This window comes from Epinephelus lanceolatus, chromosome 11, assembly GCF_041903045.1.
Source record: "Epinephelus lanceolatus isolate andai-2023 chromosome 11, ASM4190304v1, whole genome shotgun sequence".
NCBI classification, from domain to species: domain Eukaryota; kingdom Metazoa; phylum Chordata; class Actinopteri; order Perciformes; family Serranidae; genus Epinephelus; species Epinephelus lanceolatus.
Window position 1 is genome coordinate 19,880,136 of NC_135744.1, and position 288,358 is coordinate 20,168,493.

Genomic DNA, 288,358 nt, shown 5'->3' on the forward strand with positions numbered 1-288,358 from the left:
TGAATGTCACATTTGCACAAAAGACACAGTAACAAGCTCGTCATCACATACACACACAAACACATCAAATCGCCGTCAAAATGCTCTTTTACAGATCATTAATTTCACGTGTAAATTCACCACTAATGTCAGCATGATAATGTTTATTTTATCATTTTTAGACACCTCTGAATTACTCAGCCTTTAAATAAAAAATACATCTCCTCTAAGAGTAGATGAAACCTTAGGTTCTCTGAAACAAAATTGTCTTTTCTTTTCACATTTGTCTCTCCCTTTAAATGATGTTTTTGGATTATGGTTTATTTTTGTAATTCAACAGAATACACATGTAATTGACCTATGGCTAAGCCACGCCCGGCGCTATGGCAGGTGTCACAGTACATGGCATTTTGCAGGAGGAAATTGATGATTTTTGGGGACATAACGATCAGAGATGTCATTGAGAAGTAACCAGAAGGGCCTAAACTGGAAACTGCCCATTGGTTCGACATCCCATTGTTCCGACCATATTAAACTCATTGTTCTGAAGTCCGTTCCGAAATCATCATGATGCCCTGTGGTTAAGGTCTGGTTAGGTTTAGGCACAAAAACCACTTGGTTAGGGTCGGGAAAAGATCATGGTGTGGGTTAAAATGAAAAAGAAACTGACAAACACATAAGCCGTGAGCCTGCTTCGCCTCAAGCCGGTCGCGGCGCACCATACGCCCACCGCAAGCCGTTCAGCACTGCGGACAGTCGGACTAATGGGATGTCGAACCAATGGGCTGTCGAACCAATGACATGGACCCCCTAAACTATGCATTGGAGGGATATATTAATCATTTTATTGTTGAGAAGCTCGATGAAAAGCTTAAATTACAAGCCAAAATTTACAGGTCCCAGTGTAAGCGTAAACCGCATCTCGTTGCCATCACCATCAAAGACAACAAGATAAAATGTCACTTAAGTTAAGGTTTTTGGCTCACAATATGAAAAAAAACAACCTTTTTACCATCTGTACCAAGAGTGTCTCTCTGTTAGTTCGGTGCTACAGTATTTACATTGAATCATTCAGCAACTTTTGCCAACCTTTGTTATCTCTGCGATTACAGATAAGTTAATAAAGCTAAGCTCCAAAAGTTAACGTTAGCTTAACTAGAGCCCTTTGGACAGCAGCTAACAATGATGCACGATCACCAAAGTACATAACTAGAACAAAATAGGCTAATGAACTCCCAGCAAACAAGGTGACATGATGAACAACACAGCTAGGAGCTAACGGTAGGTTAACTTTAGCTAACGTTAGCTAGAGATGTTAAAGATAACTTTATATTTCTTTCCAGCAAAGTGACAATATGTTGCCTCAAACACAATGTTGACTTACCTTAAAACAGATGTAGACATCCTTGTTAATCTTATTCACGTTGAGTTGATGTTGTGGTCTAAAGTTATCGCACAACTTTATCCAAAGGAGATACTTTTCTTGGTTGAGATGTGGTTTAAAGTGTAAAAAATACACCCCGTTGCCCAGCCTCTCAGGATACCTTGCGTCGCAGTTGCATGTACTCCATGCACACCGTTTGACCATTTTTAAACTTCAAATCTCCAAAAAAGCACATAAAACCGAACAAAACTGACTTAGCCATAGGTCAATTGTGATCCCAGTGTAAACTCTTCATATGTCTGTGTTTCTAATTGCAGATGTAGATGAGTGTGCAGAGCCTGCTCTCCGTCAGTGTTCCCCTCATGCAGATTGCAACAACACAGTGGGCTCCTACCACTGTGCCTGCCGCCAAGGATATATTGACGTTGACCCCAATAACCCTGGAGCCCATTGCACAGGTTAGTAGGGAATCTACTGATAAGAATAACAACACCTACAAAGCATTTGCATGTCTGAGCCTGATTGGGCCTGATCTGCGGGGTTCGTGCCAGCCTGGGTTGTTCCTCATTAATGCGTAAATGGCAAATGGAGTTTTAATGGGCTGAATCAGAAAGGGAAAGAGAGAAGAAGATGGGGAGACTGTGACTGAGAGAGGGAAACGGTAACAATGATAATAATAATAAAAAAAAATACAATATATAATATATTTTTGAAGTAAAAATTCTTGTTTTTAATCGGTCGCAGGCCCAAAACTGCTGCAATGGGTCGGACTTGGACAGAAGCTGTGTGGGTTCAGGTAGAGTCGGGCCTAGCCTCTAGGCAGGACTATCATACAGTTTGTAGATATGAACCAAGTAGGAACTATGGAGACAAAATTAATTCAATAATTCTAACTTATGGTAATGGCATATGTTGGCACTGTATGTGTGTGCGTATGTGTGCAGTGTGTGTGTGTGTGTGTGTGTGTGTGTGTGTGTTCATAGTATGAATGAATGATATTTTATCCCTTCCTTTATTATTTTTTTATTATTTTTAAAAGAGTTCCATTTTATGCTGTGCATTGAATTCCATTGTATTCATTTACAATGACAGTAATAGGAATTGAATTGAATTTATAACTATTATGCTTTCATATAAGACGGCAAACAAGCAAACACAGTTACCTAACAGCAGATATTTCCTGCTAGGTAGCAGACATGGCCCCAGCAAAGAAGCTTAAAGCCGACAGTGAGGGTACTGCCACAGTTGCTTTGTCTCATCTAATGAAGCAGCTGGCCCCTGGGCATTTTCACGCTATCCAATCTGGCCCCCATTCAAGGAAGTCTGGACACCCACTGTCCTATGTCATGCATCTTCCAATACTTTGATATCCACTACTATGATTTATACAGTGATTGTACCTTCAATCAGTAACAATTATCTTTAAACAACAATGAAACATGAACAAAATACAACATAAATGTTATTTTCTTATAATGCATATAAGTTCATATCATCCAGCAAATGATGAATTATGATTAATTATGCTTTCCATAATACAAAAAAAGCCCCATAAATTGCTAAGTTATAATGCAGTACTGTAGTAATGACCTATTATTCCCTTGTTAGAGTCCTGGGGCAGGATGCACAAATCACCTAAAGTTTTCCCCTTAAGTATGACACTTAAATTAATAACTGACTGGAAAGATCCTGTTGCATAAAACCTCAGAGCATTCATTAATTGTAAAGGAACTGGAAGAGTTGAGTGATCCAACCCCGGACGGAAACATGACTTCTGGTAAAATTTAAGGTGCAAAGTCTGTTGCTCATCATTAAGCGTGTCCATCGAATTCTCCCCGTTACCAAACACTCTTCTCGGGATGCCTTAATTTTTCTCATTTATCTCCATAAACTCAACCATGTTACAGTTAAGATGGAGTCAGAGGTACTTTATGCTTTTGTCCTTGCTTTGGTTACTAAGGTCCTTTGTTCACCGGTTTAACAAACTTAGTATAAGACCAAGATAAGGAGTTTTGCTATAGTTACAGGTCAGCCCAGTGAAACAACCACACCCACCCCCCTCCCACAACCTATATCAATAAGAAGGAAGATGTAAAATAGTAATAGCAGAAATAAAAAGATATACATTTAAAAAAAACATAAACGAAACAAGACTATATGAAAAATAGATCAATAGATCAATGATACTAGAAGCATCATTGACTGGTAGAGGTTGTAGAAAAGTGCACCCTGATTGTGACAAAATCATCACTCGTAGTGGTGTACAGATGCTCGACTAAATAAGAGGGTGAAATAACATGTAGAGGGTAACAAGCTACGTGAGATAGCATGGGGGTAGAGCAGAGACACAAGTTAGAGATAAAGTAGTAAATTAATAAGGAGCGGAGTGAGTGAATGAATAAATCAAATGAATTTTAATCTGCAAATTGCTTGGACTGTGCGCTGACAACATACAGACAGTGGCAGCGACCCGACCGACAGTCCGTCCTCTGAAGGGAGCTCCTGCAAGGCAGTAAAGAATGATACAAAGGGTTGCCACTTCATGATGAATTTATCATTTGAACCCCTCAGAGAATATTTAACTTTCTCAAGCTTGAGAAAGAACATCACATCTGTAAGCCAAGTGGAAATGGAGGGAGGCTGTGAGGATTTCAATTTGAGAAGAGTCCTGCGACGTGCCAGTAAGGTTGCAAAAGCGACACTGTCTGCTTGCGTAGGGTTTAATAAGTACAGATCAGTGGGGACACTGAAGATGGCTGCCATAGGGCATTGTTGCAGACTGATCTTGAGAACACCAGAGAAGGTTTCAAAGATTGAACGCCAATAGGTTTGCAATTTAGGGTGGAGAGCAAACATATTAAGTAAACATTCTAAGGAAACCTTAAGTAGACGATTTGAGAATGTTTACTGCATTATCTTTGATTGATTATCAGTTTTAATGTCTTTGGGGAGTAATTTGGAAATAAGGTCAGCTATTTTTTAACCCCAAAATGCAGAGGAGTTAGAGATGCACTCCCAGTGACCTCCACCAAGAGGTATGCGCAGCTTGTTTGTTACCCGAGAGGCAAACTTTAAGACAAGAAAAGTCCAAAAACATTTCACTTCTGCTTGTAAAGCTTAAATGTTGCAAGCACATGGTAATAAAAGTAATCTCAGATAAGCAGATGCCCTTATTCCCAGTGGAAATTTCACTGTTGGTGAAGATAATTTTCCTTATTTTTTGCTAATTTATTTGAACAGATAACTGAGCATTATCTTTATTCAGGGTCTGCACAATTAACAATTTGACATTTCATTGTATGTGTCTCTCTGGTATTTTTTGCACTGACTGAAGCTCAGAAGTGAGGTGGGATAATATATGTTTCTTTGTGGGTAAATTATTTTTACCATGCGTGTGTCTACCCTCATTATCTTATCAGCACATAGATTCTCACTATCTTGCTAAAGAGTGACATTCAAGATACAAGGCTTAAAACATAGCGAGGAAAAGTCCATCACACACACTGAGAGGTGTTTGAAGAATACCAAGAAATATTAAGTGCTATATCGTAGGCAACTGGACTTGCTTGGGTTTCTTGAAGATGTTTCACCTCTCATCCAAAAAGCTTCTTCAGTTCTAAATGACTGGTATGGATTTGCAGGCACATTGTGACCTTAACAACTCTGAAACTCAGAGCTCACATGTGACCCCTACGACTCTGCAAGGGTTCCCACCCACACAGGGTTTAAAACCTGCATCTCCGTACCAGTCATTTAGAACTGAAGAAGCTTCTTGGATGAGAGGCGAAACGTCTTCAAGAAACCCAAGCAAGTCCAGTTGCCTACGATATAGCACTTAATATTACCATGACCTGGATGACTGAAAATCTTCACTGACAACACCAAGAAATGTTTCATCAAACACAAACATAGAAATCTTGTGGTCGGGTAAGAATGACAAACAAGTAGGGAACAAACTATCACCTTGAAATAAAGCAGATGCATAATATCAGGCTGCAGCATGAGCCAATGTAGCTCCTCAAACAAACAGAAGCTGCTTGAACCAGGGAACTGAGGTCAGATTTAATGTGACAGAACTGTGCCATAACCAGAAACCTCACCTGGAGGCTGGATGAACTGAAGACTGTAGATCTGTACACAGAGAAGCTAAAACCTGACCTCTTTAATGTCACTGTGATTCCAGCCAGTGTTCACAAGCAGGCTGAGTTTCTCATCAATATATTCCCTACATAGCATGTATTTTGCATCAGAAGCTTTGAGTTCATCTTGTATTCTTTCTTTGCAGCTGACGTCATGGTGGCGACAACCACAGAGCCCCCTTTTACCTACCTTCCACCCATGACCACAACCTGCCCCCCAGCATTCACCACTGAGACCAGCATGACTACAGCTCTGAGTAATACAAGCCCTGTCCCTTATAATAATTCATCACATGCTCCGCAGTGGACAACTTCTGCACCATATAGCAGCATGAGCTCAACTGTAGAGTCACCTCTGCCGACAACCACATGCTGTAAGGAAAAATTAATCTTCATCTAAACTATGCTTCAAGTCCCACATCTTGATTTACATGGCTACATAGGGAGTGTGTTCAAGCAGGAAATTGTCACTTTTTTAAAGGATATATTGGATTTTGTTGAAAGCATTTAAAGGCCCAGTGTGTAGGATTTCGAATATAATGTTATAAGTATGTTTTCTTTAGTGTTTAATCACCTGAAAATAAGAATCATTGTGTTTTCGTGACCTTAGAATGAGTTGTTTATATCTACATAGGGAGCGGGTCCTTATCTATGGAGATCACCATGTTACGTCTACATGTTTCTACAGTAGCTCAGAATGGACAAACCAAACACTGGCTAGAGGGCCATTGGCCTTTTCGTGTTTTCGTGTCGGCTACTGGAGTTAGCAACCCCTCCGCAAGAAGCAGCATCGGAAAAACACTAGCCTGAGTGTCAGACTGAAGCTCCCAGAACCATCAGTCTGACATTCCCTCCACTGAAGGCAATTTACAAGGGGGAGGGAATTTGATTTTTTCCCTAACCAATCAGTAGAGATCAACGACTCACCCAGAATCTGACATCATTAGTATCCATGCCTCGGGGGTGCCGAAAAGCATTGTCTCTGTCGTCGTGCACGCCCAGCTGCATCGCCGTTAAATCCAGTTTAGCAGCTTCCTTAATTTGGTCCTCCATTAACGCGAGTAGTGGCGAAATACCTCGATAGCATCGTTAATGTGGTCTGTAGGATCTGTAGCGGTCACCACTGTTGCTATCCTCACCAGTTACCCACCGGCGTACAGCTTGACATCAGCGTGGCGCTGATTGGCTAATCGCTAGACCCCCGGCGTTCATTGGTCCGTCCATCGTTTGGACGAGATAAATCGCAAATTCATTGAAGTATGCCAGACCAGTAATGCAAGCCGACTCAGTTGAGTGGGCGGGGTCTTTGGTCTGGAACCAGGCTAGAAAAACACTGATTTTAACGGTTTAAATCACCAGGTCTATTTGTTTTGGAGAGCAAGAGACCTCTGCGGAGAATTTGGCTCCTCGTAAAAACCTCCTGAACGTCGAGATCTTAAGTTATCAGAAAAAAAAAGTGAGCGCACATTAGCAGGTGCTGGGCTAGGGCTCCCGTCTGTGACATGCTGAACAGCATAAGAGAAACACCAATTTGTAATGTGAAACTGCTTTATTCAGTGTGATACCTGTTTTAATCACCAGGTCTGTTTATTTTGGAGAGGAGGAGACCTCTGTGGATAATTCGGCTCCCAGTAAAAATCCCCTGAACAATGCGCACTGAAGGAACCAGGAAAAGTTTCAGCTGGTTGCAGTCTGCAGTCCTCACCACTAGATGCCACTAAATCCCCCTAAATCTTACACTCTGCTACTTTAATATTAGCAAATGTATATGCTTAATTAACATTAGGACTTATCATTTAGCATCACAGTTAGCTGACTTTCCGTAGCATGAATAGCATAGTGGTGGTGTTATTGGTTGATTGTATTCTTCCAGCTTATTTGTAGCCACAGGGCGTTGTTTTCCTTTATACCAAATCATTAAAAAAAATTGTATGCCTGTCACCACAGACACAAATAGGATAGAAGCGGATCAAGAGACAGACCCGCCCCTCGCTTTATCTCTTTCTCAAACACAGACCAAACAGTAAAACTAGGCAGTGCTGATCAAAAAGCCAGCCAATATTATGTCACTGTGTTGCCCATTTCTTGCCCGAAATGTCTTCAGTAACATATTTTAGTTTATCGTTTAAGTGTAATTCTATATCATATGTTACCAGCCGATAGCCATATTGTTTCCAGTGGAAAAACGGCCAAGCTTGCAGTACGTCACACACCAGCAGCAGTGTTTATTGGTCTGTTGGATGTTAAGACCATCTTTCCAGCAGTGAAATACTTCCCTAACTCGCTGTTGGTTTGGAACACCATGACCTGTATGCCTGGAATTCTGGGAATCTGCGTACATTCCTCAAGCACATATCATACATTTTACATGTGTTAGCCCAACACTAATATTTAATTATTTTGGTCCTGTCTTGTCTTGTCAATGAAAGCACATTTTGTCATAGTTTTTATTACCAAAGATTTTTAGCTCGTCAACGTCTTGTCCTAGTCATGGAAAAAAGGTCGTTGACAAATCTTTTTATCATAGTTTTTGTTAATGAAATCAAAACAGTTTTAAATTCAAGCTAACGCAGATATCTTAAAAGGAGCCATTTTTGGAGAGAGTACACTTATTTGCTTTAGTTAAATGAGTTAAATGAGAAGTAACATGTAACAAGGAGGTAATAAGCATTATTCAAATAAATATCAAACTATTCCTTTAACCACAATAACTAAATAACAAACGTGACTGTCCCTCCCTCAACCCCTCCCAGCTCCTCCAAGCATCACCAGCGTATGGGCGGCTAACGTCACCGGAACCTCCTTTTGTGTCTACTGGTCCAGTCACTTTCAGACAAACCAGACCTACCAGGTTGTCCTGAGCAAAGGGTCAGAGGTCATTCAGTCTGGGGGAACCAGTCAAACCATGTTGGAGGTGAGGGATCTACAGCCTGGTGTGCTCTACAATGTTACTGTCACGCCTCGGTCCTGTGGAGGCCAAGGAGTCGCACTTCAAATATCAGTCAAGACTGGTAAGACCTGTGCACAAAAATGAAGGTGATGTTCCTGTACCTTTAACTTTGGATGTTTTTTAAATCACAGTAGTGTCATGAAGCTTCAGTCCATGTATAAAATAGCTGTGTGACCTTAACGCAACCACAGATTTTTATCCTAGGGAGTAATACAGTAAGTAAAGCGAAAAAATTGCCCTTAATGACTGATGTGTGATGAAGACATGAGAGGAAATGTTTAGATTAGGCCCAGGGCTGGGAAGAGGGCTGACATTTAACCGTGGAAAATGTGTGTGTACCAAGCAAGCCTTTTCTTTGTAGATGCTCAGACTCTTGACGTCACAGTGCGACTAACCAACATCGAGTTTACTGCTGATCTGCAGAACACCAGCAGCCAGGCCTACGAAAACCTCACTGAGAGCATTGGAGCGGAGGTGGGTTTGCTACAGCGATTATGCAGTGACAGCATGTGATCTGTGAATAGAATTCCACTTACTGTAAATATGTCCAGTGAATTACCAAAGTTGAATTAACAAGTTGTTTTACTTCATTCACTTATCCTAAAATGAGTCTGACTTTGGGACTTTGTCACCAACAGATCTACCAGTCTCTGTCTCCAGAGATCAAGGCCCTGGTGGATTCAGGCCAGGTCAGAATTGAGATCAGAGGCTTCTCGCCGGGGAGCGTGGTGGTCATCTTTTCCATCATCTCCACCCCAAGTCAAAGCCAAGACATCAGTAATGTGTCGACGGCTGTGCTGAACTCCCTGATAAACATCACCAAATACACTGTGGATAGAAACAGCACAAGCACAACTGGTATGTTTCTTTATATTGTCTTTTCTGACAGTGTGTTTTATGAGACCAGGGCTGGTAGGAATAAAACTGAGAAGTGCTTCAAAGCATAGTCTTATTGTGCTAAAACTAAATGTCAGCAAAGTCTAAGTTGGATTTTACACATCAAGATCAGATTCGATTTGTGACTCAAGGTTAGTACTACTCAAGGTCCTATTTTATACCTGGAGCAAAGCGCAGCACAACTGTCATTACTAGTTTCAGACTTATACAATTATCGTTATTTATTTTGAAATCTTTTTGTTGCACTTTTCGAACATATTCATCATTCAAAAAATAAAAAGGGTAGTGGCAGTCTCACATTTACTGTGAGATGGTGGTGCTCATGTTGTGTAAGTAGCAAATGTACGTGGAGCCATCAGTGCACCCATGGGTGTGTAGGCCTTAAAATTAGGTGTGGTCAGGCCCATTGTTGGTGTATTGCTAATATGAAGTAGCAGAAAGTGATCGTGCCCCTAACCAACAAAAACCTGGTCTGAAGTCAGCATGGCATGTTATTTTCCTGCTATTTAAAGGGCACATTATTCAGATAGTAGGATGCGCCTACGTAGACAGGTTCACAACTCTCTGCTTGTTACACACAGGAATGTGCTGATGGGCTGCAGGTGTGTGAAATAATACAGCATGAATGTGGAAAATATTAATTATCCATCCATTTTCTGTGACTGCTTGTCCTGTTAGGGGTCGCAGGGGGGCTGGAGCCTATCCCAGCTGACACTGGGTGAGAGGTGGGGTACACCCTGGACAGGTCACCAGACTATCACAGGGCTGACACATAGAGACAGACAACCATTCACACTCACATTCACACCTACAGACAATTTAGAGTCACCAATTAACCTGCATGTCTAAAATGTGAATAAAGCAGAGCTGCTGAGCTGCAGAGCTGCTGTCCGACTCCCCATTAAGACTTATTTATTATTTCAGAAGCTAAAAGTTTTGTTCTGTTTCCTCTAACAAGTACAGTATATATTTGCCGCAGTGACATCACTGCTCTTATTGCATTACTCTCAGCAGAAAACCATCTGTTTCTCCAATTTGCTGAATTTGCGATGTAACTAGCAATGCACCAGGTGCAGGCTCACCTGGCTTTTACCGGGAATAGGAGATGACACTCTGATCGAATTAATTCATGTTACACCCAAACATATGATAAATTAAGGAACTAAATACAACCCCATTGCCCCTTGCGCCTTACATTGCACACAGATTATGCGTCGTTTAACGAAGTTGGACACGTTCTAGATGCACTTGTGCCATGCATTTTAGACTATGAGCTTTAGATTGTTTTCAGTCTGTGAAAACAGTTCTGATAGGAGCTTTCCAAAGTCTGGGGGAAAAAAATCCCTGATGATGTCATTTGGGTTATCCCAGCTTCAAATTCTTATCAGAAAGCCTTTGTTAAAAACTGGGGACAGGAGTTTGAAAGAAAAGGTCATTTTCTAGGCATGGAAGGCTTATCACATGAGTTGCACTGTGGGGATTGTAGGATGCAGCGTTTTTGGATCTTGACTCATACAAGCATCTCAAAGGCAACCCTTTTAGCGTTAAAAAAAAAAAAAAACCCCAATCAAGATATCTGAAAAATTCCAACAAGTTTTAGAAAATCTAACGGATGTTGATCTGTAAGCAGCTACAAAACAGTACCAAAGATAACATGAAGCCTGACTTACTGAGCACAATATTTTTGCTTTTTGTAGATTTTAACGAATGTGCTTCAGGGGAAAATGACTGTTCGCAGTCGGCTACATGTACAAACACCTGGGCCTCCTACACATGTGTTTGCCTGGATGGATTCATAGACAACAACCCAGAAAGGCCTGGACGAGCCTGTCAGGGTACGGTACAGTGTGGAAGTGGGAAAGATTGATTTTACACAGGTTCTATGCAACTACATAATGACAGGATATCTTTGCATTTGGTAACCAGTGTGTTTTGTCTTGTGCAGCAATCGCAACAACCACGACTGCCCCTACAACCACCATGACTGCCCCTACTACCACCACCACTGCTCTTATAACCACTGCGACTGCCCCTACAACCATCATGACTGCCCCAACAACCACTGCTGCCCCTACAACCATGGCTGCCCCTACATCCACCATGACTGCCACTGCAACCACCATTTCTGCCCCTACAACCATTGCTGCCTCTGCAGTTACCACTACTGCCCCAACAACCACCATTACCGTCACTACAACCACTGCTACTGCCCCAACAACCACGACTGCAGCAACAATAACTGCTGCCCCTGCAATCACCACTACTGCCTCACCAACCGCCACAAGTGCACTAACAACCACCACTGCTGCCCCAACAACCACCACTACTGTGTCAACAATCACTGCTGCCCCTGCAACCATCACTACTGCCTCAACAACCATCACTGCTGCCCCAACAACCACTACTTCCCCAACAACCACCACTGCTGCCCCAACAACCACTACTTCCCCAACAACCACCACTGCTGCCCCAACAACCACTACTTCCCCAACAACCACCACTGCTGCCCCAACAACCACCACTACTGCGTCAACAATCACTGCTGCCCCTGCAATCATCACTACTGCCTCAACAACCACCACTGCTGCCCCAACAACCACCACTACTGCGTCAACAATCACTGCTGCCCCTGCAATCATCACTACTGCCTCAACAACCATCACTACTTCCCCAACAACCACCACTGCTGCACCAACAACTGCCACTGCCGCAACAACCAGCGCCCCAATAACCACTGTTACTGCACCAACAACCACCACTACTGTCCCAACAACCACCACTACTTCTACAATAACCACTATTCCTACAACCACCACAACTACTTCTACAACTACCACTTCTACTGCAATGATACCCATGACCTCTACCCCTACAACCACTCTTACCATACCCACTACCTCCATTACTTCTCCTACAACCAGTGGTGGTGCCGTGAGAACTGCCACCACAGCCATCTCAGTCCAGTGCAGACTTGCTGCCATCACTGTGACAATTGACAGGGATTTTCTTCAGAACAACAACATCCGGGAGAGCACCCTATATTTAGGCTTGCCGGAATGTGGCGTCAATGGAGGCAATGCCACCCATGCCCAGCTGACGGTGGCCTGGAATGAGTGTGGCACCAGCCTCGTGCATGTGAGTTGTGAAAAAGTGTTGCATTAGGGAAGCTTTTGCATTTTCCTGTATGATTCAAAGACACTATGCCTGCCAGTTTGAGTGCATTAACCCTAATTATACTCCAAACTGCTTATGACCTTTGGTATTTTAGAATGACACCTACTACACGACATCTGTAACCCTGTTTAACTCCATGGACATGTACACGTCATCCAGTGGAGCAGTGGAGGTACCCAGAAAACGCTTGGAGGTTCCCATCATGTGTACCTACATGAAGAGCATGCTCATCTCCGCTGACTTCGGCTCCATGGGGTACGCTTCACTTATTGTCATTACTCAGCATGCTTTAGCATTTTTGAAAACAGCCTTTCGAGCCAAAGATTGATACCACTCTTTGTCCTGTTCGGTAAATATGATACTAGAGCCAGCAGATGGTTAGCTTAGCTTAGCATAAAGACGAGACAGCTAGCCTGGCTGTCTCCAAAGCTCACTTAGTAACCAGTACCTCACCAGTAAGGTAGATATTTCTCAAAAGCCTTTTTGCAGTGTGTTCCTGGTGTCATTTTCTCTGTATTTTTCTCCATCTCCAGGTATGACATGATCCAAGACCTCATCATGGGCTATGGGTCGTTCCAGGTGACAGTGCAGCTGATGAACGGCACAATGCCTCTACCCCACAACTACAGTCTGTCCTCCGAGGAAACTGTGGTGGTGGAGGTCAGTGTCAACACCTCCTCAGACCAGATTAAAGTGGTCATCAACAAATGTTGGGCCACTCCCACCCAAAACCCTGCGGACACCCCCAGCGAAACCTTCCTGGAGAACAGGTCTGCGTCTACCTGCTAGTGCTATCACTATTTCCATTAGTATTAGTATTTGGCTCGAATCAATGATGAGCAGCCTAGTCAGACAGTCGTCTATGTTTGCAGCAATGTAGTGTTTGCTTACAACCTGAAACAGACAGCTGGATATGATGTCAGACTGTCATTTTTAAGTCTGTATAGACACAGTTTACAACCATATCAGATGCAGACAAAGACTTAAAAAGTTCCTTGCCTCCATCTCCACAGCTGTTCCCTGAATCAATACACCACAGTGCTGATGAACGGGAACTCCAGCACTTCACGTGTGTCTGTGCAGATATTCTCAGTTGTCGACATGGATGTGATTTATCTGCACTGCCAGGTCCAGATCTGTGTGGAGATTGGATTGGATACCTGTGTGCCTGTGAGTACCTCCTATTTAAAAAAATAAATCTGTCACAACCTTGCAGGTTGAACTTGAGTGTATGACCATTCAAGAGATCTTCCCACCGTCAGTTAATGCTCACTACAAGTTTTTTTTTTTTGCCACTGACAGGCTCAGATTATTATTTAAAGTGTCTGACAACATTAAGGAAAGGATCCCTGCAGAGAAAGACCTTTTTGAGTAAGTTGTTTAACTAGAAACAGCCCTGAAATCACCATTGCTAATTTCACTACTCTATTTGAATAAGCAGTAATTTTAGTGTCTATTTTTTTTTTTTTTTATCATTTTATGTTCCAGTGAGATCACTAAGGTCCTTCACTGCTTTACCTCTAAATGTACCTCATGTGTCCCACGGAAGTATTAGTGAAAGTACTTTCTGTTTTTATGCCCCTTAACCATGGAATTCACTGCCTGTGGATATTAGAGTGGCAAACTCTCGGTATTCCCTAAATTGTCAGACACATAAATTAATAATGAGCATGTCAATGGCCAGAACAGGCACCTTTAGTGGACATAAACTAATGGTTGGAACACACCCACACAAGTTGCTCAATACTGGACCAATTTCAAAAGCTGTATTTCCCATAACTCACTTAGACACAAAAACATAAGAAAAAAAATGCCCAGGTTGAAGAATACCAAACTTACCCTTTAGTTGTTTGAACAACCAGAATATTCTCCTTTGTCGTCGATGCTTGTGTGTTCTTGCAGGACTGTCTACAAAGAACATCTCGGTCTTCACACACAATCGGATCGACTCTTAGGACCTACGGGCCTGTGTGGAGGTCAGGTGAAGGTGAGCACTTTTACACAGAATCACAATGGTGGTTCTGTCAGGAGAGGAATATTTTTCAGCTGCATGCCTCTGTTGTGTTTAAAAGTGAGTCAAAAATGGGATTTAGTTCCAGCTGAAGTAGCAATGACACTTCAGCTTCTACTCGGCTGCAGACGAGCTGACCAGTTTTCAAAGTATTGCAGCATCAAGGTCTTTGGTATCCATTATAAACTTGAGTGTCTCTTCATTTTAGAATTTGAATAGGCCATCTGACTATTGAGTTATGGCAGTAGTGCTGCTTTCTCTATCATCAGTCTGGTGGAGAGGCCAAGTTGAAGTAGCTTGATGGAAAACACACGTTTCAAAAGCTCTGAAGTTGATCGCATATATTTGAGGTACCTTCATTTGAAGTGAATTATTTCTTTTCATGATAAACTCATGAGTTGAATTGAAATTTTAGCCTTTTGGAAGAGTGGCGTTATAAGAGCTGGTGCTTATAAAAGACGCAGTATTTAGAATAATCTCTTTAACATTTTGTTGTTCAAAGAAGTGACTCTTTTAACAGCATTTTCAGATGAATGCTCTTTTTTTTGTTAATACTTCGACACATATTCTTGCAGACTCCTTGGAAGAGGGTTACACCACTCTTCACATAGTTGGACTCTCCTGTCTCGGAATCGGCCTGTCGCTCTTATTCATCATTGGTTTCCTCTGCCTTTTCTACTACCAGAGGAACCGCATTGGAAACTACAACTTCAACGCCAAACCTAAGCAGGAGAACTTCACCTACCTTGTCTTTAACACTTAGAGGCCGTTTACACGTTTCCGGCTATTTTCATAAACGGACATTTCACCGTCTCCGTTTTCAAAAAGATCTTCGTTTACACTTACCCGTGTATATATACACAAGAGCATGCCAAACCTGTAGGTGGCAGTGTAACGAGAAGCTCAAGCCTTCCATGTATCCATTGTCACCATAGCAACATAGGTCGCACTTTTTACACAGGCGCAAATTCCGGCGCATACTGTGAAGTGGGCTGCCTATAACTCTGTTTATCTGCGTTTATCTCAGTTTACATGCAAACGCGCAACCGGAGTTTTCCAAAATCTCCACTCTGGCCGGAGTTTTTAGAAAGACTCGTTTTCAGAGGAGAAATCTCCGTTTGCGTGTAAACGAAGGGCACAAACGAAGGAAGATGTCTTCGTTTATCAAAATCACCGTGTACGTGTAAACGGCCTCTTAGTAGGCTATTACAGTACAGCTGCCACCAGGTGGCACTGTTGCACTACTCACATTTTAGTTCTCACCAAACACTGCAAATCTTTGCACATTAAACAATGAAGGAAGTACAGATTATATTTATTTTTCACCTTCTCCATTGACATATATATAAGACATTAAAATGATAGAGTAGTTTCATACAGATTATACATATTTCCTGAATGTTAAACTTTAAAGGTTCAGTGTGTAGGATTTAAAGGGCTATATTGGCAGAAATGGAATATAATATAATAAGCATGTTTTATTTGGTGAATAATCACAGTAAAATAAGAATAGAACAGTTTTTGTTGCCTTACAATGAGCTGTTTATATCTGTAAAGGGAGCGGGTCCACTGCCACGGAGATTGCCATGTTGCACCCCCATACAGTAGCTCAGATAGGGCCATTTGTGTTTTTGCATCAGCCACTGTAGTTTGCACCCCCTCTGCAACAAGAGCATTGGGAAAAGCAGATTTTTTTTAAACGTGTAACTGCTTTATTCAGTATTTTTACCGGTTTAAACCACCTGGTTGGTTAATTTAGAGATGAAGAGACCTCAGCAGATAATTCAGCTCCCTGTAAAATCTCCTTAAGTTCTGGATTTTAAATCATCAGAGATAAAAGGTGATGGGCTAGCGGTTCGTCTCTGACATGCCAAACAGCATCAGAAAAACACTGATTTGTAATGTGAAACAATTTTATTCAGTGTTTTTACCGGTTTAAATGATCATGTCCGTATGTTTTGGAGAGGAAGAGACCTCTGTGGAGAATTCGGCTCATGGTAAAAAACCTCCTGAATGTCTGGACATGCCAAACAGCATACGAGAAACACCAAACTCTTTTACACTGTCTGTTCAAGGCGGCAACATTGCACTGTTTTGCTGCCTCGCCGAGCTGTATATAAGGTAGAATTGCAGAATGGGGGAACAGAATTGTCTTGCCTTCAAGCCGCCATGGGGGGGAGTGAAAGTGCTGAAACGGTGCCTGTATATTTCACTGGTTTTATTCACCTGGTTTGTTTGTTTTGGAGAGGAAGAGAAGTCTACGGATAATTCGGCTCCTGGTAAAAACCTCCTGAACAATAAACGCTCAAAAAAATTCTAACCAGGAGAAGTTTCAGCTGACTGCAATCTGCAGTTCTCTCTCTGCTAGATGCCACTGAATCCCCCTAAATCTTACACACTGAACCTTTAAAGAATAGATAGATAGATATGCCTTGTTAAGATAAGAAATGTCTGTGAATAACATTTTAAGATACATTTGGCCCTCAGCCTAAACAAAGAGGCATGAGGCATGATGATACTGGATAGAAAATGTAAATTTACATATTTAGATATTGATAATACCCATCGAGTACAGAGAATATCTCACTCGATCACATCTACTTCACATCAAAAATTGTAATGTAATGAGTTTGCACTGAACTGCATTGCATATCTTTGTATAAGTTATCATGTCGTCAGATGTGCTTAATTTATTGTGCAATACTGGTCAAGCACAGTTCTCACTTTATTTTCTTTTAGCTGCTATTTTTCTACAATAACACATTATGTATTTGTACTGTTTGTTACACATTTTGTTGTCACTTATATGATCTCTCCTGCTGTAAGTGGTGTAACAATAAACACGTCATGTATGGATGTAGACACTAGAGGGTGCTGCTGTCACAGTTCTTCAGCTTTAGAAAAACAAGGGAAGATGGCTTCCTGCATGCACAGAGATAAGATGTACACACTGTTTACAGAGGACAACAAAAGGCATGAGACAAAATGAGGAAAAGTTGCAGTCGTAGTCATATTTGAAATCTTTCTCTTGGATTGAATTGAGATGGTGAAGGATGTCTTGCTCCTCCTTTAATCAGGGATTATATGAAAAAGATCTAAGCCTTTCTCAGTCGAGCAGAACTGAAGAGGAGGATCCAGCCCCCCCCCCCCCCCCTCCCCACGCATCCCATAATCCCACGTTGTTGACTACAGGGTCAAAAGCGCAGCTCCTGGATCGACGGAGAGGGGCTGAATACTAAACAGGAGAGGCTTTCTCTTTGAGAGGAGGTCCCTGGAGACATGCGGAGAAGGAGGCCTTACTACCATCTGGAGGGCTGCAAATGCTCCGCCTCCTAATTAACCCATTCAGCTTCACCGTCTGAGACCTGGCAACCCGTCTCTATGGCAACAGCCCATTGCAGGGATGGAGGGAGGGAGGGAGGGAGGGAGAGCAGCAGCGATCAAAAGGGGAGAGAAAGAGCGGGGAATCATTTTAGTTTAAAAGCATGTAATTGGGTGAAATGTGCCTTTATTATTGGTTTAAATCTAAATTTGGATTTCTGGGCTTCATCTTAAAATTCCCACTTCCTCCTTTAATAAGTGTTTTGGTTCTGTTTGGATGGCCTTGGATTGTCAAAACAGCAATGAGCAGGTGTTTGATCGTGGCCACAACAATCAAACACGGTTAAATACACCAAACAAATGTCGAGGGAGTGATTCCCAAATGTGTAAATGAGGCCTTGGGGATTAGACGGTTGCTCTGGAGGAGACATTATTCTTTCCACTCCGTCCGTCTATATTACGGAAAGCAGCAGAGCCGCATCCTTCTTAATGGCTGCAACATGATATTGTGCCTCTACAGTCCTTCCTTTTTTTCCTCCCTCTCTTCCTCACATCCGTCTGTCGCTAGTCATCCAGGTCAGAGCGTCTCTGAGACACAGTCATTTATCATGCTTTACAGTGCGTGTGTGTGTGTGTGTGTGTGTGTGTGTGTGTGTGTGTGTGTGCAGGATCTCCAAAGGCTTTCACTCACACAGGTCATTACTAATTAAACACCCATATTGTGTTTTTATAGAGCAGCTCAGGACCCTGTGTGTAATGGACTGTAATCCTCAAATGTGGGCAGTTTAATTGTGCTGTCAAGGGGCCGTTATAAATCAGTCACCTGCTAAGTGACTGTTGCTTGTCAATTAATTTCATTAATGTATCTAATGAAACATTTACTGAAGTGGAAATCTGCGGTACTTGTGCTTTATTTGAGTTTTTCCATTTTAAACCATTTCATACGTCAACTCCACCACATTCAGCAGTTGTTGGGGAAGTATTCAGATCCCTTAGCGAGGTAAAAGTACTAATACTACACTGTAAAAATATTCTCTTACTGGTAAATGTCCTCCATTTAAAATGTATAAAAGTATACAAGTTTGATTAGGAACATGTATTTAAGTTTTAAAAGTAAAATGCAGAAAAATTTAAATCAATCTAATAAATCAGGATGAATAAAATAATAAAAGTCTTCCAACGGCACAGTGGTACAGTGGTTAGCACTGTCACCTCACAGCAAGAGGGTTCCTGGTTCCAACCCAGGTTGGGGGGTTTGAGGCTCTTCCATGTCAGTGTGGGTTTTCTCCCACAATCCAAAGTCACGCAGGTTAATTGGTGACTCTAAATTTCCCGTGACCATGAATGGTTGTCTGTCTCTATAAGCTGTGTTCGAAATCGCTCCCTATCACGGATATAGTGCACTATATAGTGTGTTCACCATTTTGTAGTGTTGTTTGAATTCTCCGCGGTTAATTTCATTCACTATATAGTGGACTATAAAATACCCACAATGCACAGCAAATGTGAGTGAACAAACGATGTACCCTACATTTTACTCCCGTATACCACAATGCAATGCGGTCGTCTTTTGCCAGAGGAGAAGAAGAACAACAACCGCAAAGATGGCAAAAAAAAGAAAAGCAACGAATAGGATGCTAGCCGATAACGTTAGCTCACAAGCTAACAATAGCCACTTAGCTCGCACGAGCCAGGTAGCTTGTAGCTCGTGCACTATCGTGGGCTATTACAGCTCACAATGCAGACACACAACCGTAGCTGACAAAACCAAACGTCCACACCATTGACATTTCAACAATTTATTGACAAAAAGTACAACCACCATTCAGTTCGATCATCCTCAAAGCGCCCGGTTTGTTTACATGATGCTCGGCGCGTCCACTTGCGTCACAGGAGTATGCAGCGCAGCTAGTGACGCAACGACGTTCAGAAAATTTCAGTTAGTGTCCGAAATCTAGTTCAGTCATTCCCCATGTAGTGCACTATATAGTAAACACGAAATAGGGAATAGTGAGTTAGTGAGTGAGTGGACAGTTTCGAACACAGCTTATGTGTCAGCCCTGTGATAGTCTGACGACCTGTCCAGAGTGTACCCCGCCTCCTGCCCAACATCAGCTGAGATAGGCTCCAGCTTTTTTTTTTTTTACTTAATATGAATACTTCCTTTCCTTCACCATAGATGTATTTGCTGTTGATGCAGGTAAAATCCAAAGGTCTGTACCTTTTGATTGGTGATCTTCACTCGTTGCGTGAATTAATATTATTGTAATAAAAGTGACAGAAATGCTATACAGAGCTTCAAGAATAGACCTTTCTATAGTCTTTCTCTTAGTACTAACAAGTATTACCAGTGTAACACATCAGAATAGATGGTAGTCCACTCTTCTCACATGAGCTGTGTCTCAATTCAGGGGCTGCAGCCTTCGAAGGCCGATTGCGTCACATTGGCGAGACCAAAGCTATCCCATTACAAAGGCTCCCTCAGATGTGTCTGAGAAATGCAGCCTTCTTCCCCAGCATTTGGAGGATGCAATGGATGAATCCTTCGTGGCCCAGCCTATCCCAAGTTGCATTGCGCACCGGTGATGAATATATATTGAGTTAAGTTAACTAACAGTTGTTAACTAGCTAACGGTTAACTGTTGTTAACATTACTATGAGCTAAAGCACACAACTTAAACAATTCTATTTTAATAAGTTTACCTGAAAACAGTCCTCAATCAGCCTGAACTTTATCAAACGGCGGTGTCTCTGGTGGTGAATCATTTCCTCAAGTATTGAGTAAAAAACATATAATAACAATCTCTGGGTCCATGATTTAGGGCTAGGGCAGCTGGTAATAGGAACACCAATGGGTAGGGGTGAGAACAACTGGTGATGCAACCAGGAAGTCCTCTGCAGACCAGACAATCCCATTTCAGCTGTTTGGTTTGGCTGATGTGGTCTTCAAAGGACATGGCTGATGTAGACCGTGAAGGCTGCGTCCTTCAAAGGCTTCAGCCCCTGAATTGAGACACCGCTACAGTCCTCTTTGGGTTTAGAAATATCTGTGAGTTTTACATCAAGATGGCTGACTTGCTGACTGATAGACTGACTGTGACGTCCTTTCCACTGTGCTTCTTAAAGGCAACAGTTTCTCCATGAACAACACAAACCCCAGAAATCTTCAGCACCAGTGCAAGTTGTGAGAAGACCTTATCTGAAGCTGTGTGCATGTGAGAGGTTATGAACATAATCATATAACCTGTCATTTACAGTTGGCTATGAAGCTAACAGCAGTAATGAAGCAAAGCCAGTGTAATGAGGAGCAATATAAACTGTGACAAGGAAACAGCTTCTCTGTACCAAAACCCTAAACCAGCTGCTCAGTCTTGTTTCCTGCCCTGTTTTTTAATCTCTCTTTCCCCCTTATGTGCTGGACTGTAAGCCATAAATGAAATATGAGTACCTGCCTTAAAGAGGCACCCATAAACGCTGCCAAAAATCACTTCCAAAAATGCATCTTGTGCTTTTTAGGGAAAGTGGGCAAACCATTGCTCTTTCCTTTCTGTTGGTTGACTTGAAGTGCAGACAGGAGTGCACAGTGACAGGTTCTGTCCTAGATTTTGTGCAGCAGGGATACATATGGTTAGGCAAGCAGAGCTGTTTGATATAGCAGCTTTATAGTACTGGGCTTGTGTCAGTGTTGTTTCATGGATTAAACTTGCGAGGGTTGGGTAGCCCTCTGTTTTCGTCCTCACGGTGTCCTGGTGTCAAACAGTTGCCGTTTCATCACTACTACAAATGCAGCTGTAGCCAGTATCTCACTATCACTATCCTCACTCATATGTCAAGAAGCTACAAATTATACTCAGCCACAAAATAAGCCTGAAAAGCTGGAAATCAGAACAGAAGTACAGAGAGTTGCTGCATAGAGATGATACACCATCTCATCTAGTTGCATTGGCGTGAACCAGCAGGTTTTTAGAACGTTGCAGAACGGCGCATTGCAAGTAGTTGCCTGTTTCAACTCGTCTCATCGCGAGTCTTTGGTCTAAACTGGGCCTTAAACTGATACGGATGGATGTTTAAGTGCTGCTTTGACGGAGATGGATGGTATTTTGCGGTGGCGTCATTGCATCTTGCCAGTTAAAGAGGCTAAAATTAGCATATTAACTGGGGTGTTGTGTTTCCATCAATTCTGATCGGAGCCAGAGCTGATGAATACCTGTGACTACTGCGGAGTCATCTGACCTGGGTGTGAATGCTGATTGTAACCTTTCCCGTTACATTTAAAAGCCAGATGTTAGCGGGTGCTAGTGGGTTTCTTGTGCAGTGGATAAGGGACTCGAAATAGATAGATAGTTCCTGGTTTAAATAAAAATATTGACAATTTTTGAGCATTTCATTCAGGCCAACTTCTTGTGTGGCTGCTTGTGCTATCATTCAAAGATCTCCTCCAGACAGGTTTTAAGATGAAGACAAAGAAGAAGATGTACTTTATTGATCCCGAGGGGAAATTTAATGAAAAGAGTCGAAACAGTGGAATATTGGAATCAGAGATATTATCTTATCTATTTTGTGCCTTCTTCTTCCTCGTCCAAACCTCATGACCCACAATGCAACTCAACCACTGACAGTGACATCACAAATTCAAGTATGTTTTACTAGTAAGTTTAAGTAGCCTCAAGCAGAGATGAGGAGCCGGCTACAGAGGTCTGGAAGGCTCACTTATTCGTAATTCACATCTCCAAATTTTCTTTTTCAGTTTCAAACTTGTAGTCTTCAGAACCAGCCTGTTATCTGAGGCAGTTCATCAGATTTCACATACAGCTCCCTCTGAAGCCCCTTTGTGATGGTCCGACAGGCTGTCGCAGTAAGCATGGAGCCCGCACTGTAACTAACTGCACTCCCTGAAGAAATATTATCATATTTTTGGGAAAATGAAAGAGTGATTCCAGAGAGAAGCAGACAGAGGGGTCTACAGTCTGTGTTTGAAGGATATATCCAGGATGTCAAACTGACTCAGCAGCAACAACAGGTTAAAAAGACAAAGATAGTTAGAAGCTAAAGCCCAACTATAGGCCACAGATCACAGTGTAAAAGTGAACCACCACATCACTGCTGATCGCCACACAAGACAATGAATTTAAAGGGAAACTGGCCCGATGCTACGTTATGATTGGCTAGTCTGCATCTGGGGGTGGGACTTAGCTAAGGGTCAGTTGGATGGATGAAAGTTATCTAACTAGTACCAAATGTTTTCAAATGCCAAGTCCATAGCTTATCATAATTTAACCGTCTTTTTTAATGTTTCCATCCCACAGTTTACACTCCTTGTTATACAGTTACACGTCATGGGCAAAGTGTCACATAGCAAATGTAGGAGCCTTTGCTACATGTTGCACTCTTCACACTTCACTTCACACCACACTTGAAAATGACTGACCATATAACAAAAACTACAATCTGCAAGTTATGATTATTTATTTACACTAAAACAAATGTACAGTACAGGTTTTTTTATAATTGTTGTATAAGCACTTAATGGCGTGGTATTTCTGATGATATTGACATAATTAGAAATAAATAAATTGCATGAAACCAGAAAATGATGTAGCACCTTTGCAATAATGCCATGGGTCAAACAGCTGCGACCTTGCTGTCTCAAACATGCGTGTCTCAAACATGTGGGCTTCCTCTTGGATAGCAGGATTATATATATTTTTTTGGGATTCATCTCTTTTCCTAATCCAACTTAGTTGCAAATATTAGATATTTACAGTACAGAGCAGCAGTCTCCGTATGAGGTGTATCTGCCTTCATCCTGACAGGCAGAACTACTCAGTCTGGTTCGCATCTAGGGCAAAGCGTACGCTGCTCCTCCGAGGCTCGGGTCTCTCCAGCAGTGGTGGTGATGGTTCTCCTCCAGCAGCACCCTGGGAATGATGATGACTGGGTCGGAGAACCTCGTCCTTAGCATCTCTAGGAGGCAGCACATGATTATGATACCAGAGAAGAAGGAGACAGAAAGAGACACATGATGAGGCATTTCTCTCAGGCGAACAAGTCATTGGGTAGATTTGGGATGAACACCCTGTGACCGCTCATTTCAGATCAGAATATGAGGCGTCTATTTTAGGGCTGAAAGTTGCAACATAACTATGGAGCTTCTTTTCATGTTTGCTTGTCACAAATAATACAGAAAAATGCATAAAGGAAATCTGGATAGAACAAAGTGACTTACAATTCAAGTAATATATATTGAAAAAAGAGTATAAAAGCCATTGTCCCTTAGGAATACACATGTAAAGTAGCTTTCGATCTATTTCTAACAATGCATTGGACAGCTTTGCATTTGGATCAATTCAAACTGTCGATTTAAATCTATTCTTTGACCCATTCAATTAGTCACAGTGACACTATGAAGTACAGGATGCCAATAGTGCAATGAGGGTCTCGGGGTGTTCTGTGTAAGATTAGCTACAAGATGCATTTATGGCAAAAAGTCCAATTTGAATGGAAATATATTAGCAGTAAATCAGAGTGAAGATCTTTAACATGCACTTACAATTTCCTTTGAACTGTGTGTTTCCAAAGCAGAGCCGCTTCCCTCATTCCATTCATACTTACCTCTCATCTTATATCCAAGCTAACACAAGTCTAGACCAAATTATTAAGCACAACATCAGATTGCAGGTCCAACAGATAACAGTGGCAGCATGCTTTTGAGACAAATTTGGAATAAAGAAAAACAAAACATTATAATGTAAACATAATATGAAACGTTCTGCTAGTGACAACAAGCTAAAATGCAACAATCCAATCACAAGAAAAAATGGTGGCATTGTATGTTGTGTTGGTATTTGCACGTTATTATGTACCAGTTATGTTGAAAATACAACTACATTGTGGTTAATGTGTTGTTAAGTTTAGGACACTCAAACTACTTGGTTCTGAAAAGATAATGTTTTGGCTTAAAATACCTGGTTTGGTTGGCATAGTTCTGACTGGAAACAGTGATGTCTCAGGAAAAAACAAACTATTTTTGTGCCTCTAGCCCGTTGGGTGCCTAAAAAGTTGACAGACACACAGTGATGACTAGCTACAAAAACAGTGACAGGTTACTACAAAACACCCATGTTTGGTGCCTAAAAAGCAGCTGGGAAAAACAAAAACTGGTCGCAACAGAACACCTTTGTTTGGTGCCAATAAAGCCACTGTAAAAACAGCGGCAGGTTCCTACAAAACACCCACATTTAGTGCCTAAAAAGTCACTGGAAATACGATGGGTTGCTTCATAACACCCATGTTTGGTGCCTAAAGGGCTGCTGGAAAAACAGTGATAAGTTGCTACAAAACAGCCATGTCTGGTGCCTAAAGGGGTGCTGGAAAAACAGTGGGAGGTTGCTACAAAACACCCATGTCTGGTGCCTAAAAAGCTGCTGGAAAAACAGTGACAGGTTGCTACAAAACACCCATGTCTGGTGCCTAAAAAGCTGCTGGAAAAACAGTGACAGGTTGCTACAAAACACAAATATCTGGTGCCTAAAAGGCTGCTGGGAAAACAGTGACAGGTTGCTACAAAACACCCATGTCTGGTGCCTAAAAAGCTGCTGGAAAAACAGTGACAGGTTGCTACAAAACACAAATATCTGGTGCCTAAAAGGCTGCTGGGAAAACAGTGACAGGTTGCTACAAAACACCCATGTCTGGTGCCTAAAGGGCTGCTGGAAAAACAGTGACAGGTTGCTACAAAACACAAATATCTGGTGCCTAAAAAGCTGCTGGGAAAAACAGTGACAGGTTGCTACAAAACACCCATGTCTGGTGTCTAAAAATCCGCTGGAAACACAGTGATGGGTTGCTACAAAACAGCCATGTCTGGTGCCTAAAGGGCTGCTGGAAAAAACAGTGACAGGTTGCTACAAAACATCCATGTCTGGAACCTAAAAAGCTGCTGGAAAAACAGTTACAGGTTGCTACAAAACACAAATGTCTGGTGCCTAAAAGGTTGTTGGAAACACAGTGATGGGTAGTTACAAAACACCCGTATTTGCTGCATTAAGCTTTTTATCGTGACGTATTTGCAAACATACAATGCCAACATTTTTGTTTGGCGACTGGGCTGGATGCAAATGCTACACTTTATAACATGTGAGTGATCTGCCTCATAAATGAATGTAATCTCCACTCTTCTACCTGGGTGGATAATTCAACAGTCATGCAGTTTCTTTTAACCATGAAGAGTGGGTGCATTACAGCAGCCGAGAGGCTCAGGCATGGCTGAAGATGTCTGGGCTAAACCTGGGGCCTCCTTAAGAATGGGCACCTTAAGGAACCTTACATGTAGGATGTGACAGCAGGCAGTCAGACAGCCCCATTCACCCTAGTCTAGTGTCCATATGGAAGAGAAATATACAGAAGTGCTATGACCTGAGGAGTAGACCAGAGATAATGTGGTGAAACAAAACTGTGCCACTGTAATAGAAAACAAACGGAAACCATAACTCCATGAGCATGTATGAATGGGAATGAGTGGCATTTGTGGCTCGTGGTCTATTTCCTTTCGCTGCTCTCATGATCGATTACCTGGGATTGGGTAGTGCACAGCCCCACAGGTGTTGCTTTAGAGTCTGCACCCAGCCAATATCTCGGATTGGCTGGCAGAGTTGTATGTAGTGGTACTGTTTTAGCACAACCCTTCAAATGAATCAGAATGTCACTCATTAGCACATGACAAATTGGACACAGCATGAGAAAGAACAATATGATCTCAGCATCATATCACACATTAGTGGGTGTTTTTTTTTTCTCGCATAAAAGAGCATCATTCGTACATTAACTAGAAGCCTAAGAAGCACATGACATCTTATTCTGGAATGAGTGTCTGGACATCCTTTGACGTGCATGTTGCTCTATAAGTTGGATGAGTTCTTGGAATATATTGGAGACAAGATGCAAAAATAATATATTCTTCAGTTCTCACATTGAGGGCAACATGCAGGGCCTGGACAGGATGTCAGAGCTCATGCCAGAATGTGGCTGGATAAGCATAGAAAGAAGTTGTGAGAGCAAAAAAATTCTCTTCCATGTGGATTTATTCAATGTTGTCTGTCTCACGAAGACAAAGACTGGGACAGGAGAAACTGGGACAGATACCTGCAACTGCTAATCTTTCATTCTTCTTAACGAAAAAAAGCAAGAAGACACTGCTTTTTCTGCTTTTTGCATTTATTTGTAATGTTGCATTAAATATGAGCAAGCAGATAGAAACACAAGCACGTCACAGTCATTTTTTTGTTGTTTTCTTTTTGCCCAAGACATAACTTTCTTTATCATACTTTCTATCCTTATTTGCCTAATAATCACAAAGATAGCACAGGGTGTGTGTGGTGTGCTAACAACATTTACTGCCCCTACAAGCCCCCTCCCTTGTGTTACATGACAAAGCGCCCCCCCCCAACCAAAGGCTGCAAAATGCTATTGAGACAGGCCCTCATCTCTGATGGGGCCCGTGCTCAGCTTGGATAGACACGGTGGTTGTGGTGATGGTTACTGTCTCAGACGCCACAGAATAAAGAGATGGTACAGCCGTCTGCTCAGAATGAAGGGAAGGATGCTGAGAAGCAGAGCTAATGCAAACAGTGAGGTGTGTGTGTGGGGTGGAGCACACTGATGGGCTGACCCATGACAAGACTGTACAGTGCTCTTCTAATCCAAAAACAAATTAAAAAATGATGTCTCTATATATACAATAAGAGTTAGTGAAAGCAGCTGGATGCTTTGGACCGAGTGCAGACTCAGCCAAAATGTAGCCCTGCTATAATATAATATATTTATATAGATATAAAAGGGAGGTTATATTTAGTTTTAACAGATAAACAATTACAATACAACTTACTTCATGTTCCCTTTCAACACATCACACCAAGGAAATCTGGATTAAAGAGACACTTCACCCCAAAATCAAAAATACATATCTTTCTTCATACTTGTGATACTTTTTATCAATCTAGACTGTTTTGGTGTGAGTCGCCGAGTGTTGGAGATATCGACTGTAGAGATGTCTGTCTTCTCTCCAATATAATGGGAGCGCCAAAGAATAAATTTGAAGCTCAACAGCAATGTCTCTCTCTAGAAATCATGACCTGGTTACTCAAGATAATCCACAGACCTTGTTGTGAGCAGTTTTATGTAGGAACTATTTTCTGTCTACCGAACTACACCTGCAGACCGTATCACTGCGCAGAAGGAAGTGTGCATCTACGTCTAGCTCACCTAGCATCAAAGTTGCATAATTGCCTAGAGTTGGTTTGTGTTCTCACAGCAGCATTTACAAGCGGACCAGATGCTCTCGATTGGTCAGAATTTCCATGTAGGAAAAATCCAGGAAGTAAACAAAACGTTGAAGAAGAGTACACTTGCAAGATAAATGTGACACTTTCTAATGTCACAATGGAGGGACAACTACGCAGGTTGATTTTAGCGCTACTCATCATGGACTATATTGCTGTCATTGTTCATTTTAGTCAAACCATACAGTTTGAAAACGAGGCGCGGCTCCAACTAGAAAACAATGTTTTGATGCATTGGATGTGCCGAATGTGCATATTAAGGCAGTACAGGAGGAGGCGCACATTAATAATCCTCCAGGACTGTAACATGCTCATGTTTAACCCAAACAATATGTCATGTGACTGCAGTTGGTTCAGATCGAGGTTGAAACACGTTCTCACCACAAACAAGCCGCACTAGAGTTTGTTTGTAACCACACTGAGATCACCTCTTCAAGAGGGACTTAGTCTGGTTCTTTTGGTGTGCTGTGTTCACACCTGCCCAAATGAACTGCGCTTAGGGGGCAAATGAATATGAGTTCAACTGAACTGAACCAAACAGGGCAAGTGTGAGAGCACCCTAAGTTAGCCTGTTGCTAGTTATGAAGTGCTAGGTTAAAACATTTTTTTCACATCTTCATGTATGATGAATAAAGTGGATTATTGCTACGTTTAGCCTCATGTTTATTCAAAACAACAACATAGGGCTCAAATAACCATTGAGTTTGTGGATTTGTCCTGTACTGTGGGGACATGGCTGTAGCTATGTCTCCAAGCACGAGCCTCTCATCCATTAGTTGATCCAAGTCTTCTTCTGCACGGTGATATGGTTGGCAGATGTAGGTCGGTTGAAAGAAAACAGTTCCTTAACAATCTAGATTGATAAACAGCACCACAGGTTAGAGGAAAAATACACATTTTCGATTTTGGGGTGAACTGTTCCTTTAAACCGTAATTCAAAAACAGAGGCTTTACAGCTTATTTTGGTTTGCTTTGCTATCGATACCTCTCACACACAAACACAGCACCACCATGTTGAACTTGCCACACACAGCAAAAGTACCTCCAGCATTAAATCAACATTTTTAAATAAACTACACCATCAAACCAACATACGTTTCATCCTCTTGGAATTTGGGCAAAACATGTGGAGCATGGATTCAAAAAAACGGAGGCTGACGAACATTGGAGTCCAAAACAGAAGCAGTTACACTTATCATCACATCACTGTGCCCTTATTGGAGTGTATTCAAATACAAGATGGTGCTAACAGACACAATTAGGAAAATGAGATCAAACTTCTATATCCTTTGTGGTGAATTGTTCATAATTTATTAGGAATGTGAATCTGTGCTTCATCTATACAGCCTCCTCTTTAAAGGTTATGTGAAAAGTGCTATTAAGCAGCAATATGAGCCGTCTTTCTGTTATCATCCCATAGCAGTCTAATCATATTGGTTACGGTCACCCTTGGCAGAGTGCGTTTAAATAAAAAAAGCCACGAGGAGGTGTGTGTTTGTGTGCATGCTGCTGCAATTGCATAACTGCTGCGAAAGCTTTGCGGAGGGATCAGTCTTGTAAATAAAGAGCACACTGGAGGTGATTACACTAAGTTATGGCTATTGAGATTGACAGCTCTGCATGCTGTGTGCTTCGCAGACTGGATACAACCTGAACCACTCAACACCACATTTCCCAGCTCCACTGAACTCATCCCTCTCTGATTCTGAGAAATGTTGTTACTCTAATGTTAGATGTCAGTATGACTGCACGACAGTATTATCTCATTCTGTGGGAATACTCATCTGCTATGCAAATGACTGGTGTTTGATGCATAATCAGTTTAGTGTGACCCAGATGGTTCGCTGGCAACAAATTGGGTGCCTTGAGAGAACTGAAATACCACGGTATGAATGGGCTTCATGTACAAACAGCGAATGCTGAATGGGAGAACAGGTTGTTTCTCTTTAGATGAACTGAAAACAATTTTGTGGAGCCTACAACAGAGTTCAGAATGAGACACTGGGTTACAAAATCACACTGAACAAAAGCGTTGTGATAGACATTGAGCTCTATGAACAGAGAGCCGTAGCAGAGATGACAGAGCAGGTACAAAACAAGCCATGGATCATACACTTGTGACTAACCAAGCGGGACATTTATCAAAGATTTTCAGATTTTTAATTTGTGCAGAAACCATATCCAAAGTGTCAATTTGATTCTCCAAAACAATCAAAAAGAAAGGGGGAACAAAATCCTTGATAAACTCAACAAAGCAATCTGCTCAGCTGATCAAAGCCAACCCTTCAGCACTGCTTGTTGGTGGGGCCCATGCAACAAGAGCCATCCATTGCCTAGCCAGGCAGCCAGTAGCCATGGCAACCTGCAGATGGAGGCGAGCAGAGTGGGGGGTGGTGGGTGGCATCAAATGGCAGGGGAAGAGGATGCTCCCGCCCACTCGTTACTATAGCGATCTAACATAGCGTGAGGTGGGAGGAGCAATGGCATGTCATGTCTAAACCCCAATATCTTGTTATTATTGTAGCCAAGAGGTAGTGAAGGAGGACAGAGAAGAATGATGCTGAGAGACCGAACAAAGACGAGAGAGTAGAGAAAGAGACTGGAGGGGGAAACAGAGGGAAAGAAGATGAGAATAAAGACGAGAACCTTAATTAATTTTGCAGCCTCTGTGTTTGTTTTTCCCCCGAAAACATAAGAAATAAAAGGAGAAGTAGTGCTAAATGATTTTTACTCTTTTGCCTCAGCCAGTTTGTTGTTCATCTCTTTACTTTTCTCCTTGTCCCCCACCGCTGGCCGGTTCTCTGGCTGGTTCTCCGAGGTCGTCTTCTTGGAGCCCCTCAGCGCGGCGCTCTGCTTATCTTTGGCTTTCTTCAATGGCTTGCCCTGGCCTGCCGCTGTGGCTCCAGACTTTTTGGGTTTAGAGCGAGGGACACTACACCTGTCAACCTAAGGATGTGTGGATAGTGGAAATGAGATTCCTGAGCTGAACTTTTTTTTTTTTTAATTTCTAAAACTGTGCCGTGCAATGAGATGAGCATGACAAGAATTTTTCCTCTTCTCACCTGTTTGATGGGGTCCATGTAAGGCTCGCTGTACAAGCTGCGTATCCTCCTCCGCTCCAGGGCTTTGTTGTCAGCGGGCTGCAGCGGGGCCTGCCCCTTGAAGGTGGCGCTGTAGCTTGTCTCTAGGCTGGTCTTCCCATCAGGAGGAAGGTACTGGGACCGGGCCCGGATCATTTTTGCCGGCTTTACGTCTCTGTAGGCCTTGTACTCAGTTCTGTGTGTGTGAGAGAGAGATGAAGGTCAGGTATCAGGAGGAAAATGTCCTATGCTGCAGAGCTTTAAAACCCATCAGTGATGATTATCAATGCAGAGTCATGACAGAGCACAGGTGAGAGTAAGAAGTTACCCTCTGGATAATACATTTCTGTAAATGCTCTTGATAAACAGAAAATAATTCGGACCTCAATTGAGGATACTTATGGCTTTAAAGGTCTCAAGTTAAGGCAATGTTTTGACATTTTGGGAAATATGCTTACTTGCTGTCTTACAGAGAGTTGGATAAGAAGATTGATGATGTTCTCATGCATGTATGGTACCTTTTAGTACCAGATCTGTGTGCTAGGTACCCCAACAGAGGGGGGACCAAAAATGGGGACGGTACGAAACGGTTCCATTGGTACCATCCACAACTTTTCACAGTGGAAAATATGCATACGGAACTGAACTGTACCGTACTGCTCGGTGTAAACAGGGCTTTAGAGTGCATTGGGGTGAGAACACCAGGTTTAGACAAGAGGCGAAAGTGCCGCAAAACACCCCGAAGCCTGGAAGCCAGCCACAGGGCTCTGTGGCTCTGCAGACCCACAAGTTCAGCTTCAGACAGGAGGTGGAAACGCCCCGAAGTTGTGAAGCCGTTGGGGGCCAAATTCCAGGTACTGAAACTGGTTCAAATGTAAAAAAGTTTTCAACCTCACTCTCCAAAAAAACAAAAAGAATCCACTACAGTCTCTGGTAGTTTCTTAGCAAGACTCTGAGAGGTCTCTGCACCCAGACAAGAAATACCCCATTGTACAAACACCCAGGGTACAGACATGAGATAGTATCCATCCTCTCATCTACCTCTCAGAAGGAAAGTGAATAAACATATTTCCCAAAGTGTCAAATTATCCTTAAAATCCACACTATGAGAGATTTTCCAAAAAACAATATATAGATTCCCATAAAACTAATCCATCTCAGTCATCACTTAAGACAGACTAGCAGAGTGTGGCAGTGTATTTATCTGCAGAGATCCTGCCCTCCGCCTGTATTCTCTTATTTTCTTCTTATTTTGGTTTGTTTGGGACGTTTCTGGTTGTCAGCCTTTGGGCAGTGGTGTGTAGCCTCCAGCCAACAGTAGCGTGAGGTCAGGACTCTATAAAAATGTAGCGACCAGGTTACACTGCTGTCTCCATCTCTCTACCCTGATCTGTGGTTGCAAGCTGCAAGTCTGTGTCTGTTTGATTGAGGGTGAGGTTGAGACACACACACACACACACACACACACACACACACACACACACACACATACATGCAGACACAGAGCAGAGAAGCCAAGCAGACAGGATGAAGCATGTACTTCGGCTGAATTCACACAAATCTGTCAATGCAGCACCTCCCTGCAGGGCCGTGTGGAGGTGTGCTAGTGTTTATTTGTGCTTTGCAACATAACCACCATGAAACAAATCAGAAAAAACATTTTATTACTCTGGTTCTTTGCTTTGTCCTAATTACTGCATAGTGCACCTTTAAGTTTACTGTTTGTTTTTAAAGAAGCCCTATTATCCTAATTTTCAGGTTCATACTTGTATTTTCAGTTGCTACTACCACGTTTACATGCATTAATGTCCAAAAAACACTTTATTTTTTATCAAACTGTCTGTGCTGGAACACCTGTATTTACCCTCTGCATTTCCGGGTCTTCCATATCTCGGCGTCTCTGCACCGTCAGGAGTGACTGTAATGGAGAATAATGTCCCATTCTGCCATTAAAAACAAAATCACCAATTAAAGCTTCTAAACCAAAATCTTAACAACTTGACATGGTCCAGCAGGGGTATGATCCAAAATCAGGAAGGAATTAACAACACTGGCAATCAAGATTAAATGTTACCCTGACATTAGCATGTAGCATCAGTACTGCACTTGCAGCTGCGTATTGAATGTAACAGAGTACAGCTGTACTTTCTAACATGAAAAAAGCACCAATAAAAGCTTCTGGCACAAAATATTCCCAACTGGACATGTTATAGCAGGAATATAATAAATGAAAAACACTGGCAGCCAAGTTTACATGTTTTCCCTGATGTTAGCATGTAGCTTCATGTAGCACTGTACTTGCAGCAAGGTAACGACTGTGACAAAGTATAGAAGCACTTTTTTATGTGAAAAATCATTCATGAAAGATTCTTAACCAAAATCTTCACAACCAGACATGTTCCAGCAGGAATATGATCCAAAATCAGGGAGAAATTAACAACATATCCAAGATTATATGTTTCCCTGATGTTAGCATGTAGCTACATGTAGCACTGTACTTGCAGCCAGGTAATGACTGTAGCAGAGTACAGAGACACTTTCAACCATGAAAAATCACCAATAAAGCATCTAGCACAAAATCTTCACAACTGGGCATGTTCCAGTAGGAATACGGTCCAAAATCATAAAGAAATTCACAACATTGGCGACCAACATTACATGTTTCCTTGATATTAGCATGTAGCTTTCTACCATGAAAAAAAATTACCAATAAAAACTTGTAAACTGAAATCTTCGCAACTGGACATGTTTCAGCAAGAATATGATCCAAAGCTGGGGAGAAATTTACAACATTGGCAACCAAGATTATTTCCTTGACATTAGCATGTAGCTACATGTAGCACTGTACTTGCAGACAGGTAATTACTGCAACAGAGAATAGAGGCACTTTCAACCATGAAAAATCACCATTAAAAGCCTCTAAACCAAAATCTTCACTATTGGACATGTTCCAGCAGGAATACGATCCAAAATCAGGGAGAAATGAACAACACTGGCAACCAAGATTACATGTTTCCTTGACATTAGCTTGTAGCTTCATGTAGCACTGTACTTGCAGCCAGGTAATGATTACTGTGAAAAATCACCAATAAAAGCTGCTAGACCAATATCTTCACAACATGTTATAGGAGAACTGTGAAAAAAAACTGCAATCAAGTGTACATGTTTTCCTGACATTAGCATGTAGCTACATGTAGGAGTGTAGGCTATGTAATGTCAACACTTGCAGTAGCGTGCCTGGAGCAGATGACCACATAAAACCCCTCCGCCAAGAAGTGACCTTCAGCTTGTCTTGAAAGTAGAAAAAAACCCCATTGGAGTATTCAGAACACTCTGTTTGTTTATGGGGATATATATACTGTATGAAAAGCATTCCCAGCCACTGTCGTGCTTCATTATACCTCTTCAGTATTTCATATATTTGTATTTTCTTTACTCGTTTCGTGGCTGACATCTGCGGTGTAATCATCCCTATGCAAATCAGTGATTATTATGGGTCTCTACATTGTCTCTGCATATACAGTCAGGTCCATAATTATTTGGACAATGATACAGTTGTCGTCATTTTGGCTCTGTACACCACCACAATGGGTTTTAAATGAAACAATGAATACCTGCTTAAAGTGCAGACTCTCAGCTTTCATTTAAGGCTTTTTTCAAAAATGTAGTATGAACCATGTAGGAATTACAACCATTTCTTCACACAGTCCCCCAACTTTAAGGGCTCATAAGTATTTGGACAAACTAACATAATCATCAATTAAACAGTCAGTTTTAATACTTGGTTGCAAATCCTTTGCAGTCAATGAATGCCTGAAGTGTTGGACACATAGACATCATCAGATGCTGGGTTTCTTCCCTGGTGATGCTCTACCAGCCCTTTACTGCAGCCGTCTGCACTTCCTGCTTGTGTTTTGGGTGTTTTGCCCTCAGTTTTGGCTTCAGCAAGAGAAACGCATGCTCAGTTGGATTCAGGTCAGATGATATGACTTGGCCATTGCAGAACATTCCACTTCTTTGCCTTAAAAATGTCTTTGGTTGCTTTTGCAGTATGCGTCAGGTCAATGTCCATCTGCACTGTGAAGCATCGTCCAATGAGTTTTGAAGCATTTGGTTGAATCTGAGCAGATAATGGTGCCCCAAACACTTCAGCTTTCATCCTGCTGCTCTTGTAAGCAGTCACATCATCAATAAATACAAGAGAACCAGTTCCACTGGCAGCCATACATGGCCATGACATAACAGTACCTCCACCATGCTTCACTGATGAGGTGGTGTGCGTTGGATCATGAGCAGTTCCTTCCCTTCTTCCTTCTCTTGTCTTCCCATCATTCTGGTAGTTGATCTTTGTTTTATCTGGCCATAGTATGCTGTTCCACAACTGTACAGGCTTTTTTGATGGTTTTTGACAAACTCTAATCTGGCCTTCCATTTTTAAGGCTAACCAATGGTTTGCATCTTGTGATAAACCCTCTGTATTTATTCTAGTGAAGTCTTGTCTTGCTGACAAGAGCAGCAGGATGAAAGCTGAAGTGTTTGGGGCACCATTATCTGCTCAGATTCAACTAAATGCTTCAAAACTCATTGGATGATGCTTCACAGTGCAGATGGACATTGACCTGAAGCATATTGCAAAAGCAACCAAAGACATTTTTAAGGCAAAGAAGTGGAATGTTCTGCAATGGCCAAGTCATATCATCTGACCTGAATCCAAATGAGCATGCGTTTCTCTTGCTGAAGCCAAAACTGAGGGCAAAACACCCAAAACACAAGCAGGAAGTGCAGACGGCTGCAGTAAAGGGCTGGTAGAGCATCACCAGGGAAGAAACCCAGCATCTGATGATGCCTATGTGTCCAACACTTCAGGCAGTCATTGACTGTAAAGGATTTGCAACCAAGTATTAAAACTGACTGTTTAATTGATGATTATGTTAGTTTGTCCAAATACTTATGAGCCCTTAAAGTTGGGGGACTGTGTGAAGAAATGGCTGTAATTCCTACACGGTTCATACTACATTTTTGAAAAAAGCCTTAAATGAAAGCTGAGAGTCTGCACTTTAAGCAGGTATTCATTGTTTCATTTAAAACCCATTGTGGTGGTGTACAGAGCCAAAATGACGACAACTGTATCATTGTCCAAATAATTATGGACCTGACTGTATATATCTGGATATATAGTGTTTTGTTGCCGACTGTCTCATAAAAACCTTTGTTGGAACATCATTAAAGGAAATCTCTATAAAAATAGATATTACTTTCTGTTATAATCCCTGTGTAGAGATCAAGTGAAGTGGTGCATTACTACTGTAGAGCAGAGTATGTCAGTGGTGCTGTAGGTGGGAGGAGGTCTGCACCGCAGCGTGGTGGTGTGATACTCTGTAGTCCTCCTCACACAGCAGTTCTGAAGAAGGTCAGCAGTATGGCATTCACACAGAGCTGACTGGCCTGCAGCATGTGCTCTATATCAGGCTCCCCACATTTACAGACCTATGGATAAGTGTACCACAGAGTCCAACCGCAGCAGCTTGATACCAGGTGCATATTATAGTCGTATACTTTAATGCATCACACTGCATCACTCTCTCATTATCTTACACTTTTGATTTTTCTCTGCAGTGTAATGTTTTCCCATTCACTTGACTCTTAACATTACAGATACAGAATCTGTGTTAATCTGCAGTATTTCCATTGTATGAAGGCGGCAACTAACAATTATTTTCATTATTGATTAATATGCTGATTATTCTCTCAATTGATTTATTGCTTGTTCCATAACATGTGTAAAAGTAGTAAAAATGCCTCCAAAAGCACATGCCTAGATGATGAATCTGTTATTACAATAGTTGCTGATTATTTTTATTTGCTTATTTACTCAAACTTCCTGAAATTATTGCGTTCACTTTGAGACTTAGTTGAGGGCTGTGATTTCACTTAATGATAGAAAAGGTTGGGAACTAATGGTTTAAGCTACTCCCTGTGTTACTGTTGTAAAAGAAGAACACCACTACACAAACATGAACAAACATTTATTATTACTATCATTGTGGAAAAGAGTTAAGCTGAAATGTTTCTGCTTATACGGGTTATGAATCTTTGCAAAGAGGTCATGAGGTAATGCTTTACAAAACTGACATCTGCCAGACCCTAATACCAGCAGAGGAAGCTCCAACTCTATCATGACTGAACGGCAAAATTAACCTTGGATTTCTCTGCGTTTAATTCCTTTTTTTACAACCAGAAGCCAGTGGTAATGTAACAAAGTAATCTGTACGTTATCTTTCACTTTTACTCCACTACATTTACTCAAGAAAATGTGTGCCTTTACTCCAATACAATACATTTCCCCTACAGTTACTTACTATAAATAGAAAAGGAAGGGATGAAGGGATGAGGGAAGGAATAACTGGATTTTGTTCCTAAAATCCTTTAAATTGTAAAAAAGACCTCTATTTTTTTTCAAGTGCAATAAATGTGCCATTTTTAAGGCGGTGTACATGTAACAAAGAAATATACTTCATAATTTCGAAACATTTAATATCATAAAATAATTTCTGATACTCAAGTACATGAGTTTAACTAATTTTCTGGTAAGATACCTGTACTTTTACTCAAGTACTTCAACCACCTCTGCCAGAAACAAAGCAAATTCATTGCTCTTATGATAGAGCTGTTTTTGCACCAATGTACAGTACATTTAATTTAAACCATTAAAATATTTTTCATGGTGTCTTACTCCTCCTGTCGTAAGATACTGAGATGCTGTAACTTCAAAGGAAAACAGACAGCTCTCTGTTTTAGGGCAGTCAGGTGACACCTATCTGTTGTCCCCTGTGGCTCCACTCCAGTCACAAACAAATAAATTTCCCCCAACGCAGCACAATGCAGCATGAGCGCAATTGTAGCCAAGGTTCAGTGGAAAGTCTGCGCTCCCCAGGGCAACACCACGGATAGAAGAGCAGACGAGGCTGGGCTGCTGTACTTGTGCCTCATTAGAACAATTTGTTCGCAAGTCATATAGAAAGACATCAAATCAATAACTGGCAGCTATGGAACACAGCCTTGGAGACCGCGTGATCCTGTTTAATGTAATGTATGTTTCAGGGACGGGTGCATTGATTTAACATGTTTTAACGTATTACACTGAGAAGGGGTGGTGAGAGTGGAGCTGGGTTGTCTGACCTTGCATCACAGTGTGGAAGCTAGGCTCCTGCATTTCTACCATCAAAACAGAGGCTTTAAATGATATTTTGAGTAAAATTGCCGTACGTGTCATAACCACAAAAACAAATAGGTGTAAATGTGTAAATTTATATGAAATGGAAGGGATGATGTGTCCAAAAGACCTGTCACGTCCATCATAGCCACAGTTGTAGGACTGATACTGTGCTATCCTGATCATGTCTTGAAAGACAGTTCAGACTAAAACCAACCACTCACTGTAAGCTCCACAAAATGGTCAAATTATCATACATTATGGCACCTTTGGCATTGTTGATCGTACAAAGGGCATGATTATCACACAAATAGGATAATTATTGTGCATCTGGCATCGCTGTTAGGCTCTGACCTCAAATGTTCTTGTGGTGGTTTGTCATGGGACAGCATGTGGGAGTCAAACAACAACAGGAGGACTTATGAGTCTTAGATATTTCTCAGTGGATTGTAATGGTGTGGAAAAAATTTCTATATCAGTTAAAGTATACGCTACATACCTTGCTGTCAGACAGCGATTTGCGATGGGCAACTGAAGCGGCTGTATCGCTCCCTTCAATCCCAGACTACATTTGACTACATGATTTACCCTTGCCTTGATCGGTTAGTTTGTGTGACTTTGGGGTTTAAAAGGGTTAGTTCGGACTCGAAAAAAGTCTTAGAATTACAAACAAATAAATTAAGTCATTGAGGCAGCAGTGGATTAGCAGCTCCCGTGCTCAGCAAGCTAGAATTACAGTTTTTGTCAATGAGTCTGATGGCTTTGATCAGAGACTAAAGCTGTCAGTGGCTTCCCTGTCAGAGTGGATTGAGAGCGGTAAAAATCCACAGCAGTACATTGTCTCCAAACTGGGGGTGGGCTGACTGCCATCTACTGTTGTAAATACACTGACTGTGGATTATCTCGTACAACCCCACTTCAAAACTTTCCCCTGAAGTCATACCTATGTTGGTGCCACCGGTGAATATACAGCCACCGCCAAAAAACTTTCAGAGGTGCTGGATCAAAAAATTCAAACTGTATAAAAGTGTATTAAAAAGCTCACAGTAATTTAATCTGTGCAGAGTTTCAATCTAACAGAGATCTTCATCAGGCGTCGTCAAATCACCATCACAAAGCAGAACAAGCAATATGAGCACACAAACACATTCGTCACTCAGGTGATTGTGATCTGCTTGAGTGAGAGTCAGTCTACTCTCAGGCTGAAACAATCAGGTTGGACCAATCAGAGCCGAGCTGAATAAGACTGTCTGATACCCCAACATGGGGGATAGAGCATGCCTCTATTAAAAGAAACTGGAGACATCAAAATCAGTTTTATACAGGCATATAATGAACGTAACACATCAGAAGTTAAGTTAAAAATACAGTATATTATAAACATGTCATAAAAACTGCTATATAGAAAAATACAGAGAAAAAGTGGAGAAATAGAGAACAGTCATATATTACGGGACTATACACAAATTCAGATTAGCAACTGATAAGATATTGCTGTCTTAAATCTCTACTGCTTGCAAAAAGATATTCTCTTACAGACTGACAATCGCTTAAAAAGTTCCTAAAATAACAGGAAAACTCATCTCTGATGCAATATTCACAGAATATAATGCACTCCCCTCAATTTTTTTCTTTTTTCCCAATTGGCAAATCTCATTCAGGGTGCCCTATTTAAACTGCTCTGGCCTGCCTACTGTTGCTGCTTCCTCTGCAAGCCACTTTGCAACCTGCCTCCACCCCAGCTCCTCCTTTACATGCTATGTCTGACTTACCAATATCATGTCTGTTTGTCAGTGATACTGCTGCTCTGTTCTGTTCCTGGGGGTCTTTGCTGCTGCTCTCCCTGCCTTAGGCTTTCCATGTAGGCGCATGGAAGGGCAGGGAGGTTTGTTCTCTCTGCCTCGGGCTGTCCTCATTTGCACGTGGAAGGGCAGGGAGGTGTACTCTCTCTGCCTTAGGCTTTCCACACAGGCGCATGCCTTAGGAAAGGCAGAGTGGCCCCAGAACAGAGCCATACAGCCAAATACAATACTGCAAATGGAAATAAAGTTTTCTTTGACTAAAGTGTTCCTGACTGAACTAACATTTAGGCAGTATGAGGAAGGCTGAATTCAAAATGCTTTAGAGATTTAAAAAATGTTATCCAAAGTGACTGTAATAAATTTATATTTGACTCAACTTCTGATGTGTTGTATTCATTATATGCCTGTATAATACTGATTTTAATGTTTCTTTAGTTCCTTTTCACAGAGGCATAATCTGTGCCCCATGTGGGGCTATCAGACAGTGTTATTCAGCTCTGCTCTGGCTGGTCCAACCTGATTGTTTCAACCTGACTCCCAATCAAGCAGATCACAATCACCTGAGTGACGAATGTGTTTGTGTCTGTAAATGGCTTGTTCTGCTTTGTGATGGTGATTTGAAAATGTCTGATGACAATGTCTGCTGGAGGGAAACATTGCACAATTAAAACTGCTGTGAGCTTTTAATACAGTGTGTGAACCACTAGTGAATATACTTTGGACAAAACTCAGACAGCCATGCTTGCAGCTTTGTGAGGTCCAATTAAATGCTTAAAGGCAGCATGCTAACATATTGTTAATTAGCACCAAACACAAAGTACAGCTGAGGCTGATCAGACAGGTCATTAGTTTTGCAAGTATTTAGTCAGAAACAGACAAAAATGTTGTACTAATGACAGTGGAACGGAAAAAGTTAAAGGGTCACCAAAGTTGTTATAATTCATAAACAGACAGATGGTGAACATGGAGGAAAATATGAATTTAATTATGATTTGTTATAGAAGTTACTCAAGTATTTCATCTAACCTTTGTGAAACTGTCAAGTAGAACATAAATAAAGACAAGTGACATTTACAAATTCAAACAGATTTTCAATTAACAATAAGTTCCCATTAATCTAAACTTTAATCAGCTATCAGGCGCTAACATTTAAGCTGTTCATGTATGAAACAAAAAACTGAGGCGTAAACATGTCATTTTACTGTAAGATGAAAAGTAAATAGTCAATAGTACCATGTGTGGTGACAGTGACATGGCTGCTGAACACAGAGGAGAGGTGGAAATTACAGAGAGCGATTACATAACTGGACTGAAGTCCACTTTCACTGCTTAACTGGGCCAAGAAGCCACAATGCAAAGACAGGTTATACAACAATGTCCAAGGCCAAGGGTCTGAAGCACTCATATGACACCACAGCGTGTGTGTGTGTATGTGTGTGTGCGTGTGTGAGAAAGACAGAGAAAGAGGCAGATTGTGAGTACAGACAGGTTTCACAGCGTGAAACACCGGTCTGTACTGTAACATTGCTGCTATTCATGGACATATGACTGTGTAACAACAATACAGCCTGTGTCTCTGAGGTCACTGTGTACTTGGTACTTGTTTAAATGTTCAGAAAGCTTCCTTGGTGCTGTGGGTGTCACGTCACAGAGCTGTATCTGTTGCGTAAAGCTACTGTACATATTATGAGCGAGAAAACATAACAGTGTGAGGTTCACATGAGGCTCTGGAAATATTATCTCAGTGCTCAGTACCTCGGGACATAGTTAATGTTAAACACAGGCATTTCACCGTGCTACACTGAAGCTAGTAGCTCACTGTAAAGCACTAATATACACTGAGGTAAGGAGCGTACTTGGTAAACCTCTTTGTTTCATGTCATAGAAGGTGTTATACAGACAGCTTGTCATAAAATATGCATCTTTAAGTTCTTGTTACACCTCACACCGCTCTCCTCCTGTACACACAGCTTTATTTATCGTGTTTTCAGCTCTGTTGCCTTTCTGGGTTCCTCATATAGATATATTCCTCACAATGTTGTTTACAGTAACATCCCCTGCCTCACGCATATGCAGTTTAAGGGCGCTGAGCAAACTGGGGCAACTAACAGGTGAGATATGAAGAGAGCATGCTTAAGTCTTGTTGTGTATGTAACAATAAAGAGTGAAGAAGGGTTTGGGTTATTCAGATTTCCATTTGTGAGGAGCAAACATGCTTGAAGTCAGCTCTGGACTCAGCGTCTTAAAAAGGAGGTGATCACGCAAGTGTCAGGGGTTGGGTACACCTGGCAGTCTGGTCCTCATAAGCCAATACATGGGAGGCACTTTGCGACAAGTAACATTTTTTCATTGATTGACCCTTTGCTAATTCCCGCCCCTGGACGCAGACTGGCCAATCATAACGTAGCATCAGGCCGGCTCAGACCAGGGTCCGACAACAACACAGCTGTGCTCCATTGACTCTAATGCAGTTGTTTCAGATTTCCGTCATTTTCAGGCTGGTTTTGTGGATTTGGAGCTAAATGTTGTGCCTGGGGCACGTCGTGTATTAATGATACTTGTTACCTGGAGAGGTTGGAAAAAGATATACGTTTCTTCCCTGTTCCAAAACCAAAATTACACCCTGAGAAGTGTAGGGTTAGCTAGCTAGCTATTGAAGATATAGCCTACTGAATGTATACACATGCTGCTTTTGCTTTTAAATGATTTATTCATTGTCATATGTGGCGATCAGCAGTGATGTGGTGGTTCACTTTTACACTGTGATCTGTAGCCTATAGTTCGGCTTTAGCTTCTAACTATCTTTGTCTTTTTAACCTGTTGTTGCTGCTGAATCAGTTTGACATCCTGGATATATCCTTCAAGCACAGACTGTAGACCCCTCTGTCTGCTTCTCTCTGGAATCACTCTTTCATTTTCCTAAAAATATGATAACATTTCATCAGGGAGAGCGGTTGGTTACAGTGTGGGCTCCATGCTTACTCTAACAGTTTGTCGGACCATAACAAAGGGCGGGGCTTGGCAAAAGATCAATTAAAGAATCAACTACAGCACTACTTAACTGGGACAGTTTGACCGCATGTGATTCGTTGGCAAGATGTTGAAAAAGTCAGACGTCTGGAATAGTTTCAAAGAATTCCAGATCGATACGATACGATACTATGCGATATGATATGATACGATATGATATACTTTGTTGTCCCCATAAGGAAATTTGTCTTGGACTCAGGAGCTGTGCTCAAGTATTGCTGCCTTACAATAATACTCCAGAAGAAATTAAGCATACACCATAAAAACAGATACTACACATAACAGTACTGCACATCAGCCATTCATGTGTTGCACATAACACCAGCACACAACAGAGCACCATAAGCAAAGCACCACACAACCCAGAAAGCATCAAGCGACATTCTTTAAAATCTTAATTGAAGTTGGCAAAAATTGATTTTTAAAGCGATTCAGTTTAAATTTGGGCATCCTGTATCGCCTGCCCAGACGTATCCCAAATCAGCAGCAAGCTTGGCAACTCACCTGAAAACTGTAAGTAGCAGCTTAGCCAGCTTTTTTTCTAGCTGTTATGGCCAAGGTTACAGTGACCTGCATGCTAACTAAGTAGCTGACTGTCACTTTATTTTAGGTGCATTCACTGAAAACTTCAAAAAGTCAGACTTATGTACCTGTTTTCATCAGGGACTCATACCTGCCCTTAAAAGAGATGGTACAGTTCTGAATAGTGCTGCGATATGCTTAAAAAAGTTCTGTTTGCTGCATTAGACACCATCTACTGTATCACACCACCACGGTACAGTCACCTCCTAATGAACACTTCAGTATCTAACTAATAAACCAACTCTGCCTCAACCTCCTCTTCTATTTTTATCTTACTATAACTTTCTTTTCGTTCTGCATGGTTTCCTGATTTGTTATTTAGAAAGATGAGTCACTGCGGCTCAGGCAATGCTCTCATACTGCCTAATATTTCTTGCTGTGTGACGAAAGCTGCTTTGGATGGCTGACCCTGCTGACCCACTGCGGTGGACGGGATGTGCAAAGAAAGGCCTCGTCACTACGACCAAACACTGGCAACTGACAGGGGTGGAACGGCGCCAGGGTACAACACTGCTGAGCTCCATGCAGCCCTGCTCTAACATGGCACAATCTGGACCACTCTCCAAAGAGAGAGTTATGAGAGGGAAGAATAAAAAACAAACGGCTGCAAATTTCTGCACAGTGGGATCAAACAGTGTCACAAGATGTCTTGACACACAAGTTAAAAGTACGATGACAGGTTATTGGCTGGCCAGACAACCAACCAAATCCAGTTTACTCCAGTAAAGGACCAGCATTGAGAAGATGCTAACATTTGCTAGTTAGCATTAACAAGGACAGCTGAGGCTGATGTCATTGGCTGTTCAGGTATTTGGTCATAAACCAAAGTATGAGACTGAGCAGGATTTTGGCCTGATGATCCACTGGGAGAAAATAGGGGTGGGAATCACCAGAGGATCCACAATATGATAGTATCACGATATTTAAGTCACGACACAATGTTATTGCGTTCTGAAATATGTTGTGATATGCTGAGTATTGCAATAAAATAAATTGCGATATATATATATTGCCATTTTTGTCAACTGTAAATTATATTTCCAAAAGAAAACTTGTTCAGTTTTCAGTCTGTTCATCTGATGTCAGCCATTTTTTCAGCAGCAAAATGTATCTAGTGGACTGAAAAAGCAATTTATTATACCATCCTAGTGGGCTACCTGAAGTTTAATTTGTATTTTTGTCATATTTATAATTTCTATGATAAAAAAATTGACACTAAACCAGCTAAAATACACCCTGACACTGGCATATAGATAACTGCAACCATTTGTGTGGAGAGGAAGAAAAGTCCGGGGATCAACAAAGTCAGTAGGATTTATCGTCCAGGCATGGGCGGATTATGAGACAGTGGGCCCCTGGGCACAGATAAGCAGATGGCCCCACCACCTCTCTGACATAGGAGCGAGACACACAGACTTTATAGATGTGAAGCCTCAGTGGTTTTATGTCTTTTAAGGGTCATTTTTGGGTCTCTTTGTAGTTGTTTTGCCCCATTTTGTTGTTGTATTGCATCTCTTTGTACTTCATTTGTGTATCTTTGTGGTTGATTTGCTCCTTTTAGCAGTTGTTGTGAGTCTCTTTGTGTCTCTTTGCAGCTGCTTTGCATCTCGTTAGTCGTATTGTGTCTCTTTATGGTGTTTTTGTAGTTGTTTTATATTTTTTGTGGTCTTTTGGCGTTGCCCTTATTCTGTAACGGCGTCAGGGGGAAATGTGGGAAACAAGGATGGACAAGAACGTAAGTTAAGTGGACGACAGTCCGAGTAGGTGGGTGGGAGAGTCCAACAACCACTGACTTTCACCTCAGAGGCCGGTGTTCACTTATGTTATGAATGTAAAGACAAACCCTGTTCTTTTTTCCCTAAACCCAACCATGTGTGCTTGTTGTTGAAGGAAAAAACGTCCATTTGCAGTGTTGTAACAATGTAGTGCATTTATTTTGAAAGAGACTGTATGCAAACTGTACATTGTCTGTGAAAACTGAAGTGTATTTTTAAAACAGACAATGCATATATCAGGCTGAAGTTGACATGGTGTCCCAGAACGTCAACAAGCAACGCACCCAGGGTACCTTGCACGTGATAGCTCCATGACCAAATGGCAATATGTGTCGAGGTCAGAGTGAGAATGTGTTGGAAGGCCAGGGGGGTCACCAGATACTTTGGGCCCCTAGGCCTATGCCCAGAAGGCCTGTACAGTAATCCATCCATGCCTCCAGGAATGATGAATGTCTGTACAAAGTTTCTTGGCAATCCATCTATTAATTATTGAGATATTATACTTCATACAGAGAATATGCTGTACCACATCCACAAACCAAAATAAATCCTAATTACATTATGTGCATGATAAAAAGCACTAACACTGCTAAAGCAAACTTATGTGCAGCTATCCCTGATGGCGACCACAGTGATTCTGGCTCTGATCCTGCACCAGTGCTGGCTGTACATACAGTGAAGAGCTGCTCCGCCTCTCTCACAGTATTCTAGAGAATCAATCTGCCCACACACAATACTGTAGCCTCACTTCCTAGCAGTGTTTCTTGGTGTGTCAGCGGCTGTGCAGCCTGGCTTGTGGTCAATACTCCCTCCTCCCTCTGGGATCGGTTGGCCTCAGCTCTAACTCACAGCCTCTCTGTGGCTTCTCAGACTTTGTCTCAATGGAAACAGCTACACTGGGAGCTGGAACAGCACATTACAGTGTTAACGGGGGATTGTCATTAAGCAACAAAGGGAGGCTCCCACGCACATTTACCAAGCATTCTTGGTATTATCAGTAATTACAGTAATGCCAGTTTCTATTAAGGGTATAATATGTGGCATTTCTGCATTAAAATGTCTAAAAACGAGGAGACCTGTGTTAGAACCACCCTATATTTCAAACTCAGTCACAGAATAGGTTGTGGATTCACTTTCCCTTAATCAGAGCAGAACTAGGAAGAGTGTCATCCTCTTACGATGCTCCTTGTCCATGGAATAATCTGCAAAAGACCTTAAACTTGGACACTCTGCTACCCTTATGTCTGTTTATGACTTCACCTGTGTCAGATTGTCGGTCCCGCCCTGATTGGCCTCACCTGTGTGTTGTTATCCTTCCCCTCACCAGAGTATTTAGTGTGTCTTGTTTTCTCTCAGTGCCAGTTCGTCTCAGCTCCTTGTGTGTCTAGCGTCCCAGCCTTTTGTTTCCCTGTGTCCTTTTCTTGTTTTTTTGTATTTGGCCTGTTGATTGACTCTGCATCATCTATTGGATTTGTTTGCATTCACTGACAGTCCTTTTGTGTGCTGCTGAACCTACCTTTTGACCAGTAGAGACTGTTATGTTACCTGAACTGTCTCCAGAGTCATGTCATCTCTCACCAGGTTCACCAGTTGCTACTCAATGTGCTACAATGACACGTGTGTCATGCCAGCCACCAAGCTAATAAGTATACTGACGTTATATTGTTACATATTTAACACACTTGTCAAGTTAATTTTAGTGTGATTATTTTGACCATGGATAGCAGCGTTGGGCTACCCCATGACTGAATTCACCACTTACCAATAAAGCCCAGACACATCAAAATAAATCAATAATATAACTATTAAATTAGCCTAGTGATGAGCAGTGATTTCCTCTACTCATATATGAAGCCAGTATAAATCCCAGAAGGATAAATCACACACAGGACCTAAAATATCTTATCTGTGAAATTAAAGTAAATGAAAGCTTTGTTTCCTCTGAGGGAAATGGTTTCAGCTTTCAGCAATAGTCAGGAGTGTCATGGCGACTTGTAGTTATATATCTGGGGAGGTGCACGTCATGCTATGGCGTAGGGTAAGGCTGTAGGTACAGCAATTCAACACATAAGAGTTTATCCCGCTTTAGAACTGCAGGTTTAACTGGGTTACAGTATCTTACATAATTCATTCATATCCAGAATCAAATTTGAAGACATTTCCTTGTAAATTAACTGTAATGAGATATGATGAATCAGATTAGATTGGTTACATAAGACAGAAAGCTTCAGCTGGCAGAGCTCTGACTTGATCTAACAAATGAAGAGTAGATGTCAGTGGACATTTTACATTTTGGCAACAAGAAATCTCAACACAACTAAACCTCACTGGTTTTATTTTCAGGCAGCAGAAAAATCAAAGTACTGCTAATGAGTTAGCTTGGGACATTTGAGATAACAACACACCGCTTTTTTTCCAGAATGGGTGTTTCTGCATTCACTGCTTGTCAGTGGAAACATGAGGCTTTACTGGCTCTCTAAGAGGATCATTTTTAAATCTACCAGAATCCATTGGCCTCTTTACAGCGCACTGTCTGGTGCCATGGGGGCTATGTAAATGTGACATAAAAGACAAAGTCATTTCGAGTTGGTGGAGCATCCTCGTCTGGGAGAGGAAGGATTTTATGTGCCAAGGTGAGAAACATGAGAGAAGGATATCAAAAGGAGACACTCTTTAGATTGTGCTGCGATGGAAAATGTCGAGCTGTGATACCTGTCACAAATTAAAACAAAAAAAACATGCCACCGTCTCCCTCTCTCTCTTCCTGAACTCATTGAACCTGCATGAGCTGCCGTACTGCCGGTGATGAGACTCTCATTTGTCATTCTCTGTAATTTCCTCATAATTCTTCACGCAATCTCCTCTTTGTGTGTCTTTTATTAGAAGATGCAGCGAATAATGGAACAAATAACGCTGACAAGATGAAGAATGGCCTTTGTTTTTTACAGCAGCACAAAGAAAACACTAACAAAGAGTCCAGCAGCAGCAGCTGTCTGAGGCGCGTGACTTATTCTCATGCAAAAAATGGCATTTTAAACATAATGCAGCGAGTTGGTGGCGACATGAAGGCTGTATGGGGTGTGTTACTGGGAGGGCGTTGGTTAAAAATGCTGCACCAGTTTAGGCAAGAAAAGAAATAGTTAACACAGCAGCTGACAGAAAAGAACTGTAGTTGCCTTTAGCATTTCCTAGGTGCGTTGCAGAGAAAGAGCCTTTGTGCTCTCTGTGGATAAATAAAAGTTTATAAAAACGTCAGACAATAAGGCTGAGGGGGAAACAGGACTTCACGTGTAATTGGCCTGGTGTGAACCATGCAACTGAATGAAGGCTGGCTTTGAATAGACAGTGAATGTGTCTCCTGAATAAAAGGTGCTTCCCGCTACAGAGTCTATATTCACTGACTGAATAGAATTAACTACAACAACCAACTGAGACACGATTTGTCATGGCCGATACCCATATTTAAATTTACAAAATTTTACTATGATAATTTTTTCCCTTTCTATAAACACATAACATCCTCCTGAGACCCAAACTTTTTATTTCTCCTAGCTATTTAGGATCAGTAGGACTCAATGCATATATGCATGTGGCAGGGGGCTGCAGCAAGGACACAGGCTGTGATCATGTGACTCCTGGCTTGTAGGACTAAGGAAGTGGTGTAAAAACCGACAGTCCACATAAGGGGGCAGTTTGTTGTGGTGGACGCATCACAAACACAGGACTTTCCCCAGGAGACAGATATGAAACCTGGTGAACTTTGCGTTATTTTAAGGTGCGTCATCAACGTGTTTCTTTTCCTCAACCTTACCCATGTAACTTTATATTAAGTATGTAACTTTGTGTTAAGTATGCGACGTGACAACGCCATTTGTGGGGCGCTTATTCATTGAATATGATTCAAACTCCCCTCCAAGAATCACCACCTTAACGTGGCGGAGGGGCTTGCGTGTCCTTGTGATCCTGGAAGATGTGTAGTCCAGGGCTTTTAGCACCTAGTAGGGTCTCCCAAAGCAGAGGAGGGGCCAGACTAAGAGCAGTTCAAGAAGACCATGATGCCACGGACCATTCTGGGAAAGAATACCTTGCCCAGTATGGGGACACCGGAGCCCGGGCATGCTGACCCCTGGTGTCGCACACTGGCTCTGGCCTGGGTGCCTCCTGTTAGAGGTGTTTTGAGCAAGTCCAACTGGTAGGAGAGCCCGGGGCAGACCCAGAACCTGCTGGAGAGATTATACTGTATATCTCGTCTGGCCTGGGAATGCCTCGGGGTCCCCCAGGAGGAGCTGGAAAGTGTTGCTGGGGAGAGGGACGTCTGGAATACTTTGCTCAGCCTGCTGCCCCCGTGACTCAGCTTCTGATAAGTGGTTGAAACTGGATGGATGGATCATTCTAACTGTTGGTGTCAACGCCCTAATTGTCCTCAAATATTTCTTTACTTCAATTTTTTGCGAGTTGTTCTCTGATACAGATCCATCTGTAATATATCCGAATATATATATTGACTGTGATACATCCACCTGGCTAATTTATCAATCTAGTTTTTACTACAACTGCACAAATGAGGATCCTGATGTTGTTTTAAGGTTATTAGCAGTAATCAAGATGAAGATTCCTCATTAGGATTGATCTCACTCTTCTGCGGTCAGCAATTCAAATGCTTGGTGACGAGCAAACCACAACAAAACTATAACCCTGTTGATGATCAGAACATAGCTTGAAACTGTATTTGGGCCCCAGTATGCATTTTTTTTCTTGTTCTGATGACTTTTTGGTGATAAATGGTTATTGTTTCTGCTTGTTATTGCCCCTCTCATTCATCATGTTTGTGCCACTCAGCCTAGAGCTGGGAAACAATTCAGTAAGTGTCTCGCTCTGTAATCGAATGTGTTTTTGTGATGATTCGATTGTACTGTTTTTGCAAATTGATGTCGGAATGAATGGTTCAAGGGAAATTGTAGTGAAAAGCTAACAAAATACAACAGTTTTGTTGTACATGCAGATGTAATGAGCAACAGTGAAACACTGTCCAATGATAAATAACCCATCAGAAAATTATTAATATTGGGATAGTGCCCAGACCTTATTGAGGAATCAGTCTTTGTTTGTTTGCAGTGATGTTCCTGTGTGATTATGCGTAATAATTAGAAAGTGACAAAGTCAAAACATACTTTAACACAATTTTTTTAGTGCATGTGTTATATGTGAGTTTGTGTGTGTGTGTCTGCTGTGTGTCTGTACGCACACATGACATTAACCCACAGTTGACCTGCTTTGAGTCTCCGCTGGCAGACTGAGACAGAGACTTGACTAAGCCACTGCTTGTCACGGTGCAGCCATTTCATGCCACGCAGGGGGGAAAGTGCTCCAGGCTGTACCCTGCTGACTGCTCAACAATACAGGCACGGCAGCAACGGGCACCAAACAGCTGTAAGACTCACTCACTGACCTCACATAGCGCCGCTCACCTCTGCCAGCCCCGTCACACTTACACCAGGGTTACTGTATCAGCCCAACACTGAGTCAAAATACAATAATTTCCATCCCTTTTGAGGACACTGTGAATCAAATGAAATGTTTTACAGGTTGTAGTATTCAGTATAAATGCTGGAATATGACTCTATGCTGAGGTAAGACAGATAATAAAACAGTAAATGCTCTAAATCCCCTAAAAATCCACTAAAAGCCAGATTACAGCGGCAGGAACAAAAAACCCACAAAAATCAAGTCACAAGTGTGAAATGGATCTCATATATCACATCGTCTCACACTCTCACAGCTAACAGCCTTCCCAGAACATAATTGCAGCCGATAACATCAAGGCACATCCTCAAGAGACATGCGTATAGTGACTGTGATGTGCGTGACTTGATGCTCATCCATCCGCCACCAGTCCCCATCATCCTCTTGAACATTGCATAATAGGGCAGAGATTAACCCCGCAGACCTAAATATCAACAGTCAACTCCACCTTGACCTTCTCTGTTTAATTTGATTATTTCTGTGGGGAAATAACAGTTCTGTGATGTTTTCACATGCTGTATGTACCTCTGATTTGCTTGTTTCAAATAAACAGGCGTCCAATTACTGTTTACTACGTGATGAATTAGTAACCCTCAATTAAGTCCTGTGTTGTGGAAACATTCACATTTCACATTTCTCAGGCCAGCAATGCAACGAATGACAAAGCTTTGATGATTTAATGGACCGTTTTTTGAAGATTTTCATCCAGGCAGGGCCCCCGCCTCCATTTAAGAGGGAACTGTATGAAAATTATTTGGGGGGAAGGGTGGTTCAGAAAAGGAGGAGGGGTAGGTATGTTTTCTTTTTGCCAAAGAGTGTTTGTGTGCTGGCAGTATGGGATGTTCCTAATGACTAATTTACCTGACGTTTAAATAAAAGTTGAAACTTAGACTAGTCGGCTAGTCTAAAACTAAAAATCAAACAAACAAACAAAAAACAATCAGAAAACAGTCAAAATTTAGCACAATTTAATCTATAACAGTCCGCAAGTGACTCGAGAATGTGTCCAGTTTGTAAAAAAACACACTTTATTTTGAAGCACAGTGAATTTCTGGCACAGATCTTTTATTTTGAAGTGCTGATTCCTGCTGTAGAATGAGTAAATAACGGAAAGCTACTCAACAGAGACAGCAAACTAGGTTGACGACATGGGCAAACGCAAGTATGGCACTGAATACGCTATACTGTGTGGACCTGAGGAGAACTCTGGACCCTGTGGCTGGGCCACTTGAGACCCACTGATCCATAAGGTTAATAAACACTGTTCCAAAAACATATTGCATGTATTATAAGAGCCATGTGAAATCCTTAATCACATTTTCAATGACCAATCTGTGTTTTAAAAATGAAATGTGTGACAGGACGCAGATTTCTGTTAAATTTGTCATAATTTTGTACTTGTGTGTCAGCTCTATGCAGAGCCTATGCCGTAGCCCACGCACTTGGACTACACCATTGTGAGCGTTTATACTTGTGCAGTGGTGTGTCTGTGTCACTCTGCAGTTACACCTCCGAACGACTAGTCAGCACTGGGATTTCTGTGAAGTGCTGTAAAGTTTAGTTGATTCAAAACACACATTAAACATGGCTTAATAGAGACAATTTCAAACACAATCACACAAATCAGCTTCACTATAACTCGCAGCATTCACAGACAAAGTACTTGTCTTTATCTGGACACATTTTCCCCACAAATACAACATGCTAATGTTTTTAGCACAAGCCTATGGCATTTTACATTGTATAAATTAGCCTAGTGGCTAGCGGACGTTTCCTCTCATATGAAGCCAGGGACAACAGCAACATTTAACAAAGGTAACGTTACAAAATTCAGCTCCATTACAACTCACAAGGTTCACATACAAAACAACTGTCTTATACTAAACACGTTTTCCAACAAACACAACATGCTAACATTATTAGCACAAGGTTATGGCATTTCACATTGTATAAATTAGCCTAGCGATGAGCGGACTTTTCCTATAGGCTACTCATATGAAGCCACAATAAATCACACACAAGATTTAAAATGCTATTTTGTGGAGGCTTTATTGTCTTCACAATTTATTGTTTCTTATATGTGAAATTAAAGTAAATATAAACATCGTTTCCACTGAGGGAAATGGTTTTAGCTTACATAAAATAGACAGGAGATCATTCGCCGTGACATGCAGTTAGATTTCTGGGGAGGTGAACGTCACATAAAATCGCAGACAAAACAACTCATTATCAGGTAACAAAAACACAGATCTTAGTTTTAGGTGATTATACACCAATGAAATCACGGTTATAAAAATTATACTTCGTTTATGATCACAGATGCCCCCAAATCCTACAACCTGGACCTTTAATGACAAAGCTACATTTTCTGGTGGGATATTACTCCTGTGGGGAAGGTGTTGTAGTTTTTAGTCTTAGGGTACACAGGAAAGATTATTAGGCTGAAGAGAGCTTACTTTTTTAAAAACCAAAATGTTCAGGACCCCTTCACACCCCAATAATTTTCGTACAGTCCCTTAATATTTTTACCTGACACCCCGTTCATTGCTGTGTCCTCTGCATTCATAGTATGTGAAACCCCTGATTATAATTGTCCCTCTGATAATAAAGTGCATGAATAAATGTGTGATTAATACAGTATAATGACTCCTATGACCCCTCATGGATGTCTGAGGCCCCTGGGCTCCCAGTGTGCTGTGATGATACACTCACTTGTATGAGCTGTCGGCTGTGATCTCCTCTTTGATCTGCCTGTTCACAGCATCCGCCGCCCTCCCTCTGCCCTCTCCTTCCACCTTCAGGACAACTTTCTTCTGCCCCTCCTGTTTACTGGACCTCTTTTTCCTCTCGTGCCCCTGCAGGAGGTCTTTCTCCTGCACCTTGTCGGCGATAGCGCTCTTCTCCACCCCGCTGTCCGCATCCGCCAGCTGCTTGGCGTGCCTGGACCTGTCCGGAGCCCGGTCATCACTCGGAGGTTGTTTAGGTATCCAGGGATGGTCGTACCTTTTCGGGATGGGCCAGGGTTTGAAGTCCTTCTGGTACTGGGTCTCGCTGTTGAACGGTGTTTCCGGTCCGTGGTACTCGTTCTTGGGTTTACAGCTCGGTTCGGGTCGCACTTTCCAGTGCTTAAAGTCCTCGCGCATCACCGAGCTGCACACGCGCTCCTCAGAGACGCACCTCCGCGGCGGCCGCGCCGCTGTCGTGGTGCGGTTGTCTGCGCGAGACGGCTGCGTTTCTATGGCGACCCGGGCCTGGGGAGGGTGGAGCGGCGGCTGCAGCTGGATGTGCTGCATCTCAGAGACGTCCGTGTACTTGGTGAAGACCAAAGGCACCGCAATGTCAGCCTTGTCCAGCTGGTTCCAGAAGCGGGCCATGCAGCACGCCCTGCTGATACAGGGCCACGCCATGGTGAGCTGTACAGAGCTCCACTACAATTCACTGTGCACCGGTCCAAAATGAAGAAAGATGTGTCTCTGCACTCCGGTATCCTGATAGGAGAGAAACAAGATGTCCGTGTGTGTCAGGATGCACGGAGGGCTCCAATACTGCTGACTTTAGATTGGGGTTTTCACTAAATCCATTTTGCTTGTAGACAGATTTGAATGTATTACTCGAATAAAAAGCAGTCGTCCTGATGTTTCCTCTTCTCCTCCTGTGCCCGCTCTGTCCCGTGCGTCTTGCTACATCACTCCACGGCAGGGCACTGCAACGAAAAACAGCCCCGCCCGCCTGCTCAGCATCCCGGAGACACAGGACTGGACCCACCGAGGAGAAAAATCAAAGTCAAGTCGGAAAGAATATGAAAGGTGTTCCGGTTTAATCTGCAACCTCTAAGCCGTTGTGACGCTCCTTTGAAACGGTGTATTTATATTTATATTAATAATAATAAAAGAGCTGCGTGAGCATTTATGTAATAGGTCAATTATTTTGAAGTCCCATATCTATGGCCATAAAAACTCAATTCTGCTGCTTTAATTTTGAAATATGAACATACATTTCCGGTGAACACAGGGAACTTGACGTGCGTATTTTTACGCACACTGCGTAGTGGTACAGGAGGAGCGACGTTTGGCCCTCCAGCCATCACCTTGCTTCTGTTTCTTTCAATGTTTAAATATTTGTTCATATTTCATAAATAACAATAAGAAAGTGAGTGGAAATTAAATTTAAAAATAAATAAAAAAATAAAAAAGGCAATATATTCTCCTGAGACCCACACTTTTGTTTTTGGGATTAATAGCACCTGATAAGTATAAAAGATAAACATAGTCAACAATAGCAAAGTCCTAATGTCTTCAAAAGAGTACTTTCTAATTAACAGTGTCTTAGCTGGTTGCTGCTGCTAAAATTGATCAAATCTGTTGCCATATCAAACTACCAACATTATTAATCATAGATAAACAAGTTTCAACCATAAAATGTGATCAGGTTCTGTACCTTGTCCACTTTTGTGTCAGGATCAGCTGCAGACTGACTCAGCAGAGATGGCTGCCATCTTGTTTTTACATGGATTAGTGTATTGTGCTCTTACTACCACTAGATGGCACAAAAAAGTGTCCACGAACGAGGACAACAGGTCTAAGTTAAGTAGGATGAAGTATAAGGTCCAGTAAAGCCACAATGTGATGTCTGCATATAAGGACGCAGGGTCTCAGGAGGATGAGGAGGAAATATAAAATGATTACTAAGAATAACTGGTTAAAATTACTGTCATCCACTACTAGACTTAATATAATAAATAATTAATGGGAAGTTAATTTTTATACGGAGGAAGGTTCTGAATAACAATAGTAATCTCATTTAAATTATGCACAATACAGCCTATCAAAGCCAAAAAAGATCCACTGCTACTGATTCATGCAAAACTGCCTTTGTGACAAAGACACTAGCGGCTGCAGACTGTGTGCCAGCAAATAGAACACATGAATAATGCCGACTCATTACACACCCTGAGGGCCTGTTTCACATCGGACTACAATTTCTAAGACATCTGACAGACATGCACATTATCTAAAGAGAGGTTTTAATAATGGAGGCCGACAGCTCATTTTTAAGAAGCAATAATCACTCGTGTGTTTTTCCTTTTATTTTACTGCATTCACTTCTTTTTCTGCAGGGCTGCAGGTAAAACATTGACTGACTGGCTGAGTGTTTAAGATCAGCATTAATGAGGTAATTAAGATAAGCTCAGAATGAATCAATAATTTATGAGGATGCAATCAAAGGGCCAAAGTATATGGAATGGCAGTTATACCTATTGGCCCCGGCAAATGTCAATCTAATAGGAGTTAATGAGGGAAACGGATTGATGGATAAACATAAAGACAGAGAGCGCAATAATATGCACGGTTTGACATTCCCCTGAGCGCCTGACTTGTGTGTTTATTGTTGATGCAAGGCATGGGAGGCTCCTCCACTATCTTCTTTCAGCTTTTTTTCTTTCATCGACACCTTGAATAACCTCTCTGCACACACAGCATATGGGCTTAGTTATGTTGCTTTACAAAACTACAAGTGCCCTTTTCTTAAACCAATATCAAAATAATTACAAAGTGATACTGATGACAATGACAATATGTGATTATAAAAGTGCCTCTACAAAGGACCTTTATCAATCTCCGCACCCTGAGATGCAGTAACATGATTGCTCAACCAGATGGGGCTGCCATTACAACCACACCGTTATATTACACAGTCATGCTAACCACTGACTGCCAGGAAGTTGAATTAGAGCAACACAAAAAGCCCTTTGATATTCCCCCTCTTCCACTGAGTTATTATCATTGCTCATGTGTGAATGCTCTCCACATGCAGCTCTGTCCCTACAGGGTCAAAAGTCAAACGTGATAGATATGGATTGACAAATCAATCCTTGCAGTGAGCATTTGAGATAAGGCCGTCAGTAGGAGGTGATGGTGGAGAGGTGAGAAGGGCAGACTTTGGACCCACTTTACCCACTTTGCTCTTCTTCTTCACCACCGGCTGCAGCGCCTCGGTCTGTCTCTTTTCCCCTCGTGGAAAACATGATTGATTTTGCCCCTTTGGAACTGCCCCTGCACAGGAGACTGCAGACGGCTGCGGTGCTGCAGTGGGTCTACTCCTTCCTTGGCCTGGGTGAGTGTACATGCTTATATGTGTGTTCACTGGAAACAACTGGAAATGATACTGATGGGGAAGGGTGTAGAAACATATCAAACAGGGGGTGTGGAGGTCCTCTGGTGATTATTTATGCACCAATTGTGCCTTTCTACATCAATTTACAATGGAAATGTCATGTTAGTCTGTTTCCTGCTTCAAGTTTTATGTCCGATTGCAACTGCTGCTTTTGAGGTTGCATACTGCCACCACCAACTTCACAGGAGGCGTTGTTGCAGCAGTCCGTCTAAAAAAGTCCCTTGCTACATTCATGTTACCAGGGGGGACATTAAGGAGGATGTGTCTCCTGCATCCTGTCAAAATCTACACCTGTGCTGATGGGATTTTAGGCCTAAATCTACCTGCCTAGCTGCTCTTGGGCAAAGTGTAAGTGAATATGAGAGGAAGAGAACTGTTGACATGAACTGCTGGACAGCCAGAAGAGGGAGCCAAGCAGGACGTGCAGAGTGAAGTTGACCACTTCTGACTGGTCAGGTTGACAATTATTTTATTGACCGCTAACATTTTAAACAAAAAGAAGCAAACTATGAGTTTCACATGTTGCTTCACCAGAGTCACTTTGTGATTGATTGCCATTAGGTGTGCCTTTTAGGGTGTTTTCACACTTGGTCCTTTTCAGCCCTCTAAACAGACTCAGAGCGGTGACTTGGCATTTTTTGCATATGTGACATATGTGAAAACTCCAAGAGAACTCAGACCCCTCTGAAGCGAACTGAACTCAGACCACCGTGGGAGATGGTCTGAGTTTGGTTCGCTTCAAGTCCGCAGTGCGGTTCACCAAACCTGTGCCTTGTGAACACAAAGCACTCCAGGTTCCCTTTGCTCTTTGCCAATGCATTGTAGCCCTCAAGATTGCATGCTTTTGCACTGGGACGCTTGAAAAAAAAAACAGACGAAACCATGTCGGCCTGTAACGCTTGCAAGGACGCAGGACGAGGAGTAGTTTGGTCCACAGAAGATACTGCACGTCTCCAGATGTGGAATGTAGAATACATCAAACGGCAACAGTCTACAGAACGGAAACACTCCGGTTTTTACTCCAATTAAATTCATCTGAAAGCGAAGGGCTTCATAACCACACTGTAGTGCCACATCAAAGTAAAAAGAAAACTATTTAAATATATATTATATATATATATATATATATAAAGGCTATAGTGTGAACAGGTAGAGGACTGTCAGAGCTGATGTTGACCAGAAAGAGAACTGAGTCCTCTTTCAAATAGACTGACAATGTGGACACAAAAAGAACTGAGTCCCCTTTCTGTCGGTCCACGTTCTGGTGCACTTTAAGAGGGCTGAGTTCGGTTTGTTTAAAAAGGACTATATGTGAAACCCCCCCTAAATAATCATGCTGATTAGCAAAGAATCTAATGCAGGTGCACTGCAAAGGCAACTATAAGGGTGTTTTCACATATCATCTCACTTTGTGTTAGTGAGATTAACACAAGAATGTAAATACCCCAAAACATTAGCAGCCAGACGAGGCAGTGCTCTGCAGTGTTCTGCAGCAGTGACTTGAATCTACAAAGAGAAACCAAGTTTTGCAATATTAGATCTTGCTGCAGAAGGAAGAGGGAGAGGATGCTCAGCTCAACCTCCTAACTCAAGCACTCTTTATTCCACTAAAACAGAACCATTTTAATTCTTTTACAATACATACATCCAGATAATTTCATCATTAGCACAAAGACCGTCACCTGATGCAAGTGATCATTTAAAGGTAAAGGTGTGGAGGTAGTTCTGATAGCTGACCCTGACCCTTGCACTTTGACCGGACGTAATGGTGTTGCTATGTCAGACTGGAGGAATAATTAAAATGTTTTTCCTATATTTTCTGACAGGCACCCGATCATACGCTGTTTAGAATTTAAAACAAATATCCAGATTGCCCGTTAGTTAAGGTGAAACAGCCACCTATGTACAGATGGTGTCGTTCCACCCCTTGCCAATCAATAGTGGGTGCTGGAAAACCCTCAGCACCCACTTTCCTTCACCCATGGCGAGGACCAATTAAATAGGACTCGAGTCAAGATCTCCACCAGCTAAGGCCAATGTTGAACTCACATACTCCTTGAATGGTCATTCTTCCGACTTGTGTGTGTTCATGAGCTTTAAGTTGTCATGTGGAAACAACACGGATGTGACAAAGTTGATATATTTTATTATTTTTTATTTTGCCCAGAGGGTTTAAACAACATTTTGATAATGAAGAGCAAAGAACCTGGATCAAGTGAAATATGAACAGGTGCTAATTTTTCCGATTATTCTTTTTGAAAGGACACTGATGACTGTGTGCACCCAGGAAACCAGTGAGCTAAAACGAAAACTGTTACATCATATTAAATTGTGTAGATATCATACAAGCACATTATACAACAGCATGGCTCTGCTAACCACCAAACCACTTGGGATGTACTCTCCAGCAGAACTGAATGCAGTCGATGCAGAGCATTCGGAATATTAATAATTCCAGCTAAACACATGATCTCTAGAATTCTAGTAATCATTCATTCAGCGTGTTTTGCATTTGTATACCATATCTGTATTTTGTTGTTGCTGCTCATGACACTCCTCTCCTGTTTCCTCAGCACCCACCTGCATCTTCCTCTTCCTTTACCTGCTGTTCACTCGCTTCTGGCTGATCAGTGTGCTGTACGCCGTGTGGTGGTACATTGACTATGACACGCCTGCACGGGGAGGCCGCAGGGTGCCCTACTTGTGTGGCCTCAAACTTTGGGACCACATGCGGGATTATTTCCCCATCAAGGTGAGAGAAAGCTTTTAGACTGTTGTTGCATGAGACCTACACTCCAGTCACTGTGTATACTGCATATGCACACCATTAAAGCAGCCCTAAAGTCCATGTCAGGAGGGGCGGTGTTAACCTCTGCAGGTCAGAGAATTGGACATCAGAACATCTTGCTCTGCCAGTTCAGTTTATCTAATCTTTGATCTGTAGCTACATACGAGCGGCGGCCCTTATCTCTGTCCTTGGCAGCAAATGAACCACCGATGGACGAGGCGCATGTGTTCCCTACAGACATGTACAGTATATGGGCACATAGCCTCCCCAAATCCTAAAGAGTCAGCCTCTTTGTTGTCAGATCAAACACAGACTGTACTGCAGGGCATGTGTATTTGACTAGTGATACTGAGAGACATTTCACTGTCAACACTAGACTAATTTTAGAGTCCTCAAATACTATACTAAAGGACAGCTAGGATTAGGGTGCACACAAGATGCACAGCCAGATGCAGTTTGATGATTTTCATTTCAAAGGCAAACATTTTATTTGTTGGTGACGTGAAGGAATAGTTTGACACGTTATTTGCTTTTTTGCTGAAAGGTAGATGAGTAGATTTACTCCCGCTCACATTTCTGTCTTATCAAGAGGACCTATTGTGCTTTTCCTTTTTTTTCAGTCGTAAATATAATGTTAAAAAGACAGATGTTCATATTAAACCTGGCCAATGGTTCAAATAACGAGTATGTAAAAGTAATCCCTTTGAGCAAAGACTCTGAATACTCCAATGTTTTTTCTACTTTTGAGACAAGTTGACGCCAGCTCATTACGGATTTTTTTATATCCAGGAACGCCACTGCAGCTGTTTACATTACCTAGCCTACAATGCTACATGTAGCTACATGCTACATGGGAAACACGCAAACTTGGTTGCCAGTGCTATTAAGGATCAAGGATTTTAGATCAGACTTCTACTGGAACATTTTTTATTGTGAAGATTTTTGTCGAGAAGCTTTTTTCAGTGATTTTTCACAGTAGAAAGTGTCGCTATAGTTACTCTGTTGCAGTCATTCTCCAGCTGCAAGTACACTGCTACATGTAGCTTCATGCTAACCTAAGAAAATCATGTAATCTTGGTTGCTGATGTTGTTAATTCTTTCATGATTTTGGATCAACTTCCTGCTGAAACATGTCCAGTGGTGAAGATTTTTATTTAGAGGCCTTTATTGGTGATTTTTCACACGTAAACATGTAATATTGTTTGCTGATTTTGTTGATTTCTCCCGACTTCAAATCATTTTCCTGGTGGAACATGTCCAGTTGTGGTTATCTTGGTACTAACTTAGGTTTTATTGGGGATTTTTCACAGCGGAAAGTACCACTATATTTCCTCCATTACTGTAATTCCCTGGCTTCAAGTACACTGCTACATGTAGCTACATGCTAACGTCAGGGAAATGTGTTATCTTGTATGCTGATGTTGTTAATTTTACCTGATCTCTGATCATACTCTTGCTAGAACGTGTCTGGTAGTGAAGATTTTGGTTTGGAAGTGTTTATTGGTGATTTTTGAGGTAGAAAGTGCCACTGTACTGTGTTACAGTCATTCCCACAGCTGCAATGACGATGCAGAAACCTGGAGATACGGAAGTCCTGGAAATGCTGACAGACGCTAAAACAGAGCATCTCAGACAGAGGGTGAATACACATATTTCAGTGCAGACAGTTGGAGGGAAAAAAAGTGTTTTTTGAACATTAAAGCATGTAAACATGTTCTAATAGAAACCCAAAATCCACTTATGAACCTGAAAATGAACATTAGAGGTCCTCTTTAAACATGGTGCTGTAGCCAGTAGACACTAAGCTTCATATAAAGAGTAGAAGCAGGTGCAAACAGCTAACCTGGCTCTGTTACAGTAGTTATAGTTTTATGGGGGTTATGTGCTAGACTATCTTTTGGCCCTGAAGTAATTCCCTAGAGTTGCCTTGACACCTCAGGGTGACAACACTACCATAGGAAGTCACTGCTTTTGGCAAAGAAATAGTGCCGCACATAAATACCTGTAAAACCCCAGCTTGTTGTTTTCTACTTGTTGGTTTGGTTTGGTGATCTGAGCCTTAAAAAACGCTGGAAAAAGTGGTCAAGTTGTGCTGTGAGATCACTGGTGTTACTTTTAATAACCTACAGCATATAAAGAGAGGGTCACCTCTAAAGCCCAGACTATTGTCTCAGACTGTCAGCATCCCTCCATGTTGAGTTTCAGATGCTTCCATCAGGGTGGAGGTTTTGCCTCCCTTACTTTAGGGGTGCTGGTAGGCATTGTTGTAACCTTAAGACTGAGCCAGGCAAGCTGTTTCCCCCTGTTTCCAGTCTTTATGCTAAGCTAAGGTAACCACTCTCCTTGCTCCAGCTTAATATTTAACAGACATGCATGAGAGTGGAATTGATTGATCATGATCTCATCTAATGCTTGGCAAGAAAGCAAATAATAGCATTTCTCAGAATGTGAAACTAGTACTTAAAACCACTCCTTTGCGTAACCAGTGCCCTTCTGATGATTTTGCACAGATTTTTTTCTGGCTGCTCACCAGATCTTACTGCAGACCAAAACTATTTTAGTGTTCACATGCACTGTTGGTTGAAATACAAAAGGCGGTTGTTACTCTGCAATTGGATAACCAGTGTCTGTTGGCCATGCCTGTGAACTGTCTGATTAATTAAAAGAAATCAACTTCTATTTCTGGTTCACACATGGATCCAGGGTGGTTAGAGACAACCGACTGTCAGTGCAGGTTTAACTTTGCAGGACTGGTTTCGTGTCAGTGGCAGATAAGTTATCTGTGGTTTTAATGTTACATTACAAACATTTTCAACTGACCCTGACCCCACCAAGCCCTGACTGCTCAGTGCACTCTCCTCTCTCTTGCAGCCCGTTGTGTCCCTCTTGTGGTTATGCATAAGTATTGCATAAACTGTGATTCATTTAATTCCTACCTCTGATCATAAAAAGTTATATCAGTTTCAGAATTTGATGTTGGGTGTGTCATCTTCAAACTATGAAACATAAGTGGAGACCTGACCTCATCTGTGGAATTCCCAGAGAACAAAAATCTTGTTGACAACATGCTCTGCATTACACGGGCCTGCGTCTCGCCCCAGGGCACGACTTACAGTATACTTTGAACCGCGCTGATAAGACAGGGTGCAATGACAACACAAGTTCAACAGCATATTTTATTCAGACTTATTGGTTTCTTTGAGTATTAAGTGGGTCATGTCTTTATTTGAACAGTTTAACCTTTACAGCCATGAATGATAACACAGTAATCCATACTGGCCTGTTTAGGTGACCCTTCTGAACCAATCAGACCCTTTTCATCCACAGCAGAAAATAAAATCCTGTAAAAGACAGGAAATGTCTGAGATTAGAAGATTCCATTTAAAAATACAAATAACACATAATTTTTATCAGTTTTAAATACAGAAATACTGATGTCACAACTACTAATATCATCAGTGTTATACTTTATTTATATACATTGATTAAAGTGGCTTCAGTGTCAGGTATAACATCTTCATCAGAAAAATAACAAGGGGGAAAATATATGAACAATAAAAGAACAAAAAAAGTATAATAATAAAAGCCAAGACAAGGTATGATAAGGCAGTTACAGCAGTGAGCACCATAAACACAGCACCATATAACAATAAAAGTCAGGAGAAGACCGGTACAGAAGTGATAATACTGTAATAAGAGCAACAATAAATTTAGTGAAATGAATAATATTAACTCTGTCTGAAATATTAAGGAAACAATATGAAGTCTTTTAAATATTATTAAAGAGATGATACAGTCCAGAGTTATTATGGTTTTGTATTTTTCATTAGTTTTTATATTAATTTTGTTTTTAATTTTTGTTTGTTTTCAATTCAGTTAGTTTCAGAGTAGGTTTGCGCATTTCAATTTAATTTTCATTGTTTAAAAATGTATAGTTATAGTTCAGTTTTTATTAGTTTTAGTATTAGTTTTTTTAAATTTATTTTAAAATGGGGGTTATTTGTCAGGGGCAAGATTTAAGAAGTTCAGAATAGGTATTACAATACAAACGCAACACTCTGCAAAGAGCTCACAGTCATGTAGACTTCCCAGTCTCTATGAACATATGCACCAAAGTCTCCTCATGCTTGTTAAAGGGAAATATCGATCTATTTCAACCTGTCTCCTATCATCCTAAATTTGTTTCAAGTGACTACTGACATAAAAATAATAGTTAGCATGTTAGCCGTTAGCCTAGATACAGCCGGGGCACATTAGTAGCGTCAGACCTGTTAAAACGTAAGTGAGCGGGCATATTTCAAGTGCAAAGTTAGTCCACTAAACAAGCTTTTTTTCCACAATGACTGCCTCATATCGTTAGGATAAATGTCAGAGAACATATAGAAAACGACATGTGAACGTGTTGTCTTACCTTACCGTGTGGTGCCATGTTTGTTTACCATTTAGCTCTTCTTTCCAAAGTGGCCGAAATATATCTCGCAAGCTCTAGATAAAGCCCAGCTGGATACTAACGTTACTCCAGGTAGAGGTGTCTCGTCCTCAGTCACATCCAGACCTTGAAAATAAGGCTGCAACCGGTCCCATTCCTTGCAACAGAGGCATTCCTCTTCTGTGGGCACTGGGGCACAGCATTCACAGGTACACCACCAATCTCCAGACCTATGCAGCCTTGCAGCAGCCATTCCTCCTCTCTCGTCCTCTATCTGTTGCGCCTCTCTCTCTCTCTCCTCCTCCTTCAGTTTCACAAAGCTCTTCGTCAGTGTATTCTGGCTCAAATAAATAAGGGCGGCCATCAAACTCTGCAAAATCATATTCCTCCACCACAAAGTCGAAGTCTGGCAAAAAGTCAGCCATTATTCTATAAATCTTTCATAAAATAAATGAATGAACTTTTCAGGCTACTGTCCGGTTCTGCCTTCCAGCTGTTGCTGCTTGCTCTCGTGAGATTTCAGGCACAGTATGAGATCACTGCTTGTTCTCGCGATATTTTGGCCACTTTGGAAAGCAGAGCTAAATGGTAAACAAACATGGCAGCACACCGGTAAGGTAAGACAACACGTTTACATGTCATTTTCTATATGTTCTCTGACATTTATCCTAACGATATGAGGCAGTCATTGTGGAAAAAAAGCTTGTTTAGTGGACTAACTTTGCCCTTGAAGGATGCCCGTTCACTTACGTATTAACAGGTCTGACGCTATGCGCCCTGGCTGTATCTAGGCTAACGGCTAACATGCTAACTATTATTTTTATGTCACTAGTCACTTGAAACAAATTTAGGACGATAGGAGACAGGTTGAAATAAACTGAAATTTCCCTTTAAGTTGACAAATGTCAAATTTAATTTTGTTTTTGTTAGTTTTGTCCGTTTTTTAAGTACACAATACAGTTTCAGTTATTATTTTTTTTCCGTAAAGTTTAGTTTTTATTTTTACCTTGGTTGCTAAAACAAGACATTTTACCGCAATTTCCTGCAGACTGAAATTTATTCATTGATTTATCTATGTATTTATTTATATATAAAGTTAAAGGACGGCTTGGATGGCATGTAGCAGGGGGCCACCGGCTGGAATTGAACCCACAGCCACTGTGGCAAGGACATTGCCTTATACTGTTCATGGGACACCCACGCTACCCACTAAGCTACTGGGCACCCCGGAAGGCTAATATTTGATGGTGCTTTTATGTATAGGTTATTATGCAATGGTTTTAGTGGTCTGGCCCATGTGAGATCAGATCGGGCTGTATGTGGCACATAAACAAAAACGATTCTGACTCTCCTGATCTAAACAGAGGAAGTCATCAAAAACAGTTAGTCTACTTTAGCCATCATGGGTCTGCTTCAAAGCCTGAATTTGACTCTGACATACAGGACAGAATATCACTAACACCCATGTTTAACAGAAAACCTTTTAATGCTATACTTCTGCTTATATAGTGTCAGGAAGGTGTGAGTCAATGTGTGTGTGAGTTTTCTTTTCTGGAATTGTGTTGTTGCATTATAATGTCAGTTGTACCTACTTTTGTACCATTTCTCTGTCTGTATCAAGGTTATTATATTTGACTTAAGATAGAAGTCTGACACATATTGTTCTGTACTGAAGCTGCCGATCGACGATATATTTTTACAATGTTTAATTTCTCTGACTAAGACCATAAGAAGTATGCATTGTTCTTTCAGATAACTGTATTCTGTTCGGGGTGACAAGCCTCTGAAGCTGCATGACACATGAAGTACGCAACCCACTGTCTAACTTCTTTAACCTGATACCCCTTAGCCTCTCAGCATGACCAAAATCATCCAGTGGGCTGGATGGGACCCTTTGACGGGCTGGTCCTGGACTGTTGGCCGTATGTTTGACACCCCTGGTTTAGATGATAGGATTTCTGCCGTCTTTAGGTAGCTGACAGAATATGTTTTGCTCAGATATACAGAGCCAGGTGACTCGCAAATAGTCCCTGTTTATATGGTTTATGATGCTGTAAATAAAGACACTAATCAGATTCCGTATTTTATGGCAGCTAAGATGAAAGTAATCGGAGTTGGTTATCAAATCAGCCTCTCATTTGAGATCTTGTGTGAATGTCCATCAGAAAAATACTGTCTTTATTTTTTAAGTCATTCCTATGATGAGAACTCATAAAATTCCCTGCTTTGGCCTCATCTTACGTATCCAGCTCCAAGTGAATCATGTCCAATATCATCTGACTGTATGCCTCATTAAGGCTGAAACAAGGAGTCAATGTGAGGGTGAAGAGAAGCAGTGTCCTTTAGAGAGCCCAATTAGTTTCATTGGTGTGTCTCTACCCACCGTTTCTAATGACACCATCATCAGCTCAGACCGAAAGCTCAACAGCTGATGCGTGCTCTCTTGGTTTTCAGGAGGATGACACAACACGTTTACGCAGGATGTACGTGTAAGTCATAAGTAAAGGATAAACAGAGCATGTCAGTTCAAGTCAAGTTTATGTTATAGCTCATTTCATACGACAGGCGTAGACTCCATGTGCTTCAAAAACTAGGCAGAGATCATACATGACAAAAGCAAAGAAGATAGGGACATAAAAGATAAGAACATATTACATACTGTATATAAAAACATAAAATAAGATATCTAAGAACATAAAAGATAAGGAGGTATTATTATATTATAATTTAAAACGGGAGTAATAATAACAACAAGTATTTTATCTCTGTACAAATCTCTGTTTTACTGGGAGACAGTGAAGAGAAGTTCTGAATAAGCTGGAGTTTATTTAAACTGTTTTATCAGTCCAGCAAAAAAGTGCATTGCAATTATCTCCTGCAAATTAATCTCTAATAAAAGAATCTCTGTTTTGTCTTCATTTAGCTGCACTTTTTTTTTGGGCTATCCAATATTTGGTATCACCAGTGCATTGGATGAGGCCATTCACTTGGCTAAGGTAGAAGGCAGAAACAGATTTGTATAACTGTGTGTACCAGCATAGGAGTGAAATTAAATATTGTATTGCTGAAATTAAACAGCAATGGACCAAAACTTGACCCTTGAGGGACTCCATATGGAATGCTGACTTCATCTGTTCTGTGGTTCACTCTAAAACAAGACTGGTGAACATCATTTTATTATATGACATATACTGTATATACAGTACAGGCCAAAAGTTTGGACACACCTTCTCATTCAATGCGTTTTCTTTATTTTCATGACTATTTACATTGTAGATTCTCACTGAAGGCATCAAAACTATGAATGAACACATGTGGAGTTATGTACTTAACAAAAAAAGGTGAAATAACTGAAAACATGTTTTATATTCTAGTTTCTTCAAAATAGCCACCCTTTGCTCTGATTACTGCTTTGCACACTCTTGGCATTCTCTCCATGAGCTTCAAGAGGTAGTCACCTGAAATGGTTTTCCAACAGTCTTGAAGGAGTTCCCAGAGGTGTTTAGCACTTGTTGGCCCCTTTGCCTTCACTCTGCGGTCCAGCTCACCCCAAACCATCTCGATTGGGTTCAGGTCCGGTGACTGTGGAGACCAGGTCATCTGCCGCAGCAATCCATCACTCTCCTTCTTGGTCAAATAGCCCTTACACAGCCTGGAGGTGTGTTTGGGGTCATTGTCCTGTTGAAAAATAAATGATCGTCCAACTAAACGCAAACCGGATGGGATGGCATGTCGCTGCAGGATGCTGTGGTAGCCATGCTGGTTCAGTGTGCCTTCAATTTTGAATAAATCCCCAACAGTGTCACCAGCAAAACACCCCCACACCATCACACCTCCTCCTCCATGCTTCACAGTGGGAACCAGGCATGTGGAATCCATCCGTTCACCTTTTCTGCGTCTCACAAAGACACGGCGGTTGGAACCAAAGATCTCAAATTTGGACTCATCAGACCAAAGCACAGATTTCCACTGGTCTAATGTCCATTCCTTGTGTTTCTTGGCCCAAACAAATCTCTTCTGCTTGTTGCCTCTCCTTAGCAGTGGTTTCCTAGCAGCTATTTGACCATGAAGGCCTGATTCGCGCAGTCTCCTCTTAACAGTTGTTCTAGAGATGGGTCTGCTGCTAGAACTCTGTGTGGCATTCATCTGGTCTCTGATCTGAGCTGCTGTTAACTTGCGATTTCTGAGGCTGGTGATTCGGATGAACTTATCCTCAGAAGCAGAGGTGACTCTTGGTCTTCCTTTCCTGGGTCGGTCCTCATGTGTGCCAGTTTCGTTGTAGCGCTTGATGGTTTTTGCGACTCCACTTGGGGACACATTTAAAGTTTTTGCAATTTTCCGGACTGACTGACCTTCATTTCTTAAAGTAATGATGGCCACTCATTTTTCTTTAGTTAGCTGGTTCTTGCCATAATATGAATTTTAACAGTTGTCCAATAGGGCTGTCGGCTGTGTATTAACCTGACTTCTGCACAACACAACTGATGGTCCCAACCCCATTGATAAAGCAAGAAATTCCACTAATTAACCCTGATAAGGCACACCTGTGAAGTGGAAACCATTTCAGGTGACTACCTCTTGAAGCTCATGGAGAGAATGCCAAGAGTGTGCAAAGCAGTAATCAGAGCAAAGGGTGGCTATTTTGAAGAAACTAGAATATAAAACATGTTTTCAGTTATTTCACCTTTTTTTGTTAAGTACATAACTCCACATGTGTTCATTCATAGTTTTGATGCCTTCAGTGAGAATCTACAATGTAAATAGTCATGAAAATAAAGAAAACGCATTGAATGAGAAGGTGTGTCCAAACTTTTGGCCTGTACTGTATGTAGTTGTTGATTTATAACCTTTTCAAGAAACAGAAGGTTTGAGATTGGTCTGTAGTTCTCAAAAACAAATGGATAAAGCTTTCTTTTTTTTTTTAAACAATGGTGTTATAATAACATCATAGAGAGCTATGAGGAAGATTCCAGAGAGTAGGTAGGCAATAGCAATCTCAAGGATAACAACAAACAAACAGCTAAAGACATTTTGAGCAAGGTAGCAGGCCAAGAGCACATGCTGCAGAACTTCACTGCTGCACCACTTCCTGTACTTCAGTATGTTGTAGGCTGGACTTCGTGTTTGCAACATGGCAGTAAATGTAAGAAGAGCAGTTGCATCTGCTAGAAGAGGACAATATTATTGCATCCATCCATTTTTATCCACTTATCTGGGAACAGGTTGCAGGGACAGCAGGCAAAACAAGGTACTCTAGACACTGCTCTCCCCAGCAACGCTTCCCACTTCCTCCTGGGGGATCCTGAGGCATTCTGAGGCCAGATGAGATATTAATTCTTCCAGTGTTGTTCTGGGTCTACTTTGGGGTCTCCTATCACTGTCCAGAAAGGAAGCATCCTGATCAGCCCAATCTACCTCAGCTGGCCCCTTTAAACGCGAAGGAGCACCAGCACAGAGCTTTACTCCGAGCTCTCTCTGGATGTCTGAACTCCTTACCCTATCTCTAAGGTAGAGCCCAGCCACCCTAAGGAGGAAACTCATTTTGATAACTATCATCCATCATCTCAATCTTTCTGTCACTACCCAAACCTCATGACCATAGGTGAGGGTCGGAAACCTAGATGGACCGGTAAATCAAGAGCTTTGCTTTACAACTCAGCTCCCTCTTCACCTTGACACTACGGTGGCAATGCCTGCATCACTGCTGATGCCACATCAAACTGCCTGTCCATCCAATGCTCCATTTTAGCCTTACTCATAAACAAGCCCCCAAGATACTTGAACTCTTTCCCTTGGAGCAGTTACTCTCTCCAAACCCAGAGGAGGCAATCTATTGTTTTTTGACAGAGGACCATGGCCTCAGACTTGGAGGTACTTACTCTCATCCAGACTGCTTCACATTTAACTGCAAACTGCCCCAGTGCCTGCTGGAGGTCATGATAAGATGGAGAATAATATTCCTAATATTGGAAATTAGGATGCCAAGGCTGTACAATCCTCCGATATGAGTTATTTTGGGCAGAGCCAGGCCAACTGTTTATCCTTGCCTTGAGTTGTTATGCAAAGCTAGAGTGGGCAAGTCATTTCCTTGCTCCAGCTAACAGACATGTCAGTGGTATCAGTGTTCTCATTGAACTCTCATGAAAGTGAATAAGGATATTTCCCAAAATGTTAAACTTTTCCTTTTTCTTTTTCGGGCTGAAAGTTTGTCTAGATCCAAATCTAACCCCCAAAATACGTTTAATTCATTAAATATTACTGATTAAAACCAAAGTCCTAGGCAGGGATAATACAGATGATGTTGTGGTGACAACCTTGTAGGAGCACAAAATGACTGGTCACTAGAGGACAGTTCTTCTGTTTATATACAGCTCCGGTCCTAATGATTAACTTTGTGAGCTAGGGGCCACCAGCAGCGGGCACACACAATACAAACAGAGTGGACATAAAACAATGAACAAGCTTTGTGAAGGTCTGATATCCTGACTTGCCTCTACGGTACAAACCTGTTTGATCTTTATACATCCTATTGGCGATGGGCTACACAGAACTACTACTGTATCAGTGCTGTGTGAAAATGTTCTTTTTTTATTAGATAAATGAGTGAAAAGAAAGGAAAGAACAAAAAAAGTAAAAGTAAAAATAGAATCAAAGTGTAAAATCCCATCTTTAAAGCTACGTATTTGTCCCTGAGAAGATATCATGGCTCCCTGATAGTAGCAGTTAATGTTGTGCCATGAGAACCTTGAAATACTTATCTCACACACAGATACAAACAGTGAGGAGAGCACATTTTTTCTGAGGACAATGCTGGCCATGTGCTGCAAAACAAACGACAACACATGACAGGCGACTTTTGACAGTGACCTTTGGTGCCTCTCACTATCTCGTCCCCATCCGCACTGGACTGGTGGAGACATGCAAACAAAGCTCCATAGGTGAGATATCTTATCTAGACTTTTACAGTTGATGGGGAACCATTGTTTCTAACACTACAGATGTATATCACTCAATTTCCAAGGTTTGATTACACACCCAAAGGTTTGTAGAGCACTAGAGCCACTTTACCTGCCAAACAGAGCTATCCTCTGTGTTAAGTGTAAACATTAAAGCATCTCTTTGGATTCGCTGCCCAGTGACAAACAAATGGAGTATGGTACTAGTCCAGGATGTTTGTAAGTCACCTCAACTTTTAGATAGCTTTGAAGAGCTGCCCCAGAGTTTTATCAGTAGTGAACAAATGACTCTCCAATCAACATTTGCCAAATCAAAATACTAGAGAATGAACATAAGGTACTTAAGGTACCAAAGGGGAGGTCCACTGATTTAAGGCTACATTCATTACTTCCAGACTGGCCTACTGCAATAGTCTCCTCTACGGTTTGTCAACCAAAACACTCAAGAAGCTACAGTATATCCAGAACTCAGCTGCTTGTTTTCTCACACACTCCTGCACCCATGACTACATTACCCCCATCCTTCATAATCTCCACTGGCTGCCCATCCCCCAGCACATCCACTTCAAACTCCTCATCATCACTTACAAAGCCCTCCACAACCTGGCTCCCCCCTACCTGTCCGAGCTCCTAGTTAGTTGCAGCCCTGCTGTATTGATCCATTGTTTAGGAGATTCTACTTGTAATCATTGCCTCTGAAATGTAGTGGAGTAGAGGTAGCTGAAAACTGAAATACACAAATAAATGTCGAAATTCTGCAAAATTGCACTTAAGTACAGTGCTTGAGTAAATGTACTCAGCTGCCTTTTGGCACTCAGACAGGAGGGATGAGAGATGGTTCAGAGAGTTGACACTGGGATATGAAGGCACATGTTTGGGCTGCAGCCAGATGGGCCAACACAATCCGCCCTCAGCTCTTTTCGGGAGAATCAGATACCCTGAAATAAATCATTCTGCGTGGTTACAACAAGGATAACTGGGGCGAACGACGGCGGTGACTGTGCAATACAGCACAGATCTCCTGAGTTTGGCAGATCGGCCATCTTTAGGAGAGCAGCAAACTTTTTGAGCTCAGTGCTAAGTTATGTAAAAGAGTGCTGCTGCTTTACTAATTTTGAATTCAAGAATATTCGAATACAGAGATAATATTCTCTGTGCAGAGATGTTATTCTCTGTTTCCTGCCCAGTGACTACAGATGTAAGTTTGCTTATAGCTAACTCTGGTGTAGCCAAGAAGCTGTGCAATGTCCCTGTCAAATCAACAAATAAAAAATTAAATAAACTAATCTACATGATTATGGATCAATTTTCAGATACAAAAATGGACTAGCATTCTTTTCTTTTCCTCTCCCAGTTGGTGAAGACGGCTGATCTGGATTCCAGGCACAACTACGTCCTGGGCTTCCATCCCCATGGCGTGTTGGTGGCAGGAGCCTTTACCAACTTCTGCACCTATGCTACAGGCTTCAAACAGCTGTTTCCTGGCCTCACCAGCTACCTGCTCATGTTGCCACTATGGTTCAGAGCCCCATTCTTCAGAGACTACATCATGTGTGCAGGTGTGCGCCAGAAACATTTGTACTTCTATATAATTGTCTAAAATATACTGTATTTTGTAGCGTTCAAGGTATTATTTGACTTACTTTGATCATTGTATATTATTTTGATCACTTCTTATTTTCTGTTGCAACACTGCAGGTCTGATTCCTTCAGACAAAGACAGCGCCAGCTATGTGCTCCGCAAAAAAGGTGGTGGTCATGCTGTTGTAATAGCAGTCGGTGGGGCCCCAGAGGCCCTTGATGCCCACCCTGGGACCTACAATGTACTACTGGCTAATAAGAAAGGCTTCATCAAAATTGCGATGGAGCATGGGTAAGAGCAGAGAGCCTCAGGGGGGAATGAGTTAACTTTCCTGTTAAATACAGTTAATTCTCCAAGGTCTCATGGCTTGTGAGAGGATTGTGTCCGTCTATTCATGTAAGGTTTCTTACAGTTTGAGTGTGGCTTCTTGAAACAGAGGCTTATTCAAACCCCTCACATGGAATATCCTGGGAAATCACACAGGCTGTTATGAAATCAATTTAGAATGAAAAGTGAAACACAAGGAGACACATGTCAAGTATGAACAAAAATCAGCTCAACAATATTCTCATTGAAATCTTTTTTTTCTCCAGTGCTCATCTGGTGCCAGTCTTCTCCTTTGGAGAGAATGAAGTGTTTGATCAAGTAGAAAACCAAAGAGGAACCTGGCTTCGATGGACGCAGGAGAGGCTGCAAAGCTTCATGGGTATCTCCCTGCCTCTCTTCCATGCACGTGGCGTTTTCCAGTACTCCTTTGGTCTCATGCCGTACAGAAAACCCATCACTACAGTAGGTGAGTATGCTATGCTCATCTAGCAGGGTGGCACAGTAAATGCAGCACTGATTGCTTGAATCTATGGATTCTGTGCTGTTGTATCAGTCACTGTAAATATCCCCTGTAGTATGTCAAATAATACCCCAGTTGCCAGAGGGGAATTGTATGTGTGAGACCGGGGGGCCTTCTGTGAGGAGTTTGCATGTTCTCCCCGTGTCAGTGTTGGTTTTCTCAGGGTACTTCAGCTTCCTCCCACAGTCCAAAGACATGCAGGCTAACTGGTGACTTTTAATTTCCCGTAGGTGTGAATGTGAGTGTGAATGGTTGTCTGTCTCTATGTGTCAGCCCTGTGATAGTCTGGTGACCGGAAAATGAATGAATAAACAAATACACTGATTTTGAAAAGTGAATGGCGAGACACCTGCCAAGCTGCACAAATAAACAACAACGCCAACAGATTTTTGGCAATCCTCTGTGGAATTTTACCCGGTGTTTGTGGCCAGAACCTGGGTTTTCTAATGGCACATTGCGGTGTTTCTCGGCAGCATTTGAGCCACTGAACCTGCTCTTCCAATGGTTTTTGGGCCGCCAAACATGGGTGTTTTAAGCCAATATACGGTCTTTTCCTAGTTGTAATCAAGTGTTTTTTGTGCCTAAACTTAACCACGCCTTCACCACAGTGCTTTGAGAAACATAAACTTTCAATGTATCCAATACAAAATAAAGTAATGTGCCTGTGGTTTATAGAAATGTATAATATCAACATTCTTCCTGGTGATTGGGTTGCAAATAAAGGATGCACTGCAGCAGACTTTGTCTGGTGGGCAACAAACCTGAGCTATATTGTCTATGCTCATGTATTTCCCAACCAGCAGTTGATTTTGGCAGAAGCTAGTAATGTCAAGGCAGACCTAAGATAAACAACCCTCAAATAGCATCAAACACACCATACTGTAAATTCTAAAGTAAACTGACTGTGAGTGTGTTGCACTTCACCTTGTCACCTCCCTGCAGTTGGACGACCGATTAGGGTGGAGAGGAATGAGAAGCCAACGGCCGAGGAACTGGATGCCCTCCACCAGCTCTACATGGACGAACTCAGCAATCTGTTTGAGGAGCACAAAGGCAGCTTTGGAGTGGATAAGGACACACATCTGAACTTTGTCTAAACTGGGCTGATAATGAAATTGATTTGAATGCATATTTATTTTGAAAGCTCAGATAATTTTACTTTTTGATTGCCTCTGTAAACATGACTGAGACCTGGCTGTTCATTTAGACTGCTGTGTGGGGAATTGCTGCAGAACACTGATGACAGAAATTTTCCTCACCATCTCCCAGCAGTGGCATCTGTCTGGGGTTTTGGACTTTGTGCAAGACCTGACACTTTCTCAAACAGAGTCATAGGTTGAATTTAGGTTGCAACATCATTTGGAGACACTGTCATACATCGTCAATAATTTCAGGATCAGGTGTCTTTCTGAAGGAAAATAAAAATAATTTATACACAACTCAACTGAACTGTCTTTCTGTTGTTTCTATAATATGCTCTCGAGACATTAAAGGAACACTTCCATGTTTTAATGTGGGAAAATGTTGAGGTACTTGTACTTTACTTGAAGTAATGAATAGTATTTCTATTTTCTGCTACCTTATACTTCTTCTTACATTTCAGTGGGATGTATTACACCTTTCACAGCATGACATTTATTTCATAGATATGGGTAAGATGTTACATTGAAAAATCATATTAGAATTAATATTAAACCAGTGCTTCTCAACACTTCTGGCCTGAGGTAGAAAAGGCAGTTGTGGTCCCTTGTCACATTTCACCTCTAAGAATTTTTAGTAGTTCAGTCAAAGAGACATTTGATGAAACATTTGACTCCTCTCACATGGTTTCATGTCAATAACTGTTTGAGGCCAAACAAGTCAAATGATCTGCCTCAAAAATGAATACAAATTTGTGTTGCAGAACTTTGCTTTTCTCCGTCCTTGTCCTATTAATTATCTCACGACCCCTCAGGTTTATCCTACTGTATGACTCTTTGAAGGGGCACAACTCCTTGGCTAGGGTAAACTACAATGTTAAAGCTAGTTGTTAGAGTTAAATGCTGCTTGACAGGATTGCTCAGTATCACTGTCATGTCTGTTGGCATGGGTGGTTTACTGAACAGGTCTACTGGACACAGGCCCAGAAGCCCAAAGTGTCAGAGGGGCCCCTCCATGGCCTTCACCTGCAACATGTCACTTGAAGAGACACGTGCTGACCATAAAGAGACACAAAACAACTAGAGAAAGGGGCAAAACAATCACAAAAAGATACAAAAAAGGTTCAAATTGACCACAAAGAGGCACTGACTACAAACAACAACGAAAAGAGGCTAAACAATTATAAAGTCTGTGTGTCTTGTTCCTTTTAGGAGAGGTAGTGGGGCCTTCTGCATGTCTGGGCTGATGGAGGAGCCCATCATCTCATAAGCCCTGTTTCCACCAAGCAGTAAAGTACAATTCAGTTCGGTAGGCATTTTTTCCCATTTCCACTGTGAAAAGTTGTGGATGGTAAAAATGGAACCGTTCTGTACACAGATCTGGTACTAAAAGGTGGAGCTGTGAACAATAGCAGACGGTCGCTCTGCTCAGGGCTGAGTTGTGCCTGGTTTTATGTAACCTCTGTTCATACCTTGGCAAGTCTCAAGTACATTAGTAAACTATAACTATAAAATGAAAGGATGTTTTGCTGCCTCTCACAGCAGCTGGAGTCTGAGAAAAAATAACTTAATGCACTGGGCCGACTGCCGGCAACTTTTAAGGTGGAACATTAACTTGTAATGTTACTCAGTGTATGAGGTGACGACATGACTCCATCAGCACACCTTAAATATCAATGTGACAACTTTGACCATTACTTTAGTTTTTATTGTATCTCTTGGATGACATATATTCTAATCCTCACTTGGAGAAAAAGAAAGCACTGTGGAGCGTTGTTCCTGTGGGCTCTGGCAACACTAAACCCCTGAGCTTGCCTGAGAAGGACTAAATGCACAAACCTGCTATTTTTAAATACCCCCTGGGAGAGAGACTCTCACTGCAGCCTGTTTTATTTTGTTTTGAAAATGTCGGCGTGCAGCCTTGTTCTGTGGACGATAAATGAGGCAGAGACTTCCGTCCGTGTCACCGGTAATGAGGAGATACAGTGAGTGCTGGACGCAGCTGTGAGTGACAACAATCTCGCCCACATTTAAGAGTACTGTTTGCGGTGGAAACACTAGGGTCTAGGTACCATGTCTGAAGGGTTACTTTTCGTTCCAAAGGTACCATACCAAAAGTGTTTGGTGGAAACGGGGCTATAATCCAGGTTACATTTTAAGATAGAGCCGGGAAACTATAGTATTAAAACTGAAAGCAGGGGGAAACATCCCAAGATATCATGTCCTGCAGGAATTAGAGTGGTATTAATCTGCTGTTTCAACTCTGCTATAAAGTGGGAATTAAGCCTGCTGGACCTGTCGATCAAACAGTGGACATGGACACGTGTCTCATTTATTGTTTTATTAGTTCTAAGTCCCACATTAAAATCAGACTGCCTGGTTTTGGATCAGGTTCCCGAATGATAAGACTGTCTGTGAACTTTGGCAGACATTTATGAGATGGCAGAGTTGTGATATTTCCAAATGAAAGTTTGGACAATGCCCCCGATCCTTTCAACACAGTCTTGGATGAGATTTGTGTGTGTATTGTGTGTTTAGTTGATGAAAATGCTGACTAGAATAAAAAACCTTCCTGCAGTACTGTGATGCAAAAGAGACAAATAACTGGGAAAATACTGGAAGTAAAGTGGCACACTGTGTCATGGCAAGACTGGAAAACACTGGCCAACCTGTAAAGGAACCAAACAACCGCAGAGACTGTCATAAAGTTCATAAAGTAAACATCCTGTATTCATATACTTGATATAAACATGTTGTCTGTATCAAAGAATGAATAGACTCTCTTGCAGATTGACTGAACAGGCTTTGTGTTGTGCGTCAGAAGGGGGAGTGTATTCATATATTACACTGGCATCTGCTGTTGGGACAAACCTGCTCCCCAGCTGATGGCTGTGTTGTGGTAGAGGGGGTGAGGTCAACAACATTATTGACTTATTTTTGAAGACAGTGGTCAAGGTACAAAAGAATCAAGGCCTTTTGGGTCATATCTTATCTCGGCTTCTTCTTATAGGAACACAAAACATAAATGGAGTTCCGCTCCCACGAGTCATATACTGTACAACAGTGGACTATTTATTTATTCATTTTTATGAATCACAGAGGGTAAACAAATGAAAAGTGATATCAGGACAAAAAAGACTTACACGTCCTTAAGTAAAACAAATACAGAGAGGAAGCTGGCATGATGATAAAGTCATATCTGTAGATGATTGGGTATCTGCTCTTCAGATACAGTATGCTGTACGCAGCATGAGTTATATAAGAACATGGAACACTGAAACAACATGTGTAAACAGGTTAGATTAATTGAGGTATTGCACAACACGAACAAATAACGTAAGGATTGACTGGACCAGGGGTTCTCAAATGGTGTGCGCTAGCTAAAAAATGCAATTTAATTTAATTCAATTAAAAAGACCTTCACGGGGAACCTATCTGTGGCTGTTTGCACAGGGGAAATATAAGTGTGACACATTAAATGCCCTGATTGGCAGCCAGTGTGAAGGATGATAACATCTGCAAGGGGAAAGCCGTGAGTGGGAAGATGGATCGTTTTATTTTTCAGAGAAAATTACAACAAAGCATGCGTAAGGATGACCTGTCAGTAGACAGTATCATGAAAGCTACCTGTCTTATTTTTTCTTATTTTTATTGCCTTATGTCGTGATAAGAGTGATAACACACGTTATAGAGCAGTGGGTCCCAACTGGTCCAGCTACAGGGTCCAGATTCCATTTCATTAGTTCAAGGTCCACACAGTTTAAGATATTCAGTGTCATACTTGCGTTTGGCCATGTCGATGAGCTAGTTTGCTGTCTCTGTTAAGTAGCTGTCCGTTAGTCACTTTAAATAAAAGCTCTGTGTCAAAAATTTCACTCGAGTCACTTGAGGTCCATTCAGAATGAACCTGCGACCTTACTTTTGGACCGTGACCCACCAGATGGGAACCACTGTTATAGAAGCTATTGTGCACAGAACTGAATACAAGTGTGCCTTGAGAAACAAAAGTTTGAAAACCACTGGACTAGACCACCCAAACTCTACTTGCTTTGCCCAGGGGCCACTTTTGCAAGGGCCCATGACAAACATTGTTAATATTTATCAGTATATAAACAAATGGTCAGTTTCAACCTTTTGATGTTTGCTGTTCTTCATTGACTTTGTAAGATGCAAGTACCACACGGCAGCCCTGCACAGGTCAGGTGTACATAGGGGGGTTTCTAAGATTTGGGGAAATTCAGGGCTTAACCTGTACTTCTTTTGAGGGGCCCATGGATCTGCCACTGTCACTTTTTTTATACTATACAGCTCTATTTTTCTTTTTTTTACAGTCCGGGACCTGATTTACATTCGAAGTTCAACAAAAAATATGCCATCCATCCATCCATCCATCCATCCATTTTCATAACCGCTTATCCTCTTGAGGGTTGCGGAGGGGCTGGAGCATATCCCAGCTGACATTGGGTGAGAGGCAGGGTTCACCCTGGACAGGTCACCAGACTATCACAGGGCTGACACATAGAGACAGACAACCATTCACACTCACATTCACACCTACGGACAATTTAGAGTCACCAATTAACCTGCATGTCTTTGGACTGTGGGAGGAAGCTGGAGTACCCTGAGAAAACCCACGATGACACAGGGAGAAATGATAAAACAACAAGAAATAAGAGAGAGAAACCATAGATGATATTAGAGGTGGGTTGCTGAGACTGTGCCTGATTATATAACTAATGTCCCAAATGGCTAGACGGTGGCATTTCCCAACAGCAGCCTCATGTCAAGGACTGTATGACTGATTTCAGCCAAAAGCAGTTATGATTCTTGGGTCTGCTCCCACCAGATATGTGCTATCAGTTCAACTTTTTGGGATGAACTTCATTCGACACAAAGTGCAATGATTTTTTCCGGTGGAGACTGGTTATAATATTTAATTTGATAAAGTGATAGGGGGCGAGGACATGGACCGGGGGATGTATTGGGGATGTTAAAGTTGGCACTGGGCTCCCTTTTGAATCGGCATGACCTCTGTTTAAAATTTAAACTTGAGAGCCGATGTGGTGTGTTACATTCAGAAGTGAGACTTGACTCGAGACCTGGGGCCGAGTTAATACATATTGGTTATGATATTGATCATAACCATTGGAAGAAAGCAACTAACAACATTTACTCAAGTGCTGCAGCAGAGTTCTGAGGTATTTGTACTTCAGTATTTCCTTTTCTTTTTTACATCTCAGAGGGAAATGTAGTTTTTACTGCAGTATATAGTTGGTTATTTTTTATTGTAACTGTTGAAGATTAAACTGGTGGTTCTCAACCCTTTTGGTTTGTCTTAAAAGTAGCGTCTAGTTAGGGTCCTTTGTATCATTTATGAGTTGTTGCATCAAAGAAAATGTCTCAGATGGATTCATTTAAATGATTATCCAATATATAGGAAAACTACTTTTGTTCTTTGCAGATAGTACATCTGTACTTTTACCCTAAGTAGGGTTTTAAATGCAGGACTTTCTTGTCGTGGAGTGTTTTTTTTACATCATGGTATTGGTGCTTTCACATAAGAAAAAAATCTAAGTACATCTTCCACCCCTGGATCCTCAGCCATTTGCCAGCTGCTGTACATTAGCACTATGTCACCTTCAGCAGGTCCTGGCTCGGTGAGTGCCAGCTGGCAGCTGCTGTCAGACGCCACACAGACTTACCTGGAGGCTCGAGCAGATGGCAGCCTCTTCAGACTTTCACAATGCAGCTCAAAGTTGCTGGTACTCACCAGGGCACGACTTATACGACTGTTTGGTGCCAGACAGTGCAATTAATGCTAAGTCTCTCTAATGCAAATTGTTTTGTAGCAGATTTTGCATTAACCAGATAGTGTTGGTTTGATATACAGTAGCCAGCCAGACACTGTCATTTGACATCTGTTTGAATTGGCTCAGCCTCTGAACATGTGAAACAAGGCATCATGAGTCCAGCGGGTTGGCAGCTGTAGGCTTGTATTGTGTAAGGTGGCAAACCCTGCCACATGTTCTCTTACTGTAAGAGTTCAAACATCATAAATTAAAAGAGCAGTGTGTCCCATTCAGAACATTAATTCAACAGTGAACCACTGTTTGCTATGTTAAGATATGGTGGAATAACAGTGTCCTGAGCAGAGAATGAAGTCACACTCCTTCTGTGTGTGTGTTGTAATCTGAGCTCCTCTGTAGGACGATAAGGCTGCAGGATATGCAAAAAAAAAAAAGGAAAAAAAAAGTGGCAATTATTTTAACTGATATTCCGATGGCAATTTAAGTCACAGTTATAATAGGAATGCACATTTCATTTTCACAAAAAAACAATATAAAGGTGACTGATGTGATGTTTGCTGATTTGATCGTAGGCCGGGCTATCTCTATAGCACCACAACACGTTGTTTATATTGACACATTTTACCTAGAAAATTGCAGCTCCTGATATTGAACTAGGCCATATTGCGATTTTGATTTTGTGATTAACCATGCAGACCTGGTAGACAGTACGACTGTGCGTGCATGTTAGTGCATGAGAATCCCTGTGAGTGTGTCTCACAGGCTAGCTTATCACCACTGTTCTGCATCGCACGCAAATGTCGGTTAATGCTGGTATCAGGTCAGTGTCATCGTGGAAGCAGAGTGCCCATTCTCCAGTTTTTGCCTAGGTTAACAATGCTAGCTCTGTCAGCACTGTCACCATTGTAATTGCTGTTTATGGTATAGCTGTATTAGGAGAGCTGGAGACAGCATCGAATGTGGGGTCCTGTTCATACCTATGAGAGCTGCTCAGAGGCACACTAAGTGAAAATGGTTCAACTGTCGCGTGTAAAATTACCTGGATGATCTGGGGATAATGGGCACTGATTCTGCACTGTGCGGCTCATAGAGCAAACGCATTAGAGACTTCCTCCGGCTGAATGTCGAACTTCTAGTTTAGTGCTCCACCAACTTGAATGGGGATAAAAAATTCAATCGGACGTTGTTGGACCAAATGGATCAAATCCTGAAATTGGGTCATTTTATTGGGTTTGTGACGCTCAAAAAATGTCTACACTAATTTACAGAAGTCTCTTTCGACACGTAAGCCCATGGGAAGTATTTTGGGACTGCAAGGCATCACGTGACGGACCCTAGAAATTTTAGTACCACTATTTGGCCACTACAAAAATTGGCTTCATAGCCTGGCACTTCCTGGGGGTCTGGTTTTTGGATTTAGCGAGGTTAGCTGCTAGCCACCACCTCAGCTGCCTCCATGTTGAGAGCCATGTGCAGACAATCTCACCCCAGACTGAATCATGAATATGCGCTTAATATCGCATACGGCTCCTTTAAATAATATTTATAATGTAGCCCAACCATGACATACTGTATACCCCCCTGAGACCCTGTGTCGTCATGTGTGGACATCACGTCTTAGGTTTACTGGATCTTATACTTCATTCTTCTTAACTTAGACCTGTTGTCCTTGTTCGTGGACACTTTTTTTGTGCCATCTAGTGGTAGTAAGAGCACACTACACTAATCCATGTAAAAACAAGACAGCAGCCATCTCTGCCAAGTCAGTCTGCAGCCGATCCCGACACAAAAGTGGACAAGGTCAAAAACCTGATCACATTTTATGGTTGACACTTGTTTATTTATGATTAAGAATATTTGTGGTTCGATATGGCAACAAATTTGACAAATTTTAGCAACAGTAACAAGTTAAGACGCTGTTAATTAGGAAGTACTCATCTGAAGATGTTAGGACTTTATTATCGTTGACAGTGTTTAGTTTTTATACTTAATGAGCCCGACTGATCCCATATAGCTCAGGGAAATGAAAAATGCAGGGGGATATAACATAATTACAAAAAGCACAAAGAAAACACTAGTGTCAATCCAAATAAATGTCCTTGTGGGGGAATAACAGGCTTGATATTGTAGGTAGGACACACACTACTCTTAATGTTAAATACATCAAATCAGGAGAGGTTCAGAGATCTGACAGAATAAATGTCCCACAGTGACTTTTTGAAACATGTGTCTCACATCCAAACCAAAGATCAGACCCACACCTGGAGCAGAGGTGAGGCAGGATCAATGGTCAGTACAGGCTCGATGTTTTCCTCAGCTGTCCCACGTGACCGCCCCAATAAATACAGGCAGAGAGGCGCAGGAGCAACGGTGATTCCCACCTGCAGCTCTTCGTGTATCCGCACAGGGAAGGCGCGTCGCGTCCAGACTCCTTGGCACAATATTAATACAGTTTAGTCTCCTGCCTCCGTCTCTGTGGCTCCTCCCCGCACTGATTAAATGCCCGCTCGGCGCTGCAGCCTGCCACAGTTGAAGGCAGCCGTGTCAGAGGAGCAGTAAGGTTGGACTTTCATCCTCCTAACAGCGAGCAAACAGCTGAGTGTTTTTTTTTCTTTCGGGCACCCTCTCCATCCAAGAAGCCTCAGCTATGAAGACCATTCTTGCTGCATACTCTGGCGTCCTCAAAGGTAAGACGGTTTGTGGTTTGAGAAGTGTTTGAGGGGCTACGACAGGCAAACAAACAGAGGTGATCAAACAAATCAGGGAGTCGATATTAAAGAGGTCAGAGGGACATGAGTGACACACAGCACACGCCAAGTGTTTAATTCACTGTCCAGCACTTTGTAGTATCTGTTTTTACCAACAAAACTTCAAGTTATTTAAAAATATTACCAGTATTATCATGACAAAAATCATTTTGGAGGGATACTTCTGAAATGGAACAGGAAAACTCTAAAAAATGCTGAATTTTCAAACCAAAAATATATTTATTTTCTTTGTCAAAATTGTCAAAACTGTTTAAAAAAGCATGGCTGGTCTTAAACAAAGCAATAAAAGTAAAATTATTACTATTTTTGTGCTACAAAGACTCTGCATGTTCTAGGGCTAAACTCACGACCCCTCACTAAGTGACATATCTGATGGATAGTTCTTATAAAATTCAATGCATAACAAAAACAGAGCAGACCAACTGATAAACTGTACAATTAACCCTAATGCCTACCTGCAGGGAGTCTAATAAGAGATTTGGGTGTGAATATTGCATTAATGATGAGTTTCCTGGTGTTTGTAAAAACGTTTTTTGCAATTCTCTGTATTATAATCATGATAATAATTATTATTATTAACAATCTTACATATTTAAGAGGCTTCTTTTTGAGAGACACAGTGTTTTCCTCTTTCTTTTGCTTGTTCTTTTCTTGCTTTGGTGGGTTCAGCTCTACTTTGTAACACATGATGAGGCAATTCAGCAGAGGGACACGGCTCTGTGAATGTAGACTGTGTTCAGGTCTTCTTCGTGCCGCCTTAAGATTTTTTTCTTTTGAATATATATCTTAATCTAAACTTTAAAATAAATTGAAATGAATAATTTGCTGAAATATAGACTTACTATATACATATATTTTAAAAGTTTTTTTACACCCCTAAAATTCAAGAAGGTCTCGTGACAACCTGTGAATCTTTTGCAAACCCTAATGGGGGTCTGGACCCCTAGGTTGGGAACCAGTGTTCTAAGTGACACTAAAGGGGATTAAAAGAAGCATAGATTTACTACTGAATGTCATTTTTACAGTGTTCTGCAGCTGTTAACGCCACTGCTTCCAAGTCGGGTACTAACAAATCCCCAGTTTTATGTGCAACCCAATTTTGCATTTTCCTGCAGTTGAAATTTAGGCTGAATGGAGAATTATTTGTTGATGTCTGAGATGAGAATAAGTGATTTCTTCTGGGGAAATAAATGAACTTGAAATGGCTGTTATAGTAAAATAAAACAAGGACTGTGGATTTTATCCCCCGTATGTCAAGTTGAAACACTTACAGCAACCAATAACTCTCTAAATGTACAGATGGGCTTGTCACTATTATTATAAGATGGTCATGGAAAAAATGTGAACTTCTCCTTTAAGTCGACTCTGCAGCTGTAGATGAGTCTGGCGGTGCAGTTTCAGATTTATCAATGCGGTCGAGTTACATTCTTACTACATTGAGAGAAGCAGGGTGATTTTTGTGACACCCGTTGCTTCATCTGCAGGATAGAGTTTGTGCACCTCTCTGTCTGGTGACCAGTTTGATTGGGCTCAGAGATAACATACTTTAAGTGGGCAGATTCAGCCATGAACCGGTCACCATTTATATTCCTGACCCTCTCTCTGTCCCTTTCCATCGGCTGCTGGCACTGATTCAAGCAGGGATAGCCCTGAAGGCGTCATAGTATCACAGTTTAAAGGTGTTACCATCAGCAGCTCCGTGCTGGTTTATTTTCAGTGTGCACAGATGGGATTAGACAACAGTGTTTTTCTGGAGGGGAGCTCTTCTTCTTATTGGCTCTCAGTGGTGTGAGCCTGAGTAGCCTCAGACGCTCTTTATGTGTCCGTCATGCTCCCTCGGTCTCCTCACATGTAGCTGCATCACTTTCACGGGCTGGCGACTGGAAAGAGCTGGTGAGTAGTTGAGGCTGTGTGGTTTTCGGGCTGCTTGGTTGTGTTGTCAAACCAGAACTAGAACAGTATTACTACGAGGAATGTGTTAAGCTTCTGTAAGCGTGTCTTCAGTAATCCCTCCCCATGAATATGTGACCTTTTTGATAAAACTCTCCTTTTTCATTGTCTCCTGTTTTGTCTCCAGGCACCGGCTCCAGCATCCTCTCCGCCCTGCAGGACCTGTCCGTGACTTTTTGGCCCTGCAGATCCAAGATGGAGAAACATCTGCAGGTCATCTCGGTGCTGCAGTGGGTCCTCAGCTTCTTAGCCATGGGTGAGTGAGCGTGTTGGTGTGCGGGGGGGGGGGGGGGGGGGGGTGCTGTGCTTTTCACTTAAGCTGCAACAAAGCAAGGAAACCTAGAAGATTTAACATGTTAGGCTCATTAGTGTCATGGTAAGGAGGTCAGGTCTCTGAGCTGCACACATGCTTATTTCTGAGTCCTGATTGCTCTCCTAGCTTGTAACTGAGTATTTTAACCTCTAATTTAGCCCATAATTTTAGGTAATTTGTCAATAATCTCTATTCAAATTCTTGATTGTACATTCTCTCTCGTCTCTCTCTCCAGGGGCTGCCTGCACTGTCCTCCTCGTCTACATGTTCTGCACTGACTGCTGGCTTATTGCTGCCATTTACACTGCCTGGCTCATCGTTGACTGGAACACCCCGAAACAAGGCGAGACATTAAAGATATCAACCAAAGAAATCGTAGTTACATATAAGTCCAATTTTGACCACCCCGTGAAGAACATCAGTGGTCTGATGATGATGATGATGATGAAATTACCAAATATGCAAAGGCATGATACATAAGATGTTTCTGGTCAGTTTGATGTTGCATCTTAGTGTCTAAAAATGTTACACAGATTGATAATATTTAAAACTGTCAAATAGTGTGACAACATATGAATGAATTGTACTTTGTGTTTAGTGCTAATTAGCAAATGTTGATATGCTAACAAGCTAAACTATACTGGTGAACATGGTTATCACCATCATTGGTTTCCAACTGGTCCAGCAGTGGGGTCCAGATTTCTCCGTAGTCAGCAGTGAAAGGTCCATACAATTAAATATATTCAGTGTCATAGTTGTGTTCGGCTATGTCGTTTAACTAGTTTGCTGTCACTTTTTGAATGAATGAATGATAATACTTTATTTCGGTCCAGTTGTATAGCAAGAAACATTTCTAAAATCAATAGATACATTTTATAATGGTCGAAAAGCAAGGTCAAGTAGTTGTTGATAAGTCACTTCGTTTACAGCGGGAAACAGCACTTCAAACTAAAAGTTCTGTGCTGGAAATTCACTGTACTTCAAAATAAAGTGTGTTTTTTACAAACTTTACATGTGCGTGAGTCACATGCGGTTCATTCAGAATGGACCTGTGACCCACAAGTTGGGGACCACTGGCATGATGCACAGCAGCACTATGCCAAAGTATAGCTTTACAGTGCCACTAGCCTGACTGTAGACTGTCATATTTACATGTAATTATGGAGCTTGTGGTTTTTTTTAATAGCGCTGAAACACTTTGTGGATCAACAGTGATAACAGAGCAAGTAAAATTCGATTAATTGGTTTCAGCCTCTCAAATGTGGGGATACGTGTCCGCTATAAGACACGCAGTTTGAAGAGGTTACCTCAGGCTCTGGATGAACATTTTTAAACTAATTTCTTTATAATGGAATGGTAAAAAAAAGTTACTATAATGGTTGCAGCTGTATTTTTTTATATAATGAAGTGGTTTCTGATCTGTAATGTCCTCCTCAGGTGGCAGGAGGTCCTCTTGGGTGAGAAGCTGGACTGTGTGGACATATTTTCGAGACTACTTCCCAGTCAGGGTAGGTAACTCTGTCAGTTTCTTGCCGTTATTTAATTATGCTAATTTATCCGACCCCAACCTTGAAACTCAAGAGAATAGCTGAGGTATGGACGCCATTGAAAAAAACGCGCACAGTTTTGTGTATTTTGTCACACAAAAAATACAGACTTGTTATAACCTTGCTGTATGATTCAGCCAGTGCATTGATTTCCAGTCATGCAAAGGTTTGACGATAAGCTTATCAGGGGTGAATCGGGTATCAGCTGTGTGCTCCATGCTGCTCCTTGTCCCGTGTTGATTGTGATGAGTGCTTGACGTGAGTTGGGAGTTTTGGACTTTGTTCTACCTGATAGGCCAAGGAGCAGTGCTAACCTTGTTTGTACTCCACACTGCATCTTTAGATGAGAGGACAAACCTGGTTCAGGGTGTAGGAGGAAGCGTTATCGCAGACTGTCACACAAACTGCATGCAGGGGAATGCACACTACTGTCGCTGTCACTGAGGAAACCAAAAGTCAGGGGTGGAGTAGGTTACGTGTCCTTCATGACTCAGCCAGTAATCACAGGATTTTACTGAGTCATCATCACTCTTACAGACTAGAGCTGCAAAAATCTGTTGAATAATCAATTTGTGGGTGGCCACAAAAATAATCTGAACATCTGCGGGTTTTGGATGAGTGGTTGGACATTAAATGATGTCTTCTCAGAAGCAGAAATAATTTCATGGACATTACTCAGCAATTTTTTAGTATTTAATAGACAAAACAATTTATTAATTACTACCCGCAGTTCTACTACTAGTATACAGATACTGTCCTATCAATATTGCTCTCACCCTTGTAAGTGTTGTCACATAAAACAGAGTTAATCAGTGTTCAAAGATACAGGATTGAACGTTTGTCAAATGTAATATATTCCTCCCTGCCGCTAAATTAGCTTTTGTTTGCTCCTCACTCCTCAGAATGCTAATGAAACACAGCTGGTTTTATTCCATTATTTCTTTAATTAATGTTTTACTCGTGCTATCAAAGAAAGCTTTAACTACTGACTAGATCTTAGTGTATGAAATCCACTCTTCCCAGGTGTTGACAAGCTTATCTACTGTACAGAGTTGAAAAAAAGAAAAGAGGGTTGTCTTTGAGGACATTCTCTTTGCAGCTGAACTTTGTTCATCTTATTGATCTGTACAGTTTGTTCTATGTAGTCGTTTGTCTCGGTGGGTTGATGAGATCATTCTTTTGTCACCCAGACGCTCGATGGCCAGCTGGCGCTCACATTTCTCTTATTTTAATCTCAATATTGCAGCAAGATATAAATTAGTCAAAATTTTTTGCTGTTGTGCACAGTTTTAGCTTTCTGACAGATGTTGAAATGTAGGTTATTAGCTAGTGACGGGCTGAGTCTCTAGTTGAAAGGTTATCTACTGCAATAGAGTTGAATAAATCAGTCAAAGGTGCATTAAATGATACTTTTACTGTCTTGTAGCTCAAAACAGAATATACTTATCTGTAGGGTATCGACTGATTGTAGGGCAAGCATTCTCTATCTATCATGAACATATGACTATTATTTATGAGTTGGAAGCCACCGATCAAAGTCTGAACCAGCCTGAAATTCAAAGTGGGGACTGTAAAGAGTCTGGAGTGTTACGTGGATGTCTGCAAGCCTCAGCACTAGAAACAAAGACTCTTCTGTGATATTAGTGATTTTATCACCCACTAATTCACAGACAGTGGTAGAATTTCCATCTTAGTATTACGTGATTTCAGTGCTGCGTTCGATACAGTCGACCACAACATATTAGTAGACTGACTGGAAAACTGTGTGGGACTTTCTGGCAGTGTTAACCTGGTTTGAATCCTACTTAAAGGACAGGAGCCACTTTGTGTTTATACGTAATTGCTCATCTGAGCCCAGTGGCAATATCCGGGGCTGAAAAATGAAGCCAACACCATTCTTATAAAACATTCTTACAACCTGGTACAAAAAACAGTTTTGGTCTGTAAAGCTAATTTTCCCATTCATGACAACTGTACAGGGGCTGATTTTTTATTTTTTTTATTTATTTATTTTTTTTTTATGTAACTCACTTGTTTAAATTTTTTTGAAGGCCTAAAGTTATGTATAATTAAAGACATGGCAGCTTTGAGTGACAGGCTGTTTATGGATAGTGTCTTTGGGCTCTCAGTCAGATCCACCCCTCACTCCTCCATAGCTTCACCCTCTCATCCAAATATGGCCACCTCTGAATCCCTAAATCCAAGATGGCAATGGCCAAAATGCCAGGCTTCAAAACAGGAGTCCACAAACCAATGATATACAGATCTCTGATCTAAGCAGACAAAATGTCATGCGGTGTTCCCCAAGGCTCTATTCTGGGGCTCCTTCTGTTTACCATCTACATGCTTCCACTGGCTCAGATTATCAAAATAAAAAACAAAATATGTCACTATAATTACACATGTGACTTACAGTTTTACATAACCATATCACCAGGGCAGTATGATCCAATACTAGCACCGAGTAAATGCAGTAACGAATCAACGATTGGATGAGCCAGAATGTTCTTCAGTTAAACAAAGTCAAAACTAAGGTAGTTGTTTTTTGGAGGCAAGGAGGAATGATTAAACGTCAGCACTCAGCTTCACTTGCCAATGTTAAAAACCACAGACCAAGCCAGAACTCTGACCTGAGCTTCACAGGCACATTAAGACAATAACAAAGTCACGTCTCCCTTGGTCCTACTGTAAGCCCATTACATCTGCTATGCCGGCCAGGTGGACTCCTGCCGGGATCTTGAATGTGATCTCCTTTGCTAATGTGGTTATGCAACTGTTGTGATTGACTAGCTGCACGGGGAGCTCTGTGTACACACGCTGATGGGTTAAGACCTACAGTGCAGACCAGAGCACAGTTAACGTTTCTAATGAGATTCTGCTGTTTTATAAGTTCAACATGAAACCAAGAGGTTAAAATAATGCTGAATTTTTAAAGCTGTACTTTATTGCTGCCAGTGCAATATACATGTACAACATATATAGCCGGTCAATATTTTACGACTGTACTGAGACAGAGGAGATCATGTCAGGTTCCAGCTGATAAGGATGTCCTATTTCTACTGAAACATAAGCCGTGTCCCAAATTCATATACCGTTTGTACTAATTCTGAGCAGGTTTTGAGTATGAGGCGTGTTCACAAAGGAAGAATGACAAAACTAATAATTGAGCACACATATCCATATACATACACATGCATTTACAGTTAAAGATGAAGCTACAGAATACGTGCATGGATTAAAAACCCACTTTTAGACTGCGACCCACCAGTTGGGACCCACTGTTACTAGCTGCAAAAATTAGAATACTATAAAGATTATAAAAATAATGATAATGAGGTTTATTTTCAAAGCATGTCTCAAAAACTATATGACAAAGAGTTACACAAAACAAACAGGAATGAAATCAACCAGGCTGGAACCAGTAAATCATAAACATGAGATAGGAATATACTGTAGTTTATACTGTTTATATAAGTACAGTATTTATTGTAAAACTGGTTACAGCTTCTGTTCTCAAAGCCCTTCAGCCATATTGGTCACTAACATGACATTTCTCCGATCAGCTGTTCCCAGTCCAGCAGTGTGCCCCTCATATGGAAATCAGCCTCACACTGCTCCTCTTTGTGCTCTTGTCCCCCAGCTCATTAAAACCCACAACCTGCTGCCCAGCCGGAACTACATCTTCGGCTACCACCCTCACGGCATCTTCTGCTTTGGTGCTTTCTGCAACTTTGGGACGGAGGCCACAGGCTTTTCTAAGAAATTCCCGGGCATCAAGCCTTCCCTGGCAACCCTGGCAGGAAACTTCCGCTTGCCTGTCCTGCGAGACTACCTCATGTCAGGAGGTGAGATGAGCTGAGAAGCAGTGGAGTCTAATTTGAGTTCTTAAAAAGACTGATAAGTGTATCTGTGAGGGAGCTGACCTTTGTCCTGTTGCACAGCTGAAACAGCTTCTGTTTACTTGGATCTCCTGATTGATAGAGCTTTAGCTGTTCTGAAGGGCTGTTTGCTGTTCAGCTTTACCCAAAGATACTGTGCATACTCTCTAAAGTTACTATAGGTTATTGTACATGTGGTTTCGAAATGCCTCATGGGTAAATAGCCCCCGTACAACTTTCTTTGTGACCCTTTTTCTGTTGTATTGTGTAATGTAACTGTCTTTTCTACAAAATTTCTGTAGTTTTGAGACAATGTTTTTACTTTCGGGTGGTAGACTTGAGGATTTTGCTGCAGAGCAATGCAGACTGATGAATACAATATTTGCAGCCAGCATTTAACCACATATAATAGGAATAGGAAGATGTAAACAGACTTAAGTCAGTGTATTTGCCTCATGCATTGCTTCTTTACTGCAGTTTGAATCATCCTCCCACGTGTCTTTATCCCTATCAGGTATCTGTCCAGTGAACAGGAACTCCATTGACTACCTGCTGTCGCGTAACGGGACGGGAAATGCTGTGATCATCGTTGTTGGAGGAGCGGCGGAATCTCTGCAGTGTGCACCAGGCATGAATTCTGTCACCCTGAAGAACCGCAAAGGCTTTGTGAGGCTGGCCTTACAGAAAGGGTGAGCCGGCAGCACAAACACTCCACAGACAAGGACACATGCAGTTCCAGCGACAAAACAAAGCCTTGAACAAATCAGATTTGAACATTAAAATGTCATTCCATTCTCAGGGCTGTAGTGACTCATTGGAATGATTAAACCCTGGATTATCACTCACAGAAAGGTTGAAAATTACCTCACAGAGAGCATCACCAAATCTTTTATGAATGTGCAGTGTTGTGCCTCAAAGCTTGGAGCTGCTCGTGGCACGCAGTTCCCCTTTGGGCAGTGTGTGAGCTAGCATTGGGCTGCACTCAGCCATGCATTAATCACTATAACAAAGTGTATTACAAAAGGAGGTGGACCCTGTTTGTCTAGTTACCCAAACAAGCCTGATTCCCTCTGTAATATAGCTGTGGATTATCACAGGGTGCACCTTGGCCAAAGAAGCTTAGAACTTGCTAGAGGAGACATGCAGTTATGCAGAACTTCATTCATAACCGTTACAATTTCAGCTGGAATAAGCTTCAGCTGTGAATTGAGGTCACTTTGGCTTCAATTTCTGGAGCTTTTACAGCTTTGTTTTGATGCTTATAGAATAAAATTAAGTCAAAAACAGTTAAATAATGACACATTTGTGACATTTTGATTTATTTCTAGTAAAATACTTGACAGTTCCTTCCTTTCAGCCCACGGCTCCAGATTTAGGTAGATTTGATATCAATCCAGAAAGTCCCCTGATTACATAAATGCTTTCATAACTGTTATATGTCGCGAGATAAAAGCTTGGCTGTTCACCAACAATAACGCTGAATACAGACCCACACAAAACAGAGAAATGTCTGTGATTTCACAACAGCAAACTACAACAGTCTGCCTACGTGCTAATTATCACCACCTACTGATTCATCCTAGTTGTCACGTTGCATATTTAAAACCACAACTAATGCAACTTTCTATTGTTTTTGTTCTTCTATGGCAACTGAGGTTGGCCTGTCAGTGATGAAGAGACATATATGTTAAATATCATGTGAAATCATATTTGGGTTTGACAGATGTGTCATGCTTTAAAGTGAGTGCCAAGCCAGTTGATTCAAAGATTTGATAATGGCAATAAAAATATCATGGCATATAATTTAGGTCATATTAAGTCTGCAAGTATCTAGAGGAAAGTTTCTTAAACGTCTTTTTGTTGCTGCTGAAACATGTCTTGGTATCGTCCTACAGTAGCAGTGCTTTTGCAAATGTCCATTTAGGGTATAGTTTTTGAATCCTCCTCTGTGTTTCCTCAGGTCTGACCTGGTTCCAGTGTATTCCTTTGGAGAGAATGATGCCTACAAGCAGGTGATCTTTGAGGAGGGGAGCTACTGGAGAAATATCCAAAAGAGGTTACAGAAGATCTTAGGCTTTGCCCCATGCCTTTTCCATGGATGTGGCCTCTTCTTCGGCGACTCCTGGGGCATTGTGCCTTATGGCAAGCCTATCACCACCATAGGCAAGTTTGTCTGCTAATGTTTGTTTAGAGTGATTCCGAAGTACACATTAGGGTTATCTTTACAAATGTCAACAATACTGTATTTTAGTACAGTTGATTATAGGTAACAGATTAACTGGACAGGCAAAGTCAGCATTTGCTTTGTCCAACTTCAAAGGAGAACTTCACCCAGAAAGTAATAATTTGTCTATCAATTACTCACCACGTGTGAGCGAAGAATCCAAAAACAGAGAAAAGTCTTGATGAACTAGAGTGAATGGGGGCCATATTTTTTTTTAAAAAAGCAAAATGATATCAAAACTCTCACACAACTTGTTTATTTCAAGTTATTATTTATGCAGTTACATGCTCAGTACTTCCCAAACTCACTCTTGTTTTTTGACATTTTTCGCCCAAATCTTACTATTCAAAACACACCCTCATAAACAGTCTCACACAAACCACCGCGCAAATACGTACCTTTGAACTTTGCTTAATACAATGAGCGAGTAAAGTTTAAGTCCATACAAACAGTCATAATAGTAATTTAATTGTAAGGTTTTAGCAAAAAAGGCATGTGTTTTGGAAGTACTGAATATACAACTGAATAAATAAGACTTCAAATATACTGTATGACTTGTGTCAGAGTTTGTAAACTGGTGCTAAACATGGCCCCCGTTTACGCCAGTTCATCGAATTTTCTGTTTTTGGATTCTTCGTTCACTGTGGACGCATGCAAGAAAAACAAGGTTTTCTATATAACTTCAACGTAACACATGGTGAGTAATTGATGTACAAATGATCATTTCGTGGGTTAGGTATTCCTTTAATGGTTAACACTAATGGTTCTAACAGTTTCAACCCAGATTAGTTTGACTAGCTCTTTGTTCTAATCCTTTCCTGTTCTATTATAGTTGGGGAGCCAATCACAGTGCCAAAAATTGAGGATCCAACTGAGGAAATGGTGGATCTGTACCATGGAATGTACATCAGGTCCCTCCAGTGCCTTTTTGACAAGTACAAGACCCGCTTTGGCCTGAAAGAGAGTGATGTCCTGTACATCCAGTGAGAGGACAAGGGGGGCCCTGTCGAAGCTCCGAACTGTGACAGTATCTTCAGACCCCTCCGCCCCCCCTTCCCCACCCTGTCCCCATCCAATCTTGGTGCCCGATTTGGATTATCTCTGGACTGCAAAACTCTACACACGAACGAGCACGTTTGCTCAAGAAACCTTTGCTCTCTGCATCGTTTCGCAAACAGACACACATGTACACAGGCATACAGTCGTTCCTTCTCAGGAAATGGCAGGTTTGAAGAATAGTTACCTTTCCCTGCTGCTGTAGTCAGGTTGGACAAAGTTAAACCTAATCCCACATCAAAAAGTGTGCCATTGTTTCTTTTTCTATTTGTCTTATCAGTGCAGAGGGGGGTGAGTTCCACTAGATGGAGCTGGAAGGTAACATGCAGGACTTCCAAGAAGTGCCAATGCTTTTGCTGTCTCTAACTCATGCAGCCATATAATTCTCCTTCCCTCTTCAGGATCCTGATATATGCTAAATGCACAAACAATGCAAATGGAAGATAATGACTTCATTCTCGGGATAATAAGCCCAAAAGTTTAATTGAGCCAAAGACCTATGCTGTCCCCACACATGCATGTATTTCTACTGTATGAAAGCCCAAAGTTAAGGAATTCTACAGGGTGGATTTATATTGTGAATGCACAGACCACGTGTGCCTGTGATTGTATAATGCCATAAAGTATTAATTGTATTCTATAGAGAGGAACAAGCCTATTTTTGGGCTTGTCCCTCAATGAATATTTCTGATGCACTTTTTGTATTGCTGATTACCTTCTGAGGTTTTTGTGCCTTTGATATGAGATTTTTTTCAAGACAGTCATTGCGCTGCTTGGCTTGATTTCCCTTTCTTGTCCTACTGGTGTTCAAGGTCTGGATGGGTGTGTTTTGTCTATGCAACAAAGACCACGGAGATGTCTTGTATCGTCGAGTGATTTTGAGCTGCAGCTGAAGAAGATGAAGGGATGAGGATGTGGGTGAAAATCTTGATGTATGATGATTCCAGCATACAGTGGATCTCTTTGTAACCATGTCATGGGTGATAATTGAAAAGGAAGGGATTATACCGGTCTTCTTACTGGTATTATGTTATGTTTGAGGGTGTCACTGGTACTTTTGTAAAATAAGAGTAAGTAAGTGTAGAATATATCCTAGGAATTATCAAAGTAAGTAAGCCTGTGTCATGTTGATGAGCATGAAGACGGGCAGTAAATTATGAGATTGTCATTTGAAGAGCAGTGTTCCTCTGGTTTCACCATTGTGCCTTCTTCTAAATGGCAGTGTAAGGCATGTGCAATAAATTTGCAAGCAATAAACAGCAAGACCTGTCTACATGATGAATGGCATCACCTGTCTGCTGATATTTAAATTAAACTTTTGTATATTTTCAGAAGGAGATGTGTGTTCTTGTGTCTTGTTTTTGGAAACACTTCCCCATCACTTAGACATACATTTCAATGCTACATCTTTTTCTCAGAGACATCCATCATTTCATTATGATTTCTTCAAGGCCGTTGCGGGACAAACATGTTCAATCTTATTCAACATGGCATACTTAATTGTCAAGATTAAGGCCTAAACATATAAATTCTCCCTCTAAGTAGCTGTATTGCTGTTAAATTCATCATATATCAAACTATCTGACAGTTTCATATATACTGTATTTGGCTGCAAAGCATTTTACTTACAGTACTTGCTCACTAGCAGGTGATCAAGGTTTGTCATACACGGTAAAACAGTGGTGGATAAAGCATCCGGATTCTTGATTTAAAAGGTAACTTAGGTCCAACCTGGACACTATTTTGAATTTTGTCCAGTATTGAGTGAGAGGGCTGCAGTGTAATCACTGGGGGCACATGTGCACCTTCAATTCATGTCCACTTAAAGTGTTTGTTTTTGCCACTGACAGGCTCAGATTTTTATAAGTATCTGGGAACATTATGACAGATTATAACAGAGGCAGACCTTTTTGTCAGAATAAGGGGGTTTTCACATATAGTCCTTTTTTTTTAGAAAACTGAATTCAGTCCTCTTAAAGTGGACCAAAAAGTGGACCAACAGAAAAGGGACTCAGTTCTCTTTCTGTTCACACTTAATGTAATGTATATTGATATTGTTTTTTTGTTGTTACTTTGACATCAATCAATCAATCAATTTTATTTATAAAGCCCAATATCACAAATCACAATTTGCCTCACAGGGCTTTACAGCATACGACATCCTTCTGTCCTTATGACCCTCACAGCGGATAAGGAAAAACTCCCCAAAAAAAAAACCCTTTAACGGGGAAAAAAAAACGGTAGAAACCTCAGGAAGAGCAACTGAGGAGGGATCCCTCTTCCAGGACGGACAGACGTGCAATAGATGTCGTACAGAACAGATCAGCATAATAAATTAACAGTAATCCATATGACAAGACATGACATGACACTGCAGTGCAGTTATGAAGCCCTTCGCTTTCAGATGAACTTAAAATGGGAGGAAACCTCAGTGTTTCTGTGCCGTTCTGTTGCCGTTTGCTGTATTCTACATTCCACATCTGAAGATGTGCAGTATCTTCTGTGGACCAAACTACCTGCGTCCTTGCAAGTGTTACAGGCCAACGTGGTTGCTTTTTATTTTTTATTTTTTTCCCAAGCCTCCCAGTGCAACAGCATGTGATCTAGAGGGTTCAATGCAGTGGCAAAGAGCAAAGTGAACCTGGAGCACTTTGTGTTCACGATGCACAGTGAAGCGAACTGCACTGCGGACTTGGCTCGCTTCAGAGGGGTCTGAGTTCTCTTGGAGTGTTCACATATGTGCAAAAAATGCTGAGGGTGTTTTCACACTTGGTCCTTTTAAGCCCTCTAAACAGAGTCAGAGCAGTGACTCAGTATTTTCTGGGCATATGTGGACACTCCAAGAGAACTCAGACCCCACTGAAGTGAACCAAACTCAGACCACCTCGGGGGTGGTGCAGTTCACTTCACCTGAGCCTTGTGAACACAAAGTGCTCCAGGTTCACTTTGCTCTTTGCCACTGGATTCAGTCCTCTAGATCGCATGCTGTTGCATTGGGACGCCTGAAAAAATAGACAAAACCACATCGCCCTGTAATGCTTGCAAGGACGCAGGACGAGGAGTAGTTTGGTCCACAGAGGATACTGCACATTTCCAGATGTGGAATGTAGAATACATCAATCGGCAACAGTTTACAGCACACAGAAAGTGAGGGGCTTCATAACCACATTGCAGTGCCACATCAAAGTAAAAACAAAACTATGTCAATATCTTTTATACATATATAGGCTATAGTTTGAACAGAGAGAGGACTGAAGCCCCGTCAGAGCTGAAGTTGACCAGAAAGAGAACTGAATCCTCTTTCAAATGAACTGACAATGTGAACACAAAAAGAACTGAGTCCCTTTTCTGTTGGTCCACTTTTTGATCCACTTTAAAAGGATTGAGTTCAGCTCATTTAAAAAGGACTAAATGTGAAAACACCCTGAGATCCTTTTTATTGAACCAGAAACAGCCCTGAAATCATCTATCACCAAACCTCCAGATTCCATTAAAAAAACAACAACAACTAATTCTGTCATAATAAAACAAACTTTGTTCAAAATTGACAGAAACAAAATAAAACTCATAAAAGTCATCTTGGTTCGTCTTTCCACTGCTCCAACAAATATCAACTCTGGTTTGCTTTAAATAAGTCCTTAATTCACCCAGTTGGATGTGAAAATATGCTGGATTCATACATGCTAAAATTGCGCTTCATTAGAATGGAGTCTGGTTGGTTTGGCAATAGCAATTTCGGGCCTGTTGCTGAAGGATCTTGCGCTTTAACAAAAAGGTCTATCTCTGTAGGGATGTTTCAATAATATCAGACACATAAAATAATAATCTGAGCCTGTAGTGGCAAAAACAAGCACTTTTAGTGGACATTCAATGATGGTGCATACTTCCCATGTTGTGATTACAATGCAACCTGACCTTACAATGCTGATGACCCTGTTGTGTAATACTGGACCTGGAAAATAGGGTCCAAGTTGAAAACATACTGAAGTCCCCCTTTAAGTAAAACCATAGTCTAAAATACACTGTTAAAAGTAAAAGTCCAGCACTGAAAATGCTAGGCTACTTAAAGGTACAGGAGTATGTTTAATGCAATGTGCTTGCCCTAAAATATTAAAAGTAAAAGTGTTCATTGCATGTTTTAAAGGCTTATTTTGTACACCTACAAGCCGTTCACCAAACCATGCAGGGTCTGTTTTACATACACAATACTGGGCATTCCTATAAGCAGAACGCAATCAATAACCCAGTGTTTGTTAAGTCCAATAACCCTGTGGAGACTGAACTCCTCCATGTGGCTGATGCTGCCCCCTGATGGCTGCTTCATATTCTGCAGTCAGGGTGGTGAAGACTTAGTAGTGAAGATGCAGCAGTGGTGGAAAGCAAAGTACATTTACTCAAGTATAAGTACAATTTTGGGGTACTTGTGCATGAGTATTCTCACATGATACTATTCAGTACTTAGATGTAGATGGAAAGAGTATACTTTCAGCAAACTACAGTCATCTGCCATCTGGTGTTACATTGCAAATTCACACTTAACATGTTGATTGCGACATTATCTACATTATAATGCTGCTTAAGAGTTGATGCATCAATAATAGTCCAATAATAACCTCAACATATATGCAACACTTAAATGTGTAATTTGCACTGAGAGATTTTTTCGATACTTCCAAATTTTGCTGATTGTAGGCTACTTTTAGTTAAGTAGAATTTTGCAGAACTTGTTATGGAGTATTTTTACACTGTGGTATTACTACATTTTCTTAAGCAAGAGTCTCAGTACTTCCTCTGTCCATGGGATCCAGGGGCCTCCTGAGGTCTTTTCCTTTCCCCAACCGCTAGATGAGGAATAATTTAATATAACAGTATTACAAATAGAGAGCACAAGTTGGACATTATTATTATTATTGCTCTCGCACTTATTTGTGTAACTGTAGCTCCTCATTTTATCCGCTGTTGATTATTGGCCTGATGTTTGTGTACTTTGAGAGCCCTTGGGATAGCTATTGCATCATAAATTTAAATATTTTTCGTCACATTTTGTATTGTTCTTAGTAGAGATTAGAGGTGGGAAATTGTCCGAGTGCCACCATTTAACTGTCACCTGCATGTCACGCTGTGCTCTGTAATTTCCTTATATTTTGCAGCTTTGACAGATTTCAACGGACACCCGCCCCATCCTGAAATACAAACAGATATAACAACCAATAGGAGCACGAGTTTGCAGTAGCAGGCACCGCTTTTACGTGACGGACGTGCACTTGAGCCAATCAGAAGCCTCAATGTCGCGCCTCCCAACCGGAGACGGATTTCCGAACCAAGTGTAGCAAAATAGCCTGTACTTTGTTTACGTCCCGTTGGTTAGCTGACAGCTGTTGTAGCGTTTCACCCACACAAACAACCACGTCTGCGTGTCTCTGGCGGTCACCTGGAGCTTCGCAAACTTTAAGCCGACTACTCTGGATGTCGTGGATGGGATGTTTTGTTGAATGACGGGGAGCCGCTAGATGCCGACAGGAGGATGAACTCCATCACCGGTCGGGTTCTCGCCATCCCCGCCGCCTCTGTCACCAACTCTGGAGCTTCATCCTCTCGAGCCTTACATGTAGAGCTCACGTCCCAGCAGGTAAATGCAAACCCGGCTGAGCTCATCTTAACGTGAACTGCTTTGAAATGACACAGGAGAACCTGTACTGGGCCGCCTCAGTGTGTTATACACTAGTTTAGAACGGCAGTTACAACTGCTGCCTGGAGAGACACGGCAGGCCTGTCAGGCTAGCTAGTTAGCTAGGACCTGCTAGCTTGCAGTTAGCTAGCTTACTGGAAATTAAAGGAGCTGCTGTGACACCCCAGACACACCAACACCAGTTAGGCTGGTTTTAGGCAATTTTGAGCCCAGACTTTGCAGTGTGTTGCTCTTTTATAAGGGTATTTATAATTTTACACGTTTAAATGTGCTCGAAGCTAGCATGCTTCTGCTAATGGCAACTTAACTTGGCGTTATGTCAGCACGCAGGTGACAGCTCAGTTAAAGGGGAACAGTAGCATATGTCATCACTGGGATGAGGTATTGTCTCATGCAGTCACTTTATTAGGGTTTGCAACATGTCTGGACCATGAACTACTTTCATTTTCGCTTCTTTGGAAGCCTCTAAAATAATCTAGCCACTCATTCATTCATATATCCATTCATTCATGTATATGTAAACGACATGTAACAAGTTTACAGTTATTAATTAGGGCTACCGACCTTCTACTGTAAAATTGACCCCGTACAGACACATTATCATCCCTGACATTGTGAGCTTTAGTTAGATATTGGTTAAGCTATCCACTCTGATGGATATCTTCATGAGGTTGAGAATCACATGGATATTGTGCAGCTCATAGAGCCAAAACCTGATCTGTACACAACATACAGTGAGTCAGTCATTTACTGTAAATGCAGCTCGGACCTGTTACATCTACAAACCTACATCAAACTGATTCAGTCCACATCAGGAGTCCAAGTAGGGCCTGTCTGCAGTAGACAGCCGTAGCAGGGTGTTGCTTCAGAGTCACAGTAGAGGTGTGAATATAAGTTGTAGATGAGCATTTAGATAATGTGGTTAGTGTGGATGTCAAACTGTGTCAGCAGATCAGTTCAGAGAGAGTAAGGAGAGTTTCTGCTGTTATTCATAGTAAATAGACTACTTATATTTTTCTAGGGTAATGCTCAAATACTTGAGACCAAACTGTTAAAGTGTTAGCGCTACAAATAACAAACGCTCAACAAAATACAGAATTAAAAGTTGAAGACATGCCACTTACTGAATGTTCGCATAGCAAATGTTAACCCGAATCCTATTTTTTTTTATATCAATAGTATGATAACTACAGTACAGGCCAAAAGTTTGGACACACCTTCTCATTCAATGCGTTTTCTTTATTTTCATGACTATTTACATTGTAGATTCTCACTGAAGGCATCAAAACTATGAATGAACACATGTGGAGTTATGTACTTAACAAAAAAAGGTGAAATAACTGAAAACATGTTTTATATTCTAGTTTCTTCAAAATAGCCACCCTTTGCTCTGATTACTGCTTTGCACACTCTTGGCATTCTCTCGATGAGCTTCAAGAGGTACTCACCTGAAATGGTTTCCACTTCACAGGTGTGCCTTATCAGGGTTAATTAGTGGAATTTCTTGCTTTATCAATGGGGTTGGGACCATCAGTTGTGTTGTGCAGAAGTCAGGTTAATACACAGCCGACAGCCCTATTGGACAACTGTTAAAATTCATATTATGGCAAGAACCAATCAGCTAACTAAAGAAAAATGAGTGGCCATCATTACTTTAAGAAATGAAGGTCAGTCAGGCCGGAAAATCGCAAAAACTTTAAATGTGTCCTCAAGTGGAGTCGCAAAAACCATCAAGCGCTACAACGAAACTGGCACACATGAGGACTGACCCAGGAAAGGAAGACCAAGAGTCACCTCTGCTTCTGAGGATAAGTTCATCCGAGTCACCAGCCTCAGAAATCGCAAGTTAACAGTAGCTCAGATCAGAGACCAGATGAATGCCACACAGAGTTCTAGCAGCAGACCCATCTCTAGAACAACTGTTAAGAGGAGACTGCGCGAATCAGGCCTCATGGTCAAATAGCTGCTAGGAAACCACTGCTAAGGAGAGGCAACAAGCAGAAGAGATTTGTTTGGGCCAAGAAACACAAGGAATGGACATTAGACCAGTGGAAATCTGTGCTTTGGTCTGATGAGTCCAAATTTGAGATCTTTGGTTCCAACCGCTGTGTCTTTGTGAGGCGCAGAAAAGGTGAACGGATGGATTCCACATGCCTGGTTCCCACTGTGAAGCATGGAGGAGGAGGTATGATGGTGTGGGGGTGTTTTGCTGGTGACACTGTTGGGGATTTATTCAAAATTGAAGGCACACTGAACCAGCATGGCTACCACAGCATCCTGCAGCGACATGCCATCCCATCCGGTTTGTGTTTAGTTGGACGATCATTTATTTTTCAACAGGACAATGACCCCAAACACACCTCCAGGCTGTGTAAGGGCTATTTAGCCAAGAAGGAGAGTGATGGAGTGCTGCGGCAGATGACCTGGCCTCCACAGTCACCGGACCTGAACCCAATCAAGATGGTTTTGGGTGAGCTGGACTGCAGAGTGAAGGCAAAGGGGCCAACAAGTGCTAAACACCTCTGGGAACTCCTTCAAGACTGTTGGAAAACCATTTCAGGTGACTACCTCTTGAAGCTCATGGAGAGAATGCCAAGAGTGTGCAAAGCAGTAATCAGAGCAAATGGTGGCTATTTTGAAGAAACTAGAATATAAAACATGTTTTCAGTTATTTCACCTTTTTTTGTTAAGTACATAACTCCACATGTGTTCATTCATAGTTTTGATGCCTTCAGTGAGAATCTACAATGTAAATAGTCATGAAAATAAAGAAAACGCATTGAATGAGAAGGTGTGTCCAAACTTTTGGCCTGTACTGTATGTATAAGAATATATCCTAATTAAATATAAATGTCATGCTTATATATGGCCCAGTTCTATTTGCTGTAGTGTTCATAAATCTGAGGTAAACTTTCTTAATTTCACAAGTGTTGGTATTGAGCTCGCTCAGGAGAAATTGTAAGTAGGGCTGTGTATACATACGATACGTATCACAATACAAGGTTTACAATTCAATATGTTGCTGTATATTGCCTTACAGTAAGCAAGACAATGTATATTGCAATTTTAAAATCTACTTTTAGATACTGGTGTACCCTTTGCGACTCACACAACACATTAAAAGCTTAAGTATTAATTGAAATTTTATAGTGTTTCTGAGAAGTGATACAATATTACAAAATATAGGCCTAATATCACGATACTCAAATGTATTGATATTTTTGTACACCCGTAATTGTAAGTGTAATTTAAAATGAATGTATGAAGCGATTTATTCCTTTTATTACTTTGTGTTCATGTTTTTTTTGTCTAAACGTGTTTTCAGATTTTAAAATGTGTACTTCAATCTACAGTTGATTGTGCAAAGTAAAAAGGAACATATTTGTCTGTTATTTTATTCCGTAACGACATGTTTATGGCCCAGTTGATGGTGTTGAAGGTGCAGGAAATACTGAATAAAAAGTCAGGATTATTAGGGAAGCCAGCCATGATTAGGTACCCCTAGCTCTTAGCAATAATGGAGAGATTACGCAACTCAATTTCACAACTACTACTACTATTGAAGGTATCTATAACCGAAAAGACCATGTAGATTAAAGTTATTTATTACTGTGTGTTTGCTGAAGGCAGCCCTGAACTTGTGACATCCAGAGCTGCACAAAGCCTGCAGGGTTAGTTACCATGTATGCTGTTTGTACTGTTTGTTGTATCTTGTTGAGACTCTGTTAGGCAAATGTGACTGTAAGACTTTTTCTAGCTGTTGGGTTGGCTCGACTGTGCATGTAATTCAAGACTATACATGCTCATAACAACGTAATGCACTCACTTTCCAGTTAAACTTGTACAGCTCTCTGAAACAGTGAAGTATCAATAAGGGTGGAGTAAATGTTAGGAACACCTACCCAAAGCACCACAAACTATAGCCTGCAGGCTGCAGACCATAAAGCTGAATAAACACCTCTCTAAAATGGTTTCAACAAAGACTGATCACCAGTTTGTAAAGAAAAGGGATGCCTGTATGTTCATGTATTACAGATGTTCAGCTGAGGCCTTGTGACCAGCTAATCATTTTGTCACAGCAGTCACTGCCACATACCACCTCTGGACGTTTTGATCACATTATAACACTTGATGAACTAATGATGATCCTATCTTTGATCTTTGATTGTGTCAAGCTCGTGTCTTTAATGAGGGCTCTGACGTTAGTGTGGTTTTATTGTAGAGAGCTCAACACACATGAGTAGTTTCATACTTCACAAGTGTACTCACAACCGTTTGTCTCTGCCTGTGGTCCACATTAGCCCATTCAGAAATGTGCACTCACATTTTTATGAAGAAGGGGGGTTAAAAGTCTCTTGCAGAACAATCAGTGTTTTTGTGTGTGAGGCCCTTAATCTTACAGGGAATCCCATGACTTAGATTTAGTCTCAGTTTGGCTGCAGGAGAGAGGCCGGGCCTGCCGGTCAAGAGAGAAGTTGTGCTGTGGTGACGTGTTTGCCTGAAGCGGGACCTTGCCAAATGGCATCTCTGTGCCAAGCCTTTACTTGTCTTAACTATGCATCACTGGTATGCGAGCGTTAAGATAAACTGATATACTGACTTGTTTATAAATGATGGGTTTTTTTTCTCCTCTAGCTGGCTTGTTGCGATTTGTGGATTTTGTGATAAATTATTTTGCTGATACACTTCTCATGTGACTGTCATGTCTAACCATGCCTGCCGAGTTAACTGGGTAGTTCAATTGTGCCATGAAGACACCATGCCTTGGTTATCTGGACAGCCAACACTTAGGCTATCACAGCCAGAGGGGCCCCTGTGCACGAGAAACAACTGCTATTTTAGGCTGATTATATATAGATCATACAATGTGGTGCTTAATTGACCTCTGTGGGCATCTCTTTCCCCTTGTCCTGGAGGGTTTTGTGTCTACAGAACAGCCTAGATAGTATTTGCCGACGACCGTCACGTGATCAGAGTGAAACCGAATACAACAGGCCTGATATCTGTTATTTGTTCTCACTCTGTCCTCACTCTCCCTCCATCTCTTTCTGTTTTTCTCCCTGCCAAACAGAGGCGATTGCGTCATCTCCGGAGCATCGCGGCCAGAAACATTGTCAACAAGAATGGTTCCCCACTGCTGGACACTTACTTCACCCTCCACCTCTGTATAGGAGACCGCATATCTAGAGGTCAGTGTCAACACCCATCCCACACACACACCTTCCACCCTGTTACTCCAGCTGACAGTGAGTAACATTGGTTGATCTGTTCTCAGCAAGCTCACATGTAGTGCATGTAAAGTTTTACTATGCAAATTATAATTCTCTGCATCATGTGCTACTTTCCACCCCATGTGAAGTTATGTTAATACTACAGCTAAGGTGGTCATGACAATGATGACAATCCAAATTGCCTTAATTGTCATTATATTGTTTGTGATGCTTCAGTTAATCAGTGAGCAGCTCAAGCCAAAGCATAATTGTCTCTGTCAGGAAAGATCCTATATTATTGCAATGATTTTGGACACAAAATTCATCTCTTTGGGCTCATTATTTCATCAGTTTAACTTTACGGAGCTGCGGCATTGACATTGAACCAATACAGGCATGGGCTGGTGCGACTGTGGCTTATTGGCCGGTCGATCCCCGGTCCTCCAGTCTGCATGTCAATGTATCCTTGGGCAAGATACTGAACCCAAATTGCTTCGATGTCTGTTCCATCAGTGTGTGAATGTGTGTGTGTGAATGGGTGAATGCGACATGTAGTGTTAAAGCGCTTTGAGTGGTCGGAAGACTAGAAAAGCACCATACAAGTGCGGTCCACTTACCATTTACGTTTGGTTTCTGTGAGAGTACTTATTTAAAGGTGATCCAGTCAGGTGCCTTTTTTTAAATGCACGGCTGCCAACTCCGACTCAGGACATGCCCATAATCCAATTAAGTCATCGTGGTGTCCTCGCTGCATGTCGAACAGCTTCAGGAGTTTACTCTAGATGACATAATCACTTGAGAAACTGGTTCAAATTCACAAATGAGACCTGACCTCAGAGTATATCCAGCCCAGTTGGTTTTGCATGAGTTTTCTATCTTCTGTTAATCAGCATTCTTGTATGTCTTTTTAGATTTTTACAAGAGTGAAGTCATACGAGACTCGCTGGTGAGTACACTTACTTAAACCTTAAACTGTGAATGTCTGCCTCCTAGAGTAGGACCAGGGTGTTGTCATCACCTGCAGCTCTGCTGTTGCAGTGTGTGTTAGTACACAGGTCACTATGTGCAGTGTCACAATGAAGGCTGACATTTATACCTGCTGCCTTTCTGCCAGTCACACATTTAGCCACTCTGGATTTGTTTCACTATAACCTGACCAATAGTCATTATTTAGGCCCATTAGTCGACTAGTCGCCCGCATGTTTATGATATTAATTTAATCATTAAATGATATATTTTGGTGGTTTAAGGTGTGAGAAAGAATAGTATCAGTAACATTGTTAACACTGTGCTACATTACAGAGAAATACAAAACCGTACTAATGAACCTTCATTAATATAGGCCTATATTTTATCTACAAGTGCACGTCACACACTGAGCGAGCCGCCTGTTAATGACGCTGTGGGCTAATGGGCATGTAGCTACTTCCATGTTTCAGATGATACGTCATGTTTGTAGTCGACCAATGAAGATGAGTTTACATATCACCTTGGGTTCGTCCTTCACCTTCTCAAAATGATCCCACACTTTGGATTTCCTGCCCGACATGTTATTTAACTAGCCTGTGGAATAACCGCAGGTACCAGTCCTGGAAATGAACCTGACTCCTGTCTGACTGCTGAGCATGGCCACTTCCTGTGTCTGTCCTTTCAAATTAAAGTTTTGATTTATTTTGACAAGGCACACTCCTAGTAGAGTTCCATGTTTTTTTTTGTCTGCGACTTAGCGACCAATGAAATCTTGCCGACTAATGAGCTTTCTGGTCACAAATGTTTGGTCGACTATTAGTGGGCAGCCCTAGTGAAGTCACTGTCTGTTGCTGAATGAGTTAACACAATGGTGATTGAATCTATGGCCGATTGACGAAAGCTCCTGCATTTGCAGTGTTACGAACTGGATGTAGAGGGTGACGTGTGTGGAATAAGTGCTGTTTAAGTTACTGCTAATGCAAACTGAGCATTTCCTACTAATGCAGCTTCACATTAAAAACATTTAATTGGCGAAACTTAAGTTGAATTTAATTATGACATAGTCACAGGAAATATAATCGTTTTCAGTGAGTTCAGCACTTACTGCTATTGTTAACCAAAAATGCGTCTACATAACAAGAACAGTCATTTTCAGCATTTTTTTATGACTTAAGTTAATTGAGTTTCAAATTTTCAGCAACACCGAACCATTGAAACATTCCCCATTTATTTATTTTCAACATTTTTGGTAGAGGATGGGTTTTATTATTGCACGTAGCAATGGAACAAGAAGGAGAAGCTATAGTGAGCTGTTAGATGAAGAGCTGCAGGTGACAGGCTGCGCACCTCAAACTTAGTATAGTGACCAGTGTGCCCTGCTGTCTGCAGACTCATGCTGTGTGCAGTGTAAAATCTGATCACAGTTGCTCACAGTATGATAGAAAAAGGCTAATTATTGCCTGACGTCTTATTAAAATGAAAACAGTTTGGTTTGCTGCCACTACAACTCTGTGACCTGTAGTATTAAAAAGCATTAGCTGTTGCCTCCAATTATACAGGTGTCTCCAAGTCAACCAGGACTGAAATCTGTTTTTCAAACATCAGAGTACAGTAGCATGCTTAAAAAATGCTTCATTGAGTAAAATGTCAGTCTTGCATCAACATGAATTGAATATGATACGTGCCGTTCCCCTATGCAACTCTCCCTCTCTTGGGCTGTAAGCATCAGTGAGTTGTGTAAATGACCCGTGCTTCTTTAGCTGTTCCAGCTCTTATTTGCGAGGCAGATGCAGCTCTGCACGAAGCTATAGAAGCAGCCAAGGAGAGCAAGCCATTACTGTCAGGCTCGCTGCCGAGTCATGAGCTGACCTAAGCTGCTTTCCAGGCATACCGTTCACTACCCTCGGCAGACAGAGTGTATAATGCGCTGCAGGAGTCATGACTCCTGTCATCTCTCAGCCCGACTTCCCTCTGTTGAATTTAACATCGTTGCTGACATTCGTTCTCTAGTATCCTGTCTACTTCCGTCATCATTTGTCCAGTGTTTCCTGTTGGTCTTCCTGTGTTCATTGTAACTGCTATGCCCCTTTGCTTCCTCTACTGACTCTCACTAGTTCTGTTTTTTAACCCCCCCACCCCCACCCCTTCACACCCTGTGGATTGTACTTCTGCTTTTGCCATTCCTCTCCTGCCTGTCCTTGAAAGTGACCCCGAGAGCAAGAGATTTTCTCTCAGATGAAGGGAAATGGTACATAATTGAATGATGTAAATGGCTTCAGTGCGTTGTAGAACCAGCTCTCAGTACTGTCAGTCTGGAAGTTCAAGGACAAAAAGCAAACTGTAGTAGAGATCAGACTTAAATGTTAATGTAGAACAGGATGATTCAATTACTTTACAGTGTATAGGGATCACATTATGACATTGAATTTGACAGAGGTACCATGCATTTTTTTACTACAGATTTTAATCCAAACTCTTTTGCTTGCACAAGACATGAATTTTTACTGAAATAATTTGTTGATTAGCTGTTACCTCAAGTGTTAATGTACTCTTACGACACTGATTATCCTCACCAAGTGACTACAAATCCTCACGTGCATGTGTGTGTTTGTCAGAATCCAACTTGGCGGAGTCTGGACTTTGGCATGCTGCCGGACCTTCTGGACACCTCAGTGTCTTGCTTCGTGGTGAGGATCTGGGGAGGACAGGAGGAGCAGTACCAGCTCCTTATAGAATGGAAGGTCAACCTGGATGGCCTCAGATACACAGGACAGCAGGTCAGCAACCGTGCACATAATAATTATAGAAAACTTCATGTGTCACAATGATCCCAGTGTGGTAGGGACTGCATGCAGGCAACAAAGGGATACATACAGTGAGTGCAAACCTGTGAATACAGATTTAATTTGCAAACACAGTCTAAAAGGCACATGTAGTATCTGATGAAAACTGAAGTGTTTCTTAAAGGAGAAGTGTGCAGAATTTAGTGGCATCTACTGGGGAGGATTGTGCATTGCAATCAGTTTAAACTTTTCCCATGTTCCAGGTTAGGGTTCCTTTGGTGTTCACTGTATAGGAGGTTTTTAGCTGGAGCTGAATTCGCCGCAGAGGTCTCTTCCTCTCCAAAACAAACGGACCTGGTGATTTAAACAAAGCAAAAGCAATGTCACATTAAGAATAGGTGTTTTCCCAATGCTGTTCAGCTCATCATGGATGGGCTGCAAACTACTGTAGCTGACGCGAAAATGTGAAACACTCGAATAGCTCTATCTAGAGCCAGTGTTTAGTTTGTCCATTCTTGGTGTATTCTAGCAACACGGCGGCCTTTGTGGACGAGAACCATCCCCCTATGTAGATTCACAGCTCATTTTAAGGTAACTTAAACATTCTGATTCTTATTTTTAGTTGATTACACACTAAAGAAAACATACTTATAATATTATATTCTATTTCTGCTAATACATCCCTCTAAATTCTACACACTGGACTTTTAAATCCAAACTTATAAGGCCTTTTTCGGTCATTTACAGGCATTTTACTGTATTTTTCCGAATTGAATTTCATCAAAAATGCGCCAAAGCAATAGTAGTTTTTGCCTCAAAATCAAACATGGCGCATAAAAAGAACATCTGTGCAAGTTCATCAGAGCATCGGGACATTATTCATGTTTATCTCTAAATTTTAATCATTGTTGCATTTTGGAACAATAGCAGGGTTAAAGATAAACTGTTGCAATACTGCTCGCCAGGGCAATGATGTTAAAATGAGAAAAAATGTTTGCAAACACACATTGCTTTGATTCAGTGATCCTAGCAGGAATGAAACAGATACCAGTTTCGCAATAAACCACAATAAAATTCCAGACGGTTAGTATTACCATGTCAAATTTGATTTATTATTGAAACAGTGTTTTGTTAAACTCAGGGTAAATACTGTCCAGCATCAACCAAAGTTAGTCTCCAAGACGCAGGTGTAGCGTGCAACCGAGTGGCGCCACTGGTCCCTTGTCCTTACCTACACACACCGGAGCAAGCATTTCAAAGACAGGCTATCTGTAATGTTTTTTATTTATACTTTTTATTTTACATTTAGGAACAAAAGAAAAGAAAGAGAAAAAAAGGAAAACAGTATACAGGAAAAAAAAGACAAATATGAGGTCATGGGATGTAAGACATAACAAATTTTCAGAATTTCAAGTAAAGTTTCATTTAAGGTACATGCGATAATCATGTGACATCTCCACTCCACCGTTTTTCTCCCAATTCTTTCTGAAGTCGTATAAGATATATGTCATTTGTTCCAGAAGTTTTAAGTGTTTAACAGTATTAATAAAGACGCTAGCAGTGGGGCAGTTTTTCTGGAGCCAGTATGCCATATGTCCGAGAAAAGGGATGTGAATGTTGGACTAATACTAAAATTTGAAGTTTTTGTAATTATTGCTGCTACTGCCTTCCAGAAAGTCTGAATAAAGGACAAAACTAGAATATATCCAATAATATTGGCATGGTCAACCATGATTTCTCCACATGCAGGCTATCTCTATCTTGAGATATTTTCTGCACATTTGAACAATAATGTGATAATACTGGTCACCATAATTGTGAAGTTAGATTTTCATACTGTTTCATCTCTAACACTTAGTAACAAGCACTGAAACTTGTGCTAATGTGAGGTGACTGTTATGTGAGGACTGAACAAGTGCCAAGTCATATTGGCAGTTTTGCACACTGAAACTATTCGGTAAAAATGACCCGAAGCAACCGCAAAACACAGTAAAAGAACTCAATGTTATTGTCATTCTTTCACAGTGGGACTCCTTTTAAAGGTCGTAAACAGATAGCGCAACCTCATGCACAGCCAGATGCCCGCTGTCCTTTGTTCTCTGCATGTCAGTTCCCACAATAAGCCTCTCTTGCCTCTCTCTATCCACAGATTCGATCCAGGAATCCGAATGAGATAATATTTGGATTGAATGATGGCTACTATGCAGCTGACTTTGATCATAAGGTAAAAAAAGAAGCCTTTTGTCAATTCTGTCCAGAGCTTATGAATCATAATGGAATACCCAGTCCTGTCTCATTAGTTTTATTTGGACGCTGTTTGGCATCAGCACTGAAACACTCACATGTGGCTGTTTGCAGGATCAGTCGGAGCGGAAGAAAAAGCTTCAGGTCGACCAGAGTTCAGTCAGGAACTCCTACAGTGTTTTCTCTTTGCTCAGGTAGGACTCATGCCATGAGGCAGTATTACATCATATCATCACATCAGTAGGACTCCACTTTAATCGGATGTATTGCTGCAACCTTTTCTCTCATGTGCAGTGGATTTCAACTACTGACAATATTTACTTTAACCCACAAAAAGTATCCCTCAGGTAGACCTTTTATTCACCCTTTTTTTGCATAGTTGGTGATGTGACAAAACTTCTGTTATATGTCACATCACCAACTATGCAAAATAAAGGGTGAATAGTTGGTGATGTGACTAAACTTCTGTTATATGTGTTCCATATTTGTTCTTGGCATTAGTATTCCAGCAGGTGGTGCTATAGGAAAGCTGACAGTTTGACCTGTTATCTGGGCAGCTCTTCTGGGGCCTCATTACAGAGAAATATCGAAACTGCTTTTCCATTTTAAGTTTCAAGGATAGAAATGATCCCATCTGTCCATTGCAAAATTTCTTAAACTGATGGTTGAGTCGTATCCTATCACAGACCTCCTGTCTAACCAAGCTAAAAGACAACAACTATAACTGTAAATTTGATTCTTTAGTTGGCACTCAACCTGTCCTGCCTGTATCTATGTTTAGAAGGTTTTAGCTGTGAGGAATCAGAGGCACAAATCAAAACTTAAAAATAATATGATCACTAATTTCTATAAATTCAAAATGAATCATCTTAGCAGTAGATAAACACCCATTAATACATGGTCGGGGAAATTTAAAGTGCAGTCATACAGCTTAAGTAGCCTTTCAGTCATTATATTTCAATGTTTTTGTTGTTCCCCATCTTCAGCGCTGCTGCTACCAAATTAGGATGATTCTGTTACAGCTTAATTCCTATCTTAAGATAAGAAAAGATTTCCTCCCAAATGCAGTCAGGAAACATTTTTCTGAACTGAGGATGTGCCGTCTTTTAAGACCTGGTTGGTTGTTAGAAATCCCCAACTTGTTACACATGCAGAGAGTTAAATTTTGTGTTTCCCTCGGCTCTGTAACCTTCCATGAAACATGGCAGCCATTCATGTACTATTTATGGAGAATGGCCTAAAGTGTTTGCATGTATGTAAAGATACTTGTTCATAATAGGTTAGACAAACAACATTTGTGTACTCGCACTATATGCATATGTACAGACATCCATTCTGTAGTTGGTGCTGAACGTCTTGCTGGTCATGTGGGTGTCTTGTAATTGTGTTGTTTCGTTAAAATCTGAAAATCTACAAATAGAGTGTTAAAAAAGGAAACATTTGTGTATACCAAAAATCCTAAATGTCAAGATTAAGATAGGATGTCAGACTCAGGAAGTTTCTGTAATGAGGCCCCTGACCTTCAACGTTATAGACAGTCAAAAAGTCTTTAGTTTACACCAGGAATACTCAACTTGCTTTTGATGAGGGCTCCATTTTTGCTAAACGACACGATGCTAAGGGCACGATGCCAACAATGGCCAAATGGTTAATGGGCCACCCAGCACCCTATTGTGTCGTAAGTATCACTGGTCTAGGCTGTATTGTTGGGAATTATTGGACAAATGTATTAACATTTTAAGCTGTCTAACCCAATGAAAGCACCTGATCATTAGACCAAAGACAGACTCTGTTTTGTGATTAGAATTTAAGCTCCAACTGATGAAAATGGTTGCAGTACAACTTCCCACCACAAGAGGGAGACAGAGATTTGCTGAGGAAGTTGCTTGTTAGAGGGGGAACCCTGGTGCAGTAATTAAGAACTTTAGACGACACAAGGCAGCTCTGGCATCTGTTGACAAACATGGCCTTGTTGTTCCACGTTTATATTTAAATGTGGTAGAATGTAAACACTACCTCCAGCATCACCAGGGCTTCCCCAGAGGGAAACCCTGTGATCATAGTCTTATCACATAACAACATAATTACTCCCAGTTTTCACTAAATAAATGTATATCTGGAAAGTTTGACGTTTCCAAAATAAGATAAGGATCCTGTCATTACGAGGAGTATGAAGGCAACCACCGACATTTTCCTACTATAAGAATTAAATAGGGGGACGTAATTGCGTCACGAGCCTTCGCAGTATCAACGGAAAGGAGTTATGCCAAAGCCCGCTGAACTTAACCAGCGCTCCCTCATCTAGAAGTGGTCATGGTTTATGTTTATAAGAGGGGATACCATTGCCTCCCCAGCAGCTCACAGGAGAAAAAGCCCAGTTTGAATCATAACTTTTATGACCTCTACTCTCGCTCCTTTTATTATTGCAGCTTTCTTCCACATCCTCTTCTTCTATCCACACCCAGTGGGACTCTGCGGAGTTTAACACAGTTACATTGATCCCCCTCTTCCCACACACTGGTCTGCCTGCAGCTCCTCACCCCTGTCAGAGTTTTTCCTTGGCTCAGTGCACTCATATGCACATAGTTTATGATTATGTACTGTAGAATGATTCATCAGATACTGTACACTCCAAAAGGGATTATCCTCCCACCCCCCATGGTACAAAACCATATATACCACTCAGATTCTGACCTGCTGAGCGCTGCCTTTTTCAAAGTGTATTAACTTTCTGAAGCACTCAGGTGGAGTTTCGCTCCTGGAGCCGTGCTTCGTGCTGAAATCTGTGCTCGTGTTATTGGCTCACCTACATGGTTGCGTGCAGTGATAAATGATTTATAGCAGCCACGTTTGTGTGCCCCAGATGCTGCACCATGCATTGACTTTTTTATCATGTAATCGAGAGAAAAGGGGAGTTTTCTTGTGGTCCTCTAGTTTTTATTGTGCCTCATCCAGAGAATAAAGTCTTTTTTTGATGTATGTCCACAAGGGACATCCACAGTGACAGATATTCTCACCCAACTCTCTCCCACTCCCTCCCTTGGCCCGGTGCAAAGCGTCTCTCTCAGTGCAGTACTTTAATGGAAAAGGATGAGAGCTGCTTTGCTGAGAACGCACTAGTCTTGATTAATGATGGCAATTTGTCAGCAGATTCACAGTCTGCTTTTCAGCCCGGCCTCGGCTGACAACACCCATCGTCTGTGTGAGTAACATGGTGATGTGGGCTCGCAAACACAACACGTCTCAGATGGAGAGATGAAGAGGGAGACTACAGGTCATCAATCAGCAAAGTCTTGTCTCTTCCAGAGAGTCCAGGCTGAGGTAGAAGCTGAGACACATCCTACACAGAGCTGGGCCCCAGGCTGGGTAGAAAGAAAGCCAAGGAGACAGTGACGAAGATGATCCAGCTGCTCATAAAGCTTTTTTTGTAGACACTTAAAGGGAAACTTAGGTATTTTGAAACTGGACTCTATTTTCTCACCAAGAGACTAATGGAGACAACATTTTTTGCGGTAGTCCAGTATTGAGAGAGAGAGTGAAACAGGCTGCAGTGTAATCCCTACGGACAATTGGGCACTGTCAGTTTACATCTACTAAAAGTGATTGTTTTTGCCACTGTTGGGCTCAGATTGTTGATGTAAAAAAAATTTTATCACTGGTCCGGTCTGTTTCTTAGTAAGTGTAACCATGTCTCGCTTAAAGAGAAGTCTCTGTACTCTTGCATACTTTTCCACATTGTCGAAATTGGCTAAATATTTAGCCATGACATCTTTAAATATGATTCTTTGATGTGCTCCAACACAACACACTCCTCCCAGAACTCCTCTCTTCAGCTCTCACTAACGTTTCCCCTGTTGTTTTTCCTGTAACAATTCAACTCTCATGAGATTTCAGAATGAGATTTCTCCTTAAGTGAGAATTGGTTACAGACCAGGTCAGTGAATGTGAGGAAATATGTTTCATTTCTCTGTAGGATCCTTTTTATGATGTTGTCGGACACTTACAATAACAATCCGATCCTGTCAGTGGCAAGAACAAACACTTTTAATGGACGGTGCACAATGATTTTTCCGTCTGTTTCACCACTTGGGCAATGGCGGTCTCTCTCAGTACTAGTGGACCAATCTCAAAAATTGTTCTCTCAATCAACTCAAGCACAAAAACTGGGTCCAAGTTGAAAAATACCAAAGTTTCCCTTTAATAAAGGCGCAGACGTGACCTCTAAAGCAGTGGGTCCCAACTGGTCCAGCCTTGGGGTCCAGATTTCTCCTTAGTCATTAGTTTGAGGTCCCACAGTTTAATACATTCAGTGTCATACTTGCGTTTGGTCATGCCGTTGGGCTACTTACCTGTCCATGTCAAGTAGCTGTCAGTTATTCATTCACTCTACAGCAGAAAATGGCACTTAAAAATAAAAGCCCTATTCCGGAAACTTACTGTGCTTAAAAAGTAAAGTAGTGGATTTTTTTACCAACTTGACACACTTTTAAGTCATTTGCGGTCCATTAAGAATGGGTTCGCGGCCCACTTTTGGACCATGACCCACCAATTGGAAACCACTGCTTAAAAGTGTGCTCATCTGTCAGGGAAAGGTATGATGTTTGAGCTTTAAGAGAGGAAGAAAGACCTACTGTCATCACAACCCTGAGCTGCATATTGGACTAGTTGGATGTTAACAAAAAGGAGAGGCAGAAAGAGTGACGGATTGGTTTATTGTTCCATTTTATAATGGTTAGAGGCCATCTTTTTATGGCCTAATACGCTCTTGACTGTCACATTGAAGTAGTGTGTAAGAGGAAGTACTTGAGTGGCCTCTCAGCTCTGACTCACAGCTCTCTGAAAGAGTTATGCATGTAGATATTAAATCGTGTTTATAGTGACAACAAAACTATTGTAGATGCTTGATGTTGAAGTTTCAGGTTTATGGTAACAGTGGCCCGTGTGCCACATGGTTAGCATCATTCTCAGGGCACAACTTTCACAGTTCAGCACTGTGACATTGCAGATTAAACCTGTCTCAAATTCCTGGAGCCTAAAGGGGAAACTCCCCCCCCCAATGATCAGAGCCATATGTTGCCCGTGTTTCCTGATTTGCTTTTGTGTGCCCCGATGAGGAGTATGCGTGTATGTACAGTATGTGTCAACAGAAGCAGTGCACAGTGATGGTGATGCTCTGTGGGGGGTCTCTCATGCCACAGAGGCTGCGGAGGTGTAAATGCTACCCCTGCAGGCAGCCCTTGAGGTGTATTCATCTGATGCTGCAGCCGTGGGACGTTGTTGTGGTCCTGAGTTAACGCGGCAGTTGGATCGCCCTCTACAGCTGACCCTTGGGTCTCAACCGGCAGCAACCAGACTACAGAAACAAACTGACTGCCTGAGCTTTAAATCACCTTGGATATATGGATGAGGATGCTCTTGTTTTCATTTCACACCTCTGGAGTGGACTTAGCCAGAATCAAAGCAACTCCCATACACATAATTTAAGAGGAGGTTTAAGGTTGTTTTTTCAGTTTAGGCAGTTGGCCCGCAACACCCATCCTAGTATTTGCCAAACTGTCCGCCCTCCAATTTTTTAACACATTTTTTCAATTTGAGATTACTTTCTCCGAAGGCTAAGACCTCAGGCGTGTATTTTTTCCAGCTTTCCTGACTTCCATTCTCAGCACCTGTCCAATTCTTCCTTGTTCTCCTATTTTTCTCCCAGTCTTTCCAGCATTACAGCTTCTTTAGTGCTTGCCTAGCAGAGCTGTCTGTTGTTATCTCAGCGTGTTGATGTAGTGTTCATTACTCCCACCTCTAAAATTATGTCCCAATTTACAGCTACTGAGCCTTAGCCTCCCTTTGTGTTTTCTGGCTTACCAAACAAAAGACAGTAGGCCTCAACTAATAAAATTTATGTGAGATTTTTGGACATGGAACACAATTTGTAGCTAAGCCTTTTCATTGTGTAGTATTTGGCTTATTCCACCAGGCAGCTTAAGTAACCGTGACTAACAGTTTGAGATTTTCAGTGTAAGACAAAGGCAAGGAGCTTACACTCATGACTGAGGATCCGAACTTCTATAATTATCTGCACAGTGTGTGACCCATTTTTGACCCTTTCCGGACCAAAATATCTTTTCCTAAGATCTCTTTGGCTTCCTCGCACCTCTGTTGTCATGTAACATAGCTTATAGCAACTCAGCAAACATCAGACTGGAGGAATAGAAGAGCATATGCAGACTTGATAAACAAACTCCAGTAATCTTATCATCCCTTCCCTGAAAATGGAGACAATGGTAAAGTGAGGTGAACAACACGTGGTTAAATGTGTTGACATTCTTTGGCAATGAGATACAGGCGGAATTTAGAAGTTTTGTTTGTTGTGATTTTCCCACTGTGTTGCTGTCTGTTTTGTCCGTGGCAAAGGTGTGATAGTGGGACATTATCCTCAATTTGTTGTCATAAAATGTCTCAGAGCTTGTTTTGATTCGCTTAATTGGCTGCCCTGTTCACTTGAAAAATGGCTGCTGCTGGAAATGAATTCAGAACAGTCATTAGTCCTCAGGCTTATTTCCTCTGACCCAAGTTTGTTTGACATGTGCACTGGGCACACTTTCATGTGATGAACAGCTGGGGGACTGGTCAGGCCACATGATGTTCAGTACATTTAAAACACTGCTTTGGAAAGGGGAAGCAGCCATTGTACTTTTGTGTTGAGTTTGAGTAGATTTGGTTGCTCATTTCAGATAGGAGGCCATTATTACGTGGCTGGTTGGCTATATCCTACCTGTTTCCTCCACTTCCGTCCCTCCTCTTATTTTTCACACTCCAACAGTTTTTGAGTTGAGTCAAAATATTTCTATGGAACAAAAAGCACGTCAGACGGACTTCCAGCTGTCCGTGTGTCTGTCACCCTAATGTTTGAGGTATGTCCCGCACCGTTGGCACTAGTTGGCCCTTGTTGGCAGCTTACCGGCTGATTCAGCAATCGGTGACGGAGCTGGCGGAGCCCGTTGGCTAGAGAAGTCCCTCTGATTGGCAGTTCAGCTCAGTGCACGAGAAGAGAAATGGAAGTGAGGAAAGTAAACAAAATCAAGAGGGCATGTGATCAAAACAAATCTGTTATTTTAGATGAGATATATTTTTCTTTAGCCAGTGAGCTCTTTAACAGTAACGGTTCGTAATTGTTTATGTTATTGTTCACTAGCGCATGATAAATATCATTTGTTTCAATATCAGTTCATGTTGTTAATGTGCTAACTGGCTAACTAGCAACTTGAATTTGTCCTGTTGGTCGTTCAGTTTCCCTTTTTGACTGATTAATACAAACTGCCACCACCTGCTGATGTGGAGAGTTATTTACTTCAACACAGGACATACATGCTAGTTGACCATTGGCTGTAGTGTTTGCATTGTATTCAAGTCCAACTTTTTGGCTGAGACAAAGGCGAAATGAGGTGATGCGACAGTCTGCCTTCGACACTGGTTCTTTGATGTTGGTTTGAAAGATTGTCTGCAAAGAGGAAAGACCAAAAGATTTGACGCAGTCAGTTAGCCTTATTCGTAGTGATGTTAAATAGCATCTCGATATTCAGACCTCCCTGTTCAGCAAACAGTGTTACATAAGGCCTACTCAATGTTCCCCCTTAGTTTTTCTCAGAATAGCAACAGTTTATTCTCTGGTGTCTTCTTTAGATCCCAGGTCTTTCTCTGGCTTATCTTTGTGAGCCAGATGACACATCTGCATTTGCCGATTCCTTTCCTTTCAGTCCTGATTGCAAAATTGCTGGACCAGAACACGATGTGTAAACCATGACAAATATTTATTTCAAGGTAATCAGTAAAGGTAAATGAACAGAAAACAGGAGACTTGGGTCAGAGAGGCTGCCAGGTCTGCTGCCCTTCCAACTGCGCTGAAAGGTCTTTAGAAAAGATGGAAGGTCATCAGTTTCATCCATTGTCATTTACTTGATTACCAGCCAAGACCTTCTCTTGACGTCCCTGGTCCACATTCGTTTTACGTCAAGGATCAGTGTCGCAGCTGATGTGATCCCATCGTACGATGATCTTTAGTTGTAATTCTTGACATTTACCATTTTTGCTCATTATTTTTACTCTACCTAAAAGCCTGTATTAAAGATTTTGTACAAGATGCCCTCTGTTTATCAGAAATCTGGAAGTTTCAAAAACACAAGTTTCATCTGACACCCCAGCAGGATCTAGTGGCATGGTCAAAGCAGAAAATGTTATTGTTTTTGTGATGTTTATCGACATCAAGGGTTGAGTGCACATGCTCAGTCAAAACTTCCTGTAGACTGCCTGTGGCAGAGTTGTAAGTCACCTTGAATTCCTTGGACAAGGAAAGTTGTCTTGGCTCATGAGAAGGCGTTCTCTGGACAGTCGCACACTGTTAAATCTGATGTCCAAATCTGCCCCAGTGTGGTTGTACGGTGAGAAGCCCTCCGTTCCCTCTTGGTCTAAAGGTTGTGATAGAGCCTGATGGGCAGGTGTTAGGCCACGACTCAGGGAATGATAAGAGGGCAGACATGCGTGAAAAGCAGAGAGGAGATAGCTGTTCTCACCTGGGGGAAAAGACCCTATCAGATTCTGCCATCGCAATCACCTAAACAGATGAAGCTGTCAAAACAGATTTACCCTGATGTTCCAAAGGACTATCTCCAACTGCTATCGCTGTCACCTGAGACAGATTAAAAAATGTGTGCCGAAAACATGCAATGATTTTCCCGTAGGACTCCTCCCCAAAGCTCTGTTTACATCGTCATAGAAACATTTTTTGTTCCCGGTTGGTTGCCAAGAAGAGGCAATAATATCCAGAGTCGACTGTGTGAGTTTCATGACAAAAAAGCCCCCGAGGATTTGTAAAATGACCCCACCAAGCTGGAACCCTGTTAGAAAGAGCCTCTTACACTAAACCCACTCAAGAGGCAATTTCTTGAAGACTCAAAGCAAGTGCATACCTAAGGAAAGCCCTATTCACGTCACCCTCATGACTCAAACCACAGGGCTAGGGCTACTAGGAGTGAAAGAAACATGCTATCAAGAAGAGCTATTTACATCTTAATGTTGGCTCCAGATCGTTGACCCGTTCTGTATCCATCATGAAAGAAATGTAATCATTACTGTGCAATCCAGTTTTCATGGCACATGAATGGCATTGAGACATTTAGCAAGAAGTGGATGATCTAACCTCAGTCTGACAGTATGATTTTAAATTGCCAGATCCACCGTTTGTCTGTCCTCTGTAACTCATTCCCAACATGTGGGCATGTCGTCCATAGTTTATTGTTGACGTCCCTTTGGTTGTGTTGCAGGGGCGGTTTGTCTGTCTTTCTATGGGCTCTGGACTTGAAGAAAACATCCTTGGAAGTTAATTGACCCTGTGATTGATGGTCTAAATAATGCGCTGGCTTGTCTTTTGTGTCCTTGAACAGATGGGTTCAGGTCTATCAGACAACGTTTGATCTCATATTGTGGTTAGATTATTAGGAATTACTTATTGATTGATTCAACTTTTGTTGTGGTATTCATGGTTTGTGGTGTTTAAGAATGTGATCAGTCTGGTCAAATGAACTGTAGACTTTTATTATTAGGAATGTTCTCAGTATTGTTTTTGTCCTTTGTATTAATGTCCAAACTTGTCATTAACTTCAACAGTTTATAAGAATCAGCAGTTGGGCTGGAACAATGATGATCAGCGTCAGTAAATCAGAAAAAGACACAAGGAGGGATAACAAACACACTGCACAATGACTCTTCCACATGGGGACAATCATGATTCTTACGATGTCCGCCAAACAGACACAATACAGTAAACATCCAAGTCAAATGAAATGATTTGCTGGTGTAGTCATAACACTGACACAGTCAATTTAATGGCCACTTGGAAATGCATTTTCAACATGCGGTTGTTCTTGTGGTCCAATATGTGGTTACGGACGGTGATCCGGATGGTGACTTTGTCTTCTTCTTCCTCAACTGCAGGCTTCACACAGCCCAGAGAGCCATTAAGCAGACCCAAGTGACAGTCCAGAAGATTGGGAAGGAGATCGAAGAGAAGCTGAGGACGACGGCGACCTGCACAGAACGGGTGAGAGCTGTCACCCATCAGCAGCAAATTTTCGCTCATCAGCAACATGCTTTTAAGTCAGCAGCAGTGTTTAAGCCACTTATTTATTGTTCTTCTAGAGTTGTTGCAGTTTTGTACTCTTAATTTGATTTGATTTTTATTCAACACTTTGTGAAGGCAATTGACAGATTTAATTACATCTAGTTTTAATATTTAGTTAAGTTTTAGTCAACTGTTACAACCCTTGTTTCATTATCTATTATCTTATGTGATGTCAGCACGAGTGGAATTTCATGTGTTAAGAAAATGTATTAAGATGAGGTGCAGTTTAAGATTTGGTGTTTTCTTGAGGGAGCAGCAATCGCTGTGATCAGCAGGAACAGGCCTATTGGCTTCGGCGCTAACAACAAACACCAGCAGTGCTGCACTAAATACTTGGGAGCAGTAAGCAGTGAGATTTGAGAGCTTGTATCACCCAAATCCCCAGGCGTAATTGTAATGTAAAGTAATGTGAGATGTAATTATACCCTTTGGGTAGCTTTGGTATCTTTCTATTTTGATGGCTCAACTGAAAAATGAAGAGAGCAATATCCCGTCGGCCTAGATGATAACACTGACCAAAATCCACTGTTTATGTTTTCACCTCCTGTCATATCCTCGGCTAGGATCCACAGCAAAAGCAAGAAAGCATATTTAACATTTTTGGAATTGGCAGCCACACAGCTGTGAAAACGGAGCACTGATCCCAGGTTTGACATTGTGTTTATTGTAAACATTCACTTCAAAAGCATCCCGTCTCTTCTGCTGTTATAAAAGCCCCGAGGCAGTGACACTTTGGTGTTCTCATCCTCCAGGTCGACTTGGCTTTGGAAAAAGTGCAGCTGGGATATTTTTGTGTTCACCCAGCGCTTCATACATACAAGACATACATACATAGAAATAAAATGTATAGAAAGGACATTGAACTGTCTGCTGTGGTCAGACTAGTTCAAAAGGCAGTAGTGATTCTTGTTAGTTGTCATGGTGACAACACGTCAGTGGGTCGTAAAGTGTGTCACACACTAGTTAGAGAACTCTGTTTTGGCCTATTCTTACACATATTTCCTGTATTAAACAGAAAAATTAACCATTCACCAATCGTTGCCTTGTTAACTTATTGTAAAAGACACTTCATTTAAACTCGACAGAAAAAAAACCTCACCAAAACTGTCAAAGTTAGTCATTATTCCACTGTTCCGACAACCACCAGCTCTGGTTTAGGTGAGATAAATACTTAATTCACAGAGTTAGGCCCTATTTTACGGGACTAGTATTACCTGGGGACCTCATGCGATTTAGAAATTACCCCCCTACGTCTGTGCTTTGTGCTGCGCATTCACTTGGGATGAGCACAACACAAAAAGACTACACAGCACACCTAACTAGAGGTCAACCGAAGAGGTAAAGCTGTCTTACATTAGTTAACTTCATTTAAATCATACAAATTATCTAAAGCACACATTACCTTGTATTTGCATGTGGGTTACTACATGCAAAAGCCTTACGGTCGTACCCATGTGACAAGTGGAGATTACGGCTATCAGCCACTATCGGAGCCTGTTCCACCATTAACAATAGTTTATATATCAAATCCTGTCAGAGCTGATTAATTGGCCAAATGGATGAATCGGTCGACCTAACGCTAATTTAGGGGGTTAATCTCCTTTTTTCTTTTAAATGTATGTTAAACAAACAGAAATGATTTAACCACATGTTATCGAATGTCATCCATCGCATCATCTTTTGAGATTTTACTCTTTCTGATAGATTTGAGCTTGATTTTTCTGCAAACGGGGCTCCATGCTGTGTGGCTAGATGAGCCCCCTACACCCAAAATGCTGTTTATGATTGCTTACCAAGCATCTGTAATTCTTGATGGGGAAAGAGGCAGAAACGAGGTGCAGAGAAAATAGAAAACCCAAATACGACCCCGAATCACTGAGATGCCAGTTCGAACATGACTGTTATCTTACGACCTCTGTGTTTGGCGAATATGGTAGAAAATTTAAGGCGGAATTCTCACGTGAAAAATAAATTTGCACACGGTTAAGAACACAGATGACCTCCCCAATTATTAGAAATTACCAGAGGTCCCTAGGTAATACTGGTCCCGTGCGAACAAGGCTGTAGATGTAAAAATATGCTGCTCTGCACGCTGTTAAGTTTCTCTTTGCATCTTATATGGAACTTAGCCCACTACAACGGTTGCAGTGGCAGTGGTACACATAAAAATGGCTGCTGCTGTAACCATTCTGCCACACTGAATTGAATGGGAATGTCAACTCTGACACTATTTTTATGGTTTCAAATCTACAGGAGACTGTGTGTTTTATGTGTGTCTGCACAGACACCAATTTAAAGGCTCTGAATGCCTCTTTACAGTGCCTCTTTAGACAGCTGTTACAGCTGTTGCTTTCCATCATGCGCTCATCGGCTTTTGATATGGCTCATTGTATTGTTCCTTTCCCCAGACCTTCACCCTACCTAAAGTGGCTCCACTATAGCCCTTTCAAGCCTTCCCGCAAAAACATTGAGGCTCCATTCTTTTGCCACAAAGGATCCCTTTCAAAAACTTGTCTCAGATATTTCCCCCTCAGTCAAACATTCCTCAAAACCCTTTTCAGAGCTCACATCAGCTAATAAATCACATAATCCTCGTCCTCTACCTTTCCGTTAAAAAAATCCCAGCAAGAGTGAGTGGAGCATTGTGTGGCTCTTCTAAGGGTTTCCCTCTTTGCCTTTGGAGAGCTCAGTACTATCCTTCTGTGCGCGTCATAGTGAGCACGGATCAAAGGGGGACAGAGTGGAGGCCACCAGCCCAAGCGCATGGCCCTTTCGCCCTCTCACCCACACTCTGCCATTAATCTGCTGGGTTATAACGCGCTCCCCCCACGCCTGCTGCTTATTTACTCAGCTGACCCACTGCTGTTTGATGTTATGTTCAATTGGAGTCAGACGGGTCCTGGTGGTCGGTTACAGTCTCACACACACACCGACATGTTTTTGACCCACTTTGTCAACTGCGTCGCTCAGTGAAAGTGTAGGAGGTTCACAGTTCGTGCCAAAGCCAGTGGTGGTTAACATGCAAGCATCAGGAGAAGCATCGGAGAGATGGAGGCTCTATCAGTCTTCTCTCAGCGACTGATACCCCTCTCTGTTTTTGCAGCAAAGCCCTCAGAAGTCTTCAACAAGAAGCATATCTGTGTTTCCTCTGATCCAGGCCCTGATCACTATCTAAATGTATGTGTGTGTGATACCACAGTCCCTGCTCGCAAACTTCAGGATGAATAACAAGGCTGAATCTCTGTTATCCTGCCAGCAAGCTCTCTCCCTCCCAACTCTTCATTATCCATGTCATTCTCTGCTGAATCTCCATCCACGTAGTCCCTAGGCGTCACCTCTTAAATCTCTCTGTGCATGTTTTGAAGTTGCGTGGAATCTGTTCGTCCCAACTTACCATTTTTCATTGTAAGTTTCTGTTAACCTAAAATCTCTCCCCTTCATCTACTGTGTACCATATCCACATCACTCCATGTATCCTTAGTGCTGTTCCTCATTAGATGGTTAGCCCACTGCAGGCTCCACCTCTACCAGATAGAGACGTGAAGCCCAATGAAGGGACACCCAATAGAGAGGGCAGGATGTTAACTAATGACTAGACCCTGTTGCTGCTGCTGAGTGAGAGACACACCAGTTAACGGGCTCTGATTATGTCCACACCTGCAGCCTGCTTCACTGGTGTTCCTACATAAACCATATTAAACCTATATTTTTGATGCTGAAATGCATCTACTGGTTGGAGAGTGATTAATTAAACCGTTACTTTGCTGATTTTCAACCAGCTTTGTATCACAACAATGAGCGTAATATGTGTTAATTAATTATAGTAAACTGTCCTCGATCTTACCAGCACCCAGATCTCCCCGCTCAAATCTTCATTTGGCAAATCTTCACTTCTCTCAGGCTGTTGCTCGAACTACAGATTGTACTTCTGCATTTTTGTATTGCTCAACCACCCTGGAATAGAAAGGTTACAGAAGCAGATCAAGAGAGAGATCTGCCCCTCACGCTGTCTCTCAAATGCAGATGAAACTGAGATCAAATGGTAAAACTAGACAGTGCTGAGTATGGGTGTGCGATATGGTCCTTAAATAATATCACAATATTTCAGGGTATTTTTGTGAGAACTGTATTCTTGACGATAGGACAAATTCGTAAAAAAAAAAACCCCACAAACAAACAAAATAAAATAAAAACACACAAATATATGTATGTGTATGTATATATATATATATATATATATATATATATATATATATATATATATAATTAATTGAAGATGATAGAATTGCAACAAAATAAGAGATATAGTTTTACAGTTTGCCTTCAAATATTCAGTAAAACTAAAATGATCTGTCATTTCTTTAGTTTGTGAACAACAATAGTAACTTGAAGTGAGATTCAGTCACTAAAAGAGTCTGAGTCTGAGAAGTCCGGGGCTGTTCATAAAACATTTCTTGCCTAAAATGTTTTCAGAAACATATTTTAGCTTACTGTTTAGAAGCCATAGTCGGCGGCACGGTGGTGCAGTGGTTAGCATTGTTGCCTCACAGCAAGAGGGTTCCTGATTCGAACCCAGGGTGGAGGTTTCTGTGTGGAGTTTGCATGTTCTCCCTGTGTCAGCGTGGGTTTTCTCTGGGTACTCCAGCTTCCTCCCACAGTCCAAAGACATGCAGGTTAATTGGTGACTCTAAATTGTCCGTAGGTGTGAATGTGAGTGTGAATGGTTGTCTGTTTCTATGTGTCAGCCCTGTGATAGTCTGATGACCTGTCCAGGGTGTACCCCGCCTCTCACCCAATGTCAGCTGGGATAGGCTCCAGCCCCCCCTGCGAGTTACGAACATGGATCGATGTGTAAACATAGACTGAAAAAAAGTGAGATCAAACAGTGAAACTAAGCAGTGCTGATCAAATATGAACCAAGATTCTGTTACTGCATCGCCTGCTTCTTGCCACAGTCATTTTCCTGTTTTCTTTGGTCATGTCTTTCTACTGCAAAGACAGCCCATTTTCATGAAAAAACCCCATCTTTCCAGCAGTAACCATGAATTCTGTAATTGCCACTTATGTGCTCCAACTATTTACTTGGACTATCATATATGTCTGCTGTTTTTGATAAACTGAATTTCAGGCAAGGCAAATATCCAAAGGTTAAAGCGCTGCTTGTGGTAGTCGTTGCGCCATTCCGATGACTTGGGCTCATTACTAAACCTTTCTACCTGTAATGCTGATCTCAGGGCTCAGTGAAATGTTTTCAATTGCCCAGTCCTTCACCGTGGTTCTTGTCCTCAGTTGTCGACAGCGGATTCTGGATTATTGACGGCAAGAATTAGCTCAGTAGATGAGCATTAAATCAGTGTGACATGGGATCAGCCTGCGAAAACATAGCTTGTTTTTGAGGGAGCTATTTAGGAATTTAAGGGTCTTTATGAAGGGTAATAAACACAAAAAAAATTGCTGTGACCACATACTAAATATTTCCCTTCATCCTCTTTCCTTGTTTTCTCTCCGTATCATTCTCTCCTGTGTGCTCTGAGCAGAAGAAAGAGCGAGAGTGCATGCAGCTGCGTATAGCCGTGCTGCGCAGTGAGCTGCAACGGCAGAGGAAGGCACTTGGCAGGGAGATAGATCTGCGGCAGAAGGAGAGGACACAGCTTCAGAAGAAAGGTAAAGCCAGTGGGTGCACACACAACACTTGGACTGATGCACCTATTAACACCACACTACATGTTTTATTGTTGTAAGCTTTGTTCCGATGAAAGGTGGTGATGGAATGATTTGAATTGCCCTTTTTACCTTTTGCACACACAATACGATGATGGGTTTTTTGACTCATTCACACAGAAAATATAATCTGTTGTTTCAGCTACAAGCAACTTAGCAACAATGTGAATAAATATACACACAAGGGCACATATTGATGTATATATTCAGCACACTAGATCAACATTTTACCCCCATATAATAGCTCTAGCAAACATGACTAGACTGGTGGCAATAGCAATGAAAGAGGTGTTGCATAAGTATCATGTGAGATGATCAGTCTGTCCTGCTGCAATATTTCTTGTCTCCAGTGGTGCTGCGACTCAAAAGCTTGTGTAAGTGGACTTAATATAATGATAAAAACACATGCAGCAAATTCCACTAAAATCCCCAGCCATTTCATGATTAATTACACGGCTTTGTTGCAGCTACTAATAGATAATAAAACAAAGAAAATAAATGGAATCGAGTGTTGCTACGACAGGTTACTCATGATTTTGTCTGTATTACAGAGGGCACAGGCCCAGCCAGGATATTTTTCAGTTTTTAGTTAGAATGGAACAGTAATTCCCTTTCAGTGTAGCTTATTGAAATAAATAGTTTCAGGAGTTTTCTTCTGTACACCCTTTGTAACATGCTCAGTTGCATCTCTCTACAGTTAAATCAAGTATCCCAAATCCGTGCTGTTATGTAAAAGTGTAAAAGTATTCTCCCACAGCCAGACCTATCTCCACATTTCGTTTTAGCGCTGTGCGTAAAACAACGACATGATGGGTTTAACCAGACCTTTGTCCAGCGCTGGCACAGCACTAGATAGGTCTGGCTATGTGAGAATGCCATTTACTGATAAAAGCAAGTTAAAGATTATTACAAAGCAGATTCTCACTGCGCCTATTAGACTATCAATTCAGTTATTTAAATACTGTTCATATTATGTGTTAAATTTGCTAGATTTACCATTTTGTCACTTTCAACATGTGATTTTATTGTAAAGGAAACTGTAAATCTTAAACACATCAGACACAGTGCTGTCTGACAGCAGCAGGTAGACTGTGTGTGTGCTGTATTACCTGTTCATTTTGGAGTACAGTAGAGAGTGTTGTCACATACAGGAAACCTCTGTCACGCTCCCAGTCAGAGGGTTGGAGTCACTCAACACACACATATGTACCCAATAATGTACAGTATATAGAGCCATTCCTGTGGTTTTGGCAGCCTGTGCCAGGCCGCTAAGGCGACAGTGTTTGTGCAGTGGTGTCATTTAGTTAACCCTGTGAAGTCTGCAGCTCCTGACTCTGATGTCAGAGAGCTGAGGAGGGTTTTACTGCTGCCTGTTGCTGTTCAGAGGAAAATAAAAGGGCAGTGTTAGTGAAGCTTGGGTTGACAAATGTCCACACACACATAAACCCAAATACATATACAGTTGTACACTGGTGTGCTTAATACCGAGCACTGTTTACTCTTGTTTTTTTGCATGTATCTCAGACTAATTTCAGTGTGTTCTTTGGTGGCTGCAGCACATGAACCTTTTGTTTCTTAGCTTTAAGGACTATTTAATATAATAAAAGTTAATATTTAGTAGCATACACCTATAACATTGTACAATGAAGGCCGATTCATGGTAAGTCACGCAACCCTTTTGGAAAGTGTTGCCACACAGAAGCTACAGTTGTGCATCGTTTTTAATTTATGCTATAGTGAAAGGTTTCAGCCATCTCTGTGGCAACCAGTGACCCCGTGTTTTTTTTACACAGTTTATTTCTGTCACATTTAGTGAAGCACAGAAAGCTGTTTAAATCACACAAATATCCAGCTGTATGTGTCTTGAACTTATTAACTCTTTCTACATTGATTGGTTGGCTCCCAGTCTGTCTGTGAGCAACTTACATTGCTATATCCAGACTGACATATTCATCATTTTCATAGCCAGTGCACATGTTATATAAGGAGAAAATGTGCTTGTGCCTATTTGTACGCCCGTAGGTTTGATCAGGCGCATTGTTGGCTTATTTCTGTCATCTATCTGCCATGTAAATAGCAGTCCACCAGGTGCAGGTTCACCTGGCTTTTAAAGGGAATGGGAGATGACACTCAAAGTGGTTGAATTCATGTTACATCCAAAACACATCTATGATAAATTAAAGGACTAAGTACAACCCCTTTGCCCCTTGCGCTTTACTTTCTGCCCTGATTAAACCGTTTAACTAGACAAGGTGGAGTTAGACACCTAAATGCATCTGCACCATGCACTTTAGACCATGCACTATAGAGTGTTTAAAAGGGCCCACTGCCTTGTGTCAGTAAGATCAGCTTGCTCTTTGGCCAAAGGGCAGCAGCACCTGAGCCACCAACTTGAGGAGGGGATTGGTAATGATTAGAATGTAGTCTGCGCATGCATGCAGACACACAAAAAAGACGGCACTAAGAGGGGGTTCACAGAGAAGTTTCCTTTGTGCTGCGATTCTAAAGAAAAAGGCCGTTAATCCTTTGCCTCTGTACCTGTCACCACTTCGTCTACAGCCAAAAGAACTCGCTGCTCTCCCTCTCTGCAGCTCATTGATGGCTTTTTTCCAGACTGGACAAGTGCTTATTAAGAAACAGAAGAAAAAATTCCTTCAGCTGGTTAAAGAGGGAAAAGGTATTTTGGGATAAATTGAAATGCTGCAGCTGAATAGGGCTTGCTGAAAATCTTGTTGTTTTTTCCCAGACTCATAACTCAAAAGCTAAAAGCCATATGCTTCTGAGCTCTGCTGTACTTCCAGCTTGTTGTTTAACTCTTCCAATCAGCCTGCACGTATTCGTTTGTTTCACTATCGGAAAAAAGCCCTGCGTTAATTACAGACAGGATGCTCTCGGAGTCAGGTGTTTACAGTATTTCATACAGCAGCAGATTTTGTGTCTGATTATATTTAGATTGGCACCACAACGTGTTTGTTTCATCTGATCTCATCTGTCATTTTGGAGACGATGATTTTATCAATTGTAGCTTAAATTTCAGTTTGAAAACTTTCCTCTGAAGACTCTATCAGCTCGTCTGTCAAAACACACACAAACAAGAAGAAGCAAATTTGGTCCCATTCAATCATACAGATTACTCATCAGACACACTGGTGGCTAAGCTACGGACGCATGATTTATAAACCCACGTAATGTTCAATGTTGATTCAATTAGAAGCAAGTGTTTCATTTGCTGAATTTTCACACATTCCAGTGCTTATTAAACACAGATTTCTTTTTAAGTTTTATTGACAGTTTAACAGTATGTGCAAGTACATTGCTATGCCATATATCCCCAGAGGGCATCCCGTATGGACTGTTAACCTCCATTCTTGGGCATGTTTTTTAGGATCTCATCTGTACCTGGCTGTGTGGTCCTAGGGCCCATTAGCGAGTAACTCTTATCAACCTGTTATTCGCAGGAAACTAGCCTCTCTTTAAAAACAAGCGGCCCAGAAAACCCAAACATCCAGTTGGGGTTCTGCAGGTGTGTGTGTGTCTGCACTTGAGCTGGCGGAGATGAAAGTTGGGTGTCCACATTTTTGTAAAGTAACTATTAGAATGTTGTTGCCGACTTGCTGATGTCTATTCAGTGTTCGTCTTTGTTCACGTGTGTGCGCTCCCTCTTTGCCATCCTGGACAGCGTTAGCATAATAAGCACTGAAAAACATCAGCAGTCGGTATCGTCCTGATGACAGGTTAACGACTAGCTGTTCAATGCCCACTGATTTACAGTGATGGCAGTGAAATCATAGCAGAAGTGTAGACTTGAGAAAAGCTTTTGTTTTTCCACGTCTCCTGCAAATGCATACATGCTCACGCTAAGTCCACTGCATGTCTCTCACACAATCCATAACTGAGGACATATGAGCATGACCACAGGTCTTGCCTTTTTTACGGCTGTGAATTTTAAAGTAAAAAGTCTTTCTTTCCTCCCCCCAGAATTAATGGGCTTGGTTTTGGTGGGGTCACACTCTTGTCACAATTTCCTCCAGTCTAATTTCCCTCCTTCCACCTTGAGCAGATGACATAAATCAGGTCCGTGAACGGCGTTTATTGTACTTAGTAACGGTAGTTATTCTCACGCTCTGTAACAGAGCCAGGGCTCCCGACCAATAAATGTCAGTGGTTGGGTTCCTCGAGTGTAAGGAGCACATTTTTGTGAAGGTATGGTGTGAGGAGGTATTTGTCACCTCAGAGAAAAGGTCTCATATTGAAGCTATCATCATTAGGGCTCCTTTAGTAGCAGCTTTGCACATTCCCTTCAGCTGGCTGCCATCTTGACTGACGATAAGGGTTGACAGTTGCGGCAGTCAAACACTCTGTGTAGTGACTCGTTAGGATGTCTTTCTATGTTTTTCCTGCTTTTTTTGTCAACCCCCCCCCCGACATTCCACTCTGTCTGTATGTCACAGACCAACTTTTTCCTCACATAGCATGAAGAGCCTTGGTTTAAAACAGTTCTGTTCTGATAGATATTTTAATTTGGAAACAAAGACAAGTAGACAAGTTCTTACCTGTTGTTTTCAAACATGCAGCATTCAAGATGGTCTCCTTTAAAGGGACAGTTCACCTTTGTCTCACCTGTGGTAAGATTTATCAACCCAGACTGTTTTGGTGTGAGTTGCAGAGTGTTGGAGATATTGGCCGTAGAGATGTCTGCCTTCTCTTCAATATAATGGAACTAGATGGCACTCTGCTTGTCGTGCTTAAAGGGCCAGAAACATACATTTGAACAACTCAACAGCAATGTCTCTTTCCAGAGATCATGACCTGGTTACTCAAAATAATCCACAGACCTTGTTGTGAGCAGTTTCATGTACGAACTATTTTCTTCCTGTCAAAACTACAACTGCCAACTGGTTGATGGGTGTAGTTCAGTAGAATAAAAAATAGTTCCTACATGAAACTGCTCACAACAAGGTCTGTGATTCTAACTGGGTCATGAATTCTAGAAAGAGACATTGCTGTTGAGTTTTTCAATTGTATTTTTTGGTACTTAAGGCACCACAAGCTGAGTGCCATCTAGTTTCTTTATACTGGAGAGAAGGCAGACATCTCTACGCCGCTCTCTCCAACACTCTGCAACTCACACCAAAACAATCTAGACTGATAATTAACACTGCAGGCACGAGGCAAGATATATATTTTTAATTCGGGGGTGAACTTTCCCTTTAACGTCCTTTATAATTATTGAACTTTCATAATGCACTTTTCCCCAGACACTGGTATAGTTGTCTTTTTTTGGAAAGTGTTTCATAGTGCTCTTTAGCTCATTCCATTAGTTGTGTTACTTTGTGGTTCTGTTTTGAGTTCACTCTATACTCCAGCCTTTTTTATTTCCACCGTTTTACAAGTTTCCATTAAATGCTACATGGATTAAAGATCACTTGATAATGATATTGCAAAGTGAAACTGAACACCACAATGTTTTTAATAAGCTGTTAGATCATTTACAGTTTTAATGTGAAGCAGATTATATGCGCCCTTAAAGATTCTGTATGTGGGATTTTATCATGAACATTTTGCAGTGTAATTTATAATGAGAACTGTTTTCCAATAGTTCCAGCGATAAGTTGTTTTTTGTTTAATTTGGACAAATATTATTTTCTTTTAATTGTATACTCACAAGTTACTGATGATCAAAATCATTTTGATAAGAAAGCAGTCATTTCTTTGAGGCTTTTGCATCTCTTGCAGTGGGAAGTGAAGGCAGATTTTCCTGTAAGTTTAAATCACTCTAGCCTCTGTGCATTAGCTGATGTTATTTCATGTGGACTGTCATTGTGAGTGACACTAACTCCCACATCAGAGTCACTATTAATGCCATTACAGGAACAGTAACGCACTGAGGTCTGGCCAGTCTGAACAAAACCTTAAACCAGCAGAGTGGTTCTCCACTTTGCAGCTTGGTTTCCTTCAGAATCCCACAAACCCTGCTGTCTGGTGCCAGAAGGACCTTATTGGGCTTTTCCATTGGCACTTTTGGCCATGCAGAGTCAAACCATACCGCCTTAATTTGCGTTTCCATTACCAGTTTCAATGCACACAGTTTGGCCAAGTGGCGCCCAAGGTGGCCCAGGCTTTTAAGTCAGGCCAGTGTGCGCCTGACTGCTTTCAAGCGGGTTGCAGTTATGTCAGATAGGTTTTGTCATCTTTATTAAATAAAGTACCGTCAGAAGAGTGACGCATATTTCATATCCTGCAGATAATTTAATTAACTGTGCCACTCAAAGGTTACAAGCAACTTTGAAGGTGTAATGTTTTCTTGCATGTTGTCGTAGTGCATCAACAACTAAATTAAATGTCAATATGACAATTTTGACAATTCAATTTTTTTGTGGCTCACTTGCATGACGTACACTTTAGTGATGATTGGGTCTTCCAGAGCTTAAGAAATGTATATGAATTTCACCTGGATTATGAGACCTACGAATATACTACTTCCTCACTTGGAGAAAAAAGTGGTGGATTGATGTTCTCCAGCAGAACTACATATGCTTCTGAAGCCCAGTTCAGACCAAAGATTCGTGACAAGACGAGTTGAAACATGCAACTACTTGCAGTGTGCCCTTCTGTAGCGTTCTAAAAACCTGCCGCTTCACACCAGTCCCATTAGATGAGACAGTGTATCATCTCCATGCAACAATTCTGTACTTCCGTTCTGATTTCCAGCTTTTCAGGCTTATCTTGTGGCTGAATATAATTTGAATAATTTTAAAATATGAATGAGGATAGTGAAGTGGTTAAAAACAGAAACAAAATGAGCATCAGAGGGACAGTATTCATAATAAATACGCCACAATAATATAAGTAAGCAGTGCCAATTAATCAGTCAGTGAGAATGTGTTTGTGGGCGTTGCATAAGCACATACAGCGAGCAGCAGCAGCAGCGACCCACCATCTGACATTGACACACCGTGAGGATGGAAACAGAAGGCTCAGCAGGTACGGAGCACCTGCCGCAGCAAGCGAACACGCCGTCTGTGGTCATGTTGACTTGACCAGCGGGCCTTACTTCAAGTGGATTGGCTGTAGAAACAGGTGACATGCTAAAACCAGCCGCCGGTGATTTGACCAGCGGAGTTGCAGGTGACACCATCACCCAGCTTGAGTTGAGCTCAGACGACCAGTTGACACTGCTGCAACCTGTCTCTGCAACATTCTAAAACGATTTCGTCTTGTCATGAATCTTTGGTCTTAACTGGGCTTAAGACTAAGAAAGCTGGAGGAGATGGACATACGGCGTACGTTCAGATGACAGTAAGAAAGTTGTCGACCACAATAACACCAGCTGGACAGACAGACAAACATTCTATTAGTCCACAAGCATAAGCACGTCGTCAATCAAAGATACACAATCAGGCGGGTAGCCCTGTTGTGTGGAGATGCAAATCCCTGCCACGCTGGGCTGACGTGCTGAGTCAAACCGAGTCAAGCCAAGCCAGCACATATGTATGGAAAAGGCTGTTAATGTACATTCGCTCATGTTAATAATCAAAAAGCTATGGTGAGCTCCCCAACTGATTTATTGTCACATCATAATATTTCAACTTCAAATTCAAGTGGGAGAGCCTTGTAGCATTATAAAGCCATACCACATTTTGGATCCCAAACCCAACACTCATGTTTGATATAGAAGATAAGTGTTCTGATACACAAAAGGCCAGAATGCCGCATGCACGCTGACGTGGTATTCGCTGCAGTTTGTCTGTCCGTACCGCGATACCAACTGGAAGAGGTTAGAGGGATGAAAGGATGAGAAGATGGATGGAACAGATAGGACAAAGCTGGGCATTACATGAAAGCAAGAGCGCAGTACAGGCCCACGCAGTCGGTGTTAAAATATGTTTTCATGTCATCCCTCACAGCAGAGGGATGGCCTGTCTGATCTCTGTCTGACTCGATCCGTCTTCCTCACTAATCTGATGGAGATACCTCTGAGTACCTTTATTTTCTCTCTGCCTCTGCCTCTGTCAAGGTATCTCTTCTTCCACCCTTATGGTGTCAGTTTGAGCAGCATGGATGTGAATGGAAGTATGTGATAAGAATCAGGTCCTGTGATCCGTCTGATTAAAATGTGATTGAATCGTCTTTATTGCTCAAAACTTACTTTTCTGCCAGCTGCTGTCATTTGAACCATTTGACTGAGGATGGATTGCAGGTGTGACAAAACAAACACATTTCTTGTTTTTCTTTTAGTAGTTAACTCCCAGCATTATAGACATTGTAGACATTTACTTGTTTATTATCAATAGAAGAATGTAGTTATTGTGCATTTCATATTGTATTCTGTACCATGCAGCGTATACATACTGCTTCTATTATGTTAGACACATGGATTTACTGTAGTCTGCATTGCACCTTGAATTTTATTTTTATTTATTGCGTCTACTAGTTATGTGTAAATGATTAATGTCATTGCACACTGTCCTCTTATAAATCAAATACACTATACTGAACAAAGAATACAGGTGACAAGGGTAGGTTATTGAGAAGCAGAACTGTTTGTTGAAACTGATTGCAAGTTTCAAATAACAGGACGATCATCAATATACATCTCTCTCTCTCTCCTATACCTCTACTTTGCAGGTCATGCTCATATTTCAGTGCACATGTACAGTCCTTATGATATGGTCGACCAGAGCGAGTGCTTGAAAGCACATATAAAACTTCCGCCTTTTTATCTGTGTCACAGGAATTGTAAAGATCTGCTTATGATTCCGTTCTGCATTGTTTAACGTTGATTCACTCACCATAGAGAGTCTTTGAGATATGAAGGTGGAAACACTCACTGTAACTGTAACTTGACTGTAACTTTTTGTGTGCTGCTGTCTCGGCCAGGTCTCCCTTGTGAAAGAGATCGTTAATCTCAACGGGACGTACCTGGTTAAAAAAAAATAAAAATACTAGCCTGAAATAAGGTCTGTGGTTAACACAAGCTGAAGAGAGCTTCAGACATAAAGTTACATAAAATGTAACATAAAACCACAACATAAAACACGTGAGTTAATACCTCACTCGTGAATGTGAAGTTAATTTGCATCTTTAAGAAGGTGGTTTCTAATGTGGCTAATTGTGTTGGTGACGTAATGTCGTATGACCATAGTGCCGTCAGTTCATAGCCCAATTTTTACTTCTGTCAATTGCGTTTGCGCTCTAAAAATCATAAAAGTTATGTTCATGTGTGAAATTCGTCTGTCACAAAGCCTGTTTTACCCTACTTACTTTTTCTCAAAGTAACCAGGGCAATGCTAATGTTGAGACTGGCCAACAAATATCGCCATCCCTGCAGCGCTCTCTATTCTTGTACTCACAATGGATGGTTAAAAAAAAGGTCAAAGCAGATGCAGCAGAACCACAGATGTCATCTTTTTTATGTCACACACTTTCTTGTCAAACCCTCCACCTTCATTACCCACAATGCAGCTTGTTTGCAGACACTAGCCTGGAGCCTATTTGAGGAGTAGGCTACAGATGTCTGGTGAGCTCACTCCTTTTTGATTTGTTTTTTCAGTTTCAAACTTTCAGCCCGTACCGATGCTGACCTCACTTGCAGCAGTTAATCAGACTTCATGCAGCTACCTTTGGAGCCACTAAAGGCTCTATGTTGCTTTTTGAATGTACACAGTAGTACTCCCCAACACCTGTATACAGACTTTGATGTGTTCTTGTCCTCACCAAATTCCTCCTCCTCTTCCTGAGGGATGATTCAGCCCTCTTGAGTTAAATCTGAATACTGCGTATAGAGGCACCTGAAAAGCATCATCATCGTTTCACCGAGCCACCTCTCTTGGTTCATCTTACTGTGGAGGAGTGGTGACGTGACAACAGGTTTCTGCTACATGGCGTGGGTCTTTCCCTCGACATTGAGAGTGAGGCCAGCCACCTTGGGGAGAAACCTCATTACCGATGTTTATATTCACAGTCTGAGTGTAAAGCATATGTGATTTTTGGCAGGAAGAGCTTTGCTTTGTGGCTCTGCTCTCTCTACACTACGGTCCGATACGACAGCCACGGTCCTTTAGCTGTTGCACCTGATGGTCAGTCTCACAATCCTTTGAGACTCCTGAGAGAGAGACCCTGTAATTAGCACAGCAGTCCAAATGTTTTATAATTATCAAGGTCAGTCAGATTTATTTATACAGCTCATTTCATGACCAAAGGTGACTCAAATTATAAAAGTAATAAAAGCAAACAGGACAAAGAACAAAGGGTAAAACAATAAAAACAGAACAAACATCAAAAGCACTCAGAATAAACCAATAAAACAAATTACCAATAGTGGTCAGCATTGTCTCGGATCATCTGGCAAAGCACATACAGTTTTCCATACTTTTTTTTTTTTCTTTTTCAGCTTTAAACAAAGATAGAAAACTAAATAACCATCTTTCTGTTATTCTGGAGTGTGGGAGGAAAATGCAGGAAAAAATTTGTAGCAAATATGTGGTTTGGATATTTTAAATCGACAGTGTTGTCTCCCTGTTTAATAATAATTGGGACTGTATGTAATAATTGCTGCAAAACAAAATTAACTTATGTGCTAAAATTGAAAACATTATTTTTAATAGATTGGTTGTGTGTTAATGTGCATTAGATAGTTAAACCTCCTGTTTGTTTGAACCACGTGGAACCATAATTCATGTTTGTCTTGCATTTGTCTGCTACCCGTCCATATGTGAGGCTGTCTGAACGCAGATTACAGAAATATTCTGTTACAACTCTAATTAAACTTTGCTTCTTTTCCGGGTCTTTATGCTACACTGATGCATTGTCAGCTTGCCAATACTGCAGTTGCAAAACTTCCACAAGCTGTATCATCACCGTCCCTTATCTGTCAGACTTTATTTATTTGCCCAACTCTGTATTTACAGACTCTGACAAATCCTGTAATTTGCATACACATGTTGTTTGGTTTTATGTTGTGTCAAAAGGAAATGGTTTTTGGCCTGATGAAAAGAGCTGTTTGATCTTGCTTAAGTGTAACAGTGGATGGCAGCCAACCCAACACAAGCCCACCTGGCTGTTCAGATATAGCAGAACAGAACACACACCTAATAATTGACTCGTTTTTTCTTTCTGTCTCTGTCAGAGGAAGCGTTCTCCGCTCAGCACGAGAGTCTGAAGGAGGAGAAAGAATCTTTAACCAAGCTGCAGAAGGAATGCACTGCCAAGAGGTATGTATAAACCTGTAATTAGATATTGCTTTATGTCTGTGTAGAAAAAAATACTTTTGAAATGCATTTATCCCCATCTGACATTACCCAGAACCGGCTAAATGATGTGACCCCATGTGTTGCTCAATGGTATTGAATTGTGATGGAACTACACCCTGCTCCCTGCCTCCCACCTTACCCTTTCAAAACAAGGTGATGTTTTTACGGCTGGTGCTGTCTATTTATGTGTTCTTAACGGAGAGTTTGCACATTGTGCTAAAAAGCCTATTGGCCTGTGCTTGCCTTGGCCTGTGGGGAGACGTGTTCGGCGGGTGCCGACCCTGGATACAGCTTTGTTTGTTTGAGAAGTACCTGGCAGTCACTGAGGGTAAACCAGAGCCCCAGGAAGGCCAGCAGGGGCCAAGAGACCCAGCAAACAGGAAATTAACACCGACACTTGTACATCTGCCTAACATCCATTCTTTGGAAATATCCATGTCATTGATGTTTTTTCATGGAAATGCTTCTTTTTCATTTCACGTTTTTTCTCTTTACCTTTAGCTGGGGAAAGGTTATGCTGAGCATGCACACTTTTTCAGCCTTTCCACATTCCTGTTTAATATTTCACGGCTGCTCCTAAACAGCTTATCTCACAAAATAGGGGCTAAAAGGGATCAGTCAGGATCAGTCAGGCTTTCTCTAGTTAAAGGCCGAATCACACTATTTATTTACATTAACTTCTGGGTAGAAAATCCTCGCATCACTTACTTTAAAGTCAAATGGCCCTGAGCAGACCCTGCCTCAATTAGATAATTTTTAGCCACGTAAAAGAGGCCCACCAAAAAAATAAATAAAATAATAATAATGATATCAGTTAAAGTGTACATTGTATTTGGAATAATTTCATCACTTTACCTTGTTGTAAGACAGCCTTTTCCCACAGGAAATTAAAGCCGTTAAAGCAGTCATCAGACTCCATTGAGAAAAACAGTAATTTAACTTCACTGCTGCGTCAATCGGTTAGTGTGTAAGGTAAAGCAGAGCATATATTCAATAAGGCCTGTAACACACAATTATGCTGATGTTGATGTTTCTTAGGTGGCTAAAATCCGTTTTTGCTGCGACCCCGTCTACAGTAGCACATTGTTTACCTTCTGTGTTGTACATTTGGTTTATTAAAGACGATGGCAAAGCAAAAAAGTACATAAGATATGCACAACAGAAACGTAAAATAGGTCGGACCACAGCGTTTAAGTGTATATCTTTAAATGTTACAGTTACAACTGAAAACAACAACAGAAATCAACAAGTTTGCCGATTTTGCCACTTTATTAAGTACACCTTGGTAGTACCGGGTTGGACCCCTTTTGCCTTTAGAGCTGCCTTAATTCTTCGTAGCATAGATTCAACAAGAGATTTTGGTCCATATTAACATGATGACATCACACAGTTGCTGTTGTTGTTTCTAAGTCCCAGTAACATGTTAAACCAGCTCCTCATTGGTTACCAGTGGTTGAAAGTAACAAAGTAGAAGGTTTTTTACAGTACAGTTTTATGTACTTTACTAAAGTATTTCCATTGCTTTACTTTGTGCTTCTATTCCAATACATTTCAGGGGGAAATATTGTACATTGTACTTTTGCAGATCAAGATTAACATTAAAAACCTATTGTAAGCATATGAAATACAGAGCCTTACCAAAGGTTAAACCAGCGGTTACCAATTATGAACCCTTTCAATAAGGCAGTGTCTAGTAGGCCCCTTGTCATGTTTCAGATGTCAATGAGTTGTTAGCAGATCCACCAAAGGTTTGCCCTGTGAACCTCTCACGTGGTTTCATTTCGAGAACTGTTTCAGGCCAAATGTGGTAAAACTATCCAACTTTTATTCAACAAAAACAAAGTTTGAAGAAAAATCAGAAAATTGAATACAGGTTTGCAAATACAAATTTGTGTTGCAACACCTTTGAGCCTTTGGAGGTGCCTTATACCCTAATAAAATATCACGTGTCAGCATGCATATATCTGCTCACTTATGCCAGCTAACATGTAGATTCACACAAACTATTTTGCATACAGTGGAGGGGATGCATGAGTTTGCATGTTTTGGGAAAAGGGTTTGGGAAGGGCTTGCACCTTGGGCTCAACCATTTAGATGAAGCAAAGCCTGCTGAACACATGAGTGATTTCAGATCAAACGATCATTACACACCAATCTGTTTCCTCTTTCATAAAGCTGCCGCACACTGTGAAAGGGAAATGATAAGAGACTGCTAACCACAGGCAAAGCCAAATAGGAAATTTAAGTGTAAGGCGAGGAGCATGGATGGGAGGATGCATCACATTCAATAACCATTTTCCCCCCAAAATCCCTTTTCATCTGCATGAAACGATGGGCTATTACCCACAAGTAGTAGTGTAAGTATTGTAGAGGACACCCACACACCATTCACACAAAGCAGCAAATTATCTGTGTTACTCTGACAGTCAGGAACTGTGCGTAAATCCTGGAAGAGTCATGTTATATTTATTCATTTCAAGGCATGGCTTTTTTTAGCTGCAGAGATGTGATAGATGATTTACATTTGGAATTGGTTTCACACAACTTGATACTGGGTGGTAGGGCGGGTCACACGATTGTAAGATGGTGGCAGATGTAGGTCAGAGGGCTCTGCCTTCCAGCTGAAATTACGTCAAACAACCTCAGACCAGACCTTGTGCTTTAGTTGGCATCACTCCGTCTCGTTCTCATTGTTGAGCTCACAGTGCCCAGAGAGGATGCAGTAGAGGAGGTCGACGAGCTCATCAAACTGAGGTAGGCTGACCTTGCAGCCGATGCTTAACAACTTAGCTTAGCCACGTCGGTATCAAGGCTGCTCCGGGAAATAAGAGTTTGAGGCAAGGCCCACCGACAAGCAGTCAAAGACCTCTCCAGAGCTGCTCAAAAAGGTAGTTGTGGCTCTGGATGAAGAGAAAGGATTATGATGATGAAGTAGAGGGATATATCTCTATGATGACCAACTCTTCACCAGCTGTTTGAATCAAGAACACTTTTGTGTTCAGTTGTGGTCGGACAACACAGCGCACAGACAACTTGTTTTTGAGTAGAAGCAGACCCTTACAACTTGTTTCACATACAGGTCTGGTCTCATTTGAGGCACCCCTAGCAATATACTTGTATATGCACTCTCACACAGCGTTACCTTACTCAGTACTTGTCACTGCAAGGCAAACATTCAGACTTTATCACTTTTAACAGGCCATAATTGCCAAATGTTCTCCAGCCTGTTCTGATAATGGGACAAGCTGACCTGCACAACTATTAATGACTGCCCTATTATGGATATGAAATCACCGGTAATTTGACAGCTTTATCATTTGAATCGCAATAAATTGAGTCATTTAGCTCTCATCCATACAAGGACCAACATTAACTTGCTATCACACACTATTATGCACCTTAAGTAAAGTCTCCTGTCTGTTCGTCGTGAATCTTATATATATTTTAAACTGTAATTACCTTTATGCCTCACAGTGGGTCCCTGCGGAGCAGTAACCCGCCTGGATAATTTCTGCTGCTCATTTCCACTTCCTCCCATCTCTTCCAGCTGCACTCCTTCCCCCTACGATCTCATCTCTGCTCTTTCTCTAGTCCTTCCCTTGCCTGACCACTCCCAACGGCCTGCACTCGCAACTGCGGCCTCCTGTCTCCTTTTGCCAGCCGGTTACTCACTGTGTCGTCCATGTGTCTGGTTTTGTCTCCCCAGAGAGCAGTTCCTCAAGTCCAACGCTCAACTCACCTTCCGCTGTCGTCAGCTCCTGTCTGAGCTCTCCTACATCTACCCCATTGATGTGGTGAGTTGGACCTGATGGTACAACGCTGCACACTACATTGTTGACCAGGCAACTGCAAAGAATTATCTGGTTACGGAACTGGGGCTTTGATCAAGCACAAATGGTGCAGATAGTTATTTGTACAACCTTTCCAAAGTCATGTCTAATTCTGATGAATGTTATTTCTACTGCAGTGTTTCAGGAGGTCATCCAAAAGCATAACCTTTCTGTTTAACATCCCTGATAAATATAACAGTCATTCTTTTTTACTAAAAGATTTGGCATATTGACTTAAAACTTCAAGGGGCTGTTCACATGTGGCATCTAAGATTGTGTTGAAAACAGCAGTCTTACTGATTAATGTAGGGGTGGGTGATATATCGATTGAATTCGATGTATCGCGGCTTGTCACAGGATTCTATTTCTACTTTGCACGGAGCATTGGAACAAAAACAATTTCCCCCGGGGATTAATAAAGTATTCTGAATTTGAATGAATCTGAAAAAGTATATGTAAAATGACCATATCATTATCATCTAGTATAAATTGTCATGTCCTTTCTTTTAAGGCACCAGCTTGAAAATTGCTTTGGCATTTCGGTTCTTGGCTCTCTCTCTCTCAAAGACCCAAGTAGAAGGACTCAAAACATTAAACATCACACCCTCTCCCCTGCCCATCTAGACCACTGTCTCCTGGGCGATAGTGTGTGAGCAGGCGAGGCATGTGTTTTTGCAACCATGGAGCACCAGAGCGACAGAGTGGAAATATTATCAATATATATGAACTGGAGAACTGCACAGTGACTGAAGCCTCATTACGGCATCGCAGTTACACTTAAACAACTTTCTGCTAATTGCTAACTGCTAACATCTAACTGCTGACCAGGAGCTTCAAGGAGAAGAAATTACTCTGCATATGACCTTTAAATACCATAATTACAGTGTAGTTTGGAGGTGGAAGCATCTTGGTATGTGGCTATTTCTCTTTTCATGGTACGAGCTGAATCCAAATTATCAAAGGGAAGACGAATAGAGCTATGCACTAGGAATTTCTTGAGAAGAATCTGTGGCAAACCACCAGGATGATGATCAGGAGATGCAGGGGAATCTTCCGACAGGACAGTGATCCAAGACAAGCTGTAAAGGAGACTCTCTGTTGGTTTCCGAGGAGGAAATTGAAGGTGTTTGAATAGCCTAGTAAATCATCAGGCTAAAACCCGATAGAACATTTGTGGAACAAGCTGAAGATCAAGATTCACAAGCAGGTCCCTCAGAATCTTTTAGATTTAAAGTCAGTCTGTGTGAAAGAAAAGACCAAAATCATTGTGAACATTGTGACAGATCGTCATCTTGAAAGCTGGCATTGCAAACAAAAGCTTCTCCAACAATTATTGAATACATTTCTGTTGGTGTGTTCAATACTATTTTCCTGTGTTATTCCACTTTTTTTATGGATTGAAATGTTATGATGTCTTGATCTGTATAGTTTTATTGAGTTAATATCAATCGTGGACAAGCCCAAAACAAATAGACGTGTAGCCATGAATGCGGGATTGAATTTGTGTGTGCTCAAGACACAACATGTGAACGTCTCCTAAATGCTGACACCACTAGACATTGATGGAATGATTTACATCAAGCGCCTCTGTCAGTGGCAAAGCCTACATTTGATCCCACACAAGGTTTCATCCTGTCTGTGTCTGTTTATCATTGTCTCTAATATGAAACCTCTTATTTAACTCCACAGGCTAATCAGTCAGATTATGTCATCTGCGGAGTGAAGCTGCCAAACTCTGAAGACTTTCAAGGTAATTTATTATGTTCCTGCTGGTGTGTTTCAGGGTTAAAGGAGGATAAGCTGTGGTAAGACATGTTGAACAAATGCTTTGCCTCTGCTTTAATGCTTGTGGCTGTATGTAAATGCTTGGTGAATAGCAGCAAATTTGAAAGTTGATGATCTCATAGATACAGTATCTATGATATCATAAGTTTGGCTACTGTACATGGCAATTTGGCGTTACTGTGCTGCAGTATTATAGTCTTTAATGTGCTTAAATGACATAATTTTTATAATTACCGGTATGTCATCTTTATGCATAAAAGACATAATGACATAATTGTATCATCAACAGTTTTACTAGCTGGGAAAGGTTGATGTTCCTCTTAACTCTGGCTAGTTCTATACAATAAAAATCATAATGACAACTTCTCTCAGATACTGTGTGTGGGATAGGTTGGCAATGTAACCACTTACCTGCGGCAAAGACAGTCTCTGAATTCTTATTAACAGGCACACATGCACAAACCTCACTGGGTGTGTTTTCGTCACGTGTTTTTGTTTGTGTCCTTTTTTGTTCTCCTGACATTGGTTAATTTACATCAGTTGATTTCTCCTCTGCACAGTAAAAAGACATATGCAGTCAATTAATAAAATTTCAGCATTTCTGTGAGGGATGGCCGTCAGTACTTGATTTGGACATCAGTATTTGTTCAACGTACAGAGTAATTGCATTATTGATGTTTGGAAGGTTTTTGACAAAATAAACAGAATAAATATGCAGTGCAATATATGTAACATTAAACTTTGCTGATCTCTAGGGCTGCCCCCAACTAAGAATTTTCCTAGTAGACCAACAGTCGTCATTTAGGACCATTAGTTGACTAGTCGTCTGCGAATTTACAATACTGCTTTAATTATTAAATTATATATTTTGGGCGGGGCAGCACAATGGTTTGAGTTGAAGGTGTGAGAAAGAATAGTATCAGTAACATTGTTAACACTGTGCTACATTACAGAGAAATACAAAACCGTACTAATGAACCTTCATTAATATAGGCCTATATTTTATCTACAAGTGCACGTCACACACTGAGCGAGCCGCCTGTTAATGACGCTGTGGGCTAATGGGCATGTAGCTACTTCCATGTTTCAGATGATACGTCATGTTTGTAGTCGACCAATGAAGATGAGTTTACATATCACCTTGGGTTCGTCCTTCACCTTCTCAAAATGATCCCACACTTTGGATTTCCTGCCCAACATGTTATTAACTAGCCTGTGGAATAACCGCAGGTACCAGCCCTGGAAATTATGGGCTGTACACATCCCGCATCTTTAACAGCCTGGAAAACGTGAGGTCGGGCGCTGGGCGCTACTCTTACGTCTTTTTGTGCCAGCTTTCAAGAGCGCTGCAGCAGGTTGCGTCTGAGGTTACTAAGCAACCCTAACAAGCAATGAAATCTTCCTGACTAATGACTTTTCTGGTCGACTAATGTTTTTGACTATTCGGGGGCAGCCCTACTGATCTCTACAGTCTGTGCAGCACAGAAAGGTTGGCCTACTCTAACTTCCACCCACATTTTTGCTTAGGCCTTCATTTCGGAACCTGTTCTTACATCAGATTTCTATTCGTGAGTACTCAATAATAATTTAAAACAAGAGCCCCCTGTTCCTGCTGAAAGTAGTTTGCATTCCTCTGTTTTTTGAACACTTAGCCTCTCTGATCTTGTTGGATGCTAAAGGAGGAGTTGTTCAGTCTACCACAGTCTTATAGAGTCTTGTCACAAGATGCTTTTGTTATGGGTTCCACAACAACCACAATAACCACATGATGTAATATCAAAGACACAGTATAAGGCAACAGAACACTGAAAGAAAGTTTAGTCAGCAGGCAGTTTCAGCCACAAAGCCCTTGTTATCCTGCTGGTGTGGTAGGTAAGAGTAAGGGTCACGCTGTATGTGTCGTGATGAATGGAGTTTGCTGTTGCAGCAAGGGAAACTTGATGACTTCATGACCTCTCAGTAGCTCAGATGATTTGAGGGGGTTGCGGGTTAAATAGGTAATGAATGGTTATCTTTGGTCTGCAGCACTTGTCTAATACTGAGAACACACTTGCCACTTGTCCACTCAACATTCTCCAGCTCCCCCTCCCTCACAGCTGGTGAGACCCAGCAGGCCTCTGAACTCATAATTCAAAAATACCACTCCCAATCTCATCCGCTCCCCGCTGTCACACTCCACCTGTTTACATCTTTTAAGGGCACAGTGAAGTGCACAGTAGTGACAGCTAGCCCATTTGTGTTTGCAGCAATCACTTGTTCCCATAAGGTGGAGGCCTGTGTCTGCTTCTGCCTCCCAGTCCCACGTAGGTGGACACCTAGCAGTGAGTAAACAACTGAGCATGTGCTGTGGCAGAAGATACCAAGGCCTAACAGAGATCATCCTAATGCTTTTACTGCTAACCTACATTTTCCCGTTTGCCCATACCTCCTGGTTAGGTGGCTTGTGATTTGTGAAATGTAGAGATGAGCTATCATGCGATCCATATAGCCACTAATATTCACCCTTTATCATCACTGCTGTGACCATTACGGCCAATCCCCGCTGAAAGCGTTTTTAAAAGTGTTTGACGTCTGTCACTTGAGCATCTCAAGGAACGGGTACACTTCCATTTTATTGAGTCTATCAATCCACTCTGAGGTCACATGTCATCTCACTCAGAGTTTTTTAAGCTTCCAGTCTGTTTTTGTCGTGTTTAGTGAAGCCTAATTTGCATGGACAGTTGGTGAAACCACACAAACTTGCATGTTATGTATCATTCAGTGTCCCCTTTACATATCTGGGGGGTGTTGCAGGTCCGTGAATGCAACACAGGCAGAGCTCTCTATGAGTTTATGTTCCCCAGCAGTAGTTTGTGACTGGCGGCGTGGATAATTATTCTGTTGACCAGCTGTTTGTGAGTGAAAGCAAACCTTTAGACCCAGCAGAATGAACGGTTAAGTTTCACTTTCAATGCGCCTGACATTCTGCTGCTCCTTCTCTGTGCTCCACGCTCCAACAGTGGGGTGCTATAAATAACCAAATGATATATATATATATATATATTCCAGCAGTGCTCCTCATGAATGCTACAGTTCCAAAGATAGAAAGTCTGTTTATGGCAGCAGATGTTTTAATTGTGGCGAGCCGCCACTGTGGAATTAATGTGTGGGGAAACCCTGGTGTTACTAGCTCACTGATGCAGCAGCTATGACCCAAAAGTGGTGTGGTGATGTTGAGCGTGATGATCTAAACCTTTCGAGATTATGCCTGTACTACACACCTGTGGCATCTGGTTGTATTTCATGCAACTGAATGCTTCCAGTCACATGATGGGAATCAAATGAAGTACTGCTTTAATGGCACTGGTATTGGTACTGGTATCATAATTTTCTTAAGTGATACCGACCTACTAACACAGTTAATTTCTTCCCATGGAGCTGCCATGATAACTACTTTTCTGCAGTAAATGTCTGCTGTCAGTCAGCCTGGTGAAGGTAGGTTAGCTCTGGCTGAGACATTTATAAACGACTCAGTCAGTTTGGATTGGATGACAGGACGCTCGTGTGCTGCTAATGTCTCACTTATGTCTCGCTCTTAGTGGAGATTCACAGGTAGACATCTTGCAAATGCTGGTCCATCATGCAGAGACCTTAGAAAGAGAAAGATGAGAAGCATGTGTCTTACCCCTCCATTTTACCCCACTGCTCACCCCTACTCTCATTAGTGTGAGGTCTGCTCCAGAAAAAGCCCGATCAAGTCTAGAACTGTTTGTATGGGTGTAGAGGTCAGTTTAAAAAGGCCTACAGCGAAGGATGTTCCACATTAGAGACCAGGGTCAGGGTTAGTTAGAGTCCTAATCCTACCGGGGGTCAGAGTGGAACAGGGTGGCACTCTGCTGAGGCCCTTCAGTGTTTTACATTTAACTTGTCAGCTCAGCCTGACAAGATATCAGCAGTCTCCACTTGCACCTTAAGGTGTCCTTTAGTTGACCTGATAATACTGTTAGTGTGTAGTATCATCCAAAAGCACCAGAGGCCAGGAAGCTGTTTACTCCAGGTGCTTTTTGTGCTATGGTCTAGAATATGCAGGAAAAGTAATGATACAAAGCAGATTTTCTGTGTTAAAAGACAGTGTGAGCCAAGGAGTCCACCACTCACTATTGCCATAGTCTATTATTTAAACGCATTAAGATAAAAACCACGGTGATTTTAAGTCTTTGCCTCAAGCAGTGTCCTGCCGCTGTTAGAGAATGTGAAACCACTTAGTGCGTTGTCTTGAAACCATTTCTCGTACTTAAAGCGAGATGGTTTGCTGTCAGAAATGTTCACAAAGGCATCCAGCTTTCCACCCTAAAAGTTATTTGGGTTCGGAGGGGATACTTATACGTGATGCTTTTGCTTCTCAAGCACATATCTGAAAGAAATTGGGTATCCCACTGCAACCCAATGTTTTCTGGTGCTTTGTGTGCCGTGCCACATTTTGTATCACTTTCAAAATGCTTTCCCACATGAATGCAGCTGCTCTTCTTCCTGTGAATACTTGGTAACCAAACTATCATTGGTTGGATGTTTATACATTTTTGTCCACATGATGTGGACGTGGTTTACGTAAACACATGTTATTTTTTCCGTGTAAAGAAAGTGAAAGTGGAAACAAAACGGACAATGCTGGCTGTGTGCTTTGAAGTTCTTGTTGTTGTAATAAAATACTGACTTTTGGATGATTAAAATGCTGCTGTGTTTAACTCATCTGTGGTAGACTATAGGCTCAGGGGCTTTGGTGTGTTTAAGTAGATCAGTCTTAAAGCCTATTGATGGAACAATAAATACATTTCTCATCTGTTCAACAAAACTTTTATCTAATGTGTGATCACTGGACCTTCTTTTTTGCTCTGTGTCCTGCAGCAAAGGATGATGGGAGCGTGGCAGTCGCCCTGGGTTACACGTCGCACCTGGTCCTGATGATTTCCTGCTTCCTGCAGATCCCTCTTCGGTATCCGGTGATCCACAAGGGTTCACGCTCCTCCATCAAGGACACAATCACTGACAGGCTCACTGAGAAGGAGAGAGAGTAAGTAGGCTCAATACTTAGGAAATAAATTATCAATAATATGGAAAATATTCATTACAATCTCTAAAATTAGAACATAGCTGAGAGCAGAGCAGAGCTGCTGTCCATTAAGAGAAACGCTGTGCACATTTCTGCTTAACGAGCAGCATAACTTCATTGATCATTTCAAAAGCTTAAAGTTTAGTCTTGTTTCCTCTAGTTTCTACAGTGTTTAGTTTTGCTGCTTAAATGTTCTACAATATTTGCTACAGTAATATTACTGCTCTTACTGCATTACTCTTAGCGGAAAACCGCTAGCTTCTCTAGTTTGCTGAATCTGTCATGTAATTAGCAGTGTGCCAGGTGCAGGCACACCTGGCTTTTTAAAGGGAATGGAAGATGACAGCCTGAATGGTTGAATTCGTGTTAGGCCCAAAACACACCTATGATTAATTAAGGGACTAATTACAGTCTTTTTTTTCATTGCACCTTACTTTTATGCCCAGATTATACACCGTTTAACTAACAAAAGTGAACTTGGACTCATCCTAAATGCATTTGCATCATGCACTTTTGACCACACACTGTAGATCGTTTCAATAGAAACCACAATCTTATCATGCATCTTGTTGATCACAAGTGCCTATACAACACATCCTGATGTACTTTTGTCTTCCTGCACAAATCAAATTGCTCTTAATTCAAGGTTTCTCTTTACTTTATTTTCCTAGGAAGGTACTCAATAACAACAAATTTATAGATGTCCTTCTTATTACATTAATGATAGTAGATATTCTCTTGTGATTTAACTAGGTTATACCTTTTTGTTGGGTTGTGTGGACTGTATGATGCGTTCCACTTTGCCAAAATGTTTGGATCACATGCACTGACGTTCAGGTGAGGCAATACTTAATAGTGTAGTGCTGTAATGCTGTAGTAAAGGAAGTATTTCACTCCTGGAAAGATGGTCTTTTCATAAAACTGGAAAGACACAAATGCTATTGAAGTGAGTGTTACTTGAGCAGAGGAAACAGAGGAAAGGACTGAGGCATTTGCTTTTGCTCAAGAGGTAGAAAACCTACAAGTACCAGAACTCACTGCCACAACCAACCAGCAAACACTCCTGCTGGTGGATGACATAATTCTGGTAGGGAGTTGCGAACAATCTGTAGTTTGAGCAACAGCCTAAGAGCCAATATAAATCCACCGGATGATGCATTTGCACTGAGAGATCTGGGCACTGACAAAATGGAGGGTAGTTACAGTTCACTTACACATACGACCCATACTGATATGATACAAAGCTGGTTGAAAATCGATGAAGTGACCCTTTAATTTTTAAATCCTTGAGTGACCTTGAGTGATGGGGCATAAACCTGACTAATTGTTGTTGTTAGATAGAATCTGATTGTGGTGAGTCAAGAAACAAGTTATTTGTTTTTAGGAAGAATTAAAAACAAACTTCTCCACCATGCTCTCATGTAAACAGGGTTAAAGTGGGTAGTTGACAGTTTAAACAAACATCTCTACCAGCTATTGCTGGACCCAACAGTTTGGCAGCACTGATAGTTTTATTATTGTATATTTAGATATATAACAAAGTCTAATTGAATGTAACCTAATGAGCAACTCTGAAACCACATTTTAGCTTGAACAAGCTCCCTTCATAGATTCAATCACTGACACTCACAAAGCAATGACACTACCATAAAGTGACTGAAAATGTGATTTACTAACTTAAAAAAAAGTCGATGTTGTTACTGAAGTTAAAAGCAAAGCAGAGGCAAAATAAAGCTGCACATTTATATTTACTTTTATTGTACACATTGCTTGTACTTGAATGTGTAGCAACACATAAACTGGATTTTTAGGATTTTCCTATTTCAACCACAAGAAACCATCAAGGTATAATCTGTTGACCACACTGCCATTATTTAACGCCACACCACAAACTCACTACAAAATCTCCTGCTTTTAAAAATCTTCCCCTGCATGCCTTCAAATCTTTACTTTCATATATTAAAGGCATCTAAAAATGAGGGATATCTATTCGTCATCCTCACGTCTCTCAGCTGCATCTTACTACAGTATCCTGTCTTCTGTTTACTGGTGGCAGCTACAGTATTTATGTGCACTCGGTCCATTTCTTTTAAGGCCTGCTGTACATTATTTGAAACTGCTTTGTCACCCAAAACCATCATCATTCACTGTCACCTAGCCTTCACTCATAATTAAGTGCAGTGCCCTGTTCTTTTTTTTTTTTTAATTATATTTCATTTTTGAAGGGGAAGTGATTCAGAGATTTTTAAAGGTCACTGATCCTGCACCCCTGATATGTGAACTGTTATTAGCTTAATATCATCCCCCCTGGATACAACTACTGTACTGTCCAAATATGACAAACCTAGACCCATTATCTCAGAAATGCTAAAATGTTTTATAATACATAAGAGGAACCAAATTTCTTGCTGAAATATTTACTGCATCGTCTGGCTGTATGCTAATTAAAAGGTACTAGGGGATTTCTAAATACTTAAACTGTTACACTCATCAATCGGTACATCTTTTACCAGGATTTCTTCTGGTCTTTAAAAGTCTTAAAATATCTTAAATTCAATTTTATAAATTTTAGGCCTTTAACATCATTAAATAGTCTTAAATTTGAATTTTGAGGTCTTAATTGGCACAAACATGTAATCTAATTTAATTTATCCATCTTTAAAGTTTTTTTAAAATCAAAATTAGTTAAGCTCTTCAGTGTCAAAGCCCACATTTCTGATGTTATAAATCTTTATATCTGCATAATGATACTGTCCTCCTAGACAATTTTAAAAATATGAAAAAAAAAAAAAGGATTAAATTGCATCACTGAAGCAGATAAGCAAAATCGGCAACTAATTGCCCTGTAGATTGCATTGAGGTTTAGCAAATCAAGCAATTAGAGTAACACAAAATAAAGGCTTTTTTGAACAGTTTTAAGAAGCGATTTAAAAGATGTCACTGATTCAGCAAGCCTCAGAATAAGAATAAGAAATATGAAAAGGATAAGAAAGGAGAAAGAGGGAAAGAAGAAAAGAGTAAGAAAAAAATCAGACTTAAATGTGGTTTAAATTGATCTTGAAAAGGTCTTAAAAAGCATTAAATTTAAGTTTTTTGTCTGTAGTCTGTAGACACCCTGTTTACTGGAGTGTGTAAACACCAGTGCTTTTGTATGCTCTGTCTCATTTACCACATTAAGTGCATGCAGTTTCTCCTCTTCTCTTCTTCTTTCTAGTTGTATTGTGCCTTTACACATTCATGTAATGTAGAAACATCCAGCTTCTGTAACTACGTAACCTGCATAGCTTGGACAGGTGGTGCCGTCTGCTTCAGCTGTTTTGTTTTGCCCATGGTAAGAACAAGTTCCCCTTATTTCAACTTATTCAAGTGCTGAGAGAATCTACAATGAAGCACTGTTGAAACTGTAAATCACAGTGCCCATTTAGCGCCGGTGTCTCTGTCACGCCCTGGGGCTGTAACCGCTTCCTGTCTTCATAGCATTATATCATTTTTGTTGAATCGACAACTGTCCATGAAAACACTGCGTTGATATCGAGAGAAACAAATCATAAACGGAGAATGTGATGTCACCTGAGGCACTGTCAGGGTCATGAATTGTACAGACACTGTAATTACAGCCAGGGCCAATGTAATGAAATTATTATTTGTATTTGTTATGGTCTTGTAACTATGCATCAAGTCAGAATACAAAAATCCCTGCTGCGATATTATAATTGCACGTTTGGGACTCACGTGCTCAGGTATGCACCTTACATGCATTATTGGCATTCCTCAATAAGGATGAGAGGGCGAGTGAGGAGGAAGATTGTGCTGTAATCAGCAGTGTTACTAATAGCCATGGATGTGGGCATGATTGCCCCCTTAGTGTTAGAGTGAGTAGTCTGGGTAGGTTCAAAGCCACAGGAAGGGGAGAATAAAGCACAGAGTCATGCTTCCACTTGTCAGCTTTTACATTACACTCAAAATTTTGCTTTAGCTGTGCAGGGCTTGATATCAGGAGGATATTTCAGTCTTTTTGTTGTTTTTGTGTGTTTATCGCTTGGATTCAGCACAAATCTGGACACTTTGGGGCCACGTGTGGGCCTTTGTATTTTGAGTTTGAGCAGCCTGCTGTGTTCTTTAGGTGGCTGTAAAGGAGCAAGTGGGGGTCGTTTGAGACGCAGAATAGGCTCATTATAGTAAATTATTTAAATTGGTGGAAGAAGAGTTGCAGGCCACATGGTGATGTTAAATCAGGCCGTTACAACAGGAGTGCAGACCAGAAAGCCTCACCGATGCTTTGTTTCTGTTCTCACCTTTTAATGTTCTATGTTTAGCTGTTCATGGAGTAGTACGGCAGATGTTTATCAGCCGGCTATAATCACAGCAACTATGCCAATCTTCCCATTCATAATAAAGTTGGTAGTGCATCTAGGCTGTGGCGATGGGGCTGGGAAAAAACAATGCAGTCGCCCGTGGCGAAAATTTGACAAAGGTACTTTTGGAGATTCGCAACCTGACGTCACACTGTGGTGACCAATCACATAACTGGTGATGAGACTGTAAAGATGCTCGCAGTCCAGTGGGAACAAGCAATGCAGTTGGTTTTATAGATAGATATTATAGTGAATAAAAGAATGAAAGTATTTATTAACTGTTAGATTATGTGTACTATGCCACAAAGGAGAGCACTCGCTTTGTTTGTGCACACTAGTCTTTTGTGGCAGTAAAGATACAACAGTTATGATAACCAAGAGGAGTTCTACAGATCTTATAAGCCGGCAAAAATGAATTTACAGAAGACAAATACTCAGTGGCTAAGGTGGGGAAATTGTCTTTCTCTCCACCCTTCACTTCCCCACAACTGGGCCATTGAAGTGACACCGAAACATCGCAGCACAACCCTGCGGCTAATCACCACAGCGCTGGGTTTGGTTTTAATGCTGCCTAACCCTGTAAGGGCCAGAAACGGCTCTCTTCGTGCTGCACTCTCAGTTCAAAACAGCTAACTGCTTTTCCTTTGTGGAGGCGCATGGGACTGATGTGTTAATAAGACACTTTCACATCCCCATGTGTCACACTTAAAAAGACAAACAGCTGGGAGAAAGTGTGGGAGAAAAAGAAAGACATTATCAGACAACACAGTGATTGATCGGCCATCTCTCTGTGTGGGTGATTATGTCATGACAACAGCTGGAGAGGCTCACTGGGAGTCCCTTTACACATTCCCAGTCCTACCATGCAGGATATTTACACCAGCATCCAGCAACAAAAAATAAACTCGTCGGCTGTGTGGCTGTTGAGCAGGCACAACAATCCGGCAGCGCCCTGAGGTGTCCCTGAGTAGGGCCAAACGCTCCAGCAAACTTTCACCCCACCCCCACCCCCCTTCACATGTTTATGACCCCTGAGGTCCCAGCGGGCTGCAGACACACAGCAAAAATGATGTGTGGGGAGACGTAAAGCAACTAGGCGAGCTCTAAAAGTGTACTAAGAAGGGGTGATTAAAGTGTCGGAAAGAGGCAGCCAGTGGTGATAAGTGAGGTGGCATGGGATCAGTTTCTCAAAGTGTGGTAGGATTAGCAAGCAGTCAGTCAGTTATAATGGCGTGCACATAGGAACCTCCATGTTATTTTAGTTGCATGTTCCACTGTAGGCTCCTGTTAAATGGTAATTGTCCCAACCCCGGTTTTTGCAATGTGATGAATCCTTGTGCTGTTTTTAGGTGACTCCATACGTCCTTAAAGTAAGGCTCAGCATCGCCTTCTTTGTGGATCCAGGTTTCAGGAGCTGAAACATCCCTGTTATTATCCATCATAAAATCCCCCATGTTCATTTCATAGAGACCTGGGTATAATTAAGCAAGAAAAAACCCTTAGTCTGTCAAATATGCGTGTTACAAGCATTGGGCCTTCGATGTGGTGTGAAGAAGATGAATATATTTCACCATTTCAGTTCAGCAAATATTGCTTTACTCCTTTCCACCTGCAGGTTAGAGCAATGGCTGCCTTATTTCATATAGTCCGATATTTTGCCACAAGAAAAGACTCATGTTGGTCTGAACCTTGTTACCCTCATGCAGGCCAGAGTTTGAAACTGGCTCTGTCTGAATGTTTGAAAGGAAGGTGTGGAGTATGACCGGTCTGTTTGGCACTCTGTATGATTTGGCCTTTTTCAGGATCTCAAAATCATCCCCCTCCCTGTCAGAGACGTTCTCTGAAATCAGTCGACTCTAACGACATGTTGCACCCACATTTCGTCCTGCGGAGAGCCCGGTTCCAGTGTTTCTGATTGCATGGGGGAGAACTCGGGAGATGTGATCCAGATGTCCAGTGTCTGATTGAGACCAGAGCCCAACCATTAAAAAGCAAGCACTGCCTCATATAGTCGTTCGCCCCAAAGTATTGAGGCAAATCAGTTTTTTTTTTTTTTTTTTGTTCTTTATCACGGCTAAAGGGAAAAAGGATGTAAGTGGGATTTACACATCACTGCTTGGTTCAAACACAAAATAAACTGTTGGTGGAGGTAGTGAATGTGAGTGCCCAGGGAGGGAGGCCAGCTTAAGATGAGAGGAACCTGTGAGCTCCAAGAAAAGAGGTTATTGTTCCGGGGCTTCAGCGGTTTCATGTCTCTTAACATGGACCATGTGCACAGGAGGAGAGGGGGTAACTGCACCCAAACTACCCTGTCCTGCACAGCAATGACGGGGAAAAGCACCGTGAGGCTCCCAGGCAGGTTAAACATCCTGCCGGCACATAATAGGCACATAATATAGGAAGGCGTACACACACTCAAAAGTCAAATTTGGCAATCACATAAGGTGATTAGATATCTATAGTTAAATGGTGAGTTCACCAAAATTACATACATGGGCACAGAGTTCATTTAAGCAGCCTGAGGTAGCTTTTTGTAATGGTTTTCAATAAAAGTGACACATTTTGTTCGCTGCATTGTTGTCACTGAATGCCTGGTGTTTTTACGCTCCGTGCGCCTTGCATTTTTTCAGGATTGCCCCAAATACCTCAAGAGACTTCAACATCCAGTATCATTACTGTTTTTTCCAATTGTCCATTTGGATGAATTGAGAGAGTTGGCCCTCTGTAGTGGCGATGACAACAAGTTGGAACGTCAGCTCAATTTTATCCTTCGCCTGCTGGGCAAGCTGCAAGACATATCTGAAAAAAATGCTGCCTCAACGAATAGGCCAGATGATTGACAGTAGATTGTCAAACTGTCCCTGACTCATCCTAAAACAAGCCCTGAACCGTCCATCAACCAGGTACTCCCTTTGATTTCTCCTCACCTGAAGGTCTCAGGTACCCACACGGATCTCCGTTTCCCTGTGTTGAGTTCTCAAGTGCTGTCCGCTAGTCAGTTTTTATGCAGATTATTAAAGTACAGATCAGACTTACTGCGCTCTGTCTAATTCGGGCCTTGGGCAAGCTTTCTATCTTACCCCTTTTTTGTTCCCCCATACTCTGTGGTACAGTACAGAGTAATGTCATTTTAAAATAACAGATTTCAGCTTCAGGTGCATTTATTTTTGGTGCAATTTTAAGTTTGTGTGTTCATATTACAATGAGGATTAAGTATGATCATTGTATGATGTCCTACTGGGTATAAGAGTCTGCACATTGTCTGGCACTATAGAATAAATCATTATTCAAGCAGTGTGATAAGCACATGTTTGGTAGAGGTTCAGTTGCATACTTACTGTGTTCTTCATACAGCCAGAGAGGTTAAATCAAATTCCAATGAGTTGCTCATTATTTAGGTCCGTATGTCAACTACAAAGGCACTCTGGGACTGGACTGACTGTTTGCTTGTCTTATGAGGTTTTCTGCCAAATCACTCAAGGACAATGGCAGGAATGCTGTGTTTATAATAGCTCTGAAGAAGTCGAGTCTCTCCTAGGTTGACAGGTTAGTTGCATAAGCAGCCCTTCATCTTGGAGCCCTGCTGTTGCGCGGCCTATTCGAGCAGTCTTTGTTCATAGTTCATTAAAAAGATAACAAGAAGCATCTGTGCCGAATGGCATTCTGAGGGATGTTGTAGGTTGAAGGGAATGAGCCAGCCCGCTGAGAACATCTAATAATATTGCATTCTTTTTCATAGATTGAGTAGGGGGGGATGAATGTACCTGTACCAGGTTTTATTCATTATTAGTTCTTGCTGTCTTTTTAGCCAAGCCAGCGGCATGTTGCACGGACATTAATGGTCACAAGAAGATGAATCCTGCTGACTTTGGATATCACCAGTATTTACTCCAAGTGCCACCATGAGGTTGACGTTTGTTGTTTTGAAGTGAAATGTTGCACACATTCATGTCCTCCTTAGGGTAAGGGTTGATAATAGACATTTAATCTAGCACCATTATCAGATTCAATTTTTAATTTGTTACGTACTTTACTTTATGATCAAATATCTGAAAAACCAATGACATCACCATCAACCCCAGCTGTGCTTGTATGGAAGGTTGAACATTAAATTGGCATTGAATAAGGAAGCACTGACACTAAAAAAGGTTCCACTGAAAAATGAGACACAGGCATTAATAATACTCAATTGAATATCAGTGTTTTTTGCATTCTGATGTGTTTTTTTCAATGAAAATCCTGTTATTTTTATTCTTCGTGATACTTTTGAGGGACTGTGCGTCCAAAAGACACATTCTCTCCATAGTAAAAGTATGAAAAAAAGAGTGACATGAAGAGAAAAATTAGAAGATTGTCACTGAGAAACACATCAGAAAGAAAAAAAATCTAAATATTTATTGCCTGTGTTTTATTTTTCAGTGGAAGTTTTTTCCACAGCCAATGTGTCCTATATCTTATTTTCGATTCCAAAACTTAACTTTCACTGCTTTAGCTCCATATATTTGTGTTGGGTACTAATCCAACTGCTAGCAAGCTAGCATGCTAAAGTAAGATGGTGAACATGGTGAATAATCAGGGGTGTGGTGGAAGGTGTATGCAGGTATATAAGGTATAACCCACCTCTTCTTCTGGTCGTTAACAGCAGTGGTTCCCAACTGGTCCAGCCACGGGGTCCAGATTTCTCCTTAGTCATTAGTTCGAGGTCCCACTGTTTAATACAGTCACCGTCATATTTGCATGTGGACATGTCATTGAGCTAGTTTGCTGTCTCTGTAAAGTAGCTGTCCGTGAGTCCATTGCAGTCCATTGGGAATAAGCCTGTGACCCACTTTTGGACCATGACCCACCAATTTACAGTATACCCACCATTCAGCCACAAAGCAATTACAATAAATAGGAGAGTATACCTGCTTCCTTCTCTGTAACCTGCCAATCTGCTTCATAGTTGCCCACTTTATCAACTACCACTGTGAATATTATTTCTGCTGAGCAGAAGTATGTTAGCGTTGTCATCATGAGGTTTAACTCAAAGCACCGTTGTGCTTCAGTAAAGCTCCACAGAGCTGCTTGCATGGCTGTAGACTCGTCATCTTGTTAATGCAGCTATGATCATGAAAATTGGTGTTGACCAGAGACTGCCATGAGGTGGGAATATTAGTCCTAAATAGGTGTTATAATCTTGTGATTTAAGGTCAGATAGCCTTTCATTTTTTAGAGAGTGCATTTGGGATGATGTGATGGCCTGCTCTGGCTTACGTTTTTGGCTCGTGAACACTATATGGTGCTAGTCAGATTGAGCTCCTCTTTTCCATCTCTGCTCGTGATTAAAACAATGGAAGAAAACAAAAGGAAGGTGAAAAAAACGAGAGCCCACGGGTTGGGAGCTGGGGTCAGCAGACCCCTGGATATTCTTAAAAGCTGTGATGAAAACCCAGCATGACAGAACGCGCAACCGCCACATCACTCAGGAGACGCTTTAACGGCATGGACCAAGATGGCGAAACGGTTATACTGGGGTCTTAAGTGCAGCAGCGGTCATTAAAATAGCATTCACTGACAGATGCTCAGTGTAATCATTTCTCAGATATTGAAAATTACAGCTCACTGTGATTTATATACTAACCACTGCCATTAGAGCCTTGACAGTTGCAAGGCAGGTGTTTTTTTTAAAAGCAGGCCCAGATGATTTATGGTCCCATGCCGTTTGAAATTGCACATTAAAGACATTGTGAAACTCAAAAGCATCCCCCCACCCACACCCACCCACCATAAAAACAGGGGTGTACGTACTGGCCAAGCCTCGCCTCCAACATGTGAGCCAGAACTGTTGTTTTGCAGATTTGGAGTATTAATTAGGATGTCTAAACAGGCAGGCCAACACATGTGGAGACCTCAGCCTGTGTATACATTACAGCAGGTCAGCCAGTCACTATGACTCTTCCCGCCGTATTCTCATGAACCACAGTAAAGCTGAGCACGACCACCCACCTGCATTGCTGTGTCCTCCTTTATACTCCTACATTTAATACAATGGACCCAGGAGGGAAGAGAGAGGCGTCCAGTATGCTGTAACATGCTTAAATATACATGCTCTCTATCGTTTTCACAAGAAGCTCCTGCTGACCTCATGGCCTTCTCTAATAGAGTGCTTTTGACAGGGCTGCGTGTAAAGACGACGGTCATTTCAACTCAAAAAAACAGAGCTCAGATGGACTCCATTTTAATTCTGTCTTTGTGGTAAAAACAGGCTGTATACACAAAGCAAAATGCATATACAAAGCTTTAACTAGAGTCTTTAGGCCGCAGTAACTTCCCCTTTTCTCTTCGCACAAATAGCCCACAAATGTGACCATTTAACTGGAGGGTATAAAAGACGTCATGTGCTGCTGACACCTGCTCGGAGGCCCCCGCTTTGCAATCCAAGGAGACAGTGTAGACACTGGTGGTGGTGGATCGCTCAAAGATGAAAGACGTATATGTCAGCCTGCTATTAAAAGATCCCTCAACAGGAATAAAAGAAAGGACAAGCGGTGTTTAAAAAAGAGAAATAGACAGGACGAAAGAGCAAAGAACTTCCTATTACTTCATCGCATCATTGTAGCTATATGTTTATTGGTTGTTTCCTCCTTTTAACAAGAGTCCTTTCTTTATATTTTGAGGTTGTCTGTGTCTAGACCTTGCAGTTAAAGAGCTGGCAGGCCGAGGCGCACATATTCTCACTCATAAAGACGGGGAATTTCCAGTGAGATGCAGCTTTTGTCTTTTTAGAAATTATATATTTTTGTATCTACACACAGAGCCAGAAATCGCATGTTAAGAGATCGGACTGAAGGGTAGATGAGACGGAAAGAGAAAGGCAATTTTTTTTTATGAGAGAAGGGGGGAAGAGTGACAGATTTACTCCAGCTCTCAACTCACTGTCACTTCTTTTTCATCTTTTTGTCCAGTGCACACAGAGTTGAATATTAGCTAAACGAAAGCAGATTTCATGTTTCAGTAATCAGTCTTTTCAATGGACGCTAAAGTGAGTGGGTGTGTTGATTATGGTTCTTGTCATATTCGGTTTGCTGTGTTAGTTTCACGGACATGACCCTTCAACAGAGCTGCCACCGAGGGGAGCAGGAGAGGGATGTGCTGACAGAAGAAACGGCCTGATTAAGCAAAGTGAAGAAATATGAGGAGGACTGCTGAGATAGAGATGATTAAATTTGATTTATATGTACAACAAAATTAAACAGAAGAACCCAAAGCGTTGGGCACAAGGTGCAAGAGGAGAAGTCAGCATGAGCTCATTTAAAAACAACACAAAAACAAATTGTTACAAGCCAGAGGGGGAAGCACAATTAGTGCCACAAACTGTGCCTCTCCAGCTCTTGTGTGAATCTGTCTGGTTTGTGTCTGTTTATTCTGGACCCTTGGTCCTGATGGACAGACAGGGTACTGATTTTGGCGTGCATATTCCACCAGGACTGTAATTTATTTCATCCTGTTTAGTGTAGAGGACTGCTTCAGTTTATGCTGCTGCCGCTGGCTGAGTGATTAAAAATGGCGTTCTGTCTCCTCTTTCTCTGCAATTCCTTATTTCTCTCCAAGACACGTACCGCTTACATTTTTATTGTTGGTGCAGAAACAATAGCAGCGGCGGTCTGTCCCTGTAGATCTGAGCTGAGTTAGATGAAAACTGAAAAAAGGGACTTTCTGGCAGCAAAATGAATTCTATATGAATGCTTTATGTTTATTTCGTGTGAGTTTGTGTTCAGATTTTTTTAATCCTTGTATGCTTGATCCACATGCTTATCCTGAGCGTTTTCTTGGCATGGTTTCCTTTGAAAGGCATGTTCAGTCTCAGTTGGACAAATCTGGTCAGATTAGATAATATATAAAATAATAAAATTTCCTCGCTAACTGAATCACATACTACTTTGGCGCCTCCTCCCTTCCCTCCGTCTTTAGACTTCCTCCCTCAATCCTCCCCACTGGTGTGTAATAATATATTTGACTTTACTGGACGTCCCCGGGAGGAATTCCTGGTGTTTGGTGAACCGGAGTCTCTCCAGTGTGATTTCAGACACAGTGGACAGCGGTCATTAATCACTTCGCTGTGACGATGCAATGCCGTGTGTTCGTGTGTTTGTGTGTGTTGGAAGTGGCTCTATTTTTCCTTTTCGTGAGCGTCCATCAGCAAACAAATCCTATCTGTTTGTGGGGAAGTGATATTAGGAATGCCAGCGGTACAAGGGGAATGCCTGTTTTGTTGTTCTTCCTCTCTCTGTTAGTTATTTCCTAGTGCTGAGATATGACCTCTGGCATGTCGCTTTCTCCGTGGGGCCCGGGCTGCATGTCGAGGATATAGGGGACCAGAAAGTGGCTGGCTGCGTGGCCCTGAGGCTACGGAGTCGCACTCTTTACTTGCCAGCCTTTAGAAGCAACATCCTGTTAGAATTCAGTCTAAGGGCTACAATGACCTCCATCTGTTAGAGTTTACTTCTTTAACTTCCCAGAGTTGCAGGGTAATGTGTGAGTGAGGAGGTGTTTACAGTGAGCTCTAGGTCAAAATGTTGTCTGAGACCTCCAGACAGGCTCAGTTATGAGTAGGAGAAAACAAACGGATGATATAAAGATCATGTTATCAAAGGCAAATGCTTCCACAGCTGAAACACTGAAACATGGGTGTTACCAACGATTCCAGAGCGTCGAGATCTGAGTCAAATCTGGCCTTCAAACTGTCACAAAGCCATCTGAATCAATACATCAACCTGCAGGGTTACAGTGCTGTTAGCGTGATCTCAGCTAACAGTAGAGTGTAGTTTCTGCTGTATTCTCACATTGCCTCAAGCACCTATAGGTCATAGTTAGGGGGGGGGGGGGGGGGGGGGGGGGCATATCTGCTCTGACACAGGATTAACAAAAGACCATGACCTGGTCCCTGGGGGGGGCGCACACACACACAGAGGATTCATGCCGGATGCACCAGTACACACACATATGCACACACACATGTGCAGAACATTCAGCACATGTCTGCACATACAGTAGAGTGCACACACCGCAGGAGGCATCTGCTGCTTCTGGCAATGCTGTCCTATTATAACAGAGGTGCATGTCTTAAGGATTTAATCGCACTTTGTATTTGTTGCCAAGGGTATAACTTTTTAAAAAACATTTACAGTAGATGTTTGACATTTTAGATTTTGCTTTGAAATTTCCTATTAATATCTTTCTGTGAAAGTAGTGAATCAGGATACCTTTTTTTTTTTTTTTTTACAAACCCAATACCAGTAGCAAATGAAAACAGTTTCACATTAAAGACCAGCAGCTCATCTAAATGAACTATGCAACTTGTGGAAGTTGCTGTAAAGGAGATGCATGTAGGTGTTGCTTCAAACTAGGGCTGGAAATCACATAGTAACTCATAGTACGATACTATCACAATATGTTGCCTGCAATACTTGTTTTATTGCAACACAATCACCTGTGATTAATCACGATATCTGTGTAACTGACAAGAAAAAATACACATATAAAGGCACAAATCAGGAATTCGTCTTAATCTTAGCCTATGATGTGATATATCGTTATCTGTCTGTGTCCGTGAGGGACCGCATGGACCAAATGGACCCCAAAGCAGACATCTGCATACAGCCCATTTTTTGTTGCAGATAGCAAGCATGTTGGCTGTGCATGCTCCAATTACAAACTATAATCTCTTGTTCCACACTCAAGTCCCGTTCAAAACACTGTAGTCAAGTCAGCTGTGGCTATAGCACTGCGGTGAAGTTAGTTTTCAGTTGGATATTCAACAGACATTCACTCTGGACCCAGAGTCGTATTATTAGTTTCAGTTTGACCCAGTGTTTGCAATAGGAAGATGGTGAGCTCACCTCACAGTTCCTCCATCGTTTCTGCTGCTAGGGGCTGCCACGGACTTGCAATTGTACCATAAATGGAACAATTGTGTGATGCGTCTGTGTGACTGCAGCTGTCAACGGACATTCAGTGCAGAAAGAATAGCCAAGCCTTAACACACACACAACTTACAGTTGTGGTAGCAACAGCAGTTCAGGATGATGACAAATCAGGTGGCTATGGCATGTTCGTCGTGTTGCCCGAGTTCTGAACCTCGACAGAACAGTTCCTACATATCACATTTTCTGTCTCGGTTTTGTTCGACCTATGTGTGTTATTAAAGCCGAAGTGGGCCCAGACTTTGGACTGAATGATGATGGTGTCTCTGTACTGTTCGCCATTTTCCTCCTGTGAGTTTATTCTTCGTCGCAAGTTACTTAACTTACATTTATTTACTCTTATTTATAAGCGCCGCCATTAGGGGTTAATAGAGCCTCTGATAACTCAAATTGGAGGGGGAATCTGTTACACAATCAGTAATAGGATATATTACCACATCAATACTTTGTCGTACCCCTTCTTCAAACATAATTCAGTGCTGTCCTTGTTTCTCACATGGCATCACATGGCATCAGACAATTTCTCACATGGCATCAGACAATAACACAAGCTTCATTAGTTAGTTTTCAGATGGAAAGGCTTATCTTTACAATATTATTTCCTCTGCTCATTGTTCCCCTTTCACATGGACTTTTGGCAGCAACAACTGTTTAAAAAAAAACAACAACAGCTGTTTATGTGACTAACTGCATGGATGCTGCATCTGCGTGTACGTATGCATACAGCTGTACCTGGCCTTGGTAATATCTCACGTGTGTTTTGTTGGATATTTGTTCTTACAAAGACCAGATGTCAGTTTCATGTGCAGAAAGATGCAGTGCAAATCCTCAAAAATGAAGACATTTTTCCTCCTGCTTCTTAAAAAGCACTACTTAAGCATTCGGGTGAGAGGTTAAAAGTGGGATTAGGTTTAGGTTACTCTGAAGGTTAAGGTGAAGCATTTAAAGATGGGGTTTAGATTGGACTAAGATATGAATGTAGATAACAAAGGTCACAACTGTATTGATGCAAACAGGTGTGTGTGTGTGTGTGTGTTTTGTCAGACTATTCCTGCTCGGTTTATGGAGCTGGTTTCCCAAAATACGGTATCCTCCTCAGTGGGAGATCAGCAGACATAAGCACATAATGACAGGAAGGGATGAGTCCAGCCTTAAGTCCCTGATAGCAGAGAGAATTTTCCCTCTCTGCATGTCAGCATATTCCCCTCTCTACCCTCCCCAAACACCCAGGGATATCTTCCCCATCCTTCATGAGCACTCCCTGTGCAGTCCTAACTAAGACACCTGACTGGCACTGATGGGGCTTTCCCACCATGCTGAAAGGAAAAGTTCTCTTTGTTCCCGCTCTGAGGCAGATGGACAGGCTGTTTGGACGCCTCCGCTGCTGTTTGATATTTCAGTTTAACAAGGTGGGGAGGTGGCGTCTGTGGGATGGGATCATAGACCCAGACCCAGCTTCATCAGCCATTTGCAAGTGTTACTGACTGTAAACGCTGCGGGCTACATGAACGGCCACTTTCAATGATAGGAAGAATTCATTGGCTGTTGCAGAGCCAAAGAGCAACAGTTGTTTGAATCCCGCGAAGTAAAATTAATAAGCAACGGACCCCTTTTAATCCCATCATCCTTTATTGATATTTTCACATGGATAGCCCTATTGTGTGACATACAGTATGGACATAACACTGCTGTAAGCTCGACAGTGCTTAGTTGGCTTGCAAGTGTTTGTTCAGTGTGAATATTAAGACCTTTGTTTCTAGACTCTGTTGGTAATGGATCAAGTGGATTAAATCACCTGCTCCTGTGTAACATTTGTCTTCTTCTCCTGTCTTTCACAGATTCCCTTTGTACCCCAGAGGAGAGCGCTTTCATTTTGAATATGGTGTCTACTTACTCAACAAGAACATTGCCCAGGTATGAACAGACAAAAAAAGTATTAATTACTTTAATTATTCAAGCATAACATTTTACCTTATTAGCCCAGCTCAGCCGCCATAAGAAAATGTTGGCATTGTACGTCTCTGTAAACCATGAGTACCTTACATTTGCAAGTTTCATACATATATCAACTTTTCTAAAGTGATGTAGTATATGAGCTGACTTTGTCATCTGGAGGCGGAGGGCACTTTGGATGGACCAAACATGGGCGTTGTGTAGCGACCCCTCGCTTTTTTAGTGCCATTGTAGGCACACATTTAAATTTATTTCTGATTTTATTTTTACAGCGACAGTGCATATTAATAAACATTGTTGTAAATGTGCCAGTGTTAGCCAAGGGCTAATTTTCAACTGTTGTCCCTGGGCCAGATGTTAAGAAAGCCACAAATACAGAAAGACATAAAAGCAATTAAAAGCATGAATGAAAACATAAATATAAGATAACGTATCTCTGGTTTGCAGAAGCGTTACATTTGTCTTGCACTTGGGTTGGTTATCCTATCATCAAAGATTTTTATGAAGGGGATCTTTTATGTCTAAAAGCCAAGGTTTCTTTTGGAACCAGTACATTTCCTGAAGAAGGCACTGTGGTGGTGAGACCACAGCCAATGGCATAAAGTTAATGCTCACCTGTACTCATGTGCTTCTCCTGCTTCTTGCATAAGTAAAGGTGTCATGCTAAAGGATCAGTCTTTATAAACAGGACACAAATATGCATTTATTTATTTTATTTTATTTTTTTTTTTTACAAAAAAAGCAAAATAATTTCCTAGACACTGGACACTGTAGTTTTAGCACTGTTTCCAGAAGTACAGTTCATTTGCTGGGACTGTTTTCAGCCATGTGGGTTTGTGGGTCTTTTAAAGCAGCAGGACAGTGTATGAAGGACAGTCTCAAAATCCTGTTGAGACTATCAGGTCAAATTGTCTAGTACTTTTTGGTTCATGACCCAAACTAATGACATTCTCACCAGCCTCAGCTGTACTAAATGTTTATAGGTAATTAGTGAATGTTAGCATGCTAACGTGTGTTGGACTAAGAGTCTCATCCTACTCTCCAGTGTGCTATGTGTGAGCTCAGTCCTGCGTGTTCTTTAATGAAGTAATAGGAGAAGATATTCGGTCTCAGTTAATGTAGTTTATTAAGCAGTAAAGGAAAAAAATTACAGAGCTTCAATCAACTTCACGTCCCTGACGAACAACAAAGGTGTGTCAGTTCACGAAGTCTGACCTCCTGTCCTTTCCCTGACCCAGTATATTTGAGCATAACAGAGTGTCATGGTGCACGCAAGGCGTTGTCCTCTTCTCATTGGCAGTTCCACTTCCTCCTTCACCACACCACGCCCCTGCCTCGTGTTAATCTGACTCCTTCCCGCTGGCGGTGGGGGCGTGGTTCCTGTTTTGAAAGACAAGAGAACAACACAACTCCCTACACGTACTGTACCTTACTATCTGTATATCACTTTCTATTCTTTTTACCATATATGAAACTAATTATCTAAGCATTGCGGTATGTGCTCCTCAGACTTCATGTCTCTTCCTCTCCTGTACTTCTCCACTTCTGCAAAGCAAACACATTCAGATCAGCTGAAATCATCTCAGTATTCTCATTGTTCACACATCTAAAACTTATATAGTGAAACACAACTTATAGTAAAACACATAAAATCATTCTATTCCCAACACGTGCTAAACTACAATGGTGGACATGGTAAAAAAGTTATACCTGCTTGACATTAGCATGTTAACATTGTCATTGTGAGCATTTTAGCATGCTGATATTAGCATTAGCTCAAAGCACTGCTGTGTTTAATACCACCTCACAGAGTGTTGTTAATCATTTTTGGACAACAGTGGAGCTCTATGTCACAGAGGAATAAGGATATATCAGGCTCTGGCTACACTGACAACACTTGTAGGATCAGTTCAGTGTTGGCGTGGTCTTCTCATGGGATTTCTTGACAAGAACAAGAATCTGGAATATCACCAGGCTTATCCTTTAAGGTGCCTTTGAAAGAGCTGATAGTCACAACATGAAATATTATCTGTGTGTGTGCCCAGCATTTGGCACACAAGTTGAATTAATGCTCTAAATTGGTTTCTCTTTTTCGTTCTCTCTCCATCACTCACAAACGCAAATACCTCAGGGGAGGGTTGAACTCTTGACCTATCCCTGCTTATTAAAGTACACCTAATGTGTTGACCTGGGTTACTCCCTCCATTCATTCCTCAGACATTTACCACTGGCTCCTAACAATTTGCATTCCATTCCCTGTTTTCCTCCGCATCCGGGCGGGAATGAAGGGCCTCTCCACTGAATAAGACTGGGCAATTAGCGCTAGCAGGTGGCTGACTTCAAACCACTGCACTTTGGGAGGTTTTAGCTATAATGCCAGACCACAAGCTGCTAGCCAATATCCAAGTCTGCCATCTTCCCACCAGAGTCCAAGAATAAGAAAATAAGCCAGATAAGAAAACATTTTAGACAGCAAATGAAAATAAGTGCTGTGCGAAACCACCGAGGGGAACGACGAGGCGGCCTGTTGTGTTTCAAAAAAGTTTAGTGAATCCAAAATGGAAGCCATGATACGATGTACGTTGTTAGCTCAGTGTTCACTGTTGAGAAACGTCAAACTCTAATCTGACAGTCATTCCGTCAAGTCAATTTTTTTATGTAGCTCAATATCACAAATTTGCCTCAAGGGGCTTTACAACACCCTCTGTCCCTGGACCCTCGCTTCGGATACAGCAGACTTCCCCAAAAAAACGTAAAGGGTGGAAACAGTGGAAGAAACCTCAGGAACAGAAACTGAGGAGGAATCTGTCTCCCAGGACAGACAGTCAGGAAATAGATGTTGCGTACAGAATAGAGTCAATAGGGCAATGGTACAGAAAAAGTCAATGCTGAAATATTAGCTGGACTGAACTACTGAGGCATGATATATTTTACTGTACTATAATAACTGTCCAGAGTGAACACATGCACACGAGTTTGATCTCACATGTGTGCACAGGCATGCATTTGCACCATTGTGACTTCTAACAGACACCTTTAGGACCTGGCAAAAGTTTTGCAGTGAAGCTCAAAGAAATTCTTTTATACTGCTCAGATATCCGTCAACTTGAACGTACTGTACTTTTGCATGACCTACATTTTAGTGTGTGAGGTAACAATTGGTCTATAGACTAAAATATGCGATTAATTGCAAAATACTTGCACATTTTTTATCTGTTCTAAATGTACCTGAAAGGGATATTTTTCAAGTTTTCAATGTTCTTAACAACATGGCAATGGACAAATATGGTTGCTGTATGCAAATGTACATTTATTTTTATTGCAACAATCCAAAACAATGACAAATACGGTCCAGAATATTCTCCAGAATAACTTCAAAGGTACTGCATTCTCAAAAAATATGCTGAAAGCATAACCTGGCAAACTCAAGCCCAGTAAGCAACAACAGATGGACATATTAACCTGAATGTAACATTATTTAGTAATACTATATATCTAGTAGTGTAAATAGTATTAGTGTCCAACATTACACTTCTAAGGTTAACTAAACGTCCCCTATTTTTTTAAGCAGCTCAAAGTACTCTGGTGGTAACTCAGTTCACATTGATAGTAAATGCAAATAACTTTGGTCTTGTCAAGAAAACCATCTGCCAGGGCTTTGAAGCTGAACTTGCCATTCAAAAGACCCTGTCTTCATCCATTTCTGCTCATGGAGGTTTGTTTCTGCTTGCCATCCACAATGTTAATGCTGCATTGCTTCCTGATTTCCCAAACTACGGCGTGGGCCGAGGATCGTAATTACAAAATGTATGTGCATTAATCTTGTGTCACAGAAAAATTGTGGCATTAAAAGGAATTTGCCTTAACTCATTATTAACATTGACATTAACATGTCATTTTCCATAACCGCTTATCCTTGTAGGGGTCGTGGGTGTGCTGGAGCCTATCCCAGCTGACATGGGGTGAGAGGCAGGGTGCACCCTGGACAGGTCACCAGACTATCACAGGGCTGACACATAGAGACAGACAACCATTCACACTCACATTCACACCTACGGCCAATTTAGAGTCACCAATTAACCTGCATGTCTTTGGACTGTGGGAGGAAGCTGGAGTACTCGGAGAAAACCCACGCTGACATGGGGAGAACATGCAAACTCCACACAGAAGGGCTTCCTCAGCCTGGGTTTGAACCAGTAACCCTCTTGCTGTGAGGCGACTATGCTAACCACTGCACCAAATTTTGGACTTTTTGTTTCTAAACCGTAATATGCACCGTGTGCTGTATTTTTGCACCAGAGAGCAAGGCCGGTTTTAAATGTGCATGACACCATGTAATCTTTTTCATATGTAGAACATTTGGCACGCAGTCATCTCAATGCATATTCCTACCTTTCAACTCACATAACCCCCACCCATAATCCTTTGTATCAAAGCCACACATCATGATCTAAGCTGGGAGATTTCTGTTTCATGAATCTTAACCATGTGGTGCCATCAGATGTAGCACTGCATGCTCACTCCTGCTGAAAGTTTAATTTGAATACTGATAGAAGGCACATGTAAGTGGCTTGAGGAAAAATATTCCTTGTCTAAGTCAGCTTCTCAGCAACAAAATCTAAAATAATATTTTTGATTTTATCATGTCAAAATGGTGTAGTGATGGAGGGATGTCTTTTCTGGTATTCAAGACTGGAACATATTCTTATATATCGGGTGCTTCAAAGGACTCTAGTCCACAGCCGATGAAAAATGAGATCCAGACCGCAGAGCGTTTTCACCTGTGTCTATGGAAACCAAAGCAGGAAGATTCAAACTTAAGGTTCTGAAACCAGATGTAATCTATCAGCTGTACCACAGGTGGGCGCATGTGAGGAGTGACTGATAACTTTACTAAGAGCAATCTGTGGAATGATAGATTAATAAAGGATGGCAAACATCTTTCTATTGTTTATGAAGGCTTGTTCCTTAGTGACAGAGCCAAGGTTATTAATATTGGTGATAATAATGATGATAATATGTTTTATTTATAGAGCGCATTACTTAGAAATGATCACAAGATAGAATACACTGAAATGCACACATTATAAATAACAATATTATAGATAACTAAAGCTGAACTAAAAATTGAACCTAGGTATGAAAAAACATTGCTCACACTTAAATAAAAAAAAAAAAACTAGATTAAAAAGAAAACAACTAAATTTATATTGTGTACTTACAAATCTTAACTAAAATGACATAAAGATATTCAGGAAATATCTTCAATTTGGTGAAATTTATTAGCACAACCAGGCCTCCAGGAAGTGCGTTGGGCTTGAAGCCAATTTTTGAAATGGCCATAAAGTGAAATTACAACTTCTCTTTTGTCACATGATGCCATGGTGCCCAAAATGACCTTTTCCCATAGACTTACATTGGGAAAGAGACATCTGTAAATCAGTGGATACATTTTTTTGAGCATCACATCCCCAGGTAATGACTAATCACTTTCCGGATTTAATCTCTTTATAGCTGAGGGCTAAACCAGAACATAGCTGTTTGGCCGGCTGGAGATCTGGGTAATTTTACATCTGGGAAGTTGAGTTTTTTTTGACTTCCTGTGCCACTGAGCAACTTTTATAGCAGTGAACAGGGCCCCGCCTCCAACTCTGTATCCGGTTCTCTTTATACATCCATGAGCACAAGCATCAGAAGACATTTTTGCATATGTTTAATGACACTGAGATGTATACATGACTGTGAGTAAAGTGCCTTCACAAAATGTTTTGTTTGAATTGTAATACTTTTTATGAACTACTTAAATCTTGCCCCCGACATTAGCACTTTCTGCTCTTGTTGGCTTTTCTTTTCTGGCCAATTCAGTATGTTGTCAGCAGTGGGGACGGCAGAGTTCATCAGTGAATGAAATTTCAATAATTGGTAGTCCAGCTCAGTGCATGAGAAGAAAAACAAAGAGAGAAAAGCCAACAAATGACTGAAGTCAAGAGGGTTTGAGATCAATACAAACTTATTATGTTAGGTAAGAAACAATTTTTAGCCAGAGAAACAGGCGATGTGAGGCGATACAACATTCCGCCTTCGTTGCCACTAAGTCTTTAAAGTCAGTTTGGTTTGTCTGGGCCTCAACCCATGCACATAGAATTAAATCGTTCATTGTACTACACCTTATGACGACCTTTGATGTAAGGTCACCTATAGAAAAGTACTTATTTTTCTTATTTTCACTAAAGCTAACGTGCTCTGCTTTTAAAAGCTTGGTAAAGCATCCTCTCAAAGTACCGTCTCATGGATTCCATGTGTGCCTGATTTCGTCCACGTTAAGGATGAGTTATCAGGTTTACTCCAAAACAATATAATGGTGCCACATGAGTAGTCCAGCTCCATATGATAGTGATAATAGACCATTGTTTCAAAACCGAAGCGGTGGTAAACATGTCACAGTCGATAAAGTAGAACTCGCTGCAAAAAGAGGTTTCCCATCCCGCTTTGGTTGCACATCGCAATAAACTGTGTACTCCTGTGTGTCTGATCTTTCACTTTCTTGGATCTCGCATCAACACATGCGAGGCTGGGAAAAGCATGAAGCAACAGAACTCTTTCATGCTAATTTCTCCTTGTAAATCTAATTAGGATCTCTTAACCTTGTCATTCTCAACCACTTTATCTGAGAGACTTTGTTTCAGTCCAGCTCTGCTGTATGTTACTTGTTAATTTATTGGGGCTTTTATTAGGAAATGGTTGCTTTACTGACCCCTACATGCTGAGCCTGGACCTTCTGAAGTTGATATGATTTACCAACAGTGTTTTCTAAATTTTTCCTTTTTATATTTCGTCTTTCTGTCTCTATTAGCCGCCTTTTGTTGAGCCAGACGTGTTATGCAGCCATTGCACAGCTTGTTCCATGTCTGGCTCTGTGATACAAAGCAGAGGTCTGGTTTCACAGCAGGCCTGGCTGATTGGCTGGTTTGCCGACCGACTAGAGCCTGGGTGGGAGACATTAGCTGTCCATCTCTTATTAAATTGCCCCGTGTGTTTGAAAGTGATACAGCGAAGCTGGCGAGGGATCAGGGCCACAGCAGGTCGACCCTGCTTTGATGTGGCAGAGGGAGAAGTTTGCTTTTATTAGGCCTCATGTCATGAGGGGCAAGGCTGGAGTGGCTGCTTGGAGCACCCTGAATGTCAGGTGGTAACATGCTCTCATGTTGCCATGTCGGATTAATTTGTTTGACAAAGAGAAGTTACGAAAGGCTTCGTGGAAATTCAGCTATTCTTTCCAGCTTCTTCTTTTTTTTGTGCAGTTGGTAAATATTGCAAAATGTGACTGACTCAGGTTTAAATGGAGACATTTCCATTTTTGTTAACTTGCATATTTTCTCTTTGGTCTCACTTGAACTGGTACCAGAACATGAATTAAAGATAATGTGATTTTCTCTCAGCTAAGTTGTTAAATGAATGGCATCTGGCTGCTGCTTTTTCTTGAAGTAGTTGGCCACAGGTATGTAGCTGGGTCTGAAGTGCCCATCCACAGGGGACGCACAAATGTTAAACCTGCCAGTCCTCCATTCACAGAGACAAATTAGCCAAGTTAGTGTGGCTGACTCCAAAGGAAAACCAGCGGCCTTTTATCTGGAGGCATGCCATGTGTTGCATTTACTTACTCTGTGTTATACACTACATGTAGACTATGTTGCTGTGAAACAGGCATGTGGGGCTGATTAAATGACAACTGATGCGACACAAAATCTCTAGGTTTTTAGGAGGGTTGGGCACAACAATTAGTTCACAGTCACTAAGCTTAGCGTATCATATTTTGTGGGCCTCAGGCACAGGAAACCTAGTATTGGGAATTAAAACACAGCAAATCTGTTGTGGCCCAGCAAGTTCACCTCTGGGTTCACCTCTTATTTTTGTCTTCTAGGGAAAGTCGCCCACAGTCTCCCACCTTTCAAGTCTCTGGGCAATTTCACACCATGACCTGCAGGCAGAGTGCCATTCTGGTGGTCTGAAGCATACGTCAGAGCGCCTGTTGCCATTAAGAGTGGCAACTGTGGCTCCATAAAACACGGCTATGAGTCATGGGGGAGCCTACTGTGTTTAGTGGTTAGTGGAGGTGGCAGCAGGCGGGACAGGAGCTGGTTGGCTGGAGGTATTCATTTTGAAGCTATTTGGAAAGGTTGTAGGTGCTCTAGCAAGAGTAAAAAGAGAATAATAATGAGCAAGAGTTAGTGTTTTCCACAGGCTGACAATTTTCCAGTCAAAGTTGTAGATATGGAGGGGTGTTTTGTAGCTATTGTGCATTACCCAGTATTGACATGTATTTAGGCCTTGACCTTGAAAGTTGAAGATTGAAATCATCAGTCTAAGAACCATCTGTTTACTGAGATTCTTTAAGTCAAGTATGTTTTTCGGTCCATTTGTTTTTGTCAGTCAGTGTGCAGTATACTTCTGGGGATGTTTCAGTCCCCAGATTTAGCTGCAGAGTGAGCGCTTCTTGCTTTCATGCTGCTCTCCAGTATAGGCAGCTGCAGACCCAGACCCAGGTTGAGCCTGAATGAGACTTAGGCAGCTGCCTGGAGGAAGAGAGGCTCTGAGACAAGATTATCGTCTGTATTTTGCTTAACAGTGGTGAATCTGCAGCTCACAACAAGATAGTACGATACAGTCTGTGGTTTTTGTTTGATATCTAGTCTTGGAAAAAAATGATGCGCATTTATGATCCGTTGTTAGCATAGTTAGCTCACATTAGCTTGGGGGGATAACTTGGCTTGTTTACTATATTCTATATGGACAAAAAAGGAACGAATAGTCGAATATTTGTGTTGAGCAGCCAAATCTGATTCAACTGATATAATTCGGAGCTGATTACAGTCTTAGCATTATTATTTTGCAGCTATGTTGAATACTAGATACTGATTGGTTAATTACAGCATTCTGCGGTCTATTGTTTCTGAATGGCAGACAGCTGCGATGAATAACAGACTGTTATAACAGTTGGTTGATTGATTGATTAGTCAATCAAAAGAAAATCAGTGGCTAGTTTTTTTGAAAATCATTTCAGTCATTTTTCAAGCTAAAACATCAAATATTTGATGCATCCAGCCTCTTAAATGTGAGAATTTGCTGCCTTTGTTTGTCATTTATTATCGTAAATGAAGGTTATTTAGGTTTTGGACTGTTGGTTGGAGAAAGGAAGCAAAACGAAGATGTCACTTTTGGTTCAGGGAAGTTGTGATGAGCATTTTCTCACAATTTTTTTTATATTTTACAGACTTACACAATTAATCATCAAAAGAATTGGCAAATTAGTCAATAATGAAAGTAATGGTTAGTTGCAGCCCTATTTAGCAGCTGTCTAGTAAGCAGGATAATGTGCAGTGAGTGGGTCATTCCTGCAAAGTAAACCACTTCAGGATGATTCAAGACCCCGATGCCAGGTTTATTTCGCAGTAATGACCCACTCACTGTACATTATCCTTGATTAGCTCATTATCACCTACAACAAGTTCTTGTCTGTAGTAAACAGGCAGTATTTTTGCAATATAATCATGTTAAACTGTGCTAAACATCAAAAAAAAAGGGCAGACTCAGAATGTTGTGGTCACATGGCATGATCCACAGGCAATAATCTCAACCTTACAAGGACACCTGGTTTGGATATAATATAACAAGAGAAATTGTTCTTTTCCTCCGCTGACACCACTGAAACTGAGGTTTAAACACAAGTCTGACTGATCTGTAACTGAAAAATGAGCTGGCTGGAGAGCAGACTCTGTTTGCTATTTAAAAAAAAAAAAAAAAAAATGAATACGGAAATATATACTGTACGTTTCATTAGGTTTGGTGGGGTGACTGCAAAGAAAACCCAGTTACCTCCTCTTCTCTTCTTCTCACTCTTTTCTCATCCACTTCATCTTTGTTCATTTGACATATTCCAAAGTCAGCTCTTCACCTCTGTGACAAAGCTCACGACCCCAGTCAAAAGAGATACGACATAGTCTTGGCATAGCCCTCTGCGGCCATTAGCTCATGTGATTGTGCTTCGATAAAAACCATATGACCCATGAAAAGACGTGCAAAAAGAGAACATTACACAGCTCCCTTCCACCTCATAACTCCCCCCCGACTCCAACCAAGTTGTCAAGATTGTTAAAAAAAAAAGTCCCAATGAAAACTATCTTCACTTACGGTATTACCTTATTTCTTTTCTTCTACAGTTTTATGAATGTTGGAGATGGTACAGGGTCTACAACTGCATTTTGTGAAGAGTTGACTCTTTGTAGTGAAACAATGGGCGTACCGTATTTGCTCATGAACTCAGTTTTTCCACAGTTGACATTCCTGTGAGCAGTTGTGTGTTTACTCTGTCCATCAACAAGCCTGTGAATCAGAAATGGTTATGCACAGAAAGTGATTGTGTAATAGTCAGATGTAGGATATTAAAATATGTGCTCCTATCCTCTGAGTGTGATATATGTACCTTGATTTTTGTCATGTTTTATATTCACTTTTTACGGTACCATTGTACCAAATAGTATTGAACGCGTTAGCTAGAATGTGTCAGACATATCCTGAACCTACTTAAGAGAACTTCATGGGTGGGGGGAAAAAAAATCATAGCTGACAAGGATCTGTTATTCGATGTACACTGTATTGCTCCCAGGAGAAAAGTTTGGCTCTATCTGGTCAAATCTGCGGTATGTATAACCATCTTTCAAACCTCCATTGCATGAATTCTTTCAAATGAGAGCAGGAATTGGAGCTTCAGACTATTTCCCAGCAAGATCTTTCTGAAAATTGGAACCTTTTTTAGACACAACTATTCCAGGTTTCCCTCAGAAGCCTGTTGGTCTTTCTCTCCTTGTCCAACTGAGGCTTGCGGTTCGTGACTCACTTCTTGGTACGTTCCAGAAAGAAAAAAAAGGAAAGAAAAACAGGCCATTACATCTCCACTGTCCACTGTCCAAACAGACTCCTCAATGTTAAGAAATCATAATGCAGCCCACTGTTCGCTGTTTGTTTACCTGAACCCTGCACCACGGTTCCCCAGGCTCTGCCACCATCTCTGACTTGGAGACAGAGCCTGGAAGTAATCAGGCCATTTCTAACTGCCTGCTGCCACTCATTGTCTTCATCCTTCCATAACAGCCACATCCGTTTTCCATTTTACAGGGTTTGATATGATAAAGCACACAATGGGCGGCACCAGAAAATCTAGTGCCAAGCCCACGTATTACACGTCACTTTCACCCGTAACAGGAAGGAGGAGAGAAGGAATGAGGCACCAAGTGAAGTTCTCTTTTAGGCCAAACCATAAATATGTCTGTTTTTGCTTTAGCACAGTGAAGAATAACCTGAATCTGTATGCTCCGAACGTCATTTCCCACATGGCCATATGCTGTACAAATGTTGGATAATCACCCCCTTACATCTAATAGAGGATAAGTTATAGACCCTGAGTCTGACAATGTGTTTTGCATTTGAACGCCATTAAGGTGCCACTTTTAACAAGATCTCTGTACTCCGCTGACAGTAAAAAGCACTTCATTAGTGTACTTTATTTGTCACATTTCAAGCAAGAAATTATTTTTGGCAGGTTATAAGTGGGTTGAATTGGGAGCAGTGTGGGTTGTATTGTGAGATTGTTAACAGCCTGACATGAGCAGAGACAGTAGGCTGATGGCTGTCTGCTCTCTTCCTCCGATGATTGATGCAAATAGAGACGAGAGGAGTTGCCGTTTTTATCATGTTTGACATAAAGGAATACTTCACCTACTAAATGATCATTTGTATATTAATTACTCACCCTGTGTTATGTTGAATATGTGAAGAAAATTTTGCTTTTCTTGCATGCCTCCACAGTAAACGAAGAATCCAAAAACTGAGAAAATTCTTAATAATCTGCAGTAAAAGGGGGCAGCATAACTATATCAAAACGCCCATTTAAAAACTCTCACACAACTTGTGCAGTATAATCCAAGTCTCATTTATCCAGTTTTATGCTTAGAACTTCCTAAACAAGCTAAATCCTTAGGCTACTGCTTAAAACTGAACTGAAAGTGTAACTTGGCTTTGCTCACTTCAGAACCACACTCCACTGAAAAAAAACCAATAATTTTATCTAGCTGAACACAGGAGCTGCTTGTTTACCACTGCCTAGATCGGTCAGTTTGTTTGTGTTTTTTAGTGATGTTAGTGTTGTAAAGGGTCAGTTCACATTCAGCAAAGTCACACAATAACACAAACAAACTACTGATCAAGGCAGCAGGAGACAAGCAGCTTCTGTTTTCAGCGAGATAAAATTACTGATTCGTCAATGGAGTCTTGAAGAGAGCAAAGCAAAGTTTTTACTTTCTGTTCAGTTCCTTGGGCAGTTTGTGGCTGGATAAATGAGACCTTGGTTATTCTGCATGAGTTGTGTGAGAGTTAGTTAATAGATGTAATTATGTAGTTTTGCTCATGTTAAATGGCCCACCTTTTACTCACATTCAACAAGAATTTTTTCTTTGTCCATCGAGAAAGCATGTGAGAAAAACAAGTGTGAAAATGTGAGTTTTCTTTCCGGATTCATCATAACACGAGGTGAGTAAGTAACCTATGGCTAAGCCACGCCCTCCTCCACTCACTCGGACAAAATATCAACGTTCAGTGACCGGCGCTATGGCAGGTGTCACAGTACACGGCATTTTACAGGAGGCAATTGATGATTTTTGGAGACATAACGATCAGATGTCATTGAGAAGTAACCAAAAGGGCCTAAACTACGCATAGGAGGGATATATTAATCATTTTATTGTTGAGAAGCTTGATGAAAAGCTTAAATTACGAGCCAAAATTTAGGTCACAGTGTACACTTGTGAACCGCATCTCGTTGCTGTCGCCATCAAAGACAACAAGTTAAAGTGCCACTGGAGTTAAGGTTTTTGGCTCAGAATATGAGAAAAGGATAACGGCCTTTTTACCATCTTTACCAAGAGTGTCCTCCGTTAGTTTGGTGCTACAGTATTTACACTGAATCATTCAGCAACTTTTGCCAACCTTTGTTATCTCTGCGATTACAGATAAGTTAATGAAGCTAAGCTCCAGAAGTTAACGTTAGCTTAACTAGAGCCCTTTGGACAACAGCTAACAATGATGCACGATCACCAAAGTACAAAAACTACAACAAAATAGGCTAATGAACTCCCAGCAAACAAAGTGACATGATGAACAACGCAGCTAGGAGCTAACGTGAGGCTAACTTTAACTAACATTAGCTAGAGATGTTAAAGGTAACTTTATATTTCTTTCCAGCAAAGTGACAATATGTTGCCTCAAACACGATGTTGACTTACCTTAAAACAGATGTAGACATCCTTGTTCATCTTATTCACGTTGAGTTGCCGCACTACTGTATCCAAAGGAGACACTTTTCTCGGTTGAGATGTGGTTTAGGAAAGGGTAAAAAATACACCCCGTCGTCCAGCCTCTCAGGATACCTTGTGTTGGAGTTGCATGTTCCCCATGCACACCGTTTGAACATTTTTAAACTTTTAAACATTTAAATTTAGATCTGTCAAAAGGTTGTAGTTCGAAGCCTTCAGTTATCTCATCTGGATCTTACTTTTTGTATGTTTGCATAACATAATGCAGGTTATAGGTGAATTATCCTCCAGTGTAATAGTGATTTTTTCCATTGCCCTTTAACTGCAGTGTATGTATGTATGTATATATCCTCAAATTTCAATAATAAGCAAAGAGTAGAAATAATAACTGCTGCTGTATGTAAGTGAACTGATGGATGTTTTGAAACATGAATCTGGAGCAACCTGTGGTTTATGTGTTTTGGCCCCGGCCGAGCAAGAAATGTGTGAGGAGAAGCTTGACCAGCTCCCTGCTCTACTACCGGAAGAATCGCTACTGAGAAATTACATTTAGATAAGAAGTGTTTTTTCTGCGCTGAAGAAACAGCCTGTTGGAAAAAGAAAACGCTCCCGGCGGTTGAGTCGTCCTGTGGTTCTCTGAAACCCCTTGTTCAAGCTACCTATTAACCAAACCCAGGCCTTAACATACACTTCCCTATGCCCATGGGTTTTCATAGCCTTACTGTGTGGTCCCTGTTTTCCATCACAAACTTTTGTTGTTAGCTACAGCTTGCATCTAGTGGCACTCATTGGCCAGATCGAGTTGTTGGTGGGACCCTTTTTACAACCAGAAGAAGGAGAACCCTTTTCTATAAACAGACATTTTCCATCCACTGCTGTATCAAAGAGATTGTGGAAAGGCGGTCGTGTGTCTGAGGTGCTGTGTTTGCAAAGTCTTAACCGCCCTGCAGGTCCTGTGTTTGATAAGAAAGAGGAGTGAAAGCAATCGATGCTCCAGTCCTGACCAGTACAATGGAGAGAGCGGTCTTTGTTGCCTCTCAGCTTGACGTCGGCCAGAAGTTGTGATTTATAAGCAGGTCTCACACCGCAGTTGTAAGTGTATGTCACCGTCCTGTGGTTTCCAGTTTTGGGCGTGTGTGCGTAGCGAGGCCGTCAGTGCGCTGAGATTATGCCTGAGCTCCAGGGTTTTATAGGAATTCCTCTGGACAGCCACCTATGACTTTATGAAACACTTAAATTCGTCTAATTGAATTTCCACATTTTGTGGTTGGTAGTTCCAGGTTTGTCCGTCACCACAAAGAGGTACCAGAGGAGTTAGTTCCACTAAATATAAGGATAAAAGTAAATGTTAATCCTCTGTGTGTGTGTGTGTGTGTGTGTGTGTGTCAAAGAAAGACAGAGTGAGTGATTGGACAGAATTTCATATGTGCCATAAGTATTTAGTTTTTGTTGGTTATTTAAGCTCTGACCAAATGTTTGGTGTCTCTGTGTAGTCGAGTCAAGCCACAGTGTTGTGTTATGTGCAGAGACTGATGAAGGCGAAGACGTCATTGACATGTTATCTCATAACATTAGAATACAAAGGTCTAGATCCAGTCATGATTTTAAGTGGCACGTTTAATAATGCTTTTATACTTTTATGTATCGTCTTTTATAATCAATCAGCGCAATCATGTTGTCATCATTGTCTCAGAATATCTTCTTCCCACAGGTCAGACTGTGGCTTTTACTGGCAAAAGGTCCTGAAAACGAGGGGTTTGCTGTGATTCTGGGTGTTTGGAAAGTGTTGGCTGCTCTGCTCCATCATTTACTTAATAGTGCGTCTGCAGTTTCCAGCTGGTTTGAATTTTGTAGCCGAGGCCTGTTTGTTTGGAGTCAGTTCTCCTGTTGTCTTACTACATGCTATACTGAGGCCCCTCTGAAGTCCTTTCACTTCAAGATAGCTCTCAACTCCAACTCCATGTTTCTATGGTAATATCTAAAAATATTGGCTTAGGTTGGAAGAAACGTAACTGCTGGGTAGATAAAAGGAAAGAGAAAAAACTTATCAGACAGTCCATTGCAAGTTAAGTGCTTTTGTCTTCACTGGAGGTTATATCTCCCCCTTTGATCAGAGTTATGTCATTGTGTGTTTCAGTTTTTGGATTCTGGTTTTCTCTCTGTGAAGTTGAGGGAAACTGGAGCAAAGCACACAAACAAAAGAATTCTCTCTGCTTGTGGGCTGTTTTGGCTGCCCATGCTCAGCTCCTAGGGCCCCCACCAACTTGTCATAAGAATGGAGGGGGCAGAGACCAAGTATATTTTATGTCAGCAAGTTTAGAAAAACTTGTTTTTCTTTTTAATTCATCAAACCCAGTGTGCTGTCATATGGGTGTTTGGGAGTAGAGGTATTTAATCATGAGCGCAGGCCTTGCTGCGGCTCAATGACATTAAACAGCTCTTAGAATAAAACAATGCTGGCCTCGTCTGGTCAGTATTCGAAAAAATATCAGCCGTCCTGGCTCTGTGTTGCTCCTTTCCATCCAGTGCCGTTCCTGCCTCCATGTGGATTTCATTACAGTCCTTTGACTCTGGCCAGTCGGCAGCTTTTCATGTGAATTAACACAACGGCTCAGGACCACAGAGTTCTTTCAGTGGTACTCATCATCCAGTTAAGAGAGTCAATGTCTCTTTCCCCTAATTTGGTTTTGTCAAGTTAATGTCAGCATTAGTCTCTTTCTCTCAATGTCAGTCGCTCCAACACTCCTCTCCATCAAATACGGTCTCACCTCATTAGGATAGTGGCTCTCTATCACCCCTGATGTCATCCTCCATTACTCTGCCAGCAGGAGATGTTATGGGTGGGGTGTCCTCGCTGTCATGTCATCATCCGTGCCAACCAGCCACAGCTTTCTCTTTATTAATGAAGCGTTTGTGATGAGCCCGGGCCTGTTGTCCCAGAGGCCAAATAATCGTTTTACAGTTATTGGAGAAATGGGGCTAAGTGGCTCATGAAAGCAGCTGTTAAATAAACACCAGCTCAAGTTAAAAAAGGAGGCTGTGAGGGGGTTGCTTTTTTCTTTCCCTTTGAAAATAATCAGTGTAAGCTGTTTTCTCTGAGTCCGAATAACTGTTTTATTTCCAAGATATTACCTGAATGCATTTTACTTGAGACAAGTAACAAAATGCATAGCGCTTACTGATACAAACAGTGTAGGCCTATATTGGCCTTAAAATTTCCTATACATTTTCAGTATCAACATTAGCACAGAATTGAGACCTGGATTACACGGCATGACTCTTGTGACAGTTTGTAAAAAGATGTGTTGATACAGTTTTGCTGTTGTGAAACGAGGGCCCCTCATTACTTAAATATACAACAAGAATTTCCTTTGTTTTTGGATTCTGTTTTCTCAATGAATTCAGCATTACACGGGGTGAGTGACTGATAAACAAATAATCATTTGGGGCGTGAGATATTCCTTTACCAGGAAAAACACTGCCGAGTGTGTGAAGCCAAAGTCATTGCTAAAAAGTTAGCTCCACCAACACATGAGGTTATATCATATATTTAGATTCAGTTTGATTGCATCTCAACAGTTTTGTTTGTTGTTGTGCTCCAGATTGTTACTCACTCATTATGATGCCAAGAAGGCATCTCTAAAGTTTTAGTGGACAAATTATTGCCGATTCTGTTTGTTGTCCCCATGGAAACAGACCCCTTTTTAAAGTTAAAACATGTTTCAGCCAAGTTGTTGGCTCGTGCCCTTCAAAACAATTAGGATGCTGTCCACAGAAACGGCACCCTGCCTTAGTTACGTTTGCATCCAACTACAAATATAAACACAAATGCTGTAATTATATTATGTCAGCTCATGTGTTTGGCTTTTATATGTTTGGAGCCTGAGCCTCACAACCGTTACAACGGTCAGAGTGAAGCTGTTTGGAGCACAAAGTTATTCCTGAGAGGAGGAGAGAATTGCTGTGGGAACCAAGCAGCCAGAGAGGTTCACCTGTCAGCAGCGATGTCAGAATTCATCTCCTCCGTCCCCACTGAAAAGGCGTTATCCACGTGACAGCCTCAGGCACTCTACAGCAGTGGGGCCATCTGTAGACCACAGAGTTATGATCAATAAATGGAGAGGAGCTGTGTTTTTTTATTTTTATTTTTGTATATTAGTTATTTATTTTTTTCACTTAACCTTTAGTTTTGTCTTGTTATTATTTTAAGCAGTCTTACTCTTTAATGTTTTCCTTACCTTGATTCCTAATCTTAAGTCCCATTGAGATGAAACATTTCTTACAACAAGGTGCCTGCTGGTCCTTAAAAAGTCTCAATGTCTTAGATACAAGGCTTTAGAAGTTATTAAATAAGATTGAAAATTGAAAATTAAATTTGTGAGGACATAATTGCCACAGACATTTTATCTAATTGAATTGTGCCATCATTCATTCATTTTCTGTAACGGCTTATCCTGTTAGGGGTTGCAGGGGGCTGGAGCCTATCGCAGCTAACACTGGGCAAGAGGCAGGGTACACCCTGGACAGGTCGCCAGACTATCGCAGGGCTTACACTTAAGCTCCTTTTACACTGGCAGATTTTCCGTGAATGTTGGGCCGTTTTGCCGGCAATTTGTGAGCGTTTAGACACACAGAGCCGGATTGGCGAGTTGATCTGAGGTGCCCAATTTTCCGCCTCGTAGGATAGTCATATTGGCGGAACCCTTTTAGTTTAAACAGACCGAGGCAGCCTTCTGCAACGGGAGGAGCTGTTGATGACGCTGCATGTGCGACCCACTGGTGGTGGATAAACAGTAAAGAGATGATGGCAGGAATTAGCTAGCGGCTAGTAGCAAGAGGGAAACACAAACCTGAAAGACACTGTAAAGATAAGCAACTGGGGAGACGAGGAGTTGCGCGCCCTCCTTGTCCTCACAAAGAAGCCATTAACCGTCAGGTGACAGGAACGGTGAACAACGGGCCAACTTATGAGAGAATCGCTGAAGGACTGACCAGCCGCGGCTTCCCTCCCACGTCACTGTGTACGTCACACGCTGAGCTACACGTTTTGTTACTTGCTCACGCCCCCCACTGCCCTGAAAAAGGCACATTCTGTATAAACAAAAGTAGGTAGGCGGCATTTTGCTGCACTCCCCGATTTTATTTTTATACTGCCAATGCTGAAAGAAGACTGATTGGGCTTTCCTGCAAATTTGCACAGTTCCTATCTAAAAAGGGCTATAGAGACAGACAACCATTCACACTCACATTTACACCTACGGATAATTAATAGTCACCAATTAATGCCTTTGGACTGTGAGAGGAAGCCAGATTACCCGCAGAAAACCTGCACTGACACAGGGAGAACATGCGAACTCCACACAGAAGGGCTACCCTGCTCCTGGGTTCGAACCAGGAGCCCTCTTGCTGTGAGGCAAATTTATCCATCTTTTAGTGAAAATGTTACAATCAGTCTGTGTGAGATCCATATTTCTAATGTTACAAACCTTAAAACTTACTACTGAATCTAAAACAGTCTTTTTACTTTATACTTGCACTCACTCCATTAACCATATTCCTACATAAAACCTACCTCTGCGCATATATACACCACATATATACTTCTCAACCTGCAATTCTTGCATGAAAAGAAAAGTATTTTCCAAAAAAACGGTTTTAAATTGGGTGAAAAATTAGCTTGAAAAGGTCTTAAAAAGCATTTAATTTTAAGTGTCTGGCCTGGTTTCTTGTACAAGCTGTCTACGGGTATCAAAGGAGCAGCCATACCAAATCATAACATATTAAAACACAACATATACAACATGTCATGACGTATAAAAATTCACCATAAAACAGAAAAACAGCTATTTAACACAGTGGCCTCTCAAAAAAAACAACCACATGTCTCCATCACCACATTCTTTATGATGCCCTTAAATTTCACACTGGATATAAATTCGCTAATTTAGGTCTTTTTGCAGATTATTCCATGCCCAAGGAACATTGTAGGAAAATGCATTTTTCCCCAGATCTGTCAAAACCTGGAGGACATTAAAAAGCCACAACTTGGAGGATCATAGCTGGTAACTACCAGAGCTAAGGCAGAGAATAGTATGGAAGTAGGCTGGAGGTTTACCTGGTATTGCTCATTAGATAAAAATATTCCATGCTGTTGTGGAGTTGCGAGTGGGCGATGATTTCCTACCCACCAAAATCATAAAGAATGTAATGTTAAGGGACTTTGCATGTAATGAAATGTAGAAATTTTCTCAAGCATGAAGTGTTTGGTTTATATGAACTGACTGTTTTAGGAGAGCCGATTGACCCTTGTTTCACTTTAACCTTCAATTCATTTCGGCCGTGGCCTCCTTCCAGCTCATTAGAGAGTTAGAAACCACACAGTCAACCTCACACTCTTTCCCCCATGCTGAATTAATGGAACAATCTACATAGTTGGCTACCAAAAGTGTGGGGGGAAAAAACTTGACCACACAATAGCTATTTGTTCCTTGTTCATCAGTCTGTTTCTGCCTCTCTCTTCAAGTCCTAATCTTATTTGGTTCCCTGAGAATTAGGACACATTTTTAAAATATCCAGCCCTTTATGTGTTTATTTATTTATTATGGAGAAAGTAACGTGAGTTGTTGTCATCTGACTGTGCAGGGTTTCGTGCATATTTAAATGAAAGGGAAAGTTATGTATTATGTTTATTATATAAAAGTATATTACAGTCTGTTTATTGTCTGGCTGTAGCACATGGTGGCCGGCTGCAGCTGGAGAGGAAGTGTAGCAAATGAATCTAATCATTGTATCATAGGCAAACAAATTAAGAGCTGTGAGCTGTTATTATTACGCATAAAGTTGAGCGGGTTGAACTCTGGACAGCACTCGGTCTGAGGACATTGTGAGCTTGGATCCGCCAGTCTAATCACAGATTACACCTCTCTATCTGATTTAAAACAATGCAGCAAACCCTCCACATGGGATTTTTTTTTTTTGCCACGAGTATTGCTTTGCTTTCTAGGTAAGATCAAATACTGTATACAGTAAGAAATCCCTGATTCTAATCAGCCATTCATTATGACAGAATCTTTCTGTACTGGACTATGACTGTTTCAATTCTAAACACTGTAGCCCCATTGGCAGTGTAAGGAAAAAAAAAAAGTTTTAACATCTCTAACACTATGCAGGGTCACAGTTGAACAAACCCAGATGAGCAGAGAATGCTCCAGGCTCTCCAAAGTAAACCGGACACGGGCTATACTCCTCCCATACCGTAGCAGGTTTCAATTTGATACTTGGAGCCAATAAAATAGAAAGCCAAGGGTTCTTCTGTTCTTTTGTTTATTGTACGCTTATGCTGCTTTTTAATTTGTGTCCCATTGTCAATATATCATTTTCAGCGCTTCTCTATTTGCTGAACATACGCACCAGATTTTCCTTCATAATTTGTTTACAGTCATATTTTTGTCTTGGAGTCTGTGACTGGAGATAGTGAGTTTACTAGCTGAGTCATTACTTGTATTTCCTTCTTGCAAGCAAAGTAGTAACTCATCTTTTGGTGACATCATAGCGGGAGGTGAATAATCGAAGAAGAACCTGTGTCCACCAAAGCATTTTTTCCGAGATGAAAACGCCAGGGGCTCCCCTGGAAACACCCAGCCGGAAGCGCTTGAGAGTGCTTTGGAGGCGCAGCGTTTTTTTTTCACCTGAGACAAATTGGTTGCACCTGGTTACTATGATATCATAATCCGTAAAAGAAAAAATGGCGCAAGTCAGAGTACTTTTTTCTGGATGAAGGGAGAGCTGAAGTATGTGTATGTGTGGGTTCATGACAGGAAACATATTTGAATATGTACAGTAACATATTTCTCCACCATTGTTGTTGTTCGGCACTTGTATATTTAAGATGTACTGGTTGGTCTTTGTGGTATTTGTCCATATTTACCGAAGGTTTTTTCAACTCTTGTCGCTCAAACATGAAGCACTGAATGCAAAATAGATGCCTATATATATATATATATATATATATATATATATATATACACACACACACACACACACACACCTTTTAGATTTTTAATTTCCCCTTCGATTCATGGCTGTAATTTATGTGTGTTTAAGTGCAAACATTTCAAAGATGGACAAGTGTATTGATGAAATCTTTGCTTTATTGTATGCCATGGCTGTCTGTGAACACCCATTACAGATTTGGTCACAATTTGATGATTATTTCCAGAGATACGACAGACGCTGTCCCTTTTGGAGAAGCCTAAATTGTCACTATTTTGGGTTTTGGTGAGGATCCAAACATCAAAAAAAATAAAAATAAAGCTAATTTGCAATAAGATATTTTTCTACAACCATTCATTTAAAAAAAACGAGATTTTAAACGTATTAAAACATGGCTGGGTATGTAGGGGCCTTAGTTCCTCTTCTACATCTTATGTAATAGCACATTTTTAGTTTTACTGTAGCTACGTTAGGTACTGTCAAGTGTGACTGAAGTCAAATGGTGCTGACCTTTTATACCCTATTGAACAGAGGCTGTACTTTTATGTCTAAAGCCCCTTTCCCACTGGACAAAAAACCCCACCAACACTGTTTGTCTTCGTCCAAGGAGCTTTGTCTAACATTGTTTAAAATTTAGTCAGCATCGAGTTTGATTGAATACTGAATAAGTAAGAGAAGTAAAAAAAAAAAAAGTAACCATCGTAACATTTTCACTGGCCTCCATGCTGCTTTCCACTGTTTACTAACTTGTTATCTGGCCCGTCCATGACATTGACCATGACACAACAGGTAAAAAGAAAAAACCAAAGAGGCATACTTGTCTACTTCTGGCGATGGGAAACTAAATAGGCACTCTATTGCCTATTTTTAATGTGTTTTCCCATGTTTAAAAGCCTGCATACACACTGGTTTTGGTAGAGAGAGGGTATAAAGTTTCATTGAAAGCTGACTGCAATCTCAGATCTGCAAGAGCTCAGGTTGATCTGTCATCTTACAGCTAGGATGCCTGCTAATACTTAATATGTTCATAACTGTATCCTGATGGCTCTGTCTGGCTCCTACACAAACACACATTTACACAGGTACACACAAAAACAAAAAATCTCAGCAGTCTGGAGCATGTCCTGTGTCCATAAATGTACATTCAATAAACAAACGTACACTATATTGCATGAGATACACTTGGCTAAATCCTCCACCATGTGGATATATGAAAGATCTCTTGTTTTTTCACTTTATACTTTTATCCTCAGCAACTCATATTCTCCCACAGAGCAGGTTGATGCAGTATATTTTATCCTGGTAGAATAGCAGCAGGATCTGGCTGGAAATCCCTTTGAACTCTGTAAAATATTGGAAGTCTGAGCTTTAATCTGGGGCTCTCTGGTTACTGTTTTGATAGGGCATGTAGTTGGCCAGTCAGTTGCACTAGTAGGCCAGACATGGTCATTTTACTGTCGTCAGGGTTGTATTCATACTTGACAAATAGTTTCTATGAAGTGAGATGAAAGAGGTTTGTAATGTTATTTGCCAGATGCAAATGTTTGCTATTTTTAGGAATAGTGAGAAACAACCAAACTGAATCCCAGATCACTTATTATTCATTCTTCATTCCTTGTTATGGCTCACTCACACTTTTGACTTGTTAAAATAACTGCAGACGTTTGGATAAGTAGCTTTCGTCAACCATCACTTTGAAAGCAATACATTTGAAAGTTAGTTACTGAGACAGATGGAGAGGAATGTACACAGTGTGCCGGCCCAGGCTCTCCCTGTGACCTCCAAACCAGTGGTAATGCTAATAGAAAATCTCAGTCGTAAAGCCATCCACAAAGTAAAGAGGAAACGAAAAGAAAATAATATGCCCATTCACAAGCAGTGGAAGGGAGAGGAATTGTGGGCAGCGCGAAGCTGGGATAGGCACCTGCCCACAAACCATATATTCATCCTCCTCTCTGGCCTACTATTTTCCTAGGGGCCTTGTGGAAACACAACACACATATAAAAAAAGATTTCCCTTGTAAAATACCACAACACTTTTATTCCAAATAATAAAATGAGTGTGATCAGACTGGCTAAATTGAAATAATGTTTTAACGACTATATTTGGCAGCTTTATTTAAAAGGCATACTACAACTGGGGCAAAGTTTGTTGTGTTTGTCCAGGAACACTTCCCTCCATTAATGTATCTTTCCATGCTAAGGAGAAGACCTGTGCTGAGTCCAGGCTATCCCCCATTTCACTCCAGTCGACCATCACACATCTTGTGCCCGTAACTGTTTGGCACCCTTTGCCATTCAGACCACAAATGTTTGTGGCTTCCCTCAAGAACGAGGTCCGTATGCTTTGAATTTGAAACTACAAAGAAGTAAATTAGCATATTCTGCTAGGTGTGCCTCATCCAGGCACCAGGAGTCCTTGTGAGAGCTGCCATGGAGGATTGATGATGTCCCTGCATGCCAAAGCTGCAAACAGGAAGTTGACCTCAGTGTTCACAGTGACTTCACAAACAGGGTCAGCCTGTGTTGGTGTTAGGTTGCTTTACAGCAATAGCTCGGCTCTAGTGTGACAGTGGTGAGGGTCATTAGCCCTGAGGACTTGAGTGACCCTCAATGATGGTGGTTCGTCCAATAGGTGTCACTGTAGCACACAACACCAATCAGCCTCCCTTGCTGACCAGCCCATGCACAGACTAAATAACCACATCATGAAGGGATCTCATTAAGACCGTAGGCATGGCACCTCCCACCCGCCCTGAAGTGATTGGGGTCAGAGGAGACTAACATTGGTCTCTTGTCACCGGTGGTCTCCCTAACTGAATTTCCTATTCATCTCACACAGCCTTTCCCGTAATTATGTAAATCTGTTGACTGAATTTGGCGGCAATACGATACTCAGCAAAGTGTAACAACAAGTAATGCGACGGAAGAATCTGGCTTGAATTAGGGCCGCATTTGAATCGGACTCAGGCACACAGAGTGCACCACACCTGTATTACATTACCACAGTGTGGAGGAGACACAACGGAGGGGAGAGCGGAGAGAGTAAAAGGAGCAGAGTTAGAGGATGTTAAATGAAGTGGAAGAACTTAGAGTATGCAATATTAAAAACTGCACTTCCTGTCTCTGTTGCCATTTCAAACAAGCATGTAATAAAACAAAGAATATTACATTTCAGCTGTTAAGGAAGTGCTTAAACATGTAGCATGAACTTTGCAGTCAGGCAGTTCCCATGGACACGTGTGTGTTGAATTTGCTTTGGTTCTTGAACATCTTACAGTGATAAGGCCGCTGCTAAAGTCAATAACTTAGTCAAACACCATAATCTTAAACATACTGCTTGACTAACTGCTATCTAATCGTCCAGAGGTGTGGATATGTTTATGAAAGTGAAAGGCTTTAGGCTTTGTACATCTTGAGAGGACTTTGGAAGGCAATTAATGTCAAAGTTGCTATGAGCCTATAGCTCAAAGTCATCTAAGGATTTTAAGTAGCTGGACAGCAATTTCACCCAGTTTCTTCTAGAACCCAGTCTCCACCTTGAAACAAAAACCAAATGACACCTTTACGCTAGACATTTAATTTCAGCCAAGGCTGTAGCCATTGAGTCAACATTGGGAGGGGACCACAGGGTTCTCACAGATCCTTAAAAAGCCTTTAAAGCCATTGAATTCAATTATTCATATAAAAACAAGGCCTTAACTGGTGTTAAAATGTCTTAAAACAGTCTTTCAAAAGTATTAAAATGTTCAGACATAGACATGTTCAGAAGTTGGGTTTTAGGAATTATTTTTATTTCTGATGTTTTATTGTAAAATCTCAAAATAATTACTAGCAAATTACCAAATGCCTCTTGGATTAACATCATACAGGTGAGGATAGAGGAACCAACAATACTCGTATCTGTTTCTGGCCAGGATACTCAGAGCAGAGGATCCACTGTCTGCTAGCTTGCTGTCACTGTACCCTGGATGACAAGGGGAAATGCAAATTCAATTAAAATTGACCATCTAAAAAAATGTTTTCATCTTATCTGAAATTGGTAAAAGACGAGGCTCATTTTAGTTTCTGCAAAAAGTCTCTCCAAATTCGGCACGATGGGAGTCAAGGCAGTGAAGTCTTGCATGCTGAGTGAGAAACACAAAATCACCAAGAAAACCAACCAAAAGGTGTTTCCCAATGTTTTATGTTACAATAAATATATTGGCAAAACTGTCCCTCACCCAAAGTAATTGATTTCAGTTTCTGTTTTTATTGTTATTGTTAAATTGGTCTTAAATTTCATTCTAAGCAGCATTAAAAAAAAGTCTTAAATCCAACTTGCCCTAAGCTGGAGGAACCCTTGACCAAATCTGCTGAGTGTCCCCTGCCAGAAAGAAAAATATTTGAAAACTTATTACCTGTTATAGGCTGTTATATTATTTATCATTAGCAAGTGCAGCTATGCAGTATACTATATAAATACAAAGTGTATTTGAAAACTGAGGGGATCTATGGCCATACCAACCATATTGGTTAGTCACATTTCAGTCATGTTAGTCCCTTTGAACTTTCTAAATGTTGCTCATACAGTTCTTCACATACTCACACTCAGAATTGCCTCTGATTGCTAAAACCTAAACGCACTCTTTATCTCTTTTGTTAAATGGACTTTAACAACCGCTGAAGCTCATATCGAAAAATATTTCAGTTTGAATTTAAAATCCATCATAAACAAACCAGAGCGAGTGTTTGTTTTATTGTCAGGATGGTCTGTTGAATCAGTGTGATGTAAGTGTAATCAATCTTTTTTAAACCCTGGACTGCTGACATCAGTTATTGTTTTTTTATCACTTGTCTTGACACATTTCTGGAATTAATGGGAGCAGTTTATCAACCAGTCAACATTTACATAAAATCTGATAATGACTTGAAAGGCTCGATCCGCCTTCTGTCCGGTCAGTGCAAAAATACACACGATTCTGCCAATGAAAGTTTTGTTTCAGTGGTGGACTCTGTACAGCATTTAATTTGAATTGACTTATTTTACAATGCCTCGCTTTAAGTGTCCCTATACAGTTTTACTTCCTCTAAACATTGTAATGAAAATAGACTCCACACACAGAGGTAGTAATAGTGTGAAACGTGTTGATCTGTCTTTTCTCTTTGTGTTTGCCCTTTGTAACTTGTGAAGCTGGGCCATTTGAATGAACAATCATTGCTTTAACTATTAGGCCACTGCCCTAGTCGTTATGTTGTGTCAGCGTTTCAGTATGGCATTTCCTTCCTGGTCTAAATCTAATGTAACTGAACGCTTAGAAATGAAATAATAATCTTAACTCAAAATTTAGCATGGAAAATGAAGAAATACCGTTTGGAAGTCGTGTATGAGACAGCGGTGATTCTTCACACGCTGAATATGTGGCAAGATATTTTCTGTGGTAAGCAAACGCCTGTGGTGTTTATGAATCCAGATTCCCAGTTTGGCTTAAAGGCTGAACAATGATGACTGTGGCACGTATTCAAGGCCAGAAAACTGCTCTGAGTTTCAGGGAAGTGAATTTCTGTTGTGAGTGAATTATATGACTCTAGCCAGACTCAAACAACTTTTCAGCCCCGCTCTGTATATTTATTGAGACACATGAAAGGCTGCGGTGATTAATCAAGTTGGATTTCATATTCATTGCACCACATGATTGTTGAGGTTTAGAGCCTCCATTGCACCATGTGAGGTTTTACCTACCGTTATCTGATGTAAAGCTGCAAATGTAAAATCTAAATACAGCAGGTCAGCCAGTACCAACAAAGGATAGCTATAAATACACATTTAAGGAAAACATTAGGGAGCAATTGGAATTAACATAATCTCATTCTCGCTCTCCTGTAAAACATCTTTACCATCATTCTTTCACTTCGTGTCACAGCCTCCATCTGCAGTCACTTTGTCTCGGCCATTTTGTGTGCACGCTGGTCAACATTTCACTTTAACTTATTTAGTGGATGAGTGAAGGTTGCACAGACAGAGTGAGTTTCATTACGTGCCCACGATAAGCCAGATGGGCGGAATCATTGGAGCACCGCACTGTAGCAAACACGATCAACCATTTCAAATCCACCAGTGAGCTAGAAAGAGCTGAGCAGAGGGGGGGATATCCTGTGTACTGTAAATCAAATGAAGTTGTGAGAAAAAAAAACACAAGGCAAAATACATTGAAGAAAATGCTGATAAGACCATAAAGTATAAACTTACACCATATTTGCATAAAGCTTTTTTTATATAACAAATATGGACAACATTAATGGTTCTGGGTGTATTTTTTAATTTTGAGGTTGACAGCATGTTTAACGCAAGTAAACAAGCTTTACACTGTACAGTAATGTTAGAGCCCTTTTCTGATTTCAGAAGGAAAATATTATTGAATTTCCAACACTGAAAGGCATTCTTGTACGACGACATGGTCACCCGCCTTGGCGTAGTTGACTTGGCACAGGTGCATAGCATACTCAGGCTGTTTAAGCAGTGGTACACCAAAGTGCGAGCCAAAATCTCAAGGCACACCTATATTTATACCTGTAAACAACAGCCTCTATAACGTGTTATCACTCCTATCATGACATAAATGTTTGTTTTTATTTACTAATATCAAATTACAATTGACAACCGACTATTACTCATGACATATGTATTAACAAAATGATTCAAGAATTAATTTTAAACTTTTTAAAATTACATCAAAGCACCAATAGCACATCCATTTAATTGGGAATAATGTAAGATAATGTAAGATAATGTGATGTGTGACACACTTATAATTCCCACATGTGAACAGCAACAAATAGGTTCCCATGAAGGTTTTTTTTTTAAATTAAATTATATTAAATCACATTTTCTAGGTAGAGTTTACCTCTGGAGATGGGTTTGCATCCAACATACTGATATAGTCAATTACAAATTAATTCATAACTTTTTGTATAGGCCCAGTTGAATATATATAATATCCCATGGCACACCTGGATTTGCATCACAGCACAACAGTGTGCCATGGCACACCATTTGAGAACCACTGGCTTAGAGCAATGCACATTGCTTGATTGGCAGACCAGAGGTGGTGCAAATTCCAGTCTGAAACAACTCCCGAGATTTTTGCACATACTGCCAAATTAATGGAGCCTGTATAAATGTAGAATCAGCTCCATGTAAGCCATTCTACCTTTGATGGTGTTGCACTCAAATTTGTCCCAAGAGCTTAGCTGACCCATGTTGTCCAGAAATATGCCAAAAGAAGGCAGTCCTGCCCAAAAAGATGAACAGCAACAGAATGAATGTTATATTCTATGTATAAGCTCTCACCAAAAAGGAAATATCTGGATGTAGCCTCTTTGTAATCGCCAACATCTTTATTAGTAACTGTAATTTAATTACATATTCTTTTCTCGGTAACTGTAAAAGATTTAAATTTTCTTTGTAATTATGTAATATGTACCTAGTTACTCCCCAACACTGGATTTAATTATGCATCCTAATAGTAGCAACACAGTTAAGTTAGAGTAGATATGGTGTAGCACAAGTACAGATTAAATGAGATGTTAAACAGCAGTTGTCATGGTAACTACTGAGTTTTCACTTTCTGATTCAGCTTAAAGGTGAGAATTAAAAAAAAAAATTGATTCCCTATGTTCAAAGTGATAAGTCAAACATAGTTCTGTTTAATTAAAGGTTTGGGTTCAAGTAAATATACTTGGTATCACAAAAAAGTTTTGAGGTCTGGCTTTGCAGCTTGGCCACAAAAGATAACGTCAGTACTGTGCTGTGATTCTTCTGAACAAGTCGAACTGTTTATTGAAACGTCAAAACAATAGATCAGACCGAAAATCTCTGTATGTGTAAATACAGTGTTCTAATGTGCCTTCTAACTAATCATATCGGCCCACTGAGTTGAATGAGTTGTTTATTTCCTCAACGCTGGACATCGAAGAGTTGGCAGATCTGTTGGCAGACAGAAAAAAGGATCCGGAGCTTATGTGTGGCTCACAGAGCTGTAAACAAAAACTTACGATAATTGGATCGATGTGCCACTGTGTGAGTCAGTTCAACGAGAAACAAAGAGGCATAATGAGAGGATTAAAACGAGAACATGCGTACACAAATTTAACGACCATCATAATGAGAAGAGTAAAACTTCACCTGCTGCCACGAGGAAAGTTGGCGCTTGCAGTCTAGTGTGAAGAAATCATCTGCAGGCAAATTCTTGGCTGGAGTTAATAGCTCCTTGGGCTTAATCATGAAAAAAACATGAACTTTGTGTGGGGTATGTGGTTTTGGTGCGCCAGCCAAACGGCTCCAAAGGACACCATAGATGCCCAAAAGCCACTCTCACAAGCCAAGAAACTGTTGGTTATTGACCATTTTATTACACGTCTCACTTGAAATTACACATATTAAAATCTATGAGGAATACATTACCACCCATATCAGTCCAAATAGTGTTGCATGCAATATTAGCTAATAGTATGGTACATTAGAATCTAACAAAGTCTTTATTTATAATCTATTTGATTTAATCAGCAAAATGTGTCAGATTTTAATAGTAATAGAGCAATTAGCTGCAGTTAAAGGCTGTGTGTTTTACATCCACAAACTAGTTATAGGGCTGCAACTAACAACTATTTTGACTAATATATATTTGAAAAACTCCATAATGTTATGTTATATTCCAGTGTCTGTCTGACCTAATTTCAGCTGATTAGTGTTAGCTGAATGTACGACCTTTGCCAGACTTGTGTCCTTTTTAATGGATAAAAACACACAGTTACTGGTTAATTTGAACAATGTAACCGACAGAAATAGCCTCGGGCCTGGCTACATTGAATCAAATGCTTAGAGAGACAGACGAGTGTGTCATTTCTTGTAAGGATGCTTTCAGACCTAGAGTTGTCTTGCTTTGGTCCGAATCAGGGACTAATTTTGTTACAAGGTTGTATAATTACCTAGAGTTGGTTTGTGTTCTCACGGCAGCATTTACAAGCGGACCAGATTCAATGCCTTGCGCTGAACAAAATGTTGAAGAAGAGTACACTTGCAAGATAAATGTGACACTTTCTCATGTCACAATGGAGGGACAACTACGCAGGTTGATTTTAGCGCTGCTCATCGTGGACTATATTGCAGTCATTGTTCATTTTAGTCAAACCATACAGTTTGAAAACGAGGTGCGGCTCCAACTAAAAAACAAAGTTTTGATGCATTGGATGTGCTGAATGTGCATATTAAGGCAGTACAGGAGGAGGTGCACATTAATAATCCTCCAGGATTGTAACATGCTCATGTTTAACCCAAACAATGTGTCATGTGACTGCAGTTGGTTCAGATTGAGGTCGGAACACATTCTCACCACAAACGAACCGCACCAGAGTTCGTTTGTAACCAGACCGAGACCACCTCTTCAAGAAGGTCTCGGTCTGGTTGTTTTGGAGTGCGATTGCTATGTTCACACCTGCCCAAACGAACCGCACTTAGGGGGCAAACGAACTAGAGTTTGATTGAACCGAACCAAACAGGGCAGGTGTGAAAGCACCCTAATTCATCACCTGAGCCACACAAGGCACAGCATTTGCTGGCCTAAAGCTCCCACCTTAGGAAATGTTTCCGCAGCGCATGCCGAACTAAACCATGATGAAATTTGTTGCCAACTGTTTTTATGATCAATTTTAATCAATTCATCGACAAGTTGTTGCAGCCCTACTTTTTAGTTTATTGTGCAGCTTGACTTTGCCGTACAGGTTATTGAAACACTGTGAGCTTTGGCTTAATAATTAACAGCCCAGCATGCAGACTTTATATTTCCTGGCAGAAGCGACAGGAACTGTTCCATTATAATGGAACAGTTCCTGTTCCAAACTCTAACAAATTAGTCCACACTGATGTTTATGACTTTTTGCAGGATATTTTATTACGTCATGTATCATTCAGCTCTTATAATATTATTTGTTTTTACAGCTTGTTATTTTTTTCACTGGTATGTAAGCTGTTCATGAATCAGTCATCTTAACCAGGAGAGGCACAGCCCTGAAATATTGTCAGTGGCAGGTTATCTCCCATAGCTCCACTTCTCTACATATGAGTTGAATGCATGGAGACTAATGTCTGCATCAACCTCACGGTCTCTGCTGAAGTATCCAGTCCACAGTTTGACCAGAGGGATGGTGGAGGGAGGAACACCTGGTTAGCCCCTCTATAACAAGCTGTCATAGCACCTAATGAGCTCCCTGATTATCGTCCCCAGGGAGTATGCAAAACCTATGTACTCTGTAAAATAACCATTTCTATTTTTACCCCAGTGGACAAAAGCCTGCTGATTATAAATCACAGGGTAATTGTCCATGATGCAGGTCAGACATGCACAGGATACTCCAGGGTTTGATTTGGAGACTTTTTAACCTCTTGACACACGAAACGCAACGCTCTTGATGAAAATATCCTGCGTCCCAGATTTCCTCCGCTGCCCATCTCCAGTGACGATGGAAGACCGCTTGTCAGATGACGCTAATAACAGGCACCAGTTAAACTTTTCGGATGTCTGCGCTGACAAGTGGCTCCTACGGTGACCTCATAGCATAAAAGGCGGGGAGGGGGGGGAGGTGAGCTTTGTTACCTGGGCCACCCTCCCACACCACATCATCAGCAATCAACCTCAAAAATTCTTTGCAGCCCGCCCACATTTGCGGTCTGAAGTGAGGGTGATTAGTACTGACAAACCCAGGGAAACAGTAATACGTGGCATAAGCCAGACTGTGTTTGTTTAGCCTCTGTACAGAGCTCGGGGCAAACAAGCAGGTTTTGCCAAATGATGGGTGGCATGTACTGTACACTGACTGGTTCTCGCCGGCTCTAGTCAGTTTGAGGGTGTTTATGTGTGGTCACGGCTCCAGTGGATTGGCAGGCTGGGATTGTATACACTGCTGCATTCTTTGGGCTGTAACTTTATCTTTGAGATGGATGAGGATGAGTCCCCAAATTCTCAGATGTAACGGGTCAGCTGTGCTCATCCTTTAAACTCTCACACAGACTCATACCAGACTTTGCAGTCATACCATAGACTGTATAAAAATGATGGAAGTAGCCACCATGTCATCACCTGTTTGTTTGTGTACTTGCATTTGATTTTGGCATTTTGGCTGTTGCCAGAGTGACCTTACTTGGATGTGAGGGTGGAGCTATGGAAGAGGGAAGGGTGGATCTGACTGAGAGTGGCCGCGCCCTTAATTATGTTTAACTTTAAGCCTCCAGAAAATTGAAACGGGTGATTTATATAAAAATTAACTCCCCTGTACAGTTGTCATGGCTGAGGAATTGAGCTATAAAGACCAAAACAGTGTTTTGTACCAGGCTGTAAACATGTTTATTTCTGCTTTAAAGTTGGTCATTTTAACATTGAGGTCTACTGAGACTGACTCACTTCTGTAGCCAGCCTCAAGTGGCTATAAGGGGAACAGCAGTTTGGCACCTCCACGTTGGTTTCATTCTTCAGCCCTGGAGGTTGCCGCTTGAGTGATACCAGCCGATTACCCACTACACATGCTCGGAAGTCTCCATAGCCCTGAGTGGGCTTTGTTGAATACCTAAATAGGGAAGGGAGTGCCCAGACACAAAGGTGTGAGCAGCAAAGGGGAGACCTGGCCGGATCTGTTTCACTATGTCATCATGTGAAAGACCCCCCCCCCCCTCCTCCCGCCAACTCCTCTCTCCTTTCAGCCGTCCTCAATGGGCTCTGGGAATTTCTCACCACGATCTGGTTAGCCCCATTACAAAGAACCCCGTGGCCAGCAGCCTGAAGGCACTCTTCCATACACAGGCACAAGCACGCAAAGGACTCCACCGGCATTCATCACAATGATGTATGAAAGGGAAACTAGAAATGACAAGCTGTCTCAAGTGGTCTGATTCTGAGCAATTTGTATGATCTGGTCTGGAGCTGTTGACATAGTAACACTCGGAGGTTGTTTCTCATTGCTGTGTTTGTATAGAAATTCTCCTAGATACTCATTTTGCTGGGTTGTGGATTTTCATTCCTGTCGTGTTGTTGTGTTTTTTGCCTCACCTTGATGACAACACATTGCTTCATATCGGTTACAACATAGTTCCAAAGACCTATTTGGGTTTACAGACCAGAATCTAAACTTTCCTGCTCAGCTGTTTGTTTCCATCCCACATTCAAAGCCTGCATGGCGCCGACAATCGGAAATGACACCCAGCTTCATGTCGTTAGGCAGCCTCACACATTTTTTCCTCTTTTACAACATTCTCTGTTCTCTCAATATGACTACAATGTGATTATAGTTTAAATTATATAAATAAAAATAAAGACCAAGGAAGGGGGGGGGGGTTTTCACAGAAAAACACATATTCTGTGAGACTAAAGTGGTAAATTTAGTAGAAAAACCTCATGAATTTACTGCCAAAAAGTCAGGTGATGTAGAATAACGACAAAGTCTACGTAGTAACGGTGACTCACACAGGACACAAACCCAGGTCTCCTGGGTGAAAGTCCTGAGCTTCACCCATCTACTACAGCCTCGCTCCCTACAAGGTTTTGTCTTCTTCTCTTGAATTTACCACTTAAATCTCTGAATATATGAGTTTTTTCTTGCAAATTTACCACTTTAATCTAAGAGAATATTTAAGTTTTTCAGCCTTAATTTTCCACCTTAATGTCAAAGAATATATATATATATATATATATATATATATATATATATATATATATATATTTACCACTTTAATCTTTAATTTTTCTTTTAATAAAATTACAGCATCAATCTCAGAATATCCATGTTTTTTGTGCAAAATTACCACTTTTTTCACATAAATTTAGCACTTCAATCACAAAAAATATCCAAGGTTTTTTATATTTTTTTAGTTTTTCCTGGAATTTTACTCCCAGGCCACATATTTATTATTATTTTTTTAACCTACAATGGCCCTAATACACAGTTGTAGGTGACACAGCCGGGTCACTAATGTTTTTTTTTTGCCTGTCTCAAGTGAGAAGAGAAGAAGGGAGGGGGGTTGATGTTTGCATATTCGACAGCCAGCATCCAGGATATATGCCTTCCCAGGACGAAGGCCATGAGCAACACACATATATACACATAGAGTGCACTCTGAGGAGAAACTTAATGCAGCTTCCACCAGGGAGGGCCAGACCAGTTTATGAATATTGATAGAGTCTGGCTGGCTGAGTGCTGGGTCAGCTGTAGGGCTGCAGTATTCAGTCTTCCAAACTGTCTGAATGTGTTTAACACATCTCATTACAAAGACAGTGTGAAGCAGGAGTCACCCAGTGCTGTTGGCTCTGCACTGCTGCCAACCAGACACTTAGCTCGAGTGTTGCTGGTGCCCACTGGCAGAGGTTTGGCAAATGCCTGAGTGAACATGCAAGCAGGTAGCGTTTCATATTCTTCTGTGTTGGCTCGTCAGAGGCAGACATTATGAAGGATCTTGGAGCAGCCAATAACATCCTCCTATTTTTTAATCCCCCACAGCGAGCTTTACAGTAATGAAGTTCGCTTGGAGCAATCGAGTGATGTCACCCATCACTCTCCTGTCTTCACCCATATCCAGTTTCTGTACGCTGCACGCTTAGCAAGATCTCTGCACATAAGGAAAACAATAGGAGGCACGCATACAAATGCACACTCATGCTCTCTGTCTCTCCCACACACTCAGACATACAGGCATATAATTTGACATAGGGCTCCTCTCAGACACGCAGTGTGGTTATTACACACACTTCAGAACTCAGGCCGACTAATGGAATATATAGACAGCATTTTGTTACACCTTCTGACTGAAAATCAAAGAAAGCATACAGTATACCCAACAAACACTGTTTACCTTCCCTAAAGCCGTAATGTTTATTCTTTGCTCATATCTGATCCATGATTTCTTATTTGTGCTTTCTAGACCGTAACCTTGAGATTTCCTTGAGATCGGGGATTTTCCTTTTTTTAGCATCTTGCCACAGAACAAGCAAGCCCCCCTACTCAGTGTTGCTGTTGCTATGGTCTTTCTGTTTCTAAACTGGTGGTGTTATTGATCTTGGCCTTCTGCTTCAAACCCAATTCCGTTCAGCTGGCTCTGTGGACAGCACAGCGCCGTCATTTGGTCAGACCCTGAGGTTTACTCTGAGCCATGAATGGATCTCTTATGTTGTTCTCCAAGGTTTCTGACCATTCCATCACCATCTGGGTTTTCGAGGTGACACCCCTCATTCTGAGCTTCTTTTGATAAAGTCATCCTCTGATACTGTCATGACTGTTGTTTCTGTGGCTCCCCTAACGGACACAGACCTTTTGAGGCCAGAACGCACACATGTGCAAACACACTGGAACATTGATCACAGACATGTGAAGACTTTGGTACATGTCACACATATACCATACCATTCATACCATACAGTTTACACATTATTCTGGCAGCTGTTCAGACAGAAAGGGATTTGGCCATTTTATGTAGAGATTCGACACACATGCACATGTGGCCAGTGTGTACTCCTCCTGTGTCACCCCTTCTGCCATTAATCAAGATTTACAAGAGCTACTATGTGTAGCTGTATATGGGCAGGTGTAAAAAAAATTCAAACCAGTTTGATATTAAGCTAAACACTACACCGGACCAGTATAACAAATTTTTCTAATAGATCTAGTTGCAGTTGACTCAATGAGCATCCAGCTATCACATTTTATTCCGAAACATTGGAGCTGTCTGTCCACACTGAATTCACTAAGGCCCTGATCACACAGAAAGCATTTTGCACATTGCAAAACACAAGGCACCGCAATGCCTTTTTTTTAATTGAATGCCACTAGTGGGCGTTTTTATTGTTGCCAGGCAATCACCCCATCACTTCCTTACACTGACCCTCCTATGTAATCAATCTACAGTTTTTTCACCACAGTAATTAGTATCTAGTTTCTAAAATGGACAGGCAGATGGTACTTGATTTAGCTCTAGTTGAGGGTGAGAGGCTGTCAGCAGATAGTTTATTGGGCACAGGATATCAGAGATCTGTGTGGGTACATGAAACCCTAAAAAAGAGGGTGGGTCATGGGAGTACCACCAGTTGGTCCAGGAGCTTCACCTCCATGATGGATGTTTCTAGGAATATTTTAGAATCACTTGGGGGCAGTTTGACAACCTGCTATCTATCGTCGGGCCATATAGCTCTGGGTGTCCAGCAACCGCTGCCACCAGTGTCTCTTCCATTATTTACCAATAAATTCTGTGTGATTAGGGCCTAATTGTGCACTTCTCTTACCCCATGTCAACCGACCATGTACCTATCAGCTCTGCGCTTGAGATCAGACTATTTTCTATCTTCTTGCATAAAGGAAGTAGGTTGTTATTAGCAATGGTTACCAGAATCTTTTAGCTCCCTGGTGATCTTTCTTCAACCCGCTGACACCTTATTTAGGTTTTTGTAGTGAAATAAGGAGGCATCATATCGAATAATTCCTCATTTCAACTTAATGAATCCCCTGTTTCTAATCCATTGCAGAGCTTTCAAAGCAAGCAACAAGAATAAATAAAAACAGGGCAACTGACAAAGGTTCAGCTCAGAATGGCAGCCAGTCAGGACACGTCTTTCATCTAATTCAAATGCAAAATGTTGCCATATTGGCACAGTTTGAGTTTTCTTTAGAGACTAACTCTGCCATATCTCATCTCGTCACCTCAAAAAACACATGCACTTACTCATAAACAAACACAAAGTTATCCCACCTTTAGTAGAGTTAAATCACCTTCATGTTGCCAGTGCTCTGCGGAAAATTGCACACAGCCTGTCAGGCACAAGTTAGCTCTATAGCTAGCTTGGTGGTCGTGAATGTATATTACAGCAGTTACCACAAGAAAACAGGTATTGATGTGTCCTGGGGGCTACTGATACCCTGAAAACCATTTGTCTCTTCCTAAACTGTTAAACAAAGAACAAGGAAACGTGACTTTTGCCCTCTGCGCCTCAACGATTTATTTCTCTATAATTCCTTTATAATCATGTCATTTGTCCATCATGTCCTCCTATATGAAGAGACAGTTATCCTGGGTGAGTGATGTGTCAGAGTCATGTGCGCTGCATCTCTTCACCAGAAGTGTGTGTGTGCGTGTGTGTGTAAAGAGCAGAGTGGTTGCCGTGGCACCCAAGTGGAAACAAAACAGATGTCAGCTGGTGCAGGCAGTGTGTGTGACAGAGGGGCCTCAGAGATATACGCTGGACGTGCGGCATGATGCTCCTCTGCTGTTCAGTAATATAGGTTAAATAAACTCTCCGGGACAAGAGTTGGCTCGCTGTGACATCGCTCAACTGTTAGAGGAGATATTTCTGGCACCAGAGCTAGAGTTTCAAGGTGGCCTTGTTGATTTTCTTTTACTGGATTTGATTCTGTCATCATAAAATAAAGCACTGTGGTACGAGGGAGGGAACGTTCAAGGCCAAATTTAGAAGTGGGTCTACTGAAAAAAAGAGGGAGAGATCATGGGAGAATGTAATTGGGTTTCTAATGTGCTCTCATAGCCCCATTTCATCCAGATGTTTGAACAGCGAGTTTGGTTTTTCTTGCCACCCGCATCTCATCCCCCTGTCTTTCCACACACCTTACATATTAGTGCACATGCCTGTTATCAGGGAAGGATGCCCATTGTGTGTCCAGATGAGTAATGGTCTGATGGGGAGAGTATAGATGTGTCACGGTGAAAGAATGCAGACTTCAGACCTCTCCTGTAGGTGGTATTTCTTTCTTCTCCGGATAAGATCCAAACATGGAGAATGTGAATACGGGTCTAAGTGATTCGCAGCAGTGCGAGCCCACCACACACTATATGTAGGGTTGTAGGATGTACGATGTGGTGGGTTGTTCGAGGTTAATGACACAGTATGTGTTCCCTTTTCTTGCAGCTGAGATATCAACATGGCTTGACCACCCCAGACCTGCAGCAGACACTACCCAACCTGAAGAACTTTCTGGAACATGGCCTGCTGGTCCGATGGTAAGAACCACATAACCTCAAGTGTTTCTTCAGAGGTCACTGAGGCCAGATGACGTATCTGTATTTACAGTGGATTTGCTTTAATCGAACACATGAATCAGTTACTCTTTGAAATAATTTCTCATAATGATTTTTTTTAACTTTTTCTTTTTGTTATGTCATTATTTCATTTATTACAATGTCTAATACCTTCATCAAAAACGAAAGATATTCCTTCTGTCATCTAATTATCCACCACCAGACAATTTCAAATCTAGGTATGCATCAAGTGTAAATTCCTGGGTTGATACCAATCCAGATGTTTGAAATAACAGTTTGGCCGATAACTAATACCAGTGTTTTTTTGTTGTTATTTATTTGCCCTTTTGCGCCAGGGAAACAACAATATCTTCATTTAAAAAAAAAAAAAAAAAAGTTTTAAAGTTATTCAGCCCCTCATTGCTGTCTTGAAATTACAAATTTCAATCATACAAATTTATTTAACACAAAAAACAGCATATATTACAAATTAGCATCACATGTATAAAATTAAGACAGAGATGGGGTCACAAGATGCTGTTTAAAGTTAAATTAAAATTTACATAGATGTTGTTTTGAATTACGTGTACAGACAAAAACAATACAACCATGGCTCTATACATTGCAGTATCCTTCAGTGCACGAGTTTTGGCACTATACGGTATTGTACTGGCTCGATTATAAAACGATCCATCCTTCGCCAACACTTCTTGAAGATTTGAAGAACTTTCTTATTAGTCCTGTTCGGAATGTTTCCCCAAGATACTGTTAGTCCAAGGAGCAAAGAGTCCACATCTTGAAACCTTTTTTCTCGTAAATACTTCCAATGGAATACTTCCATTAAAACCCAACATACACATTTATCTACCTTACCTATCAGTCACGTCCTCACACACTGTACTGTCAGGTTCTTGGAAGCAGTCAGGATGATTTTCTCTGGCTGTCATCATCAGTCTGCATGACATTCAGTGTCAGCTGTAACTCTTGGTAGCTTGACAGATGATTCTGAATCACAAGTGTGTTTCTGCAGTGAAGGTGTTGGGAGACACATCCAACTCCATTCTATTTTACACAAGCCATTGAAAACTGCTCCATCTTACACTGTGAATAACAAACTAAACAGACTTGAAGAACCTCACTAGTCCAGCAGCATTAGGGCTACAACAACCCATAATGCAACACTCCATGGAGGAGCCAGAGTTACATTAAAGGTCCAGCGTGAAGGATTTTTCCATTTGTGTATAATCATCTGAAACTAAGAATCTTTGTGTTTTTGTTACCTCTAGCCCCGTTTCCACCAAACACTTTTGGTATGGTACCTTTGGTACCAAAAGTAACCCTTAACCCTTAACCCTTATGACATGGTATCTAGAACCTAGCGGGCAAAAATGGAGACGTACCGAACGGTTCTATTGGTACCATCCATAACTTTTCACAGTGGAAACGCAAAAAAAAAGTGCTCCAAACTGAACTGTACCATATCGCACTGCTCGGTGGAAACAGGCTTCAGAATGAGCCATTTATATCTACACACAGTGTCTTCCTACATGCTTGTCACACACCAGAAGTTATCAAAGTTTTGATATTATCTAGGATTAATGGTAAATCATTTGTACATACAGTATATTGAAAAAAAGTGAATAGTAATGGTCTCTGACAGGTTCCTTGAGGTATCCCACAACCAGTAGATTCATTCATTTGCTCTATGTTACTCTACAGGAATTTATTATGTATTGACACCAGGCATTGCAATCTCTTTAAGAGTGTTGTCATACATGTCTAGCAGAAGTTTCAAAGAAAATATTCTTGTTTTAACAACAGAATTTAGGTGTAACACAGCAAAGTAATGTCTGAAATCATATGGATGTATTAGGTAAGAGTTAAAAATAAAATTTACAGTACCCCGTCTTTGTAATGATGTACCATGTCATCAGTACCTTACAAAAAAAGAGCAGTATTTGATGAGATTTGCAGCAGCCACTTTGTCCCTGGGAAGTGGAATGCCTAGATATCTGCCTCTCTCCTTCTACAGGCTCATGGCCTGTGAGTAACCCTTCACTAAAACCTGAGAGTTGGTCTGCGTCAGACTTCAGCTCCGCTGCCCTATAAAAGAGAAAGCTGGCTTTGATCTCCACTCCTCTCCCAGGGTCAGCAAAGGGGAAAATGTGTATTACACACATTAATTGAATAATCTTTTGTTTTGAAAGGAAAGACGCCATGAAAAGCCCAAGCCTCAAATCAGCCCTCCACCGCCCCCCCTCCTTAATGGGAAGTGGAAAGGCCCAAAGATAGATGAGATGAAAGCATGGGGCCGTTAACCCTGAAGCTATGTGTGTGTGCATGTGTGTACACATGCATGAAAGTTTTTAAAGAAGTGGAGGTGGAAGTGTAACAGTCCTACAGTGGCATACCACAGCCACACTCCATGTACGACAACGAGACCACAGGGACAGGAACAAAAGCCGCCCTGTACTGACTCAGAAGTCATCAGCTGAGAGTCAAGAAACTGCCTTTCTCATCAGCTCAGGTAGCTCTGAGCTTCAAAAACATACATTCAGATCAGTCATTCGCACTGTCATATGCTAGAGCTCTGCTACTCCACCTATAGATTTAACAACACCATAAGGGAAAATTCAACATTTACGGAAAATGCAAATTAATTTTCTTGCCGAAAGTTAGATTAGAAGATTGATAAAGTTCTTATTTCTATATTGTAAATATGAAGCAGCCAGCAGCCGATTAGCTTATCTCAGCAGAAAGCCTGGAACCAGGGGAAACAGTTTGCCTGGCCCTGTCCAGAGGCAAAATCCACACACCAGCATCTCTAAAGCTCACAAACCACATGTCGCTTTTACACTTTGGTTCTGCATATTAAACACGATACATAACATGTTAATTAGTGAGCTTTAGCTTTCAACCCTTTTGTGCATACATTCCTGCAGTCAGTATGCCAATGGCACACTCCCTCCAACATCTGTGGCGTTGTGTTGCGTGATAAAATTTCACATTTTAGAGTGGCCTTTTATTGTGACCAGTAAAGGGCACACCTGTGTAGTAATGACGGTGTTTAATCAGCATATTGATATGCCACATCTGTCAGGTGGATGGATTATCTTGGAGAACATGAGCTCACTAAGACTTAAACAGATTCACACAAAAATTTGAGAGAAATAAGTCTTGCGTGTCTTAGTTGTTTAGAGTACTAGAGTAAAACAAAAGTGTTTTTGTTCAGTGTACATATATATGTTTGCTGCTCTCTCATCATAAAACCATGCACCATGCATACTTCACTTCAGTCTAACTTAAAGCGTCCAGCGAGGATTAGGAGGTGACTGTTTCACAATGCCTGTAATAAAAAGGATATGCATTGATTTCTCTTCACACATTGTCCATATCAGTTCCAGTATTCCTTTCCTCCCTTGTTTGAAAAAACCTACATTCAGATACAATTTCCAGTGCTGGGACCCAGCTCATGAAATATGGATGTATAAAAAAGCTGCATGGCAGCTGCAGATAATTATCTTATAGACTGTGAGAGAGAGACTAATCTGCTTCCTCTATCCTTCCTTGCCACCTCTTTTCTTCCTTCCACGCATCCAAACAAGGATGATGTGATGAAGGATATGACCAAGGGCACCGTTTCCAGAACACATTTGGAAATGGTTCCTCCCTCCATATAGAACTAATTCAGCATGCATCCAGTCTGCAGGGAGAGCCCTCCCCAAAGCGCCAAGACCCATGCCATGAGAGCATAGCATGTTCATCTTAAACATTTTATACAGAGCGGATGGAAAAAGATGGAGGGAGCTGAGTGCATGCAAGAATAAAAAAGGATGCAATATGTCACTTTTGAACAGTGGGCTATATGATGCTCGTCTGGTGAGCTGCTGATCATATCTTTATACATTTCCAAACAGTGCTGTCTCAGAAACACATCATAACATGTCATAATATATACAGGCCAGCTCTGGTGAAAAATGGGCAGTATAGGTTTTTTTAAACCTTGCTGAAGGATAAGAAACAGTGGAAAAATGGTGAATCTATTACCCAGAGTCAGACAGAGACAGTACCAGAAACCAATTCTTTGTAAACTATACAGTCTGTTGAGATCAAAGCAAACGCATTCAACATGCTGCCATTTGCCGCTCCACATCCGCTGAGGGCCTGGCAGAGGTTCACAGGGCCCTAATCCCGCTGTGATGCCTGAAAGCACTGCTACGCACACAGAGGGGGGCAAGGTGTGGCAGAGCTCCTGGCCAGGCAGATGCAACACTGCAGCTGGAGCAAGTGAACCTCCCCGAAGACCCCATAGTGAGTGAAAAGTTAGCAAAACCACGGTAGTCCCCTTGTGTTACAAGATGTACACAAAGGGAGGCAATATTTAGACAGCTGCAGTCTCGTCAATGAAAGATAAAAGAATGTAATCTAAAATTTATATACCTAAAATAACATTTGCATGGTACATTAAGCCAGACAGATGCCCTATGGATTTACTGCATTTATAATAACGAATCATTCTGGAAGGATAAATCAAGGATATTTTCTTTTTCCCTGTACATGTGATATTCTGTAAAGGTACATTGGTTCTCCAAGCACCACTTCCTCCTTATCCGTTGGGAATAATAATGTCATTTCCATTCCATTTTTCTCCGTCTTCAAGCCATTTTTCTAACCAGCCACATGTTATAAGTTTCATTTTTTAAAGGAAGTTACTACAATGTGATAGCTTTCTATTTTTTTGAAATTCAGCTTTTAAATCCTCTAAAAATTGAACAGACAAGTCACAGATGTTATGAGAACTTACACTGGAGATGTACAGCACATTTTACCTCCCATAAGAACTGTGTAGAATACTGCTACTCCCTGGCTTTTAAACAAGATCATCTTCACTCAATAGATAAGCGTGGCTTAAAGTAAAGACTGGAGGCAGGACAGGAAGTCACTGTGCACAAAAAAGATGCAAGTTGTTGTTTTAAAACTTTAGATTTTGTACATTAAACTAACAATGTGATCAATAAACTTTAGAGGTGCTGGCAGGGACATTTTGCTACCTTTGGACAGAGCTTGGCTAACTGTTTCCCTTTGTTTGCAGTCTTAATGCTTAATGCTAAGATAACTGTCCAAGCATTTTGCTTCATATTTAGTGTACACACATTGAGTGCACATTAATAAACATCTAACTAGGGCTGCCCCCAACTAAGAATTTTCCTAGTCTTCTAATAGTCGTCATTTCGGGCCATTAGTCAACTAATCGCCTGCATATTTACAATACCGATTTAATTATCAAATCATATATTTTGGGTGGGACAACACAATGGTTTGAGTTGAAGGTGTGAGAAAGAATAGTATCAGTTACACTGTTAACACTGTGCTACATTACAGAGAAATACAAAACCGTACTAATGAACCTTCATTAATATAGGCCTATTTTTTATCTACAAGTGCACGTCACACACTGAGCGAGCCGCCTGTTAATGACGCTGTGGGCTAATGGGCATGTAGCTACTTCCATGTTTCAGATGATACATCATGTTTGTAGTCGACCAATGAAGATGAGTTCACATATCACCTTGGGTTCGTCCTTCACCTTCTCAAAATGATCCCACACTTTGGATTTCCTGCCCAACATGTTATTTACTAGCCTGTGGAATAACCACAGGTACCAGCCCTGGAAATTAACCTGACTCCTGTCTGACTGCTGAGTGTGGACACTTCCTGTGTCTGTCCTTTCAAATTAAATTCCCACATGGTCCAGTCATATAGGTTTTGATTTATTTTGACAAGGTGCAGCTCTTAATAGAGTTTCATCTTTTGTTTTGTTTTTTCTTTTTCTGTGACTAAGCGACCAATGAAATCTTGCCGACTAATGACCTTTCTGGTCGACTAACGTTTAGTCAGCTATTAGGGGGCAGACCTACATCCAATTGAAAGTCTCTGTCTGTCTGTCTGTCCTTCGATTTTCTCGACAGCCGTTCATCTGATCGACTTCAAACTTGGCAGGTGTGATGCTGAGTATCCAAGGAAGTGCAGTGTCGAGTGCGAGCCTGAGCTCTTGAGATCTGTGGGACATATTTATCAGTAGTGCATTATATAACCCACATTGTGTACTGAGAGTGGACCCCTATTAGCTGTTACACTACCAAATGGCATGCTGGGTACAGCTTGCTCTCTGTTGCTCGCCACAATACATTCAGGAACAGATGAAGAAAGACAGACCAGAGGTGTTAGGTCTCAGCAAACTCATGCATCAGCTATCTACCTTTTGTAATGAACGCTTCTATTCCTTGATATTGCCTGGTCCCAAATAGCTAGCTGTCAGCAAATGATGCATATACTCTCAAGGAAGCGCAGTGTCAAGATTGAAGCTGTTTGGATGAGTGGTTCTCGAGAAAGCTGCAAGCAGCAGTACCACAGGCCAAGCAGTCACGTTTGGATCTGGAACTGCACTAGTTGCTGTAAAAGCGCCAAAGTTGGCCAAAAGGCTGCCTTCTATCCGTAGTTCCTGGACAGATGTTACAAAATCATCCTGAGTAAGGATAAAAGATTACAATGTTAAATCACATTTTTGTCATTTACCAAACATTTGCATTTACTTTTCATATCGGTGTTGTGTTTTTTGTTGTAACAAAATGTGTAATGCACCATAGACCTGTATACGGTGTTTATATTGTCAGCTTGTTGATCGTGTTGCACATGCTGTGCTGTGGTGATTCACTGTCTTCAAAGGCCAGACAGTCACATAAGTGCTGCCCTGTCAAAGCAAAAAGAAAACTTAGCTTCCATTATAGCACATATCAAATTCTTCATAATGTTTGCTCTTTTAGTTTCACAGGGATTTCCCTAAACCACATCAAACGGCCAAATCTTATCTGCCGTTGTTGGTTTTGGCCCAAAACCGTGTCTCCTTAGCAGGATTTGGATATGAACACAGGCATGTTGTGAAGCCTGTCGGGGGGATTGGACAGTGGAAAGGTCTGGCTTACTGAATTCCTGAGTCCGCCTGAAATATGCCAGGTTTGACATCAGCAGTGGAAAGGAAGAGAGCATGCGAAAAGGAGTTACGGCTATTTCTGGCTTGGCATGTCAAGTTTTCTGCTTGATGATTTAGACAGAGGCCTCTTTGCCGCATTTACAGTGTGCAGTGAAGTTGCTGTCAGGGTGATGCAGCAGATTGGAGACCAATGACACTTGCAGACTTACTGTAGGTGGTAGCTACCAGTGGAGGGCATCTGTTACTTAAAAGCTGTGTATCATGCATTAGGGATGAGTAACAGGCCTTTTTCTCATCAGTGTGGTGTATCGAGCTGCTGTCATGAATTCACTTTGCTTGTCATGAAGACCTAATACAAAGTCCAAGCTGTACAGAAACTTTTTTGTAGAGTCTCATCCTTATCCCATCCTCACTTATAGTGTATATAAGGGGGTAATTTCCTTAAATGGACAGAATAGGTTATTTTAACCTTCTTCATTATTATTGTTATTGATACCGTTATTGTAATTGGGGTAGAAAGCAGCATTTCCCATTGCTATAGCCATTGCAGCAGAAAGTTTAAAACATTAAAGTAAACATACTTATGAGATGAGGAATGCCGAAGACGTGCCCAATTACATCATTACATGCACAATAACAACTTGTAGTGGGCCGTAGCAGTTAACCCAACGCACATCAATTAATGTATGTGTCATGACTCAGGGATGCCTGGCAGCATGTCAGGAGCGAATAGTAGAACTTTGTTTTTAACAAAGTTAAGAGTCTACAGCCACACATGCAGCACTATGAGGTATGGTGTGTTGAGCTTAATGCTAATGTTAGCATGCTTAAATGCTCATGATAGAATTGTGCAGGGATGACATTTATTGTAGGCCAGTCTGGAGATCCCTGGTTCCCTTGGCAAAAAAAGCTAATAGTATTTTTCTATTGGATTTTGGAGGATTTGGATTTTTTATTATTGCAGAAAATAAGCTCTGTGCCAAACAAAAGTTTGTGATACTTACATGTTTTGTTCAGCAAGATAATCTCACCAATTAACACTACTTGTGATTTTTTACGCAGAAATGCAATCGCCAGAAGCAAGAAGCTAACGTTAGGCTGTTATCAAACTGCGCAAGGGTTTCATGACTTCAAAGTCGCCACCACAGCAAGGCTGTAAATCTGTGTTAGGTGTGATGATGTTCTGTAGTCTCATTTAGCCGCTTGTTAGCAACCACCTTTTTTTTTAAATACATGAAAAAGTTTCAGATTTCTCGAGGGTGGTATTTACTGACGAATTTTATGTTATGTTATCTTAAGCTTGTGTGAACTGCAGACCGCATTTCTGAAGTCTAACCAAAAACCTATTGACTTCAAAACAAGAGAACCAGAAGTGCAAAAATGCTAATGAATCTCCAGGATTAGGAGTCACTGTTACACTACTCTATAACAATGCTAATATGCTTAGCAGGTATAATGTTTACCACGTTCAGTCTTAGTTGAGCGCGTTAGTATGTACAACTGAGGTTGATGGGAATATCACTAGTTTTTATTGAGTAATATTTACTCATGATGATGCAAGATGAAAAGTAAAACATCACCAAAGTCATCAACAATTTATCCTGAGGAGGACATGAATGTTAATATGTCACCTAAAGTTGCACAGGTAAACATCATGGTCTTCATCATCAAGTCTTGAGGATTCATCCTCTTAAAACCATGAACATCTGTACCAAATATTTTGCCAATCCATCTCATAGATGTTGACGTTTGACTGAATAAGTGAAAACTTTGATCTGCTGGTGGCACTCGAGGAAAAGTAAGAGGATCACCAAAGTCTGTAGGATTCATCTTGAGGGGGACATGAATGTCACGTTAACCTCATGGTGGCACTCCAGGAGAAGTCAGGGGATCACCACAGTCTTTAGGATTCATCCTCTTGGAACCATGAACATCTGTACCAAATATTTTGCCAATCCATCCAGTAGATGTCATAATTTAACTGAAAAAGTGAACACTTTGATCTGCTGGTGGCACTCAAGGGAATGTCAGGGGATCACCAAAGTATTTAGGGTTCAGGATTCATCCTGTGGGGACTATAAATATGTGTGCCAAATCCACTGGTAATCAAATGAACAGCTGTTGAGATATTTCAGTCTGGATGACAGTGCTGAACCGACAGGCAGACATCAACATCCCTAAAATTTCATCCCACCTCTTTTCAAAAAGCAGTCTAAGGACCACTTGTAAGAATGATTCATGCAAGGAGAAGGAAATTTCAGAATGGGAACACAGTAAATGTTTATTAAGAATATGAAAAATCTCACGCAGTGCACCAAGAATGTCAACAAGAGACAGTTAGCTCATGCAGTGTGCAAGAATTTGGCCCGTGTGAGCTCCAGGTTTTCCAAACAACTTTAGGAAGTGTGTTTCAGCAGTTCTGTGTTCCCAGCAACCTCAACCAGCACACATGCTCACAGTGGCCATACATGTGTAGCCTAATTGCCCACATTAAAAAACATGTCATCGATAGAACGGTTAAAATGTTGCGTGAAAAAAATGTTATGACTACCCAGAGGTTTGCTTGGCTGAAGCACTCACTGACACACCCAACCTCCTCTGTTACTCACACACTGCTGCACAATTTGACACAAATAATAGGACAAATGTAGGCCAAACATGAAAAAAAAAAAAAAACTGAGTGGAACAAAATAACACGGTCCAAATAGAGAATTCCTCATTATACAAAAGACTTGGTGTGATGACCATGTGATTTTATGCCAGTGTCAATAATGCATTTGCTTATGGTGTAGATGGCCAGCTAATATCAGACCAAATGGATTATATTAAAGAGCCAGCTGGAAGGGGGAATGGAAGAAAATGGCTGATAATAATTAAAATCAAAGCCATCTAATCAGCCGTTGCCATAAGGACATCAGTAGGTTAAGCTAAGAAACGTAGCAGTCATTTATTAGCTTCTTATAAATGATGCATGGAAACTTCAAGTTTTCACTCAGTACCAGTTATCTCCGGTTTCCAAACCTGTATTGTGTTTCAAAGAGCCTGAATCACATTTTCCACTTACTTAAATGATAATTGACTTCTCATGACATCTGTCTTTCTTTCTTTCCACCAAATCAGGTTTTGAATTTTTGGACTCTCTTCCAAGGATCCCATGATGGTTTCATTTGGAAAGTCACAGATACGTGTTTGAGATGGCAAATCATTCATTCATTCATTTTCGTTTGTCTCCCCTAGAAAATTAGGTGTTAAAGAGCACATTTTTTCCATTTTACCCCAAAATACGTTGCTGCAATGAACCATGTGCTCGTTAGGGGGGCAAGCTAAAGCCAGTCGTATTAAATGATGTGTTTTGATGGACGTGCGCTGCCAAGTAAAGCAAAGTCCATCTCCTGTTCTGCCCACTTAATAAGAACACCCTCACAGGATTAGGTCATTACACCATGCCTTTATTTTTATAACCCTGACCTTAGTTGACCATCCAACATTTACATCTGTATACCCCCAATTAGCTTAAACGTTATCCATCCGGTATTTACAGGTTGTTACCATAAGCGGTTACATACTGTACCTTCAGACCATGGATGGTTCTCATTTACTGTATCACGGGCGCTTTGAAGTTTGACAAGTTTCTCTTAAAACTAGACAGGCTTCTCCTCTCTCTTCAGCAGAGTGTCCTGCCTATGAACCCTGTCAGGACCACCTCGGCAGGGTGCTGGCATGGGTCAGGGTCAGGCCCCGTTTTTTTACAAGCTGTCATGCGTTTGTGGTGGAGCCATCCATCAGACAGCGAGCTAGTACACAATAAATGCATACGTCAAGCGCCACTGTTGCAGTGAAGACTTCCTTGATAAGTGTGAAGTGACAGGAGAAAATTTACAAGGACATCTATTATGACTGCAACTGAAAAAGCAGAGATTTGTCCTCGACTCTTTAACCAACACATGTGAATCTCTAGAGAGTAGAGGGAGGCCCCGCTTCACCTTTGACCCCAGCATTACAGTGCGTCAGCTCCTGACATAGCAGAATGGTCACGTTAAGCAGAGCGCTAAATAGTCCAGTGATTTTGGCCCTGGCTTTCGGAAGAGGCGACAAGGCCTCCATTTAAGTAAATTTATGGCTTCAGTACTGGAGTCGGGCGAGATGGCCCCAGATCCCGAGTCTGTTATCTGTTATGGAGGAAAATGTCTGACATACTTGGGTGGACGCCCGCTGTGCATTTCCAGTCAGCAGAATGTGAGTGTAGTCTCACAGGATGCACAAATGTTTTCTGAATGTTGTAAGGTGGAGTGATTTACAAACCCTACAGCTGTCTGTATCCTGGACCAGGGGAAAGGAGTTAGGTAGATGGGTGCTAATGAGATCAGTGGAGACCTAGGTCCAGTTTGAGCCTGGATGTCCCATTTGGCCACTCCTGGTGCATTCCATTTGCATTGGGAAGTCAGAAATTCCAAGTTCAAAGTAGGTAATTTCAACTGGAATGCCCCCTGAAGTCGAATTTCAGACTCAGAAAGTGGGAGCAACCTCACCAACGGCAACCTGAAAATCTAAAATGGCTGCTCCTTGCATCAACAGTTGCTAAAGCTGTATTAATACACTGATTATTAGCACTTCTGTTTTATTTGTGTCTCACTGAAACAGTTGTGCACACAGTACTGTCCAACTTCTATCTGTGGACGTGTTGCCACAGTGTTTGTATTTGCAAAGTCAACTGTTATTGCCAACAATGGCTTCTTGTTTGTTGCATTTCATTTCTGGTTTTCCAACTTGTGGTGCTTGAATGCAGTAAACCTGGGTGTGATGTCATTCTCAGGTCCGACCTCCAACTTTGGAGGTAAATGGAATGCAGAAACAGGATTCTCATGCTCTGATGATGGCTGTATGTGGCTGTAGTTGCTTACTGTAAGAACATGAACGCGGTTTAATGCCAACCTTACACCAAACGACTTTAAGCAGTTTCAAGTCGAAGCAATTTCACTGTTGCAGATAAGTTTCCAATGTCGGATTAAAATTATGGGAGTTTTACCTGAGTTGGTGCGTGCTCCTGTGATCTCAATCATGTAAGGTGGTCATAAAATTCAGTCTGAGCTGCCTTAAGTTGGTCTTTTTATCATCTCGACGTTCTGATAAAACCTTAGTTTTTAGTTTTGGCTCATACAAATAGTGAAGTTTAATGACATGAACACTTTCAACATCCAATAGCTGCGCTCTCTACAGCACCAAACAAAACCGAGCAAACCGAACTGGGTAGACAGTAAACTGGAGGGAACTCTGAGGAGACACAAGAGCTTGAACAAGTCTTGGTTCTCTTGGACTGTGGCAAAGGAGAAGAAACTGTTTGAGTCATGGACTGAACAAGAGTCTGTGTTTGATTTGACATGCATCTGATCCACCGACGAGCACTTTTTGTAGTGAAAAATTGTTTTTGAAACCGTTCACCTCATCTTCACAGTCTCCTCCCACTAGCAAGTTGTGGCGACAGAATCCAAAATGTAGAGTTTGTACGCACATACAGTTTATCTTTATGGATTATATAGATAGGGAAATAATCCTGTAAATAATAGTCTTTTCAATGTCTTCCATTGTATGGTAGGCATACTGTAAGTCTAATATTGAATTTCATACTGTGCATAGGAGTAGTTAAATTGCCATGCCTTTTCTTTTTTTTTGTCCTTATTTATACTCTCTCTCTTTGGTCCTCACAGTGACAGACACCATGTCTCCAGCTCCATCCCAGTGCCGACCAAGTCTCAGCTCGGTGTGTCTGCTGCCTCAGAGATAGGCTACCCCTGCCACACCAGCTCCCCAGACCGAGGCCTGAGAAAAAGGGCGAGCTCAGAGGCTGATAAGTACAAGCCAACTCCTCCACCCAGCTACAACACAGCCATGGGTGAAGAGCAGCCCCCGGTCAGCCTGGCACCACCCTCCCCTTCACCCAAGCACCTTTCCTCCTCCCTTGATGCCGGCATGGCCTCACTTAACCTGGCCAAGATGACCAACGAGGAGGGAGAGCAGAAGGAAGAGAAGGAGGAGGGTGGGAAGACGGCGGTGGAGGTGGAGGTGGAGGTGGAGGTGGAGAGACGCAGAAGCACTGACAGAGAGGTTGACGTAGAAAAGGAAGAAGACACTGAGGAGCAGCCGCTCAGTACCACCGTTGCACCCAACTCTTCTACAGTGCAGGACACTGGTGAGGAAACGGTGCCAGCTAGCCAGCACACAGGTGCCATGAACGGCTCTTTGGTACCAGGACAGGCGCCTGTAAACCTGGCCCCAGAGCTGCGCTGCTCTGTGGAGCAAGCTGAGGAGATCATGGGCACAGAGGCCACCGGTTTAGGCCTGGGGTTGGGGATAGGGCTGGGGTTAGCAGATGAGGCCCGGATGGAGGACTATCGCTGCATCCCTGTGGACCACGCAGTAGCTGTGGAGTGTGATGAACAGGTGCTGGGAGAGCTGGACGTTGCCGGCTTCGAGGAGTTCTCCAGGCGCATCTATGCACTAAATGAGAACATGTCCAGCTTCCGCAGACCGCGCAAGAACTCTGATAAGTGAGGCAGAGGACCTAAGGAGAGAGGGAGGCATGAAAAAACTTGCACAGGGGGGTTGGACGAATACAAGGCAGGGACATGAGGACAAGGGTGGGGTCCCCACTCCCTTATCGCAGCATCAAAGATCATAGGAGCTATTCTGGAATAACGACCAATTTGCACTTATTGTAAACATTTCCGTAGTAATATTTTAAATGAAATACAGTTAGACGTGCAAGTATTGGGATAGCTTTATTTTTATTTTTGATGCCAGCAGTAATATATTTTTTAACAATGGATAATTAATCATTACATTCATTCATATTCAGACTTAATCAACAAAATAATTTGGCCTCAGTGTTAACGATCAACCTCATGAATTAGCATCAGTTAATGTAATCTGTTGTTCCATAACAGGGACCATTCATTTAAAATGACAAACACTGTGTATCACTTTGTTTTCAAACCCTTCCTGCGTGGCAGCCCCTAACTTTTTGTACAAAACATCATCGTCTCTAAAGCAGGGATGGGCATGAAAGCTTGAGTACTTGATTTGGACATCAGTATTGCGTGCATACAGAGTAATCTCTGCCCAGTCTCCCATATGTGAACATTTTTTTTACTGTTTAAATTGGATTAAATCTTAATTCATTGTGTGCAGTGCATTGCTTCGCTCTCACTCTCTCTGTTCCTTCTTACACTACTGCTGCAGGAGTGTGAGCTCCCACCAGGAAACAGTAGGTGAGAGTGCACCCGTGCATACATACACAGTGACTGGGCTAACTATTAGCATCACACGTTTAATGTTACCAATTGGTTATTAACACGTTTATTGACAGACTCGAGCAGTGTCTGTGTTGGTGTGAGTTTGTATGGACCATTAAACAGCTCAGTTTCGAATTTTAACAGCTGCTGTTGTGTTAGCTTGTGCTAACTGGGCAGATGGTCTTTTAGTGCTGCGTCTAACCTAATTTATGATTAACCGGGCTGCCATGGTCATGAAATTCCTGGAAAAAGTATAAAATTAAACTGTTTCCCTGCCTGAAAATAGTTAGGAATTAACAGGTTGTTCTGGAGAAGTTTTGGAAACACATCATTTAGGCCGTGCTTGAAAATATGTTCGTAAAAATCCCATAACTTGTCGAACATTGCATGAAATATGTTCGTCGTATTACTTATTGAAAATCTAGAGCTGCGCTGAGTTACCGTTGAAACATCATTAATATCACATAATACACAAAGAACACACCGGCATCATGACATTGCTAACGTTGTGCCTGCTTTTTGAGTAGAGAATCGCAGTGTCACATATGTAGAGCAACAGGAAAATGCACAAAATGTTGTGCAGCAGGTTAACCAAGATAGGTGAAAATTCACCGTTAGTGTGGTAAACTACTGAATAATGTGGTGACAGTTACTATTGATGAAGAGCTAACATTAGCTCGAGTGCGTGTCTGCTGCAGTATCGTTACAGATATACAGTATAGCAGCATGACTATAATCTCCAACTGAATTTCAGGCCATGCCACATTGCAGTCATACTACAACATCTACTACGACATTTTGCAAGCACCCATATGTGCCTCTGTGGTCTTTTGGCATATGCAGCTAGTTGGCGGTGGGAATGTCTTAGCAAGTTACGTTAGCAAGTGCTCACAGTTTGCTAATCCACAAATGCCTGGAAAGTGTGTGTTCATGTATGGCTGTGTGGCTTTATCGGCCCAAACATTTTAAACAGCTTAAATAAAGTTGTGACAATGGGGTAAAATATTCTTGAAAAGTTTGGCAGATGTTTTAAATTTCAAAAAATAAAAATGTGTTGGAACCTTGTTTTTAAGAGGCTAATTTAAATCTGGTTATCCAAACGATTCCATTGTTGACGTATTTACATTCCTATTCTTACGTTAGATTTTTTTTTTTTCCAAAGTAACATTACTCCATAATAATTTAATGTACAAGTACTTGACTATGGATCTTACTTAAAATGCCCATCCCTACCCAGAGTGCAGCTTCAGCGCATCAGTGTATGAAGATGTTTCAATGCAGCAGCTCCAAATTCTGTTCCTCATCATTGTACCTCAAGTTAGATCTTGCTCATTCACGTATTTTTTTTAGACATTAAACGACAGACACACAAACTGATGATGGTTGCACCTCGAGGTTTCATCAAAGTGAATCATCCTCTATCACTCAGCCCGCTGTCCCAGTACTTACAATTCTGACTGTACAAGCAAATGTTTAGACGCTTCCCGAGCCTTCATTCAGGGTGCATGCTGGTGGGTGTGTGTGTATGGGAGGGAGGACGTGATGTGTATGTGTGTGTGTCGGGGCTTCACATTAGCATGTAACCACAGTCACAGTTAGGTTTGAAGTAATCCCACCAATGACCTTTGAACACGGCAGGATTTTGCCACCACAAAGTGAGGTGGGAGCTGGAACCAGTAGCCCAATCGGAGACTCCCTAACTGTGTGACGCACAGCACCCCCCCACCACGACAGCTCGACCCACATAGAGTCGAGTTTCTCCTTCAGGTCTTTAGATGAGGATCAGGTGGCAGGTGGGAGCTTACAGCACATGGCAGGGATACGGTGCAATTGTTTTTCTGTCCATCTCCATGTCCTCTATTTTTCTCTTTTATTTTTCAATTTTAATGTACCCCGTCGATATTAACATCATTGTTAATGTTACGTCTCCTGATTCTCATATTCAGTAGACCAAAAATTAAATTCTGTGTCCGTGTTCTGTTGGAATGTCTCTCTCAGGCTCTACTGTATGTGTTAATAGCAATCCCATCGTCTGTGATTTTTGTCTCCATGTTCTGAATGCTTTCTTGCACTGGTATTCAATTATTGCGTTATTTATGTCTCTCAACAATTGTGTGTGCTTTGTTTCAAAGGAAATTTATGTTCCCCAGTCACATGGGATGTTGCTCATTAATATTGTCAAATATTAGACTGATATAACCAGTGTCTGGGTCCTGACGTGGACAGCTGCTTCGCATCGTCCGCATGACAAAGATGGACTCTCCACCGGCAGCCCACTTTGTGTATCAGATCCAGTACTGTGGTTGCTGACTGTTGAGAAGTATTGTATTTAAAGCTAAAAGATGAACCATGTATGATCATTTCCATAAAATGCTATACAGTTCAGTAAGTGACCATGTACAGATACTTTTGTATGGAGGGGTTTTTTTTTTTGTTATTAAAGACTTGCAGTCCAATGGCATGGATGTACGTAGCCCCCTTTAAGAGTGCTCTGCCTACATTTGTATTGGTGTGCTCAACTTTGACTGTGAGGTGGTTACAGTAATGAAATTACAAAGCATGAAACACGGAGGATATGATGGTTTCAAAATGATTTAAAATTCTCCTGGAAACAGCTCATTACAGATTTATTAGAGAACATCATGAGAACACAAAGGAAGATGACTTGAGGAAGAGAACAACAAGGATATTTTAAATATTTTCCATTGTTTTTTTTTTTTGTCAAATCGTTTTGCTTCTCTTTGCTCTGTGAGGAACCTGATGACCATTTAGACCAACGTCAACAGCAGGCATTACCACACAGGTTACCCAACACAAGTCATAAACTAGATGAGATAAAAGTAATCGAATGCCAGCTGTGCACACACACACACAGGTGTGCAAGTTATTTTGATCACATCTCTCCTCAGGTTTACAATGGGTAAAGGCATGTTTGAGAACTACTTGCTCCATGGTAGGGCTGCTATGTAGATTCACATGGCTCTTTCTCAGCTAATCAATTATTCATTTTGTTCATGGAATTGTAGAAAAAAGTCATACAGTGTCCATCAAAATGTCCTACGTCCACAAAGATGTCATCAAATGTCTCGTTTTCTCTGATTAAGTCCAAATGTGCCCAGTTCATTATCAAGTAGAAAATCAAGTAATTTTAATTTCCTGTCAGTCAACTTCAATTTCTTAGCTATTCTGTTTTAGCTTTACTCCATGTACTAATAAAACAAAGGACCTTTTTCATGTCAGTTGACTCGTCATAGCAGGAAAAGCAGAGGTTGAACTAATAACGATAATGATTGCTCTGATCTATGTAGGTGTCGACGATACAGGGGACCTGGACCCAGCACACCTGAACGGAAAGCAGCCATTACAAATGTTTGAATGTCCAGGTGCATCCTCATTTGAACTGCACGAAACACATTAATCCAGCAGGTATGGATGTTAAAGGGACAGTTCACCCCAAAATCAAAAATATATATTTTTCCTCTTACCTGTAGAGCTGTTTTGTAATCTAGATTGCAAATTGTTGGAGATATCAGCCGTAGAGATGTCTGCCTTCTGCTTGTGGTGCTCAGATCACAAGAGAAAATAAATTTAAAGAACTCAGCAGCAATGTCTCTTTCTGTAAATCATGACCCAGTTACTCAAGATAATCCACAGACTGTTGTGAGCAGTTTCATGTAGGGACTATTTTCTTCTACCATACTACACCAGCTAAACTTATCACTGTGCAGAAGGAAGCGTATTGTAATAAGTGTAGATGCACGCTTCCTTCTGCACAGTGATACGATTGGTGGATGTAGTTCGATAGAAAGAAATTATTCCTACATGAAACTGCTCACAACAAGGTCTGTGGAATATCTTGAGTGACTGGGTCATGATTTCTGGAAAGAGACATTGCTGTTGAGTTTTTCAAATATATGTTTTGGCGCTTAAAGCACCATAAAGCGAGTGCCATCTAATTCCATTATATTGAAGAGAAGGCAGACATACTACGGCCGATATCAGCAACACTTGGCAGCTCACACCAAAACAATCTAAATTAATGAATAGCACTACAGGTGAGGTTAAAAATAATATGTTTTTGATTTGGGAGTGAACTGTCCCTTTAACTTGAACATATTATTTGTCTGGAAAACATCGGATTTGAAATATTTTCAATTTGCTCAGTTTAATTTTGTCAGATTGAACTTTTTGTTTTTCGTTCTTCCAGTTCTTTATTTAGGTTTTAGGGACATCCCTGCTTATTATTGTGGGGAATAAAATGGAAAAGTTGCAAAATTTTCTGCTGTTTTTGTTGTATTGTTCCGAGTTATATCACAAGTGTTTTATTCATTTCACTAGATGAAAATTAAATGACCCTCACAGGGCAAGTGGTTTATTTCAGGTTCATAACATCACATTATTTTTGCTTTGAACTACCACCAGAGCTGCTTCAGTCGATTGGCCAGAACGAGTTAAAGCTCTTTCCCTTCGCCTGCACCACAGACCTTCCATATATGTACACATGTGGTTGTACATGTGACTAAGCCGACGGTGCCTTCAGCACTTGAAGTAAGCCCTTTTCTAATGGAATAAGCCCTTCTGCATTCCTTTACCTCATTATGCACTTGTCTGAGTAATATCCAGCCTTTCTGGTGGTATTACCGTGTCACTGTGTTGTCAGGGCTCCAGGTAATGTATCAATTTGTTCACATTAAGCACCGGAAAACAGTAACTCATGGCATTTGAGGTATACAGTGTGCTTCACATCGCCCCTTGGTTGTTCCAGGCAGATTATGGTTGGCTGCTGTCAATATATTTGAGCCCCATTTCTCATGGTAATAAAGCTTTAAGAATCACTGATGGACTTTTCATAGTTGTTCCCGTTAGGAATGCCAATAATGCAGATGATTGCTGAATCTGTCCTTTCTGTTTCCAGGTCCATATAAAGTAGTTTCCTGCTCCTATAAGCTCCTTGTGTCACTCTGCAGACTGTCTCCGCTCACTGTTAAGCCCCTACAGGTGTCTGAAGGCCTCAATGCTCGGCCTTCTGGGAATCACATTTCATCCTGCCAGAGACGGGACATTTGTGCCATCATGGAAGGCAGACCTGCTCCCAGCGTAGCATGTGAGTGAGTGCGCCTCTGTGCCTCTGCACAGGTGCACGGCTCTAAACGTTGATAGTTTGCAGGTTATTTTTGTAGTTTAAAGTTTATAAGAACAAGAGCCGAGGCACTGAGAGTGAGAGTAAGCAGGCCTTGTTTCCTTACTCGCAAAGCCATCTTCATATTTTTGAGCTGAGTGCTCAGTTTAAAGAGTTCAGCACTGCTGCAGTGTATAGTCTGCTGTGCTGTTCATCATCACAGGCACCTCACAAAATACACACCAGCCAAACCAGCAACACTGGCTGTCTAAGCTCGGGCCTCTGGGCTTTACACCACGATGTGTCTAAGTGTATGTGTGTGACAAGAATGAATGAACCCTTGCTCTCTGTCTTCACCCCCAAAGAAGTGTCCTCGTTAACTCTGATTATTGATTTTAAGAGTCACCGGCCAAATTGTCCGCCCTGTGATAGAGGAGAATCAGCCTCAGCGTACATTATAAGCAGGATTAACAGCGTGCACAGGGAGGAGAATCGCTGCAGTCCATCAGCACCACATTTATACAGCAGCCGTATCATCTGACACCATCAGTCCCAGGTCAAAGTCATTCACCGTACCCTTGTCATTCTTTAGGTCTCAGTGATACTCTATACCCTTGTCATTACCTGGCCTCCGTCATGCAGTAGATCCCTTGTCATTATTACTGCAGGCGTCACTCATGCACTGTAATCCTGTCATAGCTACATGTCGGGCATAACGGCGGACACTGTATATTTATTTTTGGGAATCTGTGAACAAATGGGGGACGACAAAGGCAACAGTATTTGATGGCTCCATTACAGGATATTGTGTAGGTTAATGACCATCATGCTTCTTTTGGGGGTGACACCAGCGTGGGAAGAGAAGGGCGAATTCCTCCTTTCGGTCGGTTTTAAGTTTATTTTAGGCAGATGATTGCAAGAAAGGAATTCTGATTAGAAGTTACATCTAAAAGGAATAAAGACATTTTGGGAAATACACTTATTTGCTTTCTTGCTGAGAGTAAGATGAGATCGATGCCAGTCATATCTGTGTTTCATCTTAGAAATGAATTCTTCTTCCTCTTCTTCTTTGGTGTTATACAGCAGTTGGCATACTTCAAGTTGCATTACTGCCTCTAGAAATGAATTAATGAGCAACAAAACACTCCCATCCTCAATTCAGTTCAGTTCAATTTTGTCAGCACAGTCTCAGGTACTCTAGTATAACCAGTAACTAACTTTATCATTCCTCTCTGCTTGTGCTACTGTTACACTGCGTTATAGAATTAACCTGTATTTATCATTTGTGGCCACAGCATGAGTCACATCAGCTTCCTTCAAATGTGAAGCTGGAGCCAGGAGACGGTTAGCTTTGCACAACTCCAATCGGCAAAAGGAAACGTTGGCATTGCACATTTCTGCAAACCATGGATATGTTACCTTTGTATATTTTATACGTATCATATCAACATATCTAAAGTGACGTATAGCTACCAATTCTTCAATCAAGCTGAGAAGCAACAGGCAGGAACAGATATGTTGCTTTAGGTAAGTTAGATCTATTGGTCATTTGAGACATGGATCTGCAGCCCAGTTGCGGAACATGTAAGCATTGAATGTTTCTGCAAACCACATATGTTACATTTTTACCTTTCATACGTGTCATATCAACATTTCCAAAGTAACATAGTCCACTGTTTTTTAGCAAAGTCGCTGTTTTTCCAGACGTGTTTGTGCCACCAAACGTGTTTTTTTGGCAACAAGTCATTGTGTTTTCATTGGGATTTATGCCACCAAATTTCTGTTTTTTTTTAGCAACCCATTACTGTGTTTCCAGCTCTGTTAGTGCCACCAAATGTGGATTTTTTTAGTGTCCTGTCACTGCTTTTCCTGCAGCGTTTGTGCCACCAAACACCTGTGTTTTTTTTACTGACATGTCACTGCATTTACAGCAGCAATTGTGCCACCAAATGTTGGTGTATTAAACCAAAACATGATCTTTGCCTAACCTGAACCATAACCAAGTGGTTTTTGTGCCTCAACATAAGTACATATTAACCACAGCATTTTGAAATGTAACAAAACGTAAACTTTAAATATGTCCTCTGCAGAATATACAGATGTAACGTATCCGTGGTTGGCAGAATTGAACAATGCCAGCATTTGTTACATTTATTCTGGGGAGTGCACAAAGACTAGGAACATCTAGTCTGGTCCTGTCCAGAGGTAAGACAGGGGCCTACCAGTACCTCTAAAGCTATAAACTTGTTTAATTTGTGCAAAAACCTAAGTGTTAAAACTGAAGTTGTGGTTTAACTGGAGGTGACTGGATCCACCAGGGGTCGTTTTTATTTTTATATAACTTCTTCTATTTTATACTTGACAGCTATTTTGTACTTGAATTGACAGTTAAGCCTCTTGAATCTTGAATCTTAAACTATGTCTTTACAGTGATTTCCTGTAGTCTTGTTGTTTCTGTGATGTTGCCTGTTGTTGTTTTCACTTCAGGGTTTTATATGGATTAAAAGAAACTATATATGTTTTAGACAGACTCAGGGTAGCTGTTTGCCTCGGTTTCCTGTCTTTAGGCTGAGTTAAGCTAACCATCTCCTGGCTGCAGCTTCATTTTAACACACTGATATGAGAGTGGTATCGACTTCCTCATCCATCTCTTGGTAAGAAAACAAATTTCCCAAACTGTTTTTCTGACTTTTGCATACAGTATTTGGTATTTTAGTTGACTCTTTGTTAAATGTGTCACTAAACAACCTCTGTCCTACTGTAACGTGAATGCCACACATTTACATCTCGTCACAGGACTCGAGGAAGGCAGGAGTCAGATATCAGCCTTGGCAAGTGTTCAACTCTGTGGTTTTAAGTCAACACAATAACGTAAAGTACTTTCTCATTCATTAGTGAGCTGAGACCTCATACTACGACTATAACTCTTTATAGCTGGATTATAGTCATAATACAGGGACTGGGGGACTGCGTTACAGGCGCACAGGGAGACGCAGCAGCTCCAGTGTCCTGTCTGAGAGAGCTAAGACCAGGCCCTGGTGTATCCGCTCACCTTGACACGTCCTGTTCCTGGACTTGGTTGGTCAACATTGTGCTGCGACCCAGCTCAGCTGTTTAAACCATCTCCGAAACAAGACTATCTGCCTGGATGAAATCCCAGCCGCCTCTCCAATTTTCTCTACAGTAAAACCTCGATCCTCTCTATCACACCCAATGTTTTCTTTTTAAAACGCAAGCCTCGACCTTTCCCAGCCATTCAGCAAACTTTATGGGGCTGACTTATTCTCCCCACATGCTCCAGTTGCACGGCCTAATGAAATGCAGTGGTGTCCAGCTGATTTCATTGCAGCAATATCAATATTGGGATTGGAGTGCTGCGAGTGCAGATTTCTGGTTAAAAAATAATATCACAATGACCATGAAGGTTTTATTATGGACCTTGTGAAATTAAAACCGATTGCGGAGGACTGATGTCATCGTGCTCATATGAGGATTTCGGGGTAAATTCATGCTTGAAGACATTGTGGCTTTCTATAATTACCTTTAGAAAGTTTGAATGACGTAATTGACACCTGACATACAGACTAAGAGGGGAATACTCCCCAAACACACAATGGGCTTTAACAACAGTCCCCCTACAGCGAACAATGGGAAACAATATGAAAAGGCATATCACAGCACAGCGGGAAGGATTAGATTTATGCCGGATGATCTTTTTTTGTACATAAGCCATTGTGCTGTATGTGGTGTACATGTTTTGAAGTAGATGTACTTCCATGGATAACATCATGTTTTCTCCTCTCTTATTTCTGGGAATGACTCCCTCTCTCCGTGTGCCTTTGAGGTACAGACGTGCGTTGATTAATGACCTTGATGTCAGGGCTAAAACACCAGCTGAGCATCAGTCCTTACAAACAACAATGGTGTCCTGCTGAGCTGCTACCAATGATTACATACTGTACCACTGCATGGCATCTGATGATAAGAAACTGAGAATAGTGAAAGAAATACCATCAGCGTCTGCTTGTTATTTGCACATAGTGAGCCATTATTAGTAGATTGTTTCAGCATGATTTTCTCTTCTCATAACCATGGCCACCACACCCATTTATATTATCCTATATGTAACACTTAGTACAAACACGTGCGATGCGATTGGATTACTTTTTCCTACATTCACTTTCTGATGAATGATATTTTATTTGATAACAGCAGTGTCATTTTGCCTCACTTACTCACCAAGATTTGGTGCTGGTTTCAATTCATCCATTCATTTTATTGAAATACAATTAGGGTTAGTGTTTAATGGGTTTAGAGTGATATTCTAAGGCAGTGATTCACTGATAAATCTATAGGACCATCCATCCATCCATCCATCCATCCATCCATTTTCATCCGTTTATCTGGGGCGGGGTCGCAGGGGCAGCAGTCCAAGCAAAGCACCCCAGACACCCCTCTCCCCAGTGATGCTTTCCAGCTCCTCCTGGGGGATCCCGAGATGTTCCCAGGCCAGACGAAATATATAATCTCTCCAGTGTGTTATTGGTCGGCCTCCTACCAGTGGGATGTGCCCAGAACACCTCTAACAGGAGGTGCCCAGGAGGCATCCTGATCAGATGCCCAAAACCACCTGAACTGACCCCTTTCAACATGAAGGAGCAGCAGCTCTACTCTGAGTTCCCTCCAGATGTCCGAGCTCCTGACCCTATCTCTAAGGCTGAGCCCAGCCACCCCACGGAGGAAACTCATTTTAGCCACTTGTATCGGCCATCTTATTTGTTCGGTCACTACACAGAGATCATGACTATAGGTGAGGGTTGGGATGTAGATGGACCAGCAAATCGACACCAGGGAGCCAGACTTGGGTGAGGGGGCTTCCTAACAAGTGTCTGGTGGCTGGGCCTTGGACCATGGGGCCCGGTTGGGCTCAGCCAGAACAAGTAACATGGGGCCACCGCCCTGCGGGCTCACCACCTGCAGGTAAAGGAATCAGGGTTGGATGTGTTGTGTGTAGGAAGTATGGAAGGGGCCATTGGCCAGCCTTATTTTACACCCTGGCCCACAACGCCTAGAGTTGGTTTGTGTTCTCACGGCAGCGTTTACAAACAACCAGATCCAATGCCTTGCATGAGAAAGCTGCTCTTGATTGGTCAGAATTTCAATGTGGGAAAAATCAAGGAAGTAAACAAAACGTTGAAGAAGAGTACACCTGCAAGATAAATGTGCCACTTTCTAATGTCACAATGGAGGGACAACTACGCAGGTTGATTTTAGTGCTGCTCATCGTGGACTATATTGCTGTCATGTGACTGCAGTTGGTTCAGATCCAGGTCGGAACACGTTCTCACCACAAACGAAATGCACCAGAGTTTGTTTGTAACCACCTCTTCAAGAGGGTCTCGGTCTGGTTGTTTTAGTGCTCACCCGAGTGCAATTGCTTCGTTCATGTGTGCCGAAACGAACCGCACTTAGATGGAAAACAAACTTGAGTTTGATTAAACCGAACCAAACAGGGCAGGTGTGAAAGCACCCTAAATGAAAGAGAAAGAGAACCAAACTTTTTGGTGATGTTTCTTGCAACTCGTACACAGCTACAGCTTCTGGTAAAGAGTTACAAGTCAATACTCGACTCAGTTTAAAAGGCCACAAGACAAGTTGGCAGCCACTGTTCTAAGGAACACAATATTTACTTTTGCTAACAGGCAACGACACTGGAATGTTGTAGAATATTTTTTTATGGTTTGGTTTATTAATATTTGGTTTTTATCAGACCAAAATGAGCCACCAAAGTTCAGCGTCTACAAGTCAGACAGTTATTCAGCTTTACAGACTGTATTCCCATAGCAACCATTACAAACACATGTCACACTCAGGTCACAGTGTCATATTTTACCACATCTGTGGGTCTTCTTGGGGACACTGCACATTTATGTTACTTTTCAATAGAAACTCTATTAATAACATATGTTGTGTGAAAATGTATCAGTAACATGTTGTTGACAAGTAACACAAATGTGTGTCTGTCAGGAATGAAGATGTATTGGTCTACATTTGAAGACTATACTGCTGTGTTCGATGAGCCTCGTCACAAGTAACAACTGAACAGATTCCTTGATAAAACAGAAAAATCTGAGGTATGTAGATTCTTACTGTAAGATACAGTATACTTTTGTGTACAATTAACTAGCTTTAAAGCTAGAGTAGGCAGTTTGATTTGGCATCATTAGGCAAAAATCCCATCATAAACTCTGAGCAAATTGTAATTCAAGTGGACTGAAAGGAAAGTACAATTCTGCTCTTCTTGGCTCTGTTTTCAGGTGTTAGAAAATCAAGCCTGTGACGAGATGTAGAGAAAATGTTGCTAATAGTTAAGCTTTCAGCGAACCGGAGCTAAAGGCTCATGGCTGCAGCTCCAAGTTTATATTTATGTTGCTGATGTTAGCTAGAGCCTTGAATCACAGTGTTTCCTCTGCCACCACAGACCACCTCACGAGGAGAAGAGTGAGCAGCAGTTTAGAGACTGACCCACACTCAGTGGCTGTAGCAACCTGAGTCCAGCCAGCGCAAACCCCAGCCCCAGGCCGGACAGCCTAGACTTCCCACCAGATCAGCAAACTTTCTGTTGCTGCTGTCCTTTTTCCTCACAAATACAACATGCTAATGTTTTTAGCACAAGCATTTTGGCATTTTACATTGTATAAATTAGCCTAGCAGCTAGCAGACTTTTCCTCTACTCATATGAAGCCAGGGACAACAGCAACATTTAACAAAGGTAATGTTACAAAATTCAGCTCCATTACAACTCACAAGGTTCACTGACAAAACAACTGTCTCTTACTAAACACATTTTCCAAACAAATGTCTGTGGTCTTCTGGTGGGAGGGGCTTAGGCCAGAGAGGGGAGAGCTGCTGGAGGAGTATTTTCAAATTCTGTCTTTTGTTGTTCCAGATTTCTGCCTAAACCAGCTTTAAGCAATAGCTCCTTTGCTTAGTAACAAATTTATTAAGAAACAAAACTATTATTTGTGTTTCCATCATCCCAAGTGTGCTGTTTAACTCACAAAGTCTGGCATGAGAAAGAAGATTCTGTTTGGACTCAAACCAAGACCTAAGCCACATCTTAGCTGTGCAAACTCGGTCATCTGATAATAGGACACACATGGCCACCGTCACTGATAATCACCGAAACACCAGCATTTTAGGAGCAAATCTTCAAGGTTGTTAAATTGACTTGATGTTCTCTTTGCTAATTACCTTGTCATGTGTGTAACTGTCTCATCTTGTACATCACAGGTGCATTCAGGTCTTTAGATCCCAGCAGCAATTACACACATCTGATGTTCATTGTCTCCCAGTGAGACCACAAAGGAGGAAGAGTGAGGAATGAGAAGTGTGTGTTGTGCATGTGTGTGTGAAGGAGAGCCACTTGAGTGCTAAGTAGTGGAGGTGAGATTTCCAGGGAGGGGCTTGGGGCCAAGCACCCTTTTCTAGAAATCCACCCAGCAGGTGGGACAGTCTTGCCCGAGGATTTACTAAAGCCTCCTGGCTGCGATGGAGAATAAAAGCTTTCTTGTGTAAACGAGGAAGAATGTCCTCCTGGCCGCACCGGCAGCTTTGATACGCCTGGAAACAGTGACTGATTCGCCCAGAACAGAGCCTTGGAAATCTTTTCTTCCTGCTTGCTCCACGCTAACTTGCGTACACATTCTCACCTCTCAAATATTAAATCCGTGTTCATGGACAGAGTTATCCGACCGCCATCGCTTCCCGAAGCTGAGAGCTGGTTTAAGATATGCATCTGGCGGTCAAATTTTCAGCAAAACCGTTCATCAACTTGTCAAGTTTATTTCTGACAAATCGTCTCTGGTCTTCCTCTCCAACTTGCCAAAGCTCTGTGTGGAAACAGTTCAGAGTCACTCTGGGAGAGCTCCCAGTATTTCACCTTGGCCTGAAAACTCCTCCAAGAGTTCAGGGAGCCAGTGGGGAACATTTAAACCCACTGATGATGAAACTTTATCAACAGGGCTGAACGCTTAACACCCTCAATGACATTTTCAGAGTGCTAAAAGGAATAAACACATTGGAAACCTGTTTATTAAGGGCCTCTAACAGCCAGTTCAGCTCATACTGTTTTATTCTTTGTTAAAAAAAAGACTTCATTCACATTGCAAGTTCTCTTGGCTGAAGAAATTAGATGTTATTATTGGTAAAAAAAAAAAAAAAAAAGTACTGTAACATAACAAATATGTACAACATAGCTGTTTTAGAATAAGCTGTGCAGTTTTGGAAAGGATGTGCAGAAATATTAGGCAGGCCATGTGCAACAGTTCACAGTGGTTCAGACATACAAAGAAGGTAAACAGCATTCTCCTGACTGTCCTAAACCATCCTCCACAACTCCTACTCTTAATGATCATAGCAGTGGTGACTGTACAAGGTTCTGTTCTGGACTCCAACCATCTGGACTCTTGTCAAGTTCAGCTGGGACAAAACGTTTTGAGTTTACCAGCCCGATCAGGACGTAGTTGATCTACTAATCTGTAAGGCAGATAATTTGTTTGTTTTGAGATGCTGAAAGAAGTGGACGTAGATACTTTGACGTCAGCCACTGATTTGCATGTTTTTTGAAGCCCAGAGTTTGGCATTTATGGCTGTTGCCAACAACAATTAAACTGACCACTGAACTGGCTGAAATAATTTTGACTAACCTGAAGGTTAGTTTAAAGGGGAACTATGCTTTTCCTTATTTGGTGTCACATATATATAAAATGTTACAGTTTCAGATGTTCATATTAAAGGTGTCCAAAGTTTCAAATAATGAGGTAAATCTATGTAAAAGTAATCCCTGTGAGCAAAAACCTCAGGCCTCAGACTGTTCTGAATACTGTTTCCCAAGTTTTTTTTTCTGCTTTCGAGATAAGCTGACGTCAGCTTATGACAAATTTTTTTGTATGATCATCTGCTCTAGGCGCTCTGCTGCAAGTATTTTAATTACCTATACGTGCTAATGTCAGGGAAACATGTTATCTTGGTTGCCAAAGCTAATTTCTCCGTGATTTCGGATCATATTGGTGCGGTAATGTGCGGTTGTGTTTGGAAGCTTTAATTGGTGATTTTTCACATTAGAAAGTGCCACTATACTCCAATTCAATCAGGTGTGACTTGTTTTTTATAGTTAAATGAATATTTATTAACTTGTGCACATAAGAATGAAACATGTGAAAAGTGTTTGGTGATTGGACCCCATCGAGATGGCCTGATTTAAGGAGGGTGATGAATCCAGAGTCGAATAGGGAACCCCCCCAGGGTCTAGCTGCTGGTGGTGGTAGAGGTGGTGAAGATGAGGTGAGATGAAGATGTGGAGAAGATCAAGAAGTACAGGGCGCGACAGTTATGCCTAAAATGACGGCTGACAGCAGCAGAGGAGACAGCAGGTTTAAAATTTTGCAGCAGCATGATTGGATAACTAGAAGAGTGAACACCCATAGTCAGCTGATTGGAGGAAGCAGTGGGAGTGGGATGGAGAGAATTGTGAATGGATGAGCACAAAGAAAGTCTTCCTGATTGAACTTTCGCTGAGCTTCATTACAGTCATTCTCCAGGTGTAGGTGCCAAGATACAGAAGGTGGCTTGGGTGGGTGGCTCAAAGTGACAGGCACTAAAGCAGGGTGTCTCAGACAGAGGGTGAATACAGGGACTCAGCACAGACAGTACAAGGAAAATTTACCAAGGAATACAAGCATGAACCTGTAAATGAGCGTAATAGGTCTCCTTAAGGTTTGTTGTCTGACTGCTCATGTTTCTTGCCCTGTCTGACCAACTTGGCATCTCATTTATTAACATTGTTTATGCACAAAACGAGTCCTGAAAGAGGCGTACGCCACTTCTCACGCAAAAGTTGTGATCTATAAAAACAGACTTGATGGGAGAAACTTTGACCCATGCTTCCGAACATTTTGGAGACTGGAAATTGGTGACGCAGATGGTGAGGTGGAAGCCTGATTGTAGAAATTGTTGAATATTTTTTGGTACACACCATTTTTGCCTTTTGTTCATATGTACAATTTTAGTGTGGATCCTATGCACTGTTTCATAAATGAGACGCCTGGTCTCATTCCAAAGCTGTCAAATACTGCCGTTTGGGCAGTGACTTCTGGCGCAGCACACAGACGAAAAAAAGCTGTCCTTTCATGTTGGCATGATGCGTTGGCAGTTGCCGCTATTCTGTAACTGTGCTTGGCGGCGTCAGGGGGAAACATGGCCAGCGTAAGTCAAAGGGGCGAAAGTCAAAGTAAGGTGGGTGGGAGGGGTGGTGGATGGGTCTAACAACCAGCAACTTTAATTTGGGAGGCCAGTGTTTGCTTCCCATATGAATGTAAAGCCAAACCCTGTTCTTTTTTCCCAAACTCAACCATGTGCGTGTGTTGCTGAAGGAAAAAAAGGTTAATTTGCATTGTTGTACCGACGTAGTGCGTTTATTTTGAAAGAGACTGTACGTAAACAGTAAATTCCCTGTGAAAATGGAAGTGTATTTTGAAAAGACAAAATGTATGTAGCAGGCAGAACTTGACACAACGTCTCAGAGCGTCAGCGGTCGACATACCCAGGGTGCCTTGCATGTCATATCTCAATGTGGAAAGTCCATGACCAAACCTCAATATGTGACGAGATGGGAGTTAGAATGTGTTGTTCTGACTTATGTATAGAGATGTTACTGCACCTCCAGATCTCACCAATCAACTTTGTGAGTACAATGATGTTATTACCACCTGAAATATTGGCCAAACTGCATGTTTAGCCCTTTAGAAAACCTCCTGCACTTATTGCTCTGTCATGAGATTTTACCGTCACTCTCTGTGTACCATGTCATAGATCTCAACATGCTATATTGGTCCAGCAGCCACACATTGTTCAGCTCAGAGAAACATGTTACTAATTGAGGCTGTTATGCTCAGCCTCTCCTCGGCCTGCTCCATATCCAGCTTGGCATTTCCCTCCCTTCCAATTTGTCATATTAGAGATGGACTCAGCCTGCTTGTTTTCTCCCTCTAAACATTTAGCTTCACGTTTAACGAATACATAAAAATCTTGGAACCAGTTTGGATTCTATAAAAATGTCACGTAACTCTGGGCAGACTATTCGTTTTACATACGTATAGAGGAGGACGCATTACACACAACATTCCAGATGAATCACTTTGAGTGAAAATCATAACCGTAAATCACAAGGTGGATTTGTAGACAATAAAACAGAATGTCGTGTTTCATGACTGTATAGCTCTGTTTCTGTGCATAAGTGGAATAACTTTAATTTCACTCTCACTGCTTTCACATCAGTTTATCCAACACAGAAATCACTCTGATTAAAACCTCACACATACAGTTTTATGACTCCATCAGTTCCAGTTAATCAAAATGCACAGCGTCTGCTGTCAGCATAAGTTTGGTTCAATTACTCTGATAAGTCTGATGAGATTTCTGTGATCAGCACGACATCTGTCGACTTCTAAAACACATCCCTGCTTGAATGCTCCCACAATCGGATGTAGAAAACTCTGAATTACTGTAATGCAAAGATTCAGTGAAGTACATGTCTGTAAGGTGCGCCTATGTGTTTTCCAGATATTAAAGTAATGGGATCAAAACCTTTCATACTTCCGTGACTTTGACGCCAAGCTCTGTCCAAACGTTCTGCTTCCTGTCCAGCCCTGTAAGTGGTCACTTACTAACATGTGCTATATATTACTACAGGGCATGTTATAATGAAACAGGACCCTTCTCCTCACAAAACAATACATGTTGTAGTCTGAGAGCATCCATTCAAATAAACAGATGGATTTGGACGTTGTTTGATAGCTACGTGCCCAGCAGGCTACATCATCAGCAGCAACAAATGTTAGTGTTTAGTGACTAATAGCTTCTATCTTTGTTTAGCTGACCAGATGCTTCAATCAAGCTGAAATGTGCCGGTGCTTCATGTAAGTTGGGTCTATATTTGATTCGATATTTGATTTGACATGGGACTGCAGCCTGGTCGACAGGGGAAACTGTTGGCATTAGACATTTCTGCAAAACACACATTTGTCATCAAGATGTGAAGGGGATGGTGGATGATGGCTTGACACCTTGATGAGATGGCTGCCAAGCTGCAGACCACTGATTGAGACCAACAAAACTGGGTGTTCTTTAGCGAGACATCGGAGGCATTTCCAGCAATGACTAGGGCTGGGCAGTATTCGCGGTGATGGTAACTTACCGCAATAAACATGAGCCACAGTATTGCTTTTGTGCTTATCTTCATACCGCAGTACTCTGGCTACGGCGTAGAATGGCCTGCCTGCTATGTGATGGAGGTGGCCTGGCTGACCGCCCCAAACCCAGGCCTGCGGGAGAATGGGGCTCGGGAGCCGCCGGCCCCCCCTCTTCCCTGTAACGTTTATACATACTATATAACATTTTATACACAATAATAGATGGATTAGCAACCGTTTTACTTCTGATGATAAATAGTTTCCATCCTAGACTTGTATGGCTTTTTAAATTGTTTTATTTAAGGTGTAAAAAAAGAGAGAAGACGATACTGTGATATCATACCGTCACCGCATCCCCCCAAAATAATATGATTTTAGGCCATACCGCCCAGCCCTAGCAATGACTGTGCCACAAAAAAACAGATATTTTAAGCCAAAACATGGTCCTCTCCTCACCATCACCAAGTACTTCTGTAGTTGTGCCTAAACATAACCTCACATTAACCAACGTGTTCTCATTCCCAGGTTGTCAAATACCAATGCTTTGTCACACTTCTCAGCATGTGATAGCCACCGACACCAAAGGGTGCCTTTGGCATCTCCATGAGACACACTGGGCTTTCCGCTAACTCCAGTGTAAATCCATTTGCAGTAATATTTGATGCTCAGAACAGCTGACATAGTTTAAAGAGCAAGAAAATCAGCGTAGGTAGGGTGGAAGAGAGGAGTGGTGGATAGGTCAAACTAGAACACTAGAACTATTTACTAGAAAGCCTTTATTGTCATTGCATAGGAATACAATTAAAGTAGTTGTGACACTCAAGTGATGCATTCCAACAAGAAACATAAAAAACACAAATGCACCAAACTAGAGAGCCAAGAGCTGCTGCACAAGTGTGTGCCGCCATCTTGATCGCCAAACATATTGGCACATTGGTTATCACACACACAAACTTTTACCCAGGATGTTACGACCCCTAAAGGCCTAGGGGAGGGGGAGGTAACAATTAACACCAGTAACCAATAACCAATAATGAAGAACATGGGAGTAAACTAAAGTGACTTCAAGGCAGTGATTTATTCAAGATGCAAAACAAAAATGCACACCACCACGCACACAGCTACAGTCTGCACTGCACGCTGCTGGAAAGGCCCACTAGCAACCGGCTCCAGGAATCACACAGCTGTGATCGGCCACGGCTGCGCTAATTAGCGGAGGGAGGAGGGGGGCCAGTACCTGGCGAGAGAGAAAACACCAAACACAACACGGCACGTAACACAGGAGATCACAGTTTGTGTCCACTGTAAAAACTTAAAGTCACGTAACATTACAGGTTTTTTTTAACCAAGCAATTTCGTTGTCCTAAATGCAACCACAACCATAGACTGTATGTAATAATAGATGTAGGTTAATAGATGTAAATATGAGCCATGAGGTCATATAACCATGAGGTCACCTATTGGTTTGTGGACTGCCATTTTTAAGCCTAAAGTTCAGCATTTAGGCCATCGCCATCTTTTTTTTTTTTTTTTTTTAATTAGAAGTGACCATATTTGTATGAAAGGGTAGAGCTGTGGAGGAGCGAGGGATTGATCGGATTCACAGAGTGCATCAATGCCTGGCAGACAGCCTGTCACTCAAGGGCCCCCTTCTTAAATATGCACAACATTGGGCCTCAGTAAAATGTAAACAGGTGGGTTATATTAAAATTCACCTCCATACAGTTGTCATGAATGTTAAAATTAACCATAGAGACCAAATATGCTGTAAACATGTTTATTTCTGCTGTAAAGTTGGGCGTTTTAACATGGTGGTCCTGGGGGATTGACTCACTTCTGGAGCCAGCCTCAAGTGGCCATTCGATGAACTGCAGTTTTTGGCACTTACAATTGGCTTCATTTCCCAGCCTCGGAGGTTGCTGCTTGACCGTGACGTTTGCTAACTTTAAGTATGTGTTGAGGCTCATTTATACTCCCTTTACGTACCAAAATGATACTCAAACATTGTGAACATCACTGTCCTCTTCCATACTTCCATGCATCTTTAATAATGGCATAGATACAGCCAATAGATGGCACTAGAGGGCAGAATCAAAAGTTTCACACAACAAACAAGGTGACGGTGTAGGAGGTCGTAATATTGTGCCTTTGAATAAAGCCAGCGTTGTAGACGGCAGTGTAATGTGCGTCCATATATATATAAACATCCCAACATGTGGATGGAGAATTCTTTTCACTTTATTACTGAATCGTTCTATTTCGCCAGTATTTAAACATCTTTGTTGTCTCCTACACTCCTAGCTCACTTGAACTACGCTAAACTGCCTCCACAATTTCTGATAGTTCTGCTCTGTTTTGTCCAGATCTGTAAGCTTTCAGAAAACAATCACGACGATAAATGAAATGAACGCAGATTATGGACAGCAGGCTCTATCCGTCTCCGTATCTTAACGTTGAGCATGAATTAGCCATTACGTGTTTCACCCAGAAGACAGCTGTGCATCACACAGAGACGCCAAAGGGTGCCTTCAGTGTCAGTAGCACTGAGGGTAAGAGAGCATCAGTATTAGATGACCTGGGGTGAGAACGTGTTGGTTAACCACAGTGTAAAGTTTCATCATATCTGCTACATAATGACATACAAATGTTACATGGCTGGGGTTTGCAAAATGTTAAAAGCGCAACATTTATTCTGGTGATTGGGTTTATGGGTCGGACATCTGAGGTTCAAAAATGGCAAAAAAATCTGATTTTGTCTCTGATATTATGCACATATAGAATTCAAAATCTGTACAAAGTGTTTTAAAGCTTTCTTTTCACACTAATGACGTGTGTAGTTCAGATATAACGGACTAAGTTGCACTTGTCATCTGGGAGCCTTCTGGTCTCATCAGAGGTGCTGTTTTTCATTCAGTGCATATTTTGTAATTCCATCTGCTTGAAAGGATTCACTTATTCTTGTTTTAGATTGTTGATTTTGATGTTTAACCAAAGTGGTTTTATAAAATACTAATTACTCTGGAGCCAGTCTAAACTTAATAGTTCAGTATGAGCTTATATGCTGGCACTCCTAGGTAGCGTCCACTCAGCATACACCAGGGCAACAGACTCATAAACGGAACAAACCACAGCTGGCAAAGCATGGCAATGTGAAAATACAGTATGAGACCCTTATTCATGGTCACATCTAAAATAAGGATATGGCGTATTACAGTTTATAAGGATAGTTTAAATACATTTATATCATGTTTCAGTCAGTTCAGTCTGAAGATTCAGCGTCAAAGATTTTTAAGTTCCTGTATTTGGCATCAATGACATATCCATCTTTCCTTTAACATCAGTCTTACTGAAGTCACAGGAACTGCTGGGACCGTACCACGTTCTGCCCCTCGTTTTTCATCACTTAAACATTTTCAGTTTCTCTCTGGGCTGACTTCCATGAGAGTCATGAAAAAAATAATCCAGGGTTTGGGTGTGTACCAAAACCGTGAGGCAATTTCTTTTTCAATAGCTTTTTTAATTTTAACTTTTATTTGTGTGCCTGAGCCAAGATACTTTATACAGAATGTATGGGCGGATTAATTAAGTCACAAGTGGAAAACGTCTTGCAGTATATGTGCCCCTGTTTCCGTAAAATCACCAGGTCATAAAGTTTTCACCCATCATGGTCAGTGGTTAGGTCCCACGTTTTCTTCAGCTGCTAGCTTTGGAAGAGTTTTAGCCTTATTTACAACTCAGACAGAGACACAAAAAGTGGATTTGCTCATCAGTGAGTAACTAAAGTACCTGAGAGGGACAGATTCAGACAGAGGGAGCTTCTGAGTCTATTGTGGTACAAATAGTTTAATATCTATGAGGAGGAAAATATACAGAGCAAAGTGACATCACTTTTTTGTGCTGCTTTCAGACAACTTTTGCAAGTATTTCAACCTCTGAATCATGAGCAAATTGGGGCGATCTCTTTCAAAAACATGGGGAAAAAGGTAATGATCAACTTGGTGAGAAGTGGTCCACAAATTGCAAAAATAAAATAAATAAATAAATAAATAAATAAATAATAATAATAATAGAACATTATTTAAAAAATATTTTAAAAAACAGGGAAAAATGTAAAAAATTATTATTATTATTATTACAATTTAAAGTTATGTTACATAATTATAATTGTAGCCCTCTTTCCAGATCATTTCCTTATTTGTTAGTTTTTAACGTTCTTTCTTTCTTTCTTTTCTTAAATAACTCTCGTTTTTAATTTTCTTGCTAATTATTTGGGTAATTCCTTCTTTCGTTGTTCATTGCCTTCTTGTCATGTCTTAAAATAAATCAAGCCAATTTGCTCAAGTTTCAAAGGGTTAATGTTGTACTTTAAAATCTGGTTGCAGTGTTTCAAGTGTCCTGCTTTAAATGATAAGCCAACCACTGCAGCTCTGCGGATGGTCAGCATGTGCTTCATCATTATTATCGTCATTGTTGGCTTTTTTTATTTGTTGAAGGTTAGGCAACCTTCAACAAATTAAAAAAGCCAGCTAGCCTGTGTCTGCCAAAGATGATAAATCCCTGTACCAGAGCTCACTAATTAACATGTTGTACCTTGATTAGTTTCAGCCAAAAACTCATTGTATGTATTGCACTGTTTCTAGTCTTAATGCTAAGCTAACCATCTCCTGGCTGTAGATTTATAGTTAATGGACAAATATGTGGATCCTATCAAACTCTCCCTAAATGTCAAATTATTCCTTTTAAGCTTTATTGAAAAACTCATTCTCATTAATAAAATGTTGGAATTAGTGAAACAAGTGGATTATATAAAAAGGCTGAGCCAAACCTAAAGCTCAAATTGGCTAATTTGGGTCTCCTGTTTTTTCAGATTTAGATTCAGATTTCTTTATTGTCATTGTACAAACATGCACCGTAATTCAGGTGCTCTCAATGACCGGGCTCATATATGAAAATAAGTAATAAAATAGTAATAAAAAAAATGCCTCTATACAATTGTACACACACTTCATACACTCGTTGCCAACATATGCAGTTAAAATGGGATAAAAAAGTGCTCATACATATTATTGCACATAAAATAAGTTATTGCACTTAAGAAAAAGAACTGTATTATGTTTCCTTGGGTTTTACTTCATCTATTGCCATTGCCATTTCTTCTTCACTGACCATATCTGTTCAATGATCACTAAACATCACTGCATAAAAAGCCTGATGGTGTGTCCTTTAGATAATCTGTTTGGCTTTATTAGATTGATCTGATTTTCCCCTTTAATTTTTAAGTAATTAAAGCCTAAAATGCACCAAGCAGCAGTGAAGTGCAGCCTGCAGTAAAATGCCATGCAATTTTCTAACTAAAATTTGGGGATAGTTTTACTTTAAGTGGCGAGTGACGGCTAAAGAATACCTGCAGCCAATCTGTAAACAGAGTCCTGTGACACCTGTGACATGTTGACCTGTGTTACAAAGGATTTCATGCCACCTGAAACACATGAATACACCTCCCAGCCACAGAAAGATGTTATTGTCGCTGCGAGCTCCACTTCACCGTTTTTTTATGTTTTTTCTGTAACTCCATTGTATGAATTCAGCTCAGAATAACCCCTAACATGCAAAAAATCATGAGGATAAACCAAATGTCCTGTTAATTATTTCTTAAAAATAGAAGAATGAGACTTATGTGAACTGAACAAGTATAGTTTGTATGTTACCGACACATCATATTGTTACAATAAGAGCACATTTATTAGCTGCCAGTACAACTTGTCTCTCATGCTTGGTGCGTATATTGTATGTTTCAGTTACCTCATGTGTGTGATGAATGCAGCAAGAGACATGACTGCCAGGAAGTCAGATTGATAGCTTGGTAAGTCCGCTCAGTAAAAACTGTATCCTTGTTTTTAATGATAAAGAGGTCAGTGTTCTTATCAATCTGCACATTTCTCAAAGCTGCGCTGGAGACAAAGTCCACATACTCCCCTATTGTGTGATACAGGGAGGATTATTTTCGCTCCAGGCATTCTGTGTTATTCTAGAGGGCCTCACGGTCTAGTTTTTCAACTGGAGGGAAGAAACATGGCAGGCCTCTGTTTTGAAGACCCTTCCAGAAATCTGTTCCAGGACTCTGCAGCAGCGCTGACAAACAGCCGTAACCACCCTGACCTTCCCCAGCCAACTTCCTCTGGAGAGGAACCCAAACAAATGTTGTTATAAAAAGCCTAATAATATTCCGGGGTAAACAGGGAGAAGCAGGTTTGCGTCAGGAGTACGACAGGACTTCGAAGGTTTTTGTGAGCAGCAACTAACGTGAACGAAAGATGCACTGGTGCTGCAACTTTAAAGTTATCTCTCAACTGGTTCCAACAAGAATCAGGTCCAAACAGAATTCTAGAAATACTGAGGTTCCAACCAAACCAGACACCAAGAATGTTTTGTTAATGTTTTGCTTAGATTTTTCATATTTTACGTATTGAGTTAACTGTAAAAAATCTGCAAATTATTTTTAAACAAATCAGTTCTTTGAAGGAACAGCTCATGAACTCAACTAACTAAACTCTAACCAATGATTAATTGGTTATTTAAAGGAGCTGTTTACAACACTCAGAGTATTAATTTAGCAGCAAACAACTGCTGTGTAAGTGAAGTAATGGTGTCCTGAGGAGAGACCAACAAACCCTGGACTTTCACCCAGGAGGCCAGTGTTCACTTCCCACACCATGATGTTTTTCTCTAAATCCAACCACATGCTCTTGTTGACATCCTGCGGCATCTCAGAAATGTCAAGCGCAGACGTAGGCAGATACCTAGCACATAATACCTAGACATGAAAGTCCACTGACAAAGCGGACCATTATCCATGATGACTTGGGATGACAACATGCTGAATCTGAGCTTCTCTGTCTGATGTGCTGGTAGACCGTCCAGACGCATGTTAGTCCCTGTGCGTGTCCCAGTGGCTAGCTAATCGACATTGCTCTGCACTGCACTCATATGGCACTCATGCAGTAGTTACAAGCATTTTCCACAAATGTTGGCATTGTACTCTGCAAACCACGTATCAGTAGGTATATGAGCAGACTTTGTCATCGGAAGGAGGAGGGCATGGTGGTCGGCATGACGCTAAAGTGAGATAGGTGCCAAATTGTGGACTACTATTGGTGACCAACAAATAACGTTACCGGTTGTCATCGCTGTGTTTCCAGCTGCTTTTTAGCTACCAAACATGGCTGTTTTTTTAGCGACCCATTAGTTTTCTTCCACCAGGGATAGTGCCATGAAAAGTGTTTATTTTCTACAGAAACATCAACGGCTTCTCTCGCCGTGATCGTACTACCAAATCTGGGTATTTTAAGCTCAAACATGATCTTTTCTTAACCATAACCAAGACCTTTTTTGTGCCTCATCATAGCCAGTCGTGCAATAATTATACTCTGTTACAGTGCTTAAGTATTTTTCAGGAGTATCTGTGCTTTACTTGAAGTTTTATATTTCTATCAACTTTCACTTTTACTCCACTACGTTTCCTAAATAAAATGTGTACTTTTATTCCAATACATTTACTGGTAAGGCATCTGTACTTTTACTCAGTTATAGCATTCAGGTATCCACCATTGCACAACCACTCGTCAACGACAGCATTGTTGAAACATAACACACTTTCACTTTAACTAATGTATTGTGCCCATGGTTTGCAACAACATACAATGCCAACATTTATTCTGGTAATTGACATATGGCTAAGCCACACCCCCTCTATTCACTCGGACAAACTATCAACATTCAGTGACCGGCGCTATGGCAGGTGTCACAGTACACGGCATTTCGCAGGAGGCAATTGATGTTTTTTAGGGACATAACGATCAGATGTCATTGAGAAGTAACCAAAAGAGCCTAAACTATGCATTGGAGGGATATTAATCATTTTATTGTTGAGAAGGTAGATGAAAAGCTCAAATTACAAGCCAAAATTTACGCTTGTGAACCGCATCTCATTGCTGTTGCCATCAAAGACAACAAGTTAAAGTGCCACTGAATTTAAGGTTTTTGACTCAGAATATGAGAAACGGCCTTTTTACCATCTTTACCAAGAGTGTCTCTCCGTTAGTTTGGTGCTACAGTATTTACACTGAATCATTCAGCATAACATTTGCCAACCTTTGTTATCTCTGCGATTACAGATAAGTTAATGAAGCTAAGCTCCAGAAGTTAACGTTAGCTTAACTAGAGCCCTTTGGACAACAGCTAACAATGATGTATGATCACCAAAGTACAAAACTAGAACAAAATAAGCTAATGAACTCCCAGCAAACAAGGTGACATGATGAACAACACAGCTACGAGCTAACGTGAGGCTAACTTTAACTAATGTTAGCTAGAGATGTTAAAGATAACTTTATATTTTTTTCCAGCAAAGTGACAATATGTTGCCTCAAACACAATGTTGTCTTACCTTAACACTGATGTAAACATCCTTGTTAATCTTATTCACGTTGAGTTGATGTTGTGGTCTAACGTTACCACACAACTTTATCCAAAGGAGACACTTTTCTCTGTTGAGATGTGGTTTAAAGTGTAAAAAATACACCCCGTCGCCCAGCCTCTCAGGATACCTTGTCTCGAAGTTGCATGTACCCCATGCACAACGTTTGCCCATTTTTAAACTACAAATCTCCGAAAAAGCTCATAAAACTGAACAAAACTGACTTTCTGTAATTTGCATTTCAATGAACGTCCAGGCAGAGAATGTCCGAGTGTGTGGGAATGGCTATACGCACTGTGATTGGCTCATTGAGTTTGAGGGTGGGACTTAGCCATAGGTCAATTGGGTTAAGTGTAGTGCCCAACCTCTTGTTTCCCCCCAGGTTAACAATGTTGGCTCTGTTAGCACTGTTTATTGAGTTAGCACCATTAGCTGCTAGCTTCTGGCTCAGCCCCTACCTTGTTTCTGTGTGCTGTGTCCAGACAATCCCACCCCAGACTCTGAATTATAAAAATGCTCTGAATGTTGCATACAGTTCCTTTAATTAATGATATTTGTAGGCTATAGTATATATATATGTCCTGATATAGAGCCAGATTTTCTTTCCAGGAAACTTCCCTTGAAAGCATCATGAAATTACAGACCTGTAAAATTAAGTCTTACTGTACATTTATATTCCAAGATGAAGTCCCAAATGTTATTTCAAAGCCCTCCTCACTCTGGCCAGGACTAAAATTTTGCTTGAGGAATACTTTAATTATTTAAGTGGCAAAAAAAATACTGCAAAATACCCAAAATGTGTGAAATTTCAACTGTAGCATGGCTGCTGACTCTTCCTAACTTCTCATAAACATTTATAGAGAAGAAGATCTCAGTGTTCTCAATAGTAGCTACAGTCCCGTGTCCAACAATGCATTGGACTCGATTCCTTTAACCAGATAAGCATCAAAATACCTCCCAACTTTCTGGCAGCCTGTGCAGTATTTAGATGTTAGGTTGCCAAATATTCGTCATAAATTGTAAAGGTTGCGCATGGTGGGCCAAATGTAACATGCAGATGGATTGTAGTGAAGTTGAGGAGACCCACCACACAAGCAGGAAGAAAACCAAGATTTTATAATAGAAAATAAGGTATGTGTGATTAAGTGATGAAGAAAAGGAAAGAATGAAGTGCAGATCTTCTGTTCCTGCCAGAGCGTCTTCACAGACAGTTCACTGCAAAGCAAATAACCCCAACTGCTTTAAAATTATTGTCAATCTGACAGGATAATTTTGAAAGTGCATTCCTTTATATTGTGACATTTAGAGGTGTTTACATTTTCCACAAACATAAAGACCACATCTGTCAGTATATCTATTGTTCAGTGCCGCATATTTCTGTCTCGTGTTTGTAAAAGGAGACCTGGAACATTCCTCAGCTCCTTCTGTCACACCAGTAGTCCATTAGTGGCCCTTGAAATGGATACTCAGCCCCTCTATCATAAAATGGTGGTATTACGCCATTAACTTTACTCTTATTACCGGTTTAACGCTGAAATCAGACACAGTATCAAAGTCTTTTGTAATGTGACCAATGACATATTAGACAATATCATCTTGACTAAGCTTAAGAAAGCACATAACAAGTCCTTTTAAGGTGTTATTATGTTATTGTAGTTTGCGTTAATGATGTCTGATAGTGTTACTTTAATCTGTGTAATCATCCAACCCTCAGGACGAAAATGACTGTGTGTTTAGGAGATTGTTCTGCTCTGGAAATATTTTGCCCTTTGGTGTTCATTATCGTTGGCTCTGTCCATGCAAAAAATGACTGACTATATAAAGCATGCAGCACATCCAATCATTTGATGCAGCGTGTATCTTTAAAGGGTTACTCCAATGTTTGGATGTTTAGGTCAGTTTATTGCTGGTCCACCACTTTGATCGAGAGTGAAATATTTATATTTTTACAGACATTCCTGATCCCCAATGGATGAATCCTGATGGCTTTGGTTGATTTCCTAGCATCACCATAAGATTTACATTTGTAGTTTTGAGTTAAATGTCTCAACAACTGTTGGATAATGTCCCAGGAAATTCGGTACAGACATTCATGATTCCCTCGCACTGAATTATCATAACTTTGGCATTCCCCTGACATTTCATCTAGCGCCATCATCAGGTCAAAGTTTTTATTTTTCTTACAGGATTAAATACCTGTAAAACTAATTCGGTTACCATAATTCTGCACAGTATCTATGTGCACGCATGATTATGTGTGAGCACGCTTACAGTAGACCTATAGGAAGACTGCTCAGATGTAGTTTTCTATATAATTTATTAATCCCCCTGAGGGTTGTTCCATCAGCTGTTATTCCAAAGAATGTGCACTCTCTCGCTTCAGACATAACTTCTCTCTGGACTGCATGTGCCAAAACTTCTAATATTTAGCGATGACTCGTCGTCTGCTTCATCATTGGCTGCTATAAAGCTATCCCAGTGGCTTTGCCCCCACAGTGGAAGTCCCTCACGTCCAAAGAATTTTATGAATCTAAAAAGTAGCTCCAAATTTTCAAAAACTCCACCACTGCAAATCTCTCTCCAAATTTAGGTGACCCCGACCCTTGCACTTTGACCTGACGAGATGACGTTTTCAGGTCAGATCGGAGGAATTCGCACATTTTAATCATGGAGGATATTATTGTTTGGTGGTACAGTGGTGCAGTAGTTAAAATAGTTTCCTCACAGCAAGAGGGTTTCTGGTTCAATTCCAGAGGAGGGGGAGCCCTTCTGTGTGGATTTTGCATGGTCTCTCTGTGTCAGCGTGGACTTTCTCCAGGTACTCTGACTTCCTCCCACAGTCCGAATACATGCAGGTTTATTGGTGACTCTAAATTCCCTGTAGGTGTGAATGTGAGTGTGAATGGTTGTCTGTCTCTATGTGTCAGCCCTGTGATAGTCTGCCGACCTGTCCAGGGAGTACCCTCTCACCCAATATCAGCTGGGATAGGCTCCAGGCCCCTCTGCGACCCCTAACAGGATAAGCGGTTACGGAAAATGAATGAATGAATCACTGAACAATTTTAATTTGCACTTTATCATTGTTTTTTGAAATAGATTTTTTGATAGGCACCTTATCGTGTATGGTTTGAAATTTAAAACAAATGTTTAAATAGCCCATTAGATATGGTAAAATAGCCAACTATTGTTGACTGTGTTGCTCAACTCCTTGTCAATAGGGGGTGCTGCAGCACCATCAGCACCCAAATTAGCTAAAAAGCCAATGTTAGCATACATGTTCACCTGTCTATGATGGTGAATATTGCAAACACAGGCCCCCAGGAAAGCAGCTCAGTCTTGCTTATTTTTGTCTGGTGGCCACTCCCTGTATTACAGAGAAAAAATAAAAGAGATGTCTCTAAACTGTTAACAGGACATCTCAAACTGCAAACAAGGTCAATCATGACTCTTTCTATTATAAATTTTTGATCCATGGTTTTGGTGTATGTGACAGGCAAACAGTTCCATTGGATTGAATGGGCGCTATCTTTGGATCTGGTGTCTAGTTATTATCATAGATCAATGGGTAAACATTTCCTGCTAAACATCCGTATGTTTACATTGTCATTGTGAGCATGTTATAGCACGCTGATGTTAACATAAAGCATCACTTTGCCTAAATACAGTCTCACAGAGCCACTAGCATGGCTGTAAACTCTTGTTGGACCAGAAACAGAAAATGATTTATTGCCAAGTAGGTTTTCGCAAGGAATTTGTGTTGTGGTGCATTAAAGTCTAGCTCAGCGGTAGGCAAACTACAGCTCAGAGGCCACATGTGGCTCTTTAGCCCCTCTCCATTGGCTCTCTGAGGTTTTTATATAAAATTATATGGAAATAAGTTCTGTTTACTTTTTAATAGTCAGATTTTCATTTGTCATTGTTGAAAGCCTAAAGTGATTATTGCATTATACAACTGTAAAAATGTGTAGCCTATACACAGAATTAAAAATGTTTTAACGTTTCATCAACTAAAATGTGCGTCATACATCTACGACATACATCTCTAAATTTTACCAAACTTCAGTAGCGATGGCTAGCCCGGAGTCGCTCTAGCATGGTTAGCTATTCCAAATCCAAAAAAGGAAAAGTCTCGAAGGAAAATAGAGAATTTATGAGTGTGTGGACTGATTAATTTGATCTCACCACCAATTCTGCAAAGCTGAATTACTAAATAATTATAAATAGCCCGCTGCAGAGTAGCCACCTTGTAGTAAATCGTATTAATGAATGCTAATTTAGACTTAATAGGCTGTTACCTTTATTCAAATATGTTTTGTGGCTCCAGGGAGGTTTTTTTTTTTTTTTTATAGGACAATAATGGCTCTTTTAATAGTAAAGGTTGCAGTCCCCTGATCTAACTAAACAAAGTAGCCTAAGAAAAAAGAAAAGAAGCACAGTGTAGGTCAGAGGACCTGTACAGTGTTTAAAATGAAGAGGATGGAATGTGCAAATATTGACTAAAGAATGTGCAAATGTTCACATTACTAAAAACGAAGACATGTGTAACATGCAACAGCTCACAACAATTATCCTTTGGCAGCTGTGAGAGTTCGTAAGTCAGTTTTAATGACACATATCTTACGGATACAGAATGATACAGCACCATCACAGATATCACCAAACGACTTTTGTCATAACGAACTTTCAGAAAATATCAGTGCTTCCTGCTTTGCTGCTGTCAAACTGGACTGCTCCCAACTCAAACTGAGAAGTTGCCTATATCACCAGCAGCAGGGAGGGGAAGGATAAGATAAGCTGTAAGGCAACGCCAACAGGCAATATTGTAATTTTTGGATAACAATGGCTGAGCTGAATGCTGTAGCAGGAATTTCCTACACAATATTAGGCTTAGCCGACAAAAAGCAGACTGGATGAGACCACGCTTTAACCAGAAGACTGAGGATGAAAAGCACATGGCAGCACATGTCAGTGAGTGGTACATATAACAGACGGCATGCAATGTCAGAAAGTGCACAGAGAAAACATAGGTTGCCTGTGGCTAACCCAAAGGTATACTTTACAGTTATAAATGGCCGAATCAGAAATAGTGCACAGTGTGCCATGCAGCTGTTACAAAGCTCGTATTCAGGTGTAATAAACCCAAGTTCATGTGACACATACTGACCTACCTGGCAGAGGAAAAACATTTTTCAAAGCTCAGAAGTCAACCATGTTGCCCATAAATTTCCTGAGCATCTTTTATCAATGACAAGAAGGTCTGTTTTAGTGATAAGTTGGATAAACGTCACTTTAATTTGTACCAGCAGTGCAGCAGGTTTCATCGTCTGTATGTATTAAGCACAGACTCCACATAAGGCCTCCTAATAGAGATTGATGCATTTAATCAAATGTTCCCTCGGCCTTTGCCATTCCTAAGATTTTGTCCTGGTTATCATAACAATAATGTCTAATGACGTAGAAATGGCAAGCGACGGAGCAAGGGGCGAAATCGTTTCAATCTATCAAGAGTGCATTAAAGTAAATGTACACTGAGTAACTGACCAGTCACACATAAGTCACACATGCGCTGTAAAACAACACTGAGCCATATTAAAGTCTGATTAGAGTCTAATGAGGAGAGCGATTCAAGTGGTTGGAGTGCAGATTGCTTGTCCATTAGTCTACATATACTGCACACCAAGTGTTCATGCTTTAGTAGCTGCATGACAAATGTACTGTAGGCGCTGGCTGCAGAAACATCAGCAAATGTGCTTATTTTCATGCTGCAGCAGGTTACTCATTTTAGATTAAAGGAACACTTTGCTCATTTTCAACTTTATTTCCATATGTCAGCGTTACTGTACAGACGTATCATGTTCTAGCAGAGTTCTTTGTTTCCCTGTTGCCAGCTGTAGCTGGTTCATTTCCACCATCTGACATATGAGTGGATGGCAGAGTAATTCCAGTAAATGTACTTAACTTAAATGCACTTGTATGAGCTACCAGGAAATGCATCAGAGAGGCTCAGGTTGCTGCTTTGACCTGTGCAGCAGCAATGATGGCGGGGATGATAAAGACTGAGCCATCAGGAGCTCACTGCTTCTTCAACCAGTGGACGATAACACAGGTACTTTACTCAGTTTCTATAATGCAGGATAATGTGGTTTAAATGTCGGGCGGGTTCAAACATAGATAGTAGGAAAGTTAACTGGTTAGCTAAAATGCTCTTACAGGTATCTCACATATCGACATTTGGTCTTGGACTTTCCATGTCCAGATATGACGTGCAAGGTATCCTGGGTGCTTTGGTTGCTGATGCTCTGGGACACCGTGTCAAGTTCTGTCTGTTACAGGGATTGTCTTCTTTCAAAATACACTTTCATTTTCACAGGAAATGTACAGTTTGCATACAGTCTCTTTCAAAATAAATGCACTATGTACATACAACAATGTGAATTCATTCATTTCCCGTAACTGCTTATCCTGTTAGGGGTCGCCGGGTGCTGGAGCCTATCCCAGCTGTCATTGGGCAAGAGATGGGGTACACCCTGGACAGGTCACCAGACTTTCACAGGGCTGACACATCATTTACAAAATGGCTTTTAATGTGTGAATTATGCTGTGTGTATTTTATTGTGGTCAAATTTGTGATAGTTTTTAACCAATGTAAAGCGTCTTTGAGTACCTTGGAAGGCGCTCTATAAATAAAATGTATCATTATTAACATATAGAGACAGACAATCATTCACACTCACATTCACGTCCACGGTCAATTTAGAGTCACCAAATGACCTATGGCTAAGCCACGCCCCCCCTCCACTCACTCGGACAAAATATCAGCATTCAGTGACTGGCGCTATGGCAAGTGTCACAGTACACGGCATTTCGCAGGAGCCAATTGATGATTTTTGGGGACATAATCAAATTTTGGTGCATCAAAGTGCCACTGAAGTTAAGGTTTTTGGCTCAGAATATGAGAAAAGGATAACAGCCTTTTTACCATCTTTACCAAGAGTGTCTCTCCATTAGTTTGGTGCTACAGTATTTACACTGAATCATTCAGCGTAACATTTGCCAACCTTTGTTATCTCTGCGATTACAGATAAGTTAATGAAGCTAAGCTCCAGAAGTTAACGTTAGCTTAACTAGAGCCCTTTGGACAACAGCTAACAATGATGCACGATCACCGAAGTACAAAACTAGAACAAAATAGGCTAATGAACTCCCAGCAAACAAAGTGACATGATGAACAACGCAGCTAGGAGCTAACGTTAGGTTAACTTTAGCATAACGTTTGCCAACCTTTGTTATCTCTGTGATTACAGATAAGTTAATGAAGCTAAGCTCCAGAAGTTAACGTTAGCTTAACTAGAGCCCTTTGGAGAACAGCTAACAATGATGTATGAACAACGCAGCTAGGAGCTAACGTGAGGCTAACTTTAGCTAACTTTAGCTAGAGATGTTAAAGATAACTTTATATTTCTTTCCAGCAAAGTTACAATATGTTGCCTCAAACACAATGTTGACTTACCTTAAAAGCGATGTAAACATCCTTGTTAATCTTATTCACGTTGAGTTGATGTTGTGGTCTAACGTTACCACACAACTTTATCCAAAGGAGACACTTTTCTCTGTTGAGATGTGGTTTAAAGTGTAAAAAATACACCTCGTCGCCCAGCCTCTCTGGATACCTTGTCTCGAAGTTGCATGTACCCCATGCACACCGTTTGCCCATTTTTAAACTTCAAATCTCCGAAAAAGCTCATAAAACTGAACAAAACTGACTTTCTGTAATGCATTTCAATGGACGTCCAGGCAGAGAATGTCCGAGTGTATGGGGATGGCTATACGCACTGTGATTGGCTCATTGCGTTATAGGGCGGGGATTAGCCATAGGTCAATTAACCTGCATGTCTTTGGATTGTGGGAGGAAGCCAGAGTACCCAGAGAAAACCCACACTGACACGAGGAGAACATGCAGACTCCGCAGGGAAGGGCTCTGCATTGCTGCAGAAGGGTGTGGCCCGGCACAGATTTGATTGTAGATAAATGAGCGTCTGTCTGATCGTCATAAAACCTGTCAGTTATCTTTGATGCAGGTGTCATGAATTGTAAAAGGTCTCGATCCTTCACAGCTTTGAACTTTTAAACACATGTTCTGGCTTGAACCCCAGAACAGCAGCTTGCAGCTATATTTTTATTCTCATTTTGCTGTGTTCAGGACGTTCCTGGGAACGTGAATGCAGGTGAGGTCAAGAAAAAGGCAGAGACAAGGTGCCCCACCATTAGCAGCATGCATCCAAGAGGAAGCAACTAAAATTGTAGATACAGCACCGAAAACCACACCCCTTAGTATAGCGACGCAAAACACCAGTCAGATGAAGCTTATTCCATAACGTTCCTTCACTTTCACTGGCGATACTGTTTACAAACAGCAGACAATCCTGCATAACATGCCTTTAATATGAGAAGCATCTCAGCTGTGTCACTGGAGGATATAGTTATGTGACTGTATCTCTTGTGACGGATGTGTCTTCTCACTCTGTATAGAAAGACGCTGGAGAAAGTTGCATGTCAGGAGTCATTTGCTGATGTTATGATTGCTGACATGATCATTAATACTGGACGTTGGCTTTTTCACCTGGCCCTTCCCAGCGACAGTAAAAGCCTCCATTAACAGTACATCAGGTCTAATTGTTTCAAGCAGAAACATGACCTCACACATAATTTATTCTGGCAGTTGTAAGCACTGTGAGGTGGCAGGACAGCAGTTTCTCTGTCAGTATGAGTGCTGTTGATGAGACCGGGGTTATAATGGATTCCAAGACTGGACATCCACATCTCAGCTGGAGAATTTAACTGTCAGAGCTGTTATCACACCAAAAAGATGTCTCGTGGCATTCAGGGTTCAGGATGCTGACCATGTAACTATTTTTATTGTCCCCAGTTCGAGTCTGACCATTTGTTACACGTCATCTTTCCTTTTGTTTCTCCTTATTTCCTTTGACTTCTCTACTGTTGAAATGAAATATATAAAAAATGCGTTATTAATGAAACTAATTTTGAGTGAATAGAAAATCTTAGTTATCATTCAGTGAGATGATCATGTTACAACTAATCAGGAAACACTGTCACCTGTTTGCCTCAGTGTATTTTGCAGTGGTGGAAAGTAACTATACATATACTCAATTACTGTACCTCAGTACAAATTTGAGATACTTTTACCCTACTTGAGAATTTGGAACTCATGCCACTTTTTACTTCTACTCCACTACACTTCAGAGGGAAATATTGTATTTTTTACTCCACTACAGTTTTTTGATAACTTTAGTTACTTAACAAATTAAGATTTTTGCACACAAACCATAAAAAAGTCCAGCTGAAATAATAGTTGATTAATTAGAGAATTAATACATGAAAAATAATTACGATTCCAGTTTCCTGTATATGAGGACTTAATTTTTTTTAGTTATTTTGGTTTCAGAATCAGAAATACTTTATTGATCCCTGAGGGAAAACTGTGATTCGTTACAGTCACTCCGATGTAAAGAGTAGAGAAATTATAATTTGTGATAGTATGAATATGAAATAGAAGTATGTAAATATAAAGCAGTAAATTTAGATAAAATAGAAATGAAAATATGCATTAAAAATAAAAATGCTACAGTTATGCTATGCTACAGTGGATAACACTAGTACTTAAATATATTAAAATAAATATATTTTGTCACTGAGCTAAAGCTGTAAGTGTGAAATTTAAATACAATATATACATCAATAGAATAAAACAAGAATAAAATAAAAGTAAACATAAGAAATACGTACAGTTATGTGCATGATAAAGTCATATACTGAAAAATATTGCACAGCTGAATAATTATAGAAGCAGTTGAATTATTGCACCCAATAGATACTTGTGAATTATGAATTCAGAGGGTGAATAAAGTCCATATACCAGTCTACTGACTCAGAGCAGCTGACACTCTGAGGGAGGAGTTGTACAGGTTGATGACTTCCTGTGGCGTGGTGTGGTATTTTTACTTAGTTATAAGAGTACTGAGAGTATTAAAAGACAACAATCTTGTTTAAAAATATTAAAGAATGGCAATATTTAACATATACAAAATAATGAAGTTACATGCAAAGTTTTGGCTGGCCTTTTCCTATCTTTTCTAAATCCTTCAGTACACTGTGTGATAGGAAATTTAATTTCAGGTCTGAATCTGCAACCATCTCTCTGGAGAGCATCCTCCTTCAGTGGTGCTGCTGGGGAAGCACTTTACACATAAGATGGATCTGAGCTCTGAATACTGGCACGCTCTGCTAGGTTAGTAAATCTCTGCTATGCGGGGTCGACTCAACTGCACTGTCTACTGTGAAAATGTGAAATGTGACTCCTCTATCTGTAAACGTAGCTGTTGGTGAGAATTGAAAGTTTTGGATGCAGCTTAAAACAAAAAACTTTGGGCACCCGGGGAGCTCAGAGCTCTGAGAGTAGGACTCATAAATAATAAAAATGTTTTCCGACTTCAAAGACGTAAGAAGACCATATTGTGAAATCAGCTGTCTGATTCGACTTTATGGCGGACTCGAAGAAAAGCCTTTATGATTGCAGCCTTGCTCCTATAACCAATACCTTAAACAGGATCTATATGTGTGCATTGAAAATCTGAGGTGCTATGTAATGTGGAATTAATGAATAACAGGTTTATTGTCAGCGACTATCTGCAGAACAAATATTAACTGTGCCAATTTTTTCCATCATGATCAAAACTTTGTTATACCTCCAGTGACGTTAAGCTGTCAGTAGCTCCACAGACAAGATGAAAGCTTCCAACTTGGGTTTCACAGTGAGTCATCCGTCAGCTGAGGTAAGTTATTTGTTGTTTGTGGGCTGAATGGGGCTTGGCAGGGGGCGGGGGAGCATGGAGAAAAGGCGGTATGTGGATTCCTGAGCAGGCAGCTGGGCGAGCAGGAGCAGCCTAACAGCACTGGTGCAGATGAGATGGATGAGATAGAGTGCAGGTAGAGTTAAAGAGCGGAGGGATGAAGGTGGGGCAGGACAGACAGGTCCCCCTTGAAAGTCCCCGAGGACCGGTGCATTGATCTAGAGATGTCTCCTTCAAAGTCTGCATATCTCCTATCTGACTAATATTGACTTTGCCAGATTTATATCTCTGTCTTCTGATGTTTTGTCGGCCTTAGCAATGTCAACTTTGACCCCCATTTCCCGCCACGTCTTATTGGAGGCATATGTGGCTATATTATCAGAACTGGTAGTCTCTCCTCATAGGAAACAATGCAGCTTCTTTGCCGGTTCAAGGCTAACTGAATTATCGTGAAGACACATGACTTTGTTCAAGATAGCCGTCAAATTTGCTGAACTTTTACCGGCATGCCTGTAGTGTAGCCACAACATGGGACACATCTGAGGAAACATAATTAGTTGCACAGGGTTACACAGGATTTCCCTGGTGGAGTGGATGGATAAAACATTATATAAATTACACTGACAAAACGCCTTTACTTTAAAGGGGAAGGAAACATGATTTTAAAACCCTGATCCTGTCATGGCACAGGTCTATATTATATTTAAAAGTATTATATTTAAAAGTAATTGGAGACTGGCAATTGCATTTGAAGTTAAAGACAATGGTAAGGGGGGAAGGTCCGTCATTAATACTTAGAAACTTTTACTACATTGGGGCAATGTATCACTTTTAATCCACCTGATGGGCTTTTAAAAGATTTACACTTTTTTAAAGGAGCAGTGTGCAGGATTTAGTGCCATCTAGTGGTGAGGATTAAAGACTGCAACTAGCTGAAACTTCTCCTGGTTAGGATGCCTTCAGTGTTCATAGTTCAGGAGGTTTTTACTAGAAGCCAAATTATGCACAGAGGTCTCTACCTCTCCAAAACAACCGACCTGGTGATTGAAACCGGTAAAACACTGAATAAAGCTGTTTAACATTACAAATCAGTGTTTTTCCAATGTTGTTCGACTTGTTACAAAGGGGCTGTTAACTACTGTGATGCAATAACAAATGGCCAAATATTTGGTTTGTCTGTTTTGGGCTACTGTAGAAACATGGCGGCAGTGGCATAAGGTGGCTACCACAGGCCCTCGTGCATGCTAGTTACTAGTTATAAGGTGCCCACACACACACCTCTGGCAACTGTTTATAAAAAATCCAAAGGAATCTAGTTGAGGGAGCTTTGCTACTTTATCCACTTGTTCATTTCTCTCTTGTCTTTTCTCACTGATACATTTACGCTTAAAAGGCATGACTGCTTCACTGGGCCAATGTCCACTGGCCTGTTGTCCTCATTCATGGACACTGTTTTGCACCATGTAGTGGTAGTAAGATCACAATATACTAATCCATGTAAAAAATAAGATGGCAGCCATCTCTGCAAAGTCAGTCTGCAGCTAACCGTGACACAAAAGTGGACAAAGTACAAAACCTGATCACATCTAATGGTTGAAACTTGTTTATTTATGATTAAGAACATTTATAGTTTGATATGGTAAACAAACTTTACCAATTTGAGCAACAGTAACAAGCGAAGACACTGTTAATTAGATTCATTGACGGACATTGGAACTTTATTATCGTCTCATTTGAGGACACCTGGACCTTAATCTTGTCTCATTTTAGGACACTGGGAGATAGTTATTGTTGATTGTGTTTCATTTTTTGTATTTATTACATCCTACTAATCTGAAATAGCTAGGAGACATTAAAGATGCACACCAAACAAAAGTTCAAGTCTCAGGAGGATATATATAGCCTATAGCAAATGGCACCTGGTGTAGTTCCAAGGTGGCAATCCCAATCATTTGAAAGGCCGCCCACCCCACGGGCCCCAGTACAACCGCACTGCCTGCACTGTCTATATTTATGCCCCTGCATGGTGGACTCTGTGGCGCCACTCAAGGAGGATCCACTCCATGTATACATATAAACAGCTCATTCTAAGGTAACATAAACACAAAGATTCTTATTTTCAGCTGATTATACACTAGAGAAAACATAGTTATTATATTATATTCCAGTTCTACCAATATATCCCCCTAAATTCTACACACTGGACCTTTAAAGAATTACTCACAAACCTGCACACAGTAGTCTCGCCACCAGACAATCAGAGATCTCCGCCTTCTGATAGTCTGGGGACACTCCTTTCTAAAGTGTGTTTAACACACCGGCGAAAACGGCCGGCAACAAAGCAACGCCTCTTGCATTTTTGAAACGGACACACCCTCCCAGAAATGTGCGCTCCCCCTTTTCTCATCTGCAAGGACACAAACACACAGAGAGCTTGAAAATGGATGCCAAGAGATTTAACTCCGTTTTATCAAACGTGTGCTCAGTCCACAAGATTGTGGAAATGAAGGACTTACAGTGACTTGAGCCATTTTGTACCGCTACACGTGTTTCTAGTCGGCCTATGTTTACGAGCCACAAGAGTTCAGCGAGCCACCAAAGGACCACCCTGCGGATTTACTATTGGTTCTGCAACGTAGGGAGTTTTTTTAAACTTGGAAATTGTATCCGCCCATCTAAACACAAAATCGGGGAGAAAGTCATCAGTCATTAGTTAAGCAAAGCGTCTAAAGACTGACTTGTGAGTCTATGCACACAATAACTCTGTTTGTCGTTTTGCACTAAAAAAATTCAAGCCTCACTTATTGCACAATTGAGGATCTTTAACCAAAACAGGAAGAAGAATGCCTCACTTGTTTGTCACAGGGCAGTATTATATCACAGGTGAACAAATACACAGACAGCCCAGATGGTGTGCAGTGGGGGGGACGAGGGGTCAAACTGCTGTGGAGTATGAACATATTCCACCTGATCACCCCAGTGAGGATTACTGCAGTGACGACTGACTGACTTGACCTGACTTTGGCTCCTGATATGTTTTGCACAGTGGGAAATTGCAAGTTTCCCTCTCAAAGGCAGGTTTCTGGCACATTCAGTGTTCAGTTTGTAGTTTTCTCCTCATGTGTTCTGTGTTCATCTTCTTCCTGCAATGTGTGGTGCAAATATGAAGCTAAAATGTGCAATAGTAATGTTCTTATATTTTTTATACACATAATACTGTACAGTTATTTTATATTTTTATGCATCAATATTTTCCCAGCTTTTGTGTTTTCTGATTGATATTTATTTCTAATATTTAGACTGTTGGCTTTGTTTTCTCCAAATGAATACAACATAAGTATAAATGTCACTCAGCAGTCAGAGCACACCTCTCTGCCCTTCCACTTTCATCATTTGCACATGGAAGGGCAGAGAGGTGTGCTTTGCCCTTTCATCATTTGCACATGGAAGGGCAGAGCACACCTCTCTGCCCTTCCACATGCAAATGAGGAAAGCCTGAGGCAGATAGAGCAAACCTCCCTGCCTTTCCATGTAGGCACATGGAAAGGCAGCAAAGACCCCCCAGGAACAGAACAGAGCAGCATCAACGACAAACAGAAATGACACTGATAAGTCAGACATAGCATGAAAAGGAGGAGCTGAGGTGGAGGCAGGTTGCAAAGCAGCTGGCAGAGGAAGCAGCAACAACAGGCAGGCCAGAGCAGTTTAAATAGGGTGCCCTGAATGAGATTTGCCAGAGATCAGCTGATGCTGGGATGTGAGCTGAGCTTGACATCATGTCCTGTCTGAACTAGCACTATGCTCAATATATTGGCTGTATTTATGCCATCATAAAGAACACATGGAAGTATGAGAGCACTAACTTTTCAATGTTTGAAATGGACATATCTTTTATATGTAAAAAGAACCTACATCAGCCTTCAGTCTGTCTGTTTGCACCTGGCATTAGACTGCGTCTCCACATTTGTATCACACTTCCTCGCTCTATATGCAAATAAACCTGTACATCATTTCGTCCACCATCCATAGCTGTCAAGTCTCCCGTTTTGGCTGGAAACTACCGTATTTTACCCCTCTTTCCCGCTGTCCTCCCGTATTAGTATTTTCCCGTAAATCTCTCGTATTATAATATAATAAAAAAAATTAAAAAAAACATTCCTCTGCCTCTCCAAACTGAACTCTGTCACTAGCCTCACGACAACTGCCACCTGCAGTAGCCTGGGTGGCAGCTGTCGTGAGGTTAGTGTCGACAGCGGGTCTGGTTGACAAGTAGTTATTTTAGATTTCCTGTACACCCAGGGACGGTTTTTGCTATGGGCAATGTGGGCGACCACCCAGGGCACTATCTATGTGAGGGTGCACGAGCACCCTCCAAAAAAAACAAACAAACAAAAAAAAAAAACTCGCCAGTTTTCTAGAGCTCATTTCCACGTCAAGTTAGTGGAGTGGGCGCTGGGGCGCCCCTATTATCATGTTTCAACCAGCAGCAGAAACTAAAGGCGAATCCTGGCGGTTGTGGGTTGAACGGGGGTCACAGACAGGAATACGGCAGAGGCTCATAGTGCTCTGTAGTGCAAGATAACGGCTTACTGGCGACAGAGAAGTCCGACTCCAGGTCCAGCAATTTCATCTTTCATTGGTGTCATGACTGCCCAGTAGTACCTGGACAACCGAGCCGTGGCGGCACACAGGTATGTGGCGTGTCAGAGGAGAAATGAGCCATTCACATTTCTCTCTTTGTGGCAGGTAACGGTCCACAAACCTCACTGCACTTTAGGGACTGTTCTTTACTTATGGAGGGACTGTTCTTTACTTATGAAGGGACTTGTCAGGGGAGGAGGGTGGCTGGTTGATTTTTATTTTATTTATTTATTTTATTTTGATCCCCCCTATGTTAATCACTTATTGATGCTGTTTTTGAAGTATGAATAAGTCAATAAGTAATTTATTCCATTGAAATATCAGTGATGTATTATAGAAAAGTGATTTATCTTTTTATAAATGACAAAAGGCACATTTGCCTCATTTTCGTTGTGGTATCGTGATACTACTCAGAACCGTGATACTTTCACTGGTATCGTACTTTCGTGGTGGGCGCTGAAAAATTTCCCCTTATTTTCAAATCCAAAACTTGACAGGTATGCCACCATCATCAGGAGACTGCTACTGTGAAGTGTGAGTTCTCTATCAGGGACAGTTGGTAAGGGTCCACCCACACACACAGTAAAAGGGCTAACTATTAGCATTACCTAATGGTAATTAAAGGGTTTAAGAGTCGAGGCGTTATGTTGTGAGGTTGTCCTGACCATTTAACAGCTGGTGCTGTGTTATCTCATGCTTACTGGGCAGATGTTGCTGACGTCGCTTAGAGTGGCTCTAGAAATGTTCCTCCATCGCTGTGTCTAACCTTTGCAACAGCAGCAACAGAAAGTTTTCTTATCCAAAGTGGTGTAAGTGAGGATGTCAGCTGTGAAGGCAGTCCTTCAGTGTGGCTTAGGACACATTAGTATATACACTGTTGAAATTATGTAGTCACACCTTTTTCTTATAACTTTCCAGTAGGGCTGAAAGTGCTCTTCTAGCTTATGACAGAAACTTCCCTTCAAACATGATCCACTATTGTGAGCAAGCTTTATCAAACCAACATGTAACACTATCCTGGTGCACAGTGCGTGTAAAGACACCTGTAACTTGCACTGACTGACCTGTGGCTGTCCTGAGGCGACGGATGCTGCAGCTGCTGTAAGAGCCACAATAGACAACATGTCACCATAATCCCAGCTACAATAGAGCTAAGAATAGAAGCCAAGTGGATACTGGAGATGGGGATGAACAATGTTGAAGGAGGGTGAAAATACACCTTCGACATGGACAATGGTGTATTTTAAGCCTCGACAAGGCTTTGACATCCTGATTGCTAACCTTTGCTGCTCACATTAATGGCTCTTACAGGTCTGTAGCCTCCAGTCACATCCAGGCTCTCTTGTGATTAAATAACAGATCTGATGACTGCATGATGGCTGGTCGCGGCCTGTTCTCAGTGGTAGTGTAGCAGTCCATCAGTTGTTGGTGCTGATATTCTGCCTGTGTGTATGCTGGATGGTTGTTAGCGTGACAGCTCGCCAGCTGTTGGTACTTGTGTTGAAGCCTCTTGCTTGTTAAGCAGCACAAAGAACCTTTAAGTTCCAACATGTTCAGCAACTGATGTACGCGGCGGCCGGCAGACTTGGCTGATTGTAGGGTCAAAAATTATTTCTGACCCCTTTGGACCCTCAACAAATGACTCCCAAGGCATCAGGGGCAGCAGTCATATCCGATGTGCTGCTCTGTCCATGCGAGACACATGTGCTACAACTTAAGTCGGAGGAATAAATCATGCTGTATGAGAGGAATAAGGAGGATTTCACATTAACCCCTGAATGCCTTGTACTCACATGGGATCTCCCTCTGGCTACGGGGATAAATAACATCCAGGGAGCCCTATAAACTCTTACACAGCCGAGGATTTATTCTTCTTGAGTTCCGCCCGCTGAATGGTAATGAGATCAGTCAGTTTGCAGGGTATGAGGCAGGTATGAATGTCAAATGACGTCGTTGCAGCAGGACAACAATGCAAACCGCAAGCGCCTGTGGTGTAACATCACGCTACCTGCCACCCCCCAAGTGCCGCACATCCTTCAAGGTGGGACTCCCTTTTGCACCTAATGGAAATTAATCAGCTGTCAGGGTGGCGGCGCAGAGGTGTCAGATACTGGGTCGTGAAAGAAAAATAACAAAACTAAAAGACAAATGAAGAAGGAAGGGGAGTGAGCGAGCGTGGACGGTTCAAAATTCACCCAGGTGCAATGTGGGAAAGCTATGAGCCTCCCTTTCCTGGTTGCCCAGGATGTGTTTGAGCAGAAGATATATGTGACCCTCCGCTTTTAATACCTCGCCATATATATGTTGCTGCTGCACAAAGGCAGAGGGCATGTCAAGTAGCTCCAAATGCCTCTCTGTAATGCTTTTCCATCTGCTGCTGTAACTTTAACTGTGTCCCATCAACCACAGCGCTCAGCAGCCTGTCACTACAGAGGCAGCAGCATTTAAGAGCTGTCACAATGTACACATAGAGCTCAGTGTGCAACTGTAACTCCCTCCTCTTGGTGTCTGCCTGTCACTTTGTCAGACAGGTACAAAGATGCAGTGGGAGTTCAGATGTCTGTGCTGCTTTGTGACAGAGGCAAAGGGGGGATGCAGGGAGAAAGAATGGAGCACAAAGTATGAAGGGATGAACAAAAGCATGAGCCCAAACACCAGAAGAAAATATTGGCATTGTATGTTTCTGCAGACCATGGATATGTTACATTTGTATGTGCATTTGTAAGTGACAGAGTGTATGGAGGGGATTGTGATTGGTGTAACACCTAGGTTAAACAGCTGCCAAGCTACAGACCACTGTACAAGACCAACAAAGAGCTACATGGGTTGTTTCATCCATCTGGGTGGTTGAGTCATCCTCCGTGTTTCCATCGGCTCCACCAAGGATAGTACCAGGAAGAGCTGTTGTTTTTTTTCCGAGACATTGCCACATTTCCAGTTGGGATAGTGCCACGGAACGTTTTTTTTTTTTTTAACCGAGACATCAATGCATTTTCCAGTCGGGTATTGTGTCACCAAAACTGGGTATTTCAAGCCAAAACATGATCTTTTCCTCACCATAACCAAGTGGTCTCTGTGCCTGAACCCAACTACACGTTATCCACAGTGTTGTCGACACGTAAAGTATCAAAGTATGCGCTAAATAATTATGTACAAATGTAATGTATCCGCATGGTGTGCAGAAACATACAATGTCAACATTTATTCTGGTTGACAGCAAAAGGGGAGAAATAGTGGAAGAAAGCCAAAAGAAAGTAAGGTATGAGGGGAAAAGGAAAGACTTCAGGGACAAGACAGGCCAGGAAAAGGGAGGGTAAACTGGGGAGACAGAAGGTATAAAAGGATAAAGAAGGGGGTAAGTGAAAGGTGGTGAGAAGTAAGAAGCGGCACAGAAATTCAAGGGAAGAAAGAAGAGTGGGAAGGAATTAGGCAGTGTGGAAGAAAAGAAAATGAAAATGAAGGGGAGTAGGAGAGTGGTAGGTAAGGAGGAATCGATAGATGTTGAATAGGCGTCAGAACGTTTACATGACATTAGAGAAAATAGATTTATTGCGTTAGTCCGACTAAAACCAGACTTTTAAAATACATGTTTTCATGTTAGTTCAACTGAAACTGTATTAAATTGAATTTCTCAAAGTCAGACTAACACTCCCAGATAATACGATTGGAAGTCGAATTACTTTTGCATATATATATAATCAGTCGGACCCAAACTGGCCTAGGCACTCTGTGCATACTCCAGTTTCCACCCTGGGTTTTGACCCAGAAGTCGAAGAGCATTAAATGTGTAACAGAGGAAGAAGTCGGTAACAACATGGTGAAATCTACATCTAGAGACATGCATTTTTGGATGGACGAGGAGACACTGTTCATACTCTGTCGGCAGAAGGAGTTAAATATTTTGAAATACATGAATGAGAGAAAAACAGGGAATGGTGACTATACTATACTACTATAACTGTAACTTTACTTAACAGTGCAAGTAAAAATACTAAGTGACAGAAATCCCTCTGGTTAGCAGTTCAGCTCAGTGCACGCTTTATTCTTTCACCATCAGGTTGGGTTGTTAAAGTGCTAACTGGCTAACTAGCATCTTGAATCCATCCTGTTGGTCCTCCTGTTTCGCTTGTTGAATGACAAATACAGACTACCGCCACCTGCTGGTATGGAGAGTCATTTCTTTTCACTGAGGCACAGAGCATACATCATAGTTGGCCATTTGCTGTGGTCCTTGTGGTGTGTTCAATAGCAACTCTATGGCCAAGACACAGGCAACTTGAGGCGATGCAACAGTTGGCCTTTGTCGCCACTAGTTCTTTGATGCCAGTCCCTTAAATATGTGACTTAAGGCTTACTCGAGTCAAGTAATGCAACTCTAGTGCCACACCAAGACAGATGGGAAAGATGACATAGAGAAGAAATTAGAGGACAGAAAAAGTATTAGAGAAAGAGGGAAAGAAGATAAAATGGGTTAAAAAAATGGGGAAAAGACGATGAACAAATATAGGAAAGAATGAGAGGGGAAAAGACAGTATAAGAAGAGTGAGAGCAAATTACAGAGATGATGTAAGAAGAGATTAAAGAAAGAAATTATTCTGAATACCCTTTCCAGTGTGCAGGTTGTTGCGTTATTAATCCAAGCTCTGTTTACCTTCACTGATTTAATCGGCTCCCGTTCCATTAAAAGCCTGTAAACATGTCCATCTTCCCTCTGTGTGTGTTAGTTTGGCTCCTTGTATAGAAGAACCCTCATCTTCTCTTCCTCTTGTCTGATTGGAGCGAGAGACCACTGCTGCTCAGACTAACAGCTTCTGGCATCTCCAGACAGGAATTCATTTTTGCCCCTGTGATCGCAGCAGGCTGGGATTTTGACACGGAGGGAGCTACAAAGAAGCATGTTATTATTATTTTTGTAGACGCAGAGTTCGGGGGCCTCCCCATCCTAGATCCCCTCTGTGCAGCCGGTTAGGGTTGTACACACTATCATGACATTTTTTTGGTCTTGTGCACCTCAGTGTCAAATCATTCAGAGAGTGAAAACACACAGTATCAGATCATACATCAGGATCAGCATGAGGAGGATCAGCTATCTGAGCTCTTTAGCTCTCCCAGGTGGAACTGTACAGGCCAATATATCTGACTGCTAACACTATATCCCAGCCTGGCAGTTTCTGTGCCTCTGACTGTAATCCATACAGCTGAGGATGAAACTGAGGGACATAAATATTGAAGCCACGTACGAGGTGTGTGTGGCCTGGCTCACTTTCACACCCCACCCAGCCGTCACTGGTTGCTAAGCCAGGAAGGTGACCATGAACTAATAACAGCATTCACCCTCATACAAACATACGTGCACACACTCTCTCTAGGTGGGTCACAGCTGTTGAATGAACCGTTCGACGTTTGCTCTAAAAATACCAGCGTTGACACAGAGAGGAAAACAAAAAAGCAAATTAATGAAGCCCCGTCTGTGTTGATTTACTGCTGCCAGCCTCAGCTGGAGTTTTCACATCCTGTGAGATTTCATTCAGAGAATATCTCACGTTCCTTTTTTTTCCTTCAAACCATTTCTCAACATTATGAGCTGAGCTGCTCCCGCTGTGAGCAATGAGATGAGGCCCTCCAGGTCTGCAGCACCCCTCGTTCGTTGGTCATTATGTGAAGGAACACCATCCTTGCAGCTGGTATCATCCCGGAGAGCTCTCACTGGTTTTATGAACATCAGGAGTGGGGGACTGTATGATGTTGGAGGTAGACTTAATGGTTTTTCAGCCATACCTTGAGAACAGTAGGGTTTTCCACTGTGGGAACACATGGTGGGCTTAGCTATAATACAGTGTAATGAGATCTTAGAAGGACCCTTGAGTGTGAAGGGGGCCGTCCGCACTGCAGGCTGCCTTTATGGGCTGCTAGAAAGATGAGATCAGGCTGGCAACGCAGGTCCACAAGTGGAAGGCATGTGTGTGGGAGTGTGGATGTATGTGTGTGTCCACCTACAGCCAGTGTGTGGGCGGCCGGAACATCCCATCCTTAATTAAATCAGCATCGCCTCCTTTCTGGTTACAGGTGGGAAAACGTTGCACCTTTTTTACTTTCCGCACCGTTGTAAACACCAATAAATCAGCCTTTAACTTTTATGTGCCACACACACAGGCACAAAGGCATGCAAGTAATGTATACACATAAGCATGCCCACACACTCTCACAAACACACACAAACAGCTAACAGCTATGTTCCTTGATCAGAATCGCTACTACGTGCTGGAAGGTATTTACTTGGTTATGGAGAGAGTTGGAACACACACATAAACACACACCCACTCAGAAGGACATTAAAGCCTGGAGCTTAGTGATAATTAGAGGTCATTCCAGTGACAGCTGGCACAGGGCATACCACAGGGCTGCAGCTAGAGGAAGGCGATCAAACATAAAGCAGGCATTGCTCTCTGAATGTGGAGCACGTTAAGAAACGGCTGCGAAGTAAGTAAGCACCTCGCGCCAGAACGAACGGCTTTCTAAACAGGATCTTAAATGTAACAAGTGTGGTATGCTGTAAAACCTCTTGTCAATATGCAACTTCATTTACTCTCTGGCATGAAAGGGAATAGTGGGGGGAGATTAAGATGCCTTGATGGCTATCTGCTAGGTTGTTATAGCCATGGAAATAGGACGAGAGTAGAACGGACATTCCCATTTAAATCAGTTTAGCAGGATGGTCAGAGCACTGGTCATTTTTATGTGTACTGTTGCCATTTCAACTGTTATGTCCAGGTGACCTTAGTATCTAACTGACCTCCCAAAAGTCACAAACTCATTGAGGTGAGGTTTCGCAGTAAAGAACAAACGAGCGGTAAGAGCCAAGCGGCAATTTCTGAGGCTGAGAAGTGCAGAAGTGCTAAAGACTGCAGTTCCTCTGATGGCCACTTGAGGCTGGCTTCAAAACAGAAGCCAGAAAACAGAATGTGCCTTTTTCAGGACAATGGGGGGCATTAGCAGGTAACAAAACGTGTGGCTCAGCGTGTGACGTAAACAGTGACATGGGAGGGAAGCCGCGACTAGTCAGGCGGCGATTCTCTCATAAGTTGGCCCGTTCTTTGCCGTCCCCGTCATCTGACGGTAAATGGCCTCTTCATTTGCGAAGGCAAGGAGGGCGCGCAGTTCCTTGTCTTCCGAGTTGCTCATTTTTACAGTGTCTGTCAGGTTTGCATTTCCATCTTGCTACTAGCTGCTTGCTAATTCCTGCTATCAGCTGTTTCCTGTTTATCCACCGCCAGTGGGTCGCACGTGCGGCGTCATCAACAGCTCCTCCCACAAGTCTTCAACAGCCCCTCCCATTGCGGAAGGCCGCCTCAGTCTGTTTAAACTAAAAGTGGTCCGCCAATATGACGACCCTATGAGGCGGAAAATTGGGTGCCTCGGATCAACTCGCCCTTCCGCCTCTGTGTGTATAAACGCTCGCAGCTGGCCAGCAAAACGGACCAACATTCGCGGAAAATCTGGCAGTGTAAAAGGGGCTAGAGATAATCCCCATTGACCCTCAGCGGAAATAAACATGTCTACAGCCTGGTACTCTGGTTCACTGTTTGGGTAATTTCCAAACATACCCTTTGTAACATTTACCCCCAACACTGCCAATTATAAATACATATTCTCACTGTGCAAGGAGATCAATACCTCTTATCAAAAGGCAGTACTCGGCATAAACAGAGCTCTCATATTTATTACACACTATATTGTCGTGTGCGTGTTGTCACCATAACAGCTAACAACAATCACCATTTTCTGTTGGACCAGTCAGATGTCCACAGTTAACAGTTCAGTGTCCTCTCTTTTTAGTCTGTTGTTAAGGTTAGAGCGTCCTGTCTGGGTTCACATGTAGGATGCTTTACTTATAGGAATCACCTTAAACAGACATGTCCGCTCAGTGATTTAACACTGGTCCCAATCCATGAAGTGCATAAACATTAATAACATCTGGTCTGTAAGTAGGAGCAATGGTTTTTGTAACCCATTAAGGTATAAATTTCTCCCACAGACAAACAATGGGCTCCTAAGTGGAGTGTCAAAGCCTGTAAAATTTGAATGCCTTTTCAACAGGTCATCCATTGGCACCACATTTTATAGTCTTCTTCCTGTTCCACATTTTCACAGCCAATTCCTGTCAGCTTCATTACACCTCCATTGTGCTCCCTTGTATTTGGTCTTAACAGTGAGAAAAACGATTGACACGTCAGAGGCCTGCTCAGGATTTCTATTGTACACTAAGATCAACAATTTACTTAGATACTTTTATGTGTAAGTGAGAAAGATTCATGTTTATGTGCAAGAATTGTTCCGAAGAGAATATCTAGCCATATGTGTGCAACTGGACTCACAATGACTGGCAACTGGGTGCATATTAAACTATCAAAGTATAATATGTAATGGAAAATTTGCCACCTTTTACATGGATGTCATGGATGTGTGCTATATTGACTGAGAACGCTGAGTTCGCAGCTGCACAATCTGTTGTTCTTCCTGCATCTAGCATTTGACATGACAGTGATGTAGTTTCACCTCCAAGTAGACAGGGGGTGAACTAAATATCCTTGATCTTTACACTTGAGTTTCAAACTAGCTACATTTTCAATTGCAAATATGGCATCCCAAAATCTGAGTGCGGAGGATGTTATGGATGAGAATACACTTTACAGTGTTTTGTCTGACTCAGATATTCAGTGGTATTTATTTATTTATTTGAGCCAGAGTATAGGACCAAAGAAATTCAGTGGAGAGAGGCAGAGGCTGCCATGCAAGAGGATATAGCCGGCAGGGACCCTGCAGAACCTGAGCCGCTGACACCAAACATTGTCTGGTGGTGCCCCTGATGCTACAGAAACCAGATCATTCTGCTGCGATGACTTTCAGCATGGGCAGTTTTTGTTGGATGCTGCTGACATCAACCCCAGGACAGCCCATGTGTGAGTTACTGTCCATGAAAGTTTTATTCCTCACTTGGACAGAGGTGTGCTGGAGCCCATCTTCATGATCCCGAAGATAAACTGGAACAGACAACCAAGACCGGCAGGACTGAAATGGCAGATGACCACTGAGTGAGTGTTTTGTCACCTAACGTGATGTTTTGGCCAACAAAGTACTAGCTATGGGCTAGTAGGCTAGTAATAATGCATTGTGGTACATGTAGGCACTGCCAGCTTGGCTCTACAAGCAGGAGAACTCAGGTTTTTTGGTCAACATATCACACATTGAGGATTTATTGCTTCAGTTGACTACATTTATCATCTACACTGATTTGACTGCCACATAAAAATGGTAAATTTTCCCTTTAAAGACTTGCGTAAACCTTTATTTTTTGGCTACTGTTGGACAAGTTGTGAACACTGTACTGGCATATAATTGCCTCCTAAAATAATACGGCTAACTTGGTAGCAAACATATGCATATTTGCACACAGGGCAACATTAGCATTCATTTGCAGTCGTGTTTCTGGCCACCCGTTGGATGTAAAACCAATATTTACTCTCTATTTAGCTCTGGTTTTGGTCTCTAACAATTACTGAAAAAAATATCTGGCGCTTTTGCAAATGTATTCACTTGCTAGCTAACTTTAGCCCCTTTTCCACTGCACAAAAAACTCGCTAACTTCCACTAACATGTGGCTTTTTAATGTAATAAGATAAGATAAGATAAGATAAGATACACCTTTATTGATCCCATATTTGAGAAATTCCAGGGATGGGAATGGGAATGGCTATAGCTTGAATTCACAATCGGGTCAAACAACTTTGCAGTAGTCACAGATACTTATCAGCTAAGGTTCCGATTGGTTGACGGAAACACAACACCCGGGTAAATGCGTTCATTTTAGCCCTTTAACCAGTGAGTGCAATGCAATGCCACCACAAAAATACCGTCCCTCTCAGCCCAAGCAGTGCTCAAACATTGATCCAAATGAGTCTGCAACAACCTGTTTTCACAGGCCTCCATGCTGCTTTTTACTGTTTACTAACCTGTTTTCCAGTCTGTCCATGAAGTTGAATATGACACACCAAACTCCACACAGAAAGGCATACTTGTCCTCTGCAGAGCCATGTACACAGCTCTGGTCTACTGGCAATTGGAAGGAGTCTATCACCTATTTTTAGCGTGTTTTCCCATGTTAAAAAAATACATGTGCTAATTTTGGTGGAAAAGAGGTATTAGACTGTCTGCCATGTGGTGCTGGATAGCCCATGTAGGGTACACTGAAAGCTGTTTTTGGCAAAAAAGGATGCTGAGGAGAGCGGTGAGAGTGAATCACAAATTTGAAGATGGGGGCTGGGAAAGTAAAACAATGAGCGGAAAGATGCTAAAAAGCTGTAGAGCTGTCTGTGATTATTGCATCATGCCAGCTTAACACGTTTGAGCAGTGGAAGTCATGGAGAAAAGTGTTCAAATATTTTTTTGTGTTTTTAGTCAGCCTTGGTTTCAGACCCCTGACTCACCACCCACGTCTCAATATTTGTCAAAAAAATCCTAGAAATGTCCGTTCTGTCTGAGGGTTCTGGGTCAGCGTCAGATTCCAAGTCAACATGAAGGCTCAATGTCTTCTGGATATTTTAGGAACATTTCTGGGTTTTTTTCTCTTTACATAGAAACGCAGCCAACTCAGATTGGAGCTGGAACTGGAAAAATGATAGCTATTGGTACCATATGCGTTTTTGGAGCTGCAGTCAGTTTAAGGGTGTTATAAAGGTATTGATTTCAAAATATTTGATTTTATGGTGGGAGCTCAGATTTTTATAATAAATTACGGCCATTTTTATTGAAAGAATCAATTCCAATGGAGGTATTAGTTTAGGGTTTGACAAGGGAGGTTTTTGACAAGAAGCTTTTTGCTTTGGAGCCTTAAACTGTCTCACTAAGTCAGTGTGGGGAACTTTTTCCTTCCACAGCGAGTACTTAACCTACAGTGGTGCCCTTAAGCAAGGCATTTAACCCCAACTGCTCCAGTCCTGCTGGGCAGCTCCCAAATGAGAACAGATGTATCACAGTGAAGCAGTACAGTGCCGGGAAAAGAGCATGTGACTAATAAATGTAAAAATCATCAGGAACAGGTTTAAATCTTTTAGGAAAGCAGTGAGGGGTGCGATGAATATACAAAACCATCCCCCAACACCATTTTGAAGAATTATATACAGGCTGCAGCATTATTAGTCCCAATGCCTAAGATACATGAGAGCACCCCGCTAAAAAAAGGTTATGGGGAGCAAAAATTTTACAATCTGTAAAAACGCTTCACCTCTAGCCTACCTCAGAGCCAGACGTTTTCCACTCTTTAGCATCTCTGCTTTTTAATATGGTCCCTCTGAAGCTGTTCACCAAGGTTCTTTTCTTCCATTTGTATTTTCCTCTTCAACAGAAAGAGGTATCACCTAACGCCTGACATGGCGTTTGGGGGACCAGCTACAGGAAAGAAAGGAGGTCATGTCTGGATATGACCTGCAGCAGTGGCGGCGATATAGACCAGATCTGCCATCATGTAGTCAGAGAGGGGTGTGGTGTCCCTCTCTTAACCCCTAGTGACTTCTGGGTAGAAAGAAGCAGTTTTGGTCTTTTTCAAGATGGTAATGAAATATGTCCTCATGTCCTCTCAGTTATTTATGTTCCTCTCCAGACATTCAGGAGTGACATCAAACTTGTCCACAGTGTTTTAATGCCAAGTGTGGAAGGAATCCTTCCACCACTGAATAAGTACAGTGGGTCACCTGCCACCAACCACTAAGTGACATCAAACTGTTTCACTAGTACTGCTTTCAGAGGAGAATTTTAGCATCATGTGACAAGGGAAAAAAATGTAAAAGAAACATTTACAGCTAGAAAAGTGCACTCAGTGTTGTGCAGATCTTTGCTGCCACCAGAGCTGATCAAAGCCACTCTAGACCAGTCATTTCCAACGGGTTGGTCACGTTCCAAAAGTGGGTCAGGGGCCCATTCTGAATGAACCATGAGTGACTTGAGTGAATGACTAACCGACAGCTATTTGACAGAGACCGCAAACTAGCTCAACGACATGGCCAAACACAAGAATGACACTGAATGTATCAGACTGTGGGACCCTGGGGCTGGACCAGTTGGGAACCAGTGCTCTAGACAATGGACATGGTGCAATGTGCTCGGTAGAATTGTCCCTCCCGGCTCCCTTAAGGCCCAAACGCACCAAATCAACTTCAAACTAGTGGTGACAAAAGCCAACTGTTGCATCACCTGTGCCTTGGCCAAAAAGTTGGATTTGAACACACTACAAAAATTACAGCCAACTGCCACCTGCGTGAGAGGAAGTAACTCTTCACACTAACAGGTGGCAGTAGTTTAAATTTTAAACTTTTTTTTTTTTTTTAACTGTAGTGGATTTAACTGTAGCCAAAATGTGGCCTGCAACACATGGTAAGGTGTATAACAGTTAGTAAAGCTGTTTGTCAGCAACTGTGAATCACCACAACCATGAGAGGTCCTTGAGCATACAGTCAGAAATGTGCACACCAAAGATTAGGCTGACTGATCCAATAGTATTTGAGATTAACTGTGGAGAGACAGACACACACTCATGCACTTATGAATGCACGCACACCAAACACATGATCCCCTCCAGGCTAACGTCTGGCAGAGATAAAAATGTACAAATTTACATCTACCAAAGGTTCCAATTTAAGAGACTATGAGTGGTATTGGTCCAATATCACCAACATTTTTCCATTATCACAAATACCAACAGAAACATGTCACATATGTCCTGTGACCGATCTGTCTACCTCTGACAGAAATGCGATGTGATAATTACTCCAGGTGGAGCACTGTGGGCTGCTGTGCTTCTGCTGCCTCTGTCCACACAGAGCTGCAGGCTGCACTCGCAGTCAGGGAGCTCTAAATCTCAGGGGATTTTCTGTGCTGAGCTGTGCTGTATCCTCCGTCAGAGCAGACCATGTACATTTGGACGAGGATGAATCAGACTATTATTAATTATCCGGCACACAGGTCAGCGGCGCCATAAATAACCATCGACTGACAGACAGATTTTAACCAGAAAAACAGGCAGGGTTTCGTGGGACTGGAGGGTACGTGGTGAACTCTGAGAAATCTGGATTATAAGGATATTACTACAGTGAAACGCTGTCTTTTTTGATGATTCTTGCTTATACTCTAATCAGGGAAGAATGAGAGAGATCAGCAAAGAGAGACGCAAGACAAAATAAACATCTTACCCTGGACTTGAACCTGTGATTTCTTCACTCTAGTCTAAATTGCATGTTTTTCTGTCTGGATTTAAAATTCTTACACAAGAGAATGGAGACATATTATTTACAAAAACATTTTTTACACCATCATTTCATACAGACCTTATTATTGATTTCAAAACCTTAGTTTTAACTAAGAGGGCTGACTTTAAAAGGTCACCGGAGTGCACCAGAATACAGCGCTCTTAGAATATAGTCAGGTTAAATATATCAAACCACACCGTTTAAAGGTTATTATACATTAATGAAGGACCTGCTTGTTTTCAATTTCTTGCTGGAATTTGTGGCAGCCAGTATGATCATACAGAATCCTGTGATTTTAAAGGTATGCTTCAAAAAATAACTGCTGAAAAGCGGCCATGAAATTTGAACACTAACAACGTCTTAGTGTTGTTGCTCCAAACCACCCCTGGGCCCGCTCTGGTTTTGTTTTTCCCACCCACCAAGGCAAACAGAAGGCGTGTGGAACATCAAAGAGCCAAGATGCCCTCAGGGCACCCAGGGGCCAAAGCATATCTGAGTTCAGGCACCGTTTCACCTATACAAATCACCTCCCCAATGTAGCCATCTTAGCTTTCTCCATTCCAGCTGTCAATCATTTTCTGAAAAAAAGTAGTGATGAGTGTGAGGTCAATAAATCTATAAAGTAGTAAAGGTATCAGCTCCGAGTGCGCTGCACAGTAAGACGCAAATAAACCCAGATATCCGCTTGTTGACATAGTTCAGGCTATGATTTGTATGCCTGCTTATGGTCAGCACAAGTCAAATATGAGGTCAGTATATTTTGAATCTCCAACCTCCATTTCAATAGCCCCTGAACCGTGACAGGGCTTTCCGCTGCACATTCAGGGGCTCGCAGTCAAATAAACAAATAATTCCATCCTTTTTGCCTCAAGGTGCTCATCGTTATACATATTTAGTGACGGACGATTACAATTTTAATAAGCATAAGAGGAGAAAGCCTGTTGGCCTCCCCTTGTCAAAACATTTATACAGCATGCAAAAGGGCCTGTGGTTTCACCGGCGGTCAGGGGAGAAAGAGTTGACTTTTATTTTAGTCTTCAGCCACACTGCCTCAGTCCTTCCAGAGCAGGACAGTGGGAGCATTTAACAGAAGAGACGCACGGCTCAGTCATCCGTCTGGTTGCATGCGTGTGTGGTGGAATGATTCATACTCAGGAGAGAAGATGAAACACCTGCACAAAGTTATCCTTGTGCCATCTTACTCACTGATAGTTGAATTCCACTGAGCAGGTCCAGATTTGACCGTGTCATTCGGTACAATGTCTAGTCAGCAAAAGCAGGAATTAGAACTGTAAAACTGGACTCATGTCCTGTCTGAATCCCTTAAGATGTCATAAAGAACCATTTTAACTGTAATTAAAGTAAAGATATATGTCCACATTTTACAAATTGGGTCTTACTATACTTACCATTCTTGTGCACAACCAGTGGTGGAAAAGGTAATTACCTTTTTTTAATCAAATTTGAAATAATACATTTTTTGGCCACTTGGGGGCAGCAGAAACAAGCTTTGAAAACCACACTGACATATCATCACGTTTTAAAGTTGATATGGGGAACGTGTTTGCAAACAGTTTCTTATTAACACATCAAGTGAGACTGTCCCATATAGATTGTTTTCACAAGCAGAAATGATGAGCCATATTCAAGTTCTGTTGTTAGGCAGCGACCTCTAGTGGCTGCTGTAATATTTATGGTAGTATAGGAGTAGTCAAACAAACACTGGACTTTCATCCAGGAGGCTGCTGTTCATGTCCCATGTCAAACCAAAGGTCAACTTAGAGTTATTTTATCAAGGAAATGTAGTATGTCGTCGTATGTCATGTCATTTATTTCACAATATATACAATGTGTGTCACGTTAGATACATTATGTTAGCTTAGTAACAAATGTACTTATTTTAAGCCAAACCATCTTTTTTCTAAACCTAACCAAATAGTTAATCGCTAATTCGCTAATTTAGGAATTTACTCCTGTAGGTAGGGCTGCTCGATTATGGAAAAAATCATAATCATTATTTTGGTCAAAATTGAAATCACGATTATGCAAACAATTTTGCGGCACACGTGATGACATATTATTTACACGATGGCATGTCATTTCTGTCGCTATATGGTCACACGTTTATAATTCTCCTCTGCTCTCTGTATCGCGCACGGCAAAGTTCGGCCCTGATGCGCGCGCGCACACTCACACACACACACACACACACACACACACACACCAACCTCTCTCGCTCTCCCTCTGCCATTTCCCGCACGCTGTTTTTGAAATCTTCCACGATCACCTGCCCCTCGCATTATTCGTAGTTCACCTACTTGACTGGCTCGTGGAGTGAATAGAGGAGAGGAGGGGCGGTATTGCGCGTGCACGGCTTCCGTAGAAGACAAAATCACATCTCCAGACGTCCGTGACCAAAAATCGTTTACACTCGATTTCTTTAATTTTGAAATCGTTTGACCTCAAAATCATAATCGCGATTACCAGACAATTAATTGCACAGCCTTACCTGTAGGTTGTTTTCAGAGGTAGGTACATATGACCAATATGGTCGGAGAACTTGTCACATCTAGCAGTCATGGAGCAACATTATCATTCATTTTTAGTGATGTTTCTGTCCACCTGCTAAATGAAAGTTCAATATTTACTCTCTTTTAGCTCTGTTTTTAGTCTCTACCAGTGCTCCACTACGTTCACCAGCTAGTCACTAACATTACATGTCTGCTGTTTGCTGCTGAGCAGCAGACACAAATGGAATCTGCAGATTTTTCTTTTACAGTTTTCAGCTGTGATCCTGAATGATTCTGTGCAATTCTTTGTTTTTTGTTGTTTTTTTGTTGTTGTTTTTCTGTTTTGCTCCTAATGTGATAGACAATATTGATTTAAATCTGTGAAAACACCAGAGGTGTAGTGGTGAAGGAAAAATCAATACAGCATCAACAGTATTGTAATATTTTTGTGTGACAATATCGTATCCATACACGGATGCCAACTATCTTTTTTATTAAATAAATTATTAATATTACAAGTACAAATGAAACTTTTGGTGGCCTACTAGAATAATAAACTCAATTACTTTTTCAGTTCACTAGATAAATTTGCAATAAAAAACAGTAAAGTGAAATGAACAGACTGAAAACTTTTGATCTAATTAGATAAAAAAAAGATGTTGATAAAGTTTTCCTTTTGGGGATACAATTTACAGTTAAAAAGGGTAATAAATCCTAATATATTGCAATATATTTTATCACAATACTCAGCATATCACAACATTTTTTATATTGCAATAATATTGTATCTTGACTTAAGTATCAAGATTATATCATTTCGTGGGGCCTCCGGTGATTCCCACCCCTACAGAGGTGGCGTGATTCTGTGGGCGCAGATTCTGTGTGGGACTGCTGGTGTACAGGTGTACAGTCCGAAACCATTAAACAAGTGAAATTGAGATTATTTCAACTATTTCCAACAATTACAGAGTTAATTCAAGAATTTCAATTTTATTTTCTTATTTTCTTTGATGAGTATGAGTCTTTTTTTCTGGCTCTTTTTTGTTTCGGGAATTTATTTCAGTAAAATACTTTAAAAATGTGAAACTGCACTGGGAGAACTGGTGTGATTTTGTCAACCTGCTGGCTGAATTTGAATAGATGAATGTGTTTTGCTGTGTTGTTGACAACGGCATTACTTTGTTTTGATAACTTGCATTATTGAATTTCTTTGGCAGTTTTCTCAGTGATCTGCTTATTCCTCTGTTTTTCTGCCTTTGATCTGTTCTCACAGAGGTGAGAATCATCAGTCTGAAATAAAATGATCGATTGTTTGGGGCAGTCCAAACCGCAGATTTGTTAAAAATGATGTCCACATTCCTGTGAAGTCAAACAATCAGTACTTGGAAGACTGTTTTTCTGTTTATGTTCGGTGTGAGATGAGCTGAAAATGTTTATAACGGACTACCTCAAATGCCTTTTGTTGCACAATTGATTGACAGCTGTTTACAGCATGCAAACTGTAACCAAATGAGATTATTGGTTTTCAGCTGAGTGTAAAGTGTGTTTCACAGCAATTCTTTTGTGGGTTGGATTGCACTAATTATGGAAGATCTCGTTTAAACAGCTATCTGTCAACGTGCTGACAGCTTGTGCATGCATGTGGAACCGATGTGAGCAGAGCTGGCAGCTTAATTGCTACTAAATGAGTACAAGACTTTGGAATTGTTTTCATTCTGTGTGGTTGGGTAATAAATTTCATTCACGGATCATCATTCCTCAAAATCTAATAAAACATTCTCAGAAGATGCCTTTTTTAATAACCGTAACAGGCTGCACTGAGACAACTGGCAAACTTTTAAGACTCAGAACATACTGTAGAAACAAAGCCGGATATTTTTGTCTCAATGATTCAATAACTATGTCTAATTTTTTATTATTTACAGGCCTGTCTTTTTTTGCAAGTCTCTCCGTTATTATTTCATTTTTCTTTTGCATGAAGTTTGGTTTTTATCCAGTTTTCAGCAGCTTGGCCGGTCAGACAAATAGCTGTGAGGAGTTGATGATGAGCAGACAAGAAACACGCAGCTCTGGTGGCTAATAGCCAACAGCACAACCTACAGTCACTCTGACAGGCTGTGTTTACCCAGTGACTATCAGGAAAAAGCATCTCAGCATTATCTGAAAATTAGACCTCTTACAACAGCACGTGGAAGCAGAGAGGGAAAATGGAAAACAGGCAAAGCCTCTTCAAATAAACAGGAACAACTGTCAAGAAGCATCTGTTCTCTTCTTTCAGTTTGAGCTGTAGGTCGAATGTACAACACGAGGTCACAGCAGAGCTGGCTGGCACTGTGTTATCACGAATGTGTGAGATGTTTGGCCAAAGAAAATGAATCGGAACGGATAAAGCCCAAGACGTTTACTATTGTGTCCTTTCAATTCGTCTTTGTTCTGTGGGAATGGGTTCAACATGGACACCAAATGGGATATTTGGAGCTGTTAAAGGTCTTTAAAAGCAAAAATGTTTGAGCAATGTTTGAAATCCGATGCTCGTGTCCTCCTTTTAAAGAGCAGACACCACAATTTCACGCTTCTGTGATTTTGAATTCTTCGGATAAAGTTTTATGGTCATTAGTAGCGTATTTTTTTCATTCTGTAAATTATTAGCAGATTCTGTTTTAGTGTGAGAAGAGCGGAGTTGTCAGAATCAAGGCCACAGAGAAGCTGCATGTTCACCATGTGCTGGCAGCCATTTTGGGTGAAACTCCAGAGCTGTGACCCAAATGCACACTTTGTACTGCTACTATAAAGTGTAAAGTATGTTCTAATGTTCATAATATACTATTTTGGCAATGAGTTAATAAGAAATTAACATTTGCTTTACTATTTTATATCCACAGTAAATGATACAAGAGGAGTACAGATCAGTCAGACTGCAACTTTGTTAACGACAGTTTTGGATTTGGAGACGTAGCAGAGAGAGTGTAATCCAAAAATGTATGTTTTTTTCTGAGATGTTCTTGGAGCTGTTTCACCATTGTCCGCAGTTTGTTTAAATGTCTTCCAGCTGTGAGTAGCCTCTGGATATTTGTTGTGCATTGCATCGTGGGAGAGTCTATCAACACCACTTCAAAGGTAGAGTTCTTGCATGCTTCCTGACATCTTTTAAAGGAATACTTCACCCGCAAAATTATTACTTGTATATCAGTTACTCACCACTTGTTACCTTGAATTTGTGAGGATAACTTTGTTTTTTCTCACATGACTTTATGGTGAACGCAGAATTCTAAAGCACGAACATGCTTTTCAAATTGGAGTAAATGGAGCAATAGCAGAACTATATCCAAACATCTGTTAAAAAATGCTCACACAATTGGAGCAGTATAATCTAAGTCTAGTTTTTTTTCAGTTGAATGCACAGTACGTCCCAAACACATGGATTTTTGCTGAAACCTTATGATTTAAAACACGCTAGTAAAAACAGTCTCATGCACGGCCATGTTGCGTGCCTGGACTTGCGTATGCATTTGCTTCACACACATTTGGGTGCTCAGGCACGCTCAGATTATACTAATCGTAGGCAGAGATGTTCTATATGTTAACATTTTAGTAAAAATGCATGTGTTTGGGAAGTACTGAGCAAACGACTATATAAATGAGACTTAGATTATACTGCACAGGTTGTGTGAGAGTTTGTAAATGGATGTTTTGATATGGTTTTGCTGTTGTCAAACGTGTACCCCAGTTACTTAATTTCATGAAGAATGTTCTCCTTATCTTGGGGTCTTCGTTCACTCTGGACACATGCAAGAAGTATTCTTTAAAGATACCTGTTACCTTTCTGTTGCTTTTATTGTTTTATTATGTTTTCTACTTTTCCTATTTCATGTCGTGTTTCATTATGTTGCAGTAATGGGCTGTAGAAGCACCTCCAAAGCACTAGTCGGCGGTGGAGGTTTCTGTGAAGTGCTGTAAAGTTTAGCTGATTCAAAACCCATCCAAAACACACATTAAATATTGCTTAATTGAGACAATTTCAAACACAAGTACACAAATCAACTTCACTATAACTCGCAGCATTCACAGACAAAGCACTTGTCTTTATCTGGACACATTTTCCCCACAAATACAACATGCTAATGTTTTTAGCACAAGCCTATGGCATTTTACATTGTATAAATTAGCCTAGTGGCTAGTGGACTTTTCCTCTACTCATATGAAGCCAGGGACAGCAACATTTAACAAAGGTAACGCTTCATAATTTGACGCCATTACAACTCACAACTTCACTGACAAAACAACTGTCCTATACTGAAGACGTTTTCCAAACAAATATAGCATGCTAATGTTATTAGCACAAGCCTATGGCATTTTACATTGTATAAATTAGCCTAGCGACAAGCGGAGATTTCCTCTACTCATATGAAGCCAGGGTAAATCACACACAAGACCTAAAATGCTATTTTTGTGGAGGCTTTTTTGTCTTCAAAATGTATTGTCTCTTATCTGTGAAATTAAAGTAAATAAAAGCTTCATTTCCACTGAGGGAAATGGTTTCAGCTTACTTTTTTTTTTTTATCTACCAATGCTCTTTCCCACTTTTCTATCCATCTGACCCTTTAGCTCCCACTCATAGTCTGAAGTATGTGCATCTAGGGATTGTAACATCTTCAACTTACCACTTTTAAAATTATTTTCCTGTGTTTTAGCACTTTATGGCTTGCTTGTAACTTTTTGTTAAGAACCTGATAGCTCTTCAAAAGCAGCTTTGTAGACTGTTAGAAAATTAGACTTTGGATGGGATAGAGTGCGCTTGTTGCCAGATTTGTATGCTCCTGTGACTACTCTGCGTGAGTCACAGTCATCAGTTTTCCAACAATATGCGTTACACATTTCAGCGTCTCTGTATCTTCAAAGCACACAATGAAAAGCAGTTAGGAAGCTTTGCTATGCCCACTTTCACAGATCATCAAATCAAAGCTGCAATTACTGCAGTAAATCTGTGTCCTGTAAAGTCGTGGTAAAGAACACGGATGAATAACACTTAAGGGGGGCATGTCTTGTTTAGAGCTTACAAACAACTCCTGAATGGGACTAGATAATCCCATGCAGCTCTCTGACTTTGCTTCACTGGGATTCATTGTGAAGATGATGCCTTGCACGCTGCTTACCCACAGCAGGGGATGTTTTGCCGCAGCAGGGGCACAGAGGCAGACGGGTGGCTGCAGATGTAATCCTCAGTAGAGCCCAGAGTGAGTCTAAACTGATAAGACTGTCTTGGGGCTAACGACGGGCCACAGCAGGTACCTGATCCATCCATTTCCCTGCAATAAAGCCTAACCTACAGCCTGGTCCCCTGAGGCTTGAAAGAAAGAGTCAGCCTAAGCTAGGCCAGCCCTGCTGAGGGTCACAGCCATTGAGAAGAAACAAAGTTGCAAGCCGTGGATAATGTGTGACCGCCTGTCTGTCTGGTCATCTATCTGTCTCTCTGTAGATGACACCTGTAACATATGCAGCTCTGCCGAGTGTCACTGCCCTGATGGCCAAGGTACAGAGGAGACATGAGGTGCTCCAGGGGTCAAGAAGGGAGGTCAGGAGGCTGTATTGATGTAGCTGCCCCCTGACCTCATGTCTCTAGAGGAGGGCGGGGTGCCATTCAGCTCCTGGCAGCATGTGTCCACAGCCTGACCTGAAACCAAAGTCCTGTAATGGCCAAAAGGTCTTCATCAGGCACCTCCTTATAGTGCATCCAGGCACAAGGAATCTCCTTCTCAAGTTCCTCTGAACTCCACTTATGACATAACATTTGGCACCTTTCTCCTGTGACACAAAGTAAACACTTGATTTTTACAGAGAAAAGGGAGGGCAGCTGAAAGATAACAAAAATAGCAGGCATTTGGCTTTGATGAAGCAGAGAGGAAATACCACACTTTGATGAAGTGGCACTGTTCCTTCAGGATATTAGATGGTAGTCAGAAAAAGTCGGCCTCATCTTTTCTTAAAAACTTAACTGGGTGAATCATTTTGCTCTTTGTAAAGTCAACACTCAGGACTGACATGAGAAACAACACATTTTTTTACTATGTAACATGTACTGTCCCCTTGAGAAAAATATATCAGAAGGTGTAAGAAACCCAAGTTATCATTTTCTTAAAAACAGACAGATTAGTAGAAAAAGTGTTTCCAAGAAGTTTGCATGTAGATTTTTTCAACATCTTTTCCATGGTGCACTCAGTTTAACCCAAGTGGCAACCTCCATGGAAGAAAAATGAAGCCAATACGCTGTAGCCTGCACATGTGGCCCACACCATTGTAAGCATTTATACTTGTGGGGTGGTGTGTCTGTGTCACTTTGCAGTTACACCCCCAAGACACTAGTTGGCGGCGGGGTTTCTGTGAAGTGCTGTAAAGTTTAGTTGATTCAAAGCACACTTTAAACACACATTAAACATGGCTTAATAATATTTTCATTTACAAGTACACAAATCAGCTTCACTATAACTCACAGCATTCACAGACAAAGTACTTGTCTTTATCTGGACACATTTTCCCCACAAATACAACATGCTAATGTTTTTAGCACAAGCCTATGGCATTTTACATTGTATAAATTAGCCTAGCAGCTAGCAGACTTTTCCTCTACTCGTATGAAGCTAGTGACAACAGCAGCATTTAACAAAGGTAACATTGTCCCCAGAGCAGTCAGACTGTACAACAGCACCTGCACTAACTTCTTATCCCAATAGACTAATTTTTAGCCACTTTAAACCACTTCTGCCACTTTACAACACATAATGTATATATTTTTTACGCCTACACTTTTATTATTCTTGTATTTTATCTTTCCTTGATTTTATATTTTAAATATTATTTTTATTGGAATGTGTGTGTTATGGAGCAGCTGCAAGGTGAATTTCCTTCAGGATCAATAAAGTATCTATCTATCTATCTATCTATCTATCTATCTATCTGTCTATCTACAAAATTTGGCTTCATTACAACTCACAAGGTTCACTGACAAAACAACTGTCATATACTAAACATGTTTTCCAAACAAATATAGCATGCTAATGTTATTAGCACAAGCCTAGGGCATTTTACACTGTATAAATTAGCCTAGTGGCAAGCGGAGATTTCCTCTACTCATATGAAGCCAGGATAAATCACACACAAGACCTAAAATGCTATTTTTGTGGAGGCTTTATTGTCTTCAAAATGTATTGTCTCTAATTAAAAGCTTCATTTCCACTGAGGGAAATGGTTTCAGCTTACAAAAATGGACAGGAGGTCTGCGTTGCCGCGACGTGTAGTTACATTTCTGGGGAGGTGCATGTCAGGCTACGGTGTAGGGTAGGGTACAACATAGGCTGCAGAGCCTACACTGGCGTCGATTTGACACAGAAGTAAAAGCTTATAGTGCTACTCTGGCTATGTACAACAAAAATACTTGCAGATCTGCCCCATAATTGGGACAGTGTATAATTTGATGCTTATTTTGATGTGATAAAAAAAAAATCTGAACATATTCTATTATTACAAAACATTTGAGGAAGCATAGCCTTGACGGAGGTATGCCATACTCTGCTCTGTAGTTTCAGCTGGGTATGCAGCCAACTTTTTAATTCACAGGAAGAAAAAAAACAATTTTTCCATCAACACTGTGGCTACATGGCAATAACATGATGAAATTATAATGTAGTATTGCTCTGAAAAATAAACAGAGAAAACACACACACTCCAAATGATGCCAGTCAGAAAGCCGTATATGCTCTGACTGACTGACTGTTGTATCATGCACAGACCTGCGATGTGATTTATGACACATCATTTGGAGCGTACAATTAGGACCAGTAAATTTGCTCCAAATATTCTGAGTGCTTGTATCTCTACACTGGTTAGCATCACAGCAGGCCCGAGGCAGCGGATCTGTACACTGCTCCCCCACAGAGACACTGGATAGCACTCAACACACCACAACAGCACGACGACCTCCTGCCTTGCCTATCAGAGGGATCAAGTCACAACAGCTCCGGGCAGGAGTCACACTTGGAGACAGAGGGAATGTCCAAGCAAGCAAGCAAAACTCACAAATGTTCGATTTTGCAATTACGGGAAACCATCTATTCAGACATAACCATTTTTATGATTTGAGTTTATATTGGTCGATGTTTCCTCACATTCCTTCACAAGGGACTGGTAAAGCTCTTTGTAAAAACTCCCACAGTTTATGTAAGCTAAACTCTAGTGGTCTCTCCTGACCACCGGTGCCTCCTCCTCTGTTTTTCTCAGACTCTCAGATCACCTTATAGAGGGAGAAATAAAAGGAAAGGACAAGACAAAGAGAAAGGGATAGATATAATCTGGTACAGATAGCAGAGCTGAGCCGTAGCTTAGAAACACAGACACACAGGCTCGGTCCAAATTGGATCGGGTGGATTTTTGACTTGCCAGTTTGGCTAACTCACAGCGTTGGACTTTGTTCAAGAGAAAGGGAGAAAGAAAAAAACACGTGAGGAACAATAGAAGATTAGAGGCCATTGAAATGTTTGAGCTTTCTGTCTGATGTAGTTAAACACCTGCTGGATACAGTCCTGTGGCAGATGCTTACAGTTTCAGTGCATCTTTGTTTGGTGAGTGAAGGATCACTGGCATGTGACCTTTTCTTCTGATCACAGCAAGCTAAACAAATCATCCCTAAATGTCAGTTCTGGGTGTTCTGGCTCACAAGGTCTGACAGTTTTCTGCTAATAAGTCATATAACAGATGGAAAGACGTGAAGGCTTAAAGTGAAAGCAATTTAGCGAGACTTTAAAGCTGCACAGTTAAAAGAATTTACCGTAAAAACACCCCTGTCTGTGTATAAGAATAAAACCACATCATCCAGTGAGACTGGATAAATGACATTATGCTGTCAGATATGGACACTCCACCCATTGAAGGTGACAAAATGAAATCTCAGGGAGATTTTTTTTTTTTTTTTCTGCAGGTGGTGCTCTTTTCTTTGTCCTCTCAGCCTTGGTTATTACTGCTCATGCTAACTACACATTTCCTCTCAGATTTATTACAAAGAAACCACTGTTGCAGCTGTTACTGGAAAAGTAAAAACACATCACTTCCTGTGAACCACAGGCCTTTTCCCAGGGAAGACTCTCCAGGCATGTTCAACAGAGCAAATGTAAAAGGTTTCACGCACGAGAAATATGTTGGATTGCTATTTTACAGCTTTAAAAACATCTGAGATTATTACTTCTTAAAAAATGTGGGTGATAAAAATACAATAAAGTAGAGCTTCAGGAAGTCACGTAGTTTGCCTGGGAATCGCACCTGTGATATACGCTGACATCTTTCAGTGACAGCATTGCTTGAAGAGGTCCAATCAAAGGACACGCAGCGCTGCAGAGGAATGTCACAGGGCCCGGGCTTGCCTGACCTCCACAGCTTGCTTCAGGAGGGCAGATGAGCCTTCACCCTGTAATCCCACCACAACAGGGAGCGACAGGGACAGCTCAGGCAGCTCAGCCTCTGGAAAGGCAAGAAACTCCCTGCAGGGACTGACTCCAATAAAATCTCTTTGTTCCCCAGTGAGCGCTACATCTCAGGTCCTCATCAATGCTCCGGTTTGAGGTTTCAGGAGAAACAAAATACCCCGCGGCTACTTTCTCCTTGTGGTCTTTGTTAGTGGAGTGAAGGGAAGACTGGATTGAGAGTGAACAGAGAACTGACTGAGTTTATTAATGCAGAGCAGAGTGATAGTCTTTTCAAATTGATCTTTTTATAAGTTTATCACTGCCCAATAATAATAACAACATGTTTTTGTTGTGTTTTTATCTTGTTTCTTTTTTAAAAAAAAATTAAGACAAATAACATACACAACATATAGCAACACAGCATGGTACACATATACATATCTAGGGGTCACGTCGTCATGGCTAAGCCTCCCATAGCCACCAATCTGGAATTTCCATTAGCATGTTAACTGATTCCCCCAAAACAAGTACCATAACATATACACACATACATATGACACATGCACACACACCAACAAAATGGGCCCATCCCTTGTTTCATTTTTAATTTTCCAACTGACCTTTTGTTTTCTTTGCTTCTGTCACTTGAGCTGCTGTAAAGAATGAATTGCCCTGCTGTGGGATTAATAAACTTTATTTGATCTTATTTTATTATTATTATGATTGTTTTTGTTGTTGTGGGTCTTTTGTTGCAATAAACATTCCAGTTATCTAGCAACCAATGATAATTTTCCTACAATTAATGTACTATTTCCTCAGCTAATTGATTGCTTATTTGCTCTTTTAAATGTCAGAAAATTATGAAAAAATGTCCTTTGCAACTTCCCACTGCCCAAGCTGACATCATCAGGTGAACCCACTTGCCATTATAAGTTTTGGCAGTGTTATGTTTTTGCAAAAACACTGATAAAACTTTGTTTGTTTATGTTTTGACAATGCCCTGGTTAACCTGTGGTTAGTTTTAGGCACAAAAACAGCTTGGTCATGGTTAGGGAGAGACCATGTTTTGGTTTAAAGTATCCATTTTTGGTGGAAAAACAGGAACGTCTTGTTAAAAAACAATCACTTTTTGTGGCAATCTCCTGGTGGAAACAGAGCAAAAAGGTTGCTAAAAACAATTGGTTTTGTTGTTTGCTGGTCTTGACAGTTGTCTGCAGTCTTCTGCATCTTGTTTGGGTGTCACACCCTCCACCTCTGGATGACAAAGTCAGCTCATATACTAGACTTTTTACTTTGGAAACATTTATATAATATGTATAAAATGTACAAATGGAATGTATCTGTGGATTGCAAAAACATATCATGCAGACATTGTCTTCTGGTGACAGGAGCTGATCAAATTGATTCTTTTCTCTCACTAACAGTCCCAAACTCCAAACCAATATTCATCGTATTATGATAAAAGACAAGGAAAACAGTAATACTAACTAACAATTTGGTATATAAAAACATAGGAAATAAAAGACAGTTTAAATGAACTAAAAACTCAAGTAAAATCAGGAAAGGCTCTTCAATTAAAGTTTTAAGAAGCGGCATAAGAGACATCACTGACTCGGCTGAACGGATTTCCTCCGACAGATTGTCCAGAGCCTGCAGCTACGGTACAGTCAATTAAAAACTGTATATAAACGATGAATCGGTTATCACAGTAGTTTTTATTTATTGACTAGTCACGTAGTCTGTAAAGCTTAGGCTTATTGAAATAAGCATCAAGTGAATAATGGTTAATAGAAAAATAATCTATGAACACTGTCCCACGCATGTTCATCTTGACTCAGAGGTCATAATATTTGCTGGATATAAAACTTCTCATGCAACAAGCAGCTGTAAAACATGTCTCTGCTGTGTGTTCTCACTCAGTCGCAGACAGCGACTCTGTCATTTCATCCTTCTCACATTTTGCACAGCCATTAAAAAATAATTCCTCGCAGGTAGAAGCATTTGTAATCACACACTATCATCATGCTATATGAGGTAGTGTGTGATTACAGAGAAACATGACTGGCGTAATTTTAAAGAGATGGTTTGTTTGTTTTTGTTGCTATGGAGATAAAATAAAAGTGTTTATACCTGAATGGAGGTATGGCCTTATCAAACGACATGCCACAACCTTCTAATTAGCACTTCCGCCTTTTGGAAGCACTTTGAAAACCTTGAGAGGAATTCGATTCGACAGCATTAATTATGTTAATGTTTGTTCTGCTGGTAAGCCCTGCGTGCTATCCTGTAATGATCCTCTGGATGCCAAACCTCTAAATCAGCTGTGAAAGGAACTTTGTAAGAATATCCTCATCTGTATCATTTCCATGGAAAGTTTTAGATTATTTTAGAATGAGTGCTCGCTATGTCCTATTATGACAGAGAGGACTAAACGCAGGGAAAATAGCCTCACACTATGCCAAACCCCATTCGTTAATGATTCTTCAGATGAATCTGTTTACATCTATCGGATACCTCAGCATGTGAAGAGAGGAGAGGCCACCGAGAGAACAATGGAGAGAGTAAATATTTGATCCATCTTTCTTCTCTGCTGTCTAGCTGTCATTACAAATAGAGGGTGAGATGCAAAAGATTGCATGGCCCACGAGTATAATGACTCATAAACAGCTTGTGTGAGGAATGAAATATGATTTTAATTGAAGCATAAATGTTTATGGCAGCATAAGAAACATCAAAGCCGTGACTGAGACTTTGTGTATAGCTGTGGCTGCTATCAGAGACTGCTAATAATGTTTACCCGAGTTGATGACCGAATTTTAATTGTAGCATTTTTTTTCAAGCAAACAAACACATCTTTTTGAATGGTCGTCTGTCAGTAAAGAGGGTCTCAACATCCTCTGGAGGGAACAGGCACAGAGCAACACATGAACATACAGCGCCAATCAGTAGCAACAGTTTCAGGCCCTGATTAACTGGCTGCAAATCACAGGTCAAAAACAAAATGCCTCTCCAATCTTGCAATTTTCATTTTCAACAATCACCTTGACTAAAGCTCAATGCTCATGTGCAATCATTTTCTGGATTTGCTTATGGAGCAATTTTCAAAATTGTTTAAAGCCCCCCTTCACTCAAAAATTGAGCATAGCGTTAGTTCAGGCAGGACACAATGTCAAGCTCAGCTCACATCCCAGCTACATCAGCTGACCTCAAACAGCCCACTCAACTGATGGAGCAGCTGACTGACATAAGGGAGTCAGCTGATAGGTCACATGATTCCTTTCTATGCAACCAATTGGTGAATCTCATTCAAGGTGCCCTATTTAAACCGCTCTGGCCTGCCTACTGTTGCTGCTTCCTCTGCAAGCCACTTTGCAACCTGCCTCCACCCCAGCTCCTCC

General features: G+C 41.3%; 5 protein-coding genes across 8 annotated transcripts in view; 4 read left to right on the forward strand and 1 right to left on the reverse strand.

Moving 5' to 3' along the window:
• umodl1 (uromodulin-like 1) overlaps positions 1-17,389 on the forward strand; it is a 22,426-nt gene extending 5,037 nt beyond the window's left edge. Inside the window, exons 6-17 of the mRNA XM_033640624.2 lie at positions 1,681-1,821; positions 5,649-5,876; positions 8,256-8,513; positions 8,814-8,926; positions 9,091-9,310; positions 11,047-11,184; positions 11,295-12,484; positions 12,618-12,778; positions 13,057-13,293; positions 13,537-13,693; positions 14,426-14,510; positions 15,110-17,389. Coding sequence (XP_033496515.2) covers positions 1,681-1,821; positions 5,649-5,876; positions 8,256-8,513; positions 8,814-8,926; positions 9,091-9,310; positions 11,047-11,184; positions 11,295-12,484; positions 12,618-12,778; positions 13,057-13,293; positions 13,537-13,693; positions 14,426-14,510; positions 15,110-15,297 — 3,116 coding nt within the window. The 3' untranslated portion in view covers positions 15,298-17,389. The remainder of the gene's footprint in view (positions 1-1,680; positions 1,822-5,648; positions 5,877-8,255; positions 8,514-8,813; positions 8,927-9,090; positions 9,311-11,046; positions 11,185-11,294; positions 12,485-12,617; positions 12,779-13,056; positions 13,294-13,536; positions 13,694-14,425; positions 14,511-15,109) is intronic.
• A 5,917-nt stretch (positions 17,390-23,306) lies between these two features.
• On the reverse strand, positions 23,307-54,964 carry map6a (microtubule-associated protein 6a). 4 transcript variants are annotated; one of them, XM_033645967.2, is made up of 5 exons: positions 53,910-54,964; positions 31,255-31,468; positions 30,924-31,138; positions 26,427-26,537; positions 23,307-23,819 (listed from the first exon to the last, which is right to left on the reverse strand). In XM_033645967.2, exons 1-5 carry the CDS (start codon positions 54,602-54,604, stop codon positions 23,675-23,677), a joined length of 1,380 nt encoding a protein of 459 aa, XP_033501858.1. In that variant the 5' UTR covers positions 54,605-54,964; the 3' UTR covers positions 23,307-23,674. The 4 variants fall into 4 exon arrangements, with proteins under 4 accessions (XP_033501858.1, XP_078028466.1, XP_033501867.1 ...); XM_078172340.1 differs by lacking the exon at positions 26,427-26,537 and having other exon boundaries at positions 30,961-31,138; positions 53,910-54,963; XM_033645976.2 differs by lacking the exon at positions 26,427-26,537 and having other exon boundaries at positions 53,910-54,963.
• Positions 54,965-57,092: 2,128 nt separating this feature from the next.
• On the forward strand, positions 57,093-75,417 carry mogat2 (monoacylglycerol O-acyltransferase 2). Its single transcript, XM_033639113.2, has 6 exons — positions 57,093-57,311; positions 59,945-60,123; positions 72,899-73,103; positions 73,243-73,417; positions 73,720-73,919; positions 74,916-75,417. Exons 1-6 carry the CDS (start codon positions 57,221-57,223, stop codon positions 75,068-75,070), a joined length of 1,005 nt encoding a protein of 334 aa, XP_033495004.1. The 5' UTR covers positions 57,093-57,220; the 3' UTR covers positions 75,071-75,417.
• Positions 75,418-83,291: 7,874 nt separating this feature from the next.
• Positions 83,292-95,992, forward strand: dgat2 (diacylglycerol O-acyltransferase 2). Its single transcript, XM_033610358.2, has 8 exons — positions 83,292-83,606; positions 85,765-85,893; positions 86,186-86,293; positions 87,388-87,458; positions 91,138-91,342; positions 91,890-92,064; positions 93,336-93,538; positions 94,432-95,992. Exons 1-8 carry the CDS (start codon positions 83,567-83,569, stop codon positions 94,584-94,586), a joined length of 1,086 nt encoding a protein of 361 aa, XP_033466249.1. The 5' UTR covers positions 83,292-83,566; the 3' UTR covers positions 94,587-95,992.
• Positions 95,993-99,958: 3,966 nt separating this feature from the next.
• Positions 99,959-217,752, forward strand: uvrag (UV radiation resistance associated gene). The gene is made up of 15 exons (XM_078172342.1): positions 99,959-100,284; positions 105,416-105,533; positions 106,466-106,500; positions 109,139-109,300; positions 111,456-111,530; positions 111,665-111,744; positions 121,535-121,640; positions 127,259-127,385; positions 138,571-138,655; positions 142,401-142,488; positions 144,214-144,274; positions 149,194-149,359; positions 165,557-165,632; positions 203,959-204,050; positions 216,765-217,752. Exons 1-15 carry the CDS (start codon positions 100,180-100,182, stop codon positions 217,606-217,608), a joined length of 2,220 nt encoding a protein of 739 aa, XP_078028468.1. The 5' UTR covers positions 99,959-100,179; the 3' UTR covers positions 217,609-217,752.
• The last annotated feature ends 70,606 nt before the right edge of the window (positions 217,753-288,358 follow it).

Coding starts and splice junctions, on each gene's coding strand:
- map6a (XM_033645967.2), bottom strand. CDS start 54,604: ATGGCGTGGCCCTGTATCAGCAGGGCGTGCTGCATGGCCCGCTTCTGG. Junction 26,538..30,923: donor AAACTGGCTGAGGCAAAAGA/GTAAAAATCATT, acceptor ATTCATTTGAAG/GGTTGTGCTAAAACAGTACC. Junction 23,820..26,426: donor TGTGCACTACCCAATCCCAG/GTAATCGATCAT, acceptor GCTGCCTCCTAG/AGATGCTAAGGACGAGGTTC.
- mogat2 (XM_033639113.2), top strand. CDS start 57,221: ATGATTGATTTTGCCCCTTTGGAACTGCCCCTGCACAGGAGACTGCAG. Junction 60,124..72,898: donor GGGATTATTTCCCCATCAAG/GTGAGAGAAAGC, acceptor TTCCTCTCCCAG/TTGGTGAAGACGGCTGATCT. Junction 73,418..73,719: donor AAAATTGCGATGGAGCATGG/GTAAGAGCAGAG, acceptor TTTTTTCTCCAG/TGCTCATCTGGTGCCAGTCT.
- dgat2 (XM_033610358.2), top strand. CDS start 83,567: ATGAAGACCATTCTTGCTGCATACTCTGGCGTCCTCAAAG. Junction 86,294..87,387: donor CTGGAACACCCCGAAACAAG/GCGAGACATTAA, acceptor TGTCCTCCTCAG/GTGGCAGGAGGTCCTCTTGG. Junction 92,065..93,335: donor AGGCTGGCCTTACAGAAAGG/GTGAGCCGGCAG, acceptor GTGTTTCCTCAG/GTCTGACCTGGTTCCAGTGT.
- uvrag (XM_078172342.1), top strand. CDS start 100,180: ATGAACTCCATCACCGGTCGGGTTCTCGCCATCCCCGCCGCCTCTGTC. Junction 121,641..127,258: donor CGGCGACCTGCACAGAACGG/GTGAGAGCTGTC, acceptor TGCTCTGAGCAG/AAGAAAGAGCGAGAGTGCAT. Junction 127,386..138,570: donor GACACAGCTTCAGAAGAAAG/GTAAAGCCAGTG, acceptor TGTCTCTGTCAG/AGGAAGCGTTCTCCGCTCAG.